General features: G+C 44.1%; 7 protein-coding genes and 4 long non-coding RNA genes across 19 annotated transcripts; 4 read left to right on the top strand and 7 right to left on the bottom strand.

Annotated features, from left to right (window-relative positions):
• Positions 1–2,665: 2,665 nt before the first annotated feature.
• LOC127604527 (uncharacterized) lies at positions 2,666–8,442 on the bottom strand. Its single transcript, XR_007963347.1, has 2 exons — positions 7,630–8,442; positions 2,666–4,544 (listed from the first exon to the last, which is right to left on the bottom strand). It is a non-coding gene; the product is annotated as an uncharacterized LOC127604527 (long non-coding RNA).
• On the top strand, positions 4,538–34,347 carry ext1c (exostoses (multiple) 1c). 2 transcript variants are annotated; one of them, XM_052071632.1, is made up of 11 exons: positions 4,538–5,584; positions 24,224–24,317; positions 27,127–27,234; positions 28,734–28,853; positions 30,476–30,608; positions 30,933–31,051; positions 31,407–31,502; positions 31,817–31,903; positions 31,969–32,129; positions 33,144–33,315; positions 33,420–34,347. In XM_052071632.1, exons 1-11 carry the CDS (start codon positions 4,632–4,634, stop codon positions 33,603–33,605), a joined length of 2,229 nt encoding a protein of 742 aa, XP_051927592.1. In that variant the 5' UTR covers positions 4,538–4,631; the 3' UTR covers positions 33,606–34,347. The 2 variants fall into 2 exon arrangements, with proteins under 2 accessions (XP_051927592.1, XP_051927591.1); XM_052071631.1 differs by having other exon boundaries at positions 33,144–33,318.
• On the bottom strand, positions 12,463–13,097 carry LOC127604531 (uncharacterized). The gene is made up of 3 exons (XR_007963350.1): positions 13,024–13,097; positions 12,671–12,771; positions 12,463–12,532 (listed from the first exon to the last, which is right to left on the bottom strand). It is a non-coding gene; the product is annotated as an uncharacterized LOC127604531 (long non-coding RNA).
• On the bottom strand, positions 34,071–40,794 carry zgc:114119 (Mediator of RNA polymerase II transcription subunit 30-like). 3 transcript variants are annotated; one of them, XM_052071645.1, is made up of 6 exons: positions 40,608–40,794; positions 40,131–40,360; positions 39,658–39,816; positions 39,360–39,449; positions 38,768–38,861; positions 34,071–34,470 (listed from the first exon to the last, which is right to left on the bottom strand). In XM_052071645.1, coding segments are annotated over exons 1-6 (678 nt in total). In that variant the 5' UTR covers positions 40,711–40,794; the 3' UTR covers positions 34,071–34,468. The 3 variants fall into 3 exon arrangements, with proteins under 3 accessions (XP_051927605.1, XP_051927608.1, XP_051927607.1); XM_052071648.1 differs by having other exon boundaries at positions 34,071–34,564; positions 38,729–38,861; positions 40,598–40,791; XM_052071647.1 differs by lacking the exons at positions 34,071–34,470; positions 38,768–38,861 and adding an exon at positions 38,877–38,903 and having other exon boundaries at positions 40,608–40,793.
• Positions 40,795–40,819: 25 nt separating this feature from the next.
• On the top strand, positions 40,820–43,230 carry LOC127604528 (uncharacterized). Its single transcript, XR_007963348.1, has 2 exons — positions 40,820–40,981; positions 42,277–43,230. It is a non-coding gene; the product is annotated as an uncharacterized LOC127604528 (long non-coding RNA).
• Positions 42,408–51,594, bottom strand: anxa14 (annexin A14). 2 transcript variants are annotated; one of them, XM_052071638.1, is made up of 13 exons: positions 51,326–51,594; positions 51,178–51,220; positions 50,843–50,939; positions 50,645–50,733; positions 49,755–49,868; positions 49,553–49,643; positions 49,380–49,459; positions 49,075–49,113; positions 48,795–48,885; positions 48,616–48,716; positions 47,802–47,852; positions 47,036–47,143; positions 42,408–42,538 (listed from the first exon to the last, which is right to left on the bottom strand). In XM_052071638.1, exons 2-13 carry the CDS (start codon positions 51,202–51,204, stop codon positions 42,533–42,535), a joined length of 894 nt encoding a protein of 297 aa, XP_051927598.1. In that variant the 5' UTR covers positions 51,205–51,220; positions 51,326–51,594; the 3' UTR covers positions 42,408–42,532. The 2 variants fall into 2 exon arrangements, with proteins under 2 accessions (XP_051927598.1, XP_051927597.1); XM_052071637.1 differs by lacking the exon at positions 42,408–42,538 and adding an exon at positions 46,186–46,377 and having other exon boundaries at positions 51,326–51,590.
• Positions 44,630–46,459, top strand: LOC127604526 (uncharacterized). Its single transcript, XM_052071651.1, has 2 exons — positions 44,630–44,776; positions 45,438–46,459. The coding sequence occupies exons 1-2, from the start codon at positions 44,723–44,725 to the stop codon at positions 45,831–45,833; spliced, it is 450 nt and encodes a 149-aa protein (XP_051927611.1). The 5' UTR covers positions 44,630–44,722; the 3' UTR covers positions 45,834–46,459.
• Positions 51,595–52,268: 674 nt separating the features above from the next.
• LOC127604510 (beta/gamma crystallin domain-containing protein 1-like) lies at positions 52,269–78,176 on the bottom strand. Its single transcript, XM_052071616.1, has 25 exons — positions 77,870–78,176; positions 73,927–74,014; positions 71,541–71,699; positions 69,127–71,423; positions 64,032–64,441; positions 63,484–63,899; positions 62,284–63,006; positions 58,973–59,020; positions 58,272–58,390; positions 57,862–58,096; positions 57,162–57,301; positions 56,954–57,080; positions 56,803–56,838; positions 56,494–56,633; positions 56,268–56,394; positions 55,513–55,673; positions 55,304–55,430; positions 55,187–55,219; positions 54,871–54,983; positions 54,656–54,785; positions 54,439–54,578; positions 53,870–53,993; positions 53,472–53,630; positions 53,194–53,353; positions 52,269–53,034 (listed from the first exon to the last, which is right to left on the bottom strand). The coding sequence occupies exons 1-25, from the start codon at positions 78,052–78,054 to the stop codon at positions 52,943–52,945; spliced, it is 6,489 nt and encodes a 2,162-aa protein (XP_051927576.1). The 5' UTR covers positions 78,055–78,176; the 3' UTR covers positions 52,269–52,942.
• Positions 78,177–81,092: 2,916 nt separating this feature from the next.
• On the bottom strand, positions 81,093–90,107 carry prdm1b (PR domain containing 1b, with ZNF domain). Of its 3 annotated transcripts, XM_052071634.1 has the most exons (7): positions 89,996–90,107; positions 89,534–89,832; positions 86,376–86,495; positions 85,115–85,355; positions 83,111–84,009; positions 82,888–83,016; positions 81,093–82,504 (listed from the first exon to the last, which is right to left on the bottom strand). In XM_052071634.1, the coding sequence occupies exons 2-7, from the start codon at positions 89,702–89,704 to the stop codon at positions 81,935–81,937; spliced, it is 2,130 nt and encodes a 709-aa protein (XP_051927594.1). In that variant the 5' UTR covers positions 89,705–89,832; positions 89,996–90,107; the 3' UTR covers positions 81,093–81,934. The 3 variants fall into 3 exon arrangements, with proteins under 3 accessions (XP_051927594.1, XP_051927596.1, XP_051927595.1); XM_052071636.1 differs by lacking the exons at positions 89,534–89,832; positions 89,996–90,107 and adding an exon at positions 86,723–87,187; XM_052071635.1 differs by lacking the exons at positions 86,376–86,495; positions 89,534–89,832; positions 89,996–90,107 and adding an exon at positions 85,535–85,931.
• Positions 90,108–101,273: 11,166 nt separating this feature from the next.
• On the bottom strand, positions 101,274–208,692 carry LOC127604512 (ephrin type-A receptor 7). 3 transcript variants are annotated; one of them, XM_052071620.1, is made up of 19 exons: positions 208,492–208,692; positions 181,615–181,679; positions 179,482–180,154; positions 141,279–141,434; positions 136,994–137,323; positions 129,350–129,474; positions 126,788–127,073; positions 125,571–125,679; positions 122,287–122,415; positions 118,719–118,774; positions 115,123–115,248; positions 114,651–114,836; positions 110,315–110,376; positions 109,554–109,670; positions 108,173–108,259; positions 107,740–107,892; positions 104,962–105,152; positions 104,710–104,874; positions 101,274–104,003 (listed from the first exon to the last, which is right to left on the bottom strand). In XM_052071620.1, exons 1-19 carry the CDS (start codon positions 208,568–208,570, stop codon positions 103,889–103,891), a joined length of 3,210 nt encoding a protein of 1,069 aa, XP_051927580.1. In that variant the 5' UTR covers positions 208,571–208,692; the 3' UTR covers positions 101,274–103,888. The 3 variants fall into 3 exon arrangements, with proteins under 3 accessions (XP_051927580.1, XP_051927581.1, XP_051927582.1); XM_052071621.1 differs by having other exon boundaries at positions 122,287–122,412; XM_052071622.1 differs by lacking the exon at positions 122,287–122,415.
• LOC127604529 (uncharacterized) lies at positions 183,465–270,724 on the top strand. The gene is made up of 2 exons (XR_007963349.1): positions 183,465–184,152; positions 270,548–270,724. It is a non-coding gene; the product is annotated as an uncharacterized LOC127604529 (long non-coding RNA).
• The last annotated feature ends 6,688 nt before the right edge of the window (positions 270,725–277,412 follow it).

The following is a 277,412-nucleotide window of genomic DNA, read 5'->3' as shown; positions in this document are numbered from 1 at the left end:
GATAAGATCTTAATGGGGATTTCACATCCACCTGATGTTTTGTAACACGCCATCCCTCGTTGTCCCAAATGTGTCCCGACATGGACAACGATCACCATTTAAAAATTGCAGAAACAAATCCTTCCATTGCTTTACGCAGCAGCGTTTCCGATGTATGATTTTGATCCTTCTATTTGAAGCATTTCAGGGACAGCGGTAACGACAGTGGGCCGCTTAGCGCGTTATCATGTTATGAGTATTCACGCCGCGTCTTGGCTCTCTACCGATGTCAAAGTCTGATTGTTTGTATCTCGATAAGATGAGTTGCATGTTTAGTAAACTCTACTTTGAACTGCCGCGTGTCTATTCTCGGCTTTAAAATTTCGGCGGATGCTCAGAGACGATTGCCAGGGTCAGGCCTGCTCCAGCGCGATACAGGCGTACCGCCTAGCTTTCATCCTTTGAGATTGTTTTTTTTTTTTTTTTTGCCCATCCTCGACGTCGTGTTAATTACCCCTCGTGGCGTTGAAGTGGAACAAATTGTTGCGATTGAATTCATCAACCTCGGCTTGTAATTAGAGGCCCAATGGGGGGGGGGGGGCAGCCGTTGTGTTGCAGCATGACGACATAAACATCTGAATTTTTCAGGGGCTCTCAACTACAAACCTGTAGGGCGTGAGTAAAGTTCATATTTCTAAGAAGTCAGAATTAAGGAGAATATCAAGTTTGTGAACCGTTTTTAACCCAAAAGCTAAAAAACTAAAATTGCTAATGAACTGTCTGTGTTACTTGTTCTGTTTATGATGTCCAGTGTCTTAAAGTCTAGCGAGGCAAATTTTTGAAGAGAGACCCGTAGAAAGAAAGTTTCTGTGCCGCGTGGTGCAACTCGGTCATCTTTCGGAATACTTTTGATCTTACTTGTGACAGATTCTATGCAGCATTTACGTCGGCTACCAATTTGGGCACCTCTGCAATTACCCGGCTCAGTCCAGTTAGCCTCTAGTTCCCTCGCGCAACTGTCACATCTGTGGCCTTTAATCTTCGGGTTTAATTTTAACCGGGCCTCGCTCGCCGCAAGATTTGTGTTTTGCTTTTTTTCTTTTTCAGTACACCTCATTTCACTGAAGTAATACGTCGGGCAGATCTTAGCCAGTACAAACATAGCGCCAGATGTGTGATTACATCGAGATTTGGACACGCAAAGTCACCTAAACGCCTGCTGCGATTTAGCAATGGTATGAGTCATGCTTTTTTTTCGGTGTAACCACACCAAATTTAGCCATTGCCGCGGTTGGCTTCCATTGCTCACTTGGCAGTGGGTGTCAAATATGTTTTCAAGAAGGGCCACATCGTTGTCATGATTGCGCTCAGGGGGCGCGGGGTAGAACGGTGGAATTAACGGTCCACTAAAAAAATCACAGTTACCTTGGTTTTTAGATTTGGTTCACATTGGGTACAATATATATATTTTTTTCTCAGAAAACGAACCAGCGTGAATTATAATAAAAATATAATCTGGTTTAAATAGTTTAGTCGGATTTTTTTCGAACATATGGGGAGGGGGGCATCATGTTTACAAGCCAAACGCTGGGCAGAACTGTATTAGTTCACAGACTCGGCATGTGTCGAGAGTGTGAGACCATTCCATTCTTGTCGCTTGCCTGACGTTTCAGCGCCCCAATAATGGCCCCGTCGTAATAAAATACTGGCTCTGCTTTCTGTCGAGCCATCTCACCTTTTCCTCATTATCTCAATGAGCAACTCGGTGCCGGCTGTGGTCAGAAACAAAGAACACAAAAGAAGCCTGAAAAAAAGAATAAGATGGTTCTGCCCAATCGCGATCGGGGGAGGGGAAAAAAATGGTGGTACCTGAAGGTCGAGATTAAAAGGAGAGGTTGAATCTACCACCGGTGAAATATTCCTCGTGTGCTGCGCTATCGCTATTCTCCATCCACGTAACATGAAGCCAAGGAGCAACAAACACGTCAAGTTTGTGGCCTGCATATTGCGCATGAATCATTTTAATGTCTTATTGGGATTCATTGTACGACGAAACGCACCGTCGCTGCCCATTCGCTCACCTCCCCTTGAACCTCTTCTTTCCACCTTCACGCCTCCGCGCAATTTATTGAGCCTTGTGGCTTGTCCTCCAGTGGTTGTCGCCACCATAATGGTCCGTGATTGATGTGTGACCTACAGACCTACGAGAGCCACTCAGGCACTCGTGGGCATCCGTAAATGCATCTGTCCTTGGACCGCTGAGGAACTCACTTGGAGCCGTTTTCACTTCTCCCTTGATGCTTTTTTTTTTTCTTTTTGCCCATTTAATAGTATGATTGAGAATGTGTGTTCAACGTTGTTGGTGACAGATTGCGGCAAAGCGGCTCACCTGTGTGTCAGGTTTGAGTTGTCGTGAGATGCCACGCATTGGAAAATTGATAAAATCAATGAGAAATCAATGCTTACATTCAGCAATTGTGATTTGTTGAGAAATATTTCACAGCTCGCCAACAGTTTCCTGATAATGGAAAAAAAAAATGTAATTGTCAGTGAGATAAAATCTCGGGTGTTTGGGTAGCGCTTGCGTGCGCACCCAGAAATACACCACTTGAGAATATATTTTTATTCCAATTTGCCAAACTGAACGCCACACCCAACTTCAACTTCAAAGGAGCTAAACACAGTGTTTTGTTTGACTCGTTTTTATGCTTCGGCAAATGTGGAACTGCAGCAGCCGAAAATATATCGCAAAATACAGCTATGCCAAAGCCAAAGATCAGAGAACAGAGGGACAATTTTCTTTTCACGTATAATATACATGAATTTACGGTCCAGTATACCAGTTGATCGCCCATCCGTAGCTTCTGAGCACTCGTTTTCCAGTCACTTATGGAACCAAATGACCATATTTTCCGTACTACAAGGCACACCAAAAAGCATTCGATTTTTTTCAAAAGCCGACAGTGCGTCTTATACTGTATATGGATCAATATTCTCATTTCTTGGACGTAGTATTTTAAATCTTCTGTCAAGCACTTTGTTACAGCTGCAGCGGTTGTGAAGGCTCAATATTAATGAAGCTGTATTTTATTGTATTCCTTTAGTATAACTCCATCTAGTGGAGGCATAATGCAACCGCAGCCACGATTGTAGCTTCTATTCTATGCGCCTTAAAATGTGCTGTGCCTCATAGATAAAATGGTTTTAAAATAGGCCATTCATTGAAGGTGCGCCTTATACCCCGAAGCGCCTTATAGTGCAGAAAATACGGTATGTGGCGAATGTAACCTCACTTTCAATTTCCTTTTGTCTCCCTTTTCAACCAAACCCACCCCTAAAATGGATCATACAGTTAACATACCCAGAGTGTTCACAGCCGTTGTTGGCAATAGCTGTCTCATTCATATCAGACAAGGTATTATTTATCCAAGTTCCTCGCACCGTGTGGCCGCCATTACTTCTTCTGGCTTGAGTAATGAGGAATGGGAATGAGTGGTGGAGGACGTGGGCAGGTGAGTCCTGAAAGCTGCCTTTGTGTGTCAGCTGGCAGCAGGAACACTATCCTCTACTGTGAAGACCCCCCCCCCCCCCACACCCCACCCCCGGCCCAAACACACACACACACAGAAACACACACTGTACGTATAGAGTAGAGGGCACCGACAAAAAAATGTGAAACGTTAAGAATTTCACAGAAAAGCAGAAGCGAATAGAGTACTCTTTCTTTTCACTCCTATTTCCATTGAAACTGCTCAAGACCCTTTTTTCCGCCCTACTCTACCTCAACTGCAATCGGTGTCATGGTGCGCGGCAGTTAATCCAGTATTCTAAAGCAGAAACGGCGAGAAAATAACAATGAGATACTGACTGCGCAAACCACACGGGTGTTTGCATCTGTATCTGTCCATCTCTTCTGGTTAGACCAAAGCAGTGGACTTGGGACGTCGGACAAAACCCAAAGAGCCAACACAGGATGGCCAGACCTGACATCTGAAACCCTTAAATCGAGAAATATGCGAGACGGACATATTAACCACAAATCTGGGGAAAATTGGAAATCTCTTGATTGTTTAGTTTCATTCGACATAATTTGAGTTACTCAAATAAAAAGGTGTCTGTTAGGTTGAGGAGTGGCGACTGGCTGTGTACTGATCTGTATTCTTGTTTGTTTGCTTCTCCATAGGAGGGGCCTGCCGACAGCAGTTGCGCCAGGCACCATGAGGCAGCAAGCTTGGCCGGAGAGAGTGAAGAAATCACCCTTCGTTCCCATCGAGCAGGCTGCGCCGGGGAAGAAACGCACGCGACATCGGCAGAAGCGCCGCATTCCTCAATCGAGACGGCTGGGCACTGGCATCTGAGCGCTGACGACAAAATGGGGTGGGGGGGGGACATTCCGAGGCTGACTGAGCGGAGACAATAATTTGGTTCTGTGTCCTCCTAAATGGCAAAGTGGACTCGGCAACACTTGGAGGAGACGGTAATGTCCTTGTCGACACATTGCCCTCCTTTAGAAGCTCCTTGTTAGAGGTCACTAGGCCGGCTCGCGCCCCTGTGAGGCTTCAAAGCTGAGGGGCAAAGGGGAGGAAAAAACAAGGACAAGTGAGCGAGAGACCCAAGAAGGAAAAAAAAAAATTAGACTGCGGCAGGCCCCCATGCAGGCGCGGAAGAAATATGTTCTGCTGGGCTTGTGTACATTCTGCTGGCTGGTTCTCTTTTACTTCGGTAGGGGAGTCCAGCTACCTGTACCTCTGCTCCGGATGCTGACAGGCCAGCAGGGTGAGGTCATGCGACCCTGGCCCAACTGGACCGACCGGGCCTTCCTGCCCTGCTATGCTCACCTGAACGAGCTCCAGACAGACCCCGGGACGTCCGAGTCGCCCGGGCAGCGGCGACAGGCGTGGTCTGTTATCTACAAGGACAGCCGCTGCCGCATGGAGACCTGCTTTGACTTTTCCCGCTGCCGGCGTCGAGGAAGAGAAGGGTTCCGGGTGTACGTCTATCCGTCGGAGAAAAACGACCGCGTCTCCGAAAGCTACAAAAAAATCCTGACGTCGATCGCCGAGTCACGATACTACACGTCGGATCCGCGTGAGGCGTGTTTGTTTGTGCTCGGGATCGACACCCTGGACAGAGACCAGCTGTCAGGACAGTTTGTGCCCAACGTGGATGAACGCATTCGGGGTTACCCTCTTTGGAACGACGGGCGCAATCACCTGATCTTTAATCTTTACTCGGGCACTTGGCCCAACTACACAGAGGATCTGGGTTTCAACATCGGCCAGGCCATCTTAGCAAGAGCCAGCCTCAACACGGAACATTTCAGGCCCGGTTTTGACATCTCCATCCCGCTCTTTTCAAAGGACCACCCGCAGAAGGGTGGAGAACGAGGCTGGTTGGTCCGGAACACCACCCCGCCGCGGAGGAAGTACCTGCTGATGTTCAAAGGGAAGCGCTACCTGACGGGCATCGGCTCGGACACCCGAAACGCTCTCCATCACATCCACAACGGGAAGGACATTGTGTCGCTCACGACATGCCGCCACGGGAAGGACTGGGAAAAGCATAAAGACGCCCGTTGTGATCATGACAACCTGGAATACGAAAGGTAAGAACAAGCCGGCCAGCCCCAAGGTTGATTCACGTTTTTTTCTCGGTCGTAAACACTTTCGTGGCTCGTTACAAAAACCTCCGGCATCCTTATTTTTTTTATCAGTATGTCCGCTGCGATGACTTGGAACTTCTCCCCCAATTATAGCCCAAGCGTTTCTGCGTTATTAATTCAACAGAGTGCTAATGACAGAGGTTATAGACAGATGATAAAAGACGACACTTTAGGACACGCCATCTGTTCTCGGCTACGCTCTCAACTTAAACCGAGCAATAAAACCCGAGTGCTGACAGCACTGCTCATTAGAAAGTCTGCGCCTTGCTTTTTTTTTCCGTTTAGAGACGGATGCGGAGTCCCTGAGATGGTACAAAATGACTCTATTAAGGAGTTGGAGATTGAGAGTTTTGCGTGGAATCAACTTTTCAGCAAGTTTGTGTTAGAAATTGGCAAAAACGAAACAGAAGGGAGGCGTGCCACCGTTCCGTTAGCCCTAGCTTACGTCGCGCAGTGTCCACTGTAGCTCCAACTGCGTCACTCTCCCATGCTGAAACCGATCTAAAATGTCCCTTGACATGCCGGTGTTTGACGGATTAGACGTTCAGCATAATTGGTGTAGCTGTTTAAACAACTGGGACTTGCTCTCTGCTGTTCTCTTCCAAAAACACCCGGCGGAGGCCATTTGAAAATGCGCCATACGGATTTAGCGAGCAAATACAACTCACCCTGAAACGGTAAATCGGTGTCTCCAACTGCACCCCTCCTTTCGGCTTGTTTACATTGGAAGGGTGGTCGGCGGCAAAACGATGAAATTGCTTCAAGCGCAATGAATGAGCCCATTTATTCTACGCCGCTGTTTCGTTTTGAGGAGGACTCCGGGGGGAGTTGTGGCCGTCTCGTGTGGCGTCGGGAGTCAAAAGCGTTAATGGCGGAAGGTCGATGTGGCATGAACGAAATTCCGCAATATCTGCTGGGTTTCTTTTCGCCGCTCATTTGCGAACATCGTCATGAAACAAAGTGGAAGTGATTGACAGTGAGGTATTCCTAATGCGAGTCGATGGAAGCATTATCTTTGAGGGTACCAAACCATTTTTCCTTAGCTCATTCATTACCAGCCAATTCTGGAGCAAGTCTGAAAAGACGTTTAAAAACGTCTTTGGGAGTGAATGAGTGAAGGGTACCACAATGTCCTTTTTTAAGAGTCTATGAGCTATTTCTTCTTTCTTCTACCAATCGGCTATCTCAAAAACAAAACAAATGAACAACAACAACCCCGACATGGTTATATATGTTATTCTTGCCCCAGTTTTTGTGCAAGTGTCACACTTAATGAAGCTCTTAAAAGGTGGTACCAGGTTAATGAGCGGATACATCTGCTCCGCCGGAGGATTAGCCTGAACGGACCCGGGACAAGACTGTCAACAGTGGGGAAGTGGGAGCAAGTGGGAAGGAGACAAATTCGAGGTAGGACGTGTTACCAAAGACAGAAAGGGAACAAGTCGTTACATAAAGATATCACGAGGGGAAAAATAAAAATAAGATTTTTCCTCCAGCAACTTTTAAGTAAATGCAAGAATGAGTCGGAGGTTGACAAAAAGTCAGACCTGTGGTTAAAAACAGGAATGGGAGGAGAAGGGAGAATTCTAAACACGGCCTAGTTTTCTTCACTTTGGAGGTTTCTCGAAAAAAAACGGAAGAAAAGGATAAGTTGTACAGTGAATGCAAATGAGCACAGGGTGGTGGGGTGGCGGTACTGACTGAGATATCCCCCCCCCCCCCCCCCCCCAAAAAAAGGAATTTGCAACAGACAACACCTCACAGCACCACCAACATAAAGATCACAAAATTTAAAATACGACTATGCTCAGACACAAGCCACGCAACATTCCGGCTTTGAATTCTAGTTCTGAACCGCCGCTATAAAGCAAACGGCGAGAGATGTTTAATCTAACATCCAGGAAATGTGCTTGTGCGCTCACAAAAACAAAATAGAACCGAGGGTGTGGGGGGATTCATAAATCAACATGCACCCTTGCATTGCTCACCCTTTGCTTAGATTTGTACTCCTTTTTGCTCAGTCTGTGGCTTACCGAAGTCCAAAAATAACATTTGATGCCTCAATCTTCGGGAAAAACTTGAAACATTGGTTAGAAACTGCTCGCCATTCTGTCCTTGCGGATCTTTCAATGGTTGCCTCTGGTTAAAAATATTGCATCGCATGTGGCATTTTCAGTCTCTACCGTCTCGAAATAGCTTGCATTTGTCCTTTCATGCGCCGGTTTGTCGCAAGCTTAAGTCGGTGCTCCCGTTACACTGCAAGGCCCACGAATGGCCATTTAGAAGCTACCAAAACAAAACCAAAAAAAATTCACCGCAATGAAAATGTTATGGATCTTGAAGGTCCTCTGCCATCGGTTGGTTCCAACTTTTGAATTCTACTCATTACGGCTAATCAACGGGGATTGTACACGACTGCCTAAGGCAGTTTTGTGAATCGTTGACTCCAATTTTACGATGACATGGATCGTTTATCCACTCCCTGCTCTAGTAACTACAGCTGGGTCCAAAAAAAAAAGTTTATTTGTTTTTGTCATACTATGTGCATGATAGCTTGTTGAATGCTTGAAATGAAATGAGCTAGCAGAATAGCGCCAGTCTACAGTATGTCAGCCACCGATCGCGTATCATGTATATAAGAAAGCGGGAATTGCTCCGGGGCTCTTGCACTTGTGTGGATAACAACCTAATGGGTGTCCATTGAGGGTCCTAATCGGGCCCTACATCAACCTTGGCTAACGCTGGCGGGATCATAGCAGGAAAGGTCTTTGGCAACCTTGCTTGCTGTTGTCCGGGCCAAGTGGAGCGGAAAGGCTTTGACAATGACAATGCAGAGGAGGAGGAGGAGGAAGAAGGCAGGGAAGGAGCAAGACGTGTCTAATTGCTTCTGCACTTAAGGAACAGGAACCCAATGTCCTGTTTTCACTTTGTTCGTATCATCGGATGGCATCTGCTTGAACCTCTGACCCCCATCGCCGTTTGCGCTTATGTAAACATGGCTCACCGATGCGGAAAGCAAATATGTGTATGACAAACGTGTGACATTTCGGTATGTTTAAATTTGAGATAAATGAAATGGGATTGCTCATAGAGAAATTTCATGATTAGCATTTTTGGCTACGCTAACAATTCAGGTGGTTTGGTAACAAGAAAATGCTGAAAGTAGATATCTTATTTATTACATATGAGAATTAAAAATGTTGGCAGACCTTTTAGAAAGGATCATGGAAGTTGACACGTTTGAGCTGCTTTCGCGGACCACATAAAATGATGTGGCGGGCCAGATCTGGACCACGGGCCTTGAGTTTGACACATGTGCACTAAAGGTTTGAATTTATATTTTTTTACTGATAGTTTCATAGTTTTAGTTTAAAAAAAAAATCAGCGAATGCAGAATGAGGCACAACGATCGCTGTAATACTGTATCGTCATTCTAATCCCAATCGCTGAAAGGTTCAAAGATACTCACTAATGTATGCTGCACTAATCTGATTTACGATACAGACAAAGGTTTTAATAACCCTGCGATGTATTAGGGTTAAACTGGTATTTAAACCAACTCGAACTCTCGAATGTTTAACTAGAGTATTCGATAGCCGCGTCGTGTTGGTACATTCCTTTGGGCATATTTAGACATCCTGAGTGAAACAACAACACAAATGTGCTCTGGTTACCCCTTGTTGAGACAACAAAATATTTGTCGTCTTCATCTTGAAGCTACATGTTTTTGTTTTTTTGGTCAGGCATCGAAAAGCGCATGCGAAGCTCCAATTAGTGCAAAGTACTGTCGTGATGGTCACTTACATGAACAAATTAACCGCGCGCCCCCCATCCAGAGTGACCTTTTTGTGCCCTTTGCTTCCCTTCAGTAACACTTTAAAAAGCCTAAATTGTCTATTAAAGACACTTTTCTGAATTCTGACCTGACATTTGTGTTATCCGAGCAGCATCTCTCCAATCAATAAGGTAGTCGATTTATTAAATGGTAAAGAGTGCTGGAAATATGCTACACGGAAACATATGATTGACTGAGACGGCCTCTGGCTTTGAACCAAAGGGTCTGAGATCTGAATCCCTGAGACCGAGTAACCCTGCAGTCCAGATATCCTGGACTTGAGCAGACAGAGCTCCCGTTCGCTCCCTACTGCGGTCCGTTTCCTTCAATCGGAAGAGCTAGCCCATATCTATATACGTATGTAAACAAAACATACTGTACGTATATGCTGGGGGGGTGAGCCCAACATCAACAAACACGGCAGACGACGTGTGCCAGAAGTTAGGCGCTCTTATATTCTGCACACAACTGAAGAATTCGCCGCACGCCATGAATTACTCATGAGGTTCAGTGTTGAACTTTAATTTAATGATAGCTGCACTGGGAGCGCTCGGCACTCCTCTCCCGTCTCCTTCTTCGTCACCTTTGATGAATGAGAAGCAAGTTGTGAGCGAAGCCCAAAAAAAAAATTTTTTTAAACGTTGCCGTGGTTGCTCTCAGAGCGGCTTTCAGTTATAGGACACAACCCACGAAACCGCCGTCGCTCCTCGCGGTGAGTGATGCACTTCCTTGACAGGTGGCCAACGACACCAAACAAGCCAGTTTGCGAGCTAGTTTGTCTGGATGCTGCTCAGGGTGTGGGACTCAAGTGACTCGATCAGGTTCCACGGTGTGTGCCAAATGGCTCCTCGCTGTAGCTATCTCTTCCTGTAAACTGTAATTTGTTTGGCAAACTTTTAGCGCCAGGTTGGAGTTCATCTGCGACTCACCGGTTAGTGTGCGCTAGTAAATTTTGCAGGGCCAACATGTCTGTCATTATTAAATCAAACATCATTCCAAGCCGAACCAAACTGTAATCGTCACGTCGCCATTGTCATTTTAACTTCTGTAAAGATTAGTACTATTTTCGTGAGTCACACCGTGGTCGTTATTTTAAATGTGCTTCCGCTACATTATAGCTAGTCACCGCCCAATTTGATTATTATAGTACATTCACGAAAACGACAGCAGCATTTCTTGAGCTACATTGCGGATTCAGCTGCTTCAGACTGCACCCGTTGAGCATCTCCTCCCTCACAAGACCCACGCAAGCACTCACCCCGTGTCACACTCCATCATGCTTCTCTAATAGGGTGGAGGCTAATCGGAGGCGCCCCGTTGACAGCGGTATGGTCAATCTATAAATCAATAATCCCGTTTCTGCAATTCTACCTCCCCCACTGGAGTCCGACGAACTCCAGGGAATCCGTGGAACTAAGAAATGTCTCGTGATCTATTAGAAAGCCCCCACAAAAAGCAATCCATGCTGCGACCGACCTTTTCTGTCTGTATATGGTCATTTAAAAAAATAATACCGTATTGGATTGAATATTAGATTATAAGACAACCCCCCTCTTTTTCAAGACTCAAGTTTGAAAAAAAGACTTTTTGAACCCCAAATTAATTTTTATACAGAAAATAATTACAGTACAGTCATTAGTGCTTTAGTGTAACAAATTATTCTAACAATTATATTATATTTTGCCTCATTCAAATCTTAATATCTGAACATTTAAATATGTCAACTAAAGTGCAATCACATTCGTAAATGAATGGCTTCTGTTTTTGAAATGTAAATTACATCCTAACTTCTCAGCTGCCGGTTGACCTGGCCGATCTTCGACCCACTTTTCTCTAGATTGTCGCTACGTTTCTCAATTTTCTGTTTTTACTTCTATATATTTTCTTCTCTTTTCCTTCTTACTGCAGTTTTTTATTTTTCTTCCTCGTGCTACCGTTATTTTCATTTTTATTCTTCGTGACAGGCGTTCACTTTGGCCTTGGTAGTCAAGTTCAACATTCGCTTCAATGCTATCTGGCGCCATCTAGCGTCTTGAATGGGTGTAATGTCTAGACCCCTAATATAAGACGACGCACACTTTTTCAGTCTTATTTCAATGCAAAAAACACCATCTCATATTCGGGGCAATACGGTACAATCTTTTGTTGTATCGCTAGTTTTTGTTCAGTTGTTAGTTCATGTGTCACCATATAGCTAACAGAGTGTTAAAACGACACACCCACACGAGACTAATAAACACCGCGAGTAAACGCGCCTGTATTTTTCTTCGTCGCGGCATCTGTTTATATAACATCAGCAGATGGGCCAGAGAAGGTTAGAAATTTTATCACCTATATACGTAAGGATCTATAAGTGTTCTCTCTGCGCCGCATTGCTTTCCAAGGTTAATGTGATGACGAGTAGACTTGCGGTGCTTTATTGATCCCAGTGGAAAAATTCTGGTAACTAAGAAGCTATCGCAGAACGAGTGCACTCAGTTTCGGGTCTAATATCTTGCGGAGTGACCGAGCGGTAGCGGTGAGCTCTGCAGTGCTCTTCATTCATAAATAAAGGAGCCAGCACTCAGGAAGAAAGAGAGCTTCGAATTTGGAACTTGTTAACAATTAATTATTGACTGTTTCTCTTTTTTTTTGTTTGTTTTTGTTTTTCTCCATAGCCGCATATTAGCAACTGACTTTTCAACATTATAGAGACATGAAGGACTGGATGTGGATTTTTTTTTTGGGGGGGGGGGCAATTTTTATTTATTCATTCATTTCAAAGCAGCTTCCAACCATCTTTATCGTCATGTATTTTATATACATCATACAGACGCTGTATTTTTTGAATGCGGTCAAACGCCTTATTTGGCTAAATCAGTGGACCCCGTCGTCCATTTTATCTTTTAAATAAATAAATACTGACTGGTCTTAATTCGCGGTGTGCTCATTCAGGCGAAAGCATTTGTCATCCCTGCGAGGCCGCTATGTTGGAATACTAATGTGGGGTTTTTTTTAGGGTGATGATGAGCTGGAAGCCCATGTTTGCCGCAGTCCTGTTTGGTGTCGAGATCTCACTGGAAGAAAAAAAAAGAGAAAGTATGTTTGAGGCAGATACAAATGATCATCAACTACTCTCTTTCCACCTCCTCCCTCTTGTTTGCGGTAATGCATCATTGATCTCTGCTGGGAAAAGATATTGCTAATTCACCGACCCCTTCTCCACCTTCTGCCCCGTCCGAAGCTCTTGACTAGATTCATCTGCTCGCCGACTGACTTCCCCGAAGCGCTAACTGACGAATTGCGTCAAGCGTTGCTAACGACAGTAGCAATTAAAAAAGAAAAAAAATTAGAGTAGTAAGTATCAAAGTGGATATGTTACATTAGTAAAGTCGTGAAACCGGTTTTCCTTAGTCTCGCCAAGCATCAGATTAGCATTAACAAGCATTAGCTTATTTGTAAACATCTAAAAAGTACACAAATTGGCATCTTCACCTCACTTTTATGCCGTTTCTGTGAACTGTTTAATGTTGTTGAGGTTACGATATATCAATGGATGAAAACTAACTTTGCGGCAGGATTGTCTTTCCTTAGTCTCACCAAGCATCAGCTTAGCACTAGCTTCTCCGTAAGCATCTAAAAAGTACACAAAATGGCATCTTTTACTCTCACTTTTATGCGATATCTGGTGACTGTTTAATGTTATTGAGGTTACGAGATTTAAATGGGTGACACAAACTTTGCAATCGGCTTGCGTTTCTTCGCAGTGGCATGTTTTTGTGAGTACATGCGCGGGTCCATGTGGCAAGGTAAAAAAAAAAAACAACCCTAAAAAAAGAGTATTCATGGTCCCTGCCATTTATGTAAAGCCGCATACAAATCTTTTTCTCCCTCTCTCTTTCATTTTGCAAGGGGTGCATTCTTTCCTCGTCTTTGCTCAGTTTTTTTTTTGTGTGTCATGCGCTATACATAAAAATAACAATTTGCATGACTTCTGACGTGCATAATGAGCACAATGTCAATCACTGTTTTTTTTTTTTTTAATGACATCTTCCTTATCTGGCTTCCCCACATGTGCGCGAGGGATGAGAAACTTGAGCGAGGAAGTATTTTGTTCTACTTTTGGCTCCAGTCTCTTTTCTTCCCCCCCAAAAAAGGCGGCACTGATTCTCTTCGCCTTTTTGGTGTAACGCAGAGCGATCGGGCAGTTCCCCGCTTGCCATTAAACTGGTCGGAGCTAATTAACTCAGCTGCCATTTTCTGAGGCGGAATTTGGACTGACTTCAATCTCCCGTTCTTGTCTTCGCTTTCTCCCAAAGAGCTTTAGACAAGCAGCAAGCGAGCCTACGCGGCTCAAAACCAGACCCCGCTGCTCAGTTCTGACATCAAATACCTGGCCTTATCCGGCTTTGGTAGGATATTGAAAGCTGGGCTTAATTGAGTGACAAAGCACAGTAATTTCATTGGAAACAATTGGGGGGCGAAGGGGTGGGGGGTGTTTGAGATATGTCAGCTCTCCGAGGATGGGATTGGTTTCAAGACAGCTGGGAAGGAATTTAAATTGTGATGCATACAAAATCTGCCTTTACCATTCATTCATGAAAGCGTGGAAGCTCTTGTGCGGTGTATCGTGATTTTTGGTCATTTTCGGTGTTCTTGTCGTGCTGGATGGTTGCGTCTGGTCTCACAGCCAATTGCATTTCGAGCCATGTTAGCTTGAGAGCCACCAGAAAGGGATTTTGTTATTGTATCCTTGGTGGCAGACTCATTCAATCGCGTAGTCACTGTCACGTAGCGTGGTGGACCCCAAAAAGCAGGCAAGAGGGAGGAGCAGGGTGAACTTGACGAGTTGTAGTTGAACTTGACGAGTAACAAACCAAAACCATGGCTGTGGCAAAAAAACTAACAGGAACAACAACAAAAAAAAATAAACATGGAAGTAGCAAGGAGGAACAAACAAACAAGACAGTAGCCAACGGCACAATGACCCGACCATAATGACCAACGTGTGTGTAGATGCACTGAGAGCCCGACAGTGCCACCTGTTGGTCAAACAGAATCATGACAGTCACGGCCAAGCCAAACAGCCATATTGCCGCCCACCCCACCTCTGACATTTCCCACCCCAAGGCAACCAACTACTGAACGTTATCTGTGGTTATACAAGTCATCCGAGAGCCGACGAAAACGACAATAATGATTTGTTTATCCCTTGTTTCGGTTGATTTGGATGGCCGAGTGAGCCTGTGAGTCATTATTTCTTCTCCGATGCCGATCCTCATTTTTGTCCTAATGATGGATCCATGCAAGAGTGCGTATGGGCGGTGTCACTGAGGACTATGCTAATACAGAAGAAAAAAAAAACAATAAAAATATGTCGACCCTCAACCCCCGTGAGATGCACCATACGACCGATGATTGTGTCGCTGCAGAAAGACGCTCCCTCTCAGCTCCGCGTCTAATTAACTTTCCGCTCCATTATCGCTGTGTTTATGTTACACGCGTGTGGGAGTGTCGGGCACGCGGGCGGGGGTGGCCGATTCATCGTGCCGCTTTCACGAAATTATTTCAGCGCAGTTAAACTGTTGTCTTAGTGTCGAAGCGGGAGGTGGAGGTGGGGGGGGGGGGGGGGGGTTGCGACTTTTGGTTCCGGGGGTGGCGAGTTATTGCTGAAAGCAAGCTTTTGTTTGTTTGTTCAAATATTTATAATATAATATGTAATAATAATAATAATAATAATATATAAATTAATATACAGAGCAGCAACCTCACCGCCATATTTTTTAAATTTTTATTTTATTTTTTACTCCTGAGTCCTCATCCCATCAGACTTTTGCATCTCCCGCTACAGAAGAAGCTTCATTCCGTTTCCGTTCCAACACTTCGTTAAACCTTTTGCCAGTTAGTCATTCATAATGCAAATCGCTAACCTTCAGGCTATCTTCCAAACTTCTATCTCAGCTTCCCCGAGTGATTTTTTTTTTTTTCTCCCCACTCAACTTTGCCCTACTCCACTTAATGCCACCCTGGTTCTGTGAAGGATTATCTGCAGACATCCGAGCTCTCCCGCACTCGATTTTTACCTCCGAATAAAGACAAGCGATTCAGACGTTGCCCAAGTGACCTTTTTAGCCATGCCCCCCCCCCCAGCCCTCTGGCATATTATATTGAATTAGCAAGGTGTGAGTGCACCCCCTCAAAATAAATTGACTCGCATGACCATTGTAAGTACATCATTCAAAACCACGCTGGGAATCCTTTTGCTCGCCGACGATAGAGAACACGAGGCCAAATCTAAAGGTGTTTTTGTGGCGCTGGTTCGTGGTTATTGTTTTACAACAAAAGTTATCGGATCGTCAAGACTCAACAGTGGTCTTGAAACTGAGATTGAAAACATTGAAGGCAAATGTATGCGGTTGACAGCAGGTCTGTTCGTGGGGGGAAAAAAAAAGAGATAATTCATTCTGTGAGTAGACGCCTCTGCATATTTTTTTTTCCTGAAAGGATGACAGCTGGAAGACAAGTTCCTCGTTCAAGTATATGCAGAAATGATGCAAATATTGAAACAATGTGTTTACATCAGCATTGTGTCCAATGCGTACTTTTTGATGGATGTCTGGATTCTTATTCACCTTTTCAGGGGACAGCGCTTAGGATGGTGGAGAGCTTATCGGGTTATCGTGATTTGTGCATGAAAGGGTTAAACTGCCCCTGATACATCGACAGCCGGAGATAATTACAAAGTACGCCATGGGAACTTTTCCTTTGGGAATGGATGTTCCTCGACGGAATTTCGTCAGGCAGCCGTAGAGTTGTTTGTTATTGTGCTCGTTTACCAGCCTCCGAGCCGTCCAGCCAGCAGACTCTCAATGGAATGTTCTGGAGAGGCATCTGGAGTGAGTCCAAGTCCTCCACAGTGCAGCCACTGTCTCCATGTCTCAGTGCGCTGAGTGCTACTCAAGCTGCGGATGGCCAGTGTGCATGAATGTATGTATAGCGTGTCGACATCCTTGATGGGGAAAGGGGGGGAAAAAAAATCCAATTCAAGTGTAATGTTAATGTTTTGACTTTTAACCCTTTCGGGGACAGCGGTTGATACAGTGGACAGCTTGTCGTGTTATTAGGTCACAGAGTGCACGAAAGGGTTAAATCTGAAGGAAGTGGTTTCGAGACGGAGCTTTTTCCGATAAAGTAGGCCATTGATATCTCGCCATGCGAGGGTTATGTAGCCCACTGCACTTTCCCGAGAAGATAAATGGAACTGAAGCGCATGGAGGTGCTATTTTGAGAGATGCTAAACTGGAATTGGATTGGCTTCACAGTGCAGAGGTACCGGGTTCGATTCCAGCTCCGGCCTCCCTGTGTGGAGTTTGCATGTTCTCCCCGGGCCTGCGTGGGTTTTCTCCGGGTGCTCCGGTTTCCTCCCACATTCCAAAAACATGCGTGGCAGGCTGATTGAACACTCTAAATTGTCCCTAGGTGTGAGTGTGAGTGCGAATGGTTGTTCGTTTCTGTGTGCCCTGCGATTGGCTGGCAACCGATTCAGGGTGTCCCCCGCCTACTGCCCAAAGACAGCTGGGATAGGCTCCAGCACCCCCCGCGACCCTAGTGAGGATCAAGCGGCTCGGAAGATGAATGAATGAACGAATGAATGAATGAATGAATGAATGAATGTTTGTCATCGCGCACCAGCCTCAAATAAGTCGGGCGGGATCACCTCTGCTTGTTCTCGAAGGAGACAAAACGCTCGCAACCATTTAAGAGTCAAATCAAGCGAATTCTTGTTTTGTTTTTTTGTTTTTTAAATGGCAGCTTTTTTTCGAATGTATTTGCCGGTAACAGCAGTTTCCGGTGTTTGCCGGTGTTTCATAAATATGATTGGAGCGCTTTAGATTGTCTTCGTTCAGCGACGGTGTTTCATTGACGCATTAACAAGTAAACGGACAGATTGGCGACGGAACAAATTCAGTACATTTGAGGTATATGGACCATTTAATAATTAAAATGATGACCAACGGAAGTGAATTGGTGAGCATTATCTAAAAACATTTGGGACACTTGAATGCAAGTGGTAATTCCGTTTTTTTTTTCTTCGTCATTGGATTGCAAGAAACAATTTTCTAGTGCCTCTGCCATTCGCAGCTTTCCATGCGACTAATCATAATCCAAATAATTAATTCTTTTTCTCCTACTATTTTGTTCGATTTTGCGAGCTGTGCAAAAAAACAAAACAAAAGTAAATTTAGATGGAATTTTCAAACATGCTAAAAGCAGACAAAGCTTCTGCTGTTTGTGTGCAGTAATTATCTGCAAAACGAACGCGCAACTAAATCCGAGGCGTACGATGTGGAAAGTGAGCACGGTGTGGAAAGGCTGTTTTGTTGTGAGCTCAAGATGGAAACTTCACTCGAGCGTCAAAGTTCCCCGTGTACTTGAGAGCAGCTACTGTAAATCGTCTGTGCGTACTGCAGAACGCATTAGACACATGCCTGTGCACAATCAACCGGGAGCTGACTTCACACACATGACCTTGTCTTGAGGAATCTCTTTACCCCGGATTTCGTATTCAGTACACGGATATATCTCCTGACGTCATATAAGATATCCTTTATTCGTCCCACACTGGGGAAATTTACAACTGTATTTACAACCTGTGGTCCCCAACCACCGGTACCGGGTCGAACAAAGACAGACCTGCGCGATGTGAATTTACTCCCCATTAGAGGAAGCTGTTGTGCCTGCCATATCGTCGAGAAACGCGTTGAATTATTTGAACGAGTTAGCACCAAAGTGTGAATAAAATGAAAAAAAGCGAGTGGAGTTAGCACAGCCTGACAGCGTAAACATTAGCAGTTTAGTCGCTAACAACTAGCCGGATGAAAGTAAAAATCAATCGTGTCGTCTTTGGTTCTGTCACATACGCAATTAGCAATGATGCTAACGTCCTATGTAGGATCGTAACTTTGAAATTATTATACTTATCGTATAAGGTGTATTTATTATTCCTGGTAAGTCCATTCCCTAATAGCTCCTAGCGCTATATTATATTATGCTACATTTGTTGCGCAGCAGACTAACATTGTTTGTAATGAATTAATGTTTATAAAATGTTGAATTACTCTTTTATTATCTTTGTTATCAGTAGCGGTGCTTTAAAAGTGGCAATTTAAAAAGCAATGAAAAAAATGGTTGCCGCTCCGCCAGCATGGGAACCTGCTGTCGGCTTCCGAAAGCAAATGCATACCGTGTACGGTACATCTTCATCCCAGTGGGCGGAAGCCTGTCAATTATTTATGTGCTGCACGTCCACTCGAGTGAAGATGGTTGGCTGGCGAAAGAGCTTTTTGTGGAGGAAGTTTTTGAAGGAGGTGAAATGCCAGAAAACGTCGGCTAGAATTAATTTTTTAAATGTGTTGACAATAACCGATTCCAAGCTGCACCGCCATTGAGTGATTCCAAAAAGCTTTTCTTCTCCCTCAGCACTCTTTACTCCCGCCGCCACTTCCACTTTTCCCTTTTTTTCCTCCATCGCTGAACATTTTGAATAGACTCCTGTTGCCGCACTGTAATTTATCTCTCTCTTCTCTCGCCTTTTTACTCTGTAATTCGCCGTGCCCTTCGGCTGTCTTCAGCGTTGAATGATTCCTTGTTTACGACCCTTGCAAAAAAAAAAAAGAAAGAAAGAAAAAAAAAGACATCTGTTATCTGCCCACCTTGGGTTGTCTCTTTGACAGTTGCTCATTCTCCTCCTTCTCTGCTCCAGATTGACTTCGGCCCGCTTAAAATATCCTTCGCGGCTGAATGAGGTTACCGCAAGCTCATTTTTGGCTCGGACGTTCAATCTTTCTAAATCGATAGTCATTTGGGATGAGAAAACCAAAAATTGAAATTGTTCTTCAGCGATGCTTATGCGGCTTACAGACGCATACCAGAAAGTCTTGGCTTGGCTAACAAATGATCCCGTCAACACGATTTCATATGGATCTGGTCGTTATTTACGGAATGAGGCAACAGAGACGAGGAACAAAAGTCATGTTTCGTTACAGAGAGGACCGAAAATATGTCCAGTAAGAGGCTGGCAGCGCATAATCGGTGCATGAAATGGTTAAACAAGAGGTGGGGAAAAATGGAATTAGCCTGGGAGTATTGTGCTTTTCAACACTTGGAACACACATTGGCTCCATATGACTTAGTCGCCTTTTTCGTCGCAGGCCTTTGTGTTAGCCCGAAAGAAAAGGTTCAACTCAATTGACTGACGGCCACAGACGCGCAGGCATTCTCCAGTGATCCAGCAGTCTCTGTCAACCTTTTCCCACCCGTTGGACTTCAAAAGACGCCGCGGCGCGGCAAGCCATACCTATTGTCGGCCCCACCTGCGTTTGGGTGGTCCAACCGCCGCTGCTATTAGCGCAGCTGCTTGTCTATACGTCGCGGTATTTGCTCAGAGTTTTTTTTTAACCGTAGCGCTATTCCTCTGATGTTTGTTTGTTTTGTTTTGCTCTGACACATGCTGGTGGCTCTTGAATTGACCAGATTTTTTGGGGGGGGGCGGTGGGGGGGTTGCGCTGTTCCGAAGGATGTGCTGCTCACATCGTGGATGTGAACTATAAGTGGGAGTCGGAACTTGTCATTGATATGTAAGTTGAAGCTAAACGGCATCTTCTTTTTTTTTTAATCTCACCCAAAAGACCATCTTAAGACATGTTCACTGCTCCTTTCACTTTATAGCCGTCCTTGTTTCCCATCCTTCTGCTTTCCATCTTATCTTATTTTGTAAATTATGGAAGAAAGTAAGAGAAGACTCCCACTTCAGAGTCCCCTTCAGACATTGGGTAAAGCATCCAGTCGAAATGGGAAATGAAAGCGAGATTTTGGCTTGTGTGCCTGCTGTGAGTGAGTGAGTGGGAGGTAAGGGGGGGGGGGGAATAAAAAGATGGAAAAGTGAGTCCAGTTGACGCCTTGCTCTGTATTTATAGGCAGAAAACCTGATTTGAGATCAGTCACCCTTAACTTGCAAGCAGATGCAACATGTATGCTGGATATCTGTATCTATATAGATATGCAGGTATATATATAGATATAGATATAGATAGATAGATAGATAGATAGATAGATAGATAGATAGATAGATAGATAGATAGATAGATAGATAGATAGATAGATAGATAGATAGATAGATAGATAGATAGATAGATAGATAGATAGATAGATAGATTTGTTTTTCTCGTGTGGACTTATTGAGCTTTATCCAACAAGCTAAACCGAAACCCAAAGCTATTCGATTTTTAGATGGAGCAGTACTTTTCTCCCTTTCATAATTTTGCTGCCGTAAATTGGGAATTTCTCGTATTGTGAAACAAATAAAGGTTTTCTTATCTTTTCTTACCTTATGTTTACCTGCTCAAAGTTGGTAAACATTTTGTCAACGCTAACATTTTTAAGTGTCGGTCGTTTGGCGCTTTGTGTCTTTTGTCTCTTCATTTAGGTTGGCCTATTTTTCATAGTGCTTTTTTTTTTTTTTGGTCTTCTAACCTTGCCAAAATCATCAAATTTTTATCTCCTAAATATTCCAAACGCCTCTTGCCTTCTTTCTTCCATTGTCAAAAGAGCTGCGAATGGCTTGATGGCTGCCGTGGCCCATGTCGGTGTGCCGGCCGTGCTTTTAGCCTAATGGAGAGACAGCTGTTGCTCCCATTTCTATATATATAACTAAACGACACCGCACGATGAGGCTTGTCACACCCACTCAATAGCCATTCCACGGGGCGCACCCGTTGTATTAATATGCACACTATTTCAGTTATATAAAATAATAAAATCAGAATAATCTTCCAGCTTTCCGTCCTTGTTTTTTAGGGCCTGCGTTCAGAATATTTTGTTTACGCGGTGTGTAAGCACATTGGATGAACCCTCAAAAATGGTTTTAAAGTGAAAATAAATCAACATTAAATAGATTTGGCAACAAAAAATAAATAAATAAAGCACTCTCATAAGCCTAGCCGGAACGACTTAGGAGTACAGTATTTACTGTTGCTGTAATCTGCATAATGCTCCCAAATTTGGCAGCAAATAGATGCTGGGATGCGCTTTCAAATCCGACGTGTATGTGAACATTTTTTTGAGGCAAAACAAAACTTTTTCAAGGTGCTCTTTTGTGTGTATGTGTTTGCGTGTGACGTATATTCCGCACAATAAACGCATCCAACATCTTACATGCATATTTGCGTTTAGCCGGCGGCTCTTGCGTGCATGTGTGCGAGTTTGCCTGTGCGAGCGCCGGATTGAGGTATAAGTAACAGTGTTAAGGGATGAGCCGGTTGCGGGGTCGTATCTTTTCAGATTAGAGAGCTTAGTCCCTTCGCTCGCCGTGTAATTAATGGGAGTCGTCGGGAGAGAGGCCGATCAAGACAAAGGGGCAAAGAACAAGAGGATGGGCTCAGCCGAGGAGGGATTGTGTGCATGAACAGGGATATGGGAGGGGATGATTGTCTGTGCAAGTTGCAGAAGTGCGGCCAAAAGTAAACCGTCAGGAGAATGCAGCCAATCGGGCCCAAAGTCCAGCGAAACCGTTTCAATATTCACCGTGTCATACATAATCGACTTTTTAGTGCATTGGAATCAATATTTATGTTGTTCGGATACCGTATAGCATTTTTGGGAACACAAAAGAGACGAGACAAGGTGATACGATACAATGCCATGTGAGTGCATGTGCTCACTGGTTGTAATAGAATAGCTTTATTTTGTTGTCTGTAGTGTTTTGATTTTTGTTTTAATAATCTTTTTTTGTGTGCAAGTTTGGTATGTTTTTTTTTCCAGGGTTGGGGTAATATGCATTGTTTTATTTTACTATTAGTTATAGTATTCGTTTTAGTATTGGTTGTATTTATTTTTAAAATTTTTAATATGAAGTATTTGTTGACTGTAATTATTGTGTAACGCAAACTGCATTTTTATTTATGGCTCATTTTTCGTCAACTATAATAACCTTGATATTTTCCAGGAATATATATTTTTTTAATTTGTTCTCTGGTTATTGGTATTACCTCGGGCTGGCCGTTTCGTTGTCTCGCTTTGTTTTCTCAGCTATGTGACGTCTGCGTTCTAGTTTTGTGACAAGATCGAGAATAAAGATGAGGTGGCAGAGAGTGAGGAGTGAAAGACGGATACGAAGGAGTGATTGAGGGGAGGCGGCTAATCCGTCCATCTGTTACTAGAACAGGCAGTCACTTTGCCATTGGAGGAGGTTTCCTACGTCTGCTGCAGGATAGGATTAAGCACCGGGATGCAAAGAGAGATTGGTGAAAGTCGAAGATGTAGGTGAGGGAGATGAGAGTTGAAAAAGAGAAGGACGAATGAGAGAATGGTTGCAAGGGTTCGGCATCAATGTGACAGGAAAAAAAAACTGTTGGCTTTTGGTCAAATGTAAATTAATAGCGAGGAAAACAATTGTTGAGGTGGATTAACAAACTGTACACGTGAGTAAACGTGACAAGAAGGTTCAGGGGTGGCAAACCGCGATACAAACGAGATCAACCATGAAAGTGGAGAAAGGAAAAAAAGAAACTCGAAGGAGGTTCAAACGGAAGAGATTGGCAAGCTGGCGAAAATACTCCAAAGAGGGGAAGTCTCCTTATCAGACAGCCACACGCTAGCTTTGATCCGTCGTCTGGTATCACGCTGCGCCCCGATGCCTTGACATTAATAAAGCAATCCCGCTGTGCTGCGCCACCGCTGCCTCCGCGTCTGAAACCGCCGCCCAAGCGACAGAAACGCGTCAAAATTCCCAAAAACTCGATCAACAATATCGCGTGAAGTGGTCCACTCATCCGACCGGTGGCTTCGTGACCGCGAATGGGAGGGAGGTAGGGGGGGGGGGGTTGGGACACACCATTTTATCGTACTCGCAAATACGATACTACTCTTGTCATCACAAACGAGGAACACTTGGCTTTACTTGCGTGTCGAAGCTGCAGCGCATGACGCAATAGAATGGCGCCCGGAGACAATATACAGTAGCTTCTTTAACTCATTCACTCCCAAAGACGTTTTGAAACGTCTTTTCAGACTTGGTCTAGAATTGGCTGGTACTGAATGAGTTAAAGAATATGTCGTGCATACACAAGCCACAGCATCCACTCTTTGGCCCCTGGTCATGCATCGTGTGCACCAAAACAAAAACAACCACAAAAAGACCAAAAAGTGGGTCAGGCTAAGCGGCTCCTTCCTAACCACATTTGTCATCCACAAACAGGGTATGCACGTTTTGTTAATTTTCTTATACTAACGTTGTACCCCAATTTTTTAGCACCTGTCGCTGGCAGCAGTTGACGGAATGATTCATGCACCGGGTTTGCATTTTTACATCAAAGCTCGATGAAATATGAACAGGGGCTGATGCCCCCAACCCTTATGTCTCTTTTTATTTTTTTAAACAAATCTATAGGCCATAGTTGCTGATGCGAATCTTTTTACAACACGGTGCATATAGCTGTGCCAACATGTATATGGATGAAAAAAAAAGAAAGCCGGGATGATTTATGACTGTACATACTGTAAACTGAAGTGTTCTGACTCAGTCGCAAAAGCCCCGCTTTAGTTGACGTTTGAAGGTTGTAAAGGATAATGTCTCAAAAGAAGAGGCCGCCATCGCCGTGGTAGCGTTTCCATATCGTTAAGCGCTCGTTTTACTTGAGTTGGTCTGCATTTTTATTCGATTGATGCCCTTTTCTATTCATGAATGATTTTTAAAACATTTTTTTTTTTAGGTTTGACTACCAGGAGCTACTTCACAACTCCACCTTTTGTCTAGTGCCTCGAGGACGACGCTTGGGCTCCTTCCGCTTCCTCGAGTCCTTGCAGGTAAATACAAAAGAAAAATGGAGCATTCGCACACACACTACGATGGCAACAGTCGGAACAGGCCGAAAATGAACGAAAGCTAAAGATACAAATAAACAAATCTCTTTTTTTCCCCACCCAATTCCTCCTCCCACACGGCTCCCGGCTCCCGGTCGATTCTGATCAACGTGTTGGGCACCTCTGCCTTAAAATCAGAGGTGATTCGATCACTAGCTTAGCGCTTAGCGCCGTTGTTTGCGCATGAGCACTGATGCGGTCATCTGATTGGTTGCTTTCTATGTCAATCAAATAACGGGATTGATGATAGGCTGATGTAGTGCGTTCTGTGTAGTTAACGCCTTTATTTGAACGGCATCGCCACTGCCGAGGCGTTTTCGATGTTTGTCGTGCGAAAGCCCGGGAGCCGCATTGAACCAGCCAAAGACCCGCATGCGGCTCACGAGCCGCGGGTTGGCCACCCCTGGCATACGTTATCAAGGACGCACGGTTCTGGTTGTTCTCCGCTTGGAACATTCCACAGTTTTGCTTTCTATAGTGTTGCAGTGCCCTTCGACACCTTTTTAATATCATGTGGTATTCCACAGGGCTCAATTCTGGGGCCTCTGCTGTTCTCGCTGTATCTGCTCTCATTGGGTTCCATCTTAAGGAAACATGGTATTCCCTTCCACTACTATGCAGATGACTGCCAGATCGATGTCCCACTGAGCAAGAAAGACGCCTTTTAATGGCCACATCCGCAAATTGCCCTTTCCAAAAGCATTGCGCCGTGCCAAGTTGAAATGTGGCCGTCAGTGTTAATTTAGCCAGCCTTTTAAATTGAAATGGGCCCATAAACAAGCGCCGCCGTCCTATGCTGCCGTCCATAGGGGACGACGACGTGCAGCGACTGTCGTGAAGCCGCGTGGAGTGGTTTGAGTGAGCGTAAATGTGGATGCTGCAGTTCTCCCTCTGCCACCCAAGTCGATGTTCTGGCGCATGAAGCAATAGTGGCTGTTTTTAGATTTGCTCATTGCCGAGCTCCCCTGGCTGCTGTTGCGCTCCCTTGGCCCCAACGTGAGTGTCTTTGGTGTGTAAAAGAGTGAGACTGAGGCTGAATGGACAATTCTGCACACAACCCACAAGGCTTGGCACCACGCACCCGCTCCTTCTGTCTCGCCTCAACGTCCTCTGCTTTTCTCTTCTCATTCACACCACTTTTCAAGATTTTTTTTTTTTAATTTCTTCATTTTTGTAGCAAACTAAGCCGCAAAGAACCGGCAATTACGAATGCGGTTTGACATGTAACGCCGGCTTTCCAAAATACACACAGACAATCCAACTCGCCTGTACGCTCACGGGACGTGTGATCCCTTCTAAAAACAGCTGCATGACATTTCATTTCACACACCCTCCGGTTTGGCTCGCGTGGGGTGTTAGGGCCGCTCCTTCCTCGGGTCCGAGGACTCACAAAAGCCTCCGGCTGCCATTCCATTTTGGATAGCTAATTCGAATTTGGATTATCACTGCAACCTTGTAGCCGAGGGCCTGCCTCTGACACACACGTAAACACAAGTATTCCCATTTGTTACACTGTCCTTCAGCAGGTCTATTCTCGGATAAAATGCGCATGTGGGAGACGCTTGGGAGGCAGTGGGGGAGCGAGAGAATGTTTGATTGTCACTAGTTTGGCTGCTGTTGCTGTTTTCTGGTGCTTTAACTAAGCAATTAAAAATAAATACATAAAGTGACCGATAAAGCCCGCAGATCACAACGAGGAGTCGGATTGGACAGAAATTAATTAAAAGAGCACCAAGAGATGAAAAAACGACCCAGGGGGGTAATGGAGAGACCGGAGGAAGGCCGGTAAGGTTGGGGGGGAAGCAGAGTAACATCAAAAAAAGCTCTCAGGGAGTCCGACGAATGAGGCAACATCAAAAGTCAACTCCTATAAAGCAAAACTTTTTCGTGTCTCAAGTGGTTCCTTCTTAGTCTGCAAGCAGCTCCCTCCTGATTTCTATCCAGAGTGGCTATTGCTCCTTCGTAAACTTGAGTCAGCAGCACTGTCAACGTGGTCAACCGCATTTGCGTGTGTTGGAAGTCCGTCAACAAAACCTGCAGGGCATCGTGGGAAAGAAGAAATGCAAGTTATTACTCACCGCCGTGTCCCTTTTCAGCGGGGTCACGCACTGTCAGCTGAGCGTAAACATCCAGAGTTTGCGCATGTCATCACGGGTCAATAAATAGCCGATAACTTATGCGGTGACTAATGTGACTACACTATTTAGTTCACTTTTTATTCTGAAACAAATGAAACAACGACCTTTTCTGGATGGTGACGATACATCAAAACCAAAATGTTCAACCAAACAGCGTCTGACAAAAGTCTGCTAGCTTAATGCTAGCATAATCTGTTATCGAACAGAACTCCTTTATATCAAAACATAGTCACCCCCCCCCCCTCAAATCGATAAAAATAGCCATTCTTTATGTTGTCTGTTATTTTTAAAAATATCACACATCAAATATGATCTGTTAACTCACTTCAACTGCATGAAAATTTCGCCTCTTCCTGATTCGGCGGGAGCTTCGCGGCATTATGTCACCTCAAGATTGAAAGTCTCTCTCTCTATTCAACGTAAACACGTGAAAATTATTCGGAAAGATACATTTCAGTTGGCCCCGTTTTGTCAACAGGCCACAAAGGGAAGTATGTGTGAGCGGATGAATTTTCTAGCTTAACGGCGACGCCGTGTCTCGTAGCATTCTAACAAAGTAATCATCTGAGATCTGATTTACTTCTCAGTTTCTCACGATGTTATCCTGCGTCCAGGCGGCATGTATACCCGTGTTGCTGAGCAACGGCTGGGAGCTGCCATTTTCCGACGTCATACAATGGAACCAGGCCGTCATTGAAGGAGATGAGCGACTACTGTTACAGGTAATGGTCTTAAGACGAAATCACGCAGGGCGTTGCGCCATCGCAACGGTCCGCGTGGTGAACACCTCTTCAAATAATCGTACGGCATGAAAAGTCATGTGTTGGCGATTGTTAAGTTCGAATTGAAGTTGCGTTCATAAAAGATCTGGTCAACGTTTATAAAGTCGATAAATGGGTTTGTTACAGCACATGTGACTTCTGCTTTGAGCCAAGTAGAGGATGAAAGATTCTCATTTGTTTTTGATGCGGACTATGCGTTAAAATGGTCCAAAGATTCTCTTGTTTGAATTCACTTGGCCCAATTTTTGTAAATGTCTTTCATACCTGCCCGGCATTTTGAAACTTTGCCCCAGGGCTGATTTTGTCCCCAAAATGTTACCAACAAGGTGGAATGTTTAACTCATTCACTCCTAAAGACGTTTTTAAACGTCTTTTCAGACTTGGTCCAGAATTGGCTGGTACTGAATGAGTTGATGCTTACTTTCATTCCTCTAGTACATAAGCAGGAACGGAGGAGCTCAGAGAGTTAAGGTGGGGGCGAAGCCGTTTAAAGATTACAAAAAAAAATCTTTAAAAGAACTCTAAAAGGTATAAAGAGCCAGTGAAGAGATGGCAGAATAAGAGTGATGTGCTCCCTCTTACGAATACCTGTCAAGAGCCGAGTAGCAGCATTTTGGAGCGACTGGAGACGCTTTGTGGAGGATTGTCTGACTCCAAAGTTAACTGCAGTGCAGTAATCGAGCTGAAATGTGAAGAAGGCATGAATTTCAAAATGTTCTTGGGGAAGGAGAGGCTTGACTTTCGCCAGTTGCCGAAGAGGAAAAAAGCTCACCTTATACCCGGGCCACTGCAGTGACGCCCTCTCAACAAGCGACGTTTTCTCCTGTGGCTTGGACTGTTTCCAAGTCGTGGACATAAAATGGAGTCGTGCGCACGGAGCCAAACGAGACCAGAGAGGTCTTGATGAGAGGAGACATCCTTAATTGGGTTTCCGAATACGCCACATGAAGAGCCCGACCTCATCAGCAATGCGGCACATCATCCGATAACACAACAATATTGACACCGACATTCTGACCCCAATGCGAATGAGTGTGACGCTCTTGCACGAGAGGCTGATTGAGGACGAGGCGAATCTCGGGGGGGAAAATGACACCGGTCAAAGTTAATCGGAGAGAGGGAAGACCCCGTGATATGCAGAAAAAGGAGACATGGGAGGAAAAATATCCACTTTGCGTTCATGAGAAAAGAACAAAAACTCATTCAGTACCAGCCAATTCTAGACCAAGTTTGAAAAGACGTTTAAAAACGTCTTTGGGAGTGAATGAGTTCAAAGTGAGAAATAGAGAAATGTAAACACATCCTTTTTTTTCCAACAATCATAAAAAAAATTGCTATCACATTGATTGTCGTTCATCAAAGCAGTTCCGGGTAAGGTTTTTTTTTGGGGGGGGGGCGGGGGTGATTGATTTCTCATTTGTCAAATGGTTTCCCTTAAGGTGCCGTCGACAGTGAGAGCTGTGGCAAGTGAGCGGGTTTTGGCTCTCAGACAGAGAACGCAGATCCTGTGGGAAGCCTACTTCTCTTCCGTGGACAAGATCGTCGTCACCACACTGGAGGTAAAACTCTTTCACAAAACACGAGGAGATGGCGTGTTTGATGATGGCACAGCACGCCGCCCGCTTCTCAAGCTCACACTATTTTCTGGAATTTCCTTTTTGGGAGTAAATTCATTTTTGTTTGCTTTTTAGTAAACCCTTCACGTCACCAAACTAATCAACGGCCATTAGAAACACGTCTTCAAATTTGTTCAACAAGTAAAAGATGGCATGAACTTTGACATTAACATTTTTATTTTGAACTTCTCGTGGCTGCTTCTTTAACTAAGCAGAAACCATGAAAGCGTTTCATCTCGTAAGACGTCGGCCGCTGCCGCTAGCTAAAGGAATGCATCGCGTCTTCTCATTTGCAGTGAAAAACGTCTGCCAAAAGAAACATCCAACTGCTGAGAAAACACCGCTTTGCCCTTTGCGTTTGCGCACACAAAAACCTCTCTGCTGTTCACCGCTCGCGCGGTGTCACGATTGCCTCTTATGGAGCAGCGTTTCCCGGCGGGATTTCCCGTTTGAAACAAATGACCCCTCTGCGCATACAACTCAATAAAGTTGTACTTGATGACTTGACTTGACTTATGATGGCAAAGTTTGATTCTGATCCGTGCTCCTAATTCCTATACGTCTCTTTCACTGTTTTACTTTGTTCTTGCTTTTCCGATCCGGGACACATTTTCCAGCACACACCTGAGATGTCTGCAGTTTCAAAGACCCCTTTTATGTATAGACCTGACATACTGTACTTCCTCGTTAAGTTCCAAATCTCAGTCAGAGCATGTCTGATTCCGCCTCATTCTCACTTTGATCAACCAGTAAAAACGACACCTTAATCCCCGCCCACGTGGTTCCCTTCCCTAAATTCATCTGATCGTATCCCTGCGAGGACATTTGTTGTTTATTGTTTGAGCACGGACAACGCACAGAATATTTTTATTCTAAAATTTTGACAGAGCACACAGTGAACAGTGCGTGTGTTCCCTTTTTGCACTTCCATGTTTATAAAAGCAAAGTCTGGCTGCCCCCCCCTGTGTGTTTGCTGCTGTGGATTTATGCTTGAGATAATAAAGGAAAGGTTCTGGAGGTTGGTGATAAGCTGCTTATATACATACAGAAAGCTGAGGGGGGGGGGGGGGAACCTCTCCCCATGGGAGACAGCTGTGCAGTCAGCCTGAGGTCAGCATGGGATGCCACAGACGCCGCCTCAAGGACCCCTCCTGCTGGTGCAAATGAGAATTGCAGTTGACAGTGTGGTTTCGGCGTAACGCTCGTTGCGTAAACACAAGCAAACAAAAAAAAAAAAAGAAAATAAACATTGAAATTGGTGGAAATTTCTCCGTGAATAAGATGAATTCCAATGATGGTGTTGTATTGCTGCATGTTACTGACCGTAGCGGAGGCTTTTGGAGATGCCGCTCAACTTCCGGTAGTTTACGTGTCGGTGTTCTTTGGCGATGCGGAAATTGTGATTTAATTGACTCGACAGCATCTCGTGGGATTTCAGCATCGTAGTGCACTTATTTTTTTAAAAATCTCAATAAACAATCAATTATTTTTTTAACTTGACCCTACTTTCACAATAAATTCTAATCTCCCCCCCCCCCCCCGGCCCCCCAATGTTCCCTCCACAGATCATTAAGGATCGTGTATTTTCTCACACATCAAGGAACAAATACATGTGGAACGCCCTACCGGGAGGTCTACTGGTCCTGCCAGAATATTCCACTCACCTTGCACATTTCCCTTTCTACTACCTGGGATTAGGTAAGCAAACTCTCTTTTTCTCATTTCTGGCTTGGTCGTGTAATTTCTGGAACCTTAACTGCGATGGTAAACAAGAGAAATCAGCCCTTCTTTTTTGGCGTCGTTTTCGATGACAGTTGGGAATCCTTTTCAACAAACCAAAAAAAAAAATATCTTGAAGATTCAGTTCATTTATTTCAAACACTTAACAGTGAACCCTTTTCAACATGGGATCTTATAATAGAGTTCGACTATTTATAATGTTTCAATCCTTGGAGCTCTTTGACAAGGAGGCTTAGATGTGGATACATTTGACGAATCAAAGATGTTTGTCTCTTGCTCAAGGCATCAGTCCAAATCAGGAGTTCACTGCCATCATCCACGCTGTCTCTCCGTTGGTGTCTCAGTCTCAGCCAATCATGAAGTTGCTTCAAGTGGTCTCCAAGTCCAAATATTGCTCGCAAGTAAGAAGACTTTACGAAGCCGTGCATCTCAAATCGTTCCTGAACCACCATAAAAGTGGGAGGAGCCTAGCTGCAGAGAAAATCCAAATCAATTCTGCTTCTTTGTTGTTGTTTTTTTTTTCATCCAGGAACACAAGCAAACAAAAACATATAATTTGACTTCCTAATCAAGAAATAACAATGTGCCTCAGTATATTATCATCAGATTGTTTTTGTAAAACAGTCAATTGGAATTATAATTGTCTTACAGTTTACCGCTCCCGTTTGCTTAAGAAGCAATAAAGTTTTGTCCTTGTCGCCGACGATTACTGGCTGATTTATTGATCCATTTCATTGGTCTCTGTGCCGCGCCAAGATCATCATCCTCTGGAACAGCGAGAAAGCGCCACCCAGTCGCAGCAAATGGCCTCCCATGCCCGTCCCCCTCACCGTGACAGACGGCAAGAGGAAGGTGAGTGTTTGTTTCCACTCCTCTCACGTCTGAGTGACAGTTACACAAACTTCCTTACGCGCCCTCTTCATTTTGACGTCCGTCATCCGTCTTCATTTCCACCTCTCAATTTGACATCTCCATCAACCCAAGTGGCATTCATTTCCATTCCCGTCAGTCATTCTCATGTTGTTCTCGCCCGCCCTGGCAAAAGCTCATTCGTCGTAACGAGATCATCTCTGACTCATTCTCTTCATCTCACAAAAAAGCGCAACGCCAAATAAAAAGTAGCCTGCGGGTGCTTTGAAGATTTACAGCTGCCGTTGCTCCCGCAGACCACCAGTCGGTTCCTGCCACATGTTGCCATAGAAACCGATGCGGTGCTGAGTCTGGATGAGGACACGGTCCTGTTGACGAGCGAGGTGTGTAACCGTACTGATTCTCCACATAACATGAAGTAGCGCTTGAACCGGCCACGTGCTTGTAGGTGAACTTCGCCTTCCTGGTGTGGCGGAGCTTCCCAGATCGGATCGTCGGGTATCCTCCTCGGAGTCACTTTTGGGATCCCTTGAAGCACGCTTGGGGCTACACCTCCAAATGGACCAATGACTATTCAATAGTCTTGACTGGGGCTGCCTTCTACCACAGGTAAAGCATGTCAATATGTAATTTAAAAAAAAAACGGTGACGTTTCCGAGCCACTACTGTGCAATAAAATAAAAATATTTGTAAATTTTATTTTAGAAAAGACCTGCAGGTTAGTTAGTCATGTGGTCCTTGGGGGCTGCTTGGTGCCCCCTGGTGGTAGGTGAAATAATTTAATCAAACTTGGCATAATTGGACCTTTAAAAAAAAAAAGTCTAATTTGTTGTGTAGCATTCAGATATACAAATGTAAGTATAATCATTTGCTTTTCATCTCAAAGGCTGTTTTTAAAACACATTTTAGGCACAATGTTAGACATTTCATACATTTTAATTTAATCATTATTTAAGTCAAAATGTATTTATTTTCTCGCTGTCTCAATTTTGATGAAAAATTCAGCGTGCGCCGCTCCTTTAGCTGCATGCTACTTTGGGGCGTAAAAAGTTTGAAAAACACCCGACGGGAGACGACACTCTCATTTACATGTACTTTTTTTTCAAAACAGCAAAGGAAGATTAAACATTTCCTGTTAAGTTTGGGACTTTAATTTTCCATCTAACAATCAAAGTGTCTCGTCAAATAGCTTTTTTTTTCTATCATAAGTGCCGACAATTTCTAGCACTTTAAAAACACGTGATCCAAAATTCCAGCACTTTGCAGACCTTGAAAATGCAACAGAAAATTATTATATTCAAGTGTATGCACCCGTGTAAGCGCGCTAACTGGTATTATGTTTAGGTTTTTGCCATGGCAAAGATTGAGCACCACGATCCTTTCCGACAAAAAGTTGTCCATAGCATATTACGGGATTTCTTTCTAAAACGTTTCCCACCAGCGTCAATTTTTCGACGCATCTTCAAAACAAATTACGCATTCAGCAAAAAATAATCATCATAAAAGAAATAAATAAATCCAAATGTTCTCGTACCGTCTACCATCTTGATGCATGTTTTACTGTACTGTACTTTGTCCACCCAATATTGGTCGATAAGACTAAAATATATGCCATCTGCACAGATACTACCACTACCTGTTCTCGCACTACCTGCCGCAGTCATTGAGAACCATTGTGGATCATACGTCCAACTGCGAGGACATCCTGATGAATTTCCTGGTTTCCGCTGTCACCCGCCTGCCGCCCATCAAAGTGGCTCAAAGGAAACAATACAAGGAGTTGCCGAGCCCGCAGGTAGTAAGTCGCCACGGATTTATTGATGGTGCTCACTCGAAAATCTAAATCGAACATGGGCAAGTGCGTGATGGTTTAATCAGTCTTATTTTTTTACTCACTAGGCCACAAAAAATGTCCCCTGGGCCAACCCGGAGCATTTCAACCAGCGCCAGGAGTGTATCAACACCTTTGCCAACTGGTTTGGCTACATGCCTCTGGTCCACTCCCAATTCCGCCTGGACCCCGTGCTCTTCAAAGATCAAGTGTCAGTCCTCCGAAAGAAATATAAAGACCTCGAGAAGGCATGATGTGACTGACCAGAGAGCCGGTCCGTAGCGGCCGGCTTTTGAAGGACACCGACCAAAGTCTGTCCAGCTGAGAGGGACTCGTGTAAGCTGTCATATGGACAATCGGACAGACCCCGGTGGGCTGTGGATCAAGTCCTGTTAAGTGCAACGTGAACTCTAACCCCTTCCAGCTATAAAAAAAAAAATAGCCACCCTGTCGACGAGGTGCCAGTCTTTATTGAAGCACTTGAAGAACCCTCGGTTGCAAGTGATGTCGCTGTGCATGAATGGGAAGGAAGGTGGGTTAGCGGTGCCATGTTCTCTTCTTAGCATTCCCGAGCGGGAGCCGAGGAAAAACGGACAATGTGACTGGCAAAATGTAAACGAAGACATAAAATGATTTGCACTTTGCTGTGGTGTTTCCTGAATCTCCGTTTTTTTTTCTGCCCCCCACCCCTTTGCAGTTCAGTGTGACAGTTGAAGGACTTCTTTTTTTCCCCGTAGTTTTAATGAGAAAAAACATTTTGACTTGGTACAAAACACATATGGCCCAGTTGACAAAATTACATTCACAGGCAAGCAAACCTGAACAACAAGGGCACACTTTGAGGAAGACACATGTAACGCATGCACATACACACCTGAGATGTAATGTACCGGAATTGAACCCTGCACCTCTGCAGCCAGCACGGTAACCAGTCGACAAACAGGCTGCCTCAAGGAACTCCATTGAAGTGAATCGAGAGTCACTCGTCATCCCCCCCCACCCTCACCCTAAAAAAAAAACCTTTGCTGCCATCTTGTGGCTTTGAGAGGTAAAGATCAATGACTTTGCAAAACTGATCACCCTGCAAATACTCTCCCAGTCTGTCCATCGGGATTGATCGCTTCCTCAGTGTCAACATGGCATTGACGTCCCACAGCTAGTTCCTCATCTGATCCATAAGAAGCTTCATCTCGTGGTTCTTGTGACGTGCTCTCTGCAAACGGGGACGAGGAGTTCAGGTGAGTCAAACGCGCAGCTTTAATGGGAATAAGGGAAGGACAAAGGCTCTGGTAGCTGACTAAACGACCATCAACAGTAAGCTGTTTTTAGCCGAAAAAAACGACCATGTATAGTAAGGCGTTTTGAGACGAAAAAAACAACCATGTATAGTAAGCCATTTTTAGACGAAAAAAACAACCATGTATAGAAAGCCATTTTTAGACGAAAAAAAACGACCATGTATAGTAAGGCGTTTTGAGATGAAAAAAACAACCATGTATAGTAAGGCGATTTGAGCCGAAAAAAAACAACCATGTATAGAAAGCCATTTTTAGACGAAAAAAACCGACCATGTATAGTAAGGCGTTTTTGTGGCGATAAAAACGACTGTATAGAAAGGTGTTTTTGAGCCGAAAAAAACGACCATGTATAGTAAGCCATTTTTTGCCGAAAAAACGACCATGTATAGTTAGCCATTTTTAGACGAAAAAAAACGACCATGTATATATAGTAAGCCATTTTTAGCCGAAAAAAACGACCATGTATAGTAAGGCGTTTTGAGGCGGAAAAAAAACGATATAGTAAGGCGTTTTTGAGACGAAAAAAATGACAGTTATAGTAAGGCGTTTTTGGCCTGAAAAAAACGACATAGTATAGTAAGGCGTTTTGAGCCAAAAAAAAACAACCATGTATAGTAAGGCGATTTGAGCCGAAAAAAACCAACCATGTATAGTAAGCCATTTTTAGACGAAAAAAACGACCATGTATAGTAAGGCGTTTTGAGACGAAAAAAACGACCATGTATAGTAAGGCGTTTTGAGACGGAAAAAAAACGACCATGTATAGTAAGCCGTTTTTAGCCGAAAAAAACGACCATGTATAGTAAGCCATTTTTAGACGAAAAAAACGACCATGTATAGTAAGCCATTTTTAGACGGAAAAAACGACCATGTATAGTAAGGCGTTTTGAGCCAAAAAAAACAACCATGTATAGTAAGGCGATTTGAGCCGAAAAAAACCAACCATGTATAGTAAGCCATTTTTAGACGAAAAAAACGACCATGTATAGTAAGGCGTTTTGAGACGAAAAAAACGACCATGTATAGTAAGGCGTTTTGAGACGGAAAAAAAACGACCATGTATAGTAAGCCGTTTTTAGCCGAAAAAAACGACCATGTATAGTAAGCCATTTTTAGACGAAAAAAACGACCATGTATAGTAAGCCATTTTTAGACGAAAAAAAACGACCATGTATAGTAAGGCGTTTTGAGACGAAAAAAACGACCATGTATAGTAAGGCGTTTTGAGACGGAAAAAAAACGACCATGTATAGTAAGCCGTTTTTAGCCGAAAAAAACGACCATGTATAGTAAGCCATTTTTAGACGAAAAAAACTACCATGTATAGTAAGGCGTTTTGAGACGAAAAAAACAACCATGTATAGTAAGCAATTTTTAGACGAAAAAAAACAACCATGTATATAGTAAGGCGTTTTTAGCTCGAAAAAAACGACATAGTATATAGTAAGGCGTTTTGAGACGAAAAAAACAACCATGTATAGTAAGCCATTTTTAGACGAAAAAAACAACCATGTATAGAAAGCCATTTTTAGAGGAAAAAAACCGACCATGTATAGTAAGGCGTTTTTGTGGCGATAAAAACGACTGTATAGAAAGGTGTTTTTGAGCCGAAAAAAACGACCATGTATAGTAAGCCATTTTTTGCCGAAAAAAACGACCATGTATAGTAAGCCATTTTTAGACGAAAAAAACGACCATGTATAGTTAGCCATTTTTAGACGAAAAAAAACGACCATGTATATATAGTAAGCCATTTTTAGCCGAAAAAAACGACCATGTATAGTAAGGCGTTTTGAGACGAAAAAAAAAAGACATAGTATATAGTAAGGCGTTTTTGAGCCGAAAAAAATGACAGTTATAGTAAGGCGTTTTGAGCCAAAAAAAAACAACCATGTATAGTAAGCCATTTTTAGACGAAAAAAACGACCATGTATAGTAAGGCGTTTTGAGACGAAAAAAACGACCATGTATAGTAAGCCGTTTTTAGCCGAAAAAAACGACCATGTATAGTAAGCCATTTTTAGACGAAAAAAACGACCATGTATAGTAAGGCGTTTTGAGACGAAAAAAACAACCATGTATAGTAAGCAATTTTTAGACGAAAAAAAACAACCATGTATATAGTAAGGCGTTTTTAGCTCGAAAAAAACGACATAGTATATAGTAAGGCGTTTTTGAGGCGAAAAAAACGACCATGTATAGTAAGGCGTTTTGAGACAAAAAAAACAACCATGTATAGAAAGCCATTTTTAGACGAAAAAAACGACCATGTATAGTAAGGCGTTTTGAGATGAAAAAAACAACCATGTATAGTAAGGCGATTTGAGCCGAAAAAAAACAACCATGTATAGAAAGCCATTTTTAGACGAAAAAAACCGACCATGTATAGTAAGGCGTTTTTGTGGCGATAAAAACGACCATGTATAGTAAGGCGTTTTGAGACAAAAAAAACAACCATGTATAGAAAGCCATTTTTAGACGAAAAAAACGACCATGTATAGTAAGGCGTTTTGAGATGAAAAAAACAACCATGTATAGTAAGGCGTTTTGAGACAAAAAAAACAACCATGTATAGAAAGCCATTTTTAGACGAAAAAAACGACCATGTATAGTAAGGCGTTTTGAGATGAAAAAAACAACCATGTATAGTAAGGCGTTTTGAGACAAAAAAAACAACCATGTATAGAAAGCCATTTTTAGACGAAAAAAACGACCATGTATAGTAAGCCATTTTTAGACGAAAAAAAACGACCATGTATATATAGTAAGCCATTTTTAGCCGAAAAAAACGCCCATGTATAGTAAGGCGTTTTTTGCTTAAAAAAACGAGCATGTATAGTAAGGCGTTTTTAGACGAAAAAAATGACCATGTATAGTAAGGCTTTTTAGACGAAAAAAAAAAAGACATAGTATATAGTAAGGCGTTTTTGAGCCGAAAAAAAATGACAGTTATAGTAAGGCGTTTTTGGCCTGAAAAAAACGACATAGTATAGTAAGGCGTTTTTGAGGCGAAAAAAATGATAGTATAGTAAGGCGTTTTTTGCCTGAAAAAAACGACATAGTATAGTAAGGCGATTTGAGCCGAAAAAAACCAACCATGTATAGTAAGGCGTTTTGAGACGGAAAAAAAACGACCATATATAGTAAGCCGTTTTTAGCCGAAAAAAACGACCATGTATAGTAAGCCATTTTTAGACGAAAAAAACGACCATGTATAGTAAGCCATTTTTAGACGAAAAAAACGACCATGTATAGTAAGGCGTTTTGAGACGAAAAAAATGACATAGTATAGTAAGGCGTTTTTGAGCCGAAAAAAATGACATAGTGTAAGGCGTTTTGAGCCAAAAAAAACAACCATGTATAATAAGGCGATTTGAGCCGAAAAAAATGACCATCTATAGTAAGGCGTTTTTAGCCGAAAAAAATGACCATGTATATATAGTAAGGCGTTTTTGCCGAAAAAAAACGACCATCTATAGTAAGGCATTTTTAGCCGAAAAAACCGACCATGTATAGTAAGGCGTTTTCAGCAGAAAAAACGACCATGTATAGTAAGGCGTTTTGAGCCGAAAAAAACGACCATGTATATTAAGGCGTTTTTAGCCGAAAAAAAACGACCATGTATAGTAAGCCATTTTTAGCCGCAAAAAACGACATAGTATAGTAAGGCGTTTTCGAGCTGCAAAAAACGACATAGTATATTAAGGCGTTTTTGAGCCGAAAAAAAACGACATAGTATAGCGAGGCGTTTTTGAGCCGAAAAAAACGACAGTATAGTAAGGCGTTTTTAGCTCGAAAAAAACGACATAGTATAGTAAGCCGTTTTTGGCCCGAAAAAACGACATAGGATAGTAAGGCGTTTTTGAGCCGAAAAAAATGACATAGTATAGTAAGGCGTTTTTGGCCCGAAAAAAACCGACATAGTATAGTAAGGCGTTTTTAGCTCGAAACAAATGACATAGTATAATAAGGCGTTTTTGGCCCGAAAAAAAACGACATTGTATAGTAAGGCGTTTTTGAGCCGAAAAAAACGACATAGTATATATAGTAAGGTGTTTTTGAGAGGTAAAGATGATCACCCTGCAAATACTCTCCCGGTCCGTCCATCGGGATTGATCACTTCCTCAGTGTCAACATGGCATTGACGTCCCACAGCAAGTTCCTCATCTGATCCATAAGAACCTTCATCTCATGGTTCTTTTGACGTACTCTCTGCAAACGGGGACGAGGAGTTCAGGTCAGTCAAACGTGAAGCTTTAATGGGAACAAGGACAAAGTCGATTTTGATTCAACGGCACATTCTCAAATAGGGTTCAGGTCCTGAGGCTGCGAAAACCATGGCAAGAACAAATTGGCCATTGTCAATGAGCTAAGATCCCTCGTGACTCCCACAATGTGGAGTGGGGAGGGTTCTTGAAAACATTTGAGTGACAATAGATCGGAATTACGCTTCGCTATTATGGATGAAATAAACAGCGGCATCCGGGCTCTCCTCAAAATATATAAGGGCTGCTTCGTGCGAAGCATGTATGGCTATTCAAGTGGAGCTTGATGGTATAACAAATTATAATTACAGTATTGGAATTTGCTTAAGACTCCGCGATGCATCACAGAGCAATATTTTAGTTATTTAAATCGCCCATTCAGCCTTTAATTTCAAACTATCTTACAGTTTCAATCCATCCTGGAATTATTACATGTATAATTTACCTCAAGGACTTCTTTTCGCTCCTGGTGGACTGAAGGACTACAAGGCTCCACTCTGACGTTGACCAGCTCTTCTCCAACATAGGGCACGAGCTGAGAAAATATACATGGACAGCGTATAAAGCCTCTTTCTGTGCACAATATCCAACGACCAAGTAACAAACGCAATTTGATGTATAGTAAGGCGTTTTTAGCCGAAAAAAACGACCATGTATAGTAAGGCGTTTTTAGACGAAAACAACAACCACGTATATATAGAAAGGCGTTTTTAGCCGAAAAAAATAAAGCTTGTTTCTCCAACCTCTGCCGGCCCCTCCTGCAGGTCAGCGGTCATCTCCACGCAGCGTTCGTACAGCAGGCGAAGTTTACGGAAGAGCAGGGCGAGCTGCCTCAAGTGTTCCTGGAGTTTTCCGAAGCGGTCCTGATACATTGCCTGGCTCTGAGTCACACCATTGGGAAGCTGAAACCGAGAGGACGGACGGACAGACGTGTGATGTTTTGCTTGATTTTCACTCTATTACTGTGCATATCTTGATCATAATGAAAATTAAAGTGACTAAACCCAAGGTTAACTGTCCACAAAATATAGTGTCATATTAATGTGTTTTGTCTTTTTGACACTCCTAAGTTAAAACAACTGATGAGTGAACTTATAGTTCAATATATAAACACTGTCTGCTATTCATGAGGGATAAGGACCCCTGCAAGAGAATTTTGGGAATAAGGTAAAGCGAATCTCAAAGCTACAACTTGGTTTCTTTCTTTCTCTCTTACTTGCGTTGCTCGTGTGATTTGGAAGATCTCCATGGTGCGAGTGACAATGTCCTGGACGGTTTCTTGTCCAATCCGACAGAGGAACACAGGGGAGATCTCTCGGAGGGCACCCTGGGGTGGCATTGCCTGTTGACCTGCGGCCAGGGAGCCACTGGGGGGCATGTGAGGGGGCTGTTGCTGAGTGGGCATCCCTGTCATGCCCGTCTTCTGTGGCATTGATGCCGCCATCACTACGTGAAGCAGAGAGACAGAAATAATCACAATATCATCTATACGAGTCTTCTTTTTTTATTACAGAAATTAAATAGCCGTTCAATTTCAACGGCGGAAGACAGGCGCAAGTCAAAGAGTATTTTGATTGCTCGGCTCTGAAGCTACCATGCGATCAATTCCCAAACAAAGGGTAACGTTTAAGCAAGCGAGACGTGGTGATAAATAGCGTACGGAAAGATGGAGACATTGCATACCGTGACTTACGATGTCCTCTGGCTGTAGTATTTCCAAATTTTCTTTGGGTTAATGACGTATTTATCTTTGGCTGGACAAAAACAAAAAAAAAGTCTTTATGGACGGAACCCATTCATATTCTACTTCTGGGATGTTTCAAGCACAGTATATGAGGCAAAAGCGCACTACTGCCACCCAAAGGTCACCTTCGGAACAGCTTTGAATTCCACCTGAAAAGACTCTGACAGATATCTCTGATCACGATCGGTGTAACTTAGAGCGGTATAAAAAGAGCAGCACAAAGCTGGGGTCAGACTTTTTGGGAGAAGGAGACGACAATGGAGAAAACAGTAAAGTTTGCCCTCTCCATATGGTTGATCTTCACGGCCATAAGCTTCACTGAGGTAAGAGCACTTGGCTGACCTTTTAGCAAAACACGCGCATGATTGTTATTACATGTGTGGTCACTAATATAATTTAGACAAAAAATATATATAGTCACAAAGTGGGCAAACAGGTCAAGATGGTACATAATTTTCTGCCATCTAATGAAACGGCATGACATTGTTTTGCCTGTCACTCCGTTAGCCTGATAAAGATATACTTCTCTTTTTTTGTTGTTGAGAAAAAAAACCTATGGAACAATGAAGTGAAATGTAATAATTTCCTGGGCTAGGAAAGATGATCTCATTCATACTAATGTTTCACAGAACACTGGTTCAGAATCATGCATAATTTCGGGATGACAAAGAGCACGTAGTAATTGCATCAAATCTCACAAATGACATTGCAGTTTTTAGTAGCTCCTCTTAGGCCCGCCACTCACTGAGTGACAAAATTGAACAAGTCGCTTTTACGAGTGACCGACCGGTAGGCCACGATAGCTTCGCTGCAATTCAAAATTGTAATCGCCAACAAAACTGCATCTCAACATGACATATGTATTAGCAGTGGCTCGAAAGCAAAGTGTGGAGAGTCTCTGTCATTAGGATGTATGTGGCAGCATAGATTTGAATCATCAAGATTTTATTTTTTTATTTGAAGAAAAAAAATTACTTTTGAGATTCATGCGTTTATTTGGACAGCAACCATATGAAGAATGTACAATTCAGTCATGTGAGCAATTAGTCCCAATTTTCTTTTTTTTTTCAGCGCCATTGCAGGTCTCTGTATTTCAAGTCATACTCAAGTACTGTAATTTTATTCTAGACAAATAAAATAGCAAATCAGTAAATACATGACAGAGTTCGTGTCTGCGGGGGTTTTTTTTTTTCCGCCATGCAATATGCAAAAGTGTGGTTAATGTGTTCATGCCTCACGTCACCAGCTGGAACAGCAGGTGCTTAATCTTTTGCATGATGTGAGCGTGAACGATTTGCCTCTGGAACAATTCCGCCACATTTTATCTGACGGCTTCACGCGAACGGGAAATGGTCGAACGTCAAGTGTCACGGACAGAACAAAGGGAGGAAACTTTCAATCGCCGGCGGGTATCATCAAACGCCCATTTAAAAAAAATGTAGATCAGTTTGCAGCTGCGTTGTTTTCAACAATGGTTTGGTTGATTGGGAATTTGTAAATCGGTTGAACCGGGGCTCAACCGATTACATTGGTCGATATCAGCCCTTTTCAAAAATAATATTAAATTGACCCGAGTTGTACAGATTAATAAATTCAGATGAAAATGATTCTTTTGCAGGGGCAAGCAGCGACTGAGTGTAGCTCATGTACAAGCGACAAAAGCCCCACCGAGAAGAGCCAAGGCCCAAGTTCCTCGCGGCCGACAGCCACCACGGCGATGCCGCTCAGCTCCTCGACATCAAGTGCAGCCTCACCCTCACCGTTGTCCACCGTCGCAGTATCAGCCATCGCCACGGCATCAAGGCGGCCCACGGCATCCCATGAAACCGACTCGAGCCCAACTCCGGCAGCATCCCCGAGTGATACCTCCTCTGTCAGACCTTCGGACACAACATTAAAAGCAGGGACTACTTCTTTGTTTGGCGTATGTAGTCCAATGCTGGTGTGTGGCATCTCCTTTCTGATCTGCAACGCGTAGACTGTGAGACACGCCGGACAAACGTAATGACAACGTAATACTGTAAAATGCGATATTTGTGCCTTGGAGTCTTTGTTCGATCACGGCAACAAAATTAAAAATTCGTTTTGCGTCATTTACGGTGTATAAATAAGTGGTTGGTTTAAACAAGTTGAACTCATGTCTTTGGCACATTATTCTGTCATGATATGGATTTTTTTTTTGGGGTGGGGTTCATTTTGATTGGATTTTGTTTTGTCATGTTTAGCCCGTTAGGTTTTTGTGCTCGTTAATGCCGTTCCATTATTTTAGGCTTATGTTTGATTTCGTGGTTTTAAATAAAAGGCGATCAAAAAGAAGAATGACATTTCAGAACTCTGGTCAGCGAGCCTGCCAAGACGCTGAGACAAATGTCAAAGGAGGTGCAGCAACTACAGGTAACGAAAGGCAGGAAAACTTTTATTAGAACAGCTGAACTTTATTTGGGATTAATCACAGAGGCCTCCGCCGGTCTGCTCATTGGATTGTGTGTGTTTCGGGTATTTTGCCTCTCAGCTACATATATTAATCACAACGAGGTCAGCACATTAAAAAAATAATAATAAAAAATAAAAACATCTGAAGCTAGATTTGGCTCAAGCAGTACAGTAGGACAATTATTTCTCGCTCACATGCTCTCATGTGTCATCTGTCACCTGATAAACTGATAGGACCATTTTAAATACGATTCCCAAGGTTGTAAAACGCAACGGTGACATTATTGCTTCAAGGAAGAGGAAAAGAACTGTGAAAAAACAAACATGAAAATGTAGCCAAGTATATAAAAACTGCGCGTGAATCACACCGCGAACTCTTGTCAAATACCGTCACTTGCATTTAGTATAAACAACGGACACTGGAGTTGAACATTGAATAATTCTAAAAATGTTTAAAAAAAAATTTTTTTTAGAAGCAAAATCCATCAGTACAAAGCCGTCACAAAAAAAAAAACAAGATTTGGACTACGTGATTAAAAAAAAAAGATTCTAATTGTTATTACAAGAATAAACTTGACAGGAATAAAATGACCACTGTTCACTTAACACAACTGCCTGAAAACTGCAACTACTTCCCATTCAACTTGAGAGCCACCAAATATTGATCTTGTAATATTTAAATAATTATTGACACCACTTCTGATTTTTGACCAAACAGAACCAACAAGTGTTTTTTTTTTGTTGCTGTTTTTTTTTTCTCCCACTAAGTTCATAGCACGCTCTCACGAAAAGACAAAAACGGTAGCAGCAGAGCAACGTGTGGCCACGGGGTGCACAGTGCCCAGGGGGGCACCGCCAACAAAAGGAGGAACCATGTTAAAAAAAAAAAAAAAGTGAACCTAACAGGAAAGCCAGTGTTTGATTTCCAGTTCGAACTGCTGAAGTAACTTTGAGCAAAACAAAATGGCCACCAAGCTTGATTTAGTCTTTAGCGACTATTCACAAAGAGTCGTGTTGATATAGCAAAACAGTGACTACATTGTGTATATTTGACGATAATTATTTTTTTTCCAATCAATTTTTTTTTTAATCTTGTTTGGTCAGCGTGGCCCAAAAAACTAATAAGGGACAAAGATTTTTTTTTTTAATTCTCTTTCTAAATAATCTCACAACTTCCTTTGTTGAACATGACTGTAGCCTTGACACGTGACATGCAGCAAGAGGAAACGGTCAGGACATTTAAATTTAACCCAGCAAATAGGGGGAAGAAAAATCTATTTACATTTTGAAAGAAATCCCCACATGCAGAGGAATCAATGTTTTTTTTTTTTTTTTAAAGCAAAGCGACTGCATGGAGTGTTTTATTCAATATAGAACAAATGTCAAACGATATTTGATCGACACCTCTCCATACAACTTCCTGGAACCAAGGTCGGTGCATAAAAGTGAGCCATAAATGGACTCCTACCCACCCAAAAAAAGGTGGATGACACTTTTGTATAAAAGCAAGAAGAGACATCACCCGGTCAGTGTCAGAGAAGGCGAGCGGATGTACTGAAGAAGAAGAAATTGAACCTTCCTGTCACGCGATCATTTTAGGATCATCTCCATTGAACTTCTTGGCACTCGTCATGATGAATTTGCTTGCGGGGCTTTGCATTGTGGCACTTTTGGCGTCGGCAAAGGTATGATTTTTTTTTTTTTGGTCATATATTTTGTGTAATTACTAAAGCTTTTTGTTAGTACAAAAAGAAAAAAAATTAAAAATCTAGAAAGTTCAGAGTCATAGGAATATGAAACAATGTAAAGAGAGAAGCTATAAGGTCAAAATAAAATACGGTTATGTTGAACCTGCCCGTTATGTTGCAGGTCAAATTGAGACGATTGAAAACCTAGAAAAAAAATGTAAAAAAAAATAAAATGGGGTTAAGTTTTTTTTCTGCTGGCCTATTTTTTTTTCTTCATTCTTCTCAAATTTTTGAAATTGTATTTTGGGGAGAAATAAAGATGGATGGCCCATGAACACTGTTGGTACAAAAAATAAAACCTGAACTCCGTACCGCAATGGAAGACACTCATTCTTATTGGAATTTATGTCACCTGATCGCCGACTTCAGTGTGTTTTTTTTTTAAATTATGTCCCGCATTGCTTATAAAAGTCTAACTTCTATTAAAAAACAAAAACAAAAACATCTGTTACGTTCCAGATTCAGTAACAGGCCTTTTTTTTCTTCTAACACCATTCTCTGTGTACCGGATAGTTGGATATTCAGCTATTCAAAAGTACCTAACTCAGGACCTGTAAAATGTATTTTGTTGAACTGATGTGCTTTTGTTGTTCAACAGGCTCAAGGAACAACAGTAACAACCCAGAACCTAACTGGAATCACCACCGATGCCCAAAGGCCTACGGGCTATTCAACCTACGCCGCCACATCTGCAACCACCAACCAAATGGTCCCCACCTCCAATGGTCTCACCACAATGATGGCCACGCCAGAATCGCTCGCTCCTTTATCCACCGCCACTCCAAATGTTTCTCCCTCAAGCGCGGCGATGACCACACCAGATCCCGTCACCACGCCCTCTACGGCGCCACCACCTTCTACAGTCATTATGACGACGCCTGCAACCGCCACCCAAACAACCACCGCGTGCAATAGAGGAAGCGGAGGAGCTGACTCGCTGCCGCCGCTGCTGCTGCTCGGGGTCTCATTCTTTCTCACCATCGTCTGCACATGAACGGAAAAAAAACCCCAAATCTGCCTGAATGACTCTTGGAACCCAATCACATGGTTTATCGTTTCCCGGGAAACAAAGAAGAAATAATCGCTGATTTAAAAAAAAAAATTTACTGTGTGTTACACTCGGACAGCCACGCTCAATATTTTCAGTGTCAAAAGGAAAAAAAAGTCATGTATGGTGTGTTTTCACGGTTTTATTTTATTTTTTGTATTTGTATCATTTTGTCATTTGATGACTAAAGCTTCTAACAAAAACACTTCACCAGGATAAGAAATGACATTGACATTAAAATAATTTGTAATGCAGGCTTCGTGATAAGTATTTTTGTATTACGAGAAATAAATATTGATTCTTTTTTTTTTAATTACAAACTCATAAAATCACCCATACTGAAGATTTACTAATTAAAAACCAAATCAGAATCACACACCAAAGTCAAATGTGTGTCAACCTGAAATCGGAATTCATGCATCGCTTCGGTTTAATCTTCGGATCGACAGATGGCCAACAGAGCTTCTAAATGATATCCCTTGAAATTTTTCTGTTGGGGAGAAATTGGAACACTTAGAAAAAAAAAGATTTTAATTTCTAAAATATATATATCTCATCTTCATACTGTACACCAGGTGTCACCAACATTTTTGAGGGTGAGAGCAACTTCATGTGTACCGATTGTGTGAAGGGCTACCAAATTGATACACGTCTGAAATAACATATTTGTCCAAAATACCTTCAATAATATGAGGATGTGTTATTTTTAATACTTGATGATTTAAATTGTCAGACTTTGATCGTGTTTCGAAATGTCTCACAGTACTGCCAATGTTTGCATTTTTAAATCATAATTTCTACTAGCAAATCACAATGTCCAGGCACTGGCGGGCTACTCAAGTGGTCTTCACGGGCTACCTGGTGCCCGCGGGCACCATGTTGGTGACCACTGCTGTACACACTAAAAAAAGCAATTTGGTATTTTCAATGAATAGTTTGCACTAGAGTTTCATATTCAATTTTGTCAATTTGCCCCCCTTACATCTCATCCGGTCCTTTTAAAACCGGCCCCTCCTCTTTCTGTTTCACCTGATTTGCTTTCTTCAGCCGAACTGCTTTGAGATTATAGTCGGCCCGAGGCTTGGCCAGTTTGTCCATACGGTGTTCAATGTTACCCGAGTGTGTTTTTGGATGCGGTGGCGACTCACCTGCAGGGTTGTGTAGAGAGAAGTGCCGGTCAATTTAAGGAAGGCTACTCTGATACCAAGTAGATCTTCCTCACTGTGGGACACCATGATGCCATGCACTACTGGTGCCTGTAAAAAAAATTTTTTTAAATGATGATATTTTGACTATCATGAAAGTGAAAGCAGAAGGATGAATGAAAGAAAGCAGAAGGCAATGTCCAAATTCGCTGAACACAAATTGATCAGTTGGACTGAGGTCGCTTTTAAAGGCTTGGGAAAGAAGCGCAGAAAAAAAATAGTTGTCGAGGGACACTCGACGCTAAACAATTGGAGAGTTAAAAAATGTACAAATGAGGAAGTCTCGTGACTTGTGACAAAAGAGGCATATGGAAATTCGATTTTATTTTAAGTGCTTGTATGTATAGATGGCTATCTGGTGTAGCGTGCAAGAATTTAAATTGGTTTATTGTCATGTCTTTTTTTCCCTCCCCTCTTCCATGTTCTAGCCTGATCCCACAAGTGCAAGCAACCAGTTGGCACTCGCTCATGAGAGAAAAGGAGATGACCGGATATCTTCTAGGAGGCATACACTCACTGGCGAGATTCAGCGCGCTATTGCACACACTTGCTGGCGAGAGCGGGGAACTGTTTGAAATAGTCACAATTTGCGCCATTCAAGAAGGTTCCCACGCCTGAGTCAGCAAACCCCGTTCAAACCTCACTTCCTTCTTCAGAAGACGCGATTATTGACAAAAAAATGTTTTTAATAAAAATAAAAGCATCTTACCTTCATGCTAGTTAATCTCTTGGCAAGGTACACCTCGGGGTTTTGAATACACTGCACGGTTACGACACAAACAACAAGCGCCCATATACATGATATCCCACTAACACACATCGATACCAACAAGTACCCTATTTTCCGCACCATAAGGCACACTTAAAAGGGTTCCATGTCCTCAAAAGCAGACGGTGCGCCCGATAATCCGATGTGCCTTATATATGGCGTTACAGTCTCTTTATATCCCCCATTGAATTGTTTCACTGCGATTGTTCCGATGCCATCTAGTTGTGATTATTAGCAGGAGCCAATTTCTAACCTAAAATGGTTCTGCCCGGCACTAATTGATGTGCATTCGCCAACACACACTCAAACAAGACAACCACTTGGTGAGCTCAGCGCAGCCATTTAAGAAATTAACATAATACCAAAAGCGTAGTTCACTACTGACTAAATTAAGGAAGGAGGAGCCAAGCAAGACTTGTATGCCGCTTGTGGATGTAAGCCCACGAGATTTGTGTGCCTTTTTGTTGAATCAATTGTCTTCATAACTTTTGACTTTCATTTATTGTTTTGTAATGCTGTTTGTTACAGCTGCAGCGGTTGTGAAGGCTCGATATAAATAAAGCTGTTTTGTATTGTGTTCTCTTTAGCGTAGCACCATCTAGTGGATGTATAGCAGAACCACAGCCACTATCATAGCTTCTATTCTGTGTGTCTTATAATGCTATGCACCTTATATATGAAAATAGCTTTAAAACAGCCCACTCACCGAAGGTGCGCCTTAATAAGAGGAAAGGCCTTATAGTGCAGAAAATACGGTACCTAAAACACTCAAACCCAGATGAATATCCCCGGAGAATCTTTTCTCCAGAGCGGGAATCACCATCTGTCCACTCTCCAGCTCCATTCCCATAAACACTGTCAAATCAGGTACATTTAAGGCGCTCGGAAAGCAATCACAAAACAAAACTCAACCGCTCACATTTTGTACCTCACCTTTGTTAAGATGGTTTGAATCTCGGGAGGTGAGAATATCGATCCAGGGAGCCGCCTGGGCTTTTTTCTCGTCGAGCGACGCGGAGAGAGACTGAAATCACAAAATCATCTTGGTTGGACAGATAGGTTGGAATATTCAGTATAATGCATTAAGCTTAACTTCTTTTCAGTGGAATCGGGAATAGCTTTGCCTGATTATCGCGTCTTTGGCATGGCTTGTTGTCACTGGTATTAGTAACAAAAAGCGGTTACAATAACAAAAATAGTTTTTTAAAAATACCTCAATGTCCTTTTGAACAAAACCTGTGACATCTTCTTTCTAAAGGACCAGGAGGGGAAGAAAAAAAAAAACGAAATAAAAGCAATTACAAATACATTCATTTCACCATCTGTCCTGTTTTAGTTCAGATTTGCCTTTAAAAGTTCAGATTTGCACCAGTAGTCTTGTTACACAAATACACGCTGTTCTTATAAATTAAAAAAAACAAAAAACACCAAGATTTTGGGCTACACAGCTTGCAGTGGTGCCATCATTTGTGTTTATGTTCAATAAAAACAAATAAAAGACACAAGGAGGCATATTACATTCATCAGAGCTACGATGAGGTTAGCAAAGTCTCCGCTGGTTTCTCCTTTCGCTTCCTTCTCCAGGTCCTTTTTATACACTGGAAAAATAAATGAACCGCCGGTACAATTTTGAGCTGAAAAATATGAAGGCGCTGATTTGATGGCTGCAATCCACAAGCAAAGCAATTTACTTTGTTGAAAGGCAGCACTGATGCAGCGAAGCTTCTCGCTTGATCTTGTACACAGAATCTCCAGGAGTGTTTCCTCGTCTGTGCCTAAACCCTGCACACACGTGCGCAATTTACTGTCAACAGAATTTGAAGCACAATGGCATTTATATATTTAGAAGACTGGCAAGGGGACCCCCCTCCCAAAAAAAAAACACACACACACCGCCATGGCCTGGTGTAGGCGATAAGCTTCGTGCTGCAGAGGAGGCATCATCAGTTCCAGCATGAGAGCCTCCAAATCTCCAGACAGAACTCTTTTTATGCCATCTATCAGTTCCTGTATCAAATAAATTAAGCATTAAATCAAGAAGTATAAGTGATGAGGAAATCAACAAATTCTGAAGGAGTAGCCCAGTTGGAGAGAGAGACAAGGATCAAAGTCGTTATTTTCAATCAGAGACGCATTGGATTTCAACGATTTTCAGAAGTCAGTTATTGAATTTAAAAAAAAAAAAAAAAAGGTTTATTCCATCTGACTCCTGAAACTCATGAGCGGATAATCTTGTCTGTAAGACCGGTTGTGGTAATGAATCTTAGACTGTGCTGGGAGGATGTAAAAACAAAAACCTAAACATAATAGGACTTAAATATGAACCTTGCAGTACACCACACGTAATTTTAGCGGTTTGTGACAGAAAAACGGTCTCTTTGGATATTGAGATAAAAACCTGTCAAGCGCATTAGATATTACAAAGGCTTTAAAGGTGACATGTTATCAGAGTTAACTTTTCAATGGCTTGTACACAGTTTAGTTTTGCCCAACCAAGACAATCTTCTATTAGCTGCCCAAGCAAGCCATTCTTGCATATCCTTATATAAAATTAGTAGTAACTCAAAAGCTACTATAGAACAACGGAATGCTTCTGAAAGATTATTCTTGTTTCTGCAGAACAGCAAAACTCTCTCATCAAACAAAGGTGTGTCAAGCGGACATTTAAATGGTGTTTGGTGAGCAAACAGAAGTTCCGAATGAATGAACACCATCTCTGGTTCGACTTCAGTATTATTGCACCATTGGAAGCATTTTAAAACTGCGCTTTTGCTTTTCTTTACCTGCTGTGTTGTCTCTTTATATATTTTGGCAATGTCCTGCCTCTGAGCACTGTTGCGATTTGTCAGGATTCTCACAAGAGTGGCTGCATCTGCGGCAATAACGCGCAAGGGTTGGAACTTTAATGGGCAAACAAAATGGAAGGCACAAGTCTCCCGAAGGATTTGATACAACGCCACACAGTACAATGAAGGATTCACCTTTCTTCTCCACAGCTTCGCTGATCTGTATGACATCTCTTTGCGGATGGAAACCGGAGAAAGGCCGCATAGTTCCAAGGGTGCCCCAACACATTGTCTATATGAGATTTTAAAAAACCAACTTGTCACTATTTCGCATTATTTTCAAAACGAACCAGAAACGATAAGCAAGACAAACAAGTCGAAATGTATTTTTTTTTAATCAAAACATTTTTTAAATTCAATAATAGCATGCTAACGTGGGGGAAATTATAATGCGTTTAAACATATCCCACCTGAAGAAACAACTAGCATGTTGCCAATAACTGATAAAAGAAAGGTCAGCGTGTACTTACATGAGATTTAAAGTACTGCCGGTCCATCGCGTTGCTTCAAATGCTTGAAAAGAAGCAACGGGGGGGAATTAGCCGTGGCATACAGTATTAAAAACGTAACATCAAGGTGACCACCATAGGAAGAAAACAGGTGGATTTCTGGACTTACCTCTGATAGAATGCTGTGATCCAATTTGCTGCGGTGCTGAACGTGGACTACGTTTTTCTTTTCCTTTTTTTTTTTTTTTTTTTTTTTTACTACCTGAAGTAACCAGCCTGTGCTCCACCTCCTGCACTCGTCTGGCCGACCATCTTGATACGAAATATACAATTTCTATGGCGACCTACCTGTACAATGCATCACATTGTTTTCGATTATTATTAAGAAATGCGATTTACAGAGTGATTTAGGTTAGAACACGGTCACACCAAAATGTATTTACTTGTCTGAGGTGGAAACAACACACGCTTTCAGGGTAAAAAAAAAAATCGTAAAAATGTTTGTTTTGTCTGCACAACCTGAAAAATAAACCGACACCCCTGAATGCCTTTTATAGGCAACTGAAACCACAGAAGCACATCATTCTTGTAGCTTTTTAGCCAGACTCCCCGTTCACCTGCACAGGTAGAAAAGAAACCTGACACCGTTGTGGTTATTACAAACAAAGCTGACTTGGGCCAGAATATTTCCCAAGTTCAATGCGCTCTCATCTTCGACCTGAGAAATTGTGCGTGAAATACATTTTGAAGTTGATTTCTATTGTCCGAAATGTGGCGGTAAACGCTGAAAGAGTTTCGCCATAGAAATACAACACAAAGCACAAAAATGTATAAATGGATCAAGTGTAGGGGTGGGAAGGTCAGCTGAAGTCAACATTTAAAGAACCGCACGAGACACACAATGTTCAATAAAGCAGAAAAATGAGTTTCATGGTCAAATTTTCTTTGCTCAACTCAACTGTATTTACAAGCACTTTCAACAGCTGGCACTACAAAACAACCCAAAAGTAATCATATACCGCTGTGTACATATTCCAGTGGTGCGTGTGAGTATACAATACTTACGTTAAAAAAAAAAAAAAAGAAGTGTTTTGTAACCCAATGACCACAACTTTTGTTTTCATTCGCTTAGACAGCGTTTAAATTTTATTAGCATTTTAAAAACACACCCTCGTTTATATATTATGACTTTAGTATCAAAGAACATACAATTTTTGCAGGTATTATTAATCTATTTCTCTCTCTTTATATATACTGTATGTATATATCGATATCTAGGTACATATTTCTCTATCGCACTTTCAGCAAAAAAAACCAAAAAAACAGACATACACATCCCACAAACTCGCATACAATACACTGCATAGAGATGAGGAACACCATAAAATATGTTGACACAATATAAAAATAGCTTTTAAGTATTTTGCATACCGTACATTCTTTGGCTTTATCTCTCAGCTGTCCATTTTAAGCATTAGTTGAGTGGAGTGTGCAATTGTACACTCAAGGTATGAGAAAAGTAACAGGGTAAAGTCTGAAGCTTTTACCCCCATAAACTACGTGTGAATACTTCTTCCTGTCCTCTGTATACTACAAACCACAAGCATAGAATATTCTTTGGGGGGCGGTATGATGACTACAACGGGTTTCAATAAAATTAATAAAAAGTAACGCATGGGATTGCTCTTGGTTCCGGGGATTCTGGTGGGGTGGGGGGGGGGGGGGGGCGGTAGCCTGTAAATGTGAGTGGAAGTTTTGCCAAAGCGAGCAACACGTCTGTGGCGGTTTAATTGATCAGTACAATCTCCCACTGTTGGCTTAACCTCTCGTCACTCTCTGGCATAATCACTACATGGTCCTTATCGTAGCTTTGGCCACCTGAAAATAAATAAAAATAATAATAAATACATTGGAGGGGGGAATGCAACTAGGTCAGTGATAGCATGAACAACTCTTTAAATAAAAACAAACCCTTAACGTATTTGTACAGTTGACATTTGAGTGCAAAAAAATAAATCTATAAATGTATGTTTATACCTTTGACATCAATGACCATTCCAGGGTACGTAATGCTGCTGAGTCGACCTCTCATCTGGGCCATCCAAGTCTGGGCGGGCTGCCGGGTCACGTTCCATAAAACCAATTTGGCTCCCGGCTCAACATTGCCCATCACTTGAAGACTCATGATGGGGGAAAGCTACATCAAACGGCAAAATGTCAGTGACGGTCTCAGCATGAGTCAGTAACACATATGCAAAATATTGTTTTTTTTGGTTTTGTTTTTTAAATATCAAGGTACATGTTCAAGTACTGACCTTATTTTTGATTTGTCCATCCTGATAGAACCAAATGTCACTCATGGGCTCCGCCTCTGGTGTGACCACCACCCGTCCGGACTTCAGCTCTTCCACCCCGCCCTGGATGGACATGAGGTGATGGCTGTCTGCATTCCGGATGCGGAAAAAGTGCCGCTTCTGCAAAAAATATCACAGCATTGTACTGATATGACACCAGGAAGACGTACTACAAAAAACACTGACAAAAGAGAAGCTTTTTGATCGAAATGCATCAAAAAAACAACAACTCTATTTTGGAATCAACTGAAACACTTTAGTGATTATCTTTTATCGATCTACGGATAGCAATCAGAATTCAGTCAACAACACATGCGCCGAGATGTCATGCATAAATAGGGTATGACTTGTTGACAGACCTGTCTGACTGGATACAGGGAGCCAATCGTCTGCACAGAGCTGAACTTGGGCCAGTTGGTGATTTCCGTCGGCTCCAAAAGGAATTGGCGCCCTCTATAGTTGCCAAATTCAAATAGCACCCAGCTAGAAAAAAAAGCAAGACGAAATGTCGTCATCAGAGAAATTAGACGTGTGTGGATCTGGGCCACTCGACACAAATAAACACCCCGTCAGTCGTGCATACCCCTCAATATACTCTCCTGCAGTGGCATCGCTAATACCGGATTGGTTCACACAGCCCTGGACTGCTTCAGACCTCAAAGACTGCACTCTGTCTATTCAGCTCAATTTCCTTTCTTCCATTCGCACTCACTTCAGGTGTGCCCCAGGGCTCTGTCCTGTGGCCCCTGTCTGTCATTATCTCACTCCTCCACATTTGCGCCATTTTGGGTTTAAAAAAAAACAAACTAGAATTCTCTTTCATCGCTAACCCTACCTCTCCTGGAAACCCAACATCTCATTTCCACCCTCTTCCCGCACCTCCTCATGATCAGATATGAAGTCCCGGTTCACCCACAAAGTATCTTACCAGCCACTGTTGACTCTGACCGAAAGGACGTGGTCATTGAAGCCCTCCGCTTGCATGTTGACAAGCTCAGAGTCTGTTGCGATCTCCCTTCCCTCCAGACCTTCCAGCCCAAACAATGAGATGGATGGAACTGAGAAAATCTGCTCAAAGAGAGATGGAGTTTGAGAGCCATTCCAGAAGAGATCCAATCAATGTTTTGTATGAAAATTCATCCAACCATCGGCACAGCCTTGACGGAGCGGATGAAGGTGTTTGGTGGGCAGCCCATGCTTGTTAATGAGCGATAGCCTCCTTCTGATAAGACATACATGGTCCCTGAAAAATCTTTATTCTCATAGAGAACCCAGCTGGAAAAAAAAGATGATGAATATAATTTTAGACCTCGACAGATTCCTTCTTTGTGTACATCGTGGCGGGTTTCAAATCTCGCACCTTCCTCCAACAACTCTGCAGGACTTGGTCTGGAATTCTTCTGTTGCGGCTTCCTGTTTATAGTTGAAGATAAGGCACTCTCCCTTGTAGTCCGGTTCCGAGTACAATAGTATCTGAGAAAGGCAAATCGAGATGTGGAGACCATGGCGGTCGGATTTAAAAAAAAAGTGTAGTATCAGATTTGCATGCGTTGCCTTGGCAACATCGATCCACACACACACAAATACAATCTACGCAATGACATTCTGTGATATCCACGTTTGAGTTATTTAGAACATTAAACAAGGTGCGGTTCAAAATAAATTGAAAGACTCACCTCATTTCTGGTCCTGTTACCGTCAGCTGGAGCCTAAAAGCCAAACAAGGTAAAATTAACATTCATCCCCCGCAGCTGCATTTTCAACAATCATCTTCAGCTTCTCGCTGGCCTCACCAAACGAACTGGCTGCACGGAACAGATGCGAGTGTCACGGGAACCCCAGTCTGCACTCGTACTATAGAAGCCTTTCTCCAGGATGTATTGGTTACCGGAGAAGTCCACATGGGAGTAGGCTACCCACCTAGGAAGCGGCATGTCAACGCAATTCTTCAACAATCGGTTCATTCCGTATCATTCGCAGAGGACTTTCGGTTTGGACTTACACTCCACTGAAGACTTGGATGGAATGGGTGTTGATCTTGAAGCCAAAAAGCTCAACATCTGGAATGGCCTCCGTCACCTCAAAGGTGTTCTCCTCTTGGGCGACGGCACCCTCCTCTTCCTCTGGCTGCTCGAACATCACCATTAAGGGGTCGCTCAAGTCCTGCAGAAACCAGAAGTGGAGCGTAGATCAAAACCACGGCGTGCACGGAACCCGGCAGCGATCAGTAAAATAAATAATAATAATAATAAATCTGTAAGTCATTGACAGCCAACCCCAAAGGTTTCCGTTTGAAAAGTAAAAATATTGACAATAAGGGATTAAAAAATGCATTGCAAAAACTTCATTTTAATATATTTGAATTGATTTCATTTTTTTTCAATGGTGTTAATTTTATTTGCATTTACCCGAGTATGTTTTTGTTCATTTTTATTTTTTTACTGGAAAGGGAAAAAAAAAAAAAAAGAGTACAGTTGCTTCATTATGAGGCCTGATCTAAGAAAACTGTACTTTGAAACTCGTCCCATTTCCACTGTACACGCTACTTTAAAAAAAAGTTCTTTTAAAAAAGTTACTTTAATTTTTTAATCCAAGTAAATTTCTAGCCCTGTACTTTTCGGTTGTACCTTGACCTGATTACAATAGCGCAGTCCTTTCCACCTTTTGCAAACTTACAATTAAAAAATGTTTATTAAATATTAAAACTAATGGGTGAGGTTTAAAAATGAAAAAAAAAAAATATCCCTTCCAACTTACAGCCTGGAGAACCCGAACGGAGCGCAGCTCAGAGTTTGAGCCTCCCCACACTCTCCAGTCATGGTACTCGCCCTCCTCCAGCAGGTACTGGTGGCCTCGATATCCTTCCTTCTCATAGCCCACCCAGCTACATTAACACACAGACACACACGCGCATGCGCAGGTTGAAAAACTGCAGTCACTGTATTGCGCTGGTGACAAGCAGCCGTTTTCACCCGGAACTCACATTCCTCCGCGCACTTTGAGGGAGCCCACAGAGTACATGAAGGCGCCCTGCTGCCTGTCCACTCGTGTCATGAAATCTTTCATGTTCGAGGTGAGGATCCTTGATTTGCCCGTGAAATACGACCTTTCGAAAATCTCAATCTGGAGACAAAAAAAAACAAAAAACAAAGACTGTATTGAAAACAGAAAAGCAGACGGTAATCACATTTGCCAATATGTTTATAAGCGACATTTCTAACAACTTTACCTCAACGTCAATCTCTCTAAATTAGTACCAGATGCAATATCTACTCTACGCGTGCTTTCTTACCGTTGGTTCACTTATGTTTTCCACTTTTGGTTCCCCCTACGGGCGTAAAAAAAAAAAAGAAAAAAAATGGAACACCAATTATTACTGCCCATGCGTCAACATAATCATTTCAAAACAAAAGCAGACTTGTGGCGGATTTGCAAGCACTTACGATTTTGAGCGGATGCAACGACCCCACATAGGGTTGCTCGACACCCCAGGAGGCAGGATTGGAATAGCCGCCGACTTCCAACACACGCGGAGAGCCCTCGAAAAAGGGTTTTGAAAACACCAGCCACCTGTGTACGACCCGAAGTCCAACGAAAATCATCACGCCGTCACACCTCACTTCCTAAAACGCTCTTCCTCCATTCACTCACAGTCCGGCATTGATGATGATCGAATTAGCCTTGATGGGGAATCCAAAAATTCTCGCATCCTCCGACGTATCTCTGAAGATGACTTTCTTCCCCTCGGCGTTCTCCTCCGGGAAGAGGCTGATTTCAGGGACGCTGTAGTCCTTGAGGGTGAGAGGTTGGAACGGAAGTGAAACGCATCGCACGCGGCATTCGTCTCTGCGACCATATACGTGCATTCCAAATGACTTCCCGAAAAGGGTTTTGATAAGAAGTGGCAGTATATTCACGAGCAGCTTGTCCCGGCATCATACGTCGTCACCAGCTCGCAGGTGAAGAGGTCCACCACACCACTAGATGTCACTAGCGCATCTTACATATTGGCACGTTGTGTATTTGACACACCTCGCGACATTTCACAGCAAAACATTGCGAAGGAGATCTCATCGACTGAATTGTAAAGTGTAATCCCAAAATAAATTCCTGACTGAAAGAATCAAACGGCTCACACTAGAGTTTCAATTCAGAATTTAATTCTACGTTTCAAAAAGGCAGTTTGTGTGCCGCTTCACTGTATCAATATATCAAGTATTGACATAAAAAAAAAAAGTCGTCATGACCCAAAGCAGAAGATATAATTTGTTCCATTTTTCCACTTGCAACAGTGCATTGCATAATACGAACAAGATCGACAGGCACAAAATGAAACCTAACTTGCGCTTACCCTCACTGCCCGTCGAACGGATCCGATAATGGACTTCTTGGCTGCTTTCGTTTTGGTCTGTCCCTCGCTCGTTTCTCCGTTCTCTTCACCCTTTTGCTCCCCGGCGACCTTCTGTCCATTGGTCTGCTGCTCGCCCTCTGCCTTGGGTTGCTGGAAAGGGCAGGTGAGCTCGATGTCGCCCTCATCCAGGGCGATCTTCTCTCCTTTGAAGTTGCGCTTCTCATACAGAACCCATCTGGGGAGGCGGGAGAGGGGTGACCACATCACTCAAATTTCTCAAGAAGCGCTGACAGATTAGCATCTTAGCGACGAGGCAATTTGCATTTGGCATGAGGGAAATTGCAAAGATGTTCGTTAGCTGGTTTGCATCGAGACACACGTGAAAAGCGGTGACGTAATCGGTCTCCTACCCTCCTCGGATCACCCTGATGGAAATTGTCTCCTGCAGCTCCCAAGACGTGGCGTCGGCAATATCGCCACACAACTCGATCCTCTGGCCGCACATCCCGGGTCGGTCAAAAATATACATCTGTACACACACACACACACACAAAAAAAGCGCACAGGAAGTACAATCACAATTTAGGCGATATTCTGAGAGGCGATATGTCAACGTTTGCCAACATCCAACTGTGCTATAGCTAACTTTTCCCTTGAAGATAAGGCACAACCTAATCCTATAATAACATTAATGTGGCAAACCGGATCAAATTATTTTAAAATCTTTAAAAGGGAACCAATATCTTGGAAATCAAGTAAATTAAGCCATCAAAGTATTAAGTTAGCCCTGCGATTGGCTAGCAACGAGTAAATGCGGGATAGGTTCCAGCACGCTCCTCGTGAGAGAGAAGCGGATAAGAAAATGGATGGAAATATTAAGTCAGGCGTGGTGGCAAGCAAGGATTGTTTTCTCTTTTGTCCGGTTTGGATCCTTTAACCAAGAACATTCAAGTACTTCAAGAACGTTTTGAATGACTCTCTGACAAGTTTGATCCTTTTCAAGTCAGATACCTCACAGCCGTAATTTGGCTCCAGTTGAGTTTAACAGCAGATGTCAGCTATGAACGTGAACTCGCAAGCTCGCTTTACGAAAGCTTGCGAAGAGACTCACCTTCCCGGGACGAGGGTTGAGCTTCCCATGTTCCTTTTCTTTGGTGAGCTACGGGCAAAAAAACAAACAAACAAACAAACATACATCGCTATTAAAACATCAGCAAGCAGAACGTCCTCAAGGCACTCTTCGGGCGTGCATATTAACTCATTCAGTACCAACCAATTCTGAACCAAGTCTGAAAAGACGTTTAAAAACGTCTTTGGGAGTGAATGAGTGAAAGAAGAACTATAAAATCTATATATCTTTGTTTTTACGGTAGGGCACCGGATGAGTCCCCCCCACCCCCTTTCCTATTGAAGTTCAAGGGCATCGGCGTTAAATGGAACTTCTCTTCCCCATGACCACATCTCTCTGACACAAAGTATTCATTAATCCGTACCCGTTGAACCTGATGCCTCGCAGTGTTCCGCATGCTGATAACGACACCGAAGCGACAACCCATGAATGGGGTCGCTGTGCGTTTCACCATCGACGCGTTATTTGACTGTTTGCAGAATGTTTGCGTGTGTCCAAAGCGGTTGCTAGTCGATGCGTGAATTTTTTATTTTTTTTTTCCATGTGTGACGATTCAGTATTGGGTATGACGCAAATAACAACTCTCTACCTCAGAAATGTGAGGCGGGTTTGCCAACCATAGATGAATAAATATATATAACAATTTATTAAAAAATTCAACATTATCCCACGGAAAATTTGAAAGTATGGAAGGCGTAAGATAACATTTTACTTATTTACATCCAGAAAACTTTATGTTTCCTAGTTCAAAAGCGCCTCGCTCTCTTTGCAGGACATGACATGCCAGGCCAGGATGAAAATTGCATCTCGTGAACGTACTTATTCTTAATTTACAATTTCAAGATGGAGCACACACATTAAAATGTTTTTTTTCGGTGAACTATCTATCCCCTTGATAAACAGTTTTTTCCCTCATCAATGTATGTGACCTATGAAGGTCAAACAGCTGTACCGTTTAATGTCAAATAAAATCAATCAACAAAAAAACACTCAAAGAAGCCTTTCAAGGAAATTATTCCCGCGTAAGTGGAATGTGCAATTTCGGCATTCAGCGAAAGTTAACCTTTACCTACTGAACAAAAGTAAATCAGACAAACCATGTGATTATTTTTCTGTCAGCTGTCAAGTCGACTTCATCCAATATTAACGAGAGCAAGACAAACACAAAAGTCGGGGTGTGGCCCTAGGTTAAAAAAAAAAAAAAAAAAAGAGCGAGACAGATAGCTGAAATGGGTGTGGAGAGAACATTGCTGACAGGGACAGAGAAAGAGAAGAGAAAAGTTGGGCATGTGCCCTGAAGCCAGCTGTGTCACTGATGGTTTCAATGCACGACGAGGTTTGGCAGAACGTCATCTTTAGAAAGCGTTGGCAAGCCGCAATATCGGCCGTGAGGTGGACGCTGCGCTTCCTGGTTTGCCAGCATCCGCCAGTTTCCCCTTCGTATACAAAGGAGGAGGATCAAGCTATAAATCGCATCCTTGTTGACTCCCGTCAGGAGGGTACACATTCAAGACGGAGAAAAGTTTTGCTTAAAAGTACAGGGGTTGGCTGAAAATGCTCATCTTGACTCATCCGTACAGACTACGAACATTATTCCAGCCCCTTTTGGATCGAGAGACATTTTTTCGCACCGAATTCAGCCAGCCGTGCCTTTATCGATGTCGATTTGGTACCGGAAAAGAAACAATTGTTCACGTGTAGTTCGAGATACGGCGCTGCATTTATTTATATTTTCATGGGGAAGCGAGAGGGAGGGCAGCGCCGTTGTGGGAGTTTGCACCGGTGACTTCAATCGCAGTCAATTAAAGGAGGTGGTCTCGCCACACACTAAATTCTCCCGGGAGCACATCAACGCCGTGAAATAGCCGCCTGCACAACACGCCCTCCAATTGTTTCTGTGCGCACTCAGCACTGCACGATTGAGCTGTAACAATAAAACTAACTCAACTTCCCGGATTTCTGCCCATACAGTATACCGATTACGGCATGACTCCCAGGAAAATCGTACAAAGCTAGCATATTTGTACGAGCGCCTCAAAGCATTTTTGCTGTCATGCCTTTAGAGTAGGCCACTCAAGACTTTTTTTGAACTCGATGAAACGCATTTGCGTGTGGGTGGTTACCTGTAATCAGCCGTCGAGTTAATAAGAGGCCATTAAAGTGCTTTGTGTCTTCGCAACAACACTGCGTTCCCGACACACGGGCTCGACTTAATAGTTTGTAGTTTTCATTGTGTTTTTAAGCCTCCTCCATTTTTATCAGCGGGGCATATTGAAAGTTTGTCCCACTTTCACTACGTGGACGCTGTTCAGGACTTAAGATGCAGAGGCTGTTGACTTAACTCGTGCAAACATTGCTCTGAAAATTACCGGTGGCAACCGTACGGTATTCCCGTGGGTAGAAGCCGACACTCCTTTTGTGCAAATGGCATATTAGGAGTTTGACCGTCTGGTTTATCCACTTAACAGTTTCCCACAGCGCATTTGGGTTTCTCACAACAGCTTCCCAAAATACTCGGCGATGGCTAAAGTGACGAGTGAAATCCAACTAAAAAAAAAAGCAAAAAAAAGCACCAATAATGATAACCTGTAACCCGATACACTGCGCACCGCCGTGCCCGCTGTCCCCGAAAGAGTTAATGATTGACGATAAGCGTGAGTGCGGGTATACCATCGTCAATAAAATGCCGACAATCACTTGCGTGCAGTACCTCGTGCATACAAGTCTCAATGACCCCCCCCCCCCCCACCACCGCCCCGCCCCGCCCCCACTTTTGTTTCTGTAATGTTGCCATTCCCAGCAATTATTATTCAGTCCATTGCAAGTAACGCAAAGCGTAAATCAGCACCATGACAACAAGAGCCATTGGTGATGCACGCCCGTGGTTATTTCATTCATTCGATAACGGCGCTAGGCGTAGCCGGAATCTGGACTCGATTGCTTTTTGTGGTGCTTCTCGTCACGGTGTGGCAAAAAAAAAAAAGTTCGGTGACGGCGCATAAAACCCAAGGATGATGTCACGTGCCTCGCCTAGTCTAAAAAGTCAACCTATTGTTAGTTGTTTTTTTTTCTTTAATAATTGCAATGGCCGCGTGCTGTGCAAAGGGCGACGGGTATGCGGGACGCACCTGCACGAAAAAGTCGACGGCACAAGTTAACGAAAGCGTTCCTCAAAGTGGCACTGTGCGTGCAGACGACCATGATTTTTTTATCCAAGGATTCCATGTTTAAAAAAATAAAATAAAATAATTGTGATCACGTTGTTGAGTCAACGATTCAGCGGTGATACTCACATAAGCATCGGGAAAGGCTCTGTATTTTACAGTCCTCTCCGGTTCAGTTTTTGGGATTTGAGGTCCTCTTAGGAGGTTGTTGTTGATCAGCGAATTCTGTTGAGCACCCACCGAAATGGATTCGTGACTGAAGCTCCTCTGGAGAGGGGCACTGATGGCGCCGGCGCCAATTCCTTGGCTCAGCGTCTGGCCAAATTTTAAGTAAGAGGAGGCCGATTCGGTGGTGGGGAACAAACGGTGATTCTCCAAAGTACCGGTGGGACTGAGATGGCGAGAGGGGATGGCGCTCGAGACCGACGACGTGAGGTTCTGTTGCAGGGGCAGACTTCTGCGAGGGGTGACGTCATCGGACCCGCTCGAGAAGCTGGATGAAGAAGGCGGGGAATTGATGAGAAAAGATAAGCGTTCAAAGCGGGATGATGAATCTGTGGCGGCGTTGACTTCGCTCAGCTCCTTCCGAATATTAGAAGAGCCCAAATCGGGGAGCGAGCCGGTGCGGAACACCGAACGTTGGAATTTGCTGTTATCCTGCGTTTGATCCACGGAGGAGGATTTGTAACTTCCAAAGATGACGCTGTTCTCCAGACGGGTTTTGGACGGCTGTTGCGTCGCGTTCCCATTGAGGGATTTGTGCTCGTCCGAAGCATCGGAAGATTTCCTCATGAGAATACTTTGGCTGGCGGTTGCTCTGAGGGGCATGTCTCTCGGTCCAGACTGCTCCTGCTGGGAAGCCGTCAAACAGAAAACGACATTCAGTCGGTTCATTTCTTAAAGCGGAGCGATTTTCAAGATTTGAGGTATGAAACTTCCCTTCAGGTAATATTAAACGACCGGGCATGACTTTCTCCCTTTACGGAATTTATTGAGCAGAATGTTGTTGTGTTTTTTTTTTTTTCTCAAGTTGATGCACCTCTTGTGAATGTACAATATAATCTCCAATATGATTTATGAGTTAAAAAAAAAAGTCAGCGTGATAGGGAGAGCTGTGAAATGTCTTATAGGAATTCTCCATCTGAAATGACTTGAATGGGATCAAACTCGACTGAATCCCACTGACATTGTAACAAAATCGAATCTACTGACAGATCAGAATTCTTTGAAGGCTCTATTTATAGCGTGAGAGAGAGAGAGGGAGAGTAAATCGGGTTAGGCTGCAAGTAACATCCAATCATGCTTCCACCCAAGATAAAAATGTCATACCTTCTTCATTAACTCCATGGGCGAGCGCGTGTCTCTGCTCGTGTTTCTCTTGAGGCCCAGATCGGCGGGCAGCGTGTAAATTCCATTGCGGGCCTCGCCGGCCGGTCCGGCTTGCGTCCTCTTTGTGGGGCTTGCGAGGATGTCGGAGACGCCGGGGTTGGGGGCGTCTTCCACAATGGGCGGCAAGGCTGAGACGGGGACGGCGGTGGGCCCGCGCAGGCTCATGCTTCTCGGCCTCAGCGAGGGGCCCATGCTCTTGAGGGTATCCACCAGGTTGTCCATGTCAAACTGGTTGCAGTCAACGTCCGGGGAGGCCGGGGGTGTGGAGCCGGCAGCCGCTGGGTCGTCGAGCTCCACGAGGGTGGCCTTAAACACACCAGTAAAACAGGATGCGTCTGTGTCGTCCGCGGGGAAGGCTGAAACAGAAGGTGGTTGTGAGTCCTGGCGTGACTCTCTGCCTATCCCTCCCACCATCTCTCGCTTTCACCTGCAGGTGCAGGAGACACCTCCCACCCAAAAAAAAAAAAAAAGGCTCCTCCCCCACTTACCTTTTGACTGTCTGCCAAGCTCACTTTGGCCGCCGTAGCTGTATGACGGGGCCTCGGGGAGAACGGAGGAGGAGTAGGAGCTGGAGGAGGTGTCGGATAGTCTGTAGCTCTGATTACCCGACAAAAACGACTCCTCTTGGGGCATGAATCTGGACACACCATCAAATGAACTTTTCCGGACGCGTTCCGTGCCAAGCGTTGCTCCGTTCGACTCCGTAAGGCCGTAAGACAGCGCCTCCCGTTGGGCTGCGTCATCCGGCATCGGGGATACTTGACGGAAACGGTCTCCGGATTCATGCAGGGTGGCGTTCAGGCTGCTATAGCCTGAATACATTTTGTCATCGGGTTGGTGGTCTGCGTGGGCCTCGGGATCGTGTGCATGAAAGGTGTCGGAAGGTGCTGTGGGGGATCTGGAAAAAAAATTAAATCGAATAAGAAAAAAGGTGACACCGACTACAGTAAATACGCATAAGCTAAAGAGCAATGCAATTATGCACATTTCTATGAGTGAATGACTAAAGGAATGCTCGGCCCGTTTTATAATAAGTCTCGTGGACATATTTGGCACGTCATGCAGTTTTGCAGCTGAAAAAGCTTTGAAGAAGCAATGAAACGTCGGCCATTGTTTTGCTTTCAGTCACAGGCCGTGGAAGTACCCTGAAAGAATGTGCGCACTGACGACTACTTTCACCCAGAGACTTAGAAGCCTCAAGCTATTGACAATGTAAACGGTATGTTTACATGAAGGGCTTTCAGAGCGCTGAAACCAATTCCGGAAATTCGGGTGGTTTGTGTCGTCCCATTTAACCCTTTTCAGGCACCAATTATGATAACCTGTAACTTGATGACATTATAAACTGTCCACTCAAGTAAGCAATGATCAAAAATGAATAATCCTGGTGAGTGATGATATAAAAGACACCAAAACAAACAGACGCCTTTAGAAAATCATATGTTTGTTTCTAGCGTGACATCAAGCTGGCATTGAGAACACTTTTTGTACGTGGATTACGTTACAAAACAGAACTCACGTCACCACATCTTGTAAATGTAAACTGTAAATGTTTTTTTTTTTGTTAAACCAACATAAAGCAGCTAACAAGCAAGGCTGCTTTCAACGGGACTTTACACTTTCTTTTACAAGATCAGACTATGTAATCCAACACAAAAGCCTGATCAAATATTTACAGACATCCGGAGAACAAACATGAAGCAGCATGATTATCACTGTTGAGTCCATTTTTAAAGGCAATTTTATAAAAAAAAAATTGATGCCATTAGATGTGGCAGGTGACAGAATTAATTATTTGGTGAGTGAAAAGACACCGATTAGTTGGGCTACTTATCCCAAACCAAACCCAGTTTCAAGCAGCAGATGGCTTCCGTAAAGTATAGGTGTGGCTTGGCACATGGGACGGAATTCTCCGCAAAGTTGTCATTCCGTTCATGTCTGAGGTAGGCTGGTACACCACATTGCGTTGGGATTTCAGAACGAAGGTAACAGATGACTCAAGTAAAAGAAACAAATCCAGTGGTGACAGATCATGGATTTTAAACCGGTGACACAATTCCAAAATTCCATCCTTGCATACTTAACTTATGAGATGAGGTCGTGAACCCCAAAACGACACTAAAGCACAGTCTGGACTTCTTCCTATCAATTTTTTGAAATGATGTGGTTTCGTTTCGCATTTGTAGCCAAATAAACAAAATAATCACCGGAGAGAATGAAAATTGACGGCAGCTCTCGCCCAAAATCATCTGGGATGGGATTCAAATGGGATTGATAGATGTCCCCGTGTTGATATATGGGAGTATAATTCCTCATTTTAACCTCATGACTCTACTACAGGCGAAACCTGTATGGTGTGTTAGCTGGGGCAGGGCACTTTTGTCTTCCGGTTAAGATTAGCACTATGACACACATTTGTGGCTCAGATTCCTCTACTTGTTTGAAAAAAAAAATCCCCAACACATCTAAAAAGCTATTTTGACCATTTCCAATTGCAGGTGTTTTCATTGTGAGCTTCTGACAAACCATCCTAACTTTCTGGTGCTTGAGAATCGATGAACTGGTTCAAGTGAAAAGTCGGGGATTTGCTGACATCGTGTGGCGCTTCAACGCATTGCAATTGCATCTCACCACACATATAGTCAGTCGGCCATATGTTTGCAGTCGAAGGAGGTTAGCTACAAATACTTTGAGTACTCAAGTGAATTTGTCCTGCTCTCTATACACTTCCTATTCATTTTCTGGATGTATTTCTACTCTCGCGTTTCCAAACAGATATCTACTTTTGACTACTCAGTCAACAACGAAAACCATCCTTTTCTTGTTTTGTATTTGGAGATCCTTGGATGACATCACAACATTAAAAATGAAAAAAAGAATTGTAGCAAGCTCAAAGGATCCACAGATGGCATTTTGACAGACAGACGAACATAAACCAAGGAGCATTAGCAATGACAACACAAATGTTTTGGCAAATATTAAATAACCGCAGGCACATTTCAGTCCATACTTTTTTTTCTATTTTTCCTCCTGTGACAGGACACACCAAAAGTCACAGCACAAAAATAGTCAAGTCCTAATCATCAGTCTTCTTTCTGTACTTCAGCTAAAGTCCATTGTGAGTCTGTGTGATTTGATGCTAACCTAGCAACGTACATTCTATAACACAGTACCAGTCAAACATTTGGAAATGCCTTCCCATTCAGTGTTTTTAATTCTTTTTCTACAGTATAAATGACAACTGAGATCCTCCAGACTATACAGGCAACACGGACGCAATCCTTTGCTAACGTTAAAGGCGTTTTTCAAACCACAACAGTAGCCAGCTTTGCACATCTCAAGCCTTTTCAGCTTCGTAATGGGAATCAATGTCACTTTAATTTGATAACCTCTCGAGGCCATTTGAATTTAAAGCCGGACCCAAACCTTTCACTGGTATTGTATTTCCTGTGACGCAGACTGAGTCGGTGTGTTGTGTAGCGATTGACACCACACACACCAAAACCGAGAATAGTCCGGTTTAAAAGACACATTCATGTTCCTTACTTCTTTGTCATTGTAATGAAATGTCTCTTTTCCCAAGAATGTTCTTTGCAAGTTGCCTCTGTCTTGAGATTGTACTTTAATTAGTTTTTGGCACAAGTTCAGTCTTCATTTTATATCATTGACATTCCAAATCCTTTTCTGAAGGGAGTCGAATCTTGGACAAGCCCTCTTGGCTTTTTTGTTCAATTGCGCTTCATAAACAAAACATAAACAAACCCGTTGGCTTTATAAGTACCAAGTAATAGTGAAGCAGCGATGGGATCGGTGAGGTTATGCTTACAAATGCGTGTGTCTAAAGGTGAAGCCTCAGACTTTCCGTTTTCGAAAACAGCCGAGCAGCATTCACTGCATTTCAGAGACAAATAGAGCGCGACAGTTCAGGTGTGATTAAAAATAAAATGCCGTAGGCTCCTAACCTGTTCAATGAGGCTTGTTCTGTCATTATTCACGGCAAAATTAAAAGGTCTTTAAATCCCAAATCGCTATTTCATGATTTATATGGTTTCAAATACGGGTGACCTGGTTTCAGTTTGAGAATCTATACAGTCTGTCTATTCAATGCAATAGCTGATAAAAGATTTGCCAAAAGAGTGGATTAGATTTGAGTGACTTCATTCGGACCGCAGACATAGAGATATAGCATATTACCAATCGATTTAATGAGAGCAGTGATCCAATCAGAGCTTTTCTACATATCAAATATTGAGGAGAGGTCCAGTCGCAAGACATTTTGGACCCACTATAACAGTGACTGGCAATGGTGGGTCCAAGTGTTGCGGCCAACTAGTTAAAACAAACAAACAAAAATGTGAATTTGTATTCAGATTATTTTCAAAACAGTACTGCGGGGTTCCCGCATATAACATTCAGAAAACACAATGTCAGGAAATTACTCACTAGAAACTCTATAAACAAACACACTGCAGCTCAGGTTTTGGCTAGCATACGCCATCGCTAGCTTGCGATATGCTTTTGGCGGGATGTCAAACACATTTGCAATGGGGTTAAAAAAAAAAAAAACATACTGTATTTTAAGAGTTTACTTTTAAACCGCCAAAAACCTCTAGAAAATGGCTCACAACTTTGCAACAACACGGGTGACAGCAGTTGAGGACCAGTGAGTTAGAGTAGCTAAAACAATAGCTTTAAAAAAAAGGGCATCGTGGGCATTTCCCAACCCATATTATCTTCCAAACGCAATACAAGGACTTCAAAGACGATAAAATAAGTTTGGCGTAGGACCATTAAGTAATGTAAAAAATAAATAAATAAAAAACATCTCAGAATGTTAAAACAAGTTAAAAATAAATGGACTGAATCACTACTTTCTCCCTACTGTGGTTGAGAGGAAAGAAATTTCACCTGTGCTCTACATACAGCACATTTGACAACAAAGTTGACTTGAACTTTTCTCAGCATGAACAGCCATTCCACCAATTTGTTGCTCAGCTATTGTACCAGTTTTAAGATCGGTTGTCATAGCTTCCGTGCAATCATGCTGACCAGCTGTTATTCTAAACACAACCTCCTTTCACACCAATAAAATGTAATACCAACGCCAAAGTCATACCGCGCATCAGATGTGCTTCTCCAACTTCATGTTATCTGAACTATTATGGTTGACTTGTGCCGCATCAACTGCAGGTTCAAACTCCACGCATTCCAAATACTTACCCTACCCTTTTATGACAGGAAATGCTGACAACCTTTATGGGTTTTTATCATTCGACAACACTGTAAGCTGAGAAAGTAGGGCGCACATGGTTCGTTGGCTTGGCTCGACATGTGCGGTGTATCCCTTTACATCGACGGGGGGGTGTGGGTGGAGGGGTCGTTGCAGGTGCAAGATTATCCCTTCGGCTCCATGTTGTATGCCGAAAAACATCCTCAACGTAGGCATAATTCACTTCGACTTTTACAACAAGCCGCCACTTAGACCAATAACTGCACCACGTGATGATTTCGCAATCGTCTTCAAACTTGCTTAGACACAATGGCGACCTATTTACTTTTTCAAAAATTTGTTTCTCCACTTACCGCTCTTGAAGGTCAGTTTGCGCTTCTGGCAGCTGCCCCTGCGTCCCAAAGAGTTCCCGCAGAGCTTCTTCCCGAGGATGGCGTGTGTCCGCTTTGAGGTCTGACAGCTTAACTGCTCCCTGCTCTGGCCGCACGCCGCTTCCTACGCTCTCAGCAATTGTATCCGCCCACTCGCTCTCCCGTGCCACCTTATTGTGTCGACTTGCAGCGGCGTCTGATTCCAGCTCGGCGCCGTGCGACGCGACGCTCGCGTCTACCTCGGCGACGCGAGAGGCCGGAAGGGCACGTGTCGAACCGGTACTCTGGTCGCACGCACGCTCCTGCCGCTCTTCTTTAGCTGTAACTGCAATCGATAAATGTTTCTCCTCCGCCTCTTTGAGTTGATATGCGCTTAAGTCTTTATCTTCCCGCCTGGCGTTGTTCTGAAGCAAAAATCGGGGACTTTGCAGATCTCGGTCTGGCAGATCTCGCTCCTCGCTTAAGGTCCACTTTGGTTTTTCGGTGACCTTGATGCAGGTTTTGTCAGCCCCGTGCCCCTGCGTGTTACCGGAGGGTGCAGCCAACTCGCATTCCATTGCCGTTTTCGCCGGCAGAACCGGTATGACCGGTAACTCCTGTTCTTTTATCTTCGGCAGTACCTGGGCGACCAACTCCTCTTCAGCTTGAAGAAACTCGGTTCTATCAGTGAAGGGCACTTGGAATTCTTCTCTGTGACTTCTTTGGAATGTGTGCCGATGCTCTTCGAGATCTTCCATTTCCTTGTTGGCTCTTTCGCTTCTCCCAAAGCTAAAGAGCGCAAAATGTTCCGTTCTCTCAATTGCCTCTTTAGCCAATGGCACCTTCTCGAAGCGGCTGACCTCTGACGGACCCCCAAAACTTTCATCTTCTCGCTTGTCCCCGACGTGAACTTGCTCATCCAAACTATAAACGTTGTCCTCCTCCGCGCTGAAATAGATGTCCACGGTGCTCCCATCATCTGATCCCACGCTCAGATACAACGGGCTGCAAGGTATAGAAGAAGTCTTCTGGAGTCCGGGGGTGGGAGAAGAAACAAAGTCTTGATCCGCATCCTTTTCTCTCTTCAAACCTGCTGCTGCGGTCACTTTGTCTGGTTTAGAAGAGGAAAATCCAGAATCCCGACTCACCCCCTCGGCTACAACCTCTTTGACGAGGATCGCCCTCCGTTTGGAGTCTGTAACCCGAGTGTCTGTCCCTAGGGTTGTTAAATAGTCAGAAACAGGAAGGGCAGCGTTTGGAGCCACGGGGGCTGAGGTTTCTTCACGTAGACCGACACTGTTTAATTTGACGCCTGCATCGGGGCGGACTGAATAAGGACTCTTGTCGAGATGTTCAGAATAGCTCGATGGATGGGAAGCGGAAGATTGATAGCCGCGGGGGGTGATTAGGTCCTTCCAGGTCGTATTGCAAGAGTAAAAGCGCTGGTGGGAGGGCCGTTCGTCGTAAACGCCAAAAGTAGGATTTCTATCAGGAACACTTGAAGTTTGGGTGTGATTTGTTTCTTCCTCAAAATGTGAAGATGTTTCAATCACAAGGGGTTCGGATTTGGTGACGGTTCTGGTCTCGCGGTAGATGTCGCCATGACTTGTTGGGACTGAAGACAGCACTTCGGTGGTAAAACTTTGGGGGAACAGCGAGTCATACAAAGCGCCATAAACCGCATCTTGATTGGCAGACGGACTGACGGTACGATTGCTAACGGGCAACGTTTTGTCGGCAATCTCCGAAGTTTCGTCGTGAGTCGCTCGGATGTCTTGTTGGACCACAGCGGATTCCGTAGCGCGCTCAGTAGCATCAGCTTCATTATTTGGGGATCCGCCATCAGGTGTGTCGAGGACGCTCGTTTCATGATGGGACGGTGGAACACCGTCAGTGTTCGATTGCCGGAAAACACGGCGTTCCTCGGCCAAGTCGCCGCCGACCGCTTCATCAGGAAATTGATACGAAGCATCCGGTAAAGGGGGGTGACAATCAGACCGGTTGCTGTCCACGGGACTGTTTTCCTTCTCTTCCGATTGAACGTGAATATCTGCAGTCGCCGAGTTTTGACCTATAGCGTGCAAGAGAAGGTCCGAGCCATTTGTCGGATGTTCTCGAAGTCCTGCCTTGGAGGTACGAGCGAAACGCGTTTGTTGCGAGAGAGCCAAGTAAGATTTTAAGACATTGGAATGTACGGACGGAGGGGAAGGGATGTCAAAGTTGTCACTGGTGTCGAGCGCTGGCTGAGACATGCTGAGCGCTGCTCTTCGGTTGCCCTGAAGAGCGAGGTCCACGCTTCTCTACGGAGAGATCACAAAATCATCTCCTGAGTAAGTCTGACGAGACTTGCAAATGTAGTTCCACTTTTCTTTTCTTTTTTCCCCCAGATGAATGACACCCTGCAAAACTAACGTTACCTCATTATGCTCTTCAATATCCGCTCGATGGAGACCAAAAGCGCTTCGAGAGAGATTCTCATCTTTCTTCTTTTTCTGCTTTTTCAGAAGACCGAAGGAAAATGTGGCAAATTTGTTGGGTTTATGGAGATTGGTCTCAGAGGTGCTCAAGTGTTGGGCCTAAGAAGGAGAGGCAAGCAGAATCAATACATGCATAGCAAATGCTAGCAATTGCTTGGAAAAGAGCATCCATACCTGCCCGTTGATTTTTTTTTTTAACTTTGTTGACTTACAATCTGACTGAGATTTTGAGGCAGGTGGTATAAAAGACTAAAAATAAAATCATGCCACTACAGACTACACTACTTGGAAAAAAGGGACTTCTTTGAGAGGAATGCCTTAATATAGGAATGAAAGCTATTCAACCACAGCAACGAGCTCTTAATAGACTTTACACGGGAAAACGAGCTCGCACCCCGTTCTTCATTCCAAGCATTACTACCGCTCCACCCTGAAGATGAAAGGAACATGATCTACTGAAAAATAAAAAAAATAATTCTTCAAATACCGACTTATATCGGGGCTGCGGACGGCCCCGAACTGATGGCATTTTGAATTGTCTGTTGAATCCTTTTGGAAGGAGATGACAAAAATTGATTCGGAAAAAAAGTAGACCTCACCATTGTGAAAACAGTTACGGGTCACGATAAAACAGTTTGCATGATATGAGGGGGACATGGTTGACTGGTCCACATGAATCCGAAATGGTTTTGAGATTAGAGTGGCGTGAGAGCGTTTGTGGATGTTTTGACGAGACTTGATGATAATAAATCTATCTGATAGAATCTCCCCGGGAGGTGCCTACTCAAATTCTTCCTTCTGTTACGGATGGGTTGTCAAGTAAAATGAAGAGCTTAAAACGATCATCAAAGTGCATCGTAAGTTGCAAAATAAAATGCTAAACACGGACAAATCACAACAGGTGGAGCTTGAAGCATCACTTGTCTTTTTTTTTTTTTTAATTATCGGTATGTCCACATGGTAGACATTTTGAAATTAAAAAAAAGGGGGTTTAACATTATTTGTATGATCGATGTACTCGAATGTCATTTCTACGTCGTGCCAAATTGGTGCCGGGTTCGCGTTTGTGATCTTCAGCGAATGAAAAAATTAAATAAAATGAACCGGATGTCAAGTGGAACTATGAGTCATAGTTCACGCTTTTTTATGGGAACAGGTTCGCCGTTGGCACGGAGAAAACAAACACGTCACATGATGAATACATTCCTTGACGCGTGACAAATTTGCAGCTTTGCCGGTTTGCCTCCAAGCACGATCGCTCAGTAGAGCACCTGCGCCCTCTGCTGGACAGAATGAGAGACTCACCGTGTGAAGTGTTGATTGACAATTTGGATTTGGCCAATAACTGGCAATGTGCTGAAATATGGGATTGAGAACTCAGAAGGTTTTAAGGAAATCTTTATCTCAACAGTAAACGAGCCCATTTTTGACAACGCCGTTTAGATTAGCATTCAGAACGTTCCCAGCAATTGTGCAAACGGATTCTCGGACTGAGTGCCAAATCAAATTGTCTATTTTGCTTTTTCAAATGACTTGCAGAAATTTAGTTATGAAATAACAACGATGCAAAACTGATCTGGTGTTTTTTGGTGGGTTACGGGGGGTGGAAGGGATTGCTTATCACGCTCAAATATCACCCATAAACCCCCACAGGATGGAGTGGATCCATCTGGACACCCTTCACATTGTGTCAACATTTATTCCAAGACATGATCGTTTCAAAAAAATAATAATAATACATTCTTAAAAACCAGACAGGTTCTCTTGAAATATGAATCCATGCTTTCAAGCTGTACATCAAAATGCTATTTTGCATAGGTGACAAAATATAAACACGGAGCACCGAGGTCCATACTATCTAGCCTGTCTAGCAGACGGCAAGAGTTCTATTCGTCGTCCCCCGCAGCAACACCGGTATGACTTTCTTGTATTGTTTGACTAAAAACAACCTCATTAAAAGGGAAGAGTGAACATGTTTTGCATAACAAGAAGTTCCTGATTCGTGACAGGATTACAAACTCATCAAGTTGCATCGGGTTCTCTTCACGTTCATACGGCGAATTGCCACTTGTACATTTGTGTACATTTATTTTCTCTCAAAGTTCAGCTCAGTTGTTTTTTTTACCCCCCACAGTGTCAAATTTAACCCTTTCATGCATCATTAATGATAACCTGTAACCTGACAAAATGATAGGCTGTTCGCCGTCATGACCGCTGTCCCTGAAAGGGTTCCAATGAACCTATGGATTGATTTGAATCCCACCAATACGTTACCAGATCAGATGCAAGAAAGAACTGAGGCAATGATACCAACTGCTTTACTGACCTTTGACCTCGGCGCACTGGCATATATTGGTGATTTTGTCTTGGCCAAGACGGGTCCATCCACCGGACTGGTAACGGGTTCAGCAGGACTGAGAAACACCAAAATGGCACAAATGATGTCATAAATTAGCATCATTCCATTTTTAATTCATTTCTACGGGTCAACGACAGGAAGCATCCTGACTGGATCTATGCTAGTTTTTTGGGGGGAAACATCACGCACAGGATCATAAGCGCGTTACGAGGATCGTGAGGTCAGTTGGGGAGGATAAATAAATAAAATCAGTGGGTACCTAAGAAATTGAGTTAGGAGCGGGCCTATGAATGGACACAACTTGTTTCATTTCATTGGAATGCGTTTTGCACTTTTCGGTTGAATATGACAATCAAGCGACAATGCAATCGAGTCAGATGTGATATTTTTGGGGTTTTGTTTTTGGCAAAACACACTGATAATGGTGCAAGCGACGGACAACCCCGAGCATTATTAGAGAATAACAGGATGGCAAATGTAATTGTCCTGCGACAGGACACAATTCTTTTTTTTTTGAAACACAGGCAATGAATCACCGCGTGGAGAATGTTGATCAGAACCGGCTAAACAGAGATTGACGTTGTGTTCCTTGCAGCGGCATTCCGTATTCTCTTAGTGTGACTTTTGGAGCAAAGTATCAATGTAGCATTGGGCTAATGTTGAAAATCATTACCAAAAAGAAAAAAAAAAAGAAAGAGAAACATATCATGTGATTATGTATTGGAACATTATTTCACTTTATCCAAATGCAATCTTTCATTTGTTTTTCGAATTATTGCTTGAATGCAGGATCTGTAGCAGAACCGGACACATCGAAACGGGACTTGAACTACAACGGGTCACGAAAAAGCTGTCAACACATCGGGCTGCTTGCTCTGCGTCGCACAACTGGAAGGTCCAGGAAGCCACATAGCAAACTGACATCTTGAGAACAAGTCAAATTTATCGACTCGTGGCTCAAAGGCATTTCGCCCTTTTTTTTATTCCCTCGCTCGAGCTTTTGAAGAGCCGTTTTGGGGCCGCTTCTAAGAACGGAGCAGCGCGTCAACACTCGTTTTAAAATGGACGTCCCATGCGAGGACCTCCGCGTGTCACGCCGTGTCCCTCGAAAGCATCGTCAAGACATCTTGAAGGTCTTGCGAGGAACACATTTGACAACCCGTCGAAGGCACGGGCATTGTGTAATTGTCGGGAATGACGTATCCGCCGGGCGTACGCATACCTGACAATCTGCAACCGCAAACATAAAAACACACACAGAGCTGCCATTGTTGGGCTTTCGACAAGCCGTCGACATTCACTTTTTGTCTTTTCAACCCCCGGAATTGTGAGATGCTAAACCGTAACGTTTATTGCTTTAAGTCTTGGGAAGTCAAAGTCGTGGAACGAACAAGAGCAAAATGCATCATTAAAAAAACAAAAACTTAAAAAAAAAAACTTCATGCATCCTGTAACCCGCTAACATGATAAGATGTCCACTGTCGTAACTGCTGTCCATGAAATGATTCAAGTTAAAAATAAATAAATACAACCTATACAAAAGGATCAAATCATTCTTTTTTTTTTTTTAATATTCTTTCCGAACTAAATATTACCGTTTTCAGTGCACAAGCATGTGGTTAACCTTTACCCCAGTCTGGAAGCATGTAGCTCGTGAGCAAACCCATCATTTATTGGTCTTTTCACTAAGCAAACACACACTGCCAGTCAGTGGCGGCTGTATAACCACCCGATGAACAACATCATGGAATTGTTTTTTTGCATTTCCAACATCTCGAACACGTCCCGGCAACAAACACACTTTTCTACTTTCGGCTGGACAAAGCGCTGTATCCTCACTTGCCTGAATTAGACAACATGCGATATCGTTCATGTCTGACGTCCAATAACAAATTCAGATACGATACATCCATCAACTTTTCAAATAAAAACTCATCTCAATAGAACTGTCCTAATTTGCCCTCTTTGTATATTTTTTTGTGCAGTACATCGATGCCCAGAAGGAGGAAAAAAACCCAAAACAGATTCAGTCAAAATGTGTAAAATGCCACCTCGACTTCATGCAAATATTCCTATTTTAGATAATGTAGTTAAATATCAGTGATGATACATACAAATAGTGTTCTGGACCCTACAAGGACTGAACCTTCCCTCCAGTAAAAACACATTTCAGAATGCAACCGTCCAGGGGACATGTGAAATCTTCCACAAAGTCAGCGCTGAGGAAAGAGTTCAAGCATGTCTAAGGTCATTGTTACTCCATTTGTCTGTCTATGCGAATCGAATGAATTCATGAATAGACATACCGATTCATTAGGTACACCTGCACAATCTCAGAGATCCAATAAGAGTTCAAAACGTTGCCTTTCCAAAAATAATATTGCTAGGTTTTGACTGACACCTCCAAAGGGGCATCACTTAAAATGTTTGTTATTGTGGTTGTAAATTTCACCATTGTAGAGCTGCAGTGTGTGTGTTTCTAATATTTTGACTACCTCGTTTATGACAAAGTCATTGAAACATGAGGAGAAAACGTGTAATGTTTTTTTTTTTAGGTGGGACCTAAGTTATGGCGGAGGGACTTATGAACAGTTCCAAATCCTTGTCAAGTGCTTGCACAAAACTTTCAGGCGTCTGCTAGAAAGTATGACTTGAGGAAAAGCCAACTTAGAACATCTGAACTTTACTGTGGTTGAATGGTGGCAGTTGTGTGCCGACACGAGTTTGCACGTGATAAGGAAATTCTGAGCACAGCTAAAGTACATCTCCAGTTATGATAGGGTGTGCACACTTGTGCAACCACATTTGTTTAGTTTTATTTCTCCTCTCTAAAAACAGTTTTTTTTTCAATTGAGTTGTACATGTTACCAACAATGGTGGAGTAAGTTTGAATGGTCATTTATCCGTTTTAAGTGGCTTGTTGTATTATTTCGTCATTTTATGTCAAGTGTTCTTTTAATGGCGGCGCGGGCACCCGCAGTGGCTCCTCTTGTGGTCTGTTTCAGAGGGAGGAAATTTCATCTGTGCTGTCTGTTCCACATACAGCACATTTGACTATAAAGTTGTACTTGATACTTGATATTTTTTTTACATCACAAAAACTTGGCATTTGAACAGGGGTGTGTATACTTTTTATACCCATTGTATGAATTTAGAATTTAAAGTTTGCAACATTATTCTAGTTCTATGGCATGATCCAACACAGTATTATGTCTTACTTAAGTATCTTATTTTTGGCATCCTTTGTATTTATTTATTTTTATTCCGGTTTTAGGGCCGTGCAACAAAAACCTTTTCAAATGTTGCGAGTTTCTCAAAAGTAAAAATCTGTAAGTGGCTTGCGGCCACCTTAATGAAGACAATGTTTGGATGGACAAAGCAAAAAAAAAATTCTGGTTTTGCTTTTTTTGTTGTTGGTTTTTTGTTTTTGTTTTTGTTTTGTAAACCTTTGGGGCTCCATGCATGACTGCAAATGTCACACAGGAAGGCCCTCCATGGCTACACATTTCCTACACAGAGGTGAACACATTTATTGGACCAGCACTCAATGAAAAGCTTAGGCCACAGTTACCAGGAAAAAAACGAAATCATTGCTTGTGGAAAGCATCAAGCGATGATGGTGGATGGCCTCGATATGACCGCCGTTTAGATGAAGCATTCGTGTATCCACACAAGGGTAGCTTGAAGACCACAAGTTGAAGAAACTGCAGTTAGACAATAATTTCGCATTGCGACGGCTGTAGTTAGCACTACGGTTGTACCCTTAAGCAAAACACCGACTGCTTCTCTCACGTGGTGTACACCGAGCGTCCTTTAAATTAGTCAGGGTCGATTCTGCAGGTTTTCTTAATCGAGCGACTGACGGTTACAATCCCAAACGAGCCATGCTGACACCTGTGCACGCTTTTACCTGAACACTTGCTGCTTCGGGAAAGAGGGGCTCCCCTTCGACTTTATCTTCAACTTTGGCAACTTGAACCTCTTCTTCTCGTCTGTTTTTTTCTCCGCGCTCTCCACCGACGACTCGCCCGGGTTGGGTTCACTCTTGGTGAAAAAAGATTTGAAAGACTTTTTGCTCAGCGACTTCTTCGCCATCACCGCGTTTAGGGGGACGGAAGGACGGAGCCGTGCTCCGTAGTTTGATGAGAGGCTCGCTTGTACCTCCGATTACATTAATTAATTGCTCGCGCCAAGAAGACGCCTGAAGGATGGCACTTTGTTGTCAGATATCGTCAGATGACAGTTCCCCTTAAAGCAGCCTCTAGTGGAGAACTGCGGGAGGCGGCGTGAGTCGTTTCACACCCACGGGAAACGGACACGCCCACTATTAAACTATGGTCGACGCTAATGTGCAGGTCCTGATCAAAAATGGATATGCGGGATTCCCTCTTTCCATGTTTACATGTTCAATGTGTTAAATAAAAATTATCTAACGCTCTTTGGGGGACGTATTACTTCTTGGGGAAGGGGGGGGGGGTCTCTCAGCTTAAACAATGCCCCAGGGATCGCGCATTTGTGCCATGAGCTGCATATGTACTTGTAAGATCTGTAACTTCTAAAAGTCAAATATCTTTTTTTAAAGGTATTTCCCGAAATGCTCTCTCTACTGACGACATTGTGCGGTTATTGATCACGTCGCGCCACTTTCGTTGTTATATTCAATCAAGTACCAAATTCCCCCGCCTAGTGGCGCCAGAATTGCACCGCATAACAAATCATCAATGGCATGCGAGTGTTCTTTTATGCCACTCGGGGGCGCTGCTACCCAATTCATACAGCACAACCACCATAAAAGTGTAAACCATTCAAATGAATACGTCACACTGTCCCTAACTAATTTAGGATTGGCAAGATAGCTTCAATTTAAAAATAGCTTGTTTGAAAAACATTTAATATTTCGCGTTGAATAAATCTTAAGATAAAAACCTGCTTATTGGTGGAGCAATTTATATTGAATGATAACAAGGATGTCACGGACCATTTCAGTGAGTTTTTATTCTGTATTTGTCGTGGAATTGATAAACACTTACGTCTTGAACATATATAACATTTTTCAGTACCTTAACATTCGGTACAAAGTAACACAAAATATTTTATTAATCTGATGTCAATGTTCACTATTTCAACTTGGGTGGATAAATAACAGAAGAAATAAAAGAGACAGTATGGATTTGTCTTAAAATGGATTCAGGGCGTGTGTCCAGTGACCGAAGGGTAAATAATTTGAATCCCAGCTGTGACTGTCTGCTGTCACGTGTCATTGGGCAAGACATTGCAACTCTAATTTGCTCCCAGTGGGCCTGGCAATATTTTCCACGGCTTCAGAATGAAATAGTTTTCCGTCATTTATCTGATTTTCCACTTTATTTCCCTTAACCCAAGATGAATTATCGAAAGTGAACATTTACACTGTTTATCTTTACGGTTTCACCTTTAGACCTATTTAGGGAGTTGCCCTGACCAACTAGTGTGTGTTTTTATTTCACAGCCACACCCATGACTGTACTTTACTTGGCCTTTCACTGTTGGTTAACAAACAACTGCAACTGAAAGTAAAGTGTGTGTGACTCACACAGCGCAGATACATCTTTTATCTGGACTCCTGAAATGACTTTGCATGTTTTGAATTTATGCAGGATAAATTGACATTTCAAAACAATGGCTTTCTGGAGCTAAAAGATACAGCTTGAAAAAAAATGATGAACCCTGATTTCCTGTTGAACATCCGTGGACTATAACATCGACTTAAACGAACTGTATCTGGATGCAGATGATTTTATTTTGTGCGGCCACCTGAAAAACTAAAAATGAGGAAAGACGCCATTTTTGTTCAGCGACAACAGCCAAACTCAAGTCCCCCAACTAATTATGTGCCGGAAGCCTCATCATACAATGACATGCTTCTTTTATGCACGTGTGATGCAAGAAATACAACACTTGATTCAACCTCATCTGTGCACGTGAACAACGAAATGACTGTGAAAGTACCTGTACTCTGTTCTTGCATTTTATTTCTTCCCCTCCCCAATGTCTCTTTTGGAGTGCACTGAATCACCCAAGCCTTGTCATCATTCTCAAGAAGAGAATGGTTCTTTTGAAGCCGGCATAAACACACACGCACACACACGTGATGCGTTCGAACAAGTCTCGTTAAATTCCTTTCATGGCCATGACTCTCCGAGATTTCCAGAATTGGCCAATTTTGGTTGAATCAAAAAGTGTTTCACCTATGGTGACATTGATATCATTCGGCATCCGAGACATTGCGGGTTCGAATCTCAGCCGGGCGGGCTTCTTGTGTGGAATTTTTGCATCCACTTGTATTCTAATCAGCCAGGAAAAACTCTTCTCCGTCAAGAACTTTGAGTCGATGTCATGATAAATATTTTGGGGTCAATTCAGTTTTCATATTTTAAACTCAGATCCATGTTTCTGGATTGCCACCATCTACAATGTCCTATCATCAGTGTCACAAACTTTTTTTTCTTTCCCTGCAATTTTTTACTCTATTTTACTGGTCACACACACACAAAAATAATAATTTAAAGACTGCCTTCATTATTTGTATAACCGCATGCACCGTCTCACTTCCACATGACGACTATTTGGGGTTGCTTTTCGACATGACAACTCAGCATTAGCGCTACTTCCTGTCATCGTTGCGCACCGATTACAAATTTTGAGAATTTTACTCAGGTTCACTCGTGTCAGTGTCACTGCTGTGGGTTCTTCCACGCAAGGTAAGAGGAAATACTTTTTTTTTTTTACATGTGTCATCACACGCAAAACCGAAACGGACTCAATAACTATGACAGAGAATTACTGGAAAGAGCAAATTTTGATTTGTTGACGAAACATTTGACTCGCGTTCGGAAAGAAGAAAAAACTTGGCATTTGTGTATGTCTCTATATATCGCCTTGATAATCGTGCCGAATGTTATCTTTACCTTACGACTGGAAATGGCTGAGGTAAATTACGCTGCCTTGTCGTGACAAGATATGCTTCCTTGCCACATTAATTTAATAGACACAAATTTAGTCTGTTGCTGCTCTACAAAAAAATTACCGGTAATAAAAATCATCTTCTGGTTTTAGTCCAAGTCCTGGAAGAGCAACATCACCAACCCAATATATATTGTAGAAACAATATCTTTATTACACTACCATATAAAAGTACAATCAAAATAGTCTCTTCACTTATAAATTCTGACAATCTCAAACCTGTTTGGAAAAAAAAAACCTACAGAGTGAAACCTCGTACAAAAAAAAAAGAAACCTAGAAAATTATAACAAACACCTGATGAACTGCAGGGTTTGTTTATTTTTCTTCTTCACTTTTATAGTCAACAAAGAAATCAGTGCATCCGCAAATGTCACCATTTTTGGCTGGATTTCCTTTTTTTTTTGTTTTTTTTGAGCGATTCAGTACGGATGTTTTGGCAAATGCTCATTTCGATGAGAATTTTAATTTTTTTTTTTTAAAAACCCGAAATTATAATTAAATAACCACCTGGACAAACAGCATGCTGAACATAAAGTAAAGCAAGCGTGACGAACTACAGTACATCATTCCTGAGTTGTTTTAAGATCTACCAAAAAATAAAAGAAACAGCTAAATAAATAAACAAAATCATAAATTAACACCCACTCACACACACAACCACACGTTCAAAAACTACCTGAGTAGAAGGAATTGACTTCACAGTTGGACAAAACCCTCCAATTTTCTTTTTGGGATTATTTGTCGGAAGGAAACGCCATTTTTATCATGTCTGATAAAATATCACTGAGTGGAGTCTTTGGAATGCTCTTCTTTTGGTGCTGCAAAATATACATACAAAATACAAATCCCGCTGTGTTTCTCTTCTTCAGTCAAAAACAAGAGGCTACTTTTGGCGACATTGGTTTCTCTATTAGTGGTGCTATACATCTTTAAATCTCCTTTGCCCCCGTCACGGGTTGCTTCGGTTGCGTCTCACTGACCCTCCAGTTTCACCGTCGACGAACGCTTGTGGAGGTGGACGACGCTCGCTCTTTCCTGGTAGGCCGCCGGAACGCCGCGCCGGGAAACGGGCTCCGCCGACGGTGCGACGGGCGCGTTGGTCGCCGCGGTGAGCGCGATCAGCAGAAAGCCGGCCTCCTTCTGGTCCTCCTTTCCCTCGCCTTCAAAGGTGCGAGCGAGCCACCGTTCCAAGGCCTCCTCCAACTGCGGCGCCGACGGCGTTTCCGTCAACGCGTCGGCCTCCTGGCTGGCATCGAAGCGTTCCAGCATTTCTGTCACGTGCGCGTCGACGCCCGAGTCGGAGTTGGCCAGGCAGCGGCTGCGTTGGTGTAGGCGGAGGGAGAAACGGTGGTAGAAGGCCTGGGAGCACAGCTGGCACTGGTGAGGGCGTTCGCGGCTGCTGTGTAGCCGGCGGTGCAGCTTCAGGTGGATGTATTGAGTGAACTTGATGCTGCACAGTTTGCACTGGTAAGGTTTTTCCCCAGAATGGAGGCGAAGGTGAGTTTTCAAGTTGCTGGTGCTGCTGAAGCGCTTCTGACACACCTGGAGAAAAAAAACAAGCGTCACAGACTTCTCAAAGTACCTCTGGCGACGGAAAAGATTAAGTGCAGACGGAAAGATTGATGTGGGGATTATTTTTGGCGCAAGGTGGTATTACGCAATGCAGACATGATTCAGATTGTGAGAGCGTTGTTATTCCTGTTCTTTAGCGCAGGCAGGCATTCCATTGCGAACCTGTTCTGTTAGACGGCGCTTAGGCCCGTCTCGGGAAGTGGCTGACTGTCATTTAAAGAGACGCCCTTTGAGGGACAGCGGTTACTCCGGAGGACAGCGGTTACTCCGGTGGACAGCGGTTACTCCGGTGGACAGCCGAGCGTGTTATCAGGTTCCAGGGTTGCACGAAAGGGGTTTTCAGTTCCACATACCTGACACTCATGTGGCTTCTCCCCTGTATGAACCAGGTGATGCTTCTGTAGATGAGCCAGCTGAGTGAAACTCTTCTTACACAAGTTGCACTGGAAAGGCCTCTCGCCGCTGTGCACTCGGAGGTGTACCTGCGATCACAAAACAAGGCCGCGTCATCCGTCGGAGAGCTCTTTTGCAAAATAGGAATAAATAAAGAAATAGTCAATCGACCGAAGTCCCTACCTTAAGATTGGATAGCTGTCCGAAAGTCTTTGAGCAGATGTTACATTCATACTTGATTTTTCCGTTCTGCTTTCTCAGAGGGTAGGGTAAAGATTTGTGGCCGGGACGATTGCGCAGCCCCGAGTTGCCTTTGGCGTTGTCCAGGGTGAGGTTGATTGCCTCCTCGCAGCCGGAGGATGTACGTTCCGGCGAGGGGAGCCGGCTCGTCGGCTTGGGGACGGGAGAGAGCTCGGGAGTGGCCGGGGCGCCTCTCGGTGGGGACACGTTAGGGGTGAGTTCTTTCAGACCACCCTGCTGGGACGGCGGGTATGGCAGGCTCATTGGGAGTAGATGGGGGGCGCCGAGGGGAGGGTACGGGATCCCGTCCGTGCCCAGGTAGCCACTGTACCGGACGGATCCTCGAGAAGGCAGCATACTGGGAAACGGAGGGGAGTAGGAAGGGAGGAGGAGGCGAGGATAGTGCGGGGTGAAGGGAGGGAGGAGCTGGTAGGTGGACTGGAGGGTTCTGGATTGAGGGTAAAGCCCCGGGGGGTAGGAGGACACCAGGCCTTCCCTGTGGCCGTAGAGGCCATGGAGGTGAAGGGGCAGAGTCCGTTCATCGGATAGGTGCTCTGCCAGGTGGGGCGCGTTCATCCCTCTCGGTTCCAGCTGAGGCGACGGAACAAAGCCGGGATCCTGCTGCTCCCTGTCCACCTTCTCCTCTTTTTCCATCTTTTTGCTGAAGTCCATGATTTGGTCATCGGGAGTATCCGGAGGGGTGTCTCTCCCCAACATCTCCACATCCACTTCTTCGCCATTCCTCTCCTCTTTCACTTCTTCCTTGGTCATCTCCGCGGGCCACATCTGCCGAGCGAGGTGCCGTTGGGCGTTCTCGAGCTCGTCGTCCGCGTTTGCGCTTTCTGCGGCGGATTCACAGAAAAAAAAAAACGGGTTGACGACGTGACGACGACGACATACGTATCTTGTGACACACATCATCTGCCCACATTGGCCACTCCCGTGATGGTAAACGCTCGTATCGGGTTTGACTCATAACGCATAAACCGCTTTGGGTTTCTGTTTTGTTGCCCTGAGAGAGCGAGAGAGATAGAGAGCGCGGCTCGGTGGTAAAATTATTATCTAATTTCACGTCACGTAAGCATTTTGCAATCGATAATTACCCCATAATTTACATCGCGCGTGGCCATTTTCTGTTTCACAATCCAATCGCGCTCTACGTGGACGGCGATTAATTCCCGATTTCCCTTTTTCCGTCTGACTAACAAGTTAGGATGTGCGTAATTCTTTGTTCGGATTTAACCTTGAAGCTACTGTAAATTAGTTCATGAAATATCTCGGGGGGGTAGGGGGGAGGGAGGAAATGTGAGCGATGACAAATGTTGCCCAAGCAGGCACTTTGTAATGAAAGTCACGTGAGCGCTTTACAATGCAATTAAACTGCTGCGGCATTCGTCACCGGGGTAAATAATGACACGGCTCGTGTATTCATTTGGTGTGAGTCATTCGACTTTGGAGCAAGAGAGAATCGCTCCGGATGAGCAGATGAACGCAGTCATGTTTGGTTAACTCATTCAATGCCAAGGACGGAAATAGCCGTCACTGAATTTAATAGCAAAAATAAATAAATACCGAAGGGACTTTTTGAACAGCCGTCATTCTGTTCTCACTACTGGTCGAAAAACGCAGATGTGGATATGATGTGTAAATAAAATTTGGCATCCCGGTGAGGGCTAAAAAATATTCACCGATGGAAATAATGAGCCATCATTTACTTTGCAGCGAGGGAATATTTTTATTGTATTTTTTTTCCGGTTAAGCAGAGCGACTGTGAGTCAGCGTCCAAGATCTTTAGAAGCATTCGATATCATTATCTGATCGTCAAAGGGGACAAAAGATCAAGAACAAGCACATTCTTGGGCAAAGATGGATATCAAGGACACAACACCGTGAGGTGATCAAAGCGAGCCTCGTTTCCGCTGTATTTCTCAAGACGGCGACACTCACTGTGTTTGGTATTTTCCTGCTGAGTGCACAACCTCTGGGCAAACTCTTGGCTGTACCACACCAGAAGCTCCTGTTTGGGCTCCACGGGCCGAATTGTGTAGAAGTAGATGTCTCGGCCGTTTTGGCACGCCACCAGGTTCTGCTCGCTCAGCGATCGCGCCGGGTTGACGTAACGCATCCAGTTGCTCCTGCGGACGTCATAGCCATCGATGAAGTTCTGCAGGTGCCCGTTGCCATAAATCTGCAACCAGCCAAAAACGGAGAGCGGATTTTCAAAAAAAAATACATGCACCGGCGGTTTAGTTCGCGTTCACTATCCACCGCCTTTTTCGTTTTATTTTTCATTTTCGACATATTTGCTAACGACTGTTCCGCGCTAAAAAAGAAAGTTACAAAGGGAGTAAAAGTCCAAACATTCACCATTGCCATGTACAGTCAAGTATCCTCGGTCTCCTTCTGTTCTAACGTGCAAGTGTGTTGAACTCCGTTTGGAATAGCGCTTCTCAAGTGGGCACGGCGGCGGCGGCGGCGCAGGAAGGAGGTGTGTGTCGTGGGTGTTCTGTCACTCCAAGTGTGTTTGTGCTTGATTCCGTCATTGTATTTGAAGCTTGGAGGCGTGTCCGTTTTGCTGTGTCTCGCTCTCTCTCTCTCTCTCTCGCTCAGCTCTCCCTTTCACTCTCGTCATTATCAATAGTCACAAATAGTTCCACTACCCCCCCGCCCCCTCCCCGCTCCCTGGGGAGGGGAAGAGAGAAAAAAACCCACATTTGGCCGGCGGTCAAACTGTACACGCATCAACTTGACTAGCGGTGTTTCTGAGTTCATGAGTGTGGCTTCCCACTTCTGCCCGTCAGGGTTACAAGAAATAAAGCTGGAAGGGAAATACCGTTTGTTGGGGGGGGGGGGGGGGGGGGGGAGAGAATGAATGGGAATTCACTTGGGAGTAACTCCATTTCCTGAGTGACACAGCAAGTTCCAGTAAAGCTGTGATGACGGTTTTTGGATTTTCAAGTTCTGTACCACCAGTGATGACAGCCCCCCCCCCCACCCCCCAAAAAAGACGGTCTTTTCAAAACCTTGTTTCCTTGTTTCAAAAACTTGTTTCCTGCATGGCTATGGACACTTGATCTAAAACCGGCTTTAATGGGAAATGATTCAATGCTCTTCACCGCTTTTAAATGACAACAGCGAAAGCGGAGTTAGATTTAACGCAGCGAATCAAGTCCGAATATTTGGACTGGGGATTGTTTGTCAGGCTTACCCTCCAGAAGTATTTTCGGTTGGCCAGTTTGGGGACATTTTCTTTGGTGTAGATGTCACCTTGCAGGGGGCCGAATCGGGTACCCTGAGGGATGTACTCTTTGCTGAACACACCGGTCACCTTGAAAACAGAGCGCACAGAAAATGAGCAGAGGATTTTTTTTTTGGAGGGGGTTGGGGGGATATCCCCCGGCAACAATTTCATTTTGCATCACGTTTCGTTCCGGTGTGGCTTCTTCACGTTGACCCAGACAAGCTCAGAAGGCGAGTTTAAACCTCTAAAGGTGGCCTACTTTCCGCACGAACCACTTTGGCCGGTGAAGGGATTTAAAGCACACTTTCTCTCACCTACTACTCCACTGATCCCTGACCTCTTGCTCACTCGAACGCAACACGCGGCAAAAACGAAACAGGAGCGGTTTGATTTGTTGTTTCGCTACCTCTCTGTTCCACCCAACTGAAAGCATGATAAGCCTCACGTCTCAATTCATCACCACCTCCCATGATCGCATGGAATTTTTCTGACTGTCATTTAAAATCTGCACCACAAGAAACAATTAGTCAAGAGCGGGATTGAAGCAGAGATGGCTTGATATCTCTTGAAATGATTTTTTTTTTACATATAAAAAAAAGTCAAATTTTTTCAAGCACATCAGGTTTTTGAGATATTTTCATTTTTAGGTTTAACCCATTAAACCTTGCGCAATACGGCTTTTACCATACGTTGTGATTCACGCAATGAGGTTTCAGAAAACGAAAAAAAAATCCACTTGTTGCTTTTTCATATTACAAAATATACCCCGTGCTATGGCATTATTATTAAAAGAAAAATGAAACTAAAGACCTGAAGTGAAAGAGAAAAAAAAGGGGCCAGATTCCAGATCAGCACAAAAAAATTAAATCATCTGGAAAAGTTTGCTTGTTTATATTAAATTTATATTTGATAAATGTAAGTTTATATTAAATTTATATTTGATAAATTTAATATAAAATTTATACATTTAGAAATATATTAAATGTTTATTATATTATATTAAAATTTCTATTAAATATATATATTAAATTGTATTAATTTTTTTGATTACTTTTTATATTATTTTTATTATATATAAAAAATAATTTATATTTAATTTTGGTCCATATCCGAAAATTGTGAAATGTAAATATTCAAATCAAAACATAAAACTGATGCAATCCATCCGCCACCCGTCCGACCTCACTCGCAACTGCAGCATCCGTGTCACACTTGGCCTGGGTGTCTACAGGAGCTTTGTGTTGCATCTATAAAATGAACCCCCCTGTCTCCCAAAGGGATCTACTAACCCCTATAAGTCAACACACTCTCCGTCTTCCTGCCATAGAGGAATGACGCATCTCGTGAAAAGGTCAACCATGAACCGATCACCAAACACTTCATTAACTGTCATTAAAGAGCCTTAAAGTGCATCTTTTTATTTTATTTTTTTTAATTACGACAAGAACAGGTCACCGGGGACAACGGCGCGTGTGGCTGCGCATGTTCAAATGAGGTGATTCTTGGAAGTGATGAACGGGTGTGACAGGGGGCATTATGCTAAGCCAGCGTTGCGTGGTTAACAAATTGCTGTGCCGCCGCCATAGCGTTGTCGCTGCTCAACCGCTCACGTTGTTGAGAGAAAGGCGGAGGGGAAGCGAGATGGTGGCGTCATTTTGGGAGGAAAGGGGGCTGGGGTGGGGGGGGTGCGCGTGCAGTGTGCAAAAGAACGCGAAAAAAGGAGGCTGGGCCAGTTTGAGGATACCCACGCGATCACACTCACCACCCCATGCCCCCAATTTTTATTTATTTATTTTTTTCCAGAATTGGAAGTGGCTTGTGTGCCTGCCGAGTGGAGGACTGATGCCTTGCTGGCTAGCATGCTCCCAACGAAAGTTAATCATCTGGTTTTAACCTAAATCCCCCCCCGCCACCCCCCTCCACCACCGCGCCCAGCTCTCTTCCACACACACGCGCTCCGCAAAAGCCCACTCCCCTCTAACTGGCACTCACTGCTCACGTCCCATCTGCCACGTGCTTCCAGGGAAGACTTCAGATTTAAAAAAAAGAAAAAGGTTTGGTTCGACGAAAGTGATCAGGCTGAATATCAGAGACAAGATCCTAAATGACTCGTTGAATCTTTGATCTTGATGACAAACGATGAGGAAATCTTGGTTTCATCAATTTGGCGCACCCGGACCTCAACCCCAACAAACACCAAGCCATCCACCCAAGATCAGCGACCATTTAACCTCTCAAATATTCTCTGGATGAAATTCACATACCAAAACTGTTAAAGAGTCCAAGTGCCGTTTCCACTTTCAGCGTAACGGTGAGGTTAGTGTGAAAAGCCTAGACGTGAGAATTTGCACGTGCGGGTTGTGACTTCCTCTAACGTCACCCCCTAGGCCGTCGCAGACCCACAAATAGAGCAATGAGTCAGGAAAAGAGTTTCAACAAGACGACAGCAAGAAGAAAGAGTCGGATTTTAGGAAAGGAAACTGCCTCTGGACGAGAGCCAGTTTGCTTCGTGCTCATGACCTTAAAAAAATAAAACAAATAAAAATCACGGTTGTGCTTCCTGATTGGCATTCTTCATCGGAAAACACGGGTATGAAAATAGCTCATGCGATCGACATGTAAGTTCGAAGAAGGAAATTGTTGACAACATTTCGGATGGGAAGGAAAGAGGAAGAAGACATTCGAGGCCCGCTGCGAAGATTAATTTGCATGCCTTCGCTCGCTACTCTCCAGGAAATCATTCTCGCTGTTGTTTTAAAAAAAAAGAAAAAAAAAGTCAAAGCAAGTCAGCTGACTGGAGCCTTATTGCAAAGTGCGTGAATCACCTGAGTGGAAGAATCTGTGGGAGGCGGAGAAGGTGTGCGCCGTTGTCAAGAAAGCATAACAAGGTGTGATAAGATCAACCGGCAAGAACTCTGACGTCACCGTGTCTGATTTGCGTGCGGCGCTGCGTTTCAAGACAAAGTCAGGCTTTTTGTTTCTTTTTTTTAACACTCCCTTGTCAAATGTTTTGTTGGGAGTCAGACGAAAATTTGGATGCAACTCAAAATGAATCGTGGAAAGAAGCTTTGGAGGGGGAGCAATTGTCACATGTTTGCTTTCGCATGAACTAAAAATGATCTCACCTCATCTTTGTCGTATTCGAACGACAGGTTGCGTGGGATGGAAGTCATGGCTTTTGGCAGGTTGAAATTCGGGTTGGACACCTGATCCGGTACAATGTAGGTACAGTTGAGAGCAAAGTCCACTTCCCGCCAAGTGCTCATGTCTCCCTGTGCGCTGTCCAACGGCTTCATTTTGGATGGCGCCAAAATCAGCGCGCCTTGCCCCGAGCAGCTTCGCTAACGCTTTGGTATTGAGAAAGGCTTTGGTTTGCTTGGGGTTGTTTCCCTCCGTCTTAGGTATGTCGAGTAAAGCTCAGGATCTAGAAGAGAAAACAAAAAAAAATGAACACGTCTCCCACAAACCTTTCATAACTCATTCCAGTACCAGCCAATTCTAGGCCGAGTCTGAAAAGACGTCTAAAAACGTCTTTGGGAGTGAATGAGTTCAATTTAAACGAGTACGATCAAGAATGAAACTCTTACTTGTGCACATTCATTCAGCTGTTGGACCATCGTTTCTTTGGTTGCAGGGCATCCCGTGGCCACTCTTCCCCCTCCCGTGCTCCGTCACCTGAAACTCTTGAGCCCGGATTGCGCCGAGCGTTTTTAGCCGGATCGCCCGGCCAATGGCAAGTCACCGCGGTCACGTGATCGAACCATCTGACACAGTGACTGTTGGGTTTCGGACAACAACATCGGTGACGGCGGACACTCGGGTCGAGCGAGTGGCTGTTGTGATGTGCGCTTGCATGGACACACACACACACACACACGCGCGCAGATACAAACACAAAGACGGGATGATAATGAAGGAATAAAGGAAGAGCAGATGGCTGGACTGTTGCCACTGGAAAACACACTTGGAGAATTTGGCTTGATTTGGCACATAATGAGCAATCTGTTGCCACTGTATCTCCTTGACCTATATCTCGCCGAAGAACATCTTTAACCAAGCGCGACATACACACACATAGTCCGAAACACACATTTCATGCGCACGTCTGGTTTCAATTCCGAGGATTTCGCGAAGGCTAATATTTTCCTCAAGAAGGACACCGTACACATGTTTTTTTAACTCGCACGCAATCAATCCAAGCGGTGCACCAGTTTGCGCTTCTTACTTGAAGATGTAGGCCAGGTCACCCGAGTGCACAGGAAAAGAGATTTAAGAGACCTGTCTGGTGAGCATCCCGCTTACTTTTAGACGCGCGCACGCATTCGGCTCACCTGCCGGTTATAAATAGCGAGGGGGAAAAAAACCCCCTGCAATGTATTGCTTTCGATCTTTTAAAATCTCAAGATGATTTATGATCGCGCTGCAGGCACTTGGTATTGTCACTCATACTCTTCATAAGATTAGCAATTCTGAGTCGGAAAGTCTACATTTAAAAAGTGTTTTGAAATGACGTCCCGGTGTCTTTATTGTAAAGCTAAAGACTACCATCCCCCCCCCCCCCCTATCCTCCCCCTTGTCTTAACTGAGATAGCAAATTGGCTGCCATATGGTGAGATTGCTTATTCCCGAAGCGGAGTGTGGCTTGGGGGATGAAGGCGGTGTGGCCGCGTGTGTGTGTGTGTGTGTGTGAGCGCGTGTGTCTATATACGTGCACGTGTGTGTCTTTCACTGGCTGGAAGCCCGACTGGGCTAATTTCTCTAATTTGCAGACAGTCTAGGCTCGGGCTCAGAAGCTCAAGTCTCCAAAGGTCCGAGACAAGTGGCGATGTCGACTCGCAAAGATCTTATTATATCTGGCACATGGTGCTGTCCAGACACACTTTTCAAGAAGGGAAACTCTTGTTGGGTAACTTCGGGCCGGGCGGGGCGGGGTGGGGTCAGGACGGTCCAGGTGAGATGAACGGATAAAGCGAAGAACTGAGGTCAGTTTGACCGAAGCTGTCTGAGACCAGCAAAATTAGACAACGGGATGTGACCTGACACTTGACGATGGGGTCGTCGGACCGCTGGGCAGTAAACGCTTCGGTCGGGCTAATGCTGGAAATCCAGTTAAGGGCTGAATGTCAACATGTGAAACCAGTAAATGATGAAAGTGCAACTGAGACGCGCCGACTGTCACGTGGAACACGTCCATGCGCAATTATTATCAAACCTCATCAATAGTACGGCACCATCATACATAATTAAGTTGGGATGACATTCCCCCCCCCCCCCCCCCCCCCCCCGGCGGCGGTTGCGCATTTTTCCTGATGATCTTTTTCTTTCTGACCTTTTATATTTCATCGTTTTCATGACCAAAAGTAACGTTGTATCGTTAAAAGTCCGAGGATGACCTTGGAACCAGATGCAATTGAATCCGACCTTCAGTATTTGCTGCCCAAATCTTTATAAAGAGTGTTTTATAACACACTGAAGCCTGCCTGTCCTTCAAAGGGGGCGAGGGGGGGGAGCTACGCCTTTCATTAAAAAAAAAATATTGATCTCTTCTGCTCATTTGTTGCGCTGTTCTGCGGAGTTTTTCTTTCGACTAAAATGAAAGCGAAAACATCCGTCATCCTGTTTGTTTCTGACTGCTCCTTATGACTTGCCTTCCTTGGAATTTTCACCCAGCTCCCCCCCCCCTCCCCCTCTGTCTTTCTCTCTCAATACCATTGTTGTTGTCATACTTTGATCATCGTCCATTTCTTGGTCAACTGTAAAAAGCTGATCAGCAGAAAAAAAAAAAAAGAGAGGATTACGCGCTGTTGATGCTTTGTTAGCGCACTCATGCACAGCCGAGTCACTTTTCAACTGCCTTGTTGTTTACGGACTGGTCAGCCTAGTTTTCCGTCAGATCCCTTTAACTGAAGGGGATTATCCTCGCTGACTGTAAACCTTAAATATGTAAGATGGTATTATTACGTTGGTTGTTTTGGTAGAAGCTTCTGTGTTTGGTGAGTTTTTTTTTTTTTTAATGGTAAATCCTCAAGTGAAGATGTATTGTCATTGTATGTTAAAGCTGCCGTTTATTTGACAAGGTCAACGCACCTTTGGCTTGACTTCAGGGACGTTATATCGGCAGCAAGTCCAAATTTTGGGAGTAATGTACCAAAATAATAATAATAATTCTTATATGAGGGAAGAAACATCAGGGTCAAAAGGCTCAACGTGTACAATCCAGCCATGATTTGAAGCGCAAATCACGAATTACGATGTCATTTGCCACTCGGAAATACTGCAAGAAGTGTTCAGGTTTTTGATCGGAAAAAACAAAACAGAATCAACTCCAGTTTTCTGCCTATTTTATGTTTTCATTGATTTGCAACAGATCCCTTAAAACAGGGGTTGGCAACCTCAAATGTTGAAAGAGCCATAAAAAACAAATGTGTCTGGAGCCGCAACAAATTAAAAGCGTCAGAGAGAAGGCGACGTATATATCTATATTGTCAAAATGGCCAAGTTGGTTACAAATACACAATGAGGCTTCCCGATTAAACGTTGTTTCATGCAGTGCATCCTATAAGCTCTTTTTTAGCCTCGCTAATCCATAATTTTCGAGGGTGAGGCGATACGGCACCACATTCAGCAACTTTAAGTCGAACAAAAATGATGTGATCAGACACAAAACCGGTGCTCATTGACCTCACGAATAATCTTCCATCTCCATTTTTATTCCGATTTTCACCCCCCCCCCCACCCCCCGAAAAAAAAAAAAATCCCACTAACCAGCAAACAAAAAGCCTTGCTTCAAAACGATGTCGTTTGCACTTACAGTACTTGTTCTCAACGGAGGTATTAAAATTCTGTCAGGTCGGGCCTCAGGAAAACTTATTGAGGGGTGACAGAGGATTTAAGGATTTGGAGGTTGGGCTCTGGGGTGGCGGCGGATAAGAAAAGGGTGATGTAAGGGTGTAGCACGCTTCTGGCTTGTGGTCAACAGGTGGGCCTAGCATTACCACCCCCCGACCCCCCACACACACACCCACCCCCTCACCCCCCAATCTCCCAGACCACCAGATAGAGAAAGACTTTAGCTCGGATCTGTCTGGCAGACAGCGAAGGGGATTTTCAGCACCAAATCCAGTGGATCAATAAAAATGTCTGCTAATTAGGCCTTGTTCTCAAGGGGGGGGGGGGGGAGGGGGGATGACAGCGATACAGAGGTAGGAAAAAAAGGCGAGGAAAAAAAACAAGAGCAGTCAATGCTGAGTCACAGATCGAGACAATCCCCAGACAAGGCGTGCCCAGTGTGGAAATCGGGTGAAGTTCAACCTGTCTTACTCTTCGGGGTCAATCCAATGAAGTCTTTCCAAGGATCACTCTCTTCCCTCAGTCGGAGTAACCTCGCATGCTAGAGCGATCGGTTTCTCTGACCTCAATCCTTCCTCCTTTTTCCTCCCACCTTTTCTTTTGGCGCCCGGTCCTTTGCTTTGCCCCTCCTTCTTGCGGGCGGGCATGCCCCACTTTGACCTAAATCCCCCTCATTTAATCTTCTCCTTCGAGTCTTTTGGATAACAATCAACCCCCCTAATTGTCTTAATCTCACTCGTCTTTTATTGTCCCCGGTGGCGTCATGCGGACCGCAGGAAAAAAAAAAAAAAAGCAACAAACAGTCACCCCGGATCGATATTTTGGACAATGGGCCGCAACTAGCAGAACAGCTTTGATCGATTTATTTACAAGAAGAGCGGATGCGTCGGTTCACGAAACTATCTTTGTATCGGTTTCCAGTTGGGGGTAACAAAAAAAAAAAAAAATCACCGGAAAGAAGAGTGTCGGCACGAGTAAGATGTTTTGAAGAACATCTTAAGCGGCCCCCGTGGATTAAAATCAACCAGGAAAGCAACGATTGGAACCCCATTTCAAATCGCCCCGCAAATCCTCCTCAACAAAAACAAATCTTTGGGTTGTCAATGTCTCCAAATGAGAAGCTTACGCGTAAACTCTCGTTTTAGTTGACTTCAGGGCGTGAGCCAAAAGATATTAGCTTGGGGAGCAGCAGTAAAACCAGGATGAAGCTTGGGGTTGGGGAGAGGGGGGGGGCGTGATTTGCGACAACCGTGACGATAATCAAAAAATATGCCGAACAATAACGGATTATCTGGTTCAGAAGCAGCTCCATCTGTCGAGAGGTGGCGGATGCATGGTGTGACGTTCACTCTGTGTGTGTGTGTGTGTGTGTGTGTGTGTGCGTAAGTCTGTGGGCTTGAAATGCGTTTACATGAAAACGGAAATCATTCGAACCCTTTCGGGGACAGCGGTTAATCGAGTGGACAGCTATTCGATTGTTGTTTTCTCTTATAATGTCACCGTTGTGTATCAGACACGACAACGGACCCTGATGCCGTTATTTTAATTTTTTTTCTCATGCCTAAAGACAAATAAGAACACTTGAGAATTTTTTTTAATCGTTATTTAGGCATGAAAGGGTTAATTGAGCTTTTCAGTGCAAGTCACAACGTTTCAAGTCTCACAACAATCAACAGGCCTATTAAACCTCCATCACCCCCCCCCCCCCCCATCCCTCTCTCGCAGTAGGCGAGTCTGGGATGACACTGTCTGACTGCGTTCCAACTGTAATCTGACATGGCTAATCTCATCGCTGGGTCTCCACAGGCCTGTAAACTACCTGGTCCACCCCCGGGCCAATTAAGGGCCCCCCCCCCCCCCCCCCCATGCACAGCACGCCAAGGCGATGCGGGCACTGTCGGGGCCCAGCCAACCAGCCGATGGCTCAGGCCGTCTGAGGCCCCGAAGATCCGTTTTCATAACAGTCCGTCTGCCTTTTGGTTTGGCCTGGTCCACTTTCATCCGTAGGCACTCTTGAGATTAAGACAACGATTTAAGATTGGCTGCCGGTTCAATCACCATTTGCCATACTGTTGTTTATAATCACCAAAATGTCGTCTATAATTGGCTAAACACATGGACAAACTTTTTTTCCCTTGCGTTTTATATATATAAAAACGGATATAAAAACGATTTATAGCCGCGAAATAGACTGAAAGGCTCAGCTGGAACAGGAACGAATTCACCAAAATGAAGACGTGGACGGTTGGGAATAGGCTCAGAGACCTTTTTACACCTGACGTTGTCATCAAGACAGTCTCACTTAATCACTTCAGCCAAATTAGTTTGAAATTAGCCCTCTTACCTACTCTTTCTGATGTTGTCCCCCCCCCCTCCCTTTTTTCTCCCCAGTCGTTTTCACAGCTTTTTGGATTAGACAGATTATGTGTCTGCATCTCAGTTTTTGCTGGTCTCACAGTTCTACATGTTGACGGTCAATAACCCTGGATACACACTGAGCCAACACACACACATACACACACACACACACACACTCACACACATATACATTATATTAAAAAAAATATATATATATATAACCGGATTGAGTTTGTGATCAATCTGAGACATCCCCGACAGAAGCACAATCAAAAATTGACGGATTGGGGGACCTAAATGTTCAGAAAAAAAGAAAAAGTGCAAGACATACTAATGAAAATACACAAGTGACAGGGCGCACTCAACCTCAGGCGCCAGCCATCTTTGCAGCATTTAAGAAAGATGGAAACTGACGAAAATACACTCTGGATCATCCGATTTTTTTGTTTTTTTTTTAAATCAGGGTGTGATTGGGAGCATCCTGTCCCGCACAATCTTTTTGTCACTTGGTAGCTTCACTGAGGAGGAGCAGAAATCCCTCGACAGTGTGGCGGCACTGAACCGCATCAAACTGAATGACACATAGCGTGCCGCCGGGCTTTTGTCTCTGTCCTTAAGTACTGTACTCGACGCTCCAGGTCATCCGACTGCCGGCCTTTTTGTTCTCCCGTCAGTCAAACAGTTCTGTTCTTTTAAATGTTTGTACTGTCTTTTTCTAAGCCAAATGTTTAGATAACTATTCCTATTCTTCTTAATGACCTTAATGACATGGCTGGTTGGCAAACAACCGGAACATAATTGCGCTGGTTTGTCAAGGGGGAGCTCGTAACTTTGTCAGTCAAAATGACTCAGCGGTTTCAACATTTGACAATGTCATGACATGTCTAAAAGCACATAAAAAAAAACATCGGAAGTGCTAACTTTGTCATTGTTTGGGTCAGAGGGTGTACTGTGTTTGGAAATACAGTCATAGATGTATTGATGTCGACTTTCAGTTTGGAAGAAGGCTAGTTTTACGGCATACCGCAGCCCAACTAAATAATAGTTCTCTCCGTCACACAGTACCATTGATTCTGAAACCAATGGACAGATTGAATTAAAAAATTAACATCCACATGCATGCACAAGAAGCAACACAGACAAGAGAAGCTCTGTTCTCAAGAGGTATGTAAAAAAAAAAGACTGATGACGGTATTTCATAAAATTTAATTGAACAAATATCTGAATATAGTTTATATAATGTAGATTAACGAAAGCGATTAGGCCAACAGGTTTCTCTTACTACTGGTATGTGTATTTGCTGCTCCCTACTGGCAATTTAAAATGCTCATTGAGTACCGACTCTAGATTTTATTTTATTCTCTCTATAAATGCAGTATTAATTCGTTTATTGTAAAAAAAATGCAGTTCATATTGGCGGATATTCAATTAAATCGGCAGCACACTTTCCCTGATCGAGCTTCTTGCAGATTGTTTATTGTACACTACTACCACCTGGTGGACAAGGCTGTCCATGACTTGGAACAAACGAACAAAAACATTGTTGTGGGTACAGTCATCGTTGTCCAGGTTGTTTCATGAGATTATAGTAATAATAATAATAATGATAATAATAATAATAATAATAATAATAATAGTTATTATTCAAAAGCAATATCAGATTTTCATTGGTTAATTTTCGATATTTAAAAAACAAAAAGACTTTTTATTTTATTATTATTGTACTTTCAAAGGGGACAATCATTTTTTCTCCCCCGCATGTGTAATGAGTGGTTTTGGAATTCAGGCTGGAAATGGATCATGACAGAACACGACAAAGTTTTCAGGCGCCACGCTATTGCCATCTTGTGGTCGGTATGAGAAATGCTGCCAGTGACAACTACCGTAAATCCCAAATAGACATACGGTACGTGCATTTGTGTCACGTGCGATCACATTCCAATGAAGACTTTGCATAATATCAAATTTCTTCAATATTGTGCTATCCCTAAATGGATGGAAATTAAGTGATGTGTTGCAGTAAATGATATTTGGCATTTTTGTTTATTTTCTTAGATTTCCCATATTGTACTGTATAAGGATAGGATGAACAGATTGACTACGGTAGAAATACACAATTAATACACATTCTCCAAGTACATCTGGAGTACATCAACTGTTTTTGACGAGCAGTAAAAATATTGAGTTGAATGGGATATGCCACGGGTGTCAAACTCAAGGGCCGGGGGCCAGATCCGGCCAGCCTCATCATTTTATGTGGCCCGCAAAAGCAAATCGTGTGTGTCAATTTCCATGATCCTTGCTAAAATCTGCACCGAAATGTCGAATTGTCATGTGTAATAAATAACGTTGAGATTTTGCACTCATTTTGTTAAATGTTAACACTCACTGAAACAGTAATTGAACAAACTATTACAGTTGATTTGACTGATTTCAAAACTGGTAATCCATCGATTTGTTGTGTTCAAGTAATAATATCCAAACATTTATTTAGTGTCACTGTCGCAACAGCCCTACGATGGGAGACATAACCTCAAAGCGGCCTGCGACAAAAATGAGTTGGACACCCCCCGGGTGAAAAAAATGGTGTGTTGAATATACGCAATTTGATTTTGGCAGGTGTCGCTGCATAAAATACATACATATTATTAATTTTTTTATTTAAATTTTTTAAATTAATTTAATTAAAATTTTTATTAATCCATATTTTTATTTTATTAATTATTTATTATTATTTATTTTTTTCTTAATTGGATGTATAGCCTACTTATTTAATGCAACAACTTGACATCATAAAATGGAGTAGATTCAACGTTTTTTTTTCTTTTTTCCCCAGTGTTGTACGAGGTGCTATGATTCAATTTTAATGGATGAAGTTAACGTCAACGAGATTCCCGTCGATGGAGTGTTGTAGTGATTTTAACGCCCACAGAGTGGCATTGTGGCACTGCCCAAACTTCCTCTGCTGTCCCTTTCTGCTTGACGGGTAGTTGGATTGCCAGTTCAACGCTGCTTTGGCAGCAACTTTGTACAACAAGGGAAACAAAAAGCAGAACGGCACTCGCGTCCCTGCTTTGAGATGACATGCGGTCTTGAATAACGGAGCTAACTAAAGGGGGAAATATCTATGATGGATGGCGCGGAAAAGCTATCGTGGAGGACAGTGATAAATAGCCTGCGTAGTAAATGGCGTGACGCCGAGAGGTAACACACAAGCTATTAGATAGGGCCGCAAAGTGTTCTCAAGGAGAGTTTCGTGAGGCGTTTCCAGACAGATGGGTGTTTAAACTGTCCAAAAAGCAAGATAGAAGCCGACGACACGGAGAGAAGTTGTCAGTGCGGGTCACTTCGAGTTTAATCTTGGCTCAGTGGGAAGTTCAGATTTTGTCAGACTGAACTCACGCCGCCTCACATAAGTACATCTCAGCGGAGGGGTTGCGGTGGGAAGCGCCGAAGGCTTCGGGAGGAGGATTTGCAGACAATGACTTTTTTTGCCACTCGGGCAAAGTGGCTGAGTGAAGCCGGGGAGAGACAAAGCCAGCCATAAGCTGGACCGGGGCCATGACAGAACGAGGTGCTTTAAGATCAAGCTGTTAAAAAGCTCCGACGCTCTTCCTCCCCGAAGGGTTTGGTTTGCCTTTGGCTGCTTCCTTTCCTTCGTCAGCCCCCTCACCACTTTGTTCCCTTCTCTCTTTTTCCCAGAGCACGTTCACACAAGCATGCATAACCTTCATCTGAAGCTTTTACACCTCGAAGAGCGTCACAATTTCTCACCTTCCATTTGCTTCTTCTGTCCCCCAACCCGGTTTGTTTACTCACTTCCACCATAATGCGGGGATTAATTTCCAAAAGCCGATTTGAGCCGTGGCACGCTTCGGCAAAGAAAGGACAGGAGCAACTCTACCGAGGGAAGTTTCCCCTTCAAAGTGGTTTAGAGGTGGACGGTTCAACCCTTTTTTTTATTGTGCTGGCTTTAATCTTCGCACAGAACCGAGGGAGAAAAAGGATGGCACCGGGGGGATGAGAGGGCTCTCAAAACACAGCTGGGGAATCACTCTTGGGAAAAAAACAACAACAACACGTTCTGTCAACCCTATTCAAGCTCCTGTTCCTGTTCATGCCAGAAATGACCTCAGCCGACTCAAGAATCCAAAATATTGACATTTCGATTTAAGAATACATTTCTAAGCAGAAAGATCAATCGCAGGAAAATTAGTTTGACCCCCTCGCTTGAAAGCGCAACCCTGTTTTATTTCAGTTTCTCTTAATCACATAGCATCGCTAATAGAGTCGACAAATATACGATAAGCCTCAAATGTAAAGTAACCCAATTGTGGTTTGTATTTATTTATTTTTTGGGCTGCCCGGAAAAGTTTCAACGCTACTTGTCATGGTTCGCAAAAAAAACACATCGAGTGATGGCGAGGAAAGTTTTGATTGCAAGGGGGGAGTTGCCGAAAGCGGCGCCCGCGTTAGCTCGGAGATGAAACTCACTCCAATCCGCCATGCCAGTAAGACGGCCATATAAAAAGTACGGATTGCTGCCGCTGACACTCTGTTCGATAAAAAAAACAAACTAAATAAAAATAGAAGGAACGATCTCTTTTTCAAATCCCCGGTCAGAACACACACACACACACACACACAAGGCGCACAGACCCATAATGTTAAGCGCGCACACACACACACTGACCCATGTGAACGGGCTTGAAAGCATGCAGCGGCGCTCTCACGTCCGCACGCCCACACAATAGCCCACAGCAGTCCACCACGACGCTTGATTTGCATTTCGCAATAATTTCCCATACGCCTGGCGCTGGTCGAAGTGTGGGTGTTGCATAATCAAGTAGTAAGTAATATAACCTCATTCCCTGAGCGAGCGATACTAAGTTCACATGTGAATACAGCCAGAGTGTGAGAGAGGACCACGAACTTGCAAAAAGTAGCCTTGGCCAAGTAAGCGAAAGTTGAATTTGAGAGGGAATGGATTAAAGGCATTAACCTTGTAACGGATCCAAGCGCAAGCAGCTCAGGTAGACTTAATGAGAGAAGAATGAGTTGCTTCGGAAGGCCTTGGCTTGTTAAGTAAAATGAAGAGCAGACTTTTAATTGGGCGGGGAGCGGGAGGAAAGGGAATAAATAGAGTGCTCAAAGACAAATAATTCAGTCGGGTTCGTCAAAGTCCAAGAAAAGTTTTGTTTTCCATCTTTCATACAAGACTGTACATTGCTTGTACATTTCTGACTTTTTTTTTTAATGCTAGCTGTCTGAATGTCGCCGATGTAGATGAATTACATACAGTAGCTACCGTATTTGAAGATGAATGCCAAAAAAATAAATCATGCGCCCTTTCGCTGAAGTGAAAGAATCTAAAAGTGTAATTTGTTTCGACTAAATCTGCTAACATTCCGTTTGATCTATTTGACAATGGAACCCACCTCCTCAGAGAGTTCCCCCTTCAATCTTTAATGATGGTTCGAATGGCAAAATGTCGGCTCTGAAACGACAAAAACAATTGAGGGTAAACTCACACTTTGTGAATCCAAACCCTAAAAATCCATAATACATGTAGCCTTCGACAAACGATAGCCCGCGGCGCGGTTAGCTAAGCTAACATCAGTATGTTGACGACGTTTCCAAATGAAAGATGCATTTACATACATTGGGAGATTTTTTAATAACACAGTTCATAACTGGAACAGCCATTAGAATTTCTTCCAATGGGTAAAAATCATCAAAAACTAACACCCACCCAAACCCCCCCAAAAACTTTTTTTGTTTTAAATACTCCAAACACCAGAGGTTGTTGGCCACGGCCCTAAATTCAAACAAATCACCCCATACACAGTGAGCAGATATTATATTCAACACATTGTTCTTCAAACAAATTATAAAAATAGATTTAGCATTTTCAAGTACATATTTACAGTATTAAACATATCGTGGTAAGAGACGGGCAAAGAGAGGGTCACAAACGCTTGACATTTCATTCATTGTGGCGACACGTTCCATTCGTTATTTTTCTGTGCGCGAATGCACGAGGGTGCATTTGATTTCTCCAAGTGTGTGTGAGTGTGCGATAGCAACCGCAAACTGCCTTTCTTCCTATTTCACCGCGAACCGTCGAACAATCTTGCAATCGGCCGACGAAACGAAAAGTCGATCATTTGCCAGCTGCCCCGCCTGAGTTGCTTTTGTTTTCCACAATTACAAAAAGAGAGACGACGGATGAGAAGAAGCAGAACCACGCGAACTGTATTCTGTCGCAAATACAAATTGGTTACATGACCTCTGATCAAAAGATGGTCATCAGCTCACGCCTCGCTAAACGCTCTCTTAACCAATCTGCTGTGATGACTTTGTCAAGGCGACGGGGACAGATCACTGGACACCAACACCCAACAGTAATGGGGGAAAAAAAACCTAAAAGGCACACCTAAAAGCCTTCCATTTTCTTAAAAGCTCACAGTGCGCCTTAAAATCCGATGCGCCTTGTGTATGGTCATTACGGTAATATTTTGACCCCAAAATATCGGTTACGCACTTGAACACGGAAATAGCGCAGCGGCAAGAGAGTTCAACGTTAACGAGTCAATGTTATAAACTTGCTGTTGGTTAAGTGAACTGTGTCGCTGATTTATTCAATAAGTTTTACTGACATCTGATTGTTCTGTTGGTGTTTCCTTGAGTGTAGCTCCATCTAGTGGATGCATTGCAGATTACGTCTTATAATGCGGTGCGCCCAATGTATGAAAAAAAAATTACAAAATAGGCCATTCATTGAAGGTGAGCCTCATCATCCACTGCGCCTTTTAGTGTGGAAAATACAAAAGGATGAGAAACAAAAAGAATATCATGACGACGTTCTAATACTGAATTTACACACCCAACACATCCGATGATATCAGACTAACTGTTCATGAATACACAGATACTGTGTGCAGACAGCTAACATCCTCCATTGGCAGTCCCGTACGAAACCCGTTCAACATGAGCGTCGCAGAATTAGCAAACTCATGTTTTCATTTAAATTAAATACCAAAGCCAACCTCTGCTTTTATAGTGATCTCTTGAGGTTCCCGCTCCACAAATAAATATGAGTTTTGGGTCATCTTCCAGAGTTGACCTGAGTTTGACAGAGAGTACGCGGGAGGGGAAAGATTACAAGATGGCATCCGGGTGAAAGGGGAAAATGAAATAGTTCATTTGCACGTTGAAGACAGCTTGACAGAAAAGAAACCAGGATGAGTGAAAGAGACCAGCGACATTAAGTTAAGGGTGATCAAACACACAACTCGTTCACCAGACACGGCCCGACAGCTTTTTTTTCATCCATCAGTCCAAAAAATAAAAATAAATAAAAAAAATTATCAGGCCGATATTCCTGAAAGTTCATTCTATCAATCCCCAGGCTTGATCTCGATTTAAGATTCAGCACACTTTACTCTCATAGTACATCATCCCTTCATTCATTTCAAATGTTTTTACAGGCCTCATTCAAATTAAAAAAATTCTAACTTGTCAGCCCCCCCTCCTCCTTTTTTTTTTTTTGCATGGGACAGCTCAGACTTTATAACTATTGGCAGCCACTGCACCGGGTGTGTGGATTACAAGCCTGCCATTTAAAAAAATATTCAGACATATCCCCTCACCATCTGATATAAAAATCACTTCTGGCATCGTGATGCTCGTTCACATCCTTAGATGATGTCCCTTCGTATTCCAAGTGGGATCAGACGGCGGGGAAGTGTCTTTGCCAGTCTTGACGCGAGGCCAGTAAACGGTACCAAAAATTAAAATAAAATAAAATAAATGAAATAATTGTGGTAACGGTGGGAGTGGTCCAGTAACCTTTTGGAGTCCCTTCTCTACAGCCCCCATCCGCAGCTCATAGGTCACCATTCTGGAAGAGACTCTCTCTCTATCGTCTTCACGCAGCGATTCCGAAACGGGACGATTTCGCTGACACAGGTTTTGAAGGTCAAAGTGCAAAAAAAAGTCACATGACATCACTCTTCTGCCACCCCACCCCCAACCACCAGAGGGACTGATGCTCATCTCTGAGGGCCTTCACAGCACAAAGAACGGAAGGAATTGCGGAAGGCATGAGGAAGAATGCAGGAGAGAGGAAGAAATAGAGGAGCGCAAGGTCCTTTTCTCTGCCCTTCGTTCGGAAAGGGAAAGACAGTCTCGCTTGCTTCATCCACACCCTCGTCCTCTGCCATCTGCATGTACGCGTTAGCCTGCGGGCAAGCAGCGCCTTCGGCCGGCTGTTACACTTGCACGCCGCGCCCGTGCATTTGGATGACCTGGGCTCTAAGGGTCTGGATGGCAGCCAGGATCAACTTCTGGTGCTCCAGGGAGGTGACGCCAAGACTCAGGACATCTCTGCAAACATACAGTTTCACTTTTGTCCAAGATTTCTTCACACAATATCTCAAATTGGGAAACAATAAACGGACGGACGGAAAGGAAGTACGTGAGGAATAATGATTTCCAACCTCGATGCAGGTGACATACAGTGAAACTCCTCTACAACGAAATCATGTTTGCAGCAAGACATTTTTCACAACAGGGGTTTGTTCACTGTAGCAAATTTGATCTCAGATGTAAACACACACACACACACACACACAAACATATGTGAACTCTTTAATTTTATTCCAATAGTGTCCGTTTTGTATCCATTTTAGCAATGCAACGTTCTTGCTGCATCTGAAACTAAAAATAAATACTTCCTGGACTACCGCCCATGTGTAAACCAGTGTGGTGGTTGCTGTTGCCGTTTCCAAACGAAGCAGTAGAGGTAGCTGTTGGATTAGACTTCGTTGTAGTGAATCTCGTCACGAGGCAAGAGCAGGGAAAAAGATTTCGTATAACGGAATAGGGTTTTTTTTCATTGTATGGGGGGCAGGAGAGTGGGAATGGTGTTAATGCATGAATATTTTTTCATACTAGGGGGTATTTTTGCCCATGTAGGTTTCGTTGTAGAGGAGTGTCTCTGTATAGTGACGTACCACTTCAATAACTCCAGAGAGCAAGACAAAGTTCAAACTCGAAGGTCACCGTGAGAACGTTTTGCAGAGCTACTCACTGTACGGTCATTCGCGCCACCGACTCCAAATAGCAGTAGCCCGCAGCAGTGAAGTTGTCCTTGTATCGGCCCATGTCTACAGCATCCAGCCACTCGCCTACCGAGTTAAACGACGGGAAGGTGGGTATCGGTCTGTCCGCCAGTGTTATGGAGGAACTCAGGGTTCTAGAAGAAGAGCGGGAAAGGGGGTTTTATGAGTATACCCGGGGTGAAAGTAAATGGCGGAGAGATTCGGATGACGGGGGCTGTGACCTTCGTGCCAACGTGGAGGAGCCGATACCGTCGGGCGAGCGGATACTCTTGCTCAGCGCCGAATGGATCTGACTGAAGGTGGGTCTCTCTGTTCTCTCCTTCTGCCAACAGTCGAGCATCAACTGGTGCAAATGTGTCGGGCAGTTGACCGGCGCGGGGAGCCGGAAGCCGTCCTCGATGGCCTTGATCACCTACGGCCGGGAAAACAAAAAGTCAAAACCAATTTGATCGGTTGCGGTGGAACGTGAAACAAATGGAGAAATATCCCAATGATTCCATTGATCTGCTCCGATGTCGAAATGTGGATATGCGTGGCAAAGTCCTTGCTTTGAAACGTTTCTGTCACAGTTATTGCCTTGAGTAGCAGAGTGAGCAAAAATCATTCCCTGGAAGGGAAATAAAGATACTTAGTAATTCACGCACCACTTACCCTTAAAGACGGTGTCACACTGGCTGGGGTTTTCACAGCATTACGCTATTTACACTCAACCGTTACATCATTTACCGGTACGAGCGCTTCAGAATATAATGAGGTCTCATACAAAGAGCTGTATGAACTGCGTTTTTATTTGGATGTTTAGACCACCCACGAGCATTGCATAGATTTAAATTTAATTACGCAGATTGACTTTAACGCTTTTTTTTTCCCTAGCTGCTCTTTCACATTGCCTGTTTCAAGACGGCGTCTCTCTCATAGGGTCGAATGGCAATTATTCTTGGTTGCGTCTGTTGGAGACTTATTATTTTTTTTTTTTTAATATATAAGGTAAGCAAATGATGCAGGGCACCTCTTCACGACTGCAGTATATTAGAAAGGAATACAGCGGTACCTCTACTTACGAAGGTAATTGGAAGAAATTTCTTAAATAGAAAATTTGGTAAGTAGAGACGCGTTTTCCATGTAAATGCCCTAATCCGTTCCAAGGCCCCCCATGTTCAGACATAAATGTTTTCTAAAGCATAAAAATGTATCAAAATATGTCACAAACACTAAAAGAGAGTTGTGCATAATCTATCTACACACATAGAAATGCCTCTCAACCAATGGGATGCCAGGAAGATGCTCAGTAATAGCCAATGGCAGAGCAGCTACAAGTATGTTGCGTTCAGAAAACTCAGAGCTACGAGTAGCAGCCCATCCTGTATTTTTACCTTTCGTATTTTGAAATGTCTTTCATAACGAGAGGCAATATTTTCCAGTTGAGACGTTTCGTAACTTGAAAACTTCATATGAAGAGACGTTCATAAGTAGAGGTCCCACTTGAATTAAAACCTCCCCGTATCTAAGTGATCTATCAATGCGTTGCGGGGATATATATTTTCCTCGAAAAGATAAGCCAAATATTAATTTTGGCATCAGCCTTCGTGAGCTACTTTCATAAAGCTCTGCTGTCACCTCTGTCAAACAGGAGAGTATGATCACGTCCCTGTAGACTTACTCAATGGTCCTTTCAACTCCATCTAACTAACGCTGTTCCCATTCAGCCTATCACCACACCGGGGGATTTCATCTTATCCATCCTGCTGTTGAATCACTCTTAAAAACTACAGTCAGACCAAAAGGAGGAAATAAAAAGGGTATACTCATAAAAAATGACATCTACCAGCTGCATTATTTGTTAAAACACACTCTCTCTTCTCTCCATCTTGCCCAATCTCCTCCCCCTATTTGGCTGCTTAAGCTCCCCGCCTCTCTAAAGAGCATTCATAAAATGCTTTTCAGCATTTGACATTTTCTATTTAATCAAAGCCAGCAAAGTAAAGGGCACAATGAATTACAGGTGGACAGGCCAACCAACAATCCCGTTACGATATCATGTATCAATTCAACGTGGATGAATATCCCCGACCGCTCGACAAGTTTGACCTTTGACCCCTACAGCGCAAATGGAAAGTTTGATAATGCGTGCCAGATTGAAAGGAAACTTTGTGATGCTTGGTGAAAGGGGTACTGAAAAAAAAATGCTGCTTATCTCATGCAAATTAATTCTGGACGTTAAAAATTGGAGCACGATAATAACGGTTAGCTTTTTTTTTTCCCCCAGCTTGCACCTGCATATTGGATACCTATTATGCTGACTGCAATTTGCACGCCCATTAGGAAGATAGATCGTTTGGATTGTATCTTCATTTGCGTTTGAATCATAGCTATTTTTGTCTTAGATGACAATAAATGATTGAGGACTAGCTTCGACTAGAAAGTAAAATAAAAGCGTTTTAAAGAGCAAGAAGTGAAGCGAGCCTCTCACTTTACTTGCAAAATAAGAGCAGCGGCGAGAGTCCTATAGTGCAAAATATAGAAAAAAAAATGCCCTGCATTTTCCAGAAGGCGTTAAATGTAAAAGAGGGATTTTCGGGACTTTTTAAGAACAGGTGGAGGCCAATGGAAGGAGGTCACCGCTTCCTTTGGAGAAAACAGGATTGGTTATGGAGCTGATGCAGACTTAAAGTGGAGGGGGGGGGGGGGCTTAGGCCTTGAAAAAGCTTTCAGAGCTTCGGCTTCTTCACTTTCTGTTCATAAGATTCAAGCTGGCTATGGACGCAGCAGCGTTCGTCGAAGCAGATGGAGGTGACCAATAAAAATAGAGTGAGTAAAAAGCCATGTGTTCTCACTACGACTTCATCTGGGAAGAACACACACACAAAATGGAACATTTTTGTGTGTGTGTTTTTTTCCTAATGAATGCGAAACGCCGTTACTCTTCATATAAAATCCGCCTCGATTACTTCAATCAATGGGATGGATAATGACTAGAGATTAGGAATGAATGCACTTACATCTTGGTTGCCCATATCCCAGTAGGGTCTCTCCCCGTAGGACATGACCTCCCACATGACGATACCAAAGCTCCAGACATCTGAGGCGGAGGAAAAACGATGGTACTGGATGGCTTCCGGAGCGGTCCACAGCACCACACTCTTCCCTCCGTGCTATTCGGTCAGAAAAGGGACAACAAGGTAAGAGGGTGCACAGAGTTCACCCTTAATACATCTTCTTTGGAAAGCTTTCGACATGCGGCGTGTTCCGGAAAATCCGAAATCAAAAGTCACCTCCGGCTGAACCCCACAGTGCAGAAAAGCTGACCGTTTTCATGATGGTAAAATCGTGTGACCTCAAACAAACCTGACAGCTTCTTGATTTGATCCAAATGAGCTCCATACTGATGAAAAGATAAATAAATAAAACGTGATTCATGAGCTTTTTTCTTACAAGTGTTGTGTAGATCGCCTCGATCTTGTCCTCTTGAAGAGGTCGGAAGCCGGACACTTTGCAGCCCAGGTTTGCATTAACCAAAACCTACACACCAGGGACACAAAAATACATGCGCGATGCTGTCAATGACAGTCTGCATTTCAAGCGAGGGTAACACAAACTTCTCTCAAATGTGTACTTTTCCATAGTAGTACTTTTACTCGCGTGTCTTTTACATCTGTGATTCAAAACTAAATGGGTCGGGACCCATTTTGGGTGGGTCGCGGACAGCTCGTACAAATACAGTGCAGCTAAGTACAGTGGTACCTCTACTTATGAAAATGATTAGTTTTGAAGACATTTTTGAACTAGAGAATTTTGTAAGTAGAGACGTGTTTTCCATGTAAATGCTCTAATCCGTTCCAAGCCCCACCCAAAACTCAGACGAATATTTTCTAAAGCATAAAAATGCATCAAAATATGTAACAAATACATGTTATAATTAGGAAGAAATTTTTGAACTAGAGAATTTTGTAAGTAGAGACGTGTTTTCCATGTAATTGCTCTAATCCGTTCCAAGCCCCACCCAAAACTCAGACAAATATTTTCTAAAGCATAAAAATGCATCAAAATAAGTAACAAATACATGTTATAATTAGGAAGAAATTTTTGAACTAGAGAATTTTGTAAGTAGAGACGTGTTTTCCATGTAAATGCTCTAATCCGTTCCAAGCCCCCCCACAAACTCAGACGAATATTTTCTAAAGCATAAAAATACATCAAAATATGTAACAAATACATGTTATAATTAGTTTTCTGCACAATAAATGAGAGTTGTGCGTAATGTAAAAAAAACAAAGAATAAAGTAAAGAATAAAAATGATCGCAGATTTCCTAGCTAAACAAATGTGCTTTTGGTTTGACGTCAAACTCATTTTGTTTAAAGTGTAACAGACAGGACAAGTGCTTTCAGATGCTATTTTTAAACAAACAAAAAAGATTTTGTGTTCTTCAGGGGCAACGCTGCGCATTAAGTCGGAGTTAATTTACGAGGTGAAACGATATCCCTACAAAGGTGGGCCAAACTCCAGTTGGACTGTTTGTTTCCAAAGCAAGCGCGACGAGAGCTCTTGCAGTTTAGACAGCCTGGCTCCTTTTTAAGGAGGCACAAACTGACAGAGCAAATCCTCACGGCAAAATGATTTTGACAGCATTGTCTTGTCATTTTCAGCTTCGCGTATTCCTCAAATAAGCCACTGACAGATGACTGTCAAAAAAGGTCGGAGAGGAGGACAAATTGTGTTCTCGGAGCCTGCCAACGGAAAAAGCGAGCTCGAGACATACATCAACGTACACGCTGTACTCTATTACTACCCACCGCATCGCCCTGCTCTCTTACCTTGTGTGCAGCCAGGCGTTTGTGAACAAAGCCCATTTCGGCGAGGTACTTCATCCCCGATGCCACACCGGTCAGCATATCCATCAACTGCATTACGTTCAATTGACCCTCATGTTTCTGTGATTTCAAAAAAGGGAAAGGACGGCGTGAAAAAGAGTTGGAAAGAAACCAGGAAGGCCGACAGCTTCCTGCTTTGGTGTTGATTCGCAAGAAGTGACCCATTTGTTATGATGGTTTTATGTTGCACTCAAATGGATGTATTGTTTTCATTTGGGGATTTAAAAAAACAACAACAACAACCCCCCCCCCCCACCAAAAACCCAAAGAGGGCCATTAATTCACATCATTATGAGCCACACTGTGTTAGTTCAGAGAGTGGCAGCTTCTAGCATCTTGAAACAAAAACACCCCATTTGTGTGTAATCATGAATATTTTTCATGATACGTTAACAAGCATGCTGGCCTTGGAATGGTGGGGAAAAAAACGGGGGGTGGATTTATATTTGAGCAAAAAAATGCATCTTAACTAACCGCTACGCTATTGGAATTGGCAGTGAAGAATATGTTGGCACGTCTAATTAACGTTGACGTGGTGAATAAAAGTTGATTAATTACATTTCGATATCACAGAGGTGATGCTACTCTCGTTGCTCCCAACACAGATCAGTCAATCACACTCGCTATAATTAGAGTTAGTTTGTTTTGTTTCCACTCTGCTGGTTTTATGTTCGGAATGCCTTAATGTAAATGCACCGACTTACCCTAAGGAAGGAATCCAAGGCCCCGTTAGACATGCTTTCCACGATGATCATCATGGTGTTACCTGAACACAAACGACAACGGGAGATATTAAACGGAGATTGAATGCCTAGAGGGGAAACTGTACATACCGTAAGTGGAGTAATAGAGACACAGGCAAAGAGGAGAGAATAAAGTGAGGCGAGTCAGTCCTCTTGGCAAGCACCGCAGTATTTGTGGCAAAGCCATTCTTCACTCAGTGAACTGTGGCGAAGCTGGAAGAACCTGCGTGCTGCCCTGGCTGTCTCAGCAAGTTTAAACACCCTTAAACACTCACTCGACATCTGCACGTACACATATACACGCACACAGACACACACACACACAATCCAACAAGGTCCAAGTGCTTGTTCCTGTACATTACATGCATTACACCCACGCACTGCACATCTAAAAACAGGAAAGCAGCGGTCCAGCGCTGCTTTGAAAGACATGAAATAGGGACGAGACTGTAAAAGAGGTCAAAAGGGGGGTGGGATTATTAATACTGTATGTCTGTAAATTAAAATTCTATCACTGATCGCTATAAACTATTCAGCACACTATTTAGTAGTAGTATTTAGTAGTGTGTGCATGTGTATCTTGTCATGGAATCTTGTGTGTGTGTGTGTATTTATTTTTGTATGTACATTATGTCATCGCTTCTACTTCAAAATATAAATGATCCCCTAATGTGACCAACACTTTGATTAATCACAAGGTGCTTGGAACCGTTACATTTTCCAGACATACGCCATGTTTACAAGCGTCTGCATTGTTTGAGACACAATCACATCCAAAAGGGACTCATTGCTCCCATCTGCTGGCCATAGATAGTTACTTTTTGACTTTTCTTTTTTTTTTACTTTTTGCGTGAAGATGCCAGAAGTAAGAATGACTGAATGAATGAATAGCCAGAGGCATTGGCATTATGGTGCATTGCCATTCAAATAAAAGTTGCAACAAACTGCCTAAGTTGGCTTTTCTGCTCAGGCTATTAGTTTAGTTTTGATCCGTCCTCCCTTCTCATCAAATTGTATAACGACTGTTATTAGTTTCTCGGCTCCACCGTATTCACTGCAGGTATACTATCGTGTGTGCGTGTGTGTGTGTATTTGTGGTAACGATTGAAATAATCTGTGATAAAATTTTAAAGTGCATAATTTCATAAACACCAATGCTGTCAATACACAATATAGAAATTTGCTCCATAAAACCTCCTTTGGGATATCCCGAGAGCTAGTTTTAAAACAAATTGATTTGAATTTAAGGTGAACCTTTTTAGATTGTAGCCTCTTGCCATTTGTTCAAACCTGCAGATACTTTGCGTGGCTCAATTCTAAAACACAGACACATGCACGCAGGCGCGCACGGGCGCACACACAATTTTAAGGATGAATCACCAATACGATCGCCAATTAACAACTCAACGATCCTGTTTTTAGGATTTAAAAGTCGCGTTGAGTATGCAAGGATGTCAGTATTCTGCAAGAGCACACGCAATACGGTGTTTTCCCAAGTCATCTTTCATTCGCGGTGTCTATACCTTGAACATTTCATCAGATGAAAAAGGTCGAGCTATGCTACACCTGGAAAGGCATAATTGGATCATACGTCTCCAGATCACGGCGACTTGGCCGGCAAAGAAGCAGTCATTGCAGACAAGGTCGTAAATAGCTGCCGGCAATCAGCAAATGTATGTGGAGCCACTTTTACCGCAACGGGTTCCTCTGAGGTTCCCCTCAAAAAGGTAAGAAAACAACTTATGACATTTCCTTTGATCCTATTACGTTTAATATCGGCGCTGTTTGGGAAAACGGCGGAGCAAACGGGTCACGAATGCTTTTCCATCTACGGTAAATGACGTCCATGCTCCTATCGGGCCAATAGGATGGTGTACAGTAGAAACCTTTTCGCAATAATTTAATAACAGATTTATTAAAATGATTAATTCAAGATCTAATTGTGCACCTAATCCACATTTTACATTAGTGCATTCACCTTACTGACTTATTTACTTAATATATAATTGACCGTATTTTCCGCACTAAAAGACGGCCCTTATATTTTATATTTATATTTATATACTTTTGATATACTATATCCCTTTGATAATTTTGCTGCTGTAATTTGGGATTTAGTCCATTGTGAGAAAAATAAAGGTTTTCTGATCTTAAAAGCATTCAATTTTCTCAATAGCCGTCAGGGCGCCTTATAAATCCAATGCGGATTCTATATGGATCGATATTCGGATTACTTGGACGTAGTATTTGAAATGTTCTGTAAAGCGCTTTGTTACGGCTGCAGCCGTTATGAAAGTTCGATATAAATAAAGCTATATTGTATTGTATTCCCTTTAGAGTAGCTCCATCTAGTGGACGCATAATGCAACCGCAGCCACTATTGTAGCTTCTATGCATAATGCATTGCGCCCAATATATGAAAACTGTTTTATAATATGCTGTCCATTGAAGGTGCGCTTGTTGTCTGAAGTATATAAAGTATAAATAGTGCGGAAAATTGCTAAAAATGTAGATTTACCAGCCGACATCATCTAGTCAAAAGGGATCAATGCCATCATCTGCCATGTGTTTATTTCACGATATTATTGTGGTTATTGACTAGATAATCGTACTTTAGGGTTATTTTAATCCACAAAAACAAACAAAAGAAATTGAGCGATCAAGAGGAGAACTACAAAATGGCTGTTATGAGCCTCATTTGTCTGCATAAGTATATTTACTGACGTGTTTGCTCGAGTGATGACTTTCATGTTAGCAGTACTTAGTCTTGTCACACCGGGTGATTCATCGCCAAACGGCACACGCGTGTACTATTTGTGGGACTGCATGGCAGGTGTGTGCAATAGTCATCATCATATCTTGTCGCGCCAGTACTGGATCCATTGCTTGGCAGCATCACTAGTGTCTAAGAGGTCTTGATCTGTGCAGGTGGGCCCCAGTTCACAGTCCCGAAGAATGTGCTCCATTGTTTGTATTGGGTGGCCACACGGACATTCACTGCTGAGTGAGAGTCCCCATTTATAGGTGTTGTTTCGAGTCTTGCCTACTCTGGTTCTAGCTCTATTTAATGTCACCCAGTTCCTTCTTGAGAGGGCTGTTCCACTTGGAAGATGTTCGTTTGGGCTTTGGATTGCACCATTTAGTGCAGAGCTGTCCCATTCTCTCCATTTTTCGAGCCTGTGGTTTGTTGACTGCTCAGGATCTAAACTATGGACAGTCATAAAGCTCTTTCTGGACTTCAGTCTTCTTACTGATTCACTATGACCATAGAGGGGGTGTCTTGTGTCATTTTCTTGATTATGCTTTTGTGCCCTTGCATGAATGTCTCTACGTATGTGTGGTGGTGCGATGCCCGCCAATCTGTAGAGTGCTGGCAGTGGTGTTGGTTTTAGTGTGCCAGTAATTATTCGGCATGTGTTGTTCAGCTCAGGATCTATATCTGCAATATCTGCAATAGTGAAGCCGATCGAAGAGCAAACCGGCTTTGTGCTGGTGTGACGTGCACACCAATGGTGTGCCTGTGTGTGTGTGAGTGTGTATGTGTGAGAGAGATTGAAGTGTATCCCTGGGTCCCACTGAGTCTCTCACACCAATTACTGTACCCAGCACATCTGCTGCCATCCTGCTGAGCACAGTGTATCCGGGCATCCTGCCCATCGCCGCAGACACGCCCGCATCACAAAAACTTTACAAACTCTTTAAGCGTCTCCCCTCACCTGCCTTTGCCATTAACCTCCACCACATACCAGATCATCTCCGTCTCTCGTCTCTCTTTCCTGCCTCGAGTTTATTTTTCCATCCTGTTTTCACAGCAGGGAGTCGATCGCTATCTGTCTGGGCCCTTATGTCGCCCGGGTTGCTAGCGTGCGGCGTCCTTTCAAGCACTCGCTAACCACTCTTGCGCCTGCGTTCCTATTCCATTGTGCGGTTTTGGTCTCCCTCGCTGTGAGTGTCGATTCCCTCCGTGTGTGAGATGTTGACGTGATCACAGTATCTGGGAACTCTTTCCAATCTTCTTCCCCTTTTCTGCCGTCCAGAGGAAACGCTTTTCCTATTCCCATTTCTTTCCTGACCCTGTGCGCGCACACTCTATCGCGCTACTAATTCCACTTTTTTCCGATCTTGGGATTGCCACTCCTCCAAATGACAGCCTCTCAAATCCTATAAATTGCCACACTCCACTTCCCCCCATCCTCTTTTTTATGGATAAATCCCATTCGCATTTTGATCCTTGCACACTAATCCGCCCCGAGCTTCCTTTTGTTAGCCGTATCTTCCGTCTCGTGATCTCGCTTACCGTTGGTGACGACGCCCTCCAGCCTGATGATATTCGAGTGGTCAAACTGCCCGAGGATACCGGCCTCGCTGAGGAACGAGCGCCGCTGTTTCTCTGAGCAGCCCGCTCGTAATGTTTTGATGGCCACCGGCAGCTCTCTCTTGCTGGGCAGCTTGAGACAGCCGCGACACACCTCCCCAAAGTCACCTTTTCAGGAGAGAAAGACAAACACAGGACAATATTGAAGGTTCATATTTACTTGTAGCATCCATGCTAAGTTATTTTAGCTTAGCCTGTCTATGGCATTCCACAAAATGTGTTAGCATTGGGCTAGCATACTTTTGTTAGAAGAAATGATGTGATTTGACTGCTGAGAACAATCTTATCAGACAAAGGACAAGTTGGTCTCAATGTAGAATTCAAGGCTTTTTGTTTGTAAGCAGTAGACAGTGTCGATACTGCGAAAATCGCGTACTTTTTCTTCGGTCATTACCTGTGTGCACAATTCTCTCTATCTTGATGCTGGAGTTGTCCAACTCCTTGGCAAAAGCGTGAATAGCCTGCAGCAGGTCCTCACACGTTTCTGGGTCGATGTAGGTTCTCCGTGTAGGAATTTTGACTGAATAGATATTTAAAAAAAACAAACAAAAAACAGTCAGCGTGTATATTCCTGCCAACTCTTGATTTTTCGCCCTCTCCTTCATTTTAGCCCATAGAATTATGATACATCTAACGGTGATTATTATTATTATATATTTTTTTTACATTTCGGCATCAGCGAATGAATAATGGACAAGAGAAAACGATCCCCTCCTTACACTTTCCGTTGGTAGAAACTGTATTTCTCAATAACATGTCAACATATTTTTTTTTTCCACAAATCTTCTGATTTGACCTTGCCAAACTCTGGAGGTGGCAAGATGAAAGGCTCAGACTGCTTAAATCTGACTTTGGGTTCCTTCCACACGGCTTTAGAGAGATCGCAGACCGGCCTTTTTGTCTTTTCACTCGCTCTAAAATGGTATTGGACACACACACGCACACACATCGCTTGGAAAATTACATAAATGCAACATCATCGGTGGGAAAGGGGACAAAACAGCTGCTTAATGACAGTGCGGGAATGAATGTCAGCAGAAAAATCCGTCGTGACATGATATTAAAAAAACAAAAAAAGCCGACGATGGAGTATTTTTTTCGGCAATCATGGGCCAAAATTCAAAGTCAGACATCTCCTGTCGAAACCCGTAATCACATCCAATCACCTCAAATAATTTCACTCTAGGACCTCAACATAGCCGCTGTGAAGTTAATGAGACGAGCAAAAATTTTTGCAGGTAATTGGAGCGCTACGACTGACCCCGACTGTTTCTCTTGCCCCCCTCGCAAACCCAAAACAACCAACCCCATTTTCGCAGCAGCCGCACTCTCGTTTCCTTTATCAACTGCCCGTTGTGTTTACCGAGCACTAACAACCGGCAAATAAAGTGGCCGGTGCGCAGCCGATAGCCATTAACCAGCAGAGAGTAGCTCTCAATTAGATGACCTTTGTTACCGCATGTTAAAGATAATCTTCCAGGAAAAGGACAGGTAGTTTCCAAAAGCTTGAGAGGGCCTTTGAAAAGTGATTACAGCTCTGGATCGACCTGAGGGATCCTATACTGGTGGCCTCATAACGGCTTATTGATCCGGCACGCTCACACACACACACATACCGACGTATATGCCACACTCACATATATGCTTGTGAGCACAAATCGATCTACGATGTCTATGATAGAGCGAAGGAAACCCTTTCAATTTAAAAAGCAAGAGATGAGAGAAAGATTGAAGGCTCTTTTCTGTCAAATTGGGTTTTCAAACACAGCTACCTTAACACCTAGCGGCTATGCTGCCCGTGTGCCGCATGAAACATAAGCCTGGGAATGGCGCCGAACCTTCAGAGACGTATCCCCGACACATGCATGCTTGGCTGCCTTTCTTGGGTGATTAGTCTCGGGGGTTAACTGTGTCACTGACAGCAGCGACGGAGGGGTCAGCACACCCCGGCTGTGTAAATCCTGAATATACGTAGGACAGCAAATATTTTTTGGCATTTAATACTGATAATAATCTCGACTTGACAAAGTGCTATACGTGGAGCAAAAAAACAAATTCATGCAACAAAAAAAAATAAAACAATAAATGAATGACAAAAACAGTAGAAAGCACAAAAACAGTCAAACTAACAATCAAGTCTCATGCCGAGTCAAAAGTCAAAGAAAAAAAAAGCTTTTCAAGATTTGAAAACAAATAATAGAATCTTAAAAAACTCTAAAATAGATAGGAAGGCAGTGCGAGAGAAGGAGTTACGTGCTCCCTCTTACGAATACCAGTCAAGAGGCGAGCGGCAGCATTTTGGGCCGACTGGAGACAGCGAATGGAGGATTGGCTGACTCCAAAGTAAAGCGCATTCCAGTTATCCAACCGAGATGTGAGAAAGGTATGAATCATTGTCTCTAATTAGTTTTTTCTGTATCTACTTTGTCAGCTCTTGGGAATTTGGTGCACTTTTGGTCAGCCATTGTCGAGACAAAAAGAGCCAAGTACAGCCTGACCGCCAACACGGACCACTTTCGCCCGACGGGTCCCTAGCCTCTGAAACCGATGGGCATCATCGTCCCTGGCCGAGCTGCACATGGCCAACGCGCGGCAATATCTGCGTGCAGCATTTGATTCAAATCATCACAAGTTGGACCTAATTCACATTGCATCCATCTACTCGAGGGCACACAGAGATGCGGCATATGCAGCCCGCGGGGCCACCAGGGGCCAATGGCTGTTCTCGACAAAACAGCCAAAACGCAATAGCCTTATCGTGCCTGGCTATCTCGATTCTATTTTCCCAATGATTTCCCCAGATGCTTTGCCTCTCTGTTGCTCTTGCACCCCCCTGTGCAATAGCTTTGAACAATATCTAAACCTGGTTTATTAAAAACGGATTAAAGATGAGCCTTGATTTTGGTCGGGCTACGTCCACAACGACTGCCTTGCAGTTGCTTTCTAAGTCGCACAATGGACTAAAAAATAAAATAAAATAAAATGAAATTCCTGGCGACAAAACATTTATTTTCACTCCAAATTTTAAATGATCAAATAAAAAAAAACACATTTTCAAGTTTTAAATTATTTTTTTTTAATCGCCGACACGAGCCTTGCTTTGAACAGAATGATTAGGTGTGTCCCGATACTTTTGGTGACGTAATTTAAAAGAACGTGGACGACACGATCACACCGCGCGACGATCGAAACGTTCATCTTGCAATGCAGCATTTTCAGTCATGAGGCAGAAATGGGCCCATGGGAGTCCAGGGGAGTGTGTGCGCTGGCTAAAAGAACAAAAATACATCTTAGAGCCTATTTGTATGTGTGTGTGTGTGTCCATGTTCTCCAGAATTATTATTTTTAAAAAAAATTTTTTTTTGAAAAGCAGGCCAAATGTGTGCACGTGCGTCAGCTCCTGGCGCGTCTTTTGTTTGGGCAGATTTAATTCCCAGCCGCACGGCTTTGGCTCATTATTCATCAACCACAGTCCTCTGAAACCTCTCCTGAGGGCTCGGCATGCTGGGAGATTAAATAACGCAAATGAGCGTGCAAACACGGACTACATTTACAAAACTGTGCACACACAAACGGAAAAGTCGAGGCACACAAATACCACTTAAGCAAATCTTTGCCATGCACACGCGCAAACGGGAGGAGATATGTCAGACTACCCCCATTCAGTCACTGTCCAGCAATAAAAAAAAACAAAAAAACAAAAAAACAAAAACGCCCACTTGGAGCTTAGTGTGCAACCCCCCCACCCCAAAGAAACATATGCAATCTCTCACTTTTGACTTTCCTTCCTTCCCCTTCTCCCTTTTATTTCTTGCTCTCCTTCTTTCCATCCCTGCCCATCACATCTTCGCACCACCTGATCCGTTCCGTCAGCGTGCCCAAAGTTAAACGAAGCGTCGGAATCAAAAATGAATGCCGTCGCGCTAAAAGGCCGACGTGGCTGTGCGCTGAACGGGCGGCGAAAGGAGAAAAAGCACAAGCGCCACTTACACTGAAAGTAAAGTTCCTCGTCTCCTTCTTGAGAGGCTTTGCTGTAGCCGCACTGCCTGAAAAAAGTGAAACAAAGACAGACATCAGAGAGCCAGTCGGGAGACACGAACAAGCACCAGACGCTGTTTATCTTGTCGTTTTTACACGGGATGCGCAATAACTATGAGATGAGGGGAAAGCAAAGATGAGAGTCTCGACTGGCATGATGGGAAGATACAGAAGAGTAACACAGAGCCCCCCCCCCCTCTCTCGGTGCAATGACACTGATTTGCAAGAGATGGATCTGAGGCTGAATGAGGCGAAATGTCTGATTTGACTCAGCCAAGTCAGACGCACACCAACACATGCACACCTACACACAGATTGGAATGGAATAGATACGCAATTGTTGAATACACATTCAGGGGATATGCATTTCGCACAAGTGCCTCGCAACCATGGAGGTGGAGGGGTGGGGTTGGGCGGGGTTGAAAACCTGAGCAAACTTTATATATTCTGACTGGCTGGCCTCTTTGGCTTCAAGGGAAATTTAAAGTTGTTGTCGCTTAACCAAAGCAGGCTGCTGCACTGATGCGCAGACACACACACACACAAACTGGAAGAACCAGATTAAGAAGTGATGAGCAGACATTCTGGCTGGCCTGTGTATGGTTTTTTGGGGGGGTAGGGGGGGCGTGAGTAAAATGGCTAGAAAGCAAGCCAAGAAAAAAAAAACGCAGAAACTTACAGGCTTCTAACTAACAAAATGCTTACAAATATATATATATATATATATATATATATATATATATATATATATATATATATATATATATATATATATATATATATATATATATATATATATATATATATATACATATATACACAAAATCTATGACACAAAACAAAGTCATGCATTTTATAACTGAGTTTGAGGTTAATATCACAGCCCAACACCGATTTATTGATGCAATCATTCCGTGCATTGACAGGGATCATAATTGTGTCAGGTAACCGCATTTCATAGAACAACAAAGTGGAAAGGGAACATCAATCACTCTCGGGGTAAAAAGTAAACAGTCCCTGAAGAGTTGTTAAAAAGAGTATCCTTGAGGATTAAAAAAAAAAAAAAAGCAGATGGATTGGCCCTTAAAATGTTTACCATCATTTCATGTTTTAGTAGTGAGCATTTTCTTCAATAAAAGTAAGAAGGGGGGAAATAAAGCTGCTAAGGTCAACTCCTAACTATTTTACAAGTGTACAAAGAAGTTAACCTATGTTATTATGAAATTGACTAAACAACTTTAGCTGAATGTACACTTTATGGTGTTCCGTTGTACTTTGTACACACACGCACACACACACACACACACACACACACACACACACGTGTGTGTCTATATATATATATATATATATATATATATATATATATATATATATATATATATATATATACACATCTCTCATAGCTTTGATAATACAATTTTCAACAATGTTGCACCACATTATTTAACATGCCGGTCGGTATGAAGGATTGGTAACAATAAGGATGATCTGATCTGCGGATGAAAAGAGCAAAATAGTAAATGACCTTGTAAAAAAAGAATGTCAAATCGAATGGTTCCTCAAAACTCATCACATTTGTGAAACAATTTGTAAGTGACTCAGTGAGAAAAGGGTTTTGTACAGTGAAAGGTGAAGTTCCTGTCGGGCAAATGCATTTACAGAGCAGCTGTTTACAAAGGTGCTCATTAGTGTTCAAATCCCGTGACCTCTGGCCTATTGAGAACCCGGCGGACCATCCTGATACCTCCAAAAAGCAACTCTGGGAGCTTATCAGTCCCTCCTCAAATGCAATCCAGGCAGAAACTACGATTTTCATTACTGTATATATTTTTTGAAATATTTGTCATTTGCATGGACTGGGAAGGAAAATTAACCAACACCCCCCCGACACATGCTTATTCATATGGACATCAGTGTAGAACCAGATGGGAGTCACCTCAAGCCTCACAAACACACACACTGCAGTTTCATCCATCTTTATTTATTTATATACTCCACACGCGGCGGGGCGGGTCGAGCGACTGGTACCAATTTGATCCTGGGCCGCAGAGCGACCGAGCAAATAAAAAAAAAACAATTGAATTGATGAACGAGTTTGGAGGAAGTCATTATTTTCACAATCCGGCACATCCACCTGCGCTTGTGCACGCATCACATCGCTTTGTCTCAGGCACTGGATACTGCCACAAAAAAAGTCAGGCTACACGTTCGCAACAATGACTTGGGAGAGCTTCTTCAAAAAAAGATTGTGGAGCATTACTTTGGTGCATTTTTCATAGATGTCAATGTTTCCTTTTTTCGGGTCTTTCTACGTCCCTGAGTGAGGGTTCTCGTGGGGAGACGTGATGGAAGATGAGGTTGACACATCCCTCAGCCTGTGTAACAGCAGGGCCCGGGACAAGGTCAAGGCCCTGTCTGTCAAAACACACCAGCAGACACATGCAACAGAGATCCTCGGGGCACAAGCTACCGCACGGAGGAGGCCAGACAAGAATTGATAGACAAGGGAGCGCACTAAAGGCGGAGTGGGATAGATACGAGGATGGGGGAGGGGGGGGGGCATAATGGGACCAAGAAAAACAAGATCAGAGAGATGTCAATGGCTTAGAGGCAAGGGAACATATTGGGGACATGGCGAAGGGAGACATCAGTGAGTAAAAAAAAAAACTGACAAATTTATTGGGACGCTTGTTCATTCTGGCTGCAGGAACTGAAAATATATCAAAATATGATGTCGGGAGATTGAAGAGTTTCAATTTTTTTTCTGGGACAAGATTTTGGAGTCCATGCGCGGGTGTTTTTTTTTTTTTTTTCCACCGCAAAAAGAGAAGAACAAAAGATGACCGAGTGTTTGACATTCAGATGATAAGAAGAATACTAATCCACATTTTCACGCAACCAGCAAGCCCTAAATGTTGTCGCGCTGGGCGTTTTGCTAATTTGCGTCGATCTTGACAGAAAGTCAAATCTGCAAGGTGAAGAACAAGACAACTGAGCTGGGGAGGAAAGATAGACGGATGAGGGTTGCCGTCATCGCAGCGAAAGGTGAAGTCGCATCGCTTGAATCCTTTTCCATCAATTCTTTTAAAGACGTCAGATGTGATTAAAAAAAAAAAAACTAAAGTCGTGGTTTCCTTTTGGATATTAACCCATTCAGGGACAGCGCTCACTACAGCGGACAGCTTATCATGTTATCAAGTTCCAGGGTGCATGAAAGGGGTAATTCAAAAACTAGCAGTCACTTTTAAGTGCATTGCATAACATGCCGGGGCAATGATCCGAGGTTATAAAAAGAAAACGGGGCTAAAAAGCTCGACAAAAAGGCTGAAAAGCTCCCCAAGAACTTCAGCTTATTAGCATTTTATTTGTATGGGGAAAGCAAAAGGAAGAAAGGAAACCACTGAGGGATAAATGCAATGGCAGGAGGACTGCAGGGAACTCAAAAGAGGGAAGATTTAGAGGATGGAGGCGTTGGGGAGGGGGCGGGGGATGCAGGGGGGGGGCATGCCAAATGTACCTGGGCATCAGCTGTGTGAAGGGAGGAAGAGGAGAGAGGAGAGGAGGAGGAGGAGGAAGAGTGGAGAAGGATGTCGAGAGCAGCACCACGCTAGCAGGAGTTACATTGGAGGAGCTTGAGCAGACACTGCTGGGAAGAAGACAAGGGGTTGGGGCGGGGGTGGGGGGGGGGGTTGGTAAGGGAGGGAGGGGCTCTTTTCAGTACCTTGGAAGGCTGGGCAAGCAAAACATTTGGCAGCATTAATTCCGCTTCATATTCAAATATCGTCAATGCCGGCAGGGAAAAAAAAAATAAATCGTAATCACGGATCCTTATTGCGATGACAACTTCTATTTATCAAATTAAAAAAAAAAAAAGACTTCCACTCCCACATCAAGGGTTGCCAAATCACTGCATTACATTGACGCATCAAAGACATTCAACTGAAATCTTTTTTTAATTCCATTTTTTGTGTTATTGAAGCTAGACAACACTCCGTCGACAACACAGTGTGCTGTTTTATTTAGTAGACACAAACTGGAATATTCTTCCGGAAAGTTACGACTTTGTTTCAGATTTTTTTTTCTTTTGGGGGGGGTGTGCCTGACCTAGCAGAAGCAGTCAGGAGCTTACAGTGAAGACATTCAGAATTAAGATGAAGAGTGCTACAACAAATTGAAGCCTAGCCAAAACAAAGAGGACTGTACGCCACTTTGACACAGCTCTGTATAAAGACAGATGAAAAACAAGCCACGCTTCCCATTTCTTCTGGTATCTCTTGATACCTCGACCCCCGGGAGACACCCACCCACTCAATCACACTCATACGCAGTGGTGGGACCACTGAAGGGTAAGCCATCCCTTTCACTGACCAGTCAAGGCTGAGCTTCCTGGAGAATGTTCGGTCAATGGCCCCCAAACTCTATCTAACTTTGTCAGGCACCAACGTGTGTGTGTCTGTGTGTGTGTGTGTGTGTGTGTGTGTATGTGTGTGTGAGTGATGCAATTGTGTGCCAAGATGGATTGTCAGAGAGGAAAATGTACTTCTCCCTCCTGTCTCGCCCATTGGACCAAACATTCTCATTGACCATTGTTGACATGTACTTGATATCGTGTATGGTAAAGCTCGGTACAAAAATCTCATCATGGTAAAAGAGACTTTTTTCCCGGCTGACTAGAGGGCGACATGTTTGGAGTAGCCGCAAGTTAACTCATTCCGTACCAGCCAATTCTGGACCAAGTCTGAAAAGACGTTTAAAAACGTCATTGGAAGTGAATGAGTTCATCACAGGTGGGTGAGACACTGACCATGAATTGAGTGCAAGTGCATGAAAGTCAGTTATGCAGAATGGCAAATCAAAACACCACATTGAACACGTCAGTTGCAAGCAGACACGCAAACAAAAAACACCGATATATTTCTCGGAGCGAAATCCAACTGAATGGAAGAGCTCGTCTGGGAATATTCACAAGATGGCAGCGGCACGGTGCTTTCTGGGTTCCGGTGAGCACTTGGAGTCACTATCATCCTTCTCATCGTGCTATGTCCGAAGCCTTTTGTGTGAGCATCGCGACTCATTTGCATGTTTTGCGACTCAGCGGGCGCATCGGTACATCAGAGACCCCGCAGCCGCGGCTGTCTTTGCAAACACAAGAGCCTGGTAATTGAGGCATCAAGCCATTCCAACTCCTTGTCTTCACACAAAACACAAGGAGCAAGATAATGGTGCTGCTGTGATGAACAATGGAGAACCCCCCCCCCCCCCCCCTTTCAATGCAATGCGGCGATGAGGAGAAAAAAAACAGGGGTGGGGTGGGGGTGTGTGGGCTGGGAGATAAGCATTATTACTCAATAAAGCGTGATGTGTGCCGTGAATATCCCGTCAGACCACAAAGCAAACGCCTGTATATGGCAGATTGTCATCTATTTTGTCTATTTCTACAGTGGTGCTCAAGCATTCACGTGAGGCTTTGTCACGGCTTTTGAACACGTCTGTCATCCAGATCTCATGAATTCATATATTGTGGGTGCGTGAGAGAGAGAGAGAGAGAGAGAGAGAGAGAGAGAGAGAGAGAGAGAGAGAGAGAGAGAGAGAGAGAGTGATGAACGGCACCAGTTTGTGGGGTGTTGCGAGTGACTTGAGACCCATTTCACCACCGAGTTGACCCCCCGTCATTGCGCCTTCACATTTGTCTGAAATCGATCTGGTGCGATCAATATCACAATATTTTCTGGATGGCAATATTTGACAGTTGACCCGCTCGGCATTGGCCACCACATCAAGTTCCACAGGCATAATCTAATACAATTCCAAGAATATACTGCCAAGGATAATACGATGCTGTTATTTTAGGATTAGCCCAATCTGGATTAGGCGCGCGCTGAGTCGATGAGCTGCTGTTTATTGATGTCAAATGCAGATTTGTGTGACTTTTTAGGGGTCTAGAGCAAAGGTGTCAAACTCAAGGCCCGGGGGACGGATCTGGCCCGCCACATCATTTTAGGCGGCCCGCGAAAGCAGCTCAAACGTAAATTTCCACGATCGCTTCTAAAATGCATTCTTTCATTCATTTTCCGATCCGCTTTATCCTCACAAGGGTCGCACGGGACGCTGGAGCCCATCCCAGCCGTCTTCGGGCAGTCGGCGGGGGACGCCCTGAACCGGTTGCCAGCCAATCGCAGGGCACCCAGAAACGAACAACCATCTGAGCTCACACTCACACCTCGGGACAATTTAGAGTGTTCAATCAGCCTGCCATGCATGTTTTTGGAATGTGGGAGGAAACCGGAGTACCCGGAGAAAACCCATGCAGGCTTGAGGAGAACTCGCAGGGCACACAGAGACGAACAACCATCCGAGCTCACACTCACACCTCAGGACAATTTAGAGTGTCCAATCAGCCTGCCATGCATGTTTTTGGAATGTGGGAGGAAACCGGAGTACCCGGAGAAAACCCACGCAGGCCCGGGGAGAACATGCAAGCTCCACACAGGGAGGCCGGAGCTGGAATTGAACCCGGTACCTCTGCACTGTGAGGTCGACGCGCTAACCACTGAACCATCGGGCCGCCCCCTTTCTAAAATGTGTCCCAACATTTTTAATTATCATATGTAATAAATAAGAGATATATTGTAAGCATTTCTTGTTAGCCAAAACCCTCATTCCAGTAACTTAAACAATAGGTGAATAAAATGTTTTTCATAACGGCCCTCCAAGGGAAAGTGTCGTTGAAATCAGGCCCTGCGACAAAAGTGAGTTTGACGCCCCTGGTCTAGAGGAAGAGAACACAAAGAAGTGCTTTACCTCCTCCAGATGTGCAGTCCGACGCCCATCGATAGCAGCATGACGAGTGCCGCCACGGACACGACAGCGATGATCACCACAGGACTCTGTTCACTGGATGCCAACGCCACTGAAAAAAGGAATCGAAAGAGGTTGTTGACAAAGAGAGGAAAACAAACCCCCGCATCGGACACTCTTTAGCATATTCAACAGCAACAGGAGTTACAACACCTTTATTACGATTTCGTCTTACTGTTTATTGTGTATGTTAAATCGCTCCATGTACAGCACTTTTTATGCAGCGATGGCTGTTTGAAAGTGCTCTATAAATACTGTTGACTTGACTTGACAACATGCTAAAAGAAAGGCCCCGGGCAGGTGTCTCGCTAAAAAAAAGGAATGAAAATCCTGCTTTAAAAACACCTCTCGATATGATGACCCGTTCAACTCTAGGCAAAAATAATAATAATAATAATAAATAAAGAACAAGCACAAACTTTTCTGGCTTTATCCACGGCGAAATGCATTGTCAAGTGCAATTTATATTTTGGGATGGTATTGCTTGGCTACATTTGCCACGTAGTTACAAGGATGTTCGACTGCGGCTGCTTTGAAAAGTTTCCTGAGGTCATCCCTCGTTTGACACTTCTCAGCCCGCCTGCGGCAAGAGTAAGCATCATCCGTAAAGTAACTGCGAAACTAAGATCTCACTTGCAAAAAAAAAACACAAAAAAGTCGACCGCTTTTGTGTAATATTCCGTTTGGCCCAAACTAAAAAAAAATAAAAATAAAAATAAACAACAAATGAGCCGTGCTGGATTTGATCTTTTGACCGCATGTAGGAGATGCCGGATGCGCTGAGCGGCTTTTAGGTAAATTTGCCCCTGCGTATCACCGCGCTAAAAATCCCACCGCTGAATATCAAAAAGCTTGCTTCCATTAGAATTTAGAGGCCTAAAGCACACACGCGCGGAGCGAAAACAACACTCGGAGGTGTTATCAAAGACAAAGCGTTTCACAGCTCGCCGATAAAAATGTGGAATCTTCACACATTATCTCAGACTGTCACAATGCTGACACTCTCAAACCCAGAGCCGCGCGCTTCGTTGTTTAGGCTGGCCGTGTGCCCCGCGCGAGCTCCCCCGCATCTTAAATCGCCGGTCGCCCGGAGGTGCTCGGCGGAGAGGAGAAAAGGGAACAGGACGAGGCTGGGGCGGAGGTGTTAAAAGGCTACTCACGCTCTCCAAGTGTCTGCAGTTCCAGGGGTGCGCTGTAGGCTCCGTAGTCGATTGGGGAAGGAGAGGAGGACGAGGAGGAGGAGGAAGAGGATGAGGAGGAGGGATAAGCAGAGGAGGAAGACGAGGAGGCAGAGGATGAGAGCGGGGAGGAGGACAGCGAGGAGGACGGCGCTGGGGTCGTGAAGGGGCGAATCAGGAAGACGTAGCTGGTGCCGGCTTTGAGGTTGTTGACGCTGATGCGCGTGGAGGACGTCTTCACAGTGGAATAACTTTGATCCTTTTGCTCCTGCGGAGACGGGGAGCGTGCGATGGAAAGAGATTGAACGACACGTCCGTCCCGTTGCACAAAATATTATATACACCGCAATAATGAAGTATCGTACTCGTTAGATTGCGCAGGTGCGCCTAATGTTGCGTCCTCCGAGTACGTCGCGTCTCACGCTGCGAAAATGACTTTGAACAAACTGTCATTAGCATAATTGCTGTCGTGGTTTTTTTTTTTGTGTGTGTGTGTCATTTGCCTGCCATGCTTGCGGCGTTATCAATTTATCTTCGTGTGTCCGTCGGCATAATGACTCAAACAAACCAACACCGAATGCGGATTTGCGGGCAACGATTTCAAATGTAACACTTTTTTTTTTTTTTTTAAGCCAATCGTGAATAAACATAAATGCAGAGAATACCACAGGTGTCACTTGAAAATTGAAAAAAATTTAATTGGAAAAAAAAAAATAAAAAATTGAAGCAACCATAAATTCTTCGCGTTTAAAGAAAAAAAAATGTGTATAATTTACTACAATGAAAAATAAGTGGGAGCGAATGTTGAGCAATATTTTTGGCTGTTATGTTGGCCCACAGTATAAGACAACACGTTAATAAGAGAAGAAAAACGAGACCGCAACTCCAAAGCGATACCATTTTAAAAAAAAGAAAAAAAACATACTTCAAGGCTCTTTGTTGCTGTGTAATTGTATTGCCTTTTCATTTCATGGCTTTGCAACAATGTTGCTGTCTGACTCAGTTATTTTCTATCCATCCCTTTTCACTCTTGCTTTTATCTACCACCCTCCCAAATCATCTTCCTTCAATTCTCTCCAGCACCACGCTCTTGGAAATAGTAAGCCGTGTCATCTTCTCCTCATCTGTTACCCGCCTAATACTCGATCTAACCTGTTCTCAACCTCTGCCATCTCCATCTTAGCAAATCCTCACCGCCTTCTAAATATCGCCTCACTTTTTGCGCAGTCTTACCCGCCCCGCGCCTTTTCCGCGTGGCAAAACCGGGACTAGGGATACATATTTTCATAAATATGGCAAAGCATACAGAAGAGACGGAGGTGCGAAGCGTGACAGACATAACCGAAAACGCGGCGGCGTTGCTCGAAAACACACCGTATGAAAACGGTGGTTGTGCGACAGCTGTGAGTTTACGAGCACGGCAGATTTAGTGTGAAGACTCTCTGTTGGGAACACCGTGTTGAATGAGTGTGATGTGACATTTTAAATGACAGTGGCTGTCCACATGACCGCCCCCTTAAAAATACGTACGTTTTCCCACTTGCTAATGATGAACCGAACATAAACATAGTTTACATTCATCCTGAAGTTCATTAGATGCGTACTTTTAGCCCAGCTGTGTTTTTGATAGCTAACGTTCGGCAGGGTTAGGGGGACGTGTCTTCAAATATAGCACTTGCGACTGAAATGAACATTTGGCAACCCGCTTCACACGTTAAGAATATGCGGTGCCAAAGGCTATCGTAGCACGCGCAATATGCGATGACGGAAGGAGCTCATTCGAAACTTTGAATTAGGATTCAAGGATTGTGCTTCTGATATCATCAGGAAAAGGAGAATGGCAACAACAAATCAAAAAAAAGGAAAAGAAACAATTGCAATATCTAACTTCATCCGTCAATATGAAAACCATAGAAGCTATGTTAGCTTCATAGGTTAGCTAACACCAGCCAAGCTTCATGTCGGTCATGCGTTTGATTAAAGTTAGCTTCACAGGTTAGCTAACGTCAGCCAAGCTTCATGTCGGTCATGAGTTTAATTGAGAAGATAGTAACGTGATGGACAATACAGAGTGTGATTTGCGATAAAGATTTATCATCATAGTAGCAGTGGTCGGTACAGTGCTAGCTGTGAACAGTCCATGCAAGTTGGAATTGATTTTCAACTTGCCTCAGCTACATGAAAACTTAACTTGACTTTCTTGAAATTTCGTGGGAACACAAATTATTGGAGTTTTGCCTCCAAAACTCCAAGTAACCTCTGACTTGATGAGTCTTGAGACTGACTCATTATGATTGACAGAAGGAAGCACGCATGGCACCCAGACTGAAAATCAGAATGGCTATAAACGGGCAGTCAAATGTAATTTTGTTTTAGAGTTAGAAAATAATTTCTAACCTTATTTTAAAATTTCAATAAAATGCTGCAAGGCAACACAGATTTCTGACGAGGGTTCGAGATGTTCAAGCACCACCACCTTTTGGGCTCAGTTGGTCCAACGGAAAATTCTTTTTTGATGACCATTGAAAAAACAACTAGATTTACCTTCTCATAGTATTTGACTTCATATTCCGTCCGGCTTCTATTCAGGGACGAAGGTTGCCTCCACACCAATGTGACGCTCTTTTCCTCAATCTTCTCAGCTCGGAGCTCACTGATCAGAGATGAAGCTTTACAAATAGAAAGGGCGAGAGAAAGAAGAATAGAAAGTCAGTCTTGGATTGTAGACCTCTGGTCGTGTTAAACATACATCCCCCTCTTCAATAGCTTTCCATTTGCCAAGGACATTAGGAACAGTTTTTTTCTTGCGCCTGCAGTCACAGCCTGACGGTGTAACAAAAGTCTTTTTTTTTTTTCCTCCTTTCAAAAATGGCTATTGATTTATTCAGCAAGCCGACAGTATTTTCAGTTCAGATTTGAAAGAAAAAACGTTTTATATTTAAGGACAGATGGGAGAGTCCGCCAATATTCTACTTTAGGGAGACGGAAGAAAAAAGGGAGCGGGACAGCAGTAATGCATTAGTCATTCAAGAGACCTTGTGTGTGTGTGTATGGGGGGGAGGGGGGGGCAGAACCACGTTGAGACTGACAATAGATCAATGCAGATATGGATTGACTGACAAGTTGGCATCGACGTAAGACTAAATGGATGGAGAGCCTCCCACATTCAAACAGCCACTTTTGATTTTTGATTTTTTTTCCCTCCGAGTCTCTCAATTAATCTAACCGCAATAACTTTTTCTGACTCAACCCATGAGAGTCCAAGAGAAAAGTTATCCAGATTACTCCTCTCTTTGGCTGGATGAACATAACATTGTTGAAAATTCTGTGTACGATTCATTGTTTCCATTTTCAACATTCCATTTTGTGTTTTTGTCTGAGCCTAATATTAAAAAATGAAAAATAATTTTTTCCCCTCCAAATTTTGTGTAAATCAATCACTTTTTCCATTTAAAAATTAGTTTTAATCACCATTTAAAAAATGTACACTGACACATTTCCAACATAGGTCACGGCAGTGTAAAAAACAAAAACAAAAAAAATTTCATCTGACAACCTCCAATCGGAATCGGGCCTCTTCTATAAACTAGCATAAAAATCCACGATACATATTAAATAAGTGCAAATGGGACTGCAACATAAACTGAAGGATGGGATACACCGCATCAATTTTAACACACAGACTACACAATTAGCTTGGTCCAAATAACACCAAAAAAAAACCACCAAAAAAAAAAAAAAACACCCTCAGTAACGCGAGACAAACCAAAAGCACAGACAGTTGACGGTAGCGCAAATATTATTTGTTAGAGGAAATAAGGAATTTTAGTGTCGATGCATGATATGTTCGACCCAGTCGCGGGCTACTTGTAAAAATTTTATTACACAATTAGGAGCACAGTGAGGGGTTGTTTAATGGTAAAAAAAAATACACAAGAAATAATTATTGTTTCAATTTTTTTCTTTGGTATATAAATGACTTTTTGGTGCTTTTCTTTGTTATGTTTTTTTTCCAATTTCTTTGTCATCTGTCCTTTCTGCTGCTCCCATCAGTAACCTTAAAAGTAAACTCTGCTTTTTTTTGTTTTTGTTTTTTTGCTGCTGTCCTTTTTCCTGCTCATTTTTTCTCCCTGACCTTTAACCGACGTTTCATCTATTTTGTTGATGGCAACCGCCACACTTCAATATGGTCGACCTGTCACTCACTCAAGAGACAAATACCGCACATCCGCAAACAGAAATAATGCGGGGCTCCATCATGCTGTCCCCATTTTTAAATTCAAGATAGCAGTCGCGTGAGGCAAAAGATTAAAACAAAAATCCATCTGCGTAATTCTAGGATATAAAAAAAAAAATAATCGAAACATACAGTATATCTAGCCATCCATTAATCCGAGCCGATTATCGTCACGAGAATCCTATCCCGACTCTCTCGGAGCAGCAGGTGACGGACACAGTTTGCATGGACAATTATTCGTCAGTGATTGGTTATTAAGGGCAGCATATATGCAGGGGAAAAAGAAAAAAAAATTGACAAATCGATGGTGACAAAACTATCAAGTCTCCAAACAGAGGAAAACCTCATCTTAATACACTAACTTAAAAACAAAGAGTAAATCTGCCCGGTTCACCTTTAACTGCAGACTGTTGTTTGCACTTCTTTGCTTTCTTCGTGCTGAATTATGCATAAGACGGGTGTGCTTCCCGCCCCACTCCCCACCAAATCCCACAACACATTAGAGCTCAATCTCGGCACCAAAGAACACATTTGGATGATTTCGCAATAGACGTGCACCCACAATGACATGCTTGCTTTGTACCTCGACAGCGGAAAATAAAGAGTCTCTAATAATAAAGCCGTGCAAGGTTCAACGTGCGGTTCTGCATTACTGAAGCATTACGGATTCATAGATTTTGTGGTCTCGGTTTGAGTACAAACATGGACCCACAAAAAAAAAAAAAAAAAAAGGGGCAACTTATACTCCAGAGAGACTGTTTCTAAAAGTTCATTTCATGCAATCAGACGATAGCAACACAGTCTAAGATCAGATATGAGATACCGCAACCAAATATCACAGGCGAGTACGAAATTGTATTTTCAGAGCTGGACTTGATGTTGAATATCTAAAAAAAAATAGATATATCTATTTTTTTTTTCTTTTGTCTTATTTTCAGTGACACATGAACACTGACAGGCACAGAATGAGTTTCACATGCAATAAGAGAAGAGTTGGCGGGCCTCGCAGGCGAGAAGCCTCCTTAGCTTCGCGTTGGAAGTCATTTTCAAACACTCATTGTCGAGCGCCGACAACATTGAGGGGAGACGCTGATAGGCACTTGTCAGAAAGACATACAACTTCACAAAATGCCCAATTTGAAAGCTTCGCAGTGCACGTCCCAATCGTGCAGATGAGGCTTGCAGGCTTCAAAAGGCAAACAATGAGAAAAAAAAACGGGTGGGGGGCGGGGGGAATAGAGGAATAATATTACAGGACGGTCGGCACAATGTCGGACCGGGACGGTCATTTTTGAAGTGAATTTAAAGCATAGTCGCTGCCTTTATATGAGATGACTAGTTGGGGCAGACACAAGGTAAAATGAATGGCAAGTTAATAGTTAGTATGCGCAACACGCATGGCGCCAAAGATTCCAGGCCCGTTTTTAACTTTGCCTTCCGCGCTCTCAAAGTGCCAGTTTCCTGAAAGACTCGCACGAATTTCAATTCAAAGCGGCTCCTGTGGCCCCGTACGGACAAAGGCAGCGCTTGCACGACCGGTACGGCTGTTTGATTATCAAAGAAGACAGATGCCGAATCCTCTGCAGTGGTCCACACGGTGGTCCGTGCAGATCTCCGAATCCGCCGTGACCTTCTATCACATGCGTTATTTCCTCAAGATGAGCAACTTCATGCGTGTGGGATTGTGTCCAAAATCTCCACGATGTCACTCGGAGCATCCGCGTTGCTTTCAAGAACCTGCTTTGAGACGTGGGACGAAATGTCCTATCGAGATTCAGCGGCTTTCATGCTCCAATGCAAATACACGGCTTGATTCTATTCGGAAAATAATAATCTGGAAAAAAAAAAGTTCAGCAGCGGAGAAAGCGAGGAAAGGAGGCGAGGTGAGCTGATAGAAATCTTCGGAGGTTATTATTGTTCATACCAGTGTTGGGAGGGGAAAAACTGGGGAGGGAGGATATTAAAACACACATACACTCGCACACACACACACACACACAGCAATTTTGAATAAGTCTTATCTGTGAAAGGGATGCCCAGCAAAGAAGAGACACTTGGACATTTCCATTTAAACGATTACGTACACGTTGGCTCTCATTCCGGTCACCAAATTGGGCGTGTGCGTATCTGACATCGGGGGGAAAAAGAAGAGGGTGTCTATTAGTGCGACATGGGGAAAAAGGAGTCTCGGTGACGACGTAATTAAAAGTGCCAGTCAGTGGGCGGGTGGCCGGGAGCAGGACGAGAACCGGCGCGCAAACAAGCTAATAAAGGCAAAAGAGACAATTGGCAACCGGGCGCGAGAATGACCAAGATCTCTTTTAATTGAGCATGACAGCTTGGGAAAGAAAAAAAAAACAGCTTAATTTCCAGGGTAGAGTTACTGATGAGAGGCTAATCGGTATCATCGTTGTCATGGCAACTCTGGATCGCATTTTTCTGTGGTCAATGATCATTTTGGGACCAGCCGAGACGGCGTGATGGGCAGCGTTCAACTACCGCATTTCAACGAGGTGTGTTGGATGCCTTTTATCTTGCTCTTTATTTTTCCCAAAACATTGAGCCTTTTTTTTTCCCTCTTACTTTGAATCGTTATGCCCTTGCCCGTCTTTTCATCATGTACCTCCTTCCTCTGATCATCAGTCTCACCGGCGCCTTGTCACATTTGCCCTTTCCCCGCGTGTCTGTCAATCACTTCCTTGCCGAACTGCTTTAATGATCACTGACGGCGCATATCGCCGGTCCCGGTGTTTCAACGAAGCCGTCTCGTGCATTTGCATTTGGACAATTTTGCAAATCTTGTCTTGATGATGAAAATGCGAAACTAAAAATCAGCTCAATAAACCCAACGAAAAGCACCCAAATGAATCAACCGACCATCTTTTTCAATTTCCAAGCACGACATTTTCAACCAGCGCCCGGTAAATCACCCCCTGTTACACTTTCAAGTACATTCCCATCATCTGTCATGTATTATTTCCCCGTTTCTATGATCACCATCATCACAAAAGATAATTTGACGGATCAATCATACTGATTAATGAGAGCTCGGATGACGCCGTGCGCTGATTAAAATTTTATAAGACGAAGCCGATGCCAAAGAACGCCGGAGCAACTTTGTATACGTGCGCGTAAACGCATGCCTGCCTGGGTGTGTTTGGGCGGGGGGTGGGTGGGAGGGGGGGTGTTCACTATTCACCCAGACAAGCTAATTAGCCTGTCAGCGACCTCCCGGCTCTGATCAAAGAAAATTTAGCTTCGGCTCTCGATGCGGATCGCCCACTATTTTTACACAGCGGGACTTGACGGAAGCTCTTTTAACAGAGGCACCTTACAAGGTATTACAAATAATAAAAAATAAGACCCGGGGGGGAAGAATTGTGAAGTTTTATGACTAGTCTGACCCTCTGGTGTTATTTTGTTTGCTTTGGGATGGCTCAGATTGCATTGAAGTCTGCCCTTCGAGCCTGAATTATAGATACGGGGTTGCGTGGTCACCTTCCCCCGAGCTTTGCGTGGCTATCACAGTGGCCATCAAACTTTCCACGACAACAGAAAAAAATAATAATTAATTGTATAATCATTTAAAAAAAACATTAAATTCATATCCAGAGTCAGTAGCTCTTGATCGATGCCAAATCCAGGCCAAGTGGTAGGCAATTAAAATTTCCATCACAGAGTGACAAAGCATCTTCAGTGGCTGTGTTATAGTCCCGAAAAGTAGCTTGATGACTCTATTCATTTAGTGCCTGCTGAAGCCTCACCTTGCCATCACTTCTAATTAAGGAGGAAAAAAAAAAAAAGGGGATTGAAATGCCTCCATGCAGAGTGCCGGAGGCGGGGATGAGCAGAGAAAAGGTAGAGAGGTGTGAAAGTGTCATGGGGGAGGGAGGAGGGGAGGCTCTTGGGAACTTGATCAAGAAAAGCAAAGTTTTGTTTATTAGCGGCGGATCAGCCGTCATTCTGACAGAGAAGTAAATATTCAAATGCAGGGGGAAAAAAGCCAGCGATCTCGGCTCTCGACTCATAAATATTCATATAGTTCTGCAATCACACATCAATGGTTGTTCGAGCCCCCCCCCCCCCAAAAAAAACAACGTAGTGTCGAGTCAGAGTGACAATCAGCTCCATTTCTTGTTTTAGATTAGAATCAGACTGGCAGAACTGTTAATGGGTGCGAATTTGAAAGTGTGTGTGTGGGGGGGGGGGCACATCCTGTTCTCCAGTCAAACACAGGTTGATGCAATCCAAAAATATTTGGGCACTAAATGGTCATTTCTAGCCACGGGCTTGCCACCTTCATCACCTCAAATTCTTCCTCTTGCAAGACTACCCCCCCCCCCCTCCCCGTTTGTCTGTCCTCAAGCACCACCACGACACATAGTTCACAATAAGATAGCCCTCGTCTGCACAGCATCTCCACTCCTTTCCACTAACTCATCTGAACTCATCTGCGCCCCCCCCACCCCGCACTTTTCCTCCGCTCACATCGTTACGCCGCTCACCTCTCCTCATCCCTTCAAATTCTAGATTCAAGCGCCCCTTCTTCCCCTCCGCCTTCCTTCGTCCGTCTCTCAGGCCCGTGGAACTCCGTGGGGACCAGCCATCTAAGCGGAGCCGCTAATCCTCTCAGGATATTGAAATGCCAATCCTTTCCTCCTCCTTGACCCACCCCGTCACTAGAGCCATCCTGCATCCTCCCCCTCGACTTCTCTGCCTCAGCTAAAGGGCTTTGGAAGTATCACCAGGGGGGCCGGGACGTTCAACCCGCGTGCGTTTTCGATCACTCGCGCGCGCGCACACAAAAGCCGTACAAGCCGAGGGGCGACGATACCGCGGGGTGCTATCGTTCCTGCGCGTACGAGATGGCGTACGCGCCAATGCACAGAGTCAGCTGTCACGCCCAAATGGCCCTGTGCAGGCGCCGCAGACGCATGTGCGCCTGTTCCGCGCAAAATCCGCGGCTAGATAAGGAGCCCCGGGTAATTCTGATCCCAGATTTATCCGCCACATGCCCCATCGACTCACGCAACCCCTGCTACGTTTCTATCCCCAACCTCCAATTTATCCATCCATCCAAACATGCAAAATCCCTACCCCCACCCCCCCTCTGCCCCTCACGCCCCCATTGGCCAGAGGGCGAGTGGGAAAAAAAAATCCATCTGTTTGGGAGCCATCCACTGCTCCTTCACAAATCAGCAAACATTCCTTGTGACATCATTGCTGTCGGGCAGAATTATCGTGGCTTCAAAACCAATTCAGTAGAAAAAAGAAAAACGTACCGAACACCTGCATTGTTAAAGCACTGTCATGCTTCACTGCTAATTCAACCACCCACCCCCCCAAAAAAACAAAAAAACATTTGACTTTTGGAAAATATTTACATTTTCAAGGGCCCTCGAATCACACGTTAGACCAGGGGTGTCAGGGGTGTCAAACATACGGCCCGCGGGCCTGAACCGGCCCCCAAGGAGGTTCGATCAGGACAACACGCATCTCACCGTCCGTTTTGAAGACCATGCCATTCTGTCTGAAGCCCGTTTTCCCGCGGTCGATTCAAATTCAAGCGCTTTGCAGACAAAAAAAAAAACATTTCTCATTTCACGTCGACTCACTGCAGTTGCATCATCTTCGTGTCACGACTCTGACTTTTCTAATTAGTTTGCCAATCTTTGAAGAGTTTCCATTTTGTTTGAGTGATTGATTTGCATATAAATCAGCATTTTCAAAATATAAACATTTAGGCGTGTTTGCATGAATAGTTGATTCACATCGTGAAGGCCCGGATGGTTTTCATGTGAGTACTGAAGGATACAATCAAAAACGACCCCCCTGCAACATCCCCCCTCCCTCCCAAAAAACACGTATATATATCCATCCATCCATCCATCCAAAGTGACACATCCCGAATCAAAAACTACAATCTAAAATAAGGACGCACCGTGACTCACCAGGCAAATTTGTTGACACATTGACCTGTGTGTAGAACCTCTTGTTGGGTAGAAGCTCGGACACTCCGTTCAAAGCCTCCACAGTGAAGGTGTAGTTCATGTTGGCGAGGAGATTGACCACAGTCACCGTCCTCTCCGTCAGACCGATCTGCTGAGGCACAAAACCCACGCTGGCCCCGCAAGGCTCGCAGCGCCTGCCGGGACAGCGCCGGCAACCCACGCTGTAGGTCAGATCCACCCGACCACCCGTGTCGGATGGCGCGGCCCATTCCAAGATGAGAGTGGACTGCTTCATGGTGTAGACCAAGTCCCGGGGAGGAGACGGGGGGCCTGAAACAGGAAAATACGTTGCATTGACTTCATACAGGGTGGCACGGTGATCCAGTGGTAAGCGCGTCTTGGCCGACCCGCGCCCATTCTTTTCTCGGAGAGCTCAAGAGAGCTGATGTCCATTAAAGCCCATGCATTTTATATGGCAGCGCGCGTGTGTCCTGCGTGATGACTAAGTCAGAGTGCGCCGCCACGTGCGTAAGCAAACGCGTCACAAAACGCAGCTGCTCAATGGAGGCCACATGGAGAGCAAAATTTCATCAGATCAGAAGGGCATCGCTGCATTTATTTGATGAAGACCCAGCTGGGACTTTAGTCATGCCGCATTCTGACTTTTCTCGTTTTTGCTCTACGCTTTGCATTAAAAAAAAAAAAAAACGTAACCCGCTTCCTGTCTCACTCCCTGACTCGTCTCACTCCTGTCCTTTGCTCTTGTTGTACACTCCCCATTTGGGACAAACTTCCTTTTAATGTGAATTAAATAAACCCAATCAGACCCCCCCCCTGCCCCCGCGCCCCAAAATGGCTGCTACAAATGAAAAGCAAGTTAAAATGTAATGCCTCAAAATCCAGTGTGGTGACTTTTTGCATCTATCATTAAAATCTGTTGATGTCTTCCAAGATGGATTGCTACAACCATCAAAATAGTTCTTCCGTTTCATCTTTGTCATTTTGGCTGCAAGTTGTCGGCATCAATCAATTTGCAGAGGAATGCGTTGGCAAATACTATGCATCGCTTTCAAGGATTCGTCATTGGAGCCGTTCACTTGTCAAAAAAAAGCCCGCTTGATTTGACTGCTGCAAGCATGGAAAGCGCTAACATTAACCCTTTCACATGCACCCTGTATCCCACGTGTGTCAAACTCGAGGCCTGGGGGCCACATCCGGCCCGCCACATCATTTTATGTGGCCCCCTGAAAGAAAGTCATGTGTGTCAACTTGCATGATCCTTGCTAAAAAAAACCTCCAAAAATATTATATATCATATTATCATGAGTAATTAATGACATTGAGATTTTAAAATGTTAAATTCAATTAAACACCAAATATAAATCGAACGCAAAGTTGGCAAACACAAGCAATTCTCCCAAATACTTCAAAAATATCTTCTGGATGTAACCGAATTCCCATTCCCAAAACAGAACTTCTCTCACTTCCAGACAGTTGATTCATCACTCCTGTTGTTATTTAATTCCAGATTAAACAAACCCAAAACAAAAACTCCTTCTCTTACTCCCTGGTCTCGATCCATGCGGAGGATTAGCCAAATCTGGGGATGATCATAATTACCGAATCAATTGTGTAATTAATGTGGTCATTAGGCTACTATAAACGTTATCGCGGGGCGGATCGCAGAGCTCAGCAATCGATATTGTAATTAAACCGCGCCGTAAAAAGTCGGTATGACCGCACACTCGTGAATCTGTGTGTGGATGTATGCATACGTAACAGACCTCGTGACCCCGTGGTTTTAGTGTCCCCGAGTACTCGCGAGGATATACAGCCCATTATTGTGCCATCTAATTACTAAGCTGTTCTCTATGCAGAAATCAATCCAGCTCCCCTGTATGGGCTTTGTCCTACTGGCCCCGTAATGCATCTTTATTGGAGAGTTGTGGTATTTGGCATGCAAGAGGAGCTTTTGGGGGAGGGGGGCAGGGGGGGGGAGGGGGGGTGAAAATGATAACGTGCAGACAGGGTGAGATTGTAGCGTGCCGCATGTGCTTGTTGCTCGAGGACAGAGGCAAGAAATTTCAGTTTGACAGAAGGATGAAGAATCGCGTCGCAATATGTGCGCCTTGTGTGAAATGGATGAGCGAACGGAGAGAAGAGGAAATGAGACGCGACAAAAAAACAAAAAAAAAGACAGCGGTGAGTGGCGGGGATGAGCTAAAAGGGGGACCTATTATGCTCATTTCGAGCGCTCTCTTAATTCAGAGATGACAATTATTTGGATTTCAAAACTGCAAGGGGCTGACCTCTCCCAGTGCTATTCACACACACAAAAAAAAAACCCAACATCATTTACGCCTGTAATTTCAATATCATCAGACCCGTGTTTGAATATAATCAGAATCTTAAATATATTAACGATACGTATCAAAACTGTTTTATGAGGCAGTTCCATTTTCCTATGTTAAAACTCATGCGGTACAATCTTGAAAAATAAAAATGTATCAGGGATTGAATGTGTGGAGTCTGAAAATACATATAAACATGTCTTTGGGAATGAACGAGACCAGAAAGTGAAGCCTTCAAATTCTACTGTACATTGTGGTGCCCTAAACTAGAGGTCCCCAACCCCTGGGCCGTGGGCTGGTACTGCTCTGTGAGTCATTTGTTACCGGGCCGCACAGAAAGAATAAATAACTTACATTACTTCCGTTTGATTTATTTCTCAATCTGAAAGATGTTTTATTTTGAAAAATCATCGGATTCTCTGTTACATCCGACAGTATGTCACTCTTGACTCAGGTCAAGGCGCGCTTATCAGTTACGTGACGAAAATGAAACCCAGGAGCTAGCAAAACGAGTAAAAAAGCAAAACAAACGTCTTTAGAAAGGGGGAAAAAATCCAGCCAGGAGACAGAAGAGGAGCCTGTGATTTCCAAGAAAGAGAACGCTCCATTTAATTGACAGTATCGGAGTCCTACTTAAAATACGGATTTATCTCAACGGGAGATTGCCATATACCAAGCCCACTCTGCATATGTGGCGATGGTGAGTCGTATTTTTCATGCACTTTGTATTTGCGGTGTAACTTATTCTGAAGGCACGTTTAAAGATTACCATAGCGACCGGGGAGGGGGGGGTTGCGGCTCCAATAGGACGTTCCTCGTGTCATGATTCGTGCTTATTATTATGTTTAGAAAATACAGTGTCATGCAGGTCATATCATATTATTGTGTTGTATTTGTCCGCCACACCTTAAAAGCCAATCCCTGAAAATATTGTCTGACAAACCCATTGACAGCACTGAAGCAGAAAATACTCCCTCCAAGTAGTTTCATTATTTGAAAATGCTCAGTGAGGGCGGAAAAAAATACATAATAGCCTCCCTTTAAGAAGTCTGACTGCGTTGAGGTGTTCCGTTGAATGACTCTTCTCCATAACGGTAATACCCGCAAATGGATGCCAAATAGCGCAAGATTCGTTAGATGAGGATGTCATGGATAAAGATCAAGAAAATGGCTTATGGGTTTATTCTTTTTACACATAATGCGAACCTAATGTCAAACGATATGAAACGAGGGAGGAACATCGGCAAGAGGAGGGACTCCACGTTAAATATAGACAAAAGGGGGAATGGCGGCTGTGGCTACAGACGCAAAACAAGTTACATTTTGTTTCAGTGAGTGGATAGTAGACCTTGGTCTGGAATGTTTTTTGTTTTTTTTTAACTGTCCAGGGGAGCATCAACTAGAAAATCGTATCAAATGAAGACTGGATTTAACCGTTATTTCCGCATTCTTGATATTGTGCAGTGAAATCTGCAGAAAATGAAAACGGCCCGAAAAAAAAGTCATTTTAATAAAGAAATAAGATGTATGCTCGGATCACCGGCTGCAAAACATCTCACATGAGATGCATACCGCATTCCGTCTATCTTGGGGGAGTGCTTGGCAATTTTTCAAGGAAATTCAATAGCAGAGGAGGTGCACAAGGTGAAGGATGAGGTGGGGGGGAGACAGATGGGATGTGAAATGAAGGAATGAGGAGGGAGAGAAAGGCGCTTGAGGACGGATGTTCAAGAAGTGTTGCGGGTGGAGGGGGCGAGGGGGGGGGGTGACAGATAAGAGGCATCGAGTGAAGTCCGACACACGGCTTAAGTGATTCCTCAGCAAGCATATGGAGGCGCGACATACCGGTTAACCAGCCCGAACGAGCAAGCTGACACATATGATCGCTCATTTAATCGCAAACCATCCAAGTGGCAAGACGCGAATGTTATTACGTGTGCACGGTGACGAGGGCGAGTCCAGGGGAGTTCTGAAGTGGTCGTCTCTGCACACACACGCCACCGAGCCGTCATCCTCGGAAACGCTGTTTGCGGGGCAGGGGAAGCACTCCTGCTGCCTGGAAGACATCTTGTATGATCCGGGGGGACATGCTGCAACACACACACACAAAAAATATCAGATGGAGCCACGAAATTTTATTTCTCGGCAATTTGCTTGACAGGTGGTGTCCAACTTCACTTCGGTCCCCACATTAGTACAACAACAGGAGGAGGACTGTGCCGGGCTCCAGTTTTGAAAAGCCTCGAGCTCCATTTAGGGGGTGTTGTTTATAGAGCAGCCCCCACTGTATTTGCGAGGCGTCTGAAGTATCTGCGACGTCCCCAAAGTGCAACCGCTGCACTTGCCGGGGATTGACTACAAAAGGCGGGAATATGGTTGCGGGTGATAAGCACTTATGACCTTACACACGAGTACACTACACGCCGCGCGACGGAAGCTTAATGAAGCTCAATGCGGGCGTGACAAGGCGCCTCGCGTTAAACACGCGGCGAATAAAAAGTGTCTATTCCGCGCTGGCGCCACGCCGTTTCATTTGCCACTTGCCATGCCTTCGGAACAGGTGATAATGGCTGTGAAATCAGGATGCCAGCTCCTGTTCAATACTCTGCTTCGACTCGAGCCAAGTTTAATATTCAGGGTGTTAGCGTGCAGACAGGTAGGTTTTTTTTTTGGGTGAAAATTGAGAAAAGGAAAAAAGAAAAATCACTGACCACAAAAAAAAAAAAAAATCCTGTCTTAAGGGATGCTGTTTGTCCATAGTTTGTTTTGCTTCCTAAGCTTTCTATACACCCACAAAGTGGACGCTGTGTAATTTAAGTCCAAACGCTAACCTGCAGGCTACGTTCTCACATCTGAGCGGAACATAAATACGGAGTGCTTTGGGGATCATCACAAATCCTGCTGCGACCATTCGAATCACCTCACGGAATGCTACTGAAAGGCCGCGGCGTCTACTGAAGGTGAATTCCTTGCATTTGAAGGGAGAGGCATGGCTCAGGTGGTGCTGTCGAACAATCGGAAATCTGACTCCCAGTGCAGTTTAAATCCTGTCGAAGGATTTCCAAGCGACACAAAACCCCCTTTCACTCTTGGTGCTGCGTTCCTCTCCTTGTAGCGTATGCCGACGTTGTTAAGCAGCTCGAGAACCGTCAAGGTCAAACAAGGTGACATGATTGCGGCGTATTTGCATCAATGACAAAGTGTGAATCGGACTCGGAGCATCGAGCAAAACCACCGCGGCGGCGAAGCACAAACGGTCAGGCGAGGCATGTAAGACGGAGCCGAATAACGATGACATCAAATTGTCAGCAAGAGGCCTGCTTATCTCTTCAATTCAGTGGACGAGCTGGAAAATTCCACCGCGCAGAAAATGCGTTTTAATAATACGGGGCCGATGGACACAATATGAGCCGCTCGGATCACAAAAGAAGGATGTTTATTTTCTTTTCTTTTATTTTCGTGCGCTGCCAATCATCTACCACGGCGAGGGGTCGTTCAGGCGGCCACAAAAAGTCAATGCCGAAAATCGAAAGTGACCGTCAGCCATTTGTCAACAAAAGGTGGACTCTCCCAAAAAGCGTGCAACACCAGGGAGCAACGAGGTCGCAAGAAATGCGTCTCTTAACTTATTCACTCCCAAAGACGTTTTTAAACGTCATTTCAGACTTGGTCTAGAATTGGTTGGTACTGAATGAGTTTTAATATATACGCGTTCACTGGAAATTAAGGTTTTCCGATGGGAAGGGACAGAAGGAAAGATGTCCTGGCAAACCAACCGATCCATTTGTCTAATGTGTCGACCGGGACTGGCTGGATGAAATGGAACATGGCGGAAACACGTGTGCGTACATGCGCGCGCTCATATCCGGATCTCTTCCTTCAAGGTGTTCAACTCAAGATATGCGTTTGCATTCCGAGGAGGCTGGAGGGACCAACCGCTGCGAGAGACGGCGAGTAGAAAGCGATCGGCCCGACGGACCGCGAGCGACAGATGCAACGCGAGATGGTGGGCTACGTACTGTGCAAAGAGACGGCAATAAACAGCGAGGGGAAAATGGACTCCTTCACTTTGACAGATAGACAGAGTCAGACTACTGATAAGCAAACACGCAACGCATACAGATGAGAGCCACTGAAAGAAACGACCGTTTGAGCTGACAGCGAGCAAGACTGAGGTCTTCTATAGTGGGAATATAAGAGACTCTGGCACGGCCTGTCATGTCCAAATGCTTTTGAGCCGCAGGGGAAGCGGGGATGTGTTCACACTTTTAATTCGCCGCTCTGGATCTCACCGAAGCACTTCGCTATACTTCGCTATAGTGTGGATTTTCTTACTATTTTTCTTCCGTCTTAAATTCATTCATTCATTCATTCATCTTCCTAACCGCTTGATCCTCACAAGGGTCGCGGGGGGTGCTGGAGCCTATCCCAGCTGTCTCCGGGCAGTAGGCTGGGGACACCCTGAATCGGTTGCCAGCCAATCGCAGGGCACACAGAGACGAACAACCATTCGCACTCACACTCACACCTAGGGACAATTTAGAGTGTTCAATCAGCCTGCCATGCATGTTTTTTGGAATGTGGGAGGAAACCGGAGCACCCGGATAAAACCCACGCAGGCCCGGGGAGAACATGCAAACTCCACACAGGCAGACCAGAGCTGGAATCGAACCCGGTACCTCTGCACTGTGAAGCCGACGTGCTAACCTCTGGCTACCGGGCCGCCCCGTCTTAAATTGACAAGTCAAAATTTAACCCCCCCCCCCCCCCCCCCCCCAAAAAAAGAGATGAATATTAGAGCTTGTCACCCTCAAAATCCAAAGGAACAACAAGAACGGGAGTCATGTTGCACTTCCACAACAAGGATTTACTGTCCATTAAGCTACCGAGATCAATTTAGATTCTGGTAAGCCATTTTAAACTAAAAAGTTCCAAAAAACATTAATGGAGCTGCTAAGCAGATCGTCCACATGCGCTGCGGCAGACAAAGCATGCTTCTCTCCGTAACGCGCTTCTATATGGAAGATGAAAAAGAACTTCGGCCAGAAGTATAATGATTAACAGCACCGGTACTTAAATCTTCTTTTAGCCTTTTAAAAGTGACATTTATATAAGAAGTGGCTTTGTAGAAGAGCAAATCTATGCGTCCCCACCCGATACACCGATTGCAGTTCACACACACCATGTTACATATTGTGACTTCAAAAAGTATAATGTTGCAAGACATCTCGGAACAATACTTCAAGAGACTTTGAGAAAGGAATCAATGTGAAGTTTCCTTTATATTTCCCCTTGCTTCAATTAACCTTAAACATGAAAATGAACAAATCACAAAGCACTTAACACAATAAATGTCAGCCCCCTAATTGCCCACAATAATTAATATTAATCACAGCCAGAGAGGCCCGCTTCAGAAACTCCCAAAAGGGCCCAAACATCTTCACAGTTCTTGTGAAGGAATATTAAAAACAATACAAATGAAATCACGCCGTCACTGCAACATCTTAACATTGATTTGTGATGTGCTGGTGTTTGGTTTGATGATGATAAAAAGGTAGACGTGCGAGAGCGCTCACGGCGTGAAGGGGACAAACAAGGGGGGCAGGATGTGATTCCAGCAGGTGGAAATTAATAATTCAGCGAGCTTTAATTCACATCAATGCCCTCGCGTGCGCCTGATGCTGATTCCGATGCTAATTCGTTCAGCAGGTAGGCAGCTCTAAGTTGTGCAAAATGAATACTCATTACGGTGAAGGTCTCTCGCACTGACACGCAGACAGGCGCACACAAACGCGGGGGGGTCCAAAGTGTCAGACAGCGAGGGGGTTGGGGAAAAGTCTGATCCGTTTAAGTCTTGCACGCTAGGGCAGATTAATATTAAAAATGTCAAATGACAGGGCTGTTATTAGGCCCGCTTTGGGATTCCGGTCGGATTTTCTCCAAGAAGAATATATAATATAATAAAAAAGATGAAAATGTTCCTTTCGTCTAGCCCGTATGCAACACAAATTGCACCAAGCATGCAAGGATGGATCATCAAGTAGCCGCAGATCTGATGATCTGAAGGCAGCAAAAGAAAAGATGGCGGAAAAGTACCGAGTCACTATATGATGTAAAATCAATAAGTATGACAATATAAATTATGCCCCCAAATGATTTGATTGTTATTGTTGGTTACCGACCGCAAAATCAATGTGGTAATAGAAGGAAGCCTGAAAGTTTTTTTTTTTGACGGACGGGATTCGACCGTAATAATTTTTATCTCAATGAAAATAGGATTCTTCAAATGAACAATGTAGAAGAAAAAATAAATAAAAAAGCAGCGGTCCGGTATGGAAATACTCCAAAAAAAATAAATACAAAATTGAAAAAAATACATTAAAATCCACATGCAAATAATGCAAATACCACAAAAAAAAAAGATTTTTAATGTAATTATTTTTCAGCTAAAAAATATTTCATGCAACCACTTGACAAAATAAAATGAGTAAATACAACACACCCTTTTTTTAGGTGACAAAAAAAAAGAGCTTGATTCACGGATTTACCGAAAGCAACAGTTTTCTAATGATTAAAAAAAAAAATCCCACATCAAATAATGTTGGACTTCGACGCCACGGGACTGCAGTGACTGTAAACACTGTAAACAATGAAAATTGCCCGCTGATGTGCTTTTGGAAGACAACAACTGTATCTTGCACTGCACGCGTGGCGACAATGTGTCTCGTCGCTTTGAAGATATGACCCAAGACGGCCTGAATCAGAGGATTAATCCCTGCCATGAGCCTGCAAGTAAAGTCCTCATTGGAGTCCGCACCGTGACTGACTGCTTGCCTTACAATTGTAATCAGGGAGTTCGAGCTGTGCAAGGCTTTGCTCGATCATTTTAGTCGTGTTTCTGTTCAGGTTGTAACGCCCGCTGACAAAACACGGACAGCGCAGGAGGATAACCGCGAGTATTCATGTCGGCGGTGCCGTGTACGAGCATCAGACTGCAGACGTTTCCGATTCTGCCCAGAACACGGAATGAAACGCACACCACGCGACACTGCAGCTCGGGAACGCACAGAAGTAAGAACACTCGCTCATTGGTTCGGGGGCCCCTGCGCTTCGAGAGGGAACAGTCGACATTAACGCAATACACGAGGGCGACAGAAGAAGTGTTTCTTCTGTTACATCACCGTGCTAATGTGCCCTGTTTGTTCAAGCTACCAGGCGTACTGGACAAGTGTAGAGTGAAGAAAAAAAAAAAAGTAAGCTATCCCAGCGCACAAAATAAAATGTTATTACAGAGATACGAACCACTCGTTGACAAAATTAGAAAATGGGCCAGTCAAGGGCTTGACCTTTAATGAGACGCAGGCATACACTTTCATAAGATCTTATTATTCTGGTTGCAAAAAAAAAAAAAAAAAAACCCACTAAAATGTAATTTGATTAAAGAAAAAAAAAATATATATATATACAGTGTATAATAATGATTATTTTTTACTTAAAGTGATAACTACAATTAAGTATCATTTAGTTACAGTGTTTATCCACAATATTGAAAATGCCGCTTTTTTCAAACTGAATATTTACCTACCACGCCCGTTGAGAAAATTTACAACCACAACAAAGCGTCATTATAAAACAAAATTAAATTCACGACTTTAGACGCTAATAAAACTGAACATAATTGCTTCATAAGCGGCCGTTTCAAAAACAGACTTTTTATTGGATCTCATTAGGGTGTGCAGGTGCTCATGTCGTGGCCGGTGAGGGCATGCGGACCTTAATTAGGCAAATCACCGAGACAATAACGCAACACAATAACGACAGCTGCACTTTAGGAAGGCAGACTTGCTCACTTGGGACAGGAAGTGAGTCAACCGTCCATGCAAAAGGACACCCAAAATGGGCCCAAATATGCAGTCAAGAAATATGACTACAATATGACGGCATCTTTTTAAAATTTATTATTATAATTTTTTTTAAACCTGCCAACGCGGCAATGAAAATCATGTTTGTCTGTCAATCAAATTAGTGCATTATTGTAATTTGAGCATAAATTGTGTCTTCTAAAATTGCACAGCGGTATGTAAATGACGGGCTGCAGAGTGGACACGACCATGTTAAAAACCAAATCTTAAATGCCGGCTGAGCTGACAATAGCATTTTCCGTCACGAGGGGTGGGTGGGGGGCCGGGGGGGATTATAACTCGCTACTGATGCTGCCACTGACAATATAATTAGTTCACTTGAAGATTCACTGATTGGTTGTGATATGTGCTGAAGTGTGCCTCTCTGAAATCCATTTAGAAGACACTAAGGAGCCGTAATCGGACTTTCAAGTGGATTGACAGGATGTGTTTTGAGTGGCTTGCAGGAAAGGAGGAAAACACCATATTGGTCAGAGATAGGGAATCCGGGAAAAAGCAAAACGAAAAAAAAAAGGCCTTCAGAATTCTTTCTCCACTTATATATGTCGGGTCCAATAAACCTGCTGCAGAATCCAGTTTCAGTCAGCTTTTGAATGAGTACGTGCACGCGCGAGGGGTCCTCATCGGCGTCATTATGAGCCGTACCGGCAAACATGTTTGTGCGAGAATGTCAGGCATTTTCAGGACGGGCGCATGAGAAATGAGATTTAATGTTCTGCTTCTTTTCGACTGTTCCGCCATCGGGGGGCGGCGGCGCGTTGGGTTTGTGCGCGCACGCACGCTTGTCACATTTCACGAAACGCGCCATTTCTCCTTCGGAGCAAAGATAGCTTAGGTAAGAGAAGCGATATTGATTTGTAATGAGGCTGAAGGTTAGGCACGCTCACAGCCTTTTAGAAAGCGCTCCTGCTTTGCAAAGGCGCCTCGGAACGTCACCCTTTACTACTTCCAATTTTCCGTGCATAAAAATGTATCACAAGGCTACCGAGCACCACTGCAGTACATTTGTGCTGTGACTATTTAATATTCCGCAACCACAGAGTCGAAAGGAGAAGGGACGCGTGTGGAATAACACTTTTTTTTTGGTGGGGGAGGGGGGGGGAAGCACTGGACTGAAATATAAAATACATAAAAGTCTTAATTCTGTTCATAATTTACTGTGACACGATTGATTCCATCAGCTTGTTTCAACAACCTTGTGAAATATATGCAGCGGGAGGCTAATCAGATTTGCTGAGGAAGCATTTGGGCAAGCGAATAGGACGCTAAAGGTTCTGTTTTGTGCGGACCGTTCATTTACATTCGGGTGCGGAATATGGCCTAGTTATGAAAATTAACAAGCATTATCTTTACGACCATTTTATTGGATTCCTTTCCGAATCGGCCAACTCAACTGCGGGATGTGAACTTGAATGAACTCGCCTGCTAAGGACTGTAAACTAAAACTGTCAGTGGAAGTTGAATAGGAAGAAGAGGAAAGTGATGAGCATCTTACAAAGAAGAAGCAAAATGAAGTCAAGGATTTCTTTTTTTTTTCCCTTTTTTATTTTTTTTTACACTCTAGTGTACAGGTCCTCAACCATTAAAGTCATATTAGAGCCACAAAATAGGGGAAAAGGCTTGAGATTATGTAGATTAGTGGCCGTGTACATTAACGGCTCATAGAAGAGGTCTTGCTGCATCTATTAGAGCATACTAGCAGATGATTTATGAGAATGGCAGAAGTATGATTAAGCGCACGCAGGCTTTCTCGGTGGCATAAGATGATCATTCATCTCTATCAAGGATGGGATGAGGATGAGAAGCGGGTTGGGCGGGGCTACTTCCCGAGAGAGTGGGGTGGGAGGGGTGGGGGGTGTATATGAAAAAACAAACAAATATGAATAAAATTGATGACACGGGGTTTCTGATGTCAATGCGGCACTGTCATAAAGGTTCCAAAATGCCTTTTTGTAATCATACGGTAAGTTCATAATCATTTATTTATTTATTTTTTAACATTTTCAAGCACGGTTAAGAAATGGAGCCAGGAAATAGAAGGCACATATTTAAAATGGGCAAACACCAAATTTCAAGGCAACACACTTGAATAGTAAGCTATTTTCAAAGACCGTATTTTACGCACTATAAGGTGCGTCGGAGTATAAGGTGCACCTTCAACGAATGGCCTATTTTAAAACGTTTTTCATATATATGGCGCATCGAATTATAAGACACATAGAATCGAAGCTACAATAGTGGCTGTGGTAACGTTATGCATCCACTAGTTGGAGCTACGCTAGAGGGAGCACAAGACAACACAATACAGCTTTATTTATATCGCACCTTCACACCCCCTGCAGCTGTAACAAAGCGCTTTACAGAACATTTCAAATACTACGTCCAAGAAATCTGAGTATTGATCCATATATAAGGTGCATCGGATTATAAGGCGCACCGTCGGCTTTTGAGAACATTGAATTCTTTTAGGTGTGCCTTATAGTGCGGAAAATACGGTACGCCGTAACCTTGAAAATGCAACATTTCAAGCACCTGTCAGATTGCTGCTTCGACCACATTCGTTCAGTCGGCCACCAGTTATTAAAAAGCTGCCATGGTGGTGGTGGTGGTGGTGGGAGGGGGGGGGGGGGGGGTCATTGAGACCATACGGCTGATTAAGTGTTTTCACTTCACGTAAGGAACCATGTCAAATGCTTTAGGATGGGGTGTACCTCATGTGTGGGAGCATTCACCACCGTGTGTGTGTGTGTGTGTGTGTGTGTGTGTGAATGAGACCCGATGTAATTAAGAACAGTTGGTCCATCAAGGAGATGGATGAGGCGGGCCGATCCTCCCATCCACCCAACAAGCTTCCAACTGGGCTTAATGGCCGGGCTCCATGTCAAGGATCAAATTCAAAATTACCATATTTCATATTGCCCTTTGCATGAATAAATGAATGAATGTAATTAGGCCGTCACCAAACCTCAAAGGTAAAACAGCTTTGATCCGGTTGTGCAATTAACCGTTTTTTTTTCTCCTTTATTAATACCTATCACCCCATCCCTTTGCCACCACAACGCATTCTTTTATACGGCATCTTCCTCCATCTCGGCAGCCATTGAATTAACACATGCAACACGGACGGGCGCCATGAGGAGTCAAGGGAGAGAAGTCGAGCAATTATGAGATTGAACAAATAAACAGATAGGACGGGGTGGGGGAGGGGGGCAATGAGAGGACAGAAGGTGATGAAAGTAATATTGTTATTTGTTTGGCGTCCAGCAATTAGTCTTCTCTTGATCCGTCTGACAAGGCAAGCTATTGAAGGAGCAGAGCGAATGCCACAAGGCGCACGAACGCAGAGAAAACCAGTTGCTCTTACCAAGCAAAGACGCCTTCAAATTTGGCAAAAGGCCGAGGCACATTTATTTTTTTTTGTCATTTTAAAATCACAATTTTGGGGGCAATCTCATTTTTGCAATTGCTGTGGTCACAATTGCAAAAATGATATTGTCGCAAATATGAATATGACTGAAAGTCACATTTCAAGGAAGAAGTATGGCATTTATTATTATTTTTGTTAAATTAAATTAGATTAATTAATTAAATATTATTATTAGTTTTGTTTTGCTTTCAATGTGATGATTTAAAAAAAAAAAAAGGAAAAAGAAAACAAGGATTCGGTCGCATTTGCATTCATAGGAACGCTGACTGATTTGTGCAAAATACCACCAAATCGCCCAAGTGTAAAAATACAAGTTGACAGAGGCCATAAAAACTGGCAGCATATTTAGCTGCTGCGTGGGAGTGTTCCTCTGTTTGTGTGCGCGAGGGCCTGTTTGTGTGTGCGTCCGTGTATCGATTCGTCCCTCCCCCCTCGACCAGCACAGTGGCATCCCCTCGCCGGCTGTAAGCCCCCGCCCCCACAGAATTCACGATTGCAAGCACCAAGCAGCCAAGCCAAAGTGGACTTTTGAGTGGAGGTGTGTCTGCGTGCGAGCGAAGAAATCAATAGAACTTTGCTTTCTTGTATTTTTAGCTCCGCCTCACGGCGAGAGCGCACTTGCTAAACGCTCATTGTCTATGGAGTCCATCCCGCATGCGCAATGAACACCTTGCTCACTAATGATTGCGCCTGGTGGGGCGGTGGGGGGGGTATTTCGAGCTGAGGCGAATTTACTGCGTCTTTGTGGCAAAAAGGGAACAACATGGAAAAAAAAATGTAGGTCATACAGATTAGTGATGCTAGTGTAAAGAATTACATTACAATTTGATCCTCTTATCCTGCCCCCCCCCCCTGTTATTGACATCCTGTAGCACGCATTTCCTGCCCATAAAATCAAACCCTTTCAATCATTTGCGTAGTGAGGTGATCAACAAAAGACACATGGCAAACAGCAGTAAATCTTGACACGACCAGCGATACGGCCTCGTTGCTCGCGCCGGCTCGCAGTCGTCAACACGTCATCCTTCTGAGCGATTAAATGTGGCCGTATAAAAGTTTTGCGTGCGTTCAGGGGGGAAAAAAAACCCAGCCTAGCAAGTCGACTCACATTCTCTCCAATCCATTGGTAGAATGAACCGATTTTGGAGATCTCAATATTTGCAGGTTATGAATTCAAACACAAAGCGCCTGCATTGGCGCACATTCCAAGCTTCTGCTCCGATTCGTTCCTTTCTTGGAACGAATCTCCTGATTAAGCAAAAACACCATCTTCTCCGTTTCAGTTTGTCCTTTTAAATACACACGCAGGCTCAATTTACACCCGTGCGCACACACCCGCGCACACTGTGCCACATGTGCCATCAGCCGGTTGACCTCACACACGGGGTCAATTCGATTACGACTGCACTCTCGCTTGATCCCGTGACACACTTTGAACAGAACTGGCAAGGAAATCATTTTTTCTGAGTATTTTTTGACCGATTGATGATTTGTCAGTGACTCCGGTTTTGCCGCTACTTGGGTAAGAAGGAAATAGAACGGAAAGGAAGTGAAAGGTGACAAAACTTGGATTATTTTTTTTCCTCGCCGCAGTTGGCTCGCTGCCAGCAGCTTCCACTTTACTTGCCAAAACCTTTGCCATCTGAAACCAAGCCTTCCCCATCCTCTCTCCAACTCATCCCGCGCTTCCTCTCGTCTGCCGCTGACCCGCATCGCTCTCCCCCGCGCCGACCTCAGCCGCCCACTCTCCACCATCCATCCCCTCCTACTGTAGCATTTCACAGGCCCGCCTCGCTCCCTCCATTTTTCCTCTCATTCAAGCATGTTGACCCCCACTAACCCCCTTCCCGTTCATTCGCAGTTTCTCTTGCCTCCCTCCCACCACTCTCGCCGTTAATATCTCGCAGTATTTCGCTGCCCTGAGGGAAGAGCGGCAGGAACGTAGCGATTCTGCGGAGAATGGCCGCCATCCAAGACCAAAATGAAATAAATAAATAAATAAATAAAGCAAAACAATCCCGGCACGCAAACACACATTATACCAGGACCCGGTGCAAACCCTGAAGCAGAAACACCCACCACCATCACCCACCTCATATGTACTACAAATACGCCTCCAGCAACTTTGCACAGAGTTTGCGCTTTTGTTTACGCTAATTCTCCTTCTCAAACTTTGCCACAGCTGAGATGGAATCAGTATTCAGGCCACGGTTGTTTGTTGTTAGAAATGATCGCCTTTAATGATTACAAGTGAAATTAGGACTTTTACACATGCTACTAAATTACACTGATTCCTGCATGCAAGAACCTTTGGGGAAATGAACCCGTTGCCATGGAAATGAAGTTAGTGAAGTGCTCAAGCTGAAAGTATCAATATATGATGAGGCCGACGCGGAGATTTGAAACCAAAGCGGAAATTATTCCGACTAATTCAGATCAGGAGATCTTCACCTTTGAACAAGTTTCAAGTCATGCATACATAAATATTGTAAGCTTGTCAAATATGAGCGCTTTTTTTTAAGACTTCCTCATGACATGTTTGAATTCATTTCTACTTACGAAATTAATTGGCTCTGGAAGAAATTTCTTAACTAGAAGATTTTGGAAGTGGAGACGCGTTTTCCATGTAAAGGCCCTAATCCGTTCCAAGCCACCGCAAAATTTAGACATAAATGTTTTCTAAAGCATAAAAATGCATTAGATTATTGCTCACTAAATGAGAGTTTTAAATGAGAGAGTCATAATGTAAAAAAAAGACTAAATAATCAAAATGATGGTCATTTAACTTTTAACTGCGTCCTCATCGTTTTTTGCCCTCTTTAGTCCATGTTGTCTCTCAGAAGTGGTATTTGCCTGGCGTTTTGTCACAAACCGATCCAAGGACGTTTGCTATTGTCAGCCTTTTAACAATCCTTCGAAAATGTCCAAAGCAAATTGCATCAGGATAGTGAGCGATCCCCCGACTGGCGAACACTTTTTCTGGGGGATTCACATTTACGTAAAACTGTTGGAACGCCTGATGGCCCGAGGGGTGAATCACGAGGATGCTGCATCGACGCTTATCTATTTATCGATCTACAAACACAGACGGTAGAGGTTCCTCTTAGCCAATGGGATGCCAGGATGATGCTCGGTAAGAGCCAATGGCAGGCAGAGCAACTACAAGTTCTGTATTTTTAACTCTGTATTTTTAACTCTCGTATCTTGACATTTCTTTTGTAACAAGAGGCAATATTTTCCCGTTGAGACGTTTCGTAACTAGAAAACTTCGGATGAAGAACTGTACCTCAGAAAACAAGTCGACTCCATAATTTCAAATTTGTACCCAGCATGACTTTTCACATTAGTTGTAAATAGTCTCAGATATGGCTATACACTTGACTACATTTGTTTATCTTTACGTGGCAACATTAAAGTAACACAGATCCAGCGATAAAAATGACATACCGCACATCACATGTGCGGCATCTTTGTAGTCGATGCTTCTTTGTTACCAAGAGTCAAAGCGCATCCTTTCGGGGACAAACTGTCTGGAGCATCAAGGGCATGTCTAGCGGAGAAACACGAGCACAGCAAACAAACCCACGCAGATATCAGTAGCAAGTGACTAAACAGTATAGCGTTTAGAGGCGGTTGGCGTGCATGTGTGTGTGTGTGTCGGGGAGGGGGAAATGATGGAAGCTGCTGACACAAAAATTGTTGCCGCTTAATGTGACATGACCACAACATGACTAAAGGGAATCAAGTCCAAGTGGACCGGAACCCCCGACAGAGCTTAGCTGCTTGTAGACATGATGGGTGGATGAGTTTACGAGCGGGGACGGACGTAGCTGGAGAGGAAGAGAGAGACGGTAAAATGTCCACGGAGCATATGAGAAATTTCAGGATGAAGTTGGACGGGCATTTTATGATCTCATTCACTGGCCGCGAGTGTCATTGCTTTTCTCTTACGGCCACGTCGAGGAGACAGAAATGCGGACGCGATTGTAGTTCAAACAAGGACAACACCAGCTGTCACACGAAGGTCAACAATACAGAAAAAAAAAATGATTTCGAGAGGGAGAAAACAAAGGCAGCGCTGACCATGAGAATGTTGAGGGGACGCTCATATAGACGTTAAGTGCACACAAGCTCAGTGGCATTTGTTTTTATTTTTTTCCTCCCCCTCTGCTCTCTCTCCCCCCTTTTACGCACTTCGCTGTTTGTTAAACATGAATGCACGCAACCGAAAGGGCAAAAAGAGCAGCGAACACAATATCGGGTACTAAAAAGGTTATGAAATGCCATCAGACACCAGGTATACTTTAGAGTCTCGTATCAAAACAAACACCGCCGTGCAGACGCGTAGGCATGAATTTTGATGACTTGATCACAGTGGTAGGATTGTAAACAAAGCGCAGGAAATAAAACAACTAATTTTCAATTCCGAGACAACACAAAGAAAGGAAAAAAAAATCAAATGGACCCGTGCAGAGTATACATCCACACAACCACTGTGTGGAAATAAATCAATAATTAAAAAGTAATTCATTAATTACAACAATTTAAAACCAAAAAAATAAATAAATACAATCCAAACAACCCATTGGCACCGGTTGAGTAGCTCATGCATAAAAATGCAGATGTAGCCGTTACCCGGAAACTTGCCAAGCAATCACGACAACAACAAATATCTCACCAGATGTAGCTCAATACCTAAAGGCGAATAAAATCACCGAGGCTCCTATTAGCACTTAGCGGTGGTCGTGAGATAGACTGCTCACCCAAGTGAGCTCATTAGCTTCGATTACATCCCGCTATATTATCACTGTGGAGGTAACACGACTGCGAAATGCCGTTAAGGTCTAACGCGAGGTGTGAGAGGTAAAGCGTTGTTTGCAGAAGGTGCAATGAGTACGAGATGAGGATGTGTATCTAATGACGCCACTGGGTGTGCATCAGTTGGGGGGGGAGGGATTGCGACTCAATTAACAAAGGCAAGATGCGTTCTCTTCAGTCTTGTAAAGCCAACGCAACAAAAAACTAAAAAATTAAATCAATGGACAGAGGCGACGGCAAGCGACGCCATACACAGAACAAGTTTCAAGTCATGCATACATAAATATTGTAAGCTTGTCAAATATGAGCTCTTTTTTTGTTTCAAGACATGTTCCAAATATACAGTAGTGCCTCTACTTACGAAATTAATTGGCTGTGGAAGAAATGTCTTAAATTGAAAATTTTGTCAGTCGAGACGCGTTTTCCATGTAAATGCCCTAATCCGTTCCAAGCCACCACAAAATGTAGACATACTGTAAATATTTTCTAAAGCATAAAAAATGCATCAAGATATATAACAAATGCAAGTTACAATTAGATTATTGCACAGGAAATGAGAGTTGTGCATAATGTAAAAACACAGAAAAGAGTCAAGAATAAAAACCATGCAGTCGAGCACTCTTACGCTCTGTCGGACTCACGCTGAAGCCTTCAAAACATCCCAGTCACAGTGCAACATTCCAAATGTGCCTCGGATACGGGTGCGCAACAGTCAAGTCCCAACAAATAAAGTCACTGTGAAGCAACGAGTATTGATGCTGTCGCCGTATGGGAAAAAAAGAGATCCAGGAGACATGAGCTCCAGGTTGAGACGAAAACAAGGGCGAGGGGCAGTATGAGCAGCTGCTGGGGTCAGAACAAATGTTTAGGTCTGGACCACAGGCCTGACGGTCCAGAACTGCCTTTGTGCACCAGCAGCGGCGTTTGGCTCCAAGTTGCAACCAAATGGACCGATTGGAAAGGGTAAAAGACACGCAAGAGGAAACAGGCTTCCACCCTTTACTGGTCCGCCAGGCAAAAAATAGACAACCACTCACACTCACATTCACACCTCGTCAGTCTGAAATGAAATGAAACTAACAGTAGTTTTTTTTGAATGTGGGAGGAAGCCGGATGCCGTGGCGAAAAACCCACGCGAGCTTAAAGGCATGCTGACAAAGTTATGAAAGGAAGACAGGAGAAGAACAAAAAGTATAGGAGCCGCTGTAAAGGCAGCCACTCTCGCGGCGCCATCTTGAATCTGATATATGAATCGATATCTTGAATATGATGGAAAAATCTCAGGAAATGTTCAAACGTTATGGTACAACCGAGCTCCAGTCTGCCCCTTAATGTTCGCATTCTAAATTGCACGTGCGACTAGTAATTTTTTTTATTTTTATTTTTTTTAATGATTGATAAATATTTATGGACTTGACGATCTTAAACGTAAATGTTTTGTTTTCAAGGGACTCCTTGAAGTATTTCCTCCAAGTGGTTGTTGCGCTTCAGTAATCTCTCCCATTCAAAGGCGCTCCGACTGGACTGAAATGGGATCTGATGATGACTTTAAATGGACCCCGTATTCATAGTTACAAAAGCTCCAAAGGCCATAAAGCCTGCTGGGTAATTCCAACAAGTCATGCCTCTCTCAGCTTGGAAAAACAAAGCCTTGATTGAATTTATTTTTTACCCCCCCCCCCCGCCCCCCCTCCTCCCCGTTTTAAGCTGACACAGCTGAGCCTGTGCTCTTCGTTCACACAAACAAGCTCGGTTAAAAAGATCTGCGCACACGGAAACAATGAAAATGGAAGCACGACGTGCCCTATGCGCCACCTGGCTTAGCCGAATAACGCGTGACCTTATACCGTCACGCCGCAAACACTGGCACGAGCATGACATGCCGCGAGTGGACACACAGTGGTCGATAAATGACACAAGCTATTGCTGGCAACATCCATCCTTCTTTTTATTAGTACCAGTCTCCCGTTTATTGATCGCGATGGGTTGTGGGTGTTGGATTCATAGGGGCAACAGAGGCTGCCAATTTACACGTACTTCAGAACGGCCAAGTAAACACGCGGACTTTTGCTCCAGGGATTTGCACGAGTTGAAATGCAATGGGGGCAAAAAAGAAAAAGAAATCCTTACAACACACTGATGACAGGCAAAGCAAATTGTACAACTTGATTTTGTTTAGTCGCTCGACACGCACGCTAGGCGAGACCGCTTCTGGATGTTTGTTCGTTTTGACGTCGCTTCATAGCTAGTGATTCCTAAGACACACAAATACACACGTCGTCGATATCCAACCTGGGGAGTCCACACTTACTAATGTTTGATCAGGAGGCGCGGCGGACGTTGGCCATATGGGTTTACTGCTACGCCTGCCTTACATTCCAAATGACAATGACTCGTTTACTGTAAACAAATGAGAATTACATATTTTATTTGAACAGATGGGAAAATACAAATTTGCTAAATTTGCGACATTCCGAATATGGTGGGCGCGTGGTTGAGCTATATCAAAGGGTCAAAATATGCCAATCATCTCTTCGCGGAACAGTGTGGGTCCTCTGACCATCTCACCTCATTTTCGACACCATCTTAGATCCATCCATCCATTTTCCGAACCGCTTCACCCTCACTCGGGTCGCGGGTGGTGCCGGAGACTATCCCAGCTGTGTCCTGGCAATAGGTGGGGGACACCCTGAACCGGTTGCCAGCCAATCGCAGGGCACACAAAGCTGAACAACCATCCGCGCTCACACTCACACCTCGAGACAATTTCGAGTGTTCAATCAGCCTGCCATGCATGTTTTTGGAACGTGGGAGGAAACCGGAGTACCCGAAGAAAACCCACGCAGGCCCGGAGAGAACATGCAAACTCCACACGGGGAGGCCGGAGCTGGAATTGAACCCGGTACCTCTGTATCTTATATCCTGTGAATCAAAACACGGCTTTTGCTTTGGACCTTAACATGTGCAACAACAACCGTGTACTATTGAGGCTGTGCGGTGCATCCTTGAATCATAAATGATGTTGAACCACAAAGAATTCCAGACAGTGTATGCTTCTTTCACCCAGACTTGCGAGCTACAGGGGTGTTGCACGTATAAATCCGACATATCTTTCATCTTTACTGTCTGCCGACTTACGCTCCAAAAGATAAATTGGCCCAGAAAATCTAAGAAACGCAGACATACGGTAGGGCAAGTGCACACCGACAATCCAGACCGTGTTTAGCTCATAGCGTGCTGTGCACGGAGAGCGGCAATCATGCTCAAGTGTGTTAAGGCATGCTGACATGGCGTGAGACCCACTGTCGGTTAGCACCTAGAAGCGGGGTCATACAAGGAGATAGGGAGTGAACACGCGGGGGAAAGGCAGAATGTGGGGTGCAGGGGGGGGCACAGTGCAGGCACGGAAAAAGTCAAATGAGAGAAAGTACGAGTAAAGGAGAAGGAATAAACATGCTTCATGAATAATTCAATGTAGGCCAAAGCCCGAGAGACATGAACACACAGACAGTCACACACATGAAAACACACGCGAGCAGAGTGGGGACGCAGGCACGCACACACACACACACAGGTCACTTTGTAATGGAGGGATTACGGCGCTTTCGTGACAAGTCGTGTCTGATCCAGAGGAAGCACCTCAGGCAGAGGCAGAAGAGACGGAATGAGGGAGGAAGGGTCGTTCGAGCGAGGAGTGATTGAAGGCAATCGTGGCAAACCCCATCAGGAGGGCAAGTGGTTTGGAAGTTCGTGTAGGCGATACATCTGCCGCCTTTATGTGCATTGTTTGTGCAATTTCGCTTGCGTTGAGCTCCAAGGAACAATTGCAGGAATTTCACTTAGCACAGTAACAAGAACGATCTTAAATGGCCAGTGAATCAATTTCACAGAGTGCAACATTGTCGAAATAAAACCGGAGTGCTTACCACCACTTTTATGAGCTGGCTTCACATTAAGCCACAAATACAAACCGGAAAAGTCCATTTTGGGGCCGTGTTGAAAACAAACCAACTTAGTGTGACATTGAAACGAACAAAAGGCTCGACATGACAAGCTGCCGTGGTCACTTTCAAAAAGCGAAATACGTCCAAATATATTCCGCTTCACATTTAGGCCGTCCATTTTCAAACGGCAAGCCTGCCACAACTGACATCACCTGAACTTCCCCAATCTATGAATTGCGTTAAGTTTACTTTTACTTTACTACATCGAGGTTGTTTTATTGGTGGTTTGGGTAACGTGACCTGCACATGATTTTCTGAACAAATAAGGCGGTCAACTGGTCAGCACCTCGGCCACGCAACGCAAAAGTGCAGGGCTACATGGTTGGTGTCAATTTCCGTTCACATCCTGGAATTCGAGGGTCACAAACAGGTGCATGAATAAAAACAAAGAAAAAGCGAGAACAAAAACGGGGGGGGGGGGGGAAGCAACGGGGTTCGGGTTTCTCTGCAGGAGACGACGCACTTCCATCAAATTGGCAGCTTTCACACAATAAGCCACACATGAACGGATCAATCTGTCGATATTTTTCCAAAAGCCGAACAGGTCTAAGTGGATTGCTCACATGCACACACACATAGGCATGCTCACGTACTCAAAATGCCGTCTGCTCAGTCTGGGCTACCCTGACCTCTGGCCCGCAAATGGAAATTCTCTTCATGGATCAATAATACATCACATTATGATTATTACCCGCAGGAAATTGAAACCTCCGTATAATCTATAACTACAAATGGGAGGCTGCATTTACACGCGTAGTGTGTGGAGGGTCCAGACAATATGCTTTAACAAACAATAATAGTGGCCGGAAGAAGGAAAATAGAATATCTTACGATAGGATTAAGGCCTTAATAATTGTTTTTAGGGGGAGCTTCTTTACTTGTCGCAAACACTTCTTTTCTTTGTCTCAGCTGACGGGGAGGAGCAGGGTTACCGCGGTACCATTAGATGCCGACCCATTTGTGTGTAGGATTCACAAGCATTCGCTGCTCTGTTCTATATCAGTCCCCATTCTCCACATTGATCAGCCTTGCCAAAGGAAACAAGGCACAAAGCCGGTGGCAATTTGACAACGCCTGGAGTGGTGGAGAAGAAAACTGAAGACAACTGACAGCCTTCAACAATGTGTTTGATCAGTTACGTGTATACTCGACGTATCTCTTCGATGGTGAACAGTAGATGACTGAATGCATGGGAAGATTCGCGCACATTAGCATTTGGTTGGTTCCACAGATTCGCTTTGCTACTCCAGGAGTTGGCCAACAGTTCCCAAATGTTTCCCAAAATTGTAAAAAGAGTAGTTTGTTGCCTCTAAGCAACATTAAATGTCGCCAATGATCAGGGCGGCACCCTGATTTTCGCAAGCATTAGCGACTGAAGGGTCCAGGTTGGTCCACGATCAAAATATCCAGCCGACCTAGGTCCCTCTTTAACAACGATATTTTCCTTCTTAACCCATTCACTCCCAAAGACGCTTTTAAACGTCTTTTCAGACTTGGTCCAAAATTGGCTGGTACTAAATGAGTTAACACTACTACAATGATGGGGTGATATTAATAATATAGTGTTGCTTTAATGTAAGGGCATGGTGACAAAAGATTTGATTAGGGCTAAGGCAGTGATAAATAGGCAAAAAGCTGACAAAGAAAAAAAAATGACACTGTGTACAGAAGGAAAGCGATGGTTGTGGCAGGATGAGGGATGCGGCGCGGCGACGATAGCAATCTATACAGGAGGAAGTCAGAGAGACAGATGAGTGTGCCCTTGACGAGTGCAACTCTTGTTATCTTCACGCTTTGATGGTGCTGTGCCGCACCAATCTGACAGACAGACAGACAGACAGACAGACAGACCGAGGCCATAAGACATGGCTCGCATGCCAGAGGACATTTAGCACGGTCTATAAACCTTGCGCTCACACTCACACCGACACAACAGCCATTCATTGCGTGCCACAGCTTAATGGCGCCGCCGTCGCTGCAACAGCGACGCAATCGCCTCTCGCCATCTCTTGGTTACTGATTAAATGCATAGCCAATCACTGGAGTAAAATAAATCACAAAGACGACGGCCTCTCTTTTGTTATGCTTAAAAAATGGGGCCTCGGAGGGAAATACATGATAATGCCGCCTCGCTAATGAATCGAAGGAAGAGTTACAAGAAAAGAATTGCGGCCCGGAGCCACAAACCGAGCGGAGTCTTGATGGCTGTTTGATTCCTCAGATTAGGTGCGGATAAGGAATTCAGTGTCACCCACCTTCAAATAAATGTTCACACATGATTGTTTTTCTCTTGCACAAGACTCTCGAGGGAGGGGCTAATGATGGTGGTCTGCCGAGGAATAGACTGGCGGCGCAGAAAAGGGATCGTGACGTGACGAGGAGGTTTGATGACAAACATGAATACGCAATGCCTGTCACGCAAACGCGTATGTTTTCTCACTTATTTGTATTTCTGTACGCCTGGATGACGGGAATGTCCAAGCTATGTGGAAAAAGTGCGGTGAAGCCCTATCCGTGCGTACGTACCGAATTTTCCACACTAAAATGGGGCACTGGATTATGAGGCGCTCCTTCAATGAATGGCCTATTTTGTAATTTTTTTCATATATTGGACACACCGCATTATAAGACGCAATCTACAATGCATCCACTAGATGGAGCGATGCTCAACAAATCACCAACAGAACAATCAGATGTCAGTAAAACTTATTTCATTAAGCAGCGACACAGTTCACTTAACCAACAGCAAGTTATAACATTGACTCCTTAACATTGAACTCTTTTGCCGCTGTTCTATTTCCGTGTTCAACTGCGTAACCCGATCACCTTAAGTTTGAACTCTGCGTTGTAAGCATGTTTCTAGCAAGGATCCATTTTGGGATTGGCATATTACCGTAATGACCATACATAAGGCGCATCGGACTTTAAGGCGCTAAGAGCTTTTAGTGCGGAAAATACGGTAAATGCTTATCGTTAGCATATGGAGCGTTCTACACATGCCACATGGCAGTCTGCGTGCACGCAAGGCTCAACTGTTGGGGCAACATGCCTGTTGTGTGTTTGCCATTTTGCTTCAAATCTGCCTCGGGGTAATTTCATGCCACAGGATGAGATATAAGAGGACATCAGACATGTACACGTCCATTAGAGATACTATTCCCCGATTCCTATTCGACCGCCGTTGGCCTGAGGCATGCTACACAACCTCATCACAATGCTAATGCAATAAATGCTACCTAAGCACGCGCATGCCAATGTTGAATTATGAATTACGAATAGCTTCTTCTCCGGTGCGGCTCAAGAGAGACTGTAGTACTGATGGAAGGAATGCTGAGAAAGAAACGAAGCAGGATTGATGAAGGCACCGGATAAAAGCGTTGAGACGGTTCTCCAGTTGAGCCTCGAGTGGGCAATTTATTGGACAGTCGTCATATTTTTTTTGTTGAGTTTCTTCCACTGAACAATATTTTACTCATTCCCATTTCAGCAGACTGTAAAATTGTTTATTATTCTACAATTTAGTGATGCAGTCGGTCCAGGCTCCGATATTCAACGCGGACATTCTGAAAGAACAGAAGCATTTGACCTTGGCGGTGGTCTGACAGATGATGTATGGCTAATGAAGTCATTTTATTTTATGATGTGTGTACATTATTTATTTTGTGGGTATATAAAAAAACTCAAACATTAAAAAAAGGCACATAATAAGGACGGAGGCATTTGACCTTGGTGGCGGTCCGACTGGTGACGTTTTCTATAGGGGGTGTCAAACATATGACCCGCGGGCCGGAACCGGACCGTGACGAGGTTCGATCAGGCCCGCGGGATAGTTTAAAAGTGAAAAAATACATAAAAGACACGGAATTAACATTTTTAATAAGATGCAATTCATGGACTATCCGCTAGGGGCACACCGTTTTCTCCTTCGTTTGTAAAGTGAAGGCAGGGATTACATTTAGATTTTATATGCACATGTGTAAATGGTTTAAAAATTCCTTTCATTATAAATCTTGTTTAATCTTTAAATGCAATACTATATTTTTCCATGCCAATTACTAGTTTTGTGCCTCGGTACAATCAGTGGGATCGGTTGCAATGCATATTTGTGAATGATAAAAGTCAATTGCACATTTGTTGAAGGAAATGTAAGGTCTTTCATGACATGTTTTGTGACATTTTCTTAATGTTCTTGTGCTTCACTATACCAAGAACAAAAGAAAGATGTGATATTTTGGTTATTTATAGCAGAATGTGGTATCATTTAAATAGGCTTGACATCTAGGCTGTATGCGGCCCAAAATGTCAATGAGTGTCAAACTCAATGAGTGTGACACCCCTGGTTTAGATCACCATTTTGTTTTATGACTTGTTAAATTAAACATTTTGGATAAGTTGAGATTGTTTTAAAAAAAAAAAAGTAAATCTATGGACTCGCAGATGATAAACAACAATGACGAGCTATTTAGTCTCTCATGACACTTTCATTTCACTCTCATCCAGAGCAGACTAAAGATAAAAAGAAGAAAAAGCATCCCGAGAAGAGGAGACCAACCCTGAAAAGTCAGAGAGGAGTGACGAGAGGATGGGATGGGAGAGCGCGATTATGTGAGGAAACAAGAGGGGTGAAGTGTGAAGTAATGAGGCCAGCATGCGATCAGGGCAGCCGGCCGTGAGGAGGGTAGAATGACAAATGACAGAGTGACAAACGTGTCATTGGGGTGCCGGTCGGCAGGAATCCAGCGCTTTGCCGGGTTCCGAGAAAACACAAATCCAACGGCAAAACACACAAAAACAAACTAGGGGAAGTGAACAACACTATGGACAAAAGTATTGGGACATAGTTTTGTGCCACACACAAAAAAAAAAAACGTTTCAAATAAGCCAGTGTGAAAACATCTCCTGGTTTGCTCTTGTTTTCGCTTTACTGTTCATTTGGTTTTACGATGGTTACTAGAAGAGGAGTAATGGGCTGGTGTGCGAGTGTGTGTGTGTATGTGTGTGTGTGTTGGGGCGCCAGTGTCAAAAGCACATATGAGGGGCGAATGGAAGAGAGAGAAGCAAACAGAGAGAGACAGATAAAGAGAGGGATGGGAAAGATTGTTGCGATAAGAGGTTTGCCACCAGGGTTATTGCCTTTCTCACACTGTGTATCGACTCGGCCTATCAGGGGTTGGGCTTTTTCCAGGGTGCCGAGTCAGACACACACGCACACACACACACACACACACACTATCAGGAGTTGAATAGGAGTTGCTGCTTACGACCGAGTAACTCCCCCACTACGGCGCACGCGCCCCCGTATTGTACGAACAGACTGAGCATCTTGGTGTCAAAAGTATCACAACGGAAATCCTTTTGTTTCCTGCAGGGTTTTGCGCGATGGCCATTTTCCAAAGGCGCATCCGCAAGCAGAGGACACAAGGGGCACGCAGGAGATGCTGCGACAAGCTGGGAGAAAAGTGGCGCAAGCGAGCAACGGTATCGATCAAAGCAGGATCAAGATTACACAAGAGAGATTCAGAAGGTATCAGAGCTTGGGGGGGGGGGGGGCGATGGGGGAAGCAGGAGAAGTCAAGTCAAGGAGAATGGCGCAAATCCCCCCCGTGCGGAGTTTAATGGTTTGGCCCAGCAGTTTGGGACACTGGCAGGAGGTTTCAAGATGGATCGATCCAATGCCCCTGACAGGAGCGGAAAACTTCTCTTTTGTCTTTGAGAAAGAAGTGTTTAAAAGTGAAGAAGAGGAGCCAAGTGAGAAAGTTGTGCCAAGCGTGAGCAAGTCAATGAAAGTGAGAGGGGAGGAATAAAACAGAGCCAAGAGACAAAAAGGCCCCAAACCATAAGCAATAAAAATCATCACGCCGTCCAGCGATGCAAAATACCTGCGCAATGCAGAAATGCAGAGCGAAGAACATGCGGTCACCCGGGGGCGTCTCTCTAGCTTTAATTTGGAGCATGTGACTTGACCAGTTGACCTTGAACAGGAGGCACTCAAACCCTGAACCTCAGAACATTTGCTTGTCCAATCAGTGTTGCGGGAAATTTAGCTTGCTCATTAGTCAACGTGTAACTGTCGCAATTGTACCTTGTGTGTTTTTTCTATATGTGCTAACACAGGGGTGTCAAACTCCTTTTTGTCGCGGGCCACATTATAGTTGCGGTTTACCCTTGGGAGGGCTGATATGAAACCATATCAATGATTTAACCACCTCCACATATTACATACACGGCAAACAACAAATAGTTTTGACAACATCAAGAATAATTCATTGTTCAAACGTTGTAATTATTACATTAAATATGACAATTAGAAAATTGGGCTCAGACTTCATGGAAGTTAACATGCTTGGATTGCTTTCGTGGGCCACAAACAATGATGTGGTGGCCCAGATCTGGGCCCCGCGCCTTTAGTTTGACACCTGTGTTGAATCATCGTTTTTATTTTTCACTAAGGGTTCGATGGATGCGCATACGAACTGATTGGGTTCGGTACCTCTGACAAGGTGAAGAACCGCCGGTCTAGTCACTTGGACGCTGACACACAGCATGAAGGGAGCGTGTGTGTTTGTGTGGGCTGCGTCGGCTTCAATTACCTTCTTCACATCACGAGATGCTGTGCTCTTTGTATGACCTTGACCACAACCGCAGCTGTGAGGTTTGATGCAACCAAACCGTGCAAGGCTAATGTCGTTTGTAAAAGAGGTTGAAAATATTTACAAGCATGGCCAGAATGAATAGTCTTCTTTGGTGGCTGAAGGGCTGCTTAAAGACATCATAAACAGACCCGGACAGGTGAAAAACGTAACAAGAGTGTTTGATTAATCTCAACGCGACAGATTGCGATTTTCTCCTCAGCAAGTATTTTCGGTGTCAAAGAAGCGCTTCCATCGCGAGTATTGCCGCGCACCAGATGGAAATCCGTTTGTTTGTTGAAGTCACACTTAAGCAGGAGCCGAAATGCACAGCCGTGAAATATTCTTACCCAGGGGGGCTGCGGGAGGGCGGGGAGGGGGGGCTTTGTGCAACCCCCCATGATCATTCATTTGCACTCGCTTTTTTTTTAAATTGAGCTATTTATTTTCCTCCTCAAAGATCGAAAACGTGAAGTAAATCATATCAGTCAGCAAAGGCAGAGCGGAGAAATTCCAACTTTCTGCTGGAAAAGATTAGGCATGAGTCCAGACGATTTAAATAAAGATCCCACCCCTCCCCTCCCCCCCGACCTCCCGCTATGGGCTTAGTTCCCGAACTGGACTTGGCGTGGTCATTTAGCGCAAGGCATCCATACAGAGATCTAAAGATTCAATAAACGGTGTCGACCAGTGTGACGCGTACGTTTGTGCGCGCGCCATGATAACGCTGCAACGTAAAAAAGAGCTATTATCTTCAAGCGGCATATCAGCAGGACTGGAAAAAATATATTTCCCCAGCTCCCCCCCCCCAGTGAACGATCCCGCACACGCACAGCCGCGGGAAAACATGCATATGAAACGCCTGAAGGTCAAGGTGCGCCTCCCGCTGAACGAGAGAACACGAGGGGTCGTTTGTTTGTTGTGTGTGTGGCGGGCTTATCTTAATGCTGGTGGTCGTGCTATGCCTAAAATCCCTTGGCTGGTGATACGTACCGATTCAAATCCGGAGTCATGTGACATTAAGTGGGGGTGGGAGGGGGAGGTCAATTGCTGTTTTATTTTAATGTATCTGTGGACCATTTTCGTCTTCGTCGAGCTTTCGACAAAAATTGTGTTTGGGCGGCTCCGTTTAATATGCAGTGCCAAGGTTTGGGTGCCACTTTTGTTTCGATATTATCTTAAGATTGTGGGTAAACAGCTCTCAGGGGGCTCTGTCTGCACCGTGTTTGGATTCAAATAAAACGATTTAGAAATCCAAGGAAGACCAGCGTGTTTTGTTTCAATTCCAAAGTCGTCCAAAACGCTGATTAATTCCAAGCTAGATTGTCTCTGATCTTACTTGAGTGACCTTGGACGTGATGAAGCATTTTTTTTTCCCCCACAAACACACCAAAACAACAGATCCGCTGTCGGAAGTACATTTGTCAAAATCAAGCACACCCTGGTAAACGTCACATATTTACAAAGATAAAACGACTTTATCTGGATAAATCTTAATGTTCGCTATATTCAATACAATCTCTCATAAAACAAGTTTTTTTTTTTTTTTTTTTTTGCACAAATAAATCCATAATTATCCTCGCGGCATCCCAATTGAAATAAAATGCATTGTATGTTCGATGACAGGATAGCAAAGATTATCCTGCCATAAATCTGCCACGATCTAATCAGACGCGGGCTAAATAACACCGAGACATGCAAATCCATAAACTAATAACGAATGCAAAATAAATAAATAAATAAAAAAATAAAATTAAACCAAAAACTCCATCACATTCTGGGGCCAATCAATTCATCTCAACTCTCTCCGCAAGCAGAGCAGCCGAGGGGCTAATCGAGAGATTACATTGGAGCACTTGCATTACGTTGCATTATTGATGAATATACATTGGCTTTCCACGACGAACGTGAGTCGTGAACGTAATTGAAAACGGCAAATCGCGATACTTTGCCTGAAATCATTCACAGCTAAGCGTCCCATTTATGTACAAACTTTTTATTATCTTTAATTGTATTTATTTTTTATTTTTTTGTGGTGCCATTTGAGATGGCGGTTGTGTGTTAGCTTGACTCCACATTTGTTCAAAGCTGTTCGGGTCACATTAAAGAGGTTATTTGTCATCTAGAAGTTTACCCGCGATGTAATAATGCAGCATTTCTATTTTGAAATTTAAACATATTCTAACTGGGGGGTGGGTAGAACAACAATTTCTGCTTGGTATTGTTCCAAATGTCCCAAACAACAGCTGCTATTAACATACGGGAGGAGTTTGAAGTCTCATCATTGTTTTCAAGCAAAGACTCTGGGGGAAAAAAAAAAAAACAACAAAAAAAAACACACACAGCAGGCACTACATAGGATAGAAGTCTTCAAAAGCCTTTTTTTTGTGATGTAAAAAAAAAAACAATTAGATCTACAGGTATATTTTAATTTAACGTAACATGAATGAATGTACAATTGTATTGAAAAACAATCAAATCTTTTTAAGAGGGAATAAAAAAAAAAATGCAGAGGGACTCCGCAGCATCAAAGGGATTTGATCGTTCAAAGGCATCAGTCGGGAGAAAAGTACAAACGAATTTCCAAGGGATGAACGCCCTCATCAAGTGGAGAAAATATGGCGCAACAGTGACAATATCAAGACCTTGGACCAGAACCGGAAGTCGCTCCAAAACTCATTAAAAGACGTGAAGGAAACTGGTCATCAAGCCTGATGGTCTGCGGGATTTTTTGGCTTTTTCATACCTATTGTATGAAATGGCTGACAACACCAAAGCCTTAAAGGAAAAACAAACAAAAACAAAACGTGATGGGCATACGAAACCCAACGTGGACCTTAGTCAAGGCCAAATTCCAAATCCTAGTCAGCGTTACATACGAGTGAGGCTTCTTCTGGAAAGAAAACAAAAATGCCAGGAAAAGCCGACTAGAACATCTGAACGTCATCTGAGGTTAACCGGAAGCGTTTTAAGCGGTGGCTGATGTCTACTGACTCCCATTTATCATGAGTTTGAGTGTGATTGATTATTCTGGACACAACCACATCCTCCTATATAGGAGGGTGGGCACACTTTTGCAACCACATTATTAACTCTTTCAGTACCAGCCAAATCTAGACCAAGTCTGAAAAGACGTTTAAAAACGTCTTTGGGAGTCAATGAGTTAAATTCCCCGCTCAAAGTCACTGCCAATTTAGCTGCACGAGTTTTAGGTCACAAAAACAGTGGAAACCATTTGAAGTGAGGTATACATTTCTTTTTTTTTGGGGGGGGGGGTTTAACGACAAAAAAAAACTCGCATTTGAACAAGGGTGTTTAGACTTTTTACAAGAGCCGTAAAGGAGCTGCGAGAGTTTCCATCGTAGCTCAAGAGGGGAAATGAACTACGGTAACAAGAAGTGGGTGTAAAGCACAGGAAGAAAGGCCAAAAAAAAAAAAAGGGAGTCGAAAAAGTAGACAGATCGCAAGAGAAGTGTTGTTTTGCTCGCCTTCCCAGCCCTCCTCTGGCCCATGATTCATTGCAAATAAAATGTCACCCTGGCAGGCAGTAATGCAGGCCGGCCCGCTCGCCTGCAGCCTAATTGAATTTTACAGCCATATAAACAACGGTCAGTCGGCGGAGAGGGAAAGGGGCCTGAATGGGGGTGGAGGGGGGGGGGGGTGGAGTAGTTCCTGACGCCAGCGTTTATAGGTGAAGATTTTGCATGTGCCATCAACGAGTACGTTAGGCCCTCACGGGAACGGATGACTCTCTGAAGACGCGCAACGCAAACGTGACCGTCAAAACGCTTTGATGTCAAGACCGATCGATGGTTTGAACGGCGGCCATCGCCGAGGATGAAAGGAATCCTTTCGTGCCGGCGAGTCAAACTCCCACCGCGCGGTTCGAGTTGTGTCATTCACCTCTTAGCCAAACTGTTTGACCCCGCCCTCCCCCCTCCTGACAGCCCCCACCCCACCCCCGCCGTCGGTCAAGTAAGATGCGCTTTGCCAAGTTGTTTCCGCGGTAGCCCACACAGGTGAAGACGATATAGGGAGAGTCAGCGGTGTCCCCTCAGGCAGCCCCCCCCCCCCCCCCCCCCCGGGGGCCGAGTCAATTTGTCCTATTTGGGATGGAGGACATCGCCGGCGTGACAGCTGAATGACAATCCAAAATATCCGCTTGGAATGACAGCCGACGAGGCGGCCATTTTCTTTGAATCAATAATTTGACGTGCCGCAAAGCAGCAAAGTTTGGACCGTCTGCGTGTGATAAACAAATTATGAAAAATGTAAATTGCTAACCGAGCTGCTACTCACAAAACGGCAGCCGTGACACGCCGAGCATCCCAGTGAGACCGAAAGAAGGAAAATAAGCTTTTGGTGACACTTTTCCTCTGCTATTTTATTATGAACAAGGGGACCTCGTAAAAAGGTTTATGGAGGCGACTTCACTTTAAGGCAACAGCAAAATCGGGAAAACATTGAAAACAGTCATAACGAGAGAGCTCAGAGTTATCCCGATTTATGGGTAATGAGATATGATTTTGTGGGTGCGGTTATAACAAGGGGGGCCCTGGTGGTCCAGTGGTTAGTTTTTTAATCATCAATAATTGAGAACAAATGTGCATGCGAGTGTCCATGCAGGACTCCAACGCTTCCCGCTGACTTTGACCTTCCACTCTGAGCAGGCAGCCCTGTTTTTTTTTTTTCATCCCAACCCTTGACTTCCTCCCCCGAATCCCCACGTCATCCTTGCCTCGAGTCATCAATCATTCCCTCCATACTCCATTTTTTTTTTTGGTCTGTCCTCTATTTAATCCGCCGGTCTTTCTCTTTGTCTAACTGGATGATACTTGCACTCCTTAATCATGGACTCGGTGGGGCTTCATAAATATGTCATCCATCACAGTCGGCGGGGCCGGCTTCCACCTAACAAACACGATTGATCGGGCGCAGATGTCATGTGGCTTCTCAGTGCAAAAAAAAAAAAAGAAACGCGGCAAACACGATCCATAACATAGGCAATTAAATGAGCTCGGCTTATATGAGTTCCATCATCATACATTTTACAAAGTCAACATTACGGACATCCAAGGAAAATTGATAAGAGCCAACAGTCGGCGTAAACAATAAGAAAATCAGTGAGGTGAATCCCTTTACGTTTGTGCATATCGTGTTTGCACATTCATGTCGGGCCTGAGCAGAACATCGGGTAATTTCTTGTCCATGACGAGGTGTGCGTTTGCACAATCTGTTGCCAAGCAGAAATATACACAAACGAGCGTATGCCCGCCTTATCCGCCTACTCCACGCCGCCCGAGTCTGATTGTTCAAACTGTGCAAATACACACGGTGCAGCTCACTCAATGGCGTGTCCACGCGGCATTATGGGTGATAGGGAGGGAAAAAAATTACAAATTCGACATTTGATCTATCGGTACTTCATTTTTTTTTTCTGAAGTTGAACAAAGAAGCCGAGAAAAAAAAAAAGATAACAATATGGGCTGACTTACTTATGTGCGTGTTACTAATATATTTTTGTGTTAATACACCAGAAGCATCCTATCAGTTTTGCTTTGACAAAAAAGTACCGTATTTTCCGCACTATAAGGCACACAGAAAAGCCTTCAATTTTCTTCAAAGCTCACAGAGCGCCTTAAAATCCGGTGCACCTTGTCTATGGGCATTACGGTAATATGACGACCCCCCAAGATGGACGCACTGGATTATAAGGCATCCAGTAGATGGAGCTACGCTCCTTTTGTTCGACTCGAGAGGCGTTCATGATCGCCTCTGAAAAACATCAATTAACGATTCCTTCAATGAAACGACGAAAATTAAAAACAATGCATCAAAACTGAAAATCAAGGGGGGGGGGAATCACAATTCTATAGCCCCCCCTACAGAATTTATTTTGTGATATCCTCATTTGTGAATGCAGTACACAACAAAGGAATAAATAAACACTTCTGAGACAGTCCAGTCTACTAAATTTGACTGACATCTTATCGTTCTGCGAGAGCTACGCTCAAAGGAAATGCCAAAATAAATATATGTAGAATATATATAGATTTTTAGTAATTTCCTCGCTTGATTTTCTGTTTTGATGCATTATTTTCAATTTTCGTAGTTTCAATGAAGTAACCTTTAATTTACGTTTTTCGGAGACGGTCATGAACGCCTCTCGAGTCGAACGGAAGGAACGTTGCTCCATCTAGTGGATGCATTGTAGATTGCGCCTCATAATCCGGTGCGCCTTTTAGTGCGGAAAATACGGTATTTTGAAAAATAAAATAAACGTTGAAGAAAAAAAAGCAGGTGACCTTGAACCTACGGTGAGGCGCAAGCATTTGTGCCCGTGTGGCAACAGGTCTGTCCATCCGAAGTGGATTCGGGGGTTGTTTCATCAGTATGAGCACGGCTGGGTGTTTGCGGAACTCTGCCTGAACTGTACATCACAACAAAGCACGTGTTTAGTCGGAGCTGAGGCGGAACAAACAGATGGCTGGGTAATGACTAAGTAATGCACATGAGCCCCCACCCGGCTTCATCAGGCATACTGTACGGCGTGCGGTTCGATTTTGAAGTCACGAATACCAACGCGCACGTGTGGGACACTTGGATGCAAAATGCGCCGTTCCGAGAAATGGCGCTCGCATGCGTCTGCGCGCGATTGAGCTGTCCCTGCAAATGTCATCCGGTCAACTTGGGATGCGGCGTGGATCAATGCGTCAGGGAGGGGGAAGGTGCAACAAATGAGAACAAAATAAGGGAGGCGGGGGGGATGAAGATGCTGCAGGCCTCGGGGGCATGACAGGGGCCCCTCAGCCAAGATGCGAGTACGGAGACGGCCAGCCGACACAAACAAAGCCGAGTAGCATCCGGTTAAGATCAACAACAATGTTTAAAACACGCATGGTCTAAAAAATCACAAAGCAAACTGTCCTTTTGGTTCGGTCGTGATGATGTTTTACTGTTCAGTAGGAGGAAGCAAACATGTCAAAGTCATGTGCCAGGATAACCTTCAGGAACCATAATGACACTAATAGAGCCTTTTTTTTCCTTCCTTCCACCTTTTTTTCCTAATTATTTATCAGGCTACCTCCTGGTTCATGGAGGATGACAGGAGAGGTTACAAATGAGCGGTCAGTGCCCATTTTATTCTGGGGAGGAATGTTCAATTCACACCAGACTGACAAACAAGTGAGAAATCGATTCAATGAGCCACGACTAACATTTTTTCTCTTCCGGGACCGCCACAAAATTTGGGGGAATTTCGATCAAATCGATTCAATGAGCCGCGATTAACATTTTTTCTCTTCCGGGACCGCCACAAAATTTGGGGGAATTTCGATCAATCTGGTCATAGACAAATGAAAAAAAAAATACATTTATTTTTCCCAACAAAAAAGAATAATTCTAAAAATAAAAGCCCTCATCAGATTCTAGCAAAAAAAAAAAAAGAATAATAATTGCGTAATATTTCCTGCCGAGGCCTCTTTCATAATCGTTGTGTTTGTTCACCGGCCTCAGGTCGCCATCTTTTCATTTTCTTCCACTGTTCTACTAAGAAGTACATTTCTCCGAGGTTAAGTGGGGGCAGATAGCAGCCATACACAGATCCCACTTCAATTTTCAACAGATGGAAAGTTATTAGTGGAGGTTGAATGGAGGAGGGAGGGGGGGGGTGATTGTGGAACAGCAGGGCAATTGCTCCACAATGGCCTCTCACCGAAAATGAATCCTTTTTTTTAATCGATCCGGGGTTCGCGGAAGGGGCCCCCTCGGAACTCGAACAGAAAACCAAGCGCCAAAACGCGAGTAAATTTCGGACGTTGGCGTCTAAATCTTTATTTCCCTTGCAGCTTGGATGTTTTCGGACGCTCGTCTGCGGAAATGAAACGAGAACGTCACATCGCGCGAGCTGGCAAAGTGATGAAAAGCTGGGGAGCCGACCTGCTCTTGAATGCATTCAGGTCGGACGTATTTAATGCATGAGGTCTGGCAGGGGGGGGGGGGGGGGGGGTGTTCAAAGTGGGACAGGCGGTAATGCCCTCTCATTTGCATGTTCAACCCGTCGTCGCGCTGGTTGTGACAAATTCTTTGTTTCCTATAACTTTTTGCACCGCCACTCAAACGCGGCCTCGGATCTCCTTCGTGATTAACCTTTCTTTAAATTTTCTCTTTTAAGAGTCCCCCCGAGCTTCGAATTTCTCTCTCATCCGCAACTCTCTCATTTGACTTTTTATTCCGTTCCGCCCATTGTTCGCCTTCCTTTTCACTTTGGAGTCAGCGCCTCCCTTTTTTCCACACCACCATTGTGGGCTCATTCGATTGCGTCCGCCGGCTTTTTACAACTCATATTTTATGCATTCGTCTCTCTTGCAAAGCGACGAACAAACAGCACAAGAATTCCCTGACAGTTCGCTTCGGCACCGCGGCGCTGTTTGTCTCCACCAACGTTCACATCTCATCCGCACTCATCATGACCCCGTTTGTCTCTCGACTCCATTCTTTTCCTCAACCGCCTCGATGGTAAATAAAAGTCGGAGATGAATGAACGTTTGAATTGAACATTTTCAATCGCCCGAGATATTTCACGTGGCAATCGCTCGACATTGACATGAGAGTGAGTGAGAGTTTGTCGGGCTGTGAGTCCAGTTGCCACATGTTGCTTAGCGGGCTAGCCTAACAAATATATGAGATTCCGCCCCCCCCCCCACCCCGCCGCCACCCGATACCCCAGGAGACAGCGAATTATTTAAAGTGAAGGCAGGTGGAAGAGATGACTAACAGAAGTCTGGGATGCTGCTTGTGAAGAGATGGATGGGGAAGGATGGAGGGAAGCAGGAGGACCAGATGGGCAAATCGGGCACATGGCCAAGGAAATCTGGTATAGAGAGAAAGGGTGAAAAATGTGGCGGCGAGCGCGTCACCAACATTTTGGATTAAGGAGGACATAACGAATGGACTTTCGACAATTGTTAAAAACTTCATCAAACGAAGCGAGAGGGACGGGGAAAGTTGGTTGCCAGACTGGGGGAAAAAAAAAACATTTCAAGCGGGGCTTAGTCTCGACATAACAAGATGTGTCAGGGAAACAATACTTTTTCGCCAAATTAGTTCACAGACAAATGGGTTTGATTAATATTTCAGAAGGACTGGAATTCAAATGGGCGGCCCGGTAGTCCAGTGGTTAGCACGTCGGCTTCACAGTGCAGAGCTACCGGGTTCGATTCCAGCTCCGGCCTCCCTGTGTGGAGTTTGCATGTTCTCCCCAGGCCTGCGTGGGTTTTCTCCGGGTGCTCCGGTTTCCTCCCACATTCCAAAAACATGCGTGGCAGGCTGATTGAACACTCTACATTGTCCCTAGTTGTGAGTGTGAGTGCGAATGGTTGTTCGTCTCTGTGTGCCCTGCGATTGGCTGGCAACCGATTCAGGGTGTCCCCCGCCTACTGCCCGAAGACAGCTGGGATAGGCTCCAGCACCCCCCGCGACCCTAGTGAGGATCAAGCGGCTCGGAAGATGAATGAATGAATGGAATTCAAATGCAAATGGTCAAGAGAGGGCTCTCTTTGAGGGATGGGGGCCACGGTGGGGTAGCACCTTCAAGCTCCCTGAATGTCACGTCTGACCACCGGAATCGCTGTCAGCTGGAAAGCGCGATTTAGTTCAAATTATAAATGTAATCGGACCCCTGCAATTGTAGAGGCGCGTTACTAACGAACTCGTTATTGAGCAAGCTTAAGTGGCTAGCTGGTTAGCTGCTTGCTAGCCTAACGCAGACTTCAAATCGAGAGGGTGAACAAAATCTTTTGTCCAGTTGAAAAAGACGAGTATGATGCTATTCATGTCATGATCATATTTACATGCGTCAATAATTCAAGATGTAATTAAAACAAAAACAAAAAAAAACGCAACAATAATAGATATACCTGTGCATCCTCACAATTTTGTCTGCTGACCGAGTGACTGCACTTCCATCTTAACCGTGAAGCGCGGGACGTCTACAACAGTGGTGTCAAACTCATTTCACATTGTGGGCCACATACGGAATGTCAAGTAGGCCGAACCATTAACATGATACCATACAGAGCTATGAATCACCAAAATCTCATCTTTCCTTTGTTTTGGTTTCAAGAAGCATTGATTGGCACTTTGCTGCGTTGGGTCTATCTCGGTGACAGAATGAGACTGCTGTTTTCTTCCCCGATCAAAACAATGTTGTCTTCTACTGTGATCAAAACAATGTGCCCCCTAGCGGATAATCCAGGAATTGCATTTTATTTAAAACATTCATTCCGCCTTTAATGCATTTTTTTCACTTTGAAATTATGCCGCGGGCCAGACCGAACCTCCTTGGGGGCCGATTCCGGCCCGCGGGCCATATGTTTGACACCTCTCTGATATCTCAACTAAAATAAGTTGACTACAATTTTATGGTTGGATTGAGTGTTTATTTTAATGCGAAGACATTTGGCTCAGAGCCTCAGGCCGAAGGGAGTGCTTTTATTCCCCCCCCCCCCCCCCACCTCCTCCCCGGCAGTTTTCATTTGTTTTCATTAAGCTTTCCATTTTTCTCCCCTTTTCCTATTTATTTCCTATTCATCTTCATCAATGTTTCGGTTCCAGTTGTTCCAACGAATGGAACAAAGTCGATTACTCGTCGGAGTGCAATTTCCTCTTGAGTTGAAGGTTCTTACGGCGTCAAAAGACGGAAACCATATTAACGGCGAAAGTAGTTACAGGAGGACACCAGCTGCGCAAAAAGTTTGAGAGTAACGATTGCTCATGACCTACAACAAGATGAGTAAGAGAGGGCATGACGCGAGAAGATGAGTGGAACAACTTCAGGAAGATGATTGAGCACTGGTGCCAATCACGCATAAACATCCTCCCCCCCCCCCCCCCCCCACACACACACATACACACACACACACAAACTGCAGCTTCGAGAGCAGATTTCAGCTAGTTAACCTGCCTCTCCACCCGCCTCACCCTGCCACATGGTCTCAACAGGGGGCGGGGGGTGGGGGGGCAAATCAAGTAAGAGGGCAGGAGACAGAAAAACAGCGAGGTAGCCCGAAATCCAAAACAGACGTCCCCAGATGCCGTCGAGAAGTGTCACTTGGGACAAAAATTCAAGCGTTCACTTCTGCGGCACCCGGGAGTGCATGGGGGGTAAATAGGTCAGAGAAGTGATGAAGTGTGAGAGGGGGGGGGCTTGGGAGGGGGGGGTGCGACAAGAAGAAACAGCGGGGCGGTGAGGGCGCCAGGAGCTGGATTGTTGAGCAGCAAACAACAGAAAGATAAGAGAATGTGCTGAAGGCATGCGCCACACTAGCGGTAATTACATCGCAAAGAGACCGGGCTGCCTTAATTAGAAAAGGAAGGAACTATGCGAGAGTGTGACCGAAACGCTGGTATGGGGGAAAGAAAAAAAAAACACGGCGCTTGCGAGGTGAATTATTACATAATTTATTTTCGCCTCAGACCGGAGCGGCTGGCGGTGTTTCATCATTTCATAATGAGACTGGAGAACATGTGTGCAGCCATCGGTATAAAGCCGAAGATATATGATGAAGAGTGCGCCAGCCGGCAAAAACCACGAATGCTCGACTCCCTAACTCGGTTTAATACTCTTTTTTTCCCCCCCCCACCTCCTCTTGTACATCTTCATTTCGTACGTCTTCATGCTGAGCGAGCAGATATGCAAATTTGCCAGAGTGTCCCGCTGCGCATTTGTTTTACAAGAGGCCACTAAAGTGGCGCCACGCTCTTTTTTTTCCTGTACGATGGGAATAAATGTTTATTTTAATTATTATTTTTTTATGAACGGTACCAAGGTAGCCTCCATGTATCCATTCCTGCACGTTCATTTGCGGTTATTCCACTTCAAGCGTCATCGGCAAATGACCCTGAAGAGCTCATGAACTTTTCTTTTGTTCGTTTGTTTTTTTTTTAAACGGTTCCACAGCCAAAAGCGAGCGCGTAAATTGTAATTGACTTCAATTCTCAAGAGATTTGATCCCAAGGCCTCCCACATAAAGTATGTTTCCTCGAAAAAAAAATGTTCACAGCTACAATCCCAGTGAGAATATTTTTTCAGAGTTGCATATGACTGACGCCGTTAACCGTGCAGTTAATCCAGTGTGGACTGGCGTGACCGCTAACATCGCATGTGCTAATAATCCTCGACCGCGCAATACAGCTCGCGCACATTATCGGTCGCGACTCAAAGGCTCTTCAATATTATTGACCTGCGCTGAGACACTGAGCGCATTCGCTCTGGAGTCGCGAAACACTTGAAGAAGATCTGTTGAGAGTTTCGTGCCGATGTTCAATAGAGAATTTTAAAAAAGCCCAAATTACCGTGTGCTAAGTAGCACCCCGTGACTCCAACACCCACAAGACATTGCCGGGAATTTTGACGTCTGCTCGACTATGATGAACGTTCTTTTCCGTCTCTTTCTACGTCGGCATATCACCCCACCCTACGCACGGCAGATCGTGAATGTGTGTGCGTCCTTTTGGCTGGATGTAAATGCCAAAAGTGAAGGTGTGGTTTTCAACAGAATGAGGGCAAAGTACATTCGTCACCATGATCGCTCACAGAATTCACAAGCACATTCGGATTGTGACGCCTCACATGTCACGTCTTGGGAGATTTGCAACAATGCCATTTTTTTGGAGGGGTGCGGGGGGGCATCTTTCTGGATGCGCACATGTATTGTGGTTACGTGACTGATTTGATGACGCAGCCGACACTGCTGATGTCAACGCTAACGAAAAGGTGGGCGGTGTAGCCGCCATATTGTGGAGTCATAATTCTGATCAGAAAGCCGGGCGACCCTTGACCCCGTGAGATAAATCGGTACTCTCACCCCCCTTCCCAAGATGAGCCGTCTATTCTGATGCCGATGTGTAATTACGTGATTGCGCTGCTATTCTGTGTCATCAACACAGCTAATGTGTGCGTGCGAAGATGAAAGCTGCGGCACAGAAAAACATCGTCTATACGGCAGTAATACAGGACAAAGGCGGTTATTTTTTCCTCTACGGACGAAAATCAACTCTCTTCGAGCATATGACCTCACCGCCAAATTTATTTTCTTAAAGCAAAATCGGCGCTATTGTATTTGCGAGGATGTCTTTGTTCCGTGGCTGGTTCTTTATTCCGGCTTACTCATCTGCCTCACATCGTTGTGGCGTGAAAGAACATTTTGAAATCACTAGACACTTTTTATACTGTCGATACAAAACATCTTTCATTGTTTTGTTTTGATTTTTTTCCTCCTTTCATGACAGCAAGCTCGTTGTGGCCGTTTGCGCACACGCCGTTGACGCTTTCCTACCTTCACAGCTGCTGTGACCCTCCTCGAAACCCGCACTGCAGCTGCATTTCCCAATGGGGACCAGCCATTCCCCTTCGGCGCTGCAATGCATCCTGGGGGGGCTATCGGCGTCCACTTCAGAGTTGTTGACGCAGCTGCCGCGCACCTCGACCAGCGTGGAAAAAGCCGCCTCGGCTACCGTGTCGGGGAAGATGGCCAGGTTCTGGACGGTGGCGAGGCAGCGCTTGTAGTACACCCGCACGGCCACCAGAGCGACGCAGGCCCCGACATCCTGGAACGCCAGGTGGAAGCCCCGACGGTTGAGGTGACCGATCTCCCGTACCTCTGTGTTCAGCTTCATCTTCCGTTCGCCCAAATCGCCCTGCGTGAAACTCTCGTCGGCGGCGATGGTGTCAATCTTGGTGTAGCGGTCCTCTCGGGTCACGGCGCCGAGGTCCCTGTCCGATTCCACGTACAAGAGGTTGAAGGTTTCCTTGCAGGTGCCCGCCACGCCGGGAATGCTGTTGCAGTCGCGAAGTGTGAACTGAAGCTCCACGAAGATGCGCTGGCCACCCCGACGTGCCACCCAGCCGGTTTGCAGCCAGTTGTTCTGCTGGGTAGGTTCCATCACATTGCACACCTGGTAGGTGCGGATGGGCTTGTACTTTTCATCGACGCCGCTTATCTCCTCCCACTGGAGGGGGGGTCAGGGGGTGAGAAACAATGAGAGACATTCCAAACTTGTCATGTGCGGGTATTTTTTTAAAGAACTTTTCGTCAAGTGTTTTGCTGATTTTTTGAGTGAATATTTCTGGCTTCGAATTTTAATTGGAACCAAGTGAAAGTGGAACAGGACACTAGCGGTCCTATTCTCATCGATAGGCGCACATGCGCTCGGCGTAAAAAAACTGCCTCATCTTCCAGTTTCGTGCAAGTGTAATTTCATGAGGCAAGTCTAGTTTACCGTGTTTAGGAATTTCCGCCTGACTGGGCTTTACGAGACTTTCGGTGTAGATCACATGAAAGCGGGTCTAAGTTGTGGCGTAGGACAAGGCATGAACCACAATCAAACAAGACACATGTCATGAGACAAACCCAAATGCAAACCCGAAACAAAATACAGATCATGGCATCTTATTCATTTGTTTTACAGAGAATCGTGAATCTTTCAGCAATTACGCAAGAATGCTACGAGTAGCTCTTAAAATGTTTAAAATTGCGATTGCAAATATTTTCCTTTGTGTGCGGGAGTTTGACTGATGATTAACCGAAACCGCAGCAATGCTCCAATTTAAAATATGGAAATGCTTAAAGTCACGCAAAGGGAGTTTATTCTAGATGGACGCAAGTATTTTGAGAGCTGCAGGAAACGTAAACGGAATCAAGTATGGAGTCATCACTTATTGGCTTGTGCTTTGTGCACTAGAGCTAAAAAAAAAAATGTGCCCATAAAGTTGGAAGCATAAAATTGTCCTAAATGCCTCAATAAGGTGAAGACTCAAGATTCGGTGTGGGTCCAGCGCAATCTATGATGGATTCAACTATCGATGAAGAGTTCTTCTCTGCACAGTCGAGCAGCAGAGCAAGCATCGAAAATGGCTTGTTAGTACTGCTCTTGTGCTCAACAACACTAACCGCCACGGTGACAAATGTTCTTTTTAGAAGTGGAGCGATTGATGCATCAATTGATTCTTTCATCGAGCGGGCCAATCTGACAGGCAGCACGGCGAGTGGATGCAATCTCGTGAAAACGCTTGTGTTTTTTTTTGCGCTTAGCTCTCAAACCCCGCCGGCCTGCCAACAAACCGTTTTCGACAGGAGTCAAAGTGTAAATCAGCGGACGGGGTGGGATGAGAAGCTCCGTCACATTCGCATGTGTAAACTCGTACCGGATGTAAATACCAAATCGCCGTTGGCGTTTCTTTGTTAAGCACCCTTTGGTTCCGATAAATGCGATAAAAGTGGCTTTGCTTTTATCACTAACGGATGCAGCGATGTGCACTCACTCAGAGACACGGAGACTAACAAGGTGAGAAAGGATGGCAAAGTCGGATGACGCGGGCTACGAAACGCAGCAATGCAATCGGTTCTTTCACACAAAAAACACACAAAAAAAATAGTCACAGGCCACGAAAACAAAAGATGCCGACTCACCCCGTTGGGGGGATACGAGGTCCAGCCCAGCTCCGCTTGAGTCTCTTTAGAATTCAGCAGCACCACTGCAGAAAGAAAACACGATCAGATAAATATTTTCGTCGAGGGTGCACGACGAAGAGTAAATAAAAAGCCTTCCGCTGCCAACGGTTTTAAAAGTGCAATCGTGGAAATGCAATATGACAAGCGACATCCGCAAGAGTGAAATAAAAAACATTGACTCCGACACGCAGGCTTGTCAAACTTAGCGCGTTATTTTACTGCTACCTTTTAATAGTGCCTGTTGAAGACTTTATCGTCATTGATGTGTGCCAGATACATTTCAGCAGCATGACTGTGCACCCTGTAAAGGGGAGGATTAAATCGCAATTTTCAGGACCATGGACAGCTCAAATAGCAACTAAAATGGTGTGCCACAGGGTCTTGCTGACTACGAAGTGCCTTTGGCATCCTCAGACTCATGTCACCATGAAAATTAGCAAATGAAATTTTGACACGCTATTATAAGTCACCATTCTCCTAAAATGTGCGCCCCTTATTTTATTCCATTACTTTCATTGGACGTTTACTTTGACATGCCACACACACCGTCCTAACTACAGGGCGCGTTCTAAGTGGTTAAATCAGACTAAAGCATTCATTATCCACAAGTCATGTTATGAAACCACTCCTTTTGTTCATAATGAACATTTTAAGAATGGCGATCCACTCGGTCATGATGGGCGAACCGCCCCTTTAAGAAACCATCTAAGGTGGCACTGAAATTATGGCCAGCATGTTGTCTTTATTCAATCGATGCTGAAAAAAATTGCGGTTTCTTTGTAAATGGGTTCATCCCTATTTCCCAACCTCGATAGAAAAACCCAATCTTGAAAGGAACAGCGGCTTGCTTTCAGGAAGACAAATAGCTCAGAGGTCATCAGGAGAGAACTTTTGTACTTTTTTTTAAGGTCTCCCCCCCTAAAGCCAACCGCAGTGCCGCGGCTGGAGTGCACAAACTGAAGCCTTGACGTGCCGTGAGAGATCATTTACTAAACACTTAACTTTATTGTTTTTTGGGTTAACACCAACGGCTGCCCATAGCGTGCTTCTGTGCTTAGCAGATAAACATGGAGGCTTTTGGAAGGAGATTAGAGCGTCAGAGGGCAAGGTTGCAGGAGAACTGCTGAGGGAAAGGCTGAGGCGAGACACTTGGAGAGAAACTAATCAGCAAAGGAGGGTGAAAAGGAAAGTGTGGGGGGGGGGGGTTTTGGGGGGGGCGGAGAAAAAAGGGGATGAAATGGAGGAAAGCTGGCAAACAATGATGACAGTGGGGAGGGGTGGGGGAGGAGTGAACATGAGCGCAAATGAATGAACACAGTGGTGAAACGCCAAGGGATGAATGTTCCTTAGTGAGACGTCATGTCAGCGACTCTGAAGAAATAGTTGGCAGTCTGATCACACAATGACTACAGAAGTCATGTAATCAAAAGGCGCACTAATGGGTCTCTGGGGAAAACACAGAACAAAGAACGAGAGGCGGTAGTCCAAAAAAAAAAAGGGGGGGGGGAGGTAAAACGGGAAAAGCAAAACAGTCGCAAATGGGACTTTGAAAACATGGACAGAGTCGAGCTCACTCTATTAGCTCGGACCGATCGCTGTGACACAATAGCAGCCGTGACTAATCCAAAGGTTGTTTCGTAAATGATTGCTCATCATTAACGGGGACGATTTGGATATGGGAACATTTATGTTTTGGTCTTTCAGCCTCTGAACAGGAAAAAAAAAAAAAGAAAAAGAGAGACCTTGGAAACACAAAAAAAGATCACATTGATATTCTTCTATCAGGCCTTGTGCTATTTACAGGCAATCTACAAACTTTTGTGATTTTATAATTAATATTACAAGTCAATCCAAAAATCCTCAAAGACAAAATCAAAACCCATGACACGCACATAGAATTGAGATTTGATGCCAGCACTTCACAAAAGGCAAAACTCGTTCATCCAGCTCGTTCAACACTAACCCGAAAGCCACATGGTCCGATCCTATGTTACATCAGGAAAAAAATAATAATAAATCGGCGAGCTTGGATCACACTTTGCCTTGCAGATGCACAATGTACCCCCACTACAACAACGCATCCCATGAGGACGTGCTGGCGATGGCGCAAGACCCCCAGCTCACAACCCTCGGGACCTTCCGGCATACGGTGACTTCAACATCAGCTAAAAAGTTAGCGGATGTGCACGTCAGCACTTTGCGGCGCAGTTATCATTGTACAAGGTGAGGTATGTGTATGTGTTATTTGTCTCCCATATCATATTCTCCGGAGTATTTAGCCACAAATGGAAAAAGTTGGTCGGCCCGGTAGCCCAGTGGTTAGCACGTCGGCTTCACAGTGCAGAGGTACCGGTTTCGATTCCAGCTCCGGCCTCCCTGTGTGGAGTTTGCATGTTCTCCCCGGGCCTGCGTGGGTTTTCTCCGGGTGCTCCGGTTTCCTCCCACATTCCAAAAACATGCGTGGCAGGCTGATTGGACGCTCTAAATTGTCCCTAGGTGTGAGTGTGAGTGTGGATGGTTGTTCGTCTATGTGTGCCCTGCGATAGGCTGGCAACCGATTCAGGGTGTCCCCCGCCTACTGCCCGGAGACGGCTGGGATGGGCTCCAGCACCCCCCGCGACCCTAGTGAGGATTAAGCGCTTCAGATAATGGATGGATGGAAGAAGTTGATTACGTTCAAACAAGACTATTTTCTGACCAAAAAAAAAAGGTACACACATGCACAACAATGAGCAAGGTTTGCCAAAGTAGCCATGCTTTGCTAAAAAATATTTAGCAAACATCAATTACTTCCATGAATATTTTTTTTTACCTCAAAACTAAAATGTGCAGATCATATTCTGGTAATCTAAAAAAAAAAATAATGTACAGTATATTCCAATAGTGCATTACGTGGTCGAAAATGGATGCATGAATTCTCGACGTCTCAAAGCTCAAGAAGGATTTCATATACTCTTGACATGGGAAAAGTTTTGGGTTTTTTTTTTTTCTCCTCCTCCCGGGCTTGTTCCGAAACTGAAATGAGTAAACATTATACGTGTGCAGTAACAACAGCGGCAAGTATAATTGAGATGTAGCCTCCAGCAAAGTGCCCAAATAAATCAAACTGCACTCTCTTCTCTTTATGTAACAAAAGCTTTGTCTCAAAGGGGAACATTCCAAAGACCAAAGGATCCCTCACGCTTTCATTTTTTTGGAGTATTTTTTCCTTCCTGTTGTTGTTTTTAACCACATAAAGAGGCTCATTTTTTTTTCTTGTACCTAATATCCCCCCATAGAGAACGCTAGCTCTCTCTGGTGAAAGACGGTTCTCAGTAACACAATGATGCCCACGCAGAACAAAGACGGGAACGGCTTTAATCCACCCCACTGAAAGGGGCTCATTTTTATAATTCGCCTTCGTAATATTCTATAGTTTCATGCTAGGATTAGTGCCCGGCACATTGGCTGTCCTCCCCGTGACCCACAGGCTACTTATCAGCCAGTCGACACTGAGCCAACTGCCGAGCTCCAAAGAAAAAAAAAAAAGCTGAAGCGAGAGCACCGAGACCTGGATAAGCCCGGAGTCTGCCGATGCTTAGTTGGGCCAGCTATTGTCCAGGTATTATCCCTCCCCTACAAGAGAGGAGTGGAAGAGGGCATGGAGACTCTAAACAGGCTGCATATGATACGGCAGGAGGAAGGGGAAAGAATGTGGTAACCCTCAATGGTAGACTCTGACAGGAAAATGGAATATTTGCAAACTAACGTCAATGTACACGACTTTTAAGTTGATTTTTTTTTATATTCTGCAATTGGTGACAAAATAGATTTCATGTTGCCAAATCACAATACTGTATTCATAATATTACAAGACCATCAAACATGCATACAAGCCCATTTCCACCACGATGATGTGTGTCTCTACATACATAAATACAGGGGTACCTCTAATTACGAAATTAATTGGTTCTGGAAGAAATTTCTAAGTAATAGTCAAAAAAAGAAAAAAGAAGTAAAAGAAATTTTTAAGTCGAGACGCGTTTTCCATGTAAGATAAGATAAGATAAGATATCCTTTATTTGTCCCACAATGGGGAAATTTACAGCCTCCAGCAGCAAGAATGTATGTAGAAAGAAGAGAAAAAAAAACAACAACAAACATCTTTCAATTAAATACAATATGAACACAAATGGATAAATCACAGTACTATTTACAATTTTCCTTCACATCATTTAATTATTATTATTATTATGATTGTTATTTTTTATTCATCAGCCTGACAGCAGTCAGGCTGATGAATAAATGCCCCAATTTATAATAATGATAAATGCCCTAATTTGTTCCAAGGCCTCCAAAATTCAGACAAATGTTTCCTAAAGCATAACTGCATAAAAAATGTGTATATACAGGTATATTGCAATATATGTATTGCAATTTCAGTAAAACTTTAAGCTCTGTACCACCTAACGAAGGAGCTTTATGTTGCAGAAAAAGCCATTTTTTATTTTTTTGAGAATCTAGGCATTCAATCACCGCTCTTTATATATTGACATTGCTCCCCCTCCCCCCCAACATGGTAAGGTAAAGAAGGGTCTGAAACTTTCTGTCACTGGATTTAAAAACATGCATTACGCATATACAAGATGAATAATTGAGACGTTTTCAGCAGGATCCTGTTGATGCCTGAGGACACCACTTATTCACTTGCCCCCTAAATATTGAAGACAAATCAGCCTGGAGCTCGGCGTGAATTTACCATCGACACAGGCAGGTTGGCAACACGGCACGCGGGCGGCTTGATTCTCAGCACTTCACATGAGAAATGATCTTCCTGTTGACTCCGCCGCTTAAAGACATGCGAGGGCCGATAAGATGGAGCCGAACAAAGGCAATGCAGTTATACAGTACCGCCGTGGGACAGATAAAAAAAGGATAAATCGACAGGGAATTGAAGTGTCACATAAAAACACAAACAGGCACGTAAAAGACAAATGCTCTGTAAAAATGGACACGGACGCAAATCAAACCCATTCGCACGAGCGGGCACACGTGCCATCGGAATGGTGACAGGAAACCCACTTTGTCACGGAGGCGCGCACGCAGCAGGACTGTAATAGCGGCGGTAGCAGCAGAGCGCATTAACTTCAAACGGGGCACTTTATCTAAAGAACGTGCTGAACCAGGACACACACAGCATTATCACCGTATTTTCCGCACTATAAGGCGCTTCGGAGTATAAGGCGCACCTTCACTGAATAGCCTATTTTAAAACGGTTTCCTTATGTAGGGCGCACCGCATTACAAAGCGCATAGGATAGAAGCTAAAATAGTGGCTGCAGTTGCATTATGCATCCAGTAGATGGAACGGAGCTAAATGGAATACAATACAATACAGCTTTATCGATATTGAGCTTTAACAACCGCTGCAGCTGGACAGAACATTTCAAATACTCTGTCCAAGAAATCCGAATATTGATCCATATATAAGGCGCATCGGATTATCAAGTATCAAGTACAACTTTATTGTCAAATGTGCTGTGTTTCCTCCCTCTTAAACAGACAACAGGAGGAGGAGCCGCTACGGGTGCCCGCGCCGCCATCAAAAGAACTCTTAACATAAAATGACAAAATAATGAGGTGCACTGTCGGCTTTAGAAAAAATTTGAATGCATTTCGGTGCGTCTAATAGTGCGGAAAATACGGTAATTGTGGCTTCAAGTGTAGGCGTCTGTCACATCTTGGTACAATGGGCCAAGCCCGCAACGGATAAATATTATAATCTGTGCAATTTATATTGCAGAAAGCAATGTTTAAAAGTTTGTTGTTGTTGTTTTTTTTTCTCTCAAATATTCATGACCGTCAAAAGTAAAACACCACTGTGCTAAATATGCTTGGGTTGTTTTGGGCAACTTGGATGACCTCATCACTACTTCCATTTAAGTGTCACGAGTAAAGTGTAGTTTCCACATCCGGTGTCCCGGAAAAAAGCACAAGCGGTTATAAAAAATGTATGGCTCGGTGGATGATAGAAGTAGAACGAGGCACAGTTTCAACAAAAACACACACACACACACACACACACACAAACAAACAACAATGGCAGGGCATCTAGTATTGGGTGTTGGTATTCGTGCCGTTTCCAGAATACAAGCGTTGGAAGAGAATTTTAACACTGTCATTACAGAGTGGAAGGATTCATTAAAAAAAGTTACCGTGTGTTTATTTTGAGAGTTTTTGCAATTTTTGAGATACTGAACCCGGTTGGACTGCTTAGTAGAAACGGGACCAAAAATACAGGCCACCGCTAACACCGGCACTATATCTCCAGGCAATTTCGTCTCTAATTAACCCAATTAGCGTGTTTTAGTGCGAGGGGAATGGGGGGGGGGGAGTAGCGGCAGCAGACGGAGAGAACCCACAAAGGCCTAGGGGGAAGAACATGGCAACTTAGCAGCAGGTTAGATGTAAGATGAACTTCCTTGCTACGCGGCGCTAAACCACTGCCTGTACTGCTCAGATTTGACAGTTCAAACACGAGGGATCCTTTTTAACTTTAAATATTTCATGTGTGGAAAAACAGCGGCGCAGCCACAAACAGGTATGCTCCCTTGATTTTTTTTTCTTTTTTTTTTTTTTTGCCCGAAGCATCATAACCATGCCCATTTAAATACACCCAACGTGTTGATTTCACTTGATTTTTTTTCTGCCTTCCTCATCTTCCTGATAATATCCCAAATGCTTCAAACTGTCATTCTCCTCGCTTCTAATCCGTACGGCACCCACGGCGCCGTTCCTGAATCTGAATGACCACCTGTTAAGACTCCTGGCAGAGGGAGGTGGAGGCGTCTATGCGGTTACGTGTCCGCGCAGAAAAGAGTCATTGAGTGATTCAGAGTTATGTTGGAAGGCGGGAAGGAGGGGGAGAGAGAGAAACATGAGTCACATTCAATCACGTAGCGGGCAAAGCTAACGCAACACACATCAGAACAAGTCATATGTCAGACCAAGGAGTATTTGAAGATTGAAATTTGGATGAGAATGCCACCAAAAGGGTCAGTCGTGATTAAAACGGTGACACCATCACTGAAAAATTATTTTGAAATGAGGCAAACTTCCGAATTCCGAAATGGATTCAAGCTCTGACAGAAATATCTTATCTTCATTTTATCTCTCAACGTAAAAATACATAAATAAATCAATAAAACACATTGCATGATTCCACCACGCTGCGATAAAACGAAAGACGGAGAAGCACTCGCGCAACCAGGGGGCCAAAAGGGACAAGTGTTTATTTGAGGCTGTTAAAAGGTTGTAATTAGTTGTGCGGATTAGCGGAGCGAAAATGCCAAGAGTGCTTCTGGATTTTATTGGAGTCGAGGACAGGCTCGGGGGGGTTGGTGTTTGAACTGGAAACACAAAAGGGGGAACGTTCTCAAAGAAATAAATAAAAATAAAAATAAAAAAAAGAAGATGCTCTTTCTAGCGTGTGTCATATCATGGAAGAATAAATCAATCATAATGTATTCAACAAAACAAGTAGAACAGTTGCGCTTTAAGTATAGTGCCTGAAATAAATCGCAAAAATATTCCTCGGCTGATACCAATGTGAACAAGAGCACTCAAATATAGGAAGGAAAAAAAATAATAAAAAAGTGACTTTCCGCGATATGATTTAGCTCTTAATTTTAAGCGGGGAGTTCACGGACGAGCGACCGTCATAGGCCATTTACGCAAATTTCTGTTCCCTCAGTGAGAACTTCATGAGTTAGCAGAGAAAGATGACACAAAATATATGTTCCAGCTATGAAAGAATATGCCTCGGAAACTTTTGTCAGGAGCTTGGTTAAATAGCCAAAAGCAAAAAAGAACCCTGAGTGCTCAAAGGCATTCCAATGCGACACGCATAAAGACCTCCCAAATCATCATTTTCAAAGGACAACGCATTATAATATCGCCCAAATTAAATTGCCTCCGACTTCGCTTTGTATTACCGCCCTCAATCCAATTAAAAATCTAAAGCCGTCCAGGTCTACCGAATATCAAGTGAGCAAATGAAAGTACGCATTCCGGATTGTGTACTTGCTAATTTTTTGGCATCGCGATTACTTTTCCATTAATGCGTCACACTAAACTATGTATCGTACACTTGCAATGATGTCACGGTTCAAATCGGCGGCGGCCGAGTGGGCACACGCGTCGAGCTCAGTGAGGGCGACAGGCTTGCATAAGTCATGCATGTCCGTACGCGGACGTCGATGGGATGGCAAAACACCGATGACTGCCTTTGCACACTCTAAAATACACGTGCAGCCAGAATCGAAAGCGTAGCATGTCCACGCACAGGCAGAAACTAAGTATTAAGTATTAAGAAGCAAATGAGGTCTAACTCGCTTCTCATGTCACGGTGATGAAAGAACCCCCCCGCCCACAACACTCCCCCATTGCATTCAGAAGCATTCCAGGCAGGTTGGCTTTATTCCACAACCTTTACGGGGAACTGTTAAATCAGGGGTGGCCAACCAGTCAGACTAAGAGGCCTTTTTTTATTTTACTGTGTTAAGAGCCACATCTTATACATCCGTCCTCGAGCGCATGCGCACACATACGCACACGCACACACACTTTTTTGCCCAAAGAACGACTTTGAAGCGACCGACTTCCCACGATCGACCCAATTGTGCAAGCATACATATACACACACGCAGTCCTGTACTTGTGGCACAGTGAGGACCAAGTTAAAAAAAAGGCAGACAAAGCGCGGGCCACCCTTTCTGCTTGACGAACTAAAAAAAACAAAACAACATATTTCTAGACACAGGGGTGTGCCCTTAGCCAATACACTGCCTTTGATTAAATAAAACACCAAAAGTTAAGAAAACGTTTTTAACCAGGTAAGTGAGGACCAGGCACTGCCCATGGGTTATGAATGATTTTCAAGTAGATTAACCTCACTGAACATTTAAGGATTTAAATTTATAATCATACATATCACACACACACACACACACACAAACACACAAACGCACGCGGTGCCCAATCATGCACTCACGCACATATGCACGCACGCCACTATGAGCAACAGCCGGAACAACCCGAACATGAACGAAAGCTAGACACAAACACACAAATTCCCCCCCCCCACCCCCCACACCCTCCATTTCCTCCTCCCACCCCTTGCGGTCGAATTGGGACCAGTCCACTGGCTCCCGGTCGATTGCGATGGACGTATTGGGCACCCCTGCCTTGACATCGAAGGTCATTTGCTGACTAGCATAGCATTTTGTGCCGTTGTTTGCGCATGAGCGGTGATTCAGTCATCTGATTGGTTGCCCTCTATGTCAATCAAGTAACGGGATTGATGATAGGCTGACGTTGTACGTTCTGTGCATTTAGCGCCTTTGTTTGAATGGCAGCGCCACCGCCGAGGTGTTTTCGACGCTTGTCGCGTGAAAGCCCGGGAGCCGCATTGAACCAGCCAAAGAGTCGCATGCAACGAGTCGTGGGTTGGCCACCCCTGTGTTAAATAATACAACTTTGCACTGCGACACAACTTCCTCCCAATGCGGTCGATTTCCAGGCCAGCCTGCCGGGCGGGCAGTTAGCGAACTGCATTATTTAACTATCGACGCTCATCCAGGCCGCTATCTTGACAGGAGGCGGTTGAGAGCCCCAAGACAACGTGACGACCGATGCATCATCATCTCACGTTCCTCCGCACGCCTTCATTTATCGCAAACTAGCCCTCTCCCATACAATGTCCCCTTTGTTACTATGGCGCCTTAACAATCTGTTAGCCTGTCCCTCCTTCAAAATTTTCCTCTTTGAACACATTCTTCGCCAAACACCAACCCGGCACATCGTGAGCGGAAAATGCCGAAACTTTTCTGTTGACAAAGTTTTCTGTCCGGTGCAACTCATAAACCACTGAAAAAAAAAGCAGTTGCTCTTCAACAATGACCTCATCCACCTTCAAACTCCCCCCTCCCTGCATGTTTGATCAATTTTGTCCCCATGTTTATTCACTAAGAGATAAATGATTGAGGAATGCCTGCAGCTCTGCAGACGCACGGAGGGGTCGCGGGGGTCAAATAGGTGCACAAGCACAGAGACACGCCTGAACTGATATTAGGGAAAGCCCTCCAGGACCGCCCCATCTCCGTAGCTACTTTGCAACACCACTCAAGCATTAACAATAACGATGCCATGTTTTCCCCCGGGGGGGAAATAAACATGGATATAATATTTGCATGCATGCATCATTACTTGCTTTTCATTACTTGCTTCTTCCTGGCCTATAATGTAAAATACATTTGGCTTCGTAAGCGGTTGACTGCCGGGGCGCGGTCCATCCGCTAACGGCCTGCGCTCGTTTCCGTTCACTTGTGTCTGGAAGCTATAAGCCCGTTGAGAAAAAGCAAACTGAGTTAATACATAAAGCATCGGGCAATCTGGTGAGCGCGTCGAGTCATAAAAGAAAAGACAGCGACGAGAACGTTATCACTCATGTCTTCCCCCATGTCATCGACTAAAGCGACAGTGGCTCCTCGCCTCTCTTCGCAAATCAATCCTTTTGACTTTTTCTTCTGATCATCCCAATGGGGTCAAGCGCAACGTCGGGAGATGTCAAAGCTGACTCCCCCAGTGGGCCAAGCCTCTATTATGACCCCCCTTCGATCTGTGCTACCTCGACGAAGGAGCACGGCGGGACACAAAAAGTGGCTCGTTGAATGACAGGAAGATCGAATTCAAAATACAATTCGTGATATACTAAATTGCAGAAGGTTGGTAGAGCGCACAACGAAATGGAAAATATAAGACTTTCAAATGGGGGGAGGGAGATGGAGAGGAGGGGGGGTGCTGGGGGGGGGGGGCATTTGTCAATAGCCACGAGTGCGACCTTGGGAGATCAATGGGACTGACAAGCAATCAGTCAATGGTGTCTATAACTAGCTGCGCCGGGCAGGGGGGCTTGGGGGGGCTTGGTTAGAACAGTCAATAGGAACACACGACCAAGCTTTCAACGCGAGAGGGTGTCCATGATACCAAAAACTATGTTTTCAAAGTTCATACTCTTCAAAAATGATGGTTGCTAGCAAGCAAGTGCAACACTAATATTTTCAGCCCCCCACCCCCCCGCTAGTAATCGTATTCTTAATCAACAGTGCGCTCGCACATTGGACATACTGAGGACTCCTCGGGTAATCACGCTTATTAATAATCCAGCCAAATAAATAATGCAGATTAGAACAGCAGCCGTAAAATGTGAGCGGTTGGGAATGGCAAATTGCGGCAAAGCGCAGCCGTGGCAGCGGTAGGGCAGTAATTAATGAAATCAAAAGAGGCGCTCTAATGAGAGGCATAAAATACATCCCTGACTGAAACACCCCCCCCCCCCCCCCGCCCCCTCTTCAAGTAAACAAGTACCCAGCAGGAGAAAATACAAACACAGATAACCCGCCACAAAACTTCACAATATGCTCCCAAATTATGACTTATGCGCTAACGCAGGGCCATGCAAATGCGCCGGAAAAGGACTAACGCCGCAATAAAAAAATAAATAAATAAATAAATAAAATAAAAGAGACAAACACACTTTAGTCAAAACACACACACACACAATTAAACAAAGCCTTCCCAGGCCCCCGTGGGAGCACGCAGCCGGCTTTCGGTCCTCATTGTTGCAACTCGTTGTTTAGCGGGCAAAACCGCGTCTTCCTCGTTCCTTTTTCCCCATTCCCCTCACCCCTTCGCAGCCGGCCATTATTCCACGTCATTTCTGCACAACCGACGGTTAATTTGCTTATCGCCCGGCAGATAATACGACAGAATGAATCTGCTAATACCTCTTTTTCTTTATTTTTTATTTTTTTTTGCAGAGTGGACCAATTGTACTGTTTGTGTAAACGGCAACAATGGCTTTGACGGCGCATGAGAGCTGACTAGAGGATTTCATTATCGGGACTAATTACTTGTTTTCCTCTAACTGTTAACCACAGGTCTGCCAATGCTTCCGTCGCGCCGCTTCCCCGGGTGCAGATGTCGGAAGCTGCTGTTGGCGCCGCTGGAGAGATAATGCCGAGGGGAATCAAAGCGCGTCTCGGCTTTGCCTGACATTCCCAATCGCCGCTTGGTCGTCAGTCGGCAGCGTGCCGTTGGGCAATAAAGTTTTTTTCACAATTTGTCAAAATTCTGCTAAGTCCTTAAAAAAAATACTTTCCTGTCTCGACTTTAAATATGAATCCATAGATTCATCGGAGATCATTTAGTTGGATCTGATTGGCAATTTATTTACGTTGCAAGGTTGTATTGACAAATTGTATTAAAACTAAATCCAAAACAAACACAGTCACAAGTATCAAAGAAAAATCATGACTGAAGGTAAAACATGACGAAACCTTCTATATTACTCATAACATAAAGACCAACAGGTGTGCAGCCTACAGTGCCACCTGTTGGTCACAAACAGAATCATGACAAATTTAGAAGTGTGTTTAAATCCAGCAGATTTTCATGTGACCATTTCTTGGGGGGGACATTTAACCTCTGTTTCAGATTTTGAATTTGTCCATGCCGAGTCTGTCGGCACAATTGTTGACAGGTGAAGATAAAGATTCATGAGGCTGAGAAAATTGAACTCAATCTGATCATCTGTTGAAACATTTGCCATCACATAACAACCGTTTAGAATTCTCTGATCCTGAAAAAAGAAAGAAACCGCACGTGCAGTAAGAGACGTCAAAGAAAACGGAGCCAACTGATGATTCAAGCGAAGCTGCCACTTGGTGATACAACTTCCATAGGGCAAAGTTTCACAATTTCGATTTCACAAACGAAAGCTGAGACCACGCTAAAAGATGGAAAAAAAAACATCTGGCACCTGTGATTCCCTTTCTGTTTACATTTTTTTTTTGTGGGTGGGGGGTGAACATTAAATTTTGTGGTGCTTGAAAACTTTACAGTTGCCGGTAAAATATCTGATGTTATGAATGGACCCACTTAGCATTGTGAGTAGACTGTAACGTGTCTCAAAACTGTGCCGGAATGAACCTAAATATTCTAAATTCTAAATTCTAAAATATTCTACACATCATCCACAAATAGGGAGCCACCATCATCTTCACACATACGCTTTGGTGACGCAAACTTAGTCACGAAACGGCCTCCGCGACGCACAAACGCGTCATAGTGAAGTGTCAAGCGCGCACGTGTTCATTTACACGCACGGTCGAGGCCTGGCAACCGGCGGACGCTTCACGTCTTAGCGCGGCCACATTGTGGAATGAGCAAGAGAGCAAATGCGTCATGTGAAACACTCGGCACATGCCGCAGTGGGTAATTATAGTTCACCAAGGCAACCGGCGTGTATGGCAAAGCATGTCGGATATCAACTCATTAAAAAAAAAAGTCAGAGTATTAAGTCTTGATGGAAAAAAAAATGCTCGAGAATGTAATTAATCTGCAAATTAATCTCGGAAGCAAAATGGCGTGTAGACGATGAATAAAATACGCCACAATGTTTGCCACTTACAACGTTAGAGCGGTGCCAGTAAAGTTTTGGAATCGGGACAGGCATAATAATCGGTTGATTGATCACTAAGGATTTACTTAATGGAGTGGAAGTGATCATTGATTAATCCGTGCCTTGAAGCATATGAGGGTGATCTAAGACGGGGGTGTCAAACCCCATTTTCATTGCAGGCTACATTTTAGTTACTGTTTCCCCCTTGCGCTGTGCTGTGCATGACGGAATCAGACCACCTGGAAGGGAGCGACGTGCAAGGGGGAAGGTTGGTTGGTTTGGGGGGCGTGGGGGGGGTGTCGATAAAATGTACGAACACCTTATTTTGCAGTCGGGCAGCCTCCAGTTATTTTGCACCCTCGTTGGCAAATCATAGATGACGGAATGACGAAGCCATTTGTCATGAGGTGCTTTCGGCATCTGGGCACGGATGGTGATAAACCATCCAGATGCTGTCAAATGTTTCTGGACGAGGTTTAAGAAAGCCTAACCATGGCTGCAATATGCAAAAGGCAGCCCCCCAAGTCTGGAATGCATCGACACCATCAGACGCCGGATTTCATTCCTGGTCATAATCTTCAGTTCCTGCGTATTCATTGGTTGCTTTTGAAGTACGCTTTGGGTTATTGTCCATCTGCACTGTGAAGCGCCATCCAATGATTTCTGACGAATTTGGCTGAATGCGAGCCGACAGTATTTTGCCCGATACACTTCCAACATCCATGATGTTGCTTTTTTTCAGGCGCCAACAATCACTGAGCAACACACTTGGAAGAACACAGTAACTTTCGTCTCACCTACTTCTACTTATTGTGGTTTCTGGTCACATTGTTACCTAGCAGAGTTATTTCCGGTGTTTGACATATTCCAACCACCAAATGTAAGATTTATGCTCCGATTGGCCCAAATAAGGAGAAGTTTGCCGCATGAAGTCGACCCTCTGTCTGTCACAGACAGTATTTGGGCCATATTTTAGGTGACATGAGGGAAGTGGGTAGTGGAGGGTAGGGGGTGGGGGGAAATATTAAAAGTGGAGGATGCATGTCTGCAAAGCGCGATGGCATGACAGAGGGTTAAGATGATGAAGAGAGTCTGGGGTCATAATTCCATGAGCGCTGGAACCCTTTGCAGCAGACTCGGCACGGCGCACGGCATCACTAATGAAATCTGTGCATTTGCCGTCCTGGAGATGAGAAGTGCGTGTGGTGGGATGAGGAAGGAAATGAATAGAGTGATATAAAAAAAAATAGGGGGAAAAAATGCGAGAACTGAAGGTTAGAGTAAATAAGCAAGGAGTAAAATTGCAGAGCAGCGGTCGAAAACAAACCGAGAGAGTGAGCGTGATGCAGACTGAGTGACAAAGGAGAAATTGAGCAAAAGAAACAGCCTCATCTCCAGATTTGAATTTAGTCGCCGTCCCTCACGGAAGGGGACGAGGAGCAAACACCAGGCAATTCCGCTGCAACACCAAACACAATGCCTGATTGAGGGCAAATTAAAATGCAAATGCAACTCTTCCATTTTTCCAGATTCCACCTGCCAGATAAGCAAAGGACCTCTGTTCATTTTATAAAGTGTAGACGCCGCGGGTGTGTGTGTCTGCGCAAGTGTGTTTATGCATAAATGTGTCTATTTGTTTGTCTACTTTAAAATTAGAGGGGACAGGAGGGAGGCAGGAGGTGAGGTTGTATAAACAGATTAGATTCGGTATCGTCCTCCCGTACTGCATAGCAATCGTCGACCTCCCCTGCTATTGAACGAGCTTCAACCACAATGCGGGACAGCGAACTTTTTTAAAGGAGGTTTGGAGAATGACATTACCGATACGAGTGATTTCTTTCGACGGAGCATTCCGGGATCAATAAATGCCTTGAGCTAGTTTGCCTGGTAGAGTTCTGTTTCGGGATAGCGTTTCACCGCATGAACTCAAACCTTTCCAAGTCACAGGTCCGAAAACATAGTCAGCGGTTGTAGTCACATGATCTCACCGACCAGAAGGTTTGTAATCACAGCCAAGGGCAAATGTTGACTGCTGCCCAGTGACCAATGGTAAAACCTGCTTGAAACATGGCACGGGCACAAGAAATTTGCCAAAGTAACAGGGTGATTTAAAAGAATTTTGGGGGTCAAACTGGACGGAGAACATCTGGATTTAAAAAAAAAAAAAAAGAGCAAGAACCGAAAAACGTAAAGCAAGGAGATGATGAGTCAAGGCATCTAAACAGCAGCCAGGTCTGCTTTTCGACAGAGATTAGCTGAATTTTTTTATCAGCAACTGAATTCAGGATATGGTTAGCGCCAAGCAATCTTTTGGCATCCACTCTTTAACATTCCATTGATTGCAACCTCCTCAAGGTTATGACAACATATCTGTTAAAGGATTTTTCTTTTTTTTTAAAGAGAGGAAAAAGAACCTCTCTGACTCCGTGAGAAAAGCCCATGCTCAAAGATAAAACGATCACACCACCAGAGATGGATCAAACTCAAAATCAATAGTGCAAATATACTCTTCATTGATTGCGTATTTTATGCCATAAGTAAAACACTTGCGACTAGATCTCAATGTCAGTTTCCTCTGGACACATCAATGCTCAACAAGATAAAAGAGGAAGAAAAAAAAAACCCTTGCATTGAGCAGAAAAATACATGAGCTAAAGCAGAGTTGGTGCTAGCTTAAAGCAGAGTTGGTGCTAGCTTAAAGCAGAGTTGGTGCTAGCTTAAAGCAGAGTTTGTGTTAGCTTAATGCAGAGTTGGTGCTAGTTTGAAGCAGAGTTAGTGCTAGTTTAAAGCAGAGTTGGTGCTAGCTTAAAGCAGAGTTGGTGCTAGCTTAAAGCAGAGTTGGTGCTAGCTTAAAGCAGAGTTGGTGCTAGCTTGAAGCAGAGTCGGTGCTAGCTTGAAGCAGAGTCGGTCCTAGCTTAGATGGTGCCCTGTATGGTGCCGTCCCCAACCCCTTCTGACATAAAGTAGAAATCATTAACGTGAAATTATCCCCGCACAAATGATCAAACAAGTGCGTCCAAACTTTTCAAAACTGAGAGCTATCTCCAGTACCGATTAACGGTTACGAGTTTGAAGCAACACAGCTATGAATAACACATTTGCTGAAATTACCTTTCATAACATGATGGCAGATTATACTCATTAATGCGATTCATTTATTGGAAGACGTTAATCACGTTAATGATGTCGTGCAATAATGGGAAACATTGATCACCGGGACAGCGAGCGCAAGAGCAATTCTACGACCAGTCCAGGGGGGCGCAAATTCCCTCGAGGCTACTTTGCCGATGATCGACGTGGGCCATGTTCAAATTCACAGATCGTCACTTCAGGTGCGACTCGACCGCACGTGGTTCTAAAAATTCACATTAAGCCTATCGAAATGGCGAAACGTTGATGTGGTTCGCGCAGGCGAAAGGAGAAGGAGGTGCCTTCGTAGGCGTCGAATGACCCATCCTGAAAATTATCTTTATGGAATTCGGAAACCACGTGCGGTCGAGTAGGGTCGGATGCGACGGAAAAAAGTGGCCGCCGGAGGCCTGGAAAAAGAAAGTGAGTCAGTCCGCTGAATTTACAGAACACATTTCACATCATGGCGCTTGGTCAGGATCGTACCACCTCTGCCTTAATTTGAGCCAAGAAAAAAAAAACAGTACAGTTCCTCAGGTGTTCACTCAATGTGGCAAGTCATCAGACTGTAAATTCACACTTTTATGCGGCGCTATCCTCTGGTGATCAGATGACTCTGGAGGTATGCAAATCAACCAGATATGAGCCTGCATGTCAATTTTCAAGTCTTGAGTGCCACAGAGAATTTCCACGGCACAGAAAAGAAAAAAAAAAAAACAATTACACCACACAAGCCGGTAGCCAATTTGCACTCTCATGTAAATCTGCACTATCCCTGCCAGTGAATAGGATTCATTGAGTACTTTAGCGGCATTTAGTGATTTAATGGTCGGCTCCTTCAAATGACCTTCCAGCAAAGTCCATTACTTTCACTCCTCTGAACACAATTCGAGACTTGGTTCGACGTAGGTAATTCGCCATTAATTCGATCCACTCCATCCTCGAAACACTGCCGGGTTTAATTGTGACAGAGTAAAGACAATAAGAGAGTGCGACAAATGGAAAGAAAACCTTGAGAATGCGATAAAGTCTGCCGCCTCCTGCGCTTTCCCAGTTTCAACTTGACCTTGAGAGAATATCCATGCATGTCTCACCACTTGACGATCATACAACACATCGCCCATGTGTAGAAGTACATTCACCAGCCCCCATCACCAGCCACCCCCCCTCCAAAAAAAAAACTTTCAAAGAAAGAAGAATTATTCCACCTAACATAACATCAGCAGGTAAACAAACATCATGCCCGGCACACACAAAAAAAGGGCACACCTCCATCAAACTCATAATAACCCTCGGTAACCCCGTTAAAATCAATTTACCCGTGAAAAGGTGCAGTTAATACACCACCGCACACAAACGCGCACACACAAAAAGGTAGCTCGGACTCCGCTAAACAAACCCACATATGTATTCAATACAAGGGCAAAATCAATTACAGCACATTGAAAATTCTTGCCAGAAAGAACAGCGTGCACACGTCATTCCAATACTCAATACGTCTCAAAACGCTCAATTAACCCGTAGATAATGCTTCGGCTATACGGCTGCACCGAGTGCAGTTACTGGGGAGAAAATAATAATGTCAGAGTCGAGGCACAGAAAAACGACACGGGGGCGGGGAAAAAAAAAAACATTCGAATTGAACTTAAGCAGAGGTGGTCGGTGGTTAGCGCGTCGACCTCTCAGTGCAGAGGCACCGGGTTCAATTCCAGTTCTGACCTCCCTATGTGGAGTTTTGCATGTGTGGGTTTTCTCCGGGTACTCCGGTTTCCTCCCACATTCCAAAAACATGCGCGGCAGTCTGATCGAACACTCCAAATTGTCCCTAGGTGCGAGTGTGAGCGCGGATGGTTGTTTGTCTGTGTGGGCCCTGCGATTAGCTAGCGATTGGTTCGGGTGTCCCTCCCCCCCCCGCCTACTGCCCAAAGACAGCTGGAATTGACTCTAGACTACTTGCTTCTCTCTGTTGTTAGTAATCATCATCCTCTTTGATTTGCGGATTGGCCCGATAGCGGTCCGAAATAGCCTCTCGTCCAGCTGCCGGAGAGGTGACTTAGTGTCCCGGTCACCTGACATCCAGCCCGCCGGTTATCTGACTCACCGATCGACTGGCGGACTAATTAACTTGCAAACAGGAGAGCAACATTTACGGCCGGGAGGATGCCGAGACGCGCGACCACCCCGCACTGATGACACTGATTGCAATCACTGCCGCGTATGCATACAAAAGTGCATACGAAAAGCACACAAATATTCACACGCAAGGTCTTGAGGCCAGTGGCAATCATAAAGAAACTCACATACAGCCCCTGAACAATGTTGAAACCGTTTCCGGTTTACAGATAACCCGTGATAAAATTCCTAAGAGAGAATATTACACTTGGAAATTGCCGTGATCAATATCGTATTCGACATCTGTGGCAATGTCTTCGGCTCTGCGAGGTATTCGGTAAATACGGCAATGGCGTAGAAACGTTAGCGATAGCATGGGCAGCTTCGACGATGAAGAGCGGCGTTATGGACATGCTCGCTAAGCACGCGAGATCGGACGATTATTTTAGTCGGTAACAAAATTTAGTATGCATTTTTCTTGCTTTATTTGCTAATCACTCACTGCCGTATATGCTCATAAACGTTCTTCCCGTGTGCATTCTTACATCTTACTTGGATGGCTGTGACGTATTTTTGGGGACTTGGAAACTCTCACCGAGCACAGTTTATCGGTGTAAAATGACTTGGTCGCAGTTGTTTTGTTGCGTGTCCTGCGATTGGCTGGCGACCGGTTCAGGGTGTCCCCAACCTACTGTACAAAGACAGCTGGGATAGGCTACAGCACACCCGCAATCCTTGTGAGGATAAGCGGATCGGGAAAACGGATGGACGGATGTTCCGTTCCAGCATTTGATATGCGCATACAAAGTCTACACTTTTTAACTCACTCGCTCGCTCTGCCCCTCCCCGCGTTAATCCAAAAGGCCATTACCGAATTCTAATAAACCAGGTGGAACAGGTCCCACGCTGCTCAGTTACATCCCTCTCCCACCCACTGTGCTCTCAGCCCTCTGCCCTTTGCCGACTGATCAACTGAGACGAGTCGCTTCCATGCTGGCGTCTTCACCTGCCTCGCCCAGTCAGCCTTTATTACATTTGCTTGTTTGCGCCTCACACCCGCACTCTCTGGTCCTCATCTCGGCTACTAACACCCTTTCATTATGGATAGTCATCGCCACGGGGGTTGGGGGGCGGGCGGGAGTCTATCGCTTCAAACACACCCCGCTTCCCTCTTCCGTGTCCATGTTGGAGAGGGCGCAGGCAGGTGAAGGGTGCGACGAGGTGTACGGGTGGGAAAACCGCAGGGGGGAGGACGTGGGGGTTTGGTCAAGGATGGCCGTCGTAAAACCGGCCGAGCCGGGGAGCCTAGCGATTTATGTATTTATTCATCGCCGGGGAAGATGTGTATTAAAAGGTCGGGCAATTTTCCAGGTCGCTGACCGAGCCGGCGCGGTGAGGAGGCGAGGGGATGAAGAGGAGAGTGACGGGGGGGGGGGGGGGGGAGAGGAGGCCGGTAAAGACGACGCTTCCACTCAGACAAACGTCCCCCACGTTGGCACTTTACCTGGCCGTTTGTGATTGTGCGAGATTGAGCAAGCGTTGTAGCTTATGCATACGTTCGCGTCTGTCCGCTCCGCCGGCTGCTGGTTAATGAGTTTGAAAGGTCAAACACCCTTCAGGAAGATTTATGGGCTTTCCGAGACATGCGGGTAATGGTTTATGAGGGCCTGCCGGACACATTTCCCAGCATGACAGTCATTACCGCTACTCAGTGGAGAAGGGAGGAGGGATTACAAGCAAAGACACAGACGACGCAAAACTCTTGGGCGGCGGCAGAGGATTGAAAAATGCTTGACGAGTGTCAGTCAAGTGGACGCACGTGGCTCCTCTTCCAAGAGTACAGTGAGGCAAATTCCTTCAGCTTTTATGAGCGGGTTTTTAGAACCGGCGCCGGTACGTGACTGGAATTTGCAGGATAAAAAAATTGGGGGAAAAATTTGGATTGATCGACTTATCTAAAAAAACGAACAAAAAAAATACTAATAATCCAAATTCATTATAGATTAAATTGGTAGCTACAAGAACATCCTGGAAAGTACACGCTTGACGTCCTGTGCTTCTGTGTTAACACGTGTCGAGTTCAGAAATGCGAAAAGAGAATCGGTGGACATGAAAAGTACATTATGAGGTCACTTTCACGGGTCGCCCGGTCTCAGCGAGAGTAACTAAGGCAGGCTTGTGCATACCGGGCGATCACCCGTATTGAGAGTGCATACGGGAGACGAAGCCTTGCCGTCTTTCCAAAATGTATTTGCATCACGTTTGGAACCGAGTAAAACCTCCACGCGTCAGCTCGCGCGACTGTTGCATAAAGAGGGCTGGATTACGTGGGGTGTAGACACCGCACGCTGCGGCCGGAGGCTTTCAGTACCAGCCAATTCTGGACCAAGTCTGAAAAGACGTTTAAAAACGTCTTTGGGAGTGAATGAGTTCAAACGTGATGGATGACCTCGCCTGCTTTTTACCCAAACTGAAGCCAGAAGACTCAAAAAGAAAACATGACTTTGTTAAAAATACAAACATGAATTTAGAATAAGGCACCGTTTTGTTTTACAATTGACAAAGAGCCGCGAGGCGTAATCGTGCGACTTTTTTCTCGGACCGCTTACATCTTGCAGGAAAGAGGCGCGCACGTACGCGCACTCCACCACACGCACCCTAAAGCTCATCCCTGATTCAAAAGCAATGTGACAGATCATGCTGCGTCTTAATAGCCTATCCGCAAGCAAGTTCCGAGTTCATTTAGCAAGGTCACTCAGCACGACAACTTTTGAAAAGAGACTAATTGAGCCACAAGTGGGTCGAGCTAAATTGACTATCATTTCGACGATCTTAAAATAAAAATATTATCAAAGGAATGGATTATGTAGCCCTATGTGGGCAAGTGAGTAAATGCTGAGATTAATTGTAATCATAATTATAATAAACAGGCCACCACCAAGTCCAAAACAGTATTTGCGAAGATAAGGCGCTTAGAAATAAAATGTATTATTATTATTATTTGCTGCAGATGACAAAATTCCGTTTCAATTTCCTTTGTCTCTCCCTCACATATTTTTTTTTTGGTCCCCTCATCTCTGCTTGATTGGGTCTTGCCAATCCCGAGCAATAAGCGCCCACTGATGCTATAGTCTTTAGCCAGAACAAAAGCCTTCGAGTCAACCTATTGGGTTCCGATAGTCACACAGCGTCTCCTTGACACGCGTGCAATTTGTGTCCATCCAGTCCCGGCCGATGTCGTCAGGGCGGGCCGGGAAGTAAATAAGGATCTGGCTGACCGGCTGCACTGACTCGGAGGAACGCCGGGACTGTTTGATTGCACGCAACATACAAGCGCAATGACAAAAAGCAGAGGTGGCAGCTTACAATTCCCTGAACGCACATGGTGTGATTACCCCCGCCCCCTCCCCCCACATCGCTTCCACAGCTCAGCAGCTCCTTCCTGTGCCCTTTTCCTAATTTCTGACTGAATGTCCGCTTTCCTTTTACGCCAACCCGTTCGCTGATGTATTGACGAGCCTCGTCGTCCTGCTATGCCTGTCATCAGCACAAATTGCTTTGACCTTTAACACACGAAGAGGTCGCCGCTATCGAACCAGGCACCCACACGCGTTAAGTCTTGTCCTTAACATCCAGTCCATCCGACCGGGGTTGGGGGGTGAAAACAACCTTGCATGGATCACAATTAGTCCAAGTTGATATGGGAAAGTGCAAGTCTTAGCATTTATAACGAAATGGAGCAAGATATGTCACAACTTACATAACTTTTTTGCCACTGGAGGGCGGGGGGGGGGGGGGGGGGGGCAAGAGAAACAAATTGTCAACATAAATGCGGCATCCCCATGAATAAAACGGCATACCGTATTTTCCAGACTAAAAGGCGCAGTGGATTATGAGGCGCACCTTCAATAAATGGCCTATTTTGTCTTTTTTTTCATATATTGGGCGCACCGCTTTATAGGACGCAATCTACAATGCATCCACTAGATGGAGCTATGCTCAACAAAACGCCAACAGAACGCTCAGAAGTCAGTAAAACGTATTTGACTCATTCATACCAGCCCATGCTAGACCAAGTCTGAAAAGACGTTTAAAAACGTCTTTGGGAGTGAATGAGTTTTTAATAAAGCAGCTATACAGTTCACTTATCCAACAGCAAGTAATAACATTGACTGGTTAGCGTTGAACTCTCTTATCGCTGCTCTATGTCCATGTTCAACTGCGAAACCGATCGCCTTAAGTTTGAACTCTGCGTTGTCAGCACGTCTCAAACAAGGAGTCATCATTTTGGGGTTGACATATTACCGAAATGACCACACACAAGGCACATCGGATTTTAAGGCGCGCTGCGAGCTTTGAAGAAAATGGAAGGCTTTTAGGTGCGCCTTTTAGTGTGGAAAATACAGATGTAAGGTGTGAATCTTTGAAGTTATTTGAGCAATTACTGCAGTGGACTGTGGATTGTGCCACTGCTCCTGCCTTTAAAGGGGGTGAAGTGATCTACAAAGCTGCTGGCAAGAAACAAGAGATGGCTCATGCATATTGGGAAGTAACTAAAACAAGAAATTCGATGCACAAGTGTGGTTATTGGAAATCAGCGTATTACTATGAAGAGACTTTATTAAAAAATAATAATAATAAATAAAGATTCAAAACCCAACCTTAGATTTGGTTCTCATTTCTCTACTGTTTTTTTTCTTCCCCCGCCCCCTTGTATGTGCATCACGTGTGCTACGGAAGATAGAAATGCATATATTCCGGGGCTAAAAATATTCCCACAGCGGGATGATTTCTGTCAGATGAGAGCAGATAGCGAGGCTTATGGAAATACGCCGCAGCAGAGATGTCCCCATTTCGAGAAGGAAGGACGGACGGACGGCTGAGCTGCAGGCTCACCTGTGCACCAACATTCGACAGTGAAAACTTAGCTGAGGCTCAAGCAATTCCTTGTTGTCTTAAGATTTTGCCTGTTATGTCAGCAAAGGAGAGGAATTCTTTTAAATAGGATGGAAGGCCTGCAAAGTCGAACATTTCAGACTTTGGCTTTATCTTGGGTGCTTTAAGCAGTCAATATACAATATATATTTTTAAATATTACACCGTATTTTCCGCACTATAAGGCGCACCAATAAGTATTCAATCTCAAAAGCTGACACTGCACCTTATAATCCGATTGATATTCGGATTTCTTGGGACGTATTATTTGAAATGATCTGTAAAGCGCTTCGTTCCAGCTGCAGCGGTTGTGAAGGCTCTATGTCAATAAAACTGTATTGTATTGTATTCCCTTTGGCACAGCTCCACCCAGTGGAGGCATAAGGGAACCGCAAGCCACTATTGTAGCTTGGAAAGATGCACCTTATACTCTGAAGTGGTTTGTAGTGCGGAAAATAAGGCGATTCTAAATCGTTTTTCATCCTAGGGAACTGGAGGTCCACAAGTATCACCGAACATTCTAGTGGAAATTAAAGTTTCACTGCCCCAACAGCCATCCTGGTGGAAAATGAGCATCCAAATTCACGTGACAGGGAGAGGATTGGGCCGCATACCCGTACTGTATAATAAGACCGCATGTGAACAACAGTGCATGCAAAGCCCAGTCAAATCCCTCAAATTACTCCGACATGACAACCGAGGAATCATGTCACAAACCAGTCACACGAACAGCACGGACCCAATCTCGCCAATCCTTGCCCTCACTGTGTGCTTATTGTTCTGCAACCCGCTCGCCTTGCGCGGAAGGGATGGATGGATGGGTGGGTGGATGGATGGAGGGAGGGAGGGAGAGGAGGGAGGGCAGGCAAGGCGGCATGTGGAAGTAAATGAGAGCCCGATGAGATGCCAAGGCCCATTAGTGGTGAGGTGTGAGGAATGGGAAAAGGAGCCTGAAAGGGAGGGGGAGGGACTGGATTGACTGTGTTGGGGGCGATGATTGCCGCCCGGCTTGCCCTGCGAAGCTTCACCTCGGCTGTGTTAGTTTGCGTTTGTTGGTTCGGCCTTACATCATGCAGCGGGCATGTCGCAGAGAGTAAGAGAAGAGGCAGAGCTTGGATCCAAGTGTAACAAATGGAAAATGTCTTGAATTGATTACATTTTTTTAAAAATTTGGGAGGGGGGTATCTATGCAGAGGAGCAAGAAGAGGATATAAGCACTATGGGGTCAATTTATTTTCTTCGCGGAGCAGTTTTGCAAACCAATCGTTTCATCTGCGCAGCAACTTTCTAACTTTGTGTTCACCTCCAAATAAAGTTTTTCTACGAAACAGCAGTTGACACTCAAAAACACTGGTGTCAAACACAAGGCCCGGGGGACAGATCTGGCCCGCTACATCATTTTATGTGGCCCGCAAAATGAAATCAAAGATGGCAACTTTAATGATGCTTGCTAAAATCTCTACCAAAATTTAAAATTCTCATTTGTAATAAATGAGAGTGATACTGTAAGCATGAATAAACTTCTTGACTTATTGGTTTCAGTCATAACGGCCCTCCAAGGGAAACGAACTAAAATCTGGCCCGTGACAAAAATGAGTTTGGTACCCGTGCTCTTGAGAATTCTATCAGGTTCGCCGTCAAGCTCCATACTACTGATACTGAAGTGCAAACATATGTTGGTTGAGAGTGCGTAAAAGCGTGGAAGAGTGCCGGTTTGATTGCTCTTCCCAACGTGTGGTTCCACACGTGCGTGCCCAAGAGAGCCCTTCGGGCGGCAGTTCGGAAATTGCGACTTCAATGTCTTGCGTGCGAGCATAGCATGTTCCGTATGTGTTGAGAGCGTGCCTGAATTACAGTACATCCACAGTTGAGACACGCATGATGGGATGCGATTCCATCCCAGAAAGATTCAATCGTGATGTCTTAAATCAGAAACGACGCACAGCCGTGTGATTGTGAGTTCAAGTGGTCAAATTGCATCTTACCGGGCGGGAGGTGCTTGCTCCACATACGGCACTTGCAAAAAAACAGCAACCGCAAACATATTGTTAATTTAATTACTAGTGGCATCTCAAATCAATTCGTCAGTGATTGAATTTGTTCAATTATTTTGATACAGCTCTGTGCATGTGTTGGATCTTAATCGATGGCCTTAGACTCAGAACGTCTGTCATCCGGGGCATGCACAAGTGTCGAGACGCAATTTATTCAAATTTAGCTCAATGCGACGGAATATCATTTCAAAAGCTTCAAAAATAAAGTGAATTAGATTGAAAGTGCACATCACGGCTTTCTATTAAAAATGTAATATAAAAAAAGGGAACATTTTTAACCCATTTTAACTGAAGCCATCATGCCCCCCCCCCCCCCCCACCATCCCCCTGGCAATCTTCAAACTGGCTAGAATCACCTTGTTGGCTTTGTAAGCACTGCAACATCCCTAAGAGTAATTTCAAATAGCTTTTTTTTTTTAATTATTATTTTGCACTGCGGAACCGAATCTTGTTCCATCATAACAAAGTGCTAAATTGCAGCAAATTGGAACCACCGCAGTTTCGGGCAACCATGATACCACACTGGGGGGAAAAAAGTGCCTTAAAGTATTTCAATAGGGAATAAACAAGGACAAACAAGAGCAGCCAACGCCGCATCGGCCGGTGAGAAGACAAAGAAACCAGTTGCACAAAGATGCGGTGATCAAATCAAAGCGTGTAATTGGTTTTTGTTTTTTTTGATTGAAGGAACCAGATTTGGCATTTTAATCAATTGCAATGAACAAAAAAAAAATGCATCCATTTCAATTGAAACATCGTGTTTTGATGCGCCGCATATATTTGCTTGCTGTGGTCTTTCTGCCAATGTTAAAACTGTCAGCAACAAACTCATTCCAGTCGCTAGTGAGGCTGAAACGCTTTGAGCGCACACAGCACAACATGCGTAAAAAGCTGCGTTTTAGACTCTTGTCCACAAATGGCATTTTCTAAAAAAAAAAAAAAAAAAAGGCATTGCTTCAGATCGCATCCTAATTGCTCAACATATCGAGTGGATGCACCTGCTTTCTCTAAAAGAACAAGCGGGCATCTGTCTGTTGCTCAACACGCTGCAAAACACCAGTTTTGGAGCTCCCAAATGAATCAATGAAATCTATTTCTACACACCTTCCTCCGCGTGAGAGTCTTCCACCGGGTTCAGCAATAAAATCCAAAGCACCGTAATCATCGTCTTACGCAGATCCATGTTTGTCTGGCCAATTTCGCGGGGCTCTTGTCATCTCTGTCCAGTCTTGCCCGCGCGTAAAGCTCCGCAGCAGAGGCGCACTCCCGAGGGCTGCTCGGAACGGAAGCCGTCTGGGCAAACAATGCTGAGGCGGGCGCACGGCTTATTTCATACTTCGGGGGGAGGGACTTCAAGGGGAGATTGACAGATCAGAGGCACAATGACGAAAGGACTGAAGCCGAGCGTGCGGGAGCTTCGACCAATCACAGGGCGGCAAAGGGAAACGTTTGCGCCAGGTGTTCCCACTATACTTGAGTACTTCGCAGCATGATTTCTCTCCAGTGCCGCTGAAATGCACTCATCAAGAAAATGGAGGAGCTATAGAAAACCGATGAAGGATCTAAATTAACACAAACTGTCTCTGAACTAGGGATCATTTAAGTAGCGGGGGAAAAAAATATAGATTTGTAATTAGCCGCTCTTTATACATTTCAACAAAATCTATGTATTTATTCCTTGGCACCCAAACAGAAAAGCAAAGTTTACTTCTTTGACGTGTTTTTTTTTTTTTTTGCAGGCAGATTTTATTTTCACCTCCACCCAAGTGAAAACACCGAGGTTGTATTTTGATTGACATACTTTGCTTCTCAATGATTTCCATTCGCATTTTTAAATGAACTTTGCCAATCAACAACACAATCTCGGGAGTCTATCACGACTGTTGCGCGACTTCTTCCCTTCCTCATGTGAATATTGACCGAATGCTACTTGAAGTGAGGAGACATTTTTAGCAGATTCTCCCCAGCGAGCAAATATTATTGAGCATCTCTCTCAGCTTTCCTCGTGCCTCGAGAGAATCGGAGCAACGAGACAGTTAAAGAGATAGAGAAGAAAATGCCGTTGCAAGGGTTTGCATCATGTGACTACGCTTCCATGTTGCCCACTCCGTCTCTTGCTGTCATACCGACACAACTCATCCTCCAAACCTGGACCATTAGAAATAATACAATTATAAAATCTTCTTCCACAGCTGCCATTTACGAGCATTTTGCACACGTTTGGCCACCGGCCTATGAGTGGAATAAATAAAAGTCTATTAATAAACTCCTTTTCAAACAAAACCCCTAAAGGCTGAGCACATGCACATCCCCCCCCCCCAATTTTTTTTTTTTTTAAATTGGCAAATAGGCATTCATTCATTCATCTTCCGAGCCGCTTGTTCCTCACTAGGGTCGCGGGGGGTGCTGGAGCCCATCCCAGCTGTCTCCGGGCAGTAGGCGGGGGACACCCTGAATCGGTTTCCAGCCAATCGCAGGGCACACAGAAACGAAAAACCACTCACACTCAACCTAGGGACAATTTAGAGTGTTCAATCAGCCTGCCACGCATGTTTTTGGAATGTGGGAGGAAACCGGAGCACCCGGAGAAAACCCACGCAGGCCCGGGGAGAACATGCAAACTCCACACAGGGAGGCCGGAGCTGGAATCGAACCCGGTACCTCTGCACTGTGAAGCCGACGTGCTAACCACTGGGCAGTTCTCCTCCATTTTTGCTTCCTAAGCAACAGCACAGTCCATTATTAAGGTTGTGACCCCGGCACCGTTGGATCGCTCTTCTATCTACTCTATCAAGCTCACATTCGAAATATCAGCTGGCACTCATGCTCAGATGATGGGGCCCCTCAGCCCGACTGAGCCACCCCGGTGGGCGGACGCGTGGACGCCGATGAACGCAGTCCTCTAACTTAGTTGTGCAGAGGCGAAAGGACCCTCTCATTTTTTTTTTCTCACAGCCTCATATTCATTCGACAAACACTTGGTTGGGGATTGGTTTGTACCATTCAGCCATCCATCCCGAGCATTTATGGAATGTGCCGCGTCCGCTGTCCGGAATGTTACAGGAGCTTTGGTGGGAGGAAATGTGAGGTGATGAGAAGTTGAACGGAAACGAAGGCATTGGTAAAGCAGATGATGCCTTGAGCGGGTGTTTCATAACAGTTGGATACAAGTCCCAGATGAATTGCACCATAGTTGTTATTTCCAAGCGGGGAGCCATTAAACCGCGAGTGGTAAAGTGATGTTTAATGTGCCTTTTGAAAGAGCGATATAGACTGTATATACCGTTCAGTCCACTTATAGCGCACACACACAAACACGCTTGTGAGACAAATATGGAAAAAAAGAGCGATTTAAATTGGCACAGGAGAGCGGGCGTCACTTCACTGCTTTAGTCCGCTGGGTTTGCGGTAAATTTCTCATTGGCTTTATGAGATGAATCGCTGTCAAAGGCATCGGTCGTTTTCACACCGTGGATTTCTTGCAACGCTTATTTCACGTGATTTGCACAAATGAGTGCAAAACGTTTACGCACGGCTATGGATTCTAAATCGCAATAGTAGATTTGATACAGGCGTGCCACCTACCGTGTGAAAGTCACGACGGGCGGTTTCAAAGTTGAGTTTATTTGTTCGCATTCATCACATTTGAGAAACGCCGATAAAAACGGTAAAGAGCCGACGGGGAAATTACTGCTAATGAGCCCTGGTGACTAAATTAGTTGTGGGTTACAAGAGTGTCCTTCGAGGTCATATAAATTTCTGAAATTGCGCTCGATAAAACGGTGCACGTCCTTTAAATGCACTTAGAGCTGTTTTTTTGCTTGCAGGTTTTTTTTTTTTTTTTAGAGTGACATAAGGCATGATGACGGTTCGACTTCCTGTTTAACGATTCTGGCATTGAGTTGCACTCTCCAAAACGTGCAAAGATTAGGGGGTGTTTGACTTTGGAGTTTTTTATTATTGTTATTATTATTTTTAATAATAATAATACATTTTATTTGTGGGTGCCTTTCTAGAAACTCAAGGACACCTTACAACAATCAGTTAAAATCACGAGTACAATGTTAAAAACAACATCGAATAAGATAAGAAAAAATACAACAAAATAAATAAATAAATAAAATAATGGCTTTTTTTGACCGCCGCACACAAATGAAGCTTCTTGTCTTTTGGGTGTGGGGGGGGCGGCTGGTCTTACGGCACACCGTGCCGTAGCCTGGCCTCACCGTGAAAAACACAATGTCACGAGCACAATGTGAGGCATGTCTTTCACACTATGTAATTAAGCAGCTACCCGAACACAGGGGCACACGGTGCTTTGATTAAATTAGGGATGCTCAAATCAAAGTAAGTTTAATATTATCTCTTGTGTTGCAATTACGCCGTATAATTCTCTGTTCGCCGTAGTCATAGAGACATGAGGAGTAATCGACTCTCCAACCCTCCTAACACTCAGCAGATATGAATCATTCTTTGGTGCACTCTCGATAAGTTCGCAAAACATCATTAGGGGGAAATCTGGAGTCGAGACAATAAGCGTAAGAAAAGCATTGAAACAAATTGATGGAACAAATGTAGGAAGAGATTCTACTTGAGGGTCTTAAGAATCACATATTAGCGTTTGGATCATCATCTCGGAGGAGACGAATTCCTCCACGGGGGGGCCCCGAGAAGTTGCTGAATTGTTGGCCGATATCAGGTTACTGAGAGGCCAACTATAAATAGAGCAAAATCAGGAATGGCAAGTGTCACTGTTCATGACCTGCAGTTAGCTGTGCCCAGACCGTGTCTAAAGTGAATTCAAATGTTGTGTTTGGAGTATGGCTGTATCATCCATAAATAAAGGTCAGGTACAATTTCATACAAATTCTTGACTGGGTTGTAGCTAACCAATTTGAGGCTCGTATCGATTTCATTGTTGGGGCCACCGTAGCCAAGTTGCATAGTTGTTAAGAGGGCGCCGCTGAGGCCGTACAAATGTACAACCAAAATTGCATGGCCGGCAAAAGCATTAAAAAAAGTCACATGGATGAACATTTGATTTGTTGTGTTCAAATTCCATCTTATGAAAACTCGTTCACTCCCAAAGACGTACTTAGATGTCCTTTGAGACGCCATCTGTTCATTCTCAGGCACTTATTTATTGAAATTTTTCCTCTTTTTTTTCCAAGACTTGGATTTTAAAAAAAAAAGGGTCTGTAAATGGCTCTTACTGAATGAGTTTCAAATACATGCTGCATATAGTAGACAGCTTTTTATTTCTGATCCAAGAGCAGATTCTTCGATACCGTATGAGCTATCCGTCAATCATTTTAAGGCATTTGCTGAGTTACTGTTCCGGAACGAGTCAAGTACTTTCTGATATGCATGGCCGGGTTGAAGCGTTCCGCTATTTGCAAGTGCACAATGCAAAAGAGGGAACGTCAACATCCTTTAGCTCCGCCTGTCAACGTCAAGCGTGCGCGCTGACGAGGCCCAATTTTGTTGGGACAACGGCACATATTTACATAATTGATTAGGGCTACTGCTTATGGAGCCCGCGATGAGCGGAAGAGAGGAACAAACACCACTGTGATGACATTTGTTCTAGCGAGAGGACTGCAAGCTGTCTGTGAGATTAGCAAAACGTGATTAAGGTGAGCAGGCCAAAAGATGAAGAGCTAAGCGTATGCAAATCCAGAGTGGAATATTCATGTTCTCCTATTGGGGTCCCTCACTTTGGGATCTCTCCAGGCGAGTGAATGAAAAAAAAAATGTTACTCAAACTTTCCTCTGAACTCTTTCTACCCTCCGTTGCCATTAAATATGTAATACTATGCTGCATGAAACCGGATTGGGACTACAGTCACAGATGAATGGTTTTTTTTCTTTTTTTGTGGGGGTGGGGGGATCTTGTTTAAAGCTGTCGAATGTTAGCGCTTCCGTTTTGTTTACAAAAAGAAAAAGAAAAAAAAACTCACTTTGTAGCCATTCTGCTTTACCCATCCAATTGATCCAAAAACTAAAAGAAATTAGATTTTAACGTTGTTTGGGAGAAGAAAATAAGCAACGTGATGTAGTTGTTTCCTCAAAAGGCCGATGGAAATATCGTTCCACATAACTGTTGTTTACAGGCTCCCTCAGAGAAAAAAGTGGTCTCCAAAGGACGAGCTACAAAATAGTATACGATTTTGTAATGCAAGGCACCGCATGTCGGTTATGCACAACTTTGTTTGGTTGAATTGTCAATTTCATGAGGTCCCAAAAGCCTTCCCCCCCAAAAGCTTTCCACGACTGGTTTACATGACATGTGTAACTACGACAGAAGCTTCCATTCGATGGCTGCTTAAATTTCCAATGAAGTGGAGCTGCCTCCCACTTTTGGAGCAAAATCTGCATCAAATTTTGCTTATTATGTTGCATTGCTATTATGGATAAATTAGAGTTGATTGGCTCTATTGAGGGGCCATTGTCAGTGCTGCTTAAATTACGGAGGCTTTGTTTCTCAGCCTTCCTCTTTCTGATGATTAAGAGGCATTCTGTAAAAAAAAAAAAAGGGGGAAATAGATCAATAAACCAAGGCCGTGGGTAGCAAGTTCTTCAACAGGAAAATGACCCATAACACACCTCTCTAAGCACGCAATAACGGCAAAGGACGAAACGCGAAACTGCTGGTGACTATCAGCCCCGATAAGAATTGTATTAAACATGTGAGGAACATTGATTTCCTCTTTCTGGTGCACTGACGCCTCACAGGATATTTGTTTAAATGATTCACTGTGAGAGGTACCGGGTTCAATTCCAGCTCCGGCCGGCCTCCCAGTGTGGAGTTTGCATATTCTCCCCGGGCTTGCGTGGGTTTTGTCCGGGTACTCCGGTTTCCTCACACATTCCAAAAACATGATTTAACACTCTAAATCAGGGGTGCCCAAACTTTTTGGATCGAAGATCTACTTTTCGATCAACTAACCTCACGGGATCTACCCTTACCGGCGCGCGCACGCACACACACACACAAATTTAAGATTTACCTGCTTTATTTTATCTTTTAAATATTTTTTGGGGGTGAAAATGAGACTGATTAGTGTGCAGTGTATATTAACACAAAAAATATATTACTAACATGTACAAAGACACACAAATGGTTGTTTGTTTTTTTTCTTCTCGACACTCCTCGGATCTACTTGGGACCTGTCTTAGATCTACCGGTAGATCAGGATCTACCTAATGGGCACCCCTGCTCTAAATGACAGGTTTCAAACTCAAGGTTCGGGGGCCAGATTCGGCCCACCATGTCATTTTATGTGGCCTGCTAAAGCAAATCGTTGGTGTCAACTTCCATGATGCTTGCTAAAATCTGTACCGAAATACCAAATTGCCATGTGTCCGGCACCCCCCCCCACCCCACCCCTCCTCATGACCCTTGTGAGGATAAAGCGGTTCGGAAAATGAATGAATGATTCACTGTGACTAAAGCAGTAGCCCCCATGTTGCGTTCAAAGTCAAGTCTAACCTGATGGGACGACAAGAGCCCTGGTAAGTCTTCATGTTCTCTGAACACCATATACTTAACACACCAACATTGTTCTCCCCCACACTCACAATCTGCCTTGATATCACATTACCTCTCCCGCCACGGGCCAAAACATGAATCTTCATTCAGAGGGATTTGGACAAAGACAGAGAACAGTAGCAAGACGACACCAAGAAAAAAAAAAACTGCACTGAGTCAGTGCTTGTAATATGATTTGTCATTCCCTCCACTCGCTCTTTGATGCGATTAAAGGATGGGGCGGCAGCCGACGGTGTCAGCCGAGATGGTGGCCCGAGATAGCTGCAGCTGAGCAGAAACCAGGAAGTGCTTGGCCCGCCTGCAATCTGTCTCTCCTGAGTCGGATAGATCAGCTTCGGGGAAAGGTGACAGCTCCAAGAATTCTCCACGAAGTGGTGTGCTTCTTGGCGGCATTTGTTCTTTTTTTTTTTTTGCCCTACAATATAACGGCGTCATTTCAAGTCACTCTCGAATGGATGCAGTGATTAATCAGTCCATCCCGACGCATAATGCTTGTCGCATACATCATTTTGTGTGGTCATGGCGTGTCCTGTGGGGAATGAAGCGTCTGCTGCACGGCAAATTTCCAAGCCTTTTACAGTGGTCCCCATCTGTCAAACAGCTCCATTTCTTCCAGGTTCTCATTAATTCTGCCACCTCAGCCCCCAATATGTAAAGATGTTCCACATTCCTATACAGTACACCAACTGTTTAAGAATAGAATTTGTTTTTTTTAGTAGACTTTTGTTACGTGCCATCGCACAGTCTACACATCGTATGAAGTTTACATGTTGATAAGAGAGAACAAAAACAAATGTGACATGGGGGGGGCACTTGGCATGCGATCGTTTCATGACATCGGCTGTCTTTTATGCTCACTTCAAAGCACGATTGAAACTTCGACAAACAATGGGCATAGCCAATGCAGGACGTTGTGGGTGGCAAGTGACTTTGTGAGGACGCACGGCTCGTGATTGGCTAAAATGGAGATGATGGTATGCGCAAAAAAAAAATGCATTTTTTTGTAGTTCTTTGAGTTATCAGGGTTATGAAATGCATCTGCAACCTGGCATGGGGGTGGGTCTATTTTTGTCTAAATGGAAGTGTCCCGTAATTACTTTTGGGTTTGACCTCGAACCGCAAAAACTAGTTTGATAAATATTCAGCAAATACTCTCCTCACAAAAACACATCCTTCCTGATTTATTCTATTTTATAGAATATTTGTTTCGATTTATCTTTGGAAACATATTAGCTTGTACACAAGCTAACAAACTCCAATAATATACACACGCAATGAGTGAGGGTGGAATTTGAAAGAAATGAAAATAAAAAAATGAAATGGAAAAAAAAAGAAAATTGAAAACGTTTTCATTGTATTCATGTTAATAGTGTAGCTGATGTCTTTTTAGCTACGCGTTTTGATAGCTTGACGAGCGTCCGTAGACCGCGTGCAATTCAACGAGACAAGCTCTTTTTGTTGCGTTTCGATGACAATATTTTACGTCAAGTGGCTGTCAGCAGAACACCATTTTTTTTTGGGGGGGGGGGGGGCGCATGGGAGGGTAATATCCTCTTTCAAGGAATCATTTACAGTACAACTCTGACGCTTGATTCTGATTAGAGGGAGTGTACCTAATTTTGTGGCACGCTAGTACATGTCTTGAAGATCTAATTGCTTTGCAATCCCCCCACAGGGGGGTGAGTGCTATGGTGAAAGTGGATGGATGAATAATGAATCCTCTTCGACACTATGTTTAATCCTCGCAACCCCCCTGTGAGCTGACCTCCAGTGGTAAAGGCACGCTTACCATTCCGGAGTAAGTTTTCTCTGTACTTTCTACCTCCCTCACACTGATGCTCCGACCCCCCCCCCCCCCCCCCCCCACTATATCCTTTCTACACAAATTGAGCCGTACAAGATTCTACAGTCCCAACAAGCATTGGCGATGAAGTGCTCTCCATTGCTCAGAAATACCAAAGCACTGAACATGCTAATGTGCGCGCGCTTTGTTTAGCTAACATGAGTTTCATATTCCAGACTTCCCTCTGCAGTAGAGAGATAACGACTTGGCCAAGCACTACAATCAACAAGCCAGAGAGGTCATAGGCTCACCTAGGAACACAGCAGACAGAAAAATGCTTATCTCTCCCTATCAGCATGTCAACCACCCTCACCTCCACCTCATGCTCCTCTCCCACCTTGCCTTTAACCACTTTCCTCGTGCCCTTGCCTCCTTCACCTCTGCGAGATGCGCACGCCTTCCGATTGCTATTCCATCAGAATGCGCGTGAGGAAGAATTGCGGCGAAACTATCTAATCCAGTAAGAATAACAAAGAGGTGGGAGGAATCGCATTCTCCACCTGCCATCTCTGGTCTTGGCAGGAAAATAGCAGGCATCCCGGTGCTGGGATAAACTGTGATAACTAATAGCTCAATCTGTTCCACGTCTTCATCTGCCATTTTACTTTTGCTCACAAGAGCAAAGCCCCCGAATTATGATTAATGACAGCATACCTGCTCAGGTATTATGGCAGAGCCCTCCAATTTAAATATTCACGCACAACAGAAGGATCATGGGGTGCTTGATTCCTTGAAAAGAAAATCCAGGAAAGGCCTTCAGTCATCCGACAAGTAATCTGTACAAAAACAATCTCAGCGGGATTTCAGGGATAATTGTGAATATTTGCCAGGCGAACACCCGGAGAGGAAAAAAAACAAAGTATTCTTAATTTGTTTGTATTCAACTCATGTCAACATGAAAATACATGTGCCTTTTGGTCTTTCTGATTATGTCACATAAAAGTATCCTCCCTGTGACACTGTTCAGCGGGCTATGTGAGGGGTTAATAGAAAAAACATCTAAAAGAGTATTTATTCGTTTTTTTTTGTTGTTGTCTTTTTTAAAAATTTCCAGCTTTTTCTACGGGTTCAATTCCAGCTCCGACATCCCTGTGTGGAGTTTGCATGTTCTCCCCGGGCCTGTGTGGCTTTTCTCCGGGTACTCCGCTTTTCTCCCACATTCCAAAAACATGCATAACAGGTTGATTGAACACTCTAAATTGTCCCTCGGTGTGTGACTGTGATTGTTAATGCTCATTTACGTTCCTCCGTGTGTACACTTTGCAAAGATTTTCTCCTGCTGACACTTGCGACGTACTAACTGAGCTGCGCAACGGAACAAGTCATCGACATGGACGCTGAGCATTTGTCATCCGTCAAGGAGTGATGACAGACAGACAGCCTGCCGTCATCACCTCACGGGGGCTGTCAATTTCATTACTGCCGTCTCCCGCTCTTCCTTTCCTGTCTTTTATCTCATCTTGGGCCTCACGCTGACCTAAATAGCTCCTGCAGCATTGCGATGAGTTTACGTAATGGGGAAGAGAAGAGAGGTCACGGGAGGGTGGCACAATCACAAACACACACACATACAGGAAAAAACACAAAAAAAAATTTGAATATCCCATCATTGCCCATAAAACGCACGGACTTGCGCGCGTGCGCGCACACTGCACAGTCAGAGTAGCGCGGGGATGTTTGAGGAGGAGGTGGAAGTAATCTCAAATGAATATTCTATCCCAGCAGTAGCAAGCCATTTTAATTATCAGCACCTCCCCGGCCCTCGGTGAGGTCTACCCGAGGTAAATTAGCCTCAGCAAACATCCCGTCTTCCACCCGGCCAAATTCAATATATCGTCAAATAGAGCTCAGTGGCCACCCGAGCGCACGCAAACTAAGACGTGGCGTGGCGCGCGCGGGACACAGTTGAAGTCGACAATTTTCTCCGTCCCAAAAAAAAAAAAAAAAATGACCGTGAATCTTTTTTTCTAACAACGATCGCAAGTTTGACAGCCGCCGACACTGTTGTTTTGATCTCGCGTGGCGAGATTTCCGTTCTCGCGAGACGAGATCGGCGGGATCGGCCTTCAACCTCGCGGCAAGCAGACGACTGCCGAGTTGTGTCACATTAAAACAAGTGTGGCGAGCGAGTGTTGCGAAAGTTTATCGCAGAGATATCATCAAGTTGACTTTGAGAAAGCCGTGCATCATTGGAAGCAGAGTAAAAGAGAGGAGAATTTAGGAACTCAAAGACTGAACCATGGGATGAAATAAGAACCTATTTCTCAGCAAATCTTTTATGCCAGAACTATCCAAAATTTTCCAGCATTTGTTTGTAAGAAATCAACCCATTATCAATGTAAGTCAAGTCAAGTCAAGAGTATTTATAGAGCACTTTCAAACAGCCATCGCTGCATACAAAGTGCTGTACATTGAGCGATTTAACATACACAATAAACAGTAAGACGAAATGGTAATAAAGGCGGTAAAAGGCACCAAGCAGTAAAATCATGCTGAGTCGAACGCCAAAGAATACAAGTGAGTTTTGAGGATGGCTTTAAAGATGGGCAGTGAGGAGGCTTGCCGAATGTTCAGTGGGAGGTCATTCCAGAGAGAGGGACCAGCAACAGAAAAGGCTCGATCCCCTCTGAGCCTCAGTTTATTTCTTGGTACTTCTAACAAAGACTGGTCCACAGACCTGAGGCGCCGGGCAGGTGTGTAGGGGCGGATGAACTCAGAGAGGTAAGGTGGCGCGAGATTATTTAGAGATTTGAAAACAAAGAGGAGGATCTTGAAAATAACTCTAAAATGAATGGGGAGCCAATGAAGGGATGCCAGAGTAGGAGTTATATGCTCCCTCTTACGAGTACCAGTCAAGATGCGAGCAGCGGCATTCTGGACCAGCTGGAGGCGCTTAATGGAGGACTGGCTGACTCCAAAGTACAGGGCATTACAGTAATCGAGCCGGGATGTGACAAAGACATGGATTAAGGCCCAAGTTGAGACCGTTGATTTCAAATAAGTACTGTATATTGTTGTTGTTTGTGTTATTATCATATCGTCATGTCGCCAGTGACCGGAACAAATGGAAGAGACTCGTCGCCCAATGTTCCAAATAGGAATGGGTGGAACTAACAAACTAACTAAATAAATAAAATAGCAATAAAATATCAAATCTAAATCTATAATTAAACCAAATTTTCCTTATGGCTCTAACACTAACAAACCCCTTCTCAAAACAAATGTTAAAAACCAAAACACAAAACGATTCTAACCCTGGCCACCAATCAATTGCAAGCCACATGCCGACGAGCACCCATTCCACTTGACGAATTTACCTCAAGGCAGACTTCCTTTCTTTGACCTATCGGATAAAACAAAGCGCAAACGGGCATCGAGCAAACACAAACCTCAATATTTCCACCTCTCTCTGTGTGCCAAGTGCTCACCCGGGAGCGATGATGTCCGCCTACCCCTGAGTGGCGCGACTACATTTAGACCTACTAATGAGCTTCTCCCTGGTTTTTCCTCCAACTCCGCTACACTTCTAATCACAAGGACATCCAGAGTCTGATCTGCGGAGAAGCCGCCCGCTTGGCAGTTGATTACCATAATCAGGACTCATACGACAGGTATTTAATTAGCCACCCTCAAGAATAGAGGCCTGGAAAGTGTCCACCGTAGGCTCGGTGAAATTATTTTACAGGGAAACTCATTCATTACTACACGGACCTTTTGAAGAAAGGTGGAAATTGCTCCCGACTTTCATTTCCATGGTTAGAATTCGTTTTCTCACCTGACCCTTTCGATGGGGCCTTGAGCTCCAGCCGCCGATCCCAAAGCATCTCCTGAAAATGAAAAGAAAAAAAAGTTGCAGTTGATGCGTCTTAAGAGTCTCTGTCGGTGTCGAGTGCCAAGATGTTCAACGCGAGCCCACACACGCAAATCGCTCCGGCCAATTAAAACAACCGTAAACAGAAGTTGACTGCGACATAACAGCCAATAACTTACGGAGAGTGCTAACTGCCTGGAGCTGTTTTTTTGTTTTTTGGTTAGTTTTTTTCCTCCTCAGCTCCCAAGTCCCTCCTACAGTTGCGGAGTCCGATACTTACAATTTGACAGGCATGAATGTTTCAAGAAGAAGAATGGCAACAAATACTTGTGGTAAGCACCAATGCAAAAAAAATAAAATAAAATAAAATAAAAGAACATGACAAATTTTGACATTCATTTTCGACAGTAGGCGGCCCGGTAGTCCAGTGGTTAGCACGTCGGCTTCACAGTGCAGAGGTACCGGGTTCGATTCCAGCTCCGGCCTTCCTGTGTGGAGTTTGCATGTTCTCCCCGGGCCTGCGTGGGTTTTCTCCGGGTGCTCCGGTTTCCTCCCACATTCCAAAAACAGGCGTGGTAGGCTGATTGAACACTCTAAATTGTCCCGAGGTGTGACTGTGGGCGTGGATGGTTGTTTGTCTCTGTGTGCCCTGCGATTGGCTGGCAACCGATTCAGGGTGCCCCCCGCCTACTGCCCGAAGACGGCTGGGATAGGCTCCAGCACCCCCCGCAACCCTAGTGAGGATCAAGCGGCTTGGAAGATGAATGAATGAATGAATGAATGAATGAATGAATGAATGAATGAATTACTACCTGCTGATATGAGGAACTACCCATCGTTTACTTGGAAATTATAATACAGATACAAAACTGATACGACATTTGAAGCGGCATGCAAATTGCTGGCAAGCTATCCCAAATGACCCCCCCACCCCGGTCCTCCCTTCTCTTCAATGTCAGCCAACATGGGCGGCAGCTCATCGCAACGCCACGCAGGGCGAGTAGCAAAGAAGATAGGCGGGGAGGTGTGAAATATCGCCGATGACTATTACAGTGTGCTTCACATGCGGATGGTAATGACTGGCAAACGTCAGCGCCGATGTGGGAGAGCAAACTGCGTGGCGCGGACAATGGGGGGCGCTGAGCATATATCGAGTCACACCAAGTATTTACCTTTCCACAGCAGAAAATGGTTTGAAATGATTGATTGCATCATGGATAATCTTTTAAAGTGGAGGCAACGTCTCTTGACTTTCTGAGTACGACGAGGTTTCGACACAGTCACAGTTGGCACGTGAACACAAGCCGTCCCTTGAGTGCAACGGATCATCTCAAGGATTGTTTGTTTGCATGAGTCGGAGCGCGTGTGCCGAAAGCATTTACTCTCAATCCCCCCCCCCCCCCCCCCCACTTTGCGTAATGTCTCGTAAACCTAAAAGGACAAATCCAAAGTCTCATGCAGAGTTGCACATTCTCTCTATGTTTCTTTTTGGACTTTGTTTTGGTGAAATACATACTGGGCGTTGATACTTTATGGTCATGTGACAACAAAGCAAATGTCAAAATTGACGCGAATTGACACAAAATGCACACCTTTACAAAAAAAAAAAAAAAAAAGAGTTTGTTGGGCTTTGGGGATTTTAGCAGCATTAAAGTCTTAGAAGCACTTTTAATGCTCTCACTGGGTTGTGACACGCTACTTTTTAAAAGGCTGAAAATGAGGTCGCTGATCACGACACGGAGCAAAGCGAATTCTTGCACGGACTTGTGATCTTAGATTGCCCGCAAAAAAGTTACTCGTCGTAAGCCAAAAAAGGAGGTTGATCTGCATTTATTCGCATTTTAGCTAGATTACGCAAAAACATTGAACCTTGTGAACATGCTTTTTGACATTTAAAATCAAGCTCTGTGTTCTTTTTTTTCCACTTGTGTATGTATAATTAAATATGTTCTTATATATAATTATCGGAACTCTTAAGCAAAGGAAACTTTCTGGTTTCAGAGAGGAATCAAAATTTGCAGTAGGAACCAGAAGTGGGATTGGAGAACTCGAAGACTTTCAAATAATCCCGGATAATCCCTGGTTGACAAATCTTGGTTTAAAAGAAAAAACAGCATCTGGACAAATTCACAGTCGCAGCTTTACAACTTTCAAGTTTTTAACGATGTTGCCAATTTAAAGGAAGACCCTAAACAGTACACGCAATGGAAATTTTATGTAAGGCTGGAAGGGCAATTTATTGCTCAATTAATTTAAGTTTGAAAAGTTGCAAGAATTTTTTTTTAAAAACGGGTCCTATCTGTGAGCCACGGATAACTTTTAATTATGCATCTGCTTTAATCTACAATGGGAGTCAATTATGGGAAACGGAGTGGTAATTGACTTGATTGATCAGTTTTCCCTCCGGTGAAGACGGAGGGGTGGGGGGGGGGTCAGTGACAGGACATCTAAAGAGAGCCCCCTTAGGATTTCGTTTGGAAAAAATAAAGGACAGCCTTTCATCTTGCAGAGCACTGAAAAGGGCCACGGGATGGACGGACTAGACCTGAAAGAGAGCTTGAAAGAAGACTTTAAAGGAGCACAAGATTGCACTTTAGGTCCCCCCCCTTTTTTTTTTTTACCATTCAAAAAGAGAGCGGGGGTGTTAAGTGGGAGCACAACAACCGCCTCATTATTTCTTTCCTATCAGGATTGCAACTCTTCTTCTGCCTTCGCCCACCCACTCATGTTTTACAGTCATTAGCACACAACGCAGCGTCAGGTCGACAACGCGAATCCCCAAGCGCCCGGGAGCTCGGATGCGGCTCTTTGCTTTCACCTTTGTCCCCCCCCCCACCCACCTCCACCCCTTCCGCTTTCCATATTCTTCTCTCACGCCCTAGCCGGCAACGCGTCCCGTCCGTCGGTTAATCCCGCGGGCTTTTAAAAACCTATCAAGGCGCGCCGATTTTTTTTTCCTGCACGACATTAGGATGGAACTCTTCTCATTAACGGCATCAAATAGCGAGGGGGAATAAGAGAGGAATATTTTTTTGTTGTGGGGGGGCAACAAAGAGCAAGAACATATAAAGGGGTTTGTAGATGCTAATGGTTGTGTTGACATATAAGATGACGCTCCAAGCACCTTGTTATCCTCTGCTGCAGCTTTTATGGATTGTTTGTATGTGTGGTGAGCTTACCCCCCCTCCCCCACCAAAAAAAAAAAAAAACAAAGTAGCAAAGAGGGCGCCTCTGGGAGAAATGTATACATTATTAAAAACTATTAGCTGGGCAGGAGGGGCAGGCATGGTCTGTGATATGAATCACTATTTTTTGTTTTTGTATTTAAAATGCGGCCGTGTGCTTCAGACAAGAGGAAACTAGAAAGAAAAGATGAGGACGCACGCACACACATCGGGCCCCCGGAACCTCGCAATTATCCTTGAGCTGATGACAAGTGTGTAACATGCTTCCTAATCACGCGTGATTCCTTGTCATCTGAGGGATCGCGCAGTAATCACCGAGTCTTGTTTACACAAAATGAACCCAGTTCCCAGATGTATTAGCAACCTGACATCAATGACCAACCATCGCGCTTTTGCCTATTAATGGGAGCCGCCGTCTCATTTGCAGTCCGTTTTGATAACATTTCAAGGGGAAGTCCGAAAATTCCTTCACAATAATATGTTCTACGCAAACGGTATCCGAATTCGTATTACGTTTGTCAAAATGGCCGCCTTCTGAACTGGATAAAAAAATTGTTGTTGTTTACACCACAAGCCAATAAAAGGGCAAACTGTAGCTATTATTTACATTTCGTATCTAGCGATGCGCTTCCTTTTATGTGATGGGCCGCCACAGCTTGCCAGATGAGACAACGGCGCGGTCAAGCCGAACAGTCCCACACTTGCCTAACAGTCCGTGTTGCGCCAGCAGGGGTGTCAGCTGCCCTGGCACCCCCCCTGCTGTTTTACTGGAGTGGCTTCATTAAAATGAAAGATATGCCCCAATGGCTGTGTTACTTTGATTATTTGTTTCTCGTGCTCCCCTCGATAAATATGTTTCTCGCTTTCCCCCCGGGGCGCTACCTTTGCAACAAACTTATGATCTCGACGTTCATAACCTGTCACCCCGGGCAGACCGCCACGCTTTCCAATTTCTCCTGATCTTATCTTGCAAAGAAGCTTGACCTTTCCAAAAAAATATGACACACGCACACACACACACACACACACACACACACACACACACACACACACACACACACACACAAACACACACACACACACACACAGTTAAATCTACTTGTATGGCAGATTTTGTATAAAAATGTTGCTCTGTAAATTTTAGCTGCAGATATGGTACAACCCCAAACAAAGAGTGCAGAAAATGGAATGGATGAGGGATTTTTCATTTGTGGAGCCAAGCGCTAACCACCTAAAATTTAATTATCGTGATGCACCAAAAATATTGATGCACAAAAACGTTTCTTTGATCATTAGTGTGGATTCAGAAGGGATGGAATGCACTAAGTATAGACTTTTTTTCTGAAGCTAGAGAACTAGTGTTGATCATCTTTGGCTAGCTGTTTGCATTTTTGATTTTCTTCATATTTAAAGGGAATAGGCGGCCCGGTAGTCCAATGATTAGCACGTCGACCTCAAAGTGCAAAGGTCATGGGTTCGATCCCGGCTCCGGCCTTCCTGTGTGGAGTTTGCATGTTCTGCGTGGGTTTTTTCCGGGTACTCCGGTTTCCTCCCACATTCCCAAAACATGCACTCGGCAATGTCAACCATATCCATACGGTGAGCAGATTCCAAAAGAGGCCAAATTCAGCTGCCTTAACACATTTGGCTGGGTACCCCCTACTGTACAGCCAGTCGAGGCTAAATCCCCGACCCCCCCCCCCCCCAATCTAAAATAAATCTTTCCCTCGTGCAATTAGTAGCCCAGGCCTAATTCTTGTGTCCTCAGCTCCAACGGTCAACCCATTAACCCATGTAGGCCACTGCTGTGGCCGGCTCCGAAATAAGTCAGCAGGATGCAGCTCGCAGGCTTAACATCGACAAAATCCCCTCGCACATCAATGTGTTTTACAACGAGCAGGCTCATGTATCTGTTGGCACAGCAGGGGGGGGGTTGAGACGATGCTGGTATGGTGCCAGCTGGGACCGTCAAGCCAACAAATGTGGATGTCATGATGCATATCATCCATTTTGCATAAAACAGGCAACGCCAGTTGGTTTCCCAAGCAGCGGTGTTCGTAAAATCAACACATTCCTCTTAAAGATCTGTTTGTGCTACTGTAATTGATGCCTCCGATTTCCCCCCCCCCCCCCCCCCAAACTCGCCGACTAACTTCTTAGGCTCTCAAGTACGAAAGAGTGAACTTTAAGGTTCGGTGAAATTGTGACTGGCATGTTCGTTTTATGGACTAAAATTGAAATTTGGATCTTAATGCCATGTCTATTGTGGGGATTGGAAACAGGGGTGGGGGCGGGGGGGATTTCGGTTCTCTGGCCTTTGGTAAGGGTTGAACCACAGTCGGGAAACAGTTCAGAGAAATTCAATCCCAAATTTGGCAGGTCGTTACCTCGGTTAAGTTCAGTCTGCAGCACAGGTGTCAAACTCAAGGCCCGGGGACCAAATCTGGCCCCCCACTTCATTTTATGTGGCCCGCGAAAGCAAATGAAACACGTCAACTTCCATGATGCTTGCGAAAATCTGTACCAAATTTTTTAAGTCTCATTATGTAATAAATAACAGACATATTGTAAGCATTTGCTTGTTACCAAACCCCTCATTACAGTAACTTAAACAATAGCGGAGCAAATCGTAATTATTGAACTTTTATATGGTTTCAGTCATAACGGCTCTCCAAGGGAAACAGTAACTAAAATGTGTCCATCGACAAAAATCTGCATCACCTGCAGATATTCAGCAAGTGCCGTGTTGTTCCTGCCTTGAAAAAAAACATTAAAAAGCCACCCATCCATTTCCCGGCTAAAGAGCCGCCAACTTTGTCATCTTTATTTCGTATTAGCTGAAATGGTCAGTCAAACGGTAGGACACCCTTAGCACCCACCCGAGTTAGACAAACAACTTATGCTCTGCTCGCTTCGGTTCAATAGGGCAGAGTGATAAAGTGAATGATGGCAAATAATCACGCGGCGCCAGCAGCGGTACAATAACTGCCAAGCCGCCTTGATTTCTGCGGCACCTGTTATTGAATAATGACAGAACTAAACGCAAGTTCCGCGCCGGCTGTAATTTATCATCGCTCATCGACAGCAAGCCCACCGATGAGAGTGAGGGGACGGGAGGGAGCTTGACGAATCAACGGAGGAGAAGGCGAAGAAAGAAAAGGCAGGGGGGGGTGAATGAATAATGGAAGGAGTGCAGTGTGTGTATTCCCAGCGCTCGCCGAATTACTCTCACTTTGCAGCATTTAATCAATGGCTCTCCCTCTATATTTTCAATGCTTCTCTGCTCCCCCCCCAACCCCACCACCACTCCACCCCCACAACTCCCACTGTAGCAGTTTTCATTTGTTCAGCAATATGCTGTAATATGAATGACCTCCACTCGCACACACAAACACACACACCAAAACCGGGAGAGGTAATAACATCTTAACTTTTAACTGCGAGATGAGTTTGTGGTCTTTGGAATTCTTTACATCTGCGCTCTCACTCATCCATTACTTTGGCTTTGTCAAGACAGCATCATTTATAACCGGTATTTTCTTTTTTTGGGAGCTACCTGGCTTTTGCCGTTTGTTCCCTCCAATGTCGCGGCGGCGCTTTGTCAGAAAGCCGCAAAAACAATAACCCGGCGTGAAATATGGCGGTCGCACGGAATATAAAATACGTCTAATTACGTTCGATGCATTCTCTGTTTTCAAAACACATTTTTTTTTTCATGGGTGTGAGCCCAAGCGCCGCCTCACAACAGTAAAAGGTAACATTAGCGCAGAAGGTAGCGAGGTAGCTAATAGTTTGCATTCTTGCCCGGAGACAACAATAACGAGTTTTTTTTTTTGGGGGGGGGGCTGTAATTGTGAATGGGGTGTTTCTAAATTTGCGATGCTTTATTCCCAACAGAGCTTGATTGATTGACTATCTGTGTCTTATGTCTTGTGTTGTATTATTTTGTTCTTATGCTATTGTGACTTCAAGATGGCGTCGCGAGAGTGGCTGCCTTTACAGCAGCTCCTCATCTCATAACTTTGCTGCTGTAAATTGGGAACGTCTCCATTGGGAGACGAATAAAGCTTTTCTGATGTTTATTCTGATATAAAAGCAAAGCAGCTTCGCCAAAATTGACTATGTGCACACTTTGAGGTTCCGCGAGTGATCGATGGTAGCGTTCAACCAAATTGCTTTCACGAGACTTTGGACACAGTACATCCATCGACTCTCTTTTTGTCTTGACCTTTTGAGCGTGGTAACCAACTGTCTAATAATAGGAAAATCCTCAAAATATAACCACATTAACGCGTGTATAAATCTCTCCCGTTTGTATCCTCGGAGGACCGGGAAGAGGCCATGTAGAGTTCAGTGAGGGAGGAAGATCCTCCTGCTGCTGGATTTCCTCGGCTGGGCTCGCGTCGTCTCCATCCGTGAGAGAGTAAATTAACAAGGCCGCTCATAATTAAGCAAGTTTATTAGCCCCAAGGGAGTCCCTCCGCCACATAAAAAGCCCATCAACGCTTATTTATATCGCTTTTCTTCTTCCTCTATATTCTTCAGCCGAGGAGCGTGCTATTTTAATCATGATTACAGATTGAAAAGAACGGGGCTTTTGCGCACCGCCGTTGTGTTCAACAGAAAATTCCCGTTTGTATGACAAAATAGATCGCACCGTTCATGTTAAAAGCGGCAAAAACTTAGACCGTTTCCCGCGCGTCCGTAACACGCGTGCAAACACCGCGAGCAGGTACGCACGAGTGGAAGAAGAAGAAAGCAGCAGCTAATGATGTGCTTCGGCTCGCCCCAAAAGGTTCCGACTCCAAATCGCGCCCGTCATCGCAAATCTCTCTTTCGCTTTCAATTATATATTGATTTTTGTTGTGGCGCAGTGACGCGAGGAGGCAGATCCGCCACTAATCCAAGCCGCGGATCCAGCACAGAGAACATCCTCCTGAGCCGACAAGCACAGCTCCACTTCTACCCACACTGTCGCCATCGACTACACTCTTCCCCCCGCCCCACTATGAAAAATACTTTTTCTTATTATTTCATTTCCTTTGTTGGTCAGCTGTTGTGCTTTTCGCATGCAGTCGTGATGAGTAAACAGCAAATACGGGTGTGGAATAAGAGGAAAAACGGAGTGTGCGGAAAGTATAAGGTGAAGATTCTGGAGGAGGACAAGTATCCGGGGCCCTATCGGTCATTCTAATAAGTGTGCCTTCATAATATTTTTTTTAAACAAGATATCTAATGGCATCTTAATTATTTAGTCACAAATCACATTCGTGTGGTCGAACAGTTTAAACATCCATACATCCATTTTCGGAACCGCTTTATCCTCACAAGGCTCGCGGGGTGTACTGGAGCGGGGTTACTCTTTGGGCAGTAGGCGGGGAACACCCTGAACCGGTTGCCAGCCAATCGCAGGGCACACAGAGACGAACAAACATCTGCGCTCACACTCACAATTTAGAGCGTTCAATCAGCCTGCCATGCATGTTTTTGGAATGTGGAAGGAAACCGTAGTACCCGGAGAAAACCCACGCAGGCCCGGGGAGAGCATGAAAACTCTACACAGGGAGGCCGGAGTTAGAATTGAACCCGGTACCTCTGCACTGTGAGGTCGACGCGCTAACCACTGGACCACCGGGCCGCCGACCGTTCAAACAGTTGAGTGTCATTGTGTCCAAGGTTATTCAACTTCATGAAAACAGATGAAATTCACTCAGACATTTTAGAAAGCTGAACTTAAACGACATTTCTTAAAAGGAAAAAAAAGGGAAGGTCCAGAAGTTTAATCAGACTTTCACTAACAATCAATCAGATAAAACGAAAAACCCACATGCACAAAAAAAAAAAAGTTTTAGACGTTCCAGAAGTGGTACAGTTAGAATGATGTGATTGCTAAAGTACTTTTGTCCATTTGTTTCCAGAAGCAATTAAGCTATCAAACTGCTGCCTGCCAAGTCTGACGCAGAAACACAGAGAAAGAGAGAGAGAGAGAGTTTGTTAATGGATTAAATTAAAAACACTGCACGGGTTAGTGTTAATTAGCCCCGACAGCAGTTCTAACCAGGTGATGTACTTTTTCATTTCGGGAAAACCGTTTTCGGAAAGCGTTACATTCCGAAGTGCCATCATGCCTGGCGACATATTTCCTACGCGGACCCAATTTGTGGAGAAAACACGATGACGGGGATGCTGAGCAAGAACCTTTACATAGTAAACACTTTCCAGGCGTTCATTTCGTATTTATTTTTCACCATCAACCCCCCCGCCCCCCATATGCAAGTCCTTCATGTATTGTATTTGCAGCTGCGCAAGCAAGTTGTTGCTAATTGGTGTTTGCCGATAGCTCCCGGTCAACGTGCCGATAGCCGCTTGTTGCCCAAGTGGAAGCAGGTGGACGGCGAGGCAACAAACAAACCGACTTAACTCACTTCCAAACAAACATAAAAGACCGACGGCATCTTCTCCAAACACGCGAGAGCGGAGGCGCTTCAGAGTGAGTGCGTTTACCCAAAATAGTCAATGAATGACTCGGCGGTGTTTACACCAGAGACCACCTGGTCACATTGAAACGGGGCCCGTTGTCATGGTGACCGCAACAACATCCCTGCTGGTACATAGAAGAAAGACTGGATGCAGAGTGGACGGACAAGACTCCAACATACATATAATCATCAAGATTTTGTCGTGTTTGAACCCCCCCCTCCCCCCCTCACACCCTCCAAAACCACAAACTATGTGTGTGATTTGCTCCATTACTTTGACCTTTCCTCTGTGGGCCACAAAAACAAACCCCCCTCATACACCATCCCATTTTTATTTGAAAAAATCTGTCATGAAAAGAAGTCATGTGGGAAAAGGCCATTCCTCGCTCCCCCAATTTCATAAAATAACTCCTGCAACAACATTGCAGATACAAAAAAAAAAGCCCACCCTCCATCCGCTGGTATTTGGGTTAGTACCTCACCCTCGGGATTTTCTGACACTGCTGTGTGCTCCTGTGGTGCCCCCCCTCTCCCTAATAGAAGCCACCTCAAATGTGGGTTGTAGTCAAACAGCTGCTGTGTATGTGACAGTTAATTTGTGGCCCTTGTCTTCTGCTACGCACGCACATGCAGCCTTTTGTGTAACGGTGGCATGCTGTGAGCTTTCAATTAAATCCACGGGAGAACGATTCACACGGACGTGCCGGCCGCATCTTGAAACGCGGCGCGAGAGACAATTGCGTATTTCAGTCGCAGCCTTGAACAGAAACTAGCCCCGAGTGACTCGATGCAAAAATGAGATCAATACATCGAAATGTTAGTCGTGATGGCAAACGAAAATGAATATCGTTAATGGTCCTGATTTTTTTTGTTGTTGAAAGTGTGCCTCACAAAAACCCCTGGAAAGAAAATCATTCGACCGTGCGAGAGGTCAAAATAAGACTTGAATTAATAATCTTGCGAGAAAAGTTACATTTGGTTCGTTTGGCCGGTGAGTCACTGGTGATAAATCAGTGGCACAAGAAAAGGTGGATGGATCGAATCTGCGCTATGAAATGCAACCTAAAATTGATGATGACAGGATACAAAATGCCAGCAAATACCCAAGTGTGCTGCTCGGGGTGCTTCTATCCTCACGTGGGAACAACATACTGTACATCAGGGGTGCGCATTACATCAATCGCGATCTACCGGTAGATCGCCGACTGGTCCCAAGTCGATCATGAGGGGTTAGAGGAGAAAAAAACCCAAACATCCATTTGTGTGTCCAGCAAATACCCAAGTGTGCTGCTCGGGGTGCTTCTATCCTCACGTGGGAACAACATACTGTACATCAGGGGTGCGCATTACGTCAATCGCGATCTACCGGTAGATCGCCGACTGGTCCCAAGTCGATCATGAGGGGTGTGGATGAGAAAAAAAATCCCAAACATCCATTTGTGTGTCTTTGTGCATGTTGCTCATCATGGCGTACTTGTGTACGTGCGTATGTGCATGCGCAGTAACGGGTCGATCGCGGGAGGTTGGTTGATCAAAAAGTCGATCTTCGGTCCAAAAAGTTTGGGCACCCCTTGCTGTCCATAGTAAGTTAAAGACGTTCCCTAAAGCTGCGTAATCACGGCGCCCGTTTCTAAACTCACGCGATGAATGATGTTGTTTTGTCGAAATATGTAAATTTGTTTCTTTCTTTGAATTTTAATGACAGATCAAGGTACTTTTTTTCGCATGAGCATTTTTGAGTGCGGTGTCCAGTTAACACCCGGCGGATACAAAAAAATGGCCCATAAGACGGGTGACCAAGAATTTTTTGTGAGGCTAGTGGTTTTTGGAAAACTAAGAAATGGCCTAGCTTTATATCCAGTGTTGAAACTCGAAGGCATCACTTGAGTACAAGGTATAAATTTATGGAAGTGGGTTTTACGTTGTCTGTAATAGAAAATACAAATGAATTTTGCCAACGGCAAGATGATTTTACAAAGCATGCGTAGTATAAAAGGCAAGCGCACCCCCCCCCCCACCCCCCTCCAGCCCTTTCTTCCTGCTGTGACTTTTTGGTGAACCCTCAATCATCTGCCTCTCCCGGGCAAAGCTCGATATCCTCCATCATTGAAAGGTGCCTACAATCTTACCTTTGACTTACTTTTCGACAATTCCATAATCCCTTTTCACCAAATCACCTGACTTCTCTCACCTCTTCGCTTTGGCTTGACTCCTTTTGGCAATCGCGTCGCCACTTCCTTTCATTTTCACACCAGCCGGGGTGAAAACGCCCTAAATATTTGATGATGTAACCACCCCCTATGCTTTTGCAAGAGGCGTTCAACAAAGGATTCGATTTTAATTCGTGAGGCTCCTTCGCTCCGAGATTTGGGGAAGAGTTGGAAAGCGTGAAAGATTGACGGTGCGCTGTGTTTCACTTCCACGGGACACAATACATCAAACGAATGTGATACAATGATAAAATGTACTCTGAGATCACTTGCGGGGACTTGATAGCTGGGGGGGGGGGAAATTGTTTGATTAATTTTGCTTCATGAAGATATGATAAGGGGGTGGGGGTGGCGGAGGGGGACGTTTCTGTATATCCATTTACTCAGCGCCGAGAATTTGAATTCAGCGCAAACGTCTAAAATGTTGCCACTGATGAACAGCTCTTCGATAGTCACTTCAACAACGATGGCGCCGGAATATCTTTTTTGAATCGGTCAAATCATCCCATTGTGGTAATTAAAGAATGCCGTGATTAATAAATACATTCCGGCTGTGGCGTGCGGAAAATGATGAGATGCCATTTCTCGGAGTTGAAAGCACTCGTTTCTGCTCGCTCTCTCATGCATCTGAGGCTGAGAAAGTTTGACGGCTAAATTAGGCAACCCGAACGCCTGTGCAGCTTTTAAAATGCTGATTTATATTTTTATTTATTGATTTTTTTTTTTTTGCTGGCTTATTTTTCTCTCCCTCCGTTTTGCATTCCCAATTTGTACTTTTTATCTCGAAATAATTCACCACTCCAGCTCCGGCCTCCCTGTGTGGAGTTTGCATGTTCTCCCCGGGCCTGCGTGGGTTTTCTCCGGGTGCTCCGGTTTCCTCCCACATTCCAAAAACATGCGTAGCAGGCTGATTGAACACTCTAAATTGTCCCTAGGTGTGAGTGTGAGCGTGTATGGTTGTTCGTCTTTGTGTGCCCTGTGATTGGCTGACAACCGATTCAGGGTGTCCTCCGCCTACTGCCCGAAGACAGCTGGGATAGGCTCCAGCAGCCCCCGCGACCCTAATGAGGATCAAGCGGCTCGGAAGATGAATGAATGAATAATTCACCACTATTCATTGATCTCCTCTCTGTGTGCGTCCAATTGAGATGTGTTATTTATTGTTAGGGACAGGTAGTTTTAGATTTGTATTTTTTTTTATTTTTCGTCGCCTTAATACATTAAATCGGGGGGCACACATGATTTCACTGCATTTTGCACCCGAAGCCCAAACACCCTAGACATCATTTTGATGCGACTGAATGCAAGTGTCACGCTACCAAACGGTGATCCAAAATTGTACCTTGCAGTCGAAGCGCATGAATAAAATGAATGCGCGGTCGAAACTCTTTTAGTCAGTCGACACTTAAGATTTTATTGTCTGGAATGACTCTCAGAGCGGTCATACCCGGGTGCTTCGCTCATCCCGTGAATAATTCACTTCTGACAAGCATGTCATTAAATCGACGACATGAAAATATTTTGCTTTTCATGATCGTAGCAGGGATTGTTTGTAAAACACATCGGGGAAGGGGCGTTTGCTGAGAAAAACAGGAGTCCCTGTGATTTTGGTCTCAGTTTTCGACTGAGCTTCAAAAATGATTTCTAAAAAAAAAAAACGGGCTTCTGAGGTTGGGGGTTATGATTCGAGTCTAACAAGAGAGGAAGACATTTACCATGAAATAAGTGAAGTCGAAACGGGACACGTGGAAAGATATTCAAGGCGATAAACGGAAAAATTGAACAGACGAGTGAGAAAAATAGAGATGGACGAACTTTTGGCCGAAGAATGTGCTTTGAGGTTCCCGTTTCATTCCTCTTCAAACACCTATAAAGTAGTGGCGTGGCAGTGGAGGGGGAGCTTGGATTTTGAAAGATGAGTCGACATGTAAGCAAAAGATTTTTCGCCACCAAGTATCCCCCGAGGGTCTTTCTCTTACTCACTGTAGTGCAAAAGTTGATTGAGAATTTCAAGCAATCGCCAGCACATTTTCAAATAAATACAGGAAGAAACGACACAAAGCGGCCTGAGCAAGGCGTGATCCCATTCAACAGGCTCCGCAAGAATACGCCTTCACTCCAGATCAGCTGGAGAAAAAGCAGCGCTAAGGGAGAAGCTCAAAGCTCTCCCTCGGAGGAGCTCAACGGAGAAATGTGCCGACATGAAGGAAGATGAAAGTGGCATGAAGACAGAGAGAGGACAGCCGAACTTCAAACTGTGCTGGCCAGTGATGTGGCATGCATGGAAATTTTGACACTGAAATGGAATGAGAAAGCAAGGACGGATGCTCGGGTAAATTTAGAGTGTTACATTTCAACCCCCCCTAACCCCCACTCCGCCCCCAATACCAAATCATGGTGATAGTAAAACTGCAACTTTGTGTGAGTGGATGAAAATTAAGCTATCGCTGCGATCATTTTAGTAAAGCCAGTCAGAATGTTTTGTTGGATTTAACTCCACGACATGACTCCTTCTTGTGACCGGCTCCAAGTGAGCCCTGGCTTTCGATCATTTAGAAGCTCGAAAGTGACGGCACGAAATAGAACACCTGACCCAATCAAAACAGTTTCTACCATTTTAAAAATGCTTATGCAAGCTGAATGATGCAATACTTGGTCCGCCCGGCGAGTCGCTCGGCTTCCAAATGTCTTTGTGTGAGCAATCAATTTTGCCAACCTTTCTGGCAGGAGAAAACCTTGATGTGCAGAAAAACTGGAGAGAAGTGCACCACCAGGAAAACGTGGATAATTTGGAAAATATTTTAGCGGCAGCACGGTGTGCTGAACCTCTTTAATTTATTAAATCATGTCCCCCAGACACAGGCTATTAAAAGATACAAACAGTTTGCTGTTGTTGTTTAGTTTTTTTTTTAAGCTGCTAATGTCTTCAGGGTGAAGTAGACGTGCGGGAGATTAGTTGAAATCAACATGAAGATGCTTGAACTCTGCATGAACCTGAGAATATTGAAGCTGCATTATCAAAATATGCTTTGCACCGACATTTCTAAAGTTAATCAAAAAAAGGGGAGGGGGCTGGAGGGGAGTAAACACAACTCACTTCTCAAGCTAGTTTGCATTTGTGTCACTCACATCTCCTACCTATCTTATCCAAACACCTGTAATGAGGGCTCCCTGCAGCGTGAGCATCAAAAAACATTGAATAGACAGAGACGGGGGCGGGGGGCGGGGGGGCTTGAATTCGTTTTGTGTCATGTTAGGTTGGATGCTGCATTTGAGACTGCTGGGGAAGTTGAAAAACTTTACATGGAGCTAACAAGGTGCTATAAGTCCGATACATAATTCAACTGTCAAAAGCCCCGACAGCAAAGATATATTTTTCTTTAGCAACCAGGTTATTATTTTTAATGCGTCATACAGAGGCAGCGCGAAGCCATGTATCTTGACAATATCGCTACAGAATCGTGACCTTATTGAGGAGAAAAAAAAAGTTTTTTGTCCGAGCCGTGTTCCATCGTTATGCGGTTACTACAGTGGACAGCTTATCATGTTATCAGGTCACAGGGTGCATGAAAGGGTTAAATGGCACTATAAGCGGTCATTAAAATGACATCTTTCCCACTTGAGAACATTGTGCACAAAATTTGAATTCATCTTAGCGCCCAACACACTATTGTCGACCCCTCACCAGTTTCTTGAACCATTTCTCACAAAGAACAACTCCACTAAGACATTGTACAGTGTCAAGGGGTGGGAAAGAGATTTAATTGTTTTTTTGCCCGGAGCTAAACAACAGCCATTATTCACAGCGCTTTGAACCGCAGACCAAAAAGAGGTTTCATGATAAATTGAAGTGCTATGAAGTGGAAGTTTATGTATGTCAGGGTCATGTTGACCAGTGAGGGGGAAGCTGGAGCCCCACAATCACATTGGTGCTGCAGGAGGTGAGAGCTGAGAAGGCAAAGCTCTCAATTTTCCAGTCGATTAATTTCCCAAACTTCACTTAAGGTCACAGGCTCTGGACAGTGACCGAAAAGGATGCTCGCAAATATAACCTGCCAAAATGAGTGTTGTGTGAAGAGTGACTCGGGCTCACTACACGGAGATAGGATGAGGAGCCCGGACATCAAGAGCTCAGACTCCCTCGCACTCATGAGTGGTTGGCCTGCCCTCAGAGAGGCTTCTCTGACATCTCGATGACAGCGGACAACGGTGACAACGCAAGTCTGTCGCTTAAACGGCAAGGTTAAGGTCATGCGTGCGTTGAGAGACCAGCACTTTCATAGTCACACATGAATTCGGTTTCATTTCCTCCCTTCATTCCTTTCGCTGCTTCGATACAATATGCCCACGCAAATACACAGGCAATGAATCACCCGCCCACCCACGATACGTTAAAATTTGAGCCAGACCATATGAGAAGCATTCAACATATTTAAAAACGTACGAAAGCACACTTTTTGAAAAAATGCCAAGCAGAAAATACTCATGCTATATTGTCTGTGTACAGACATAAAACTATCTCTGGCAAGTCTACATACTAAAAAGGAGGCAAAATGCTCTCGCATCAACCTACTTAGGTGTCAGTCACCGTGAAAGTGCACGGCAAAACTGAAGGGACGGTCTAAATCTGCGCATGGGCAGGCTAGACTATGATTTGTTATTTTCCCAGCACCATAAAAGCGGGCTCAGCATGGCCCATTGAATAAAAAGAGCATTGTGCGCCGTGGTGGGTGTGAACACAACTGACCTGATGCAATGCCAATCGAAGTGACTCTTTGAATTCCCCTTTAAAATGTGGTGTGCGAAAGGCGCCCCGAGAGTCCCAGGGTATCATGCGGCAATCTTAACCATAATTGAAATTTTAATTCACCATTTTGTTTTTGCTTTGTTCTACGCAAAAGTCATTTTATACATTTTGTTACTGTCTAACGGGTCCATAAACAAATAAACAAAAATGGTTTTTATTGCGAATTTTTATAAGACAAACATGAAATGCGTTACAGTGATTTTCAAGTGCCCTCATGGTCAGCTAGGTGCCAGACAAGCTTCAAGTGTCTTGCTTTTTTGGAATGAGAAAAAACATTGCCGTGTCAAACACAGAAAAAGCCCAAAGGTGCCACTATTGACGGCTGGACAACTTATGGAGCATGTTCTAAACGCTCTCTGTTGAGCCTGACACGTACAACCAGAAACTGCTTGACTGTAAAATATAGCAGGCGTCCTCACTATCTCCCGAATCAGCAATAATAAAGCACACAGATGCGCACGCACATTTTAGGAAAAGCATGTCACCTGACTGACCAAGCAAAACTGACACCGCGCAGCATGTCGCACAACAAAAATGCATTTAGCGCCTTTGCAGGTGTCAGGATTTAATGGGAGTATGCGCATGCCCAGATTTGGAGTGGCCCTCGGAGGCGCAAACACAAGGGTACGCTACATTAAAGCTTTACACTAATGGAGGAAATATTGAAGTTGGTTCATGTTTACATGGAAATACAGATGAGAAACAAGAGATTTGAGGACCCATTAAAAATATACCATTAAGCCCCCATTAGCTGTTTAATTTTGATGTGCTGAGAACCCCGACTAGAGTGAGGCCCTTGACGACATCCCGACTTCCCTCCTATGTGGCACCCCGAAGTCCAATTGTTCGTGCAGCTGTGCTGCCTGAAGGAAAAGTAGGCTACAGCAGGCTTTGGTCACATCACATACTTTTTTTAGTACTCGTCCTGAATCCGACTAGCACAAATCGGAACGTATGAAGAACGAATGTAACGCCCACTCTGTATTTTTGTCATTTTTAATTGCTAACTTTTTTTTTTTTTTGGTTTTCTAATTTGTCATTGAAAGTAGAAATTCTTAAGTCGTGGGTGTTGTGACACGATGAGTTGAATTTTGTCAAGTAGTCGAATGTAATCCAAATTGATTCAATTTTTCTTGGATCTCCGTCTAGGATGAAACGGGAAGTGAGACAAAAGGGTTGGGATTGAATCTTCTGAGGTGTTTCAAGTGACCTACCACGCTGATATTTTGTAAGTATATGTACATTAGTTTGACCCTGGAGCAGAGGGATTTCACACCGTGCGTGGAAAAGTTGTTGACAAAGCGAAGGCAGCTTGCTGACTTTGTCAAAATGCAAATGCCTGATCGCAATGTTACCTTCACCCACTGGGGAGCCGCTGCGCCGGAAGAGAAACATCTGTCCTCCTCCATCATGTCGACAAATGTGAACAAATGACACATTCGCTCAAAATTGCGCTAGCTTGAGTTTTTGGAAAATGTGAACATTTGTGTCCATTACGAGTATAAATCATCATTACATTTGACTCTGCGCCCTGTGCGGGGGCTGCAGTATTGAGGCATGGCCAAATGCAGACGCCGAGGCGAGGTTGAGGCAGGAAAAATGCCAACAATTCGCCATCCTCACCGATGTTTTAAGATTTGATACAAAAACGGAAAACGCGTTGTGCTGAGTTCTCTCACAGTCTAACCGGTACACCTACACACAACATCTGCATTGACAATCCGACTGCCTGCGGTAGTACCGGGACTGACCTATGAGAGGCAGTGTTGTGTTAAAATACGCCGACAACAGACGAAATAGTCCAAGAAGAAAAAAAAACTGAGAAAACTCAGCTGACAGTTGCCTTTTTTGGGCAATGTCAGTCGTATGTATTCTTTAGGTGAAAAATTTTTAGGCTCATGGTTATAAATGAAGCTTGAGGCGATTGGGTGTGAGTCACATTCTTAATTAGCAAAAAATGAGTGCCCTAATCTGTTGGAGCAGCCCCGTAATAGCGAGCACAGAATATCAGATCTTTTTTATCCGGAGCACCTTGCATGACGGAGAATGTAAATATCGCCGGCATGAGTGGTTCCAATGGGAATTTTTAAAACACAATGTGTGGTTCGTGTTAGTTTCTTATGTGAATCTTTTTGATCGATGATAAAAAGTAATGAAGCTGGAGAAAATATTAAAAAGGCTTTTATGGGAGTACATTAAAGTAAGTCATCATTAGCGGCTGCATCTAATGGTGTTAGCCTTACGGTTATAGCCGTTTTAGTTTTTAGTAAATTAACTTTGGAGTTCCTTAAAAATTCCGCACTGCCTCCTCTAATTAGAAGGACTCTGATTCTCTGATCACGAGTCCCCCGCTTCTCTCACCAAAAGTCAGCTGCGATAGGCTCCGACTCACCCATGAGCCCAAGTGAGGATCAAGAATATGTAGAAAAATATTCAAGACTTTTTCTTGTGGCGGGCAAGCTTATCGTCGACCTCATCTCGACAGTACCTGCACGTTTTTGATCATAACCGCAAAACAGCTTTATAGCCGAAAGGAGACACCGTCAAAGACATCGCCATCCTTGTTATGCTATTTCACGATCGTATCATCGTCATCGGGATTAAGCTTTAAATCTACGCCGACCCCTTGCATCTTCGCGACGGGAGTAGTTATTTGTATGCGGCTGAATATTGCCGGGTTGATGTCAGCGTCCTCCCTCAGGCCGGTTATTTTTAAGGCCCCTACATAATATACGCAAGCAGATGGAAAGAGTCTGCGGTAGTTATGATTAGCGACGTTTTAACATCAAATGCGGGAACCGTTTTCCTGGCTAACGCTCCCTTTTAGGAGGAACAGGGGGCTAAACTGCAGATTGCTTGGTGGAAGAGAGCCAAACAATACCGATGAGGCAGATGCTGAACGTGTGTGTGGGGCCGTGTGTGTGTATATGTTGGACTTAAACAATTTTGGGGGGTTTTGTTGTTGTTTTTTTCATTGACCAATGCTACCACTTACCCAAGACCAGCTTATGGTGTGCACACAGTAAAGCACATAATTACAGATCGGCTATGCAATTCTATTTTAATGGACTATTCTCCATCAGCTTTTTCACAGTGCCATTTCCCAGAATGTCATTATTTCCACTTCATTGAAAATAACGATATATTGCACGCCGCGGGGTTAAGATATATTTAGGTCACGCGTGCAGGTCTGTTCGCTGGGAATTTATTGCGTTCAACGTTTAAATCCGGTAAGATTTCCTCCGTTGGTGGTGGTGTGTTGATTTGGTTCTAAATGATTGTTATTGTAGGAGAAACATCCAAATATTAAATCAATAAGCCGCATGCCTCTAAATAAAAAGTTAATTAAAAAAAATTGATGAACAAAAAGACACAATCAAGTGACACAGGCAGCGATATGGACAGCGGTGATATATACCAGTGCATGCATCAACCTGACAATTCTTACTCAACTACGATAGAGTCAATGGGCCGCACAATATTGAGCAATAATAATATTTGGATAACAGAGCTACAGCGACGTGAACAAGACAACGTGACAGGAGGAGGGAGGAATGTCTGAGCAGCAGAAGCAACTTACAGTAGAACTGTGATAGAAGTCATCAATGATCACTGATTTAACGCCCTGGGAGAGTAATTGTGAGGAAAAATTCAATGAAGGCAATTTATCAAGCTATACGTTCAACAAGCTGAGAGCAGCTCTATTTATAATACACCAGCTAGTTCAATGTGCTTCACATAATTAAAAGGAAAACACCCATAAAAACCCTACAGTTTAGAGATGAAAGTGGACTTTCCTGAAAATACAAATCATTTATCCACCTTTTTAATGTAGTCGGACAAAAAATCTCTGTTCAGGTCCCTTTTCCTCAAGCCATGACCACTTGAACGTGTTCCTAACACTGGCGTCTATTGCACATATGTCCGCTTGCCTGTCTACCTGTTTGAACATTGCGCTGGGGCAGTACCTGGCCGATCACTCATGAATTAGTTTACACAAAACGCTATTCAAATACTCGACATTCAATTAATAGATCAATCTGCCTTTTGTGTGCACACGTGTACCCTTTGTGGCTTCCGTTCTCACCGAAATGTCGAAATCTCTGAAATATGGCGAGGGGAAGCGTGTTCCTGTTACTAGTGCTTGTGCCTCAACATGGCTACACTCGTGAAAGCAAAACAATGAACTCAAACGTTCATTCAATGTTTTCAACTAATATCCAGATTAATTTTTCGAAGGAAATTTCATGACGATTTGAGAATTCGGAATTCCAGGAAAATCCGAGGACTTTCATCTCTAACAGTTAAAATTACATTAAATGGTAACCACCGTGTTAAATATTGAATATGTATGATGCATGCATACCTATGGAAATTACATTGCATTACACATTGACACACACAAACCGTGTTCCATACATAATCAAATACCCGATAACATGATTTACCCCCCCCCCCCCACCGCCGCCATACTCACACATGCATACACCACACTCACACAAACACTCACTCACGCAAACCTACACATGTGCCCCCCCCACCCCAGTACCCCGCGAATTACGCAGCTGCTCTTTCACAGAGGCACAGCAGGGCCGAAGCGAAACTATTTCAGGCCGGGGCGGCCAGATTGAATTAAAGCCGGATTAATCCCTGCAGAATTTGTGTCATTCTTCCAAGCAACACTAAATCCAAATCAAATTATACATCGCGTACCCACAAGCCACCCCCACTGACGGCAAACTGCAGCATCTACGACAAACCTCGCCCAACATGTCACCCGCTCCTTTCTCCTCCCTGTTTTCCCGTTCCCGTGATCGCACATTTCCGCAGCCCCCCCCCCCGCCCTCCATCCTCGCCCAAACGATCCTTTGTTCCTCTCCAGCTGTGACTGATGTAATGAAAGTTAATTGATAGCGACAGTGCCCAAATCCAGATGAGGAATCGTTAACTGAAAGAGGATTTTAGGTCGGTCATCGGGTTCATAGCACGGATACTTCTGTTCTCTACAATTCTCCTCCCGTCTCTGAATTGTTTCAAATTATTGCATTCAAATGTATACATCGATCCCAATGTCAAGCAAAGTACAGTCATACCTTGGTTATCAACCATAATCAGTTCCAGAAGGCTGTTCGAAAAGCAATTTGTTCAAAAATTCGAAACTATTTTATTAGCCCATGATTAGGGGGTAATACACTATGTAGAAATAACAAAAAAATGTCCGATTTGCGTAAATCACAACAAACACGTCTCCTCACAATAAACGTTAGACGAAGCGTCACTTCCTCATGCAAGGAAGCCAAGCGGAGTAGAGTGGCGTATTCGGGTTTGTTCAGTTTGGTCGAAAACCGGTTTTCGGTCATAATCTGAGACATAAGAATCTCAAATTTTGTGGTCGAAATCCGATTTGGTTGATAACAGAGACGTTCGAAAACCGAGGTTTGACTATAATATCTTAAAATGAACTCAAAACTCTTCTGGGAGCCAGTGAAGAGACGTCACTGTGGTTTTGTGCGCCCTCTTACGAGCTCCAGTTAGGAGGTGAACAGCAACATTTTGGACCAACTGGAAACGCTTGTGGGAGGCCCGGTTGTTTCCAGAATGTATTGAACACTTTGATTAGCCGTACGGTCATCCGTCCATTTTCTTTCGTGTTTGTCCTCAGTCGCATCACCAGTGAGGAGGAGCTGATCCAAAATTTGAAAGCGGCACTCTCAAAATCTAACTGCATCGGTTGACATCTTGTACATTTCAAAGGTGGTACGTGTAATACGTGTGGCGCAAAGCACAGATATACTCCACAGTTTCCAGTAAAACCTCGAGTGAGGCGCCACATCCCTTTTGCAGAAGATTAAGCACCGATGGATTACACCAAATCCAGACCACTTCATCCCAAACTGGCTGGAGTTGTTTGGGGAGCGGCTTTTCATCGTATCTATTATAGTCCTCTGGGATCCCATTTGCTGATCACTTGTAGCACTGTAGGCTTTTTGTGTGTGTGTGTGTGTTCACAAAAAGTGCTTGGAATGCTTGCGGGTCCACATTTGTTTTGTGGGGTTTATTTGGCGTCCATGTAATCCCCCGAGAGAGAGCTCTGTTGTTATTTCAACCAAACTATACTACCACATATACTGGTGAAAATTACGTTTTGTTTTGCGCTGAAAAACAAGACAGATTTATTGATTAAATTCTTCCAGTCTGAGGTTGTCGTGTGTCATTTGAATCACAATCTGAAACCAAAAATTAGGGAATGAGACGAGTGGAGTGGACTGAGCCACGTTCTCTAGTGTGTCCTGGTAGGAAGTCACGACACAGTTTGCACTTAAATCACTGTCACCCATCGATCTAATCTGGGAAACGTTAATCTACAATCTGCCTTGAGTCACTGCGTCACTCTCTGTATAAGAATTCAAGAGCCACTTTGCGTGCGAGTTCGCTCGGATTTGTCATCTTTTCGATGGTTAAATCGGAGGACAGTTGGTGTCATGCATTGTATTGAGGAGTATGGCTTTAAATTAGCGTGCGGGCATGCGTGTGTGTTTTTCTGTGTTTGCGGTTCAGGGGCATGGAGTGGTAGATGCGTGAGGGAGAAGCGAGAGAAGCCAAAAAACAACAGCAGCAGCCGGTGGCGTGAGGCTGTGAGACGAGTTCATTTCCTGACGGGGCTGACACACTCGGCCATCGGGTGAAAACCTGCTCGCTCTCTCGGTGTCTCTACATCTCTACACTCACACACGCACCCATTTGCATGTTTCCTTAACTCACTGTTGGTTAAAAACTCGTGCCGGTCCTCACAATACCGAAATTACAAGAACACACATACACACACACACACACTTTTGCGTTACCTTAAGAGGACATTACAACTGGCAATAATTTGCTTAACCTGCTGAAATACTCACCATTGCGCCACTAACATCCCACATTATATTTATAATGTAAAAGGATGAGGTTATAAAATGAATGCAGAAAATCTGCCCCCCAAAAAAAAAAAACGGTACTCAATTTTTAGCGGCACTTAGGGAGGAATTAATTCAACAATACGGACTAGATTGTAGTTTGCACTGGCATGGAGCACAGGTGTTGTATTCACTTGCAGATAAATAAAACAACCATGATTGCAATCTGTGAGATTGTTTATGTCTATCCAATGAAGTGTCATATACCAGAATGGAGAGATCAAGTTTTCTTGTTAACAGTCCGAACCTAAGTGGCTAAACTGGTGTGGGGAAAAAATGGGGAACCCAAGTGTTGACAGCGAAGCCTATTAGCAAACAATGTTGCCTGCTTTTGTATCCTCCCATTTCATCTCACCCTGCGATGAAAAATTGCGAGAGCATTGTGACGAAAAAAGGGATGAAGAGTACATGGTGAAGGGTCAGGAGGGTATGAGGTGAATTTGTCCTATCCTGTTGTGTCGCTTCCCAGCTGGTCCCGTGCAAATAATTCTCGAGACTTCTCTTATAAAAAAGAATAGGATCCAACTTTTTACCAATCTCATCCGTCTCAAAGCGATTTTTTTTTTTTGCGATGATAATTGAAATATGGTTCGCATTACTATAAAAATAGACGCCTGAAAAAACATACTGTACAATGAATGTCTTTGAAAATCAAAAACGGTGCTGATCCTTCAAGTCAAACAAGAACAACACTCAGGGGTGTTCTTTCGCAACGAGTCAAAACAAAAATGTGAGTCAAAGAGATAGGCGTTTATTGAGGTCGGTTGTTCATCACGGCAGATCCGAACACTGCCAAAGCTTTCAAGTAAGACTTTTAAATTGCAAGAAAATCAAGGTCATGCACTCCACTTGATTTGAAGACACTCTGCTTTCTCGATGGGATGTCAATGCGTCTCTCACTGCGAGTGTGACACCGCTCACTTAGAAAATGCAAAAAGTCAACAGAAGTGAGAGGCATTCTATGTCAAAGGGGGGAAAAAAAACACTGAGTTTTTTGTTTATTTTTTTACAATCGGCAATGCAGACCAAACTCTGACACCAGTCATACAGGGACCTAACATATCAGGCAGTGTATTACAGAACTCTCCAAAACCAAGTCCAGGGTGTACCCCACCTCTCAACCAAAGTCATCTGGGACAGACTAAAGGCTGACCAAGTTTCAGTCTGATCTAATATTGGTTTCCGTATTTAACACCCACGCAACAGCCTGCTCAGCCTTCACATTCATGTTTATGTAAAACAAGAGAGTGGGCAGGCCCACGCACACGCGAACTTTGCATGGCTGCCACGGCGTTACACCACCCTGGCTCTTGACAACAGTCTAATTGGTAATTATTCACATGTCTCCCTCTTGGGAACCGACGATCCTAATGAAATTGCTTCGTGTGTCTGGCGTACAGACAGGTCTTGAGCTCACCCTCCCCCTCCTCCCCCACACACACCCACGCGGATCCAGCCCAAAAAACTAGATAATTAACTCGACCACTGGAAGAGACACCTTCTCGAAGCAACTTTTACCAATAAAATATAATAACCTTGGAAGACTTCAAATTGAACTCATTCAGTACCAGCCAATTCTGGACCAAGTCTGAAAAGACGTTTAAAAACGTCTTTGGGAGTGAATGAGTTTTAAGGTGTTTTACCAAAAAAAAAAAAAAGTATGGTAATGTGTTCAATATATATTGCCCCAGTGATGGTTGTCATGTATTAAATAGATTGCTGCTCATCCAAATATAACAACAATGTAATCTTCGTTTTATAAAGAGCAGCCAGTAATTGATGCAACGATGACACGGCTGAGGAAACAGTTGACATTTCTCAGTTTCTTGACATATCCAATGATCCCCCCCCCCCCCCCGTTATTTCACCGAAAGCTAGAAAGCCCGAGAAGGTCGCCGTGAGAGGAAGCGCCGAGTTAGTGCTGTCAGTCACAAGAACCGAAAGACGATGACAACATAAACTGACACCTTGAGACAATATGTGCCGACTTTGTTCTTGCTTACAGACACTTTTCCGCATGACTTCATCCTCCTCCCCCAAACCCAGAAAACCCCTTGCCTGTCATCACAACATATTCACCTAAATCTGGTTGTTTTGACAGGACAAGAAAAGGTTGATGTGATAGGTCGCCGTCGCGGGGTACAGTACGCTTTACTCGTGTTAAATGCCTGAGGAAAACTTGCACAGAAGAGCTACTGCACAAATAGCTCTAGTATGCGTGGAAGGTGTCTCATTTCGCCGGGGCTCAAAACAGACTCGCGTCCTTTGTCCCTGCGCGCGCTCCTCACCCTGAAATTGTCGCGGCATCGAGATTTCAATACGAAACGGGAATGACTGGAATGACAATCTTTTATTGATGTCAACACTTACGGGGGAGCCTGAAGTTTAGCCCTGCTAAATTGTAGATGAGGTGTCGAGGAGGAGAGAGGATTGCGTGCCGCAGGTTATATCGCAGGGAAAACATGTCTTCGGAATCGGCCGCAAAACAATATAGACCTCATGAATAAGATATACCTGCTAGTATAGAAGCCTATAGGAAGGAGAGCGAGGTGGGGGGGGGGAAATGAAAATATGTATGAAGAGGTGGGAAGTGAGGTGGGCTAAGGTAAGGGAGGCAGACAGAAAGAAGGAGCAATTTGAAGCAAACCGGAGTGACGGGATACGTCCAACTTATTTGACTTTGCCGTGTTTGGCGTGAATGTCAGGTGTTAGTTTAACATAAGCCTCGAGACCATGACGTGACAATTGGCAAGGGAGAATGAAAGGGGGGGGGGGGGGGGGGGGGGGCAGGGGGTGAGGCTATGGGGAGTCGGCATTAAAGTCAGACAGTATGGATGGGGGAATGGGGAGAGGGGGGGGGGACATCTGTCGCTTGTTCCTGCTTGCACACGAAATGCATGACGGTTTGCAGATGCCATCGCACAAGCACAAACATTTTGAAAAAGAGGAAAAACAACAACAACAACGACAAAAACATAATTCACTGTCATTCATGACCCCTCAGGGTGTCATCTAGCGCACCGTGGAAATGTGGCAGATTTCCTTTGAAATAAATGTCTCGCCTTGCCATTAATATATTTATATGTGCTTATGCACATGATTGAAAGCACATCAAGTGAGACTTTGAGCTATATGAGCTTATTTCTTATCTACTAAGACAAGTGAGCATGACATCCCCCCCCCTTTCCTCTTTCTCCCCCTTGTGCTCACCCCCCCCCACCCCCCTACTTCCTCCCTTCCCCATCTCAACACGCTGCTGAAATGGGATTTGAGCGTTTGGGGTTCATTCGGCGGGCATCGAGTCTTGAGGACCAAAAGTTTCTGTTCCGTTTTCAATCATTTAGTTTGGGAAAGTTGAAGCGGTACCCACTCGCACCCCCGGAGACATGCAATATGATAAGAAGGCTGTCTCAGATCTGATAAGCAGTTTCATAAATACAGAGTAAAGTGAAAAGGACAAGCCTATGTCGCCTGATGGAACAGAAATAAAGAAAACCCATGCGCTGCATCTTAAAATATCGCCTTGTGTTCACATCTAGAACAACGCGTCGCACGCCGGCTAGCCAAGCCAAGAGAGGCGCTGCACACACATACACCCGCACGTCCTCATGATCCATTTCAAACAGCATATTCTTCTTTTTCCTCTGCCAAAACAATTCAAGAGTCATTAGAATTGAACTGCCGTGCTTTTACCATGCTCCCGTAATTACCGCCTAGACTGTAATTTGGAAAAAGTAACTCAGGCTTGACACGCGGTCACCTTTGCAGTTCCTTGTTTGATGCCTAAAACACATATTCGGGCTCAATTAAATGAACAGTCGCGCCGGGTCGACCCTCTCTTGTTAAATGGTCCTCGGCCTTTGCGGCAAAACAACTGAAGACCGACTTCTCTCTTTTCCAGAACCGATGAAGCGGCATCGCTTTCATCACGTCGGTCTGCGCTTCATGGATGGTAGCCGGGATTACGCTCCCAAACCGTGACAGAGGAAATTCTCAGATGGTTGTGCTCTGTGATTATTAGGGAGTATATTTTTGTGTAGCCGTGGGCGTGTACCCATCGCAACATTTAGTAAAGAAATTCCACAGCGAGGGTGTCGTGTATCGCAAAGCTCCCAGTTGTGGATGTCTTGGAAATCATGCACGATGTTGAGGGGGCGTCAATAATGTAGCAAAAGGCAAAGAAAGTTAGTTTACGAACGTAAAATGATTGCTTTTTCAAAGTGAATGCAGAGTCAGTACAGTGAAACTCCTCCACAATGAAACCTACATGGACGAAAATACCCCCAAGTGTGAAAAAAATCTTAATTCATGTACATCATTTCCACTTTCCTGCCCCCCATACAATGAAAAAAAAAACACTTGCGTTATGTGAAATCTTTTTCTCTGCTCTTGCCTCGCGACGAGATTCACTACAACGAAGTCTAATCCAACAGCGACCTCTACTGCTTTGTTTGGAAACGGCAACTGAAAATGAGAAAATGTAGTCCATTTGCCCCGTGTCTTCCCATGACCCGGATGACTGCTCAGTCAAGACATGTCAAGGCACATTTACCGATGACATTTGACGCCAGCTCCCATCTTGACTTTTCCTCTCCCCAAAAATCAATACGTTTTGATGTCGAGATATTTGAAGTTGATTGGTAGAAAACTGGACCCGTCGAATTGAAAAGTACGGTTTAGAACTCAAAACAGGAGCGCAGATCTGACTTCCGACAAAATGAATAGTCTTCCTTTCATCTAGACGTAATACATTAATCCCTTAAAATGTGACGACTGATATTGAATCTAGGATTGCAAAAAACCTTTCCACATTCAACGTGTGTCGTGTTTGTTTTCTTCACTGGGATGCAATCACAGACTCAGCCACTCCACACACACACACACACACACACACACACACACACACACACACACACACACATGCACACACTCAAATCAACACAGAAAGCACAGCAAAAGGCACCCTGACAAGATTAGGACGATGCCAGAAGAAAAAGCATTTGCACATAACACATTTGGTAAGTGATTTAAGATGGGATTTGTGTGAAGGAGAGCATGCAAACAATAAAATCAGATGGGGGCGGGGCATAATAGAACCCGCCCTCAGTCGCCAGAAGCCAGAAGGGTCAAAAGTGTGGAAAAAATATTTACAGTAATTAGAATGCCTTACTTAACGACCGATTTGTGATTCACTGAAGATGACTGTTTTTTGTTTTTTTAAGGCATGGAGGAGGTACAGTTTTGAAACTCAAACTATAAAACAAAGGACAAAAAAAAATTGGGCTACAAGGGAAAGACAGGACTCATACATTTGCATTCGATGACGCGTAGATAGATTTCATTGTGCCGCAAAGTGCGAAACGGAATATCCACTTCTTTGTCCAACATCTTGTTGCTGTCTGACCCTGCTAATCAACAAGCCGACAGCGTTACAAAACAACGTCCAAACTATTCTGTTTTTCAACGAGTTTTTTTAACATTCATTTCAGGTTTGTGTATTCGGTCTTAATTATTCTCCATCCAAATGGGTGCAATGTAAGATGCTGAATGGCAGCCAGGCAGGTGCTCTCTGCAACAAAAGGAAGATAATTACACTGAAAGGTTTCACCGCAGGGGGATTTGCTCACTGCCCGCCCAATACCGGCATGTCAACTGCTTTGACCTTTGTAGTAGTTAGGCACCATATATGCACACACCAATAAACGCGCACATGCATCCTTTCATTCTCTCCTGTTGCGCAAGTAAGAAGCGACAGAACCATTTATTCAGAATATCGATCACCTGGCATTCGTGTCAGGGTTTTTTTTTTAGGGTACGGTGGCAGGAAGGAAGTGAGGAAGCGCGGATTGATGACTTGTCAGCTCGCTGTCGCAGCAAACAGAGAAAGCCTTGTCATTAATAATGCATACATCACCATCGAAAATTGACAGAAATAGAAACCTTTGTAGTTATTGATTTACTCTAGGTATGATATACACACTCGGTGACGCTCACTCGCGAGCTCGTTAGTCCTTTTGCACACCTCCCTAGCTCTAATGGTAAGAAACTATGGAAATAACTTAACTTGTGTGTTTCATTAGTAACTATTGATACTTTTTGTTTCCTTTCACATCTCTGTGATGTCCTCGCAGAACTGGCAACCCCATTTCCAATAGCGCCAGAGTCGAGGCCCCATAGGGAAAGTCTCCCTTCCGATCGGAAGCACGTGACTCACAAATGCTTGCTTCCTAATGTGTGAGCAACTTCCGTCTGTTCGCATTAAATATTAAACGGCGCGGACGATCTTTATGAAATCTATGGAAAGGCATCCGCGATCTGTTGCGCTGCAGGATAATCGTCACTCCGCCATGTCAGCACACGACCCGCCTGTTTTGAAACACCAAAATGGTGCTGGCACAGAGCAACAGATGACTTATTAGCATATAATTGCACTAATTCTGTGATCAATTTGCCAGAGGTTTGTTTACTCACCAACTCTTTCCGAGCAGATGTGCGGCTCACTCCCCTTCCGTTCACTCGGTTTCACAGCAGCCAAGGAGGTGTGACGAAATGCACAAGCTTCATTAAAATGCATAAGAAAAAGGCTTCTTCTTTTAAGTGGTGAGAGCACACCTTTGCTACTTGCCAAACATATGCATATTACCGTCTGGAATTTGTGTGTGTTTGGTGGAGGGGGGGGGGGGTGTCAGGCTACAGTCAAACTGCACAAAAGCAACTATTTCTTTCTTTGAATACGTCTTGAATTTTAGCGCATGAATAAGCACAAATTTGCAATTTCTTAAAAACTGCACAGCGGGAAATGAGGGTTTTGTGTGAGTTAATCACAGCAGATGATAGCAATTTGCAAAATCAAATTAGACTTTCTCTTTTAAAAATCAACGTTCACCCTTTTACTATTTCAAGTAGGAGGGCATTGTTTTGTTTTGTTTTTCAAACAAGGTGCTTGAGCACAACTTGTGAATGCAAAGTGAATAGAAACAAATTATTTGGCAGTTGCCACGTCAACAGTCATGCCGTCACAATTAACTTTAGTTTCACAAGTTTTATACCACACTGTTGAGATTGCAACAACAACAACTAAATGTTAGCGTGAAAAACTGGCGCTCTTACCCATCATACAGGAGTATAAACTAGTCAGTAACGCATAAATCGTCAACAAAGCGCAATCAAATTGTATTCGATTTTAGTTGGAATGGCATCCTGGGTATTTCCGACCCAAATTATCCTACACACTCAATAAAATGACACCTTCAGAGCCCCCAAAGTGGCATGGATAGAGAGAAAAAAAAGTTTCTCATTAAAACGAGAATGTTTCACAGGAAGCTAGCTCACGCAGGTGAATAAGCTAGCGCTAGCTAGCATATGTTTTTTTTCTCCATGTCACTTTAGGGGCTCCGTAAATATCAGATTACAGGAATTTTAAAAAAAGAAAGAAAGAAAGAAAAATGATGAGATGTAAGTCTGTAAAGCAAGTAAAGATGGTTTCGGCTAAGTTATACAACAAACGTGAACTACTTTCCACAGTTTCAAGTGAACAGGGGGAATAGTGTGGAAAAGTATCCGAAATGATTAGTGAGCGCCAGCTACTTAACCCCTCCTTTTAAATTCTTCCTGGAGTACATACAGCGTGGTGCCTGCCAGCTGTTCCTCCACAAATGTGACAGCTGTAGAAAAATGTAATGCGACATGACACGGTGCCTCATGAAAAAGCTGAACTTCGAGGACCTTCATCAAACGTTGGGAAATATCGGCGCGAGCAAGCCGCCGTCCCCCGACCGACGGCGCCACGGGAGCTTTCACGGCATGACGGCGGGACAAATAGGAGCAGGCTGGCAGCAAAAGTACGCAGGCAGCACTGAATTTATTCCGACACCAATTTTAAATGAGCGCCGTTGCTTTTTTTTTTTTAAACGGAGCCATTTAAAAGTGATGATTTATTCAGCAGGACTGAGGTTTATTGGATTGGACAGAAAACGGAGGTTGATGATGGTCGGAAATGTGTTTTTGGATGCACGGCCATTCATTTCATACGTCATTACCTCCACAAGGGAGGGTATACTTTTAGATTGTGTTTTATTTTAGCGGGGATTACCCCCCGCGCCCCCGACCCTCACCCTAAAACACTTAAATCAGTTCCCATTAAACTTTATGGAGTGATGGTACGATCTAGTTCAAGGTTTTGGATCCACAAATTTAAGCAATATGAATTTAGGATGTGTTTGTCTGCCTCAATGACAAACATTTTGGGGTTGAAGTCTTGTGTTCTTTTCAGATATTATTCACAAAGCATTGAAATTGCATTACATGCGGGGTACATCATCGAATGACTTTTTACAACTTGATTTTAATGAAGCTGTATATCTTCATGTTACGGAAGCATCTAATTTGGTTTGGATCATTTACATATGTAGGAGAAGTTAATAAAAGGTGCTTGTGATGGCGGCGTAATGGATGCCTTGCCTTTTTATATTGCTTCATCGTGACACATACAGCAAACATTGTGCGGGTGTACATCATTCTGTTTTGCTGGGATTTGAGTACCGTAGGCACTTGAGGTTTATTGGGGGCCAGAAAAAAAAAACTTCTTGAGAGCAATCGGTTCTGACGAGTACAGATAGGGAAAGTGCATACATAAATGATTGATGGTATTTAATAGTTGCTCCATTGCACTAAGATTTATGAGTAAGCAGAGTTTACCTAAGTAGCTTATTCATCACGCGCAAAATATTTAGACTGAGGATGATACATAGGAAACCAACATTTGCTTACTTTAATCCCCATAAGAAATGTGATTGGATCAATATTAGACAACGGCCGTGCGAGTTAATTATTCCGACGTTCAGGGAGCTGTTGTCATTCACGTTTACTCTCATGACGAATGGCAAACATCTCAAAACTATTTTGCTGAGCGGAGGCAGTTCACGGTGCAACTTTAAAATGCACTATCCATTATTTCTTTCGGGCGCTTTTAAACAGCAGGCACTATTTCGCTCAATACTAATGCTTGGTGTGGGCGTGCATTCTTTGTACCAAAAAGGTTTGGAGTCCTAACTTCCTCTCTCGTGTTCAAGGAAATTGCAATTGATGATGCAAGCGGTTCAATGGGAACGCAGAGTGCTCATGTTAATTTGTCTGTTCTTCTTAAACAGCATTTAAAATGTATTCCAAGAGTTAAATGAGAGGAGATATGTTTACCGGGGTTGGGGGAGAGGGGGGGTACTTTGTACAGTATGAAGCAATTTGACATGAAGTGGATACATTAAATTCAATACACGCACAGTAGATCAGGGGTGGGCAACTGCGGTCCTCGAGGGCGACTACCTGGCATGTTTTAGACCATAGGGGTCAAACTCAAGACCCGAGGGCCAGATCCGGCCTGCCACATCACTTTATATGGCCCGTGAAAGCAAATCATGTCCGTCAACTTCCATGAACCTTGCTAAAATCTGTATCGAGATGTCAAATTGTCGGGAGGAAGAAATAACATTGAGATCTTGAGAGTAATTATGTCAGCCTGTTTACACTTACTTGAACAAACTACTGTAATATAGTTGACTTGAGTGATTTCACAACTTAGTAAGCTACCAATTTGTTGTGTAGAAGTCATGATACAATGAGATATTAATTTGGTTTCACTGGCGGGGAAGACGAGTTTGCCACCCCTGTTTTAGACGTATCCCTCCTCCAACATCTAAAACATACAGAATAGCGGCCTTCAAGGACCGGAGTTGCCCACCCCTGGAGATGATCGCTAGATCGACAAATGCTCGCTGAAGTCAATGAAACTGTGTTAAAACATTTTTCAGGCTCTATAGTCGGCCACCCAGAACGAAACGCATCATGAAACAAGTCAAAATGTCTACATTAAAAAAAAAAAACACTAAAACTAAGTTAAATGTGCAAATGCGCCTTCAGGCTTTTGGGATGAAAATAGGATGAAGTTCACCGGTTGATATTCTTACGCTGGAAACCTTTAGATGAGGCGGAATGTTGAAACTCTCCAAAAGGAGTATTCGGCCCATTTTGACCTATCCAGTTCATTTTCATCTGGATGTAAAAATCATGGGAAATCATCTTTTGATCAATCGTCATGATGATTATTAGTCTCGCTGCCTTGTATGATACGTGGCCTAATGTCACACCTTGACAACATGGCAGCAGTTCAAATCCCAATCCTACTTGAAACTTGAATTATCCACGCTTGCATTTGTGTTGAGCCAAAGCGTAAAACAAGCAGCCAGTCTAAGTGTCTTTCATAGAAAAACACCCCCTCTACTCCCTGCCCCCCCCTGCTGCCATGTAAGTCAAGCCTCTGCAGGGGTGCTCTGGATGGGACTGTGCCCCTTGTCTTCACCCCCCCCCTCTCCCCCCGGTCTTGGCTGCCGCTCATTAGGAGACAACACGACTTGTCAAGCATGGAAATGAATGCGCTCCGAATATTGTGCGCGTGTGGATGGCGGTATAAGTGACGGAAGGGGGATTGATCGATTGTGTGCAGTGTTAACGGAAATTGTTATTGAGCCGACGCCTCAAGGAGATGATGAGAAAGTGTTTTATGATGTCATTAGTTGTCATCCAATCAGATGTATGACAGCAGGGGGTTGAGGGAAGGCGTTGCGCAGACACGAATGTCTGTAGAGGTCATTGTGCTGCATTTGAAGGGGGTAAATGCAGAGAAATAAAACAACCGAGATGATGGACACCCTTATGCTTAACTATAGTGTTTTTTATGGACGATCCGTCACGCGCAGACGTCCAATAACAAAACGTTACCAGGGATTAGATTACGGGGTTTGGGGGAGCATCCTCCCAATCACGCCATTCCAGTTCTCCCTTTCATTACCCACGTGAACATTGATAATGAAAATGAGAACCACGTCGTCTCTTCGGTCCGCGGCCAGTTGGGCGTCGTGGGAGCGGGCGCTCGCCATCGAGGCAACTGTCCATTTGCGTATTTCCCCAAGCGCAGTGCCAAAATAATGAAAATATAAAAATGAGCGTGTTGACTCCGACATGTGTTCGGGCCATTAATTCAAATTGCATTAAATCAAACTCATGAGTGATGGGAGCGGTACCCAATTACATATTAAAAAAAAAAGACTTTTGTCATTTAATGGAAGAGTTGTAGGGATAGAGCAGACCAGAGCTATGTAGCTCACCATAATTACCTGATACAGAAGGGAATAAAAATAGATTTTTGTCGTGTTTTTCCATTAGCCTTAAGAGGCACACGTCGTGTGCATTAACAAGCTAATGAGACTCCGAAATGGATATGTCATTATCTCCCCCCCGCCCCCTCCCTGCATGATTTAAATGAGCAATACACGCGACGCCGACTTTGTTGTGTGTTTGTAAAGCGCAAGACAAAAATTCAGATGTTAATTGTTGTGTATTCATTTAATCAAGGCGGGTGTTATCGTTATTGCGCAATTTAGGATACCCAGACCAAATAGGCTTGTAATTTCGTTAGGGACATTAAGTGGCATTGTAAATGAAAATGTTGCATTCCCTTTCTCCGTCCTGCGCAACCTCGCTTGGAATTAATTTATTAATAGGCGAGCACCGTATTTAAGGGGTTGGCACATCTGCTTCACGGTGAAAAGGTTTCTCGGTTTAAAACTTGGTGAAAGGCACGTTTGCCAAATACCGACTAGGTAACAGATGTGTGTGCATTTTAAAGGACAATTTCTTCACGGGCCGGTGCCAACAAACGGATACTAATTAAAAACCGAGAGATAAAACACTGGCATGTTTTTTTTTCTTTATATCGGTATCAAAACAGAGCTACAGAATGAGAAACCAGAACGAGGATTGTTTTTAAACAAAATTAATGAGACCGTTTGGGGCCATCGTCACACTAAACGACACATAGCAATTGAGTAGCGTGCAGCTACTGACGCCCCCGCCTCACATTTATTTGAACCACGAAAACATGGCGCGATTAGCGAGGAAGAAGCGCATTGCTAAGGAGAGAGGGTGGGGGGGGCGGGAGGGGGGGGGGTTGTAAATCTGTGAGAGCCTCAGACAATCTTAACTCATTCAATTCTAGAGCAAGTCTGAAAAGACGTTTAAAAACGTCTTTGGGAGTGAATGAGTTAAGAGTCCGAGGTGCACACGCGCACTCCTAGAACGGAGCCCAGTGAGGTGCAAATGCCAAATGATGTTTGCTCTGGAAATCGTCAGCGGCTCCTGTCATCCTGCTGTTTTATTGGAGCCTCAAAGAATCCTGAAACAGAACAGGACACTATCTTTCATTGAAAAATGTCATCTATATTTCAGACTGGACTTTAATGACTATATTAAAAGGCCGTTAATCCAAGGTAATGTTAATTTATGGTCATTACCTAGGTGCCTATCAAACACTGGTTTTTATTGTCAGCTGCCACATTACGGGGGGGGGCATGTGTTAACAATTTTGAAAATGACCATTAATTAATGGAGCGAGTCCTCATCGGTAAATGGCAGGCCTTTCACCGATTACGTTTTCTCCTTTGATGCGTATTAGTTCAAATATGTTTGACAAAAACATTTAATCTGTTTTGTTTTTTTTTTGTCACCTGTATTCCTCCTGGCTTCTTTTATTTCCAGCCCTAAGGCTAATTTACAGTTTTTTGGGGCGGGCGTGGGGGTATTATTAATTTTTTTTAATTGTTGAGACACTACAAAAAATATTTAACGCCGCCATGACACAAGAATTTCTATTTCAAAGCACAGATGTGTTGAATTGATCTCCCTCCCCCGGCCACTGTCTCAACATTAATTTTCGCGAGCTTCATACCAGATGAAAGATAACCGCAACCGTTTGACTCCGCCGACTCCCGCGTAAACTTACAAGTTTAAAAACCAGACGGACTTTTTAAGCCCACCAGAAGCTTTGACTCTTTCGGAAGAAAGCAAAAGAGAGAAAGAACACCACTGGCAAAACGAGACGCCGTCGAGTAGAACGGATGGATTCAAATTAAGAGAACAAGGATAAAGAAACAAGGTCGATTCATTTGCAGGGTTTTTTTTTTTTTGCGCATGAGAGGTCAAACAACTTCAAGACCCTCAAGCAAAATCGAGTTACCTTCGTCGAGCACTTCGACTTACACTTAGAGAGACAAGGCATTGAGTTGTTAAACTTTCAATTGCTCTGTAATTGAGCTTGAAATTGCCTCATATGGGACCTGAACAGCGAACTTATCGTCACCTTCACATATCTTGTTTACTCCCTCTGTCACTTTTTTTTAATCATCTGCCTTGCATCTGTTCCACTTTCTCTTTTCCGTGTCCTCATTTTTTTTTTTTTGCTGTTGTTTTGATAAAACGTTACATTCACTGGTTCGAAACCCGTCAATCCCGAAAGGCTGAGATTACTTATTCGAAGCATTTCCAGCGCTAAAAAGCAATTACAGTTCAACGTCACTCTTAATTATGCAGACTTACAAGTTTAATTAATTCCACCACCATGCTCGTAACAGCCACCATTTTATTAGTGCTGTGTTTCGTTACGAATTTGTAAATTCTGACTGGTATGCATCTTTGGAACTTCTTATCTCTAGCTACAAGAGTCCATGGAAATTAAAGTGTAATACCAACAAAAATGCATTTTCTCTGTGCGTATAAATGCAGAGATGCAAGAAAAGAGAGAGGAATATTGGATACTGTGGAATTTTCACAGTGGTGATTTTAGAACAAATTAATACACGACGAAAGCAAGGGGATCAAAGTATAGGAGAATTTCCGTCACTGATCAGAGTCCTCTTTCATTCATTTTCTGATCTGCTTATCCGCACTACGGTCGCGGGGGGTGCTGGAGCCTATCCCAGCTGTCTTCGTGCAGTAGGCAGGGGACAACCTGAACCGGTTGCCAGCCAATCGCAGGACACACAGAGACGAACAACCATCCGCGCTCACACTCACACCTGAGGACAATTTGGAGTGTTCAATCAGCCTGGTCACGCATGTTTTCGGAACGTGGGAGGAAACCGGAATACCCGGGGAAAACCCACGCAGGCCCGAACCGGGAGGCCAGAACCGGGATCGAACCAATGACTTCTGTGCTGTGAGGTCGACGCGCTAACCACTGGATCACTGGGCCGCCCTGAAGATGGGGAATAAAATTTAATGTGGGAGGAAACCGGAGTGCCCAGAAAAAAACCCACGTAGGCCCGGGGCGAACTTGCAAAGTCCACACAAGGAGGTCGGAGCTGGAATCGAACCCGGTACCTCTGCACTACGAGGTCGACGCACGAACCACTGGACCACCAGGCTGCCTGATCAGAGTCTTATTTTTATTTTTTGTTGTGCAATCACAATCCGGTGATGGATTTGAAATTGCAAAAGTCGTGTGACTCAGATTACAATACGATTCTCACAATGTGTTGTGAATGACAAAAGTGGTAAACAAACCACGTGCATGAATACACTGGGAAAACATTTGTATGATATTTTTGTGCAGCTTTCAGCAAGCTTGGGGACATAAGTTATGTCAACTGAATTTGTGCATTATTATGCTATATTTCGGGTCAGCTCCCAACAAGAAAGGTTTTTGGACATTTAAACGCCACCACCCAAAAAAAAAAAACCCAGAACAAAATTAAACCAGGAACAGAAATAGCCCCAATTTCCAGTGACACATTCCCTCAGCTACATAAATATGTAGAGTCGCACTCACGCGATAGTACTTGGGCACAACTCGAATCTTTTCTGCTTGGAGTGCTCGTCCACCTTGCAGAAACAAAGTGTTCCAAAAAGCCAAAAGAAAGAAAGAGTCATTGCGGCATTCATCCCTCGGTTCTTAGATTGGAGCAGAGCATTCAGGTTGTTTTCTTGACGAGCCAATTTTCGGAACGCTTGCTTGCTATTGTCAACAAATGCTACAAAAGGCGTTAGCGAGGAGGAAGGCGAGGTAGATCGAATCGCACGCTTGTGTAGAGCGGGCCAAGCAAACATATCAGATATTGGGCCCCGCGCAGCGGGCAACGTCAACAACTCGGCTGATTAGCCTCCCCGATAGTGACGCAAAACAATAAATCCACACAAACTTGTACAGTGGTGAACACCGGGGAGAGAGCAAGCAGTGTGCTTTAGTTATATGTGGAGGTTTTCCTTGGCGGTGGAGGTGGAATCAGGAACCTCCAAATACAACCGCACTAAATGTAACCCGTTTCCTTCAGGCGTAGGATAAAAGGCCCTTTTTCAGAGAGAGAGTAGCCCGAAGGGCGCTCATGCACAGCTCATCTTGCGATCATGAGACAGATTCATTTCGACATTTAATTTTAGACATTTACGCTGGCATCAATCGATGTGAGAAAAGTAAAGTGGCGTGACATCCTCTCTTCCTACCTACGTTCACTCTATTATTGCACTTAGGGCTTTAATCATCTACCCCCCCCCCCCCCCTACCACCACCACCGCCGCCGCCACTCTGGGGTTTAGCAAAGTAATGATCTGGCGTGGCTATTAGGATTGTACTGGAAATTTGATCATAAAGATTCTGAAAAGAGAAGCACTCTTTCGCTCTTTATTAGACCCTCAAGGACCATCGAATGTTGAAAAAAAAAGAGGGGAAAAAGTACCCCGAAAGAGAATGAAAGACGGAAGTATGTCGACCAGGATTGTGTTAATCTAAAAACGTTGGCTCATTAGTACTTTTCTTTTTTTCCTTGAAAAACCTTTCAATGTGTGCTCCTCGGCCTGCACTTAGCTCCACACAAAGCAAGAATAATTCAACATCATCTCACTGTGCGATCAAACACAAGCTTCATTCGCAGCCTGACCACTTCAAGATGGCGCCGCGAGAGCGGCTGCCTTTACAGCAGCTCCTATACTTTTTTGTTCTTCTACTTTCTTCCTTTCATAACTTTGCTGCGGTAAATTGGAAACGTCTCCATCGTGAGACGAATAAAAGTTTTCTTATTCTTATTCTTTATGATATAACGCATTGAAACCATTGACCGCCTTCTGAACGGACTATCGTCAATCTGATGCATCCGCAGGTTTCCATTACAATACAATACAATACATGCTGATTTATATAGCGCTTTCACAACAGCGCCAGCTGTAACAAAGCGCTTTACAAAACAGTTAACATAAAGTAAAATAATAAACACAACACATAACATAAAACACGGACAGTCGTGCAGTCCTAACCACTTTTCCGTCACACGCTTTGTTTTTTGAAGCAGTTTGAGATGAAAGAGGAGAGAATCAAAGTGTCCTTTAACCAGTGGATCAGAGACGTCATGCTCAAAATGTGCACACGTCGGCTACAAGCTAAGTTTCAAAGTCAACAAGAAGCTGTAGCATCCATTGACGAAAAAAGAGATTGGTTCACTTCTCCTGTCCCATAGAAATCCACTTCAATTCCAAGCGGCGACTCACGGTTCCAACTACGCATCGGCGCTCTTCGCCAACGCTCCTCTCTCCTCATCCTCAACTTCAGCGGCCATCCATCCAGCCGCACCAACGCCAATTGTCCTACAGCGCTGACGTCGGATAACCGCTCACGCTACCCATGAAGAAGACCGATCAGTCGATCTTGTGTACAGCTCGATTCAATGCAATGACGTGGGAACTTAACACTTAAAAAGACAATGACATCTCTGTCGCATGCATAGTTTATGGCCGTGTTGACCTCTGCCACTCGCATAGCACCGAGGTTCCTGGTGCTAGACCCTTGGAAAAGGCAGGTAAAGTACTACTTGATATTATTTCGCACACTATTGCTAATGCCAGGCTCTAGTGGAGGCGATCATTTTGTGCTTATTTTTATTTATTGGAAGCCTGGAAGCTGACAGATACACACCAAGCAATAGCAATGCGATCAGAAACCGTGTGGGCAGAATTGAGATTTCAGGAGGATTATTTTCAGAAATCGGGAATACCTACAGAAATAATTCAGCATCGACGTGCCTCGAGGCGTTTATTGATTCTCGCCGTTTACACTCGGTGCTCCGTCTGCACCTCTCGCGCTACGCCTTACTGAAATAAGAAGACACGGAGACCCCTGTGAAGAAACCTACTGGGGAATTATCTTGACTTTTACACTGCGCACAACCCATGCACGGCATAACAACAAGCGATGTTGAGTTTACTTTCTTCAAACATACTGTAAGACTACTTACCCCTATAAATTCATATTTGCTGTCTATTTTTTTTTTTACTTAAAATTTTTATTCCCCATCTTCAGGTGGTCCAGTGGTTAGCGCATCGACCTCACAGTACAGGGGTCACATGTTCAATCGTGGTTCCGGCCTCCCTGTGTGGAGTTTGCATGTTATCCTTGGGCCTGCGTGGCTTTTCTCCGGGTATTCCGGTTTCCTCCCATGTTCCAAAAACATGCGCGACAGGCTGATTGAACACTCCAAATTGTTCCTCGGTATGAGTGTGAGCGCGGATGGTTGTTCGTCTCTGTGTGCCCTGCGAGTTCTCCTCGGGCCTGCGTGGGTTTTCTCCGGGTACTCTGGTTTCCTCCCACATTTCAAAAACATGCATGGCAGGCTGATTGAACACTCTAAATTGTCCAGAGGTGTGAGTGTGAGCGCGGAAAGTGGTCCGTTTCTGTGTGCCCTGCGATTGGCTGGCAACCGGTTCACGGTGTCCCCCGCCTACTGCCTGAAGACAGCTGGGATAGGACCCGCGACCCTTGTGAGGATGAAGCGGATCGGAAAATGAACGAATGAATGAAGTCCTCATCTTCATATGATATTTGCTCATATTTCCATTCAGATAGGTGTCCTCTGTTGGATTCATCGTCCAACGGACACCTGATAGAAGGAGGGCAAGGACGTTCACAGGGTCTAAAGTGTGCAGCGAGCATAAATGAGCCTGCACACTTTATATTTTATAAATCCGCCGACATAGCTTGTAGAAATCGCCACAGAATGAGGCTCATTAGGGCCACGTGTCAGAGCCTGTATTCAATTACGAGAGACTTTTACAGTTCCAGTCCATTTATGCGGCGAGTCAGACTAACAGACACGACTACTTAAGCGAGTCCTCGGCAGCTGAACGGGAGGGAGGAAGAATACTTTGTCACGCGGAAGACTAAGGTGACTCAGTATCCATAAAGCCAGTCATTTATGCGGCGTCCAACCTGCATTAATACTGCAGGCGCTGCCCTTGGTAATATAGCTGAAGTCCTTCAGAAGTCTTTCTAAAAAGTCATGCTTTTTTTTTTTCTTTTTAACAAGAACTTTTCTTCAAAGTGCCGGTAAATGACAAGCTAAGAAACTTCAGTCAGACGTTAACTTTGATCGGTAATTAAATACGGGTGCGCAAGTGTGACTTGAGGGTGGTGGTGTGTGAAATCTTTGGCAGCTTGAAAAGGGGGGCCTTTGCTTATACAGTAATGAGCAAGATCAATTTATAATTATGAATTAAAGTGTTTAGGACTTTTAGCAAAACACTGGCTTGGACGATGGATGGAAAACATCTTAGTAGATTGTTGTCAACTGGCTTTGCCTTTTGTTTCCGCAGCTGACTTCCGCAATTTAGCGCCCGCCATTTGGGATCTTGGTCAACCAGTTCATTGCTTTTTACAAACTCCACAAAAGCTGCATCGTGACTCACGTAAGTTTGACGACCGCAAAAAATTGTCATCTTAAAAGCACTTTGTGCATCAGATCCGCATCCGTTGCGAATTTATGGAAAGTAGAGAAGGCATGGCAGCATTCAATAACTGTACAGAGACTTCTGGAGAAAACGGACGAGCCATTTGGATTAAGAAAAAAAAAAAAAAAAAAAAAGATTTACCACTTAAGACCTCCTCAAGAGAGCAACAAATAAACAGCACGCGCGGAAATGCAACGCGTTCTCCCGCCATTTATCAACGTTAATCCCGGTGTGCATCTTTCCACCCCCCCCCCCCCCCATCTGCACTCATGTCACCGGCTTTTGTATTCCCACCTCAGCTCTCTATACCGTTTGCACCTTTCGCTCGACATTTCCATTATGCATCAAGTGTCATGATGCGGCACATGAATTTATGTAGATTACCCCGACGTTTGCCTTGAAATGTATTCGAGAGCCACGGTAAATGCCACGCAAATTAATATTATTCTCGTCTGTGCACTTTTTCATGTTTTTGTTGATGTGAAGATTACATCAGCGGAGGAAATCCGCAAGGGATAAAGCGAATAACCGAGTCCCTCCTCATGGGCGTCTGATCGTCTTTTAAAATGCTAATTGCTCAGGAACTAACTTGGAGCGCAAACTCTGGTTGGAGCTGCAGAGGCAACTGAAGACATCAGGGTCCAAAAAAAAAAAAAAAAAAAAGAGTAAAACGACAAAAGAAGAGGAGAGAAGTGGCTTGAAGGGTGTTTGGAGGGTAGTTCGTAGTGATGGAGGGCGGCAGAGCAGAAAGCGGGAGGGTGAGGGGGGCGCTAAGTGTAGAATAAGATGTGATATTGTTAATGCTACAGTAAATTAATATTCGCGTGAGGTCATCCATCAGGAGGAGAGCAGGCGAGCCGTGAGAAACATGATAATGGAACCTGTCGCGAGGAGGCAGAGAGGAGCGGCGAGGGTGTGGGGTGGGGGGGGGGGGGGGGGAGGAGAGGGGAGGATCTATAGGCATAAAGAAATGAGGGAAAGCAGAGACGCGCATCAAGTCGGAGGCGAGGTCAGAGATGGAGGGAGGGAGATGAGGAGAAAAAGAGAACAAAAGAGGCGTGTTTGATGGAAAGCGAAGAGTGAGAACGGGGAGAAGTCGTACCACCAAGTTCAAAGTTTTATGGTGGAGGGGGTGGGGTAGTAGATACCTGCTGTGGCCACAACATTAGGCACGCATCCACAATGCAGTTTGATCCAATAAAGCAGGAGTGTCAAAATTATTTTTTTTTGTCGCGGGCCACTTCAGAGTTACGGTTTCGGAGGGCCGGTGCAAAATCTCAATGTTATTTATTACCCAATTTGACATTTCGCTACAGATTTCAGCAAGAATCATGACAGTTGACACACATGATTTGCTCCCGCTGGCCATAATAAATGATGGGGGGGGGGTCTGGCTCCCGGGCCTTGACTTTGACACTTGTGCAATAAAGATTTTAACATTCATATTGTGACAGATGAATTGAACAAAGAGGGAGGCTATCGTATATTTCTCTGGATGTAGTTTGCAGACACACAGAGATGTGAAGCATTTTTTGGGGGGGGGGAGTTTGTTTTTGTTTTTATAATCCTGGTCTCCTCACTGTGAAGCAGATGTGCTAACCAAACGCTTTACAACGTCTGTCTGTTTGTTTGCAAACCTAAAATTGGTTTACGCCATTTAAAAAAAATAAATGGAAAAAGTTTACTTGGGAAAAAAAATAAGTTGCATAGTTTCATGTTAGTGCTGATGAAATGGAGAACTAAAGTAGGACCTTCACATGACCGGAAATACAGTTTTAGATGAAACCCATCATGAAAAAAAGTGTTTTTTTTCATTATTTCATTTCATTATTTGCTCCAAATATACATAAAAATAATGTGTTTTGTTTAGTTCTTTTGTTTTGTTTTTATAACAACTGGATTGGAACTGGATTCTTCTTGTTAGTTGAGTTTTGTCCTGCCCTCCCCACCCCACCCAAAAAAAGACTGGGTAGATTGGATAGTGCCGCGATATGTCCGCACACTTGTTCAGTTCCGATTTCCGCCACGTCCAATATGGCATCTAGCTTGACGTACAATTCGTCACTTAAGGTTGTATCTGTGATCACGGTAATACCCAAATTTTGAATTATTTTACGTAAATAATCATTCGCGATACCGACGGGCCCGGCAGAGGGATGAACGAGCCGTGGGTTGCCGGCACTCGTCCTAATTGATACACGCCAGCCATCCCACACGGATCTTTGTTCATGACATGTACCGTAATTGTTGTTCGAAAACACAATTGAGCTACAAACGACAAACATTGAAGTGGTGGTTGGGATCCAGCGAATCCGTCGCCATGAATTTGTGAAAATGTCGGCTCACACTTGGCACCGTTTTATGCGTGTCTCTCGCTCAAGTCCACATTTGCGGTGACGCTCAGTCTGGTAGGCGAGCAAAAGGCATCAGGTGAGAGTCATCTCAACATCAATGCTTGTCATCAAAGAAGCGGCCTAAGGTGGCATTTCTGACAGCGGGCTGCTGTTTGCCATCAGACGTGGGTTTTTGTTCTCCGCCAGCTGCTCCCTGATATCATATGATATTTGCGTGAGCTCATCCATCAGCGGGAAGGGAGAGCGTTGTTGTTTTGAGCGTGGGAGCGGCGGATGTGGGGAAACGCATTGTGGATTGATTGGAATGTTTTTCAAAGCATCACAGTTGCAATTCTATTGTTTGTCATATTTTTCCATTAAAATCGATAGTAGGGGAATTTGATTGATTCTGTTTATGTTTTTGCAGCATGTCTGCAAAATGTTGAACTCATTCACTCCCAAAGACGTTTTGAAACGTCTTTTCAGACTTGGTCTAGAATTGGCTAGTGCTGTATGAGTTTTGCCAGCCAATCGCAGGGTGCACACAGACGAATCACCGTAGGCGCTCAAAATCACACCTAAGGACAATTTAGAATGTTCCATTAACCTGCTACGCTTGTTTTTGGAATGTGGGAGGAAAACGGAGTACCCACACAGGTACGGTGGAGAACACAATAAGGCCACAGCTGGAATCGAACCCTGCGCCTCTGCACTGTGAGGCAGATGTGTCCTAGCAGTCACCCACTGTCCCCCAGTGGTGGTGCCTGCAACTTTACATGCACGTTATATTCATTCCAAGAAAAAAATGCATGCTTAACCTGAACAGTATGAAGTCAACATAAAACATGTCGTATCAAAAGAGGTGCATGTGCGTATGCGGAAATGTAACACTGCGCCTTTTGGGGACTCAAATCTGCTTACAAGGTCACATTGTGGAGACTCACCTTCCTTTTGTGGACAATCAAGTCCCAGCATCATAAATCATTGCATTTTAGTGTAAGGAGGGGCAAGGTTAGGTTTAAAAATAGGTGGTAGTGGTTATAGAAAGGATAAGACAGGAAATTAATGTATGTCAATGCAATGTCGTCTGAAGAAATAGGAGTCCAAGGGGGAGAGCAAGAGAGAGCATAGGAGTGTGCATGAGTCTGAACGTGGAATCCAACTCCATCTATAAATTACTAGGAATAATTAAACCACGGGAAACCCCATGAGGATTTCAACGTACAGTCAGGGAAAATGAAGGCATGCCGTGTGCGCCGAGCAGCCTGATGTGAAAGCTACCCGGGGCAACTCTCGACGCTAAAGCCTCAGGGAAGAAAGCCGAGCAAAACGGGAGTCCATAACCAAAAGGTCGTCAAATTGAAGGAAAAGCAGAGGATGCCGCGACGACACGGAAAATATGGGGACGCGGCAGAAGAAGGACGAAGCGACACCCAAAAAAATAAAAAATAAGAGAGATAAGCGAAGGTAGTCTTTGGTCCCTGAAGCAGCTGCTGCAGGCATCAATATGAAGCTCTCCAACATTCGCATATCGAATGCACCGCTCACCCCCTTTACAGGTCAACGCGGTGTACGACTTGCATCACCACAATGAGCAGGGGGCAGAGAAAGGTGTTGCGCGGAGGCTAGCTGCTACACTTGAAGCAGAAATCGAAAGAAATGAAGGGAGCCCCTGTTAGCTAGAGCAACTGACAACAACAACAACAACATTCATTCATTCATTCATCTTCCAAGCCGCTTGATCCTCACTAGAGTCGCGGGGGGGTGCTGGAGCCTATCCCAGCTGTCTTCGGGCAGTAGGCGGGGGACACCCTGAATCGGTTGCCAGCCAATCGCAGGGCACACACAGACAAACAACCATTCGCACTCACACTCACACCTAGGGACAATTTAGAGTGTTCAATCAGCCTGCCACGCATGTTTTTGGAATGTGGGAGGAAACCGGAGCACCCGGAGAAAACCCCGGGAGAACATGCAAACTCCACACAGGGAGGCCGGAGCTGGAATCGAACCCGGTACCCCTGCACTGTGAAGCCGACGTGCTAACCACTGGACTACCGGGCCGCCACAACAACAACAACAAAAGCTAATTTTGTAATGAGAGAGACTTGGAATATTGGGCTGAGTCTTCCAGGAAGAATTTTTAAAAAAGAAGGGAAAAAAAAGCACCCTCGGGTTGACTTTAACCTTCAGAAGTTCTTCCAAAAATAGTAACACGTGTAAAATGGCTTCTCTTCTAACGCCGTCTTCTGTGATTTGCATGAAAGGTAACTTGCAGGAAACTTGTCTTATGATGTGTTAAACTAGGCCGCCATTCCGCTTTTGCATACTTGAACGCTACACACAGCATCAGAAGGTCATTGCGCCTTGTGAGAACAGATTTTGACCTGCCTGGTTGCACACGTTGCAATGAAAGCACGTCAACGTTTCAACATTTTTTCACACCGACTTCAGCGGCCAGTCCGAAAATAGTCAATTGGAACATTTTGCTTACTTTAGCCAACATCATGTCGGTACCTCAAATTGACCCTGCAACAAAATATGCGTAAGGATGACAATTACATGACAAGGAGGATATTCAAACGCAATCGCCACAAGACCCGTGTGGCAAATGCAATGCCGTTTGTGCCAATTTGGCTTGCAGGTCCGTCAGCTCCTTGAGGTGACTTGTAAAGATAACAATGGGCCAATCGTTGCCTAATTACTACAGATAACCGGTTCAATAAATTCTTCTGGTCCAATTTCACTTTAATTGTCTCAATTGGTTTTCAATTAGATGCTGCTGTTTTTTGAGGAAGGGGCGAAAGTTAAAGCTCGGTCTCGACAGGGTATGTTAGTAGGTCCCAACATCCCACATGTACTTTGTAGTACATGCCTGAACGTCCATAAAAATACATCACTACACGCAGGTGGCTTATGTACTGTGCGCTAACAAACTGCAACATTCATATTCTTCTCCACTCATTATTTAACAACTCCAATTTAACAAGAAAAGGCTTTGCCATATCCGTGTCTAAATTAACGCAAAATCCCCGGCACGTTCATTTATTCGGTATCCGAGGAAATTCACAACGTGGGCGCGAACCAAGATTGATTTTCTCACCGGCTAAGTGATGGCGCTCAGATAAAAACAATGCTAAGTTTTGACTCACGCTGCCAAATTTTCATTGAACAATGTCTTTAATATTGTGGTGGCATTTTTATTTTATAACAATTCAAAAACTGCACTGCAGCATGCCAAGTGCCGCTGTAATTTTATTTACTTATTTTTTGCTGGGGGCTAAATATAAAGTACACAACAGAAGTATAATAAAACTGAAATAAACCTGGCAGTACAACCGCAACAATAAAAACACAGATTTTAATCCCTCACCAACAGTCAATTATTTCCAAAAGAACAGATTTATTATTTTTAAATAGCCCCATGTCAGACTTTATTCGAACAAGAGGTCATGAGTTCACGCCTCCCATACAAAACGAGTGCAGGAGAAATGAAAAGGAAAAACAGCACGTGCCACATTTCTAGTTGAAGATGTCTGCACACAAGGAGGCAATACATGTCTGGATACGACAGCAAGGAATCGGAGATTATTGCCCTTGCGGTTGTTGGTATCCGACACTGTACATTTGAAGAAAGTCTGTAGCTCAAGGTTTTGTTTAGCTGTATATCGGCGGGCATTCACTCTGTCAGGTCATTTGGCACTCACACTAAAATAAATAAATAAAAGACCAAGTTTAGCCATTTGAAGAGGACATCGGGGAGTAGTTTGAGAGCACAAAAACTAGGGCAAAATGAATTCCACCCAAGTGGCAGGGGCGGTACTTAACATGGGGAGGCAAAATGTCGAGTTGAGCAAGGAAGCAAGAAAAGGAAGGAGATAATTATAGAAATGTGAATCTTGCACTCGTGAACTTCACTTAACCTCTCTTATAACTATTGAGTCTTCAACCGGCGTCCTTTCATCTTGCTTCTTCGGCCCTCCTCATGAATCCTCTTTCATTTTGACTTTTTCACACACACACGCCCCCCCCCCCCCCCCCCCCCCCCCAGGTTGCCTTATTCACTCGCTTGCTCTCCGTCATGCTTTTCATATTCAGACGTCTGGCCTCCCTTTTGGCTCTTCCCTTCCCGTTTTATCTCCTTTTGCCTTGACTATTTCCTTTCATCCCTCCGAGTTTGCGTTCTGCCCGGCGACCAATCAGAAGCAACTATAAGACGCAGAGCACGGGACTTGAATCGTGTCATTCAATGTATTGATTTGTGTCAACTACATCATCAATAGACAATCATGGTGACTTGTTTCAAATTTTGTTTTTAAAACGTGGCTGTGGGGAGAACCGTCTTAACGGATCACGGTGATACAAATTCCCATCCTGCTGCACACACGATGACTATCTACAATTTTTGTACTGCTCTTTTGTGTTCATATTATGATACATTACGTTTATTGGTGATCTTTGTCTCCCGGCTTTAACCTATCGGACACGCTGACACCCGGTACCAAATCATCTCTCTCCTCTCTCAGCTATGGCAATAGAGACTTTTCCCCCCGTAAATGACATAATGATTAACTGTCAGGCAGCACGATACAGCATTTGCTTCGCCTGTGCAGCACACGGTCAAAAGGTTCTATTTTAAGTTGTCCTGTACGGCAACCGGAACATCTGACCTCTGATTTTGAGTGAGCACTGCGGCGGTGGGCGACGAAACCCTCTGATTCATATTGCATTAAAGATGATAAAAATGATCATCTACGAGAATAATTAATGTTAGGGAGAGCACTGTGGAATTAAATCGGACACTCCAAATTACCCAGAGGTGTGAATGTGAGGGAAGGACTTATGATTTGATTTGGAGGTAAATGTGTTTAAATACCAATATAGCAACATATAGTTTGTTGAATTCAAAAAAATAAAAAAATGTATATTTAAAAGTTGTGTAAAGCTTTATATTTCAACAGCTGTTTTTGCAGTCAAAGCACAAAGAGGGCCTTCGGGTCAGACGGCGTCTGATGCACTCCGATTCAGCTGCACAGCATATTATGCCGACTCAGCTTTTGTTTGAAATTAATCAGCGTTTTTAATTAGCTGTTCGCTGCAAAGTTTGTGTTGCAGCTGGTCGTGCTTGAGTCAAGTGAGGCGGGAAGACTATCTCATGTTTTAAAATCTGCACGAATGTATTAATGGGGGCGGCCCGGTAGTCCAGTGGTTAGCACGTCGGCTTCACAGTGCAGAGGTACCGGGTTCGATTCCAGCTCCGGCCTCCCTGTGTGGAGTTTGCATGTTCTCCCTGGGCCTGCGTGGGTTTTCTCCGGGTGCTCCGGTTTGCTCCCACATTCACAAAAACATGCATGGCAGGCTGATTGGATGCTCTAAATTGTCCCTAGGTGTGAGTGTGAGCGTGGATGGTTGTTCGTCTCTGTGTGCCCTGCGATTGGCTGGCAACCGATTCAGGGTGTCCCCCGCCTACTGCCCGAAGACGGCTGGGATAGGCTCCAGCACCCCCCGCGACCCTAGTGAGGATCAAGCGGTTCGGAAAATGGATGGATGGATGGATGTATTAATGGGGAACAATTGGATTACAGAGAAAACACAGTAGTGGTGTTGGTTTTTGACTACTTTTGTCAAATATGTCCCATTGTGTCTTTTCTTCTCCACCTGCACGTACTCACTATCATACTACGCTTGACTATTGACAAGCTGTCTAAATATTTATCTCTCTGTGGTGATGCTAGCCGGATTTCGGCAGTGCCCTTTGAGCCGTCAAGTACAATAACATGAAGCGGATGCACGGAAAAATTAACATATGATCTTTAACCTCCGGCGACTTCAAACAATAGCGTGCAAACGTGTACATGTGACAAGGGCTACACCGATGAAGGTCAAAAAGTGTCCACGCACAGGAAACGAGACGTGGATTCTCTCCTCTGTTCTAAAAGGATGCCGCAGCTTTCATAACCATCTGGCCTCTGACGCTATGAAACACACATACACACCCCGAGACACAAAGTCTTTGTGAAAAGCACGGATATTCACACATACTTTGTCTCGGTGACACAAAACACTCCGTTCCCAAACATGCATGCAAATGTTCTGTCCTTTCTCCGGTGTATCAACAAAGACACTCCAGTGTTTACTGAACAGCAGGGCTTTTGGTGTTAAAGTTCTTCTGACAGTCGAGTTAAGTTCAGTGACTCTGACTGAGAGAATGTTTTCAAAATATATGCACTGCCCCGTAAGTCTTTTTTTTTCTGGGTCGATTGAAAACATTTGGGTATGTCTTCAAAAATTTCGATTCGGGAAATGCAGAAGTAGCTGGCGCTTAACCATATAAGCAGATCAGTGGAAAAGCCGAGACTTTTGGTAGGAAACAGCCAAGCGGAGCGACGGAGCACACACACGCCCCCCGACCCCCCCACCCCATCCCACAAATACATCCGAATTTTTTTCCTCAATACACTTCTTCATCTGCAAATATATGCACACACACATTCTTACGGTGTGGGGACACAATACGCAAGGGAGACTGAAAGCGGATGTAAACTCTCATTGCTGTCCCCGTATCCATCATGAAATGTCAGAATGTGGTTGCGAGGGGGAGTGGGGTGGGGGTGGAGGGGGGGGGGGGACCATTAGACTGCACTGTCGTTTGGGGAAAGGACTACCTGCGGTTATACACCATACAATATATATGGATGTACGATATGGGTAATGTATGGGGCTAAGACACGGAGGACAGCGATGATGGCGTTGAATATGGAACGGCAGGGAGGTAAAAAATTGTGCTATGTGGCCGTGGGCGCTGTGGTGGTCGGAAAGGCTTTGAAGGAAAATAGCAGGGAAATAAAAGCGCTCTCAAACTGGCCATTTCTTGCCAAGTTGTTCATTAGTGTTGGACTCAAGTGTCGACAAAACCGGATTCTAATTGGAGGCTTTTGTGTTTCAAAGACGCTGTGTAGGAAACACTCAAAGGACAAAAGCAGCTGATTAAATCTGACCGGCAGGGATAGGTGAGGATGAGGATGATATTTGCTTCATAATACACACAGATACTGCAGAAAGTAAAGTACAGCTATGTTCCCCGCTAACTGATTATTACCTCGACTACGTTGGCAAACGGAAGAACGACATTTAATCGAAGTTGAACGGGTGAGATTCACATTTTAAAGAGCGAAACAGCGAGACTATTTTGAGTTACTCTCAGCTTCAGAAAATAATGGCCATCGCACATTCTGTGCCGTTGACAAAGTGTTATCTAGCTTCAAAAATGCTACCATCACATTGAGGCTTAAAAAAAAAAAAAGGAAACGTGATTCTTAAAGTAGAAGGTTAATGGGTGATGTTAACAGTCATTTAATATTCAATCACCGTCCAATTGTCCACTTCATAATTATTTTAACACGCTTCCCTCGGCTTCACTTGGCCTTTGCCTTTGTCCTCTCCCCGATTCTCTCGGCTTTTCTGACATTTCATCCCCGAGCTATACGTTTGCTTTATGCGAGCGATCTTTTGCCACTCCTGTCCTCTCAGCCACCTGTTTTCTTACCCCCTCCCACTCCCCCCACTGGCTCCCTTTCCATCCTTTTCCTCGATTGAGCATAAGGGAGCTAATGTGACCTTTATGTGCTGTCAACTCCTCGTATGGCCGTCAGTCATCTGATGGAGCTGTCGGCAAAAATGGAGCCCCGCCATTAATGTATGCAACCGGCCCGCCGCTGGCTGAGACAAACCACGACAGGAGCAGGGGGGGGAGGGAGGGGCAAGAGATAGAAAATGACACATACTATATCAGGAAAGGACCCGACACAGACAAGGTGTGGAAGCCATCTCTCCTCTGCTATCTCCATTCGGTTTGTTTACGTCAAGATAACGGTGTTTTGGCCCTTAAGGAGCCAAAATAATTTGTATCGCAACCAGGCAGGGGAAAAAGTGGGGTACTATCTTTGAGCTCTTTTTTCATCCCATCTCATTATCACTCTTGAGTCATAAAGGAAGAGATTTAGTTGCGCTCATCCTGCCCTCCTTGTCTGCGTTTACCCGCTGTGGTAAGTCGCTATCTGCTCCTGCCACTGCTTTTCCTTCTCGACTCGCCTCCTTTCTCAAGCGGCCTTCAGTCCCTCACTCCCTCCTCTCACGATTTTATTAGAATGCATCTTTCGTTCTTTACAGCCTCTGCTATTCTCCAGCTGCCGGCGTCGCTCGCCCCTTTTTGTTTATTCCTAGCGCTACCTTGTTAACAAGTTTAATTCACTTTCCTCTTGACGCTTATTCTCATCTCTAATCTTCTGCAACCTTGATGCTCTCCTCCGCTTTCACATTTTTGCTTTTGTTTCTCCTGAAGTTTACTGATCAAAACAAAACGTAAAGCATTTTCAAACGAAGCAAGAAAAGTTATGGGACCTGTCTCCTAACCAGTTCATTAATCAAGGCTAGACCGCACCAAGTGTGCCTTGACTCCTAATCTCCCCTCATCATAGGGCCCTAAATATTGACTCAAAACCTACCAATGTCTTGCTGGAAAGCTCAAGATGAAGAGGAATGATACCTTTTTAGCAGGATAACGATCCCAAACACAAAACTATTGCTTCAGCGCAAGAAACTGAACATTTTAGGAAAGCTGAGACAGAGTCCAGACCTCTATCCAAGTGTCTGGGGTGACCCGGATTTAATAACATCACATTAAAAAAAGAAAACATCTGTAGTATGTTTTTGATGATTATTCTATAATATTGTGAATAAAATACATATACATACAGTATATATATATACATATATATATATATACATATGCAGTATTTCAGTATATGTATTAATATGTATATACATATAAATAAATATATACATATACATAAATACATATACACATATATATATATATATATATATATACATGTATATTATATATATATACAAATAAAGGTCATCTTAATTGTCTGCTGTCTATTAAGTGCAAAGTGTAATTTTCGGAGTGTGGAGCAGCTGACTCAGAAGTGATTGCCATTTAATATGTAGAATTAATACATTGACATTTCAGACCCAATCATACCCGTTTATTAATTTCTCAGGAAATATGACACGGGCTTTAATGACAAGCCAGGCTTATTTCTAGTCTGACAAATACAGGCGAGCGCCTGAACGGGTGTCAGCCGTAGATTGAAATATAATGGAAGGGTGCTTTTTAAGGGCACTGTAAGTGCACCTGTTATTTGTGAGTGAAGCTCATTAGGAAACACGGGTGGTTGGCAGATTTTCGCACTCAATGCCCGTAGCGTCTCAACCAGAAATTCAAATCAGAATATGGCTGGTGTGTGTGCCAGCATGGCGGCGAGCAGCTGCGTTAACGGTTCTCGTTGGCACGCAAGGTCAGTTAGCATTGTAAAAAAAATATAATAATAATAAATAAATAAAATATTGGGCCGGTTGTCCCAGAATTAAGCGGGATGTCAGAGCTAAAAGGCTTGTGTCTGTGTTGACCCTGCATAGTGTATTTTTCACGGAAATTAGTATGAGTTGGGCAGCAAAGGAAGAGGGCAGTAAAATAGACAGGCGAGTAAACAGGGGTGCAGGAAATTAAGGCGTGAGTGACAGGCCGCAAATGGAGATAAAGAGGAACTATGACCTCTTTGACTATCTATGACTATCAAATAGATGTCGCCATCAAAAATCTTTCCACTTTTCCTCCCTACCTCAATTCCACTTTCATCTGCGAGCACAGTCTTCCCATGAAGCAAATGAAGAGCACTTCAAAGATGAGATGAATCAGCCATTATCCCCGCCCCGCCACCGTATCCCCCAATCTGAGACTGTCAATAGGATGAGCTGACACGCCGTCCTTCAACTTATGCTGACTTTTCAACGCGCGTTTCGTTGACGTCGGTGGAAATCACCACTGAGGGCACGATGACACTAATGAAAGGACTTTGTTCGTTGTTCACTCTTTCCAATTAAGATGTACATCTGTGTTGAGATTTCATTTGAGCGTATGCGGTTTCCATCAACAGAACCCCAATTCTGCTGTATACTGTGCAATGATATGAAAGTTCGTAAATTGTAAAATGAGGGTAAATATCAGAAAAGGAACAACATATTTGGTTACTCAAGTGGCGATGTAAAACAAAGAAAATATCAATGAGCAATATCATTGAATATAATTGCATTACAAAATACATATTATATGAGTATGGTCAAGTAATATAAACAGTGAGGATGTGATTTAATACTAACTAACTAAAGTATGAATTCATCAGTGAAATATCCATCCATCCATTTTCCGATCCACTTTATGCTCACATGGGTTGCGGGGGGTGCCGGAGCCTATCCCAGCCGTCTTCGGGCAGTCAGCGGGGGACACCCTGAACCTGTTGCCAGCCAATCGCAGGGCACACAGAGACAAACAACCATCCACGCTGACCCTCACACCTCAAGACTATTTCGAGTGTTCAATAAGCCTGTCATGCATGTTTTTGGAATGTGGGAGGGAAACCGGAATACCCGGAGAAAACCCACGCAGGCCCGGGAAGAACATGCAAACTCCACACAGGGAGGCCGGAGCTGGAATTGAACCCGGTACCTCTGCACTGTGAGGTCGACACGCTAACCGCTGGACCACCAGGTTGCCTCAGAGAAATATTTAAAATAAAAATACGACATGGTTTTGCCATTGTTTCATTTAGGTCGAGTGCATTTAGCGCCCGCATGTTCACCTCAGCTACCATTCCAACATATCAATGAACCGAAGTCGATCGTTAAATCACAATATTGAATTTGTCTTGCTTTTTTTCTTGAAGATGGAGGTAAAGCAAGTTCACCTCCCCAAATAGACGCACCTGTCAATAAAACGGAAGACGGTTCAACCGTGGGTGCGTGTGTTGACGTGTGCGCGCAAGCCTTTCTGAAGGCGGAGCTGGAACCAGAACAGAAAGCGGGGAGGGGGCAGCTGAACAGATGGCGTTTGCTAACTTTGCACGAGTGCTGTGGCCTCAGGTGGCTGAGGGGAAGTGATGTGAGGTGAGATGGCGATGATGCGCCGTGCTCATTATGGCAAAATCGTTGCTCAGCTCTCACACCACCCACCTCTGCCCTCATTTTCCCTTTTTAATAACAAATTAACAACGGCACCTCTTTCCGCTTCAAAATTACACCGTCTTTTCTTCAAGCTTAAAGCACAGAATTAAGGCAAAGACACATGACCTCTTGTATTCTCTACTGCGAAGTCTGTTTTATTATCATCGACAACTAACTTTTTCACGGACTTCAACGTTTGCGTGCAAAAGAATCAAAACGCTCTGAAGCTAACTGTAAAGAGATTTCTGACCAGGCCTGGAGATTCTTCGCCATTTTCACTGGAGCAACCCCCTCAATCCCAGCGTTTTACTGGATTTGGACTGATCTTGCAAGGCCCACAGAATATTTGGTTTGAATGCTATATAAACATGGAGCCTACACATAATAAAAGTTTGGACTCTCTTCTTTCAGCAGAAAAAAATCATTTTGTTTGTTGTCTTTTTACAATCTTCAGCAATCGGCATTACAAAATGGCTAAGGTTCATGAAAATGGCGATTCCTGGGCAAAAAAAAAACAGAAAAAGAGCTTTTTGTAAAAGCACGTGAGGCACCGCTGCCACCTACTGGTCGCTTTTTTCCCATGATTTACAACGCAAACGGCTTATTCTCATTAACAAATTGCATCAGACCATCCTCCTCTCTATAACACACACAAAAAAAAAGATTTGACGTACAAGTAAGACCTTGGTGGGCGGGGCCTAATTTTAAAAAGACGTACAAGTACGTCTTGTGGAATGAAAGAGTTAAATGCTCCAAAATGTATTTATTTTCATCGAACGGGTGAAAGTCCTCGCTTTTGGTTTCAAGGCACGGCGGGGACACACGCGAGATCCATCTGTAGCCGCTAATTTGAAAAGGGATGCGCCATTATGCATGATAATCCATTGTGGTTACCTCAAGTAAATCATGCACAACCTGCACCAAGCTGCTGCAGTCCACCCAGACAAAACATCCGACCTTCCGTTCACGGCAGACTAATTAGTCATAAGCCTTTCTCCAATTAACTCAAGAGGACAAGGAGACATATTTGAGGACTTTTAAGGAGGGGGTTAGGATACCCAAAAAGGGGCCACGTGGCGTATATTTCAGATTACTTGGCATGTCTTCCCCACAGTCAAGAGACCCCGGGTTTCTGAGCGCAATCTGGAGTTTGCATGTATGGCTAAGTCGACAACGCGCATCGGAGGC

Source organism: Hippocampus zosterae, chromosome 7, assembly GCF_025434085.1.
Source record: "Hippocampus zosterae strain Florida chromosome 7, ASM2543408v3, whole genome shotgun sequence".
NCBI classification, from domain to species: Eukaryota; Metazoa; Chordata; class Actinopteri; order Syngnathiformes; family Syngnathidae; genus Hippocampus; species Hippocampus zosterae.
This window is presented reverse-complemented; position numbering and strand designations above follow the sequence as displayed.

What these genes read in the sequence shown, in the direction of transcription:
- anxa14 (XM_052071637.1), bottom strand. Translation starts at nt 51,204, where the DNA reads ATGGACCGGCAGTACTTTAAATCTCAT. An exon ending in GGCAGTACTTTAAATCTCAT is followed by an intron (nt 50,940 to 51,177) that starts GTAAGTACACGC and finishes AATCTCATATAG; the next exon opens with ACAATGTGTTGGGGCACCCT. An exon ending in CGAAGCTGTGGAGAAGAAAG is followed by an intron (nt 50,734 to 50,842) that starts GTGAATCCTTCA and finishes TTATTGCCGCAG; the next exon opens with ATGCAGCCACTCTTGTGAGA.
- LOC127604510 (XM_052071616.1), bottom strand. Translation starts at nt 78,054, where the DNA reads ATGGCGAAGAAGTCGCTGAGCAAAAAGTCTTTCAAATCTTTTTTCACC. An exon ending in TCAACCCTCGTCCCGGGAAG is followed by an intron (nt 58,391 to 58,972) that starts GTGAGTCTCTTC and finishes GTGTGTGTACAG; the next exon opens with ATGTATATTTTTGACCGACC. An exon ending in CTCAAAGTGCGCGGAGGAAT is followed by an intron (nt 56,395 to 56,493) that starts GTGAGTTCCGGG and finishes GTGTTAATGTAG; the next exon opens with CTGGGTGGGCTATGAGAAGG.
- prdm1b (XM_052071634.1), bottom strand. Translation starts at nt 89,704, where the DNA reads ATGAAGCCGTTGGACAGCGCACAGGGAGACATGAGCACTTGGCGGGAA. An exon ending in TCGAATACGACAAAGATGAG is followed by an intron (nt 86,496 to 89,533) that starts GTGAGATCATTT and finishes TCTGTTTTCAAG; the next exon opens with GTGACCGGTGTGTTCAGCAA. An exon ending in GACAGCTATCCAATCTTAAG is followed by an intron (nt 83,017 to 83,110) that starts GTAGGGACTTCG and finishes TTGTGATCGCAG; the next exon opens with GTACACCTCCGAGTGCACAG.
- LOC127604512 (XM_052071620.1), bottom strand. Translation starts at nt 208,570, where the DNA reads ATGGATCTGCGTAAGACGATGATTACGGTGCTTTGGATTTTATTGCTG. An exon ending in TGTGTCAACAAATTTGCCTG is followed by an intron (nt 129,475 to 136,993) that starts GTGAGTCACGGT and finishes CTATTTGTAAAG; the next exon opens with CTTCATCTCTGATCAGTGAG. An exon ending in TCCTCCACGTTGGCACGAAG is followed by an intron (nt 104,875 to 104,961) that starts GTCACAGCCCCC and finishes CTCTTCTTCTAG; the next exon opens with AACCCTGAGTTCCTCCATAA.
- zgc:114119 (XM_052071645.1), bottom strand. Translation starts at nt 40,710, where the DNA reads ATGGGTTCCGTCCATAAAGACTTTTTTTTTGTTTTTGTCCAGCCAAAG. An exon ending in TGCAGGAGGGGCCGGCAGAG is followed by an intron (nt 39,450 to 39,657) that starts GTTGGAGAAACA and finishes ATATTTTCTCAG; the next exon opens with CTCGTGCCCTATGTTGGAGA. An exon ending in AGCGAAAAGAAGTCCTTGAG is followed by an intron (nt 38,862 to 39,359) that starts GTAAATTATACA and finishes CCCCGTTTGCAG; the next exon opens with AGAGTACGTCAAAAGAACCA.
- ext1c (XM_052071631.1), top strand. Translation starts at nt 4,632, where the DNA reads ATGCAGGCGCGGAAGAAATATGTTCTGCTGGGCTTGTGTACATTCTGC. An exon ending in GACAACCTGGAATACGAAAG is followed by an intron (nt 5,585 to 24,223) that starts GTAAGAACAAGC and finishes TTTTTTTTTTAG; the next exon opens with GTTTGACTACCAGGAGCTAC. An exon ending in GGGGCTGCCTTCTACCACAG is followed by an intron (nt 32,130 to 33,143) that starts GTAAAGCATGTC and finishes CCATCTGCACAG; the next exon opens with ATACTACCACTACCTGTTCT.
- LOC127604526 (XM_052071651.1), top strand. Translation starts at nt 44,723, where the DNA reads ATGATGAATTTGCTTGCGGGGCTTTGCATTGTGGCACTTTTGGCGTCG. An exon ending in CACTTTTGGCGTCGGCAAAG is followed by an intron (nt 44,777 to 45,437) that starts GTATGATTTTTT and finishes GTTGTTCAACAG; the next exon opens with GCTCAAGGAACAACAGTAAC.